Consider the following 208,536-nt stretch of genomic DNA (forward strand, 5'->3'; position numbering starts at 1 on the left):
GCGGTCCAAGTACCGACCCCTGTGGAACACCACACTTTACTTTTGTAGTTTCCGAGCATTTATTATTTACATAAACAAATTGCGAGCGGTCAGTCAGATATGATTGAAACCAAGAGAGTGCGAGTCCTTTAACACCTACTGTATTTTCTAGCCTATCCAGTAAAATGTTATGATCGACCGTATCAAACGCTGCGCTAAGATCTAATAGAACAAGAAAAGAGACACATCCATTATCAGAAGACATTAACAACCCGTTAACTACTCTAATTAATGCGGTTTCGGTACTATGATTGGGTCTAAATCCTGATTGAAATTTTTCATGAATACAATTTTCATTCAAATAAGAACATAATTGTTTGGAAACGACTTTTTCTAATATCTTAGAGACAAAAGGAAGGTTTGAAATTGGCCTATAATTAGCTAGTACATGTGGATCAAGATTAGGTTTTTTAATCAGGGGTTTAATAACGGCACTTTTAAACAATTTAGGTACATACCCAAGGCTAAGGGATGCATTGATTAATGTAAGCAGGGGCTCTACAATAGCTGGGAGTAAATCTTTAAGTAAACGAGTTGGAACAGGATCGAGTATACACGATGATGACTTCGATGATTTAATCAACACAGTTAGTTCATTTTGGAAGATTGGATTAAAGGAATTTAGTTGGATTAACTCGTTACTATTATCACCAATGCTGCTCGGAGTGAGTCCATACTTAACATTGGCAAGTGACACACTCTGACTCTGAAGTCGTATTTTTTTTATCTTGTCATTAAAGAATTTTAAAAAATCATCGCTGGTACAGTCAGGCGGTATTTTAGATTCAGTTTCATTGATGTTTTTAGTTAATTTGGACACTGTCTCAAAAAGGAATCTAGGATTGTTTTTATTTTTCTCTATTAGGGATGAATAATATAAAGATTTAGCTTTTATAAGTGCATGTTTATACTCAGTTAGAGCATCTTTCCAAGCAATCTTATACACCTCCAGTGTAGTGTGACGCCACTTGCGTTCTAATTTCCGTGCTGCTTGTTTAAGTGCGCATGTGTGGTCATTGTACCAAGGAGCAAGTTTTTTCTCCCTAATCAGTTTAGTTTTGAGTGGGGCTACGTTATCTAAGGTTGTGCGCAGTACGGTCTCTAGGTTTTGAGTTGCCTGATCTAGTTCTTTAGGTTCTGATGCTGATATATTTGGTAATTCTGGTAGGCAGTTTATGAACGCTGCTGCAGTTGCAGATGTAATAGTGCGCTTACATTTAAAACGATGTGGTTGCTGTATATTATTGGACAGGGACACTTCATATATTAGTAGGGAGTGATCAGAAATTAAGTCATTCTGTGGTACAATTTCCAGGTTGTCTATGTTTATACCATAAGTAAGTATTAAATCTAAGGTATGTTTACAGCGGTGAGTGGGTCCTGTTACATTTTGGGTGATGCCTAAGGATTCTAAAATAGAATCAAACGCAATTTTGAGTGGATTACACTTATCCTCATAATGAATATTAAATGAACTACAAACTGCTTTTTCTGCCTGTGGAAGCGGTTATTGCAGTTTGTCCCTTAGCAGCAACTGGAGGGTAGAAATATTACCTGCTGCACCATAGTTGTCACCCTTATTTACCTAAACTGTACTGGAAAGAGAACAATAACATCCACGCATAACAAAGGGTGGTGGTGGGGGGATGTTCGTTTGTTTTGTTTTATTAGGATTTTAACGTCATGTTTTACACATTTCGGTTACATTCATGACAGGAATGGTAGTTACTCATTACACAAGGTTATATCATGGACAATAGTCATGGACAATTTAGTGTCTCCAATTCATGTCACTTGCATGTCTTTGGACTGTGGAAGGAAACCGGAGCACCCGGAGTAAACCCACGCAGACACGGGGACCGCCCTGCCCGGGGATCAAACCCAGGACCTTCTTGCTGTAAGACGACAGTGCTACCCACTTAGCCACCGTGCCGCACTTTCTAATACAACAAAGCATATACACTATTACAATATTGGTACTTACATTATTTTTAAAATCACACATTTTCAAGCCATTTTACGTGGGGTGTGTGTGTGTGTGTGTGTGTGTGTGTGTGTGTGTGTGTGTGTGTGTGTGTGTGTGTGTGTGTGTGTGTGTGTGTGTGTGTGTGTGTGTGTGTGTGTGTGTGTGTGTGTGTGTGTGTGTGTGTGTGTGTAACATTCCATTACAAAATTGCATTTGTTTTACTTTCTGTTTGATAGGAAAGCACCAAAGTTCCCAAACCCATCTACCATACTCTCTACCATAGGTGTAACCATGCTGCCCTATTATTATATAAAAGAAAATATTGTGAAAGGAGCCTGCATTTGTGTCACACTTCACACATCACTCAATTAAAAAGTGTGTGTGTGTGTGTGTATTTGTCCATTTACTCACTCGCTCAGCTCACACCTAAAGGCTATTTAGCCAATCACCTTGATGGAATGTTTTGGACAGCTGGAGGTAAATGTAGAACCTGAAGAATTGCCATTCAGTGCGAAAAGAAGAACATGCCAAACTCCTTACCGGTAGTAGAGAGAAGCGCGCTACAGATCTCCAGTCCAGTAGATGGCGCAATATTGTGCTGCACCAGTGCACTATCATTGTTAAACGTGAAACACGGAAACTGATGGTTGTTGATCGAGTCTTATTACTTTGCGTTTTTTGTTTTTTATATCCGCGTCTTTTATAAGTTTTATTTAAATATTACAGCAAGAGAATCCAGACAGACCAGATAATAAATACATGTGTATGCTGATTACATTTAGATAAAGGTAATCGCATGTTTTATATTAAAACTATATTTGTTTTAATATTCGTGTCATGTGTTCAGCTTGAATTCATTAACCCTCAGAATTTAGAAGTGAAACAGATAGAAATGTTTTTAATTTAAGTTAACAGTATTCCGTACAGTGGCTTATACACAGTGAACGTTTATTATTGACTTTTGTATGAATGATATGAGGACAGGTGCGTTGGAACAAGGGTGTGAGATAGGACGTATTACTAAAGAAAGCCCGCAAACAGTTTGCTGAAGACATGTCAACAAAGGACATGGATTACTGGAACCATGTCCTATGGTCTGATGAGACCAAGATTAATTTGTTTGGTTCAGATGGTCTCAAGCATGTGTGGCGGCAATCAGGTGAGGAGTACAAAGATAAGTGTGTCATGCCTACAGTCAAGCATGGTGGTGGGAATGCCATGGTCTGGGGCTGCATGAGTGCAGCAGGTGTTGGGGAGTTACATTTCATTGAGGGACACATGAACTCCAATATGTACTGTGAAATACTGAAGCAGAGCATGATCCCCTTCCTCCGGAAACTGGGTCGCAGGGCAGTGTTCCAGCATGATAATGACCCCAAACACACCTCTAAGACGACCACTGCTTTATTGAAGAGGCTGAGGGTAAAGGTGATGGACTGGCCAAGCCTAAACCCAATAGAACATCTTTGGGGCATCCTCAAGCGGAAGGTGGAGGAGCGAAAAGTCTCGAATATCCGCCAGCTCCGTGATGTCGTCATGGAGGAGTGGAAAAGCATTCCAGTGGCAACCTGTGAAGCTCTGGTAAACTCCATGCCCAGGAGAGTTAAGGCAGTTCTGGGAAATAATGGTGGCCACACAAAATATTGACACTTCAGGAACTTTCACTAAGGGGTGTACTCACTTTTGTTGCCGGTGGTTTAGACATTAATGGCTGTATATTGAGTTATTTTGAGGGAAGAATAAATTTACACTGTTATATAAGCTGCACACAGACTACTTTTCATTGTGTCAAAGTGTCATTTTGTCAGTGTTGTCCCATGAAAAGATATACTTAAATATCTGCAGAAATGTGAGGGGTGTACTCACTTTTGTGATACACTGTATATATATATATATATATATATATATATATATATATATATATATATAAACGTATCTTTTCTGGCTTTGTGTTGGAAGTAGAGTAGGGTTGCTAAACATACTGTATATTCAACCCCTTTTATTTTCGTACGTCTAGTGAAATATCCACTTCAAATGTACACATATTGACACCTGACTTTGTACTAATTAATAACAATTACAACAAAATGCTTCTAATTATAAGGGTAAACAAATATGTTAAGTAAATTGGGAAGCAAACAGATGATTACAGTGCAGTGCGTTGCCTATACTGTAGTTTACAGTGTACTAGGGCTTGGCGGTATGACCAACGGTATTTTTTAAGATTCTGACGGTTTCACGGTATCACCGTATGTTTTTTTGTATGACTGGGACTTTTTATATGTCTGGGGCTTATTAAACCGTCGTAAGTACATAGAATATAAAAAGTTTTTATTTCACCATGTACATAATGAAGGTTTTGAGTACTATAAGGTTTGCTTGGCCCCACAAAATGACACAATATATGATGGAATCAGTACGTGTAAAACAGTAGTAATAAATAAAATGTTTAATGTTTATTTAATATTTAAGTATTGTACAATTACCCTTAGCTCTCCCTTCAACTAATAAGAGTGTAGTGTTTAATAAGGATCTACTTCTTAAAGCGAATTACACAAGGGTGTGCTTCCGCTATAAGAAGTAGATCCTTAATAAACGATGTTTGCAAACTCCACTGTACAACTTGACCACAGGTCTGTTGTAGAAAAGTGGACGACTTTTAAATGTCTCCGCTTATGACGTTGGTTTCGCCCTGTAAGACATACCTGCAATCCACTGTTTTAATTACTGCTCTGAAAGCTTCTTTCTCGACTGTCTATAGAGGAATCGAGTCCTCGCATATGTGGATTGTTACCCGGTTCATAATGTCATTGTTTACAGCAGCCGTGGCTTGACAAATCTACAGTATATAGTGTTTTAGTCTGTTCTAAACTGCTAACACACCTCATTTCTTCGGCAAGCTCTTCCGGTGCATATTTGGTCTTCCTCTCTTCATCCTCCATCTGTTTTTGTTCATTTTTTTACAACATACTGAGGAAGCCTCTCTCATCTGTTAACACTGTCACTACCTGGCTAACTCGTGAGCTGTATCTAATCAGCTCAGCTGTTGTATTAACTATCAAAGACGGTATACCAAATGTACCGTCATACCGCCCAGCACTAATAATAATAAAATCATATTATTTCTGGTTTTGTGTTGGAAGTAGGGTTGCCAGGTGTATATGACACAACAAAGCGAAACATATATTCAACCTCTTTTATTTTTGTTATTAAACGTACGTCCAGTGAAAAAATCCACTTCAAATGTACACTTAGCGTGTGTTCGAAAACCTAGGGAGCTGCCTTGCTGTCTTACTGTCTACATAGGCAGCTGACTTAGTAGAGAGGATTCTAATAAGTCAGTGACTTATAAGTCAGGTTATTCTAACGCACTACTTAGACAGCGATTCCATCGGGTTTAGCATTTCGCGTTTAGCATTTAGCATCTCGCCATTAAAACCAATAAACTGAGGTAGCACAGCACGCTAACGTCAATATAACATCTCCCTTCATGTACCGATAACGGTTAAATTTCCTGACAAGCCCGAAGTTAAAAATCTGAAGTTAAAAATCAGTAATATTTTATTTACGTTTTAAAATAACTACATTCGTTTCTCCGCCCCGTCAGCCATGAATGCTGGGATTGTCTTGATCACTAAGGCAGCGTCCGATGCTCACTCGTTCTTGAGCCAAAATAACATTGAAATAATAAGATACCTCAGAAGTGTGGATTTTAAGGCATCTAGGATTTCGAACAGCCTCCTTCTCTGGAGCGCGCACAGGATGACGTAATATGCTGCCTATGTAGACAGCACACTAGCTTTTCGAACACACCCTTATTGACACCTGACTTTGTACTAATTAATAACAATAATAACAACAATAAAATGCTTTTATTTATAAGGGTAAACAAATATGTTAAGTAAATTAGGAAGCAAACAGATGATTACAGTGCAGTTTGTTGTTTATAGTTTACAGTGTTAGTGTTGTTCTCGCTGCTTTTAGGTTGTTCTACTGTTTTCAGTTAACTCCATCTCCCTGGAGGCTTGCTTTTCTTTACCTTACTCTGAGAAATCTAATATTGAGATGATTTGTGCTGTATTGAGATGATTTGTGGTTCTATAAACTTTTCACTTGCTGATTTCAAACCAGTTGTACTGACAGAAATGTTTTGAGGCTGTTTTCCATTCAAGTGTTGTTAATAATCCCTACAGCTCAGCATATTTAAAACCCAGGTCAAATTTCACCTTTTTCTCAGTGGACAATTGATCACATGACTGTTGATTGTTCCTCTGTAAGCCAAAGGAGGAGCTGCTGCTCAAAGGTTTACGAGCTGAATGATCTAAATACTCACTGCAGTTTACTTCACTTCAACACACCATTACATAGTTAGAATGTTTTCTGGTGTTGATCTAAATAGAGGTTTTTCCTTGACTGGACTTATTGGCAAATTGTTTAATTTCTTAACATTTTGGCAGACACAGGATGCGAAAGCAAGAGACATGTGAGTACAAAAATGCTTTGGCAGCTTAGCTAATAAAAAGAAAAATACAATTATCTTTCATTTCACCTAAAATGCTTCCCACACAAAACTTAAAATATTTATTCAGATTGTCCCGACAACGTATATGAAATATAGGCGCGATAATACTATATTAAGTTAGACATGTTTTTAATAATGGTAAATAACTGTAATTTTAAAATTATTATGTGGGTGCTAAATTAATAGTTGGTGTGTAAATTATGTTATATAATTTACACATAATATAATTATATATTAAGAAAAAGCTTTTTTGAATAGTATAGAATAGTATTTTTAGAATACTGAGAAACTTAGGGTAATTATTTTAATACAGTATCGAAAAACTGCTTGAAGACATATTAGTAATTTCTCTCTTTCTTATTTCCAGATGTCATTTGTGCTCATCACCATTTGATAGGATGATTAAAAGTCAAGAAGATGTAAGATGTCTTTATGTCTGCCTCTTTTCCTTTTTGTCTGTCTTATTTGACCATTGAACTAATGAAAGTGTGTTATGATTAAAAATGTAAAAGCCTAGGGCTGACATCTCATACTCACGAATTCAAATGTCAGCTCTGCTACCGTTAGACTGGGCGCCTATATAAACAATCCATCGGGTAGGAGGGGATTCCTCACAACTGCTGCATTCACGACCTCTGCTGGCTGTTTTGGTGGTGCCTGTGCAAATGAGACAGGGTGTAATGAAGATCAGTGCGTGTCTCTCTGTACGTAAGACCGATCTCCATATGTGAAAAGTAGCACACGTGTCTGGGCGGGGGGGTTGTTAGTCACAGCTCTCTTTAGTCAGGAGTGGAGGTCAGCAGTAGTAGAGGAAAATTAAAAAAGTATAAGCCTAAATTGGTCACAAATATGAACCATATATTAAAAATGATCAGTCAGCAAAAATACTGGTTGGTTGTTCTTGTACTTTTGACCATACTGTGTATATTAGGTTTTAACAAAAAGCTAATAGTCTAAAAAGCTGATCCACTTGTCACATAGCTACTACATGTAACCAAACTGTCCTGTTAAAAAAAAAGCTGCAGTATCTTATCCTTAATAAACTTTGTCAGATGGTAGAGCTAATGCATATCCAGCTGTGGCTGTGTTTTGAAAACAGTTTGTTTTGGTTTAAACAGGAATTCATTGCTGTGAGGGTTCAGGATCCTCGCATGGTGAATGAAGGATCATGGAATTCATATGTGGATTTCAAAATTTTCCTTCATGTAAGTGCATTCTTTATGTTTTTGTTATTTCGTAGCAATGTATTATACAGCATTCACTGCACATTAGTATGTAGACATACAGTGAGTTTTATTTATATTCATAGTCATATTCATTTTATATTTAAAAGTATAATGCCAATTATGTAAAATATCTTGAATTATGTTGTCTATAACAGCAGTTGTTGTTAAGTGTTGTAAAACATGTGTCTACTTGTTGAACTATAACTGGCTACTTTTTAAAGCTTTCATTTTAGAAGTTAACTTCATAGCACCAAACCAAGTAGCTGCAAGATGAACCGTAACCTTACTTAATAAATAAAAGAAAAAAACACAATAATAGAGGAGCATGTTTTAAAATTTTCTGAAAGTTAAAACTACTTTCCCACAGTACAGAAGTTTTTTCTAGGCAGTCTGGTGGTTTGGAAAATAACTTGGTGCTGCATTGCGCCGGGGTCCTGGGTTTTATTCTTTATTCCAGTTGCTCTCTGTGATTGATTTGTCATGTATATAAGTGAAGTTTTTTTTTCTTTCCACCATTTCAAAATACACATGCAGGTGGATTGTCTGCTGTAAAATGTAGGTATGAGTGACTCTCATCAGGGTGAAGAGATTACTGAAAAATACTTTACATTTGGAGTTTATAAATACCATGTCCACTCAATGTCTACTCTATTAGACACTCCTACCTAGTTGGTCCACCTTGTAAAGGGTGTCCCAAAAGTCACGCAAGATTTGAATTTGGCGCCATTTGTGCGGTAAAGTGTTGCCAACGGAAAAAAAAGACAGCGTGACAGCTCACAGTTCAGGGTTATTAAAAATGGAGCGCTACACGAAAGAACAACGCGTTTTCATTGTTGAGCAATATTTTTAAAATAATGAAGGTTTGGCAGCTACAGTTCGCAATTTTCGTACAAAATATGGTCAGAATAGTGATTTAACTTCATCAACTGTGAAGAGATTAATTAAAAAATTCAGGGAGACTGGATCAATTAGTGATCTTAGACACTCTGGCCATCCTTCAACAAGTCGTTCAACACAAAACATCGAAGCAGTTCGTGAGAGTGTTGCTGAGAGTCCAGGAACATCAATTCGGCACCGTGGTCAAGAATTGAACATTTCCAGAAGCTCTCTACAGCGTATTCTCACGAAAGATTTGCATCATCATGCTTACAAAGTTCAACTGAGTCAAGAACTGAAGCCTACTGACCACGCACAGCGAAGAGAGTTCGTTGAATGGATTTTGGAACAACAACAAGTGGATGCCGATTTTTCGAACAAAGTCATCTTCAGCGATGAGGCTCATTTTCATCTTGATGGCTTCATTAATCATCAAAATTGTCGCTTTTGGGGTTCAGAAAATCCACGAGTGATTGTTGAGAAACAAATGCATCCACAACGTGTCACTGTTTGGTGCGGATTTTGGGCTGGAGGCATCATCGGACCATTCTTCTTCGAAAATGCGGCTGGTCAGGCAATAACAGTTAATGGTGCTCGCTATTGCGACATGATAATCCAGCTTTTTGTGCCTAAATTGCAAGATATGGATGTGGACGACATGTGCTTTCAACAAGACGGTGCCACATGCCATACAGCCCGAGAAACAATTCAATTACTGCATGAGTCATTTCCTGGTCGTGTAATTTCCCGTTTTGGTGATCAGAATTGGCCGCCCAGATCATGCGATTTAACGTCGTTGGACTTTTTTCTTTGGAGTTTTTTGAAGTCTATGGTTTATGCCATCAAGCCCACGACCACCCACGCCTTGAAGGAGGAAATTGAGCGCTGTATCAACGAAATTCAGCCACATTTATGCAAAACGGTCATGGAAAATTTCGACAAAAGAGTGCGTATGTGCCAGCAAAGCCGTGGAGGCCATTTACCCAATATGCTATTCCATACATAACCCTATACTGTATACTTTATGAATCAATTAAAAATTTACAATTTTTAATTATAAACCTGTGTTCTCTATCAAAATTACTTCCTGCGTGAATTTTGGGACACCCTTTAGATGTAAGGTCAGAGATGATCGCTCATCTATTGCTGCTGTTTGAGTTGGTCATTATCTAAAGCTTCATCAGTGGTCACAGGACTCTGCCCACAGTCTTAGTCCAGCAGTGACAGTGAGGTGTTTAAAAACTCCATCAGCGCTGCTGTGTCTTATCCACTCATACCAGCACAACACACACTAACACACCACCACCATATCAGTGTCACTGCAGTGCTGAGAATCATCCACCACCCAAATAACACCTACTCTGTGGTGGTCCTGTGGTGGTCCTGACCATTAAAGAACAGGGTGAAAGCAGGCTAAAAAGTATGTAGAGAAATAGATGGACTACAGTCAGTAATTGTAGAACTACAAAGTGCTCCTATATGGTAAGTGGAGCTAATAAAATGGACAGTGAGTGTAGAAACAAGGAGGTGGTTTTAATGTTATGGCTGATCAGTGTATAATATATATTATATTATATAGTGTGAAATTCTGTCTGACTGTATATTACCAGAACTAATTGAACTGATCAACATTCAGTAGTTACAGGAATGTTCACATGGGTTTCTGAACATTCAATTGCAATTTTTTATGAAGTTGAAATTAGACTGATGTACAGGGGTGTCAACCATTATTTATCCATTATTTACTTATGGTTTATTTTTATCAGTAAAACTATTTTTGGTATCATTGGCATTTTATTTTTGGAACCTCATTGTTCAGTCTAGTTATTGTTACCTTTCAAAACATTGTAATAAATAAATCTTTTTATTTTCTTTCTCTGTCCAAAGACTAACAGCAAAGCCTTTACAGCGAAAACATCGTGTGTGCGCCGTCGATACAGTGAGTTTGTGTGGCTGAAAAGGACACTGCAAAAGAATGCTGGTCTGGTGTAAGTAAACAATAAGCAACAACACTGTAGCTATACACCGACCAGGCATAACATTATGACCACTGACAGGTGAAGTGAATAACACTGATTATCTCATCATCACGGCACCTGTTAGTGGGTGGGATATATTGAAAATGTTATCCTTAAAGTTGATGTTAGAAGCAGGAAAAATGGCCGAGCGTAAGGATCTGAGTGAGTTTGACAAGGGCCAAATTGTGATGACTAGATGACTGGGTCAGAGCATCTCCAAACCTGCAGCTCTTGTGGGGGTGTTCCCGGTCTGCAGTGGTCAGTATCTATCAAAAGTGGTCCAAGGAAGGAACAGTGGTAAACCGGCAACAGGGTCATGAGTGGCCAAGGCTCATTTATGCACGTGGGGAGCGAAGGCTGGCTTGTGTGGTCCGATCCAACACACAAGCTACTGTAGCTCAAATTGCTAAAGAAGTTAATGCTGGTTCTGATAAAAAGGTGTCAGAACACACAGTGCATCACAGTTTGTTGCATATGGGGCTGCATAGCCGCAGACAATTCTGTTAGAAAGGTGGTCATAATGTTATGCCTAATCGGTGTATTCTTTTAAAACAATTCATAGTGACTTCCCCATACATACAAAATATCTTAATTTATAGTTGCAATAAGAAATATTTAACCCCCCTACCACCCTAAAGGGTATAATAGTGATAACATTCCTGCAATAGTGGGGATTCTTGTATCATTCGTGTATCACGTACTAAGATACAGTCCAACATTTACATATTTAAATAACTTATTTAAATTCTTCTTGGTTTTCATTTATCATGCAGACCGGTTCCTGAGCTGCCTGGAAAGTCTTTCTTCACCTTCAACAACACGGACTTTATTGAAAAGAGGAGAATGGGTTTACAGCACTTCCTTGACAAGTCAGTATACTAAATTAAGTTACTATTGCATCTATTATCTCTTCTTTTTCCATCATGTCAGTTTCTTGTTGTTGTTTGTATAGACAATAGAAAAGGAAGTGAAAAATGATGAACAATGGAAGATTTCACATTTTGTGCATCGCACTACCCACAGATTAGTCATGGCAATGTTTTCCATTAAGCATTTCAGTAGACACCTCATGAACAGGCCATATATAGACAAATCATGACAATAATCATTTTGAACAGTAATTATTAGCATGGCATTTTACTCACGTGTAGCTGATTTCACTATGCTTACTCTGCAGATGTGTCTGCTTACAATTTGCAGTTATTGTGGGATGGTTGTCACATGTCTTAACCAGATGTTGATGTCGTGTACCCACAGGGTGGTCCACATGACAGTGTGTCTGTCCGACAGTCAGCTCCATTTATTTCTGCAGACTCAACTTCCTCTCGGTCACATTGAAGACTGCATAAAAGGTCACACTCCTTATAGCGTTACTGATGCCATTCTAACTTACGCCTCGTCCAATCGTGGCTGGGCTCAGGAGGAGGAAGGTGGAGGACTGGAGTCATGCCCAACACCAATTTCTTATGAATCAGTTGAGAGGTATGAATTGACTTTTGATTGACTGGTTTAGTTTTGGCTGTTAGTTAATGTTACTGGACCCCAGTGTTAGTGAGTTCAGTAAATATAACTAATTAACTAACAGATGCTGGTGCACATCAATTTTACATTTTTAGAGGGTGCTATGTATGTATAGTGAGATATGGTTTATATTAAATGCACTGATCAGCCATAACATGTAGTTCTACACTTACTGACTGTAGTCCATCTGTTTCTCTACATACCTTTTTAGCCTGCTTTCACCCTGTTCTTCAATGGTCAGGACCCCCACAGAGCAGGTATTATTTAGGTGGTGGATCATTCTCAGAACTGCAATGACTGACATGGTGGTAGTGTGTTAGTGTGTGTTATGCTGGTATGAGTGGATCAGACACAGCAGCGCTGCAGAGTTTTTAAATACTGTGTCCACTCACTGTCCACTCTATTAGACACGCCTATGTAGTTGGTCCATCTTGTAGTTGTAAAGTCAGAGACGATCGCTCATCTATTGCTGCTGTTTGAGTTGATCATCTTCTAGACCTTCATCAGTGGTCACAGGACACTGCCCACAGGGCGCTGTTGGCTGGATATATTTTTGGTTGGTGGACTATTCTCAGTCCAGCAGGGACAGTGAGGTGTATAGAAACTCCATCAGCATTGCTGTGTCTGATCCACTCATACCAGCACAACACACACTAACACACCACCACCATGTCAGTGTCACTGCAGTGCTGAGAATGATCCACCACCTAAATAATACCTGCTCTGTAGTGGTCCTGACCGTTGAAGAACAGCATGAAAGGGGGCTAATAAAGCATGCAGAGAAACAGATGCACTACAGTCAGTAATTGTAGAACTACAAAGTGCTTCTATATGGTAAATGGTGCTGATTAAATGGACAGTGAGTGTAGAAACAAGGAGGTGGTTTTAATGTTATGGCTGATCGGTGTGTATTAGATACATAAAGGACATAAAAACGTCTCCAGTCACACCAGAGAAAGTGGATGGATAAAGGATATGACGGGCTGCTCTGCAACAGCCTAATTCTGGCAACATGTGTACAAGCACAAGCAGTGCACTAGCAGCACCCCAACCTCTCCAACTGATGCAGCACATGCGTAACGTACAAAACTTTCAGAGACTAAGTCCCACACAAGAGAGTAACGCACTGCTATCTGTGAATTATCCATCCCTCATGCAGGTGTCTCGACCTGCCAGCGAAGGCCGCAACTGCAGCAGAAATGAGGCAAACGTAATTGTATCCATGTAAATGTATCCAGCACTAACAAATATAATCGATTTCTTTGTTTAATCGACAGCCCCCTTCCAGATGTTTCCATTTCACAATATGAGAAACCTCCACTTGAGCCAGTGACAACAGCTGCTGAAATTAACTGTGTGGTGTTAAGATTACATCAGGAAGACGCCGCTGTACCTAATGGAGCTCATGGAGATGACCAAGAGGGAACAGTAGAGGATGGTAAGAGTTGTCAGCTAGTTGTGGAGCTCGACCAGCAAGTTCCCATCATTACAACCCAAAACACTAAATCTGATCTCAGCTTACCAGATGAGAGAACACAAACACACAACAGCATAGAGGACATCATTACATACGACAGTGGAGAATCACAACCTGCAGCAGATACTTCACTGCCGAAAGCTGTAGCAACTAATAATAACTTTGTCACCATTTTTTAATTAACACTTAATCTGTTTTATGATCTGCATGTGTATATAATCTTCAAACTGGAGCTCTGTACTGGTATAACTGTCAACATTTGCCCTCCCATCAGAAAATCACATTCTCTTCTCCAATTACAGTGAGCATCACTTGGAAAACATGTACTGATTGGTTTAATGGGTCTATAACAAAGTACTTTTAGCTGTCATGCACTAGAGGAGACTGAAGCTTGGTTTATGCGTACTCAGAAATGCATAGGAGACTCACAATTAGTGCCCATTTAAGGTGCCCATTAGTCAAAATAGGGCTCTATATATATATATAAATATTATGCGTTTTCTCCCAATTTAGTGTAGTCAGTTTGTCTTCTGCTGCTGGGGATCCCTGATTTTTGCAGTTGAGGAGGGTACATTGCTACCCCGTGCGCAGCCCTTAACGGAACCCTTTTTTTACCCATGCACTCTGCACAGGCGCCTCTATCCGCCAGTCAGGGTCCTTACACAGTGTTTGAAGATGAATAAGTAAGATAATAAAACAATAATTAAAGGCATGACACAGTAAAGCTCTTTAAATGCAATTACACTACAGATGTGTTTGTCATTTTTGTTTTGTTCACATATTACTATGTTCTTTTAACCCTTTTATATGTGACTGAACTTAAAAAGCGCACACAGGTCCTTGCTAGCTCTCCAACTGCAGATAAAGAAAACCACCAAGATAAAGGTCAAAGGTTTATTTGGAATCCAAGCATATAGTTAAGAGCCCATGTTTTGCTCTCAGGAAGCTGGATTTCATCTCACAGCTTTCCAGTCAATGGAAAATAAATCCTAATTTTTAGTTTAGACCTAAAGTTTAGACCTGGTTCCTGGGGTCCAGACTCTGGTTTATAAGAGTGCAAACAGTTATGCAACTGTTCTGCTTTTCTTAACTGTTTACTGCTTTAGCTACTGAGTTTTTATGCACTGGAATCTGTTTTTTTTTAACTTGGTTTAATGGTTCCTGTTTATTGAGTTCATTTTTGTTTTGGGCATGGGATAGTTAAGATATAGAGTGGTCTTGACATTGGCATCTGCTGTGTTTCCAATATTTGATGGTCAGGAGCAGTGCAACTTATTACAAATAAATTAATGTATTAAATAATCACGGGAGGAATGTGTTACAAATATGGTGTTAAGGGTGAGCTGAGTAAGCACTGTGCTGTTACACATTAAAAAAGAATGCAAAAATTACACCAGGGTTGGTAACCCCATTGAGATCATCGGTTAAAATGTTAAGCTGATTTCTAAAACATTCAGTTGATCTACGAGAGAGTTAGATGTTTAATGTTTACAGTGTTACACAGGGGGTTGGCTTTTTGAAGATCTGTAGGCTAGATTGCACATAATTCTTGTGCAATGTGTAGTCAATGTTTGGAATTCATTATGCTGTTAGTTGTTTGGAGAAAGAAAACAAGTCCCTAAGAGTCTGTATTCAGTATTAACAGATATACAGCATAGTTTACTGTGAGATGTGAAAGACTAAAAATCAATAAATTTGCTTAAACCTTATTGTATATTAAACCGTTTACATATCTTATAATAATAATATAATAAAATTGGTTAATTGATCAATTGAAAGTTCTTCAGTTTTACCTATAGTGTCTAATGACAATTGTGCATGCAAATTCAGATTTATATATCAGGAAAACAGTAACTGTTGAATATAAGCATATTTAAACCACCTGCCTAATATTATATATGTAGGTTCCTCAGATGCTTCTGGAATAGCTCTGACTCTGACTTGAGGCATGGACTCTAAGACCTGAGAAGGTGTTCTGTCATATATGACACCAAGATGTTAGCAGCTTGCTCTATAAATGAAACATTTGTACACTACAGGTTTGCGCTTTACTTTTAATAGTAGTTGTACTGTGTGACTAATATCTATTAAAATACATTATTTGGACACTACTTTTTAGGTTAACCAGTGGCAGACTTTAAAAATGTTAAGATTTGTTGTAAATATAATATTTTATACACACGTGTAAAAGACTAAAACAATCACTACATTTTTTCTTTTATAAATAGAGAAATGTATACTGTGTAGTAATTTGACTTTGCTGTTTATATGATGAATTATTTTGCCCATCCCTAATCCCTGTGCTAAGTGCTTGCACCATCAAATAGACAAAACACAAATCCTGCTACAGCATATGGTTTAGTGTATAGCATTTGTTATCATATTGTTGCACTATATGTTCTGGAAATTGTTTGCTAGTAGCTTTAACCTGTCAAACAATGCTGCTTATGATTCTTGTATTAGGAAATAAAGCTGAAACTGAGTGATTCTGAAACAGAAAAGTACAGGGAAGTGTTTGTTGGAACTATACACCGATTAGCCATGACATTAAAACCACCTCCTTGTTTCTACACTCACTGTCCATTTTATCAGCTCCACTTACCATATACAAGCACTTTGTAGTTCTACAATTACTGACTGTAGTCCATCTGTTTCTCTACATACTGTTTTATCCTGCTTTCACCCTGTTCTTCAATGGTCAGGACCACAAGTAGGTATTATTTAGGTGGTGGATCATTCTCAGCACTGCAGTGACACTGACATGGTGGTGGTGTGTTAGTGTGTGTTGTGATGGTATGAGTGGATCAGACACAGCAGTGCTGCTGGACTTTAGAAATACCGTGTCGACTCACTGTCCACTCTATTAGACACTCCGACCTAGTTGGTTCACCTTGTAGATGTAAAGTCAGAGACGATCGCTCATCTATCGCTGCTGTTTGAGTTGGTCATCTTCTAGACCTTCATCAGTGGTCACAGGACGCTGTTGGCTGGATATATTTTTGGTTGGTGGACTATTCTCAGTCCAGCTGTGACAGTGAGGTGTTTAAAAACTCCAGTAGCGCTGCTGTGTCTTATCCACTCATACCAGCACAACAAACACTAACACACCACCACCATGTCAGTGTGACTGCAGTGCTGAGAATGATCCACCACCTAAATAATACCTGCTCTGTGGTGGTCCTGGGAGAGTCCTGACCATTGAAGAACAGCATGAAAGGGGGCTAACAAAGCATGCAGAGAAACAAATGGACTACAGTCAGTAATTGTAGAACTACAAAGTGCTTCTATATGGTAAGTGGAGCTGATAAAATGGACAGTGAGTGTAGAAACAAGGAGGAGGTTTTAATGTTATGGTTGATCGGTATATACAGTATATATATACAGTATATATATATTTTTTTATTTTATTTTATTTTTTTATTGTGATTTGTTGTTTGAGCTTATATTTGTTTAACATTTGTTCTCTTGTTTACTGGGATTGTCCTAAAGTTACCTTCAGGTATCGTTAGATAAGATATAGCACAGTTGTTTTTAGTTTTATTCTTTTATTTATGATAGATGTAGAAATTAACAGATTTCTCTAATTAATTAGCGAGTGTTTGCTTTAAAACTCACCCTGCTGCTGTTTTTTTTTCTTTAATCTGTTAAGGATGTAGAAGGGATAAACCTCTATGTGCACTGGCTTTTAACCTTCTCAATGTATGAAACTGTATTTAGAAATAACCAATAAAAAAACTGAAACATGTCTTGTGATTGTAATACTTTGATTGTAATACTAAGTACATTCTTTAAATAATAAATGTATTTTTTTGGATAGAAAAAAATGCATCATGGTTTTATAGAAACACAACTGCATTTGTAACTCTTTAACTGTAAATGATTGTGGTGTTTATTATTATCAATTAAATATTATCTATTAAAGGGTAACAAGTGAGCATTCAAACTTTTGACCCATGATGATGATGTAAAATGTTGTTAGCAGCTTTGTAAAGAGTCCCTGTGCTTAGATTCAGGTATGACATCGACAGTTAGGGTTCTGTGGCTGGCAGCAGGGGACCGCAGTCTGTGATGTGGTATAATCTGCAGTAGATGTGTTGTCTTTTGCAATATCCCATAACAGAGCCTCTCGTTCTCGCTCCACTATCTTAAATATTAGTTGATACTCCTCACTGGCCGGGTCCAGGGGTAACTCCTCTGCTTCATCCTTAGCCAGGTCAAAAATCAAAGGTGGATCATGAAGCTCCTGCTGTCCACTTCCTCCACCACATGCTTCTGCACCACCTAAATAAGTAAAATACACAGATCAGCCATAACATTAAAACCACCTCCTTGTTTCTACACTCACTGTCCATTTGATCAGCTCCACTTACCATATAGAAGCACTTTGTAGTTCTACAACTACTGACTGTAGTCCATCTGTTTCTCTGCATACTTTGTTAGCCCCATTTCATGCTGTTCGTCAATGGTCAGGACCCCCACAGGACCACTACAGAGTAGGTATTATTTAGATGGTGGATCATTCTCAGCACTGCAGTGACACTGACATGGTGGTGGTGTGTTAGTGTGTGTTGTGCTGGTATGAGTGGATAAGACACAGCAGCGCTGCTGGAGTTTTTAAACACCTCACTGTGACTGCTGGACTGAGAATAGTCCACCAACCAAAAATATATCCAGCCAACAGCGCCCTGTGCACAGCGTCCTGTGACCACTGATGAAGGTCTAGAAGATGACCAACTCAAACAGCAGCAATAGATGAGCGATCGCCTCTGACTTTACATCTACAAGGTGGACCAACTAGGTAGGAGTGTCTAATAGAGTGGACAGTGAGGTGTTTAAAAACTCCAGCAGCGCTGCTGTGTCTGATCCACTCATACCAGCACAACACACACTAACACACCACCACCATGTCAGTGTCACTGCAGTGCTGAGAATCATCCACCACCTAAATAATACCTACTCTGTGGGGGTCCTGACCATTAAAGAACAGGGTGAAAGCAGGTAAAAAAAATATGTAGAGAAACAGATGGACTACAGTCAGTAATTGTAGAACTACAAAGTGCTTCTATATGGTAAGTGGAGCTGATAAAATGGACAGTGAGTGTAAAAACAAGGAGGTGGTTTTAATGTTATGGCTGATCAGTGTATAATAACTGTATAAAATGCTATGAACCTTTTATGAAAAAGGGGTTCATATTTCAATTCAGACAATACTTATGACAGAAACCTGTTATGTAAAATGCCTTGTAATGTCCCACTCTGACAGTCTGGAGGTCCCCAAACTGTCCTGCTGCTCCGCTGTTCGGATGCATGAGGGTCTGATGATAAAAGACAGCATTTGTTAGATTTTAGGCTGTTTGTTATTCCAAATTCTCCTCATTAACTAAATCTGAATAGATCATACCTTATGTCCTGTATCAGAATCCTGCAGCAGAATATGTGATATATCAATGCCGTCGTATTTCCGATCTGATGGTGGCTCCACATCGGCTAAAGAGAGTACTGTGGGAAAAATGTCCAAACCACTGCACAAAGCATAAAAGAGAGAAGAAATTCAGTATATTTAATAAAGGTTTTCATTACCAGCCTATGAAGAAGCTCGTCTACCTTAGCATGGCTTTGCTGGTAGTGTTAGGTGATATCTTGCCTGGCCAGACTGCCACTGTTGGAACTCGATGCCCCCCTTCCCAGGTTGTCCTCTTGGCTGAGCCTCCACCTGATCACCAGAAAATGAACTCATTATGCTGTAAAACATCGTTTTTTTATTGTCTTAAAACAAGCAAGACACATCTGTACAGATGGTGGTTGTAACCAAAAAGTATGAAAATTTACTAAAACATTACACACTGACCAACCATGACATTAAAACCACCTCCTTGTTTCTACATTAACTGTCCATTTTATCAGCTCCACTTACCATATAGAAGCACTTAATAGTTCGACAGTTACTGACTGTAGTCCATCTGTTTCTCTGCATGCTTTGTTAGCCCCCTTTCATGCTGTTCTTCAATGGGCAGGACTCTCCCAGGACCACCACAGAGCAGGTATTATTTGGGTGGTGGATCATTCTCAGCACTGCAGTGACACTGACATGGTGGGGGTGTGTTAGTGTGTTTTGTGCTGATATGAGTGGATAAGACCCAGCAGCGCTGATGGAGATTTTAAACACCTCACTGTCACTGCTGGACTGACAATAGTCCACCAACCAAATATATCCAGCCAACAGCGCCCCATAGGCAGCGTCCTGTGACCACTGATGAAGGTCTAGAAGATGACCAACTCAAACAGCAGCAATAGATGAGCGATCGTCTCTGACTTTACATCTACAGGGTGGACCAACTAGGTAAGAGTGTCTAATAGAGTGGACAGTGAGTGGACATGGTATTTAAAAACTCCAGCAGCATTGCTGTGTCTTATCCACTCATACCAGCACAACACACACTAACAAAGCATGCAGAGAAACAGATGGACTACAGTCAGTAATTGTAGAACTACAAACTGCTTCTAAATGGTAAGTGGAGCTGATAAAATAGACAGTGAGTGTAGAAACAAGGAGGTGGTTTTAATGTTGTGGCTGATCGGTGTATTGGAACATTGTGTTTTTGCTCATTACCTCTGCTTGTCTGCCACCTCCCTACAAAAGGTCCAGCACTTCCTGCAAACTGGCATTTTTGCTCCCATGGGCCATTATCACCTGACAGGTACACAGTGAGATGTCCATTCACTGGCCTTCCTGAAATGCTTTTGTCTTGTTATATTTAAGCCGCTCTGACAAGTTACACTAGTCACATTATTTACTAATCAAAAATGTAGAAATGATCACTAACACTACTGTAATGTATTTATTTATTTTCTCTAACTGCTCCTTTCTAGTCAGGGTCCTGGAGTGTCCCACCCCAGAAACACTGGATGCTCACAGTGAGCTGTTCCATCATTAAATGAATTTCATGCACACTTACTCACCAGTGAACCATATGAGTGTGTTCTCCATACCAGCTGCTTCAGCTGACAGTTTAATACTCCCCACCAGACTGTCCATATCACTGAGGCTGGCTGCATACACATCCTCCGCTGTTACATTAAGGCAGCGCTGATGGAACAGTGGTACATGCATGTGGGCCAGAGCCACATAAAGCAGGAAAGGCTGTCCCCTATTTCTAGAGACATGTACACAAACATAAAGGTGTACACACATTATACAGTGTATCACAAAAGTGAGTACACCCCTCACATTTCTGCAAATATTTTATTATATCTTTTCATGGGACAACACTATAGACATGAAACTTGGATATAACTTAGAGTAGTCAGTGTACAACTTGTATAGCAGTGTAGATTTACTGTCTTCTGAAAATAACTCAACACACAGCCATTAATGTCTAAATGGCTGGCAACATAAGTGAGTACACCCCACAGTGAACATGTCCAAATTGTGCCCAAAGTGTCAATATTTTGTGTGACCACCATTATTATCCAGCACTGCCTTAACCCTCCTGGGCATGGAATTCACCAGAGCTGCACAGGTTGCTACTGGAATCCTCTTCCACTCCTCCATGATGACATCACGGAGCTGGTGGATGTTAGACACCTTGAACTCCTCCACCTTCCACTTGAGGATGCGCCACAGGTGCTCAATTGGGTTTAGTCCATCACCTTTACCTTCAGCTTCCTCAGCAAGGCAGTTGTCATCTTGGAGGTTGTGTTTGGGGTCGTTATCCTGTTGGAAAACTGCCACGAGGCCCAGTTTTCGAAGGGAGGGGATCATGCTCTGTTTCAGAATGTCACAGTACATGTTGGAATTCATGTTTCCCTCAATGAACTGCAGCTCCCCAGTGCCGGCAACACTCATGCAGCCCAAGACCATGATGCTACCACCACCATGCTTGACTGTAGGCAAGATACAGTTGTCTTGGTACTTCTCACCAGGGCGCCGCCACACATGCTGGACACCATCTGAGCCAAACAAGTTTATCTTGGTCTCGTCAGACAACAGGGCATTCCAGTAATCCATGTTCTTGGAGTGCTTGTTTTCAGCAAACTGTTTGCTGGCTTTCTTGTGCGTCAGCTTCCTTCTGGGATGACGACCATGCAGACTGAGTTGATGCAGTGTGCGGTGTATGGTCTGAGCACTGACAGGCTGACCTCCCACGTCTTCAACCTCTGCAGCAATGCTGGCAGCACTCATGTGTCTATTTTTTAAAGCCAACCTCTGGATATGACGCCGAACACGTGGACTCAACTTCTTTGGTCGACCCTGGCGAAGCCTGTTCCGAGTGGAACCTGTCCTGGAAAACCGCTGTATGACCTTGGCCACCATGCTGTAGCTCAGTTTCAGGGTGTTAGCAATCTTCTTATAGCCCAGGCCATCTTTGTGGAGAGCAACAATTCTATTTCTCACATCCTCAGAGAGTTCTTTGCCATGAGGTACCATGTTGAATATCCAGTGGCCAGTATGAGAGAATTGTACCCAAAACACCAAATTTAACAGCCCTGCTCCCCATTTACACCTGGGACCTTGACACATGACACCAGGGAGGGACAACGACACATTTGGGCACAATTTGGACATGTTCACTGTGGGGTGTACTCACTTATGTTGCCAGCTATTTAGACATTAATGGCTGTGTGTTGAGTTATTTTCAGAAGACAGTAAATCTACACTGCTATACAAGCTGTACACTGACTACTCTAAGTTTTATCCAAGTTTCATGTCTATAGTGTTGTCCCATGAAAAGATATAATGAAATATTTGCAGAAATGTGAGGGGTGTACTCACTTTTGTGATACACTGTATGTATTAAATTATTTGTTTGCATCATTTATATACTGATCATCTTCATTGTAATTTGTAAGCATAGATTTTGACACACTACACTCAGGCAACACACACTCAGAGAAGTGTATCAAAATGTTACATCATCTTTTCTATTAATTATACTCTTTAGTGTTTTTTCTTTTAATGCATTTTCTTCCCATTTTCCTCCCGTTTAACGTACACAATTTTGTCTTCCGCTGCTGAGAGATACCAGATTGCATCCGAGGAGAGCACGTCACTGTACACGCCTCTTCCGACACGTGCACAGCCCTCCTCTTCTTGCCCATGCATTCTGCACAGGCTGCTCTTCCGCCAATCAGGGTCCTTACACAGCGTATGAAGACCCACCCACCCACACATAGTCTGCCCCCCACCCTGCAGATACGGTGGCCAATTGGTATCTGCTGCAGGCACTGCCAATTATGCCCGCCAGATGGTGCCCAGCCGACTGGTGGCAACACCGAGTTTTAAACCAAGGAGTTCAGAAACTCGGTGCTGGTGTGCTAGTGGAATATCCCGCTGCGCCACCTGGGCGCCCTTTTTAATGGCTTTTTATGATGCTACTACTTGTTACAGTTTTTTGATACAGCAAGAGACTTAAGTGCCAATGTTTTCCGAAGAACTTGAGGGCCCATGTGACTATATAATTACAGTAGAATGACTGCATTGCACTTTCAAAGGAATCGAATGTCACACATTCAACAGTGGTTTCTAGACAGACTAGATTTCTTTTTACAATATTATGTATGGTTGGTGGTAAAATACCTAAATTACTTACAATCTTGCATTGAGAAAGTTTCCTTTTGAAACGACTGACAGTTCTCACACTGGTGAGTAATGACCCATCTTTGCTTGCAAACACAGACTCCTTGGTGGATCCTCCTTTTAGACCCAATCACGCTACCCTCACCTGTTACCAATTCACCTGCTTATTGTGGAATGTTTCAATACACTGTAACATTTTTGAGTGCGGTACAGGCATCAATTTTTAAATGTGTGTATATTTATTTACAAACTCTGATTAGTCTAGTCGGTCAGCCAAAACATTCCTTTTTTATTGCATTTCACAAATTGTCTCAAATTGTTTGGTTCATTGGTTGACACACATCCAAAACCATGAATACTGATACAAATTTGCATCCCAGTTTGAGGCCAAAATAGCCATTATTCATCCAGGAAGGCTGTACACAAACCTTTAGGGTATGTCTAGGGTAGTGATCGACCGATTAATCGGCCGGCCGATTAATCGGGCCGATTTTTGGCATTTTTTAGATAATCGGCATCGGCCGATATACAGTGTATCACAAAAGTGAGTACACCCCTCACATTTCTGCAGATATTTAAGTATATCTTTTCATGGGACAACACTGACAAAATGACACTTTGACACAATGAAAAGTAGTCTGTGTGCAGCTTATATAACAGTGTAAATTTATTCTTCCCTCAAAATAACTCAATATACAGCCATTAATGTCTAAACCACCGGCAACAAAAGTGAGTACACCCCTTAGTGAAAGTTCCTGAAGTGTCAATATTTTGTGTGGCCACCATTATTTCCCAGAACTGCCTTAACTCTCTTGGGCATGGAGTTTACCAGAGCTTCACAGGTTGCCACTGGAATGCTTTTCCACTCCTCCATGACGACATCACGGAGCTGGCGGATATTCGAGACTTTGCGCTCCTCCACCTTCCGCTTGAGGATGCCCCAAAGATGTTCTATTGGGTTTAGGTCTGGAGACATGCTTGGCCAGTCCATCACCTTTACCCTCAGCCTCTTCAGTAAAGCAGTGGTCGTCTTAGAGGTGTGTTTGGGGTCATTATCATGCTGGAACACTGCCCTGCGACCCAGTTTCCGGAGGGAGGGGATCATGCTCTGCTTCAGTATTTCACAGTACATATTGGAGTTCATGTGTCCCTCAATGAAATGTAACTCCCCAACACCTGCTGCACTCATGCAGCCCCAGACCATGGCATTCCCACCACCATGCTTGACTGTAGGCATGACGCACTTATCTTTGTACTCCTCACCTGATTGCCGCCACACATGCTTGAGACCATCTGAACCAAACAAATTAATCTTGGTCTCATCAGACCATAGGACATGGTTCCAGTAATCCATGTCCTTTGTTGACATGTCTTCAGCAAACTGTTTGCAGGCTTTCTTGTGTAGAGACTTCAGAAGAGGCTTCCTTCTGGGGTGACAGCCATGCAGACCAATTTGATGTAGTGTGCGGCGTATGGTCTGAGCACTGACAGGCTGACCCCCCACCTTTTCAATCTCTGCAGCAATGCTGACAGCACTCCTGCACCTATCTTTCAAAGACAGCAGTTGGATGTGACGCTGAGCACGTGCACTCGGCTTCTTTGGACGACCAACGCGAGGTCTGTTCTGAGTGGACCCTGCTCTTTTAAAACGCTGGATGATCTTGGCCACTGTGCTGCAGCTCAGTTTCAGGGTGTTGGCAATCTTCTTGTAGCCTTGGCCATCTTCATGTAGCGCAACAATTCGTCTTTTAAGATCCTCAGAGAGTTCTTTGCCATGAGGTGCCATGTTGGAACTTTCAGTGACCAGTATGAGAGAGTGTGAGAGCTGTACTACTAAATTGAACACACCTGCTCCCTATGCACACCTGAGACCTAGTAACACTAACAAATCACATGACATTTTGGAGGGAAAATGACAAGCAGTGCTCAATTTGGACATTTAGGGGTGTAGTCTCTTAGGGGTGTACTCACTTTTGTTGCCGGTGGTTTAGACATTAATGGCTGTATATTGAGTTATTTTGAGGGAAGAGTAAATTTACACTGTTATATAAGCTGCACACAGACTACTTTTCATTGTGTCAAAGTGTCATTTTGTCAGTGTTGTCCCATGAAAAGATATACTTAAATATCTGCAGAAATGTGAGGGGTGTACTCACTTTTGTGATACACTGTATGTGCGCACAAGGCCGATATTTAAACATTGCCTCCGTCAGCTCAGTGACTGTATACAGTCATTGGTCTGGCTGTTGTTAGAGCGCCCCGTGTGTCCATTTTGCCACTCTCCAGGCAGACATCAGTGAATGCACAAGAACAAGGATTGTAATCCTCCAGCCTGTAGCTGCATGCCGTCTCATCTCATTTTTTTCCAAATATTTCACTTTAACTTTAACTTCATTATTTTTTATTCACAAATATTTTTGTTAATATTTTATTAATATTTTGATTACTTATCTAAATGCTCAAACACAATGCACACACAGTTTGGTGCTTAAATAATGGCTCCTTAAAAGAAGTTCTTCTATGTGCAACTGTCTTCACTAAGCAAGTTTGTTCATTCTTAAAAACAAAAAGATACTGCTATCTGCTTGTGTATGTTAAGTGCACTGAAACCTTTGAAATAATTTGTATTTTATTTAAAGTTTTAATTTTATTATTTAATTTTTTGAATGGCCAAAAGAGCAAACAAGAATATACAGTGATAAATAAATGTTTATTTAAGATCATTAATTCTGTTTTGTTGTATTATTATTATTATTATTACTATTATTATTGTATTTTTTAGTTGTAAAAAAATGGTATTATCGGCTTTATATATCGGCCATCGGCCACTTCTTTCGTCTAAATATCGGTATCGGCATCGGCCATTAAAAAACCCATATCGGTCGATCACTAGTCTAGGGAAATGTCTGCCTAGTTATTCAAAAGAGCTGGATGGGAGGGTCTGCTCACAACTACAATTGGGTCAGGGCTTTGTGTTCCTCCACACCAAACTTTTTCATCCATGTCTTTACAGACCTTACTTTGTGCACAGAGGAACAGTAACAAAGCTGGAAGCAAACTGATTTTATATACTTGTTAGCAATGAATGGAACTGAATTGCCTGAACTCAACATTAGGAGGAGTGTCCACATGCATCTAACCATTTTGTGTAGTTATGTTTTAGTATTTAGTGTATAGATACACTGACAAGGCATAACATTACGACCACTGACAGGTGAAGTAAATTACATGGATTATCTCTTCATCACCGCACCAGTTAGTGGGTGGGATATATTAGGCAGCAAGTGAACATTTTATCCTCAAAGTTGATGTGTTAGAAGCAGGAAAAATGGGCAAGTGTAAGGATTTGAGCCAGTTTGACAAGGGCCGAATTGTGATGGCTAGACGATTGGGTCAGAACATCTCCAAAACTGCAGCTCTTGTGGGGTGTTCCCGGTCTGCAGTGGTCAGTATCTATTAAAAGTGGTCCAAGTAAGGAACAGTGGTAAACCGGTGACATTGATGCATGTGGGGAGCGAAGGCTGGCCCGTGTGGTCCGATCCAACAGACGAGCTACTGTAGCTCAAATTGCTGAAGAAGTTAATGCTGGTTCTGATAGAAATGTGTCAGAATACACAGTGCATCACAGTTGCAGGGCTGTTTTGGCAGCAAAGGGGGGACCAACACAATATTAGGAAAGTGGTCATAATGTCATGCCTAATCGGTGTATGTTTAAAATTTTATTGGTTTAGCCATTTTTAGCAAATTCACTAGCTAGCCAGTTAAGTAAAGTTTCCAGAACAACACTTGAAAGAAGATCAATGACTGTTGATATGTGGTCACATGATTATAGTGTTTCTAAGGTCACAAAGGCAACACAAACTTATTTAACAAAAATTAAATATCTAGTTTTTTTCTTACATTGTAACACAGTATCTAATAACCACTTAATTCTGCAGGAGTGTTTTTAAAGTGCACACAGTAGTAATATGAAACAAGAAGCTGGACTACAAATACTCTACTCGTGATCTATATTGAGACTATGTCAGAGGTCAGAGTCACAGCTCAGTGCTTGGTCAGTAAGTTTTAAAAGGACTGCAGACGCTGCATGTCACATTGACAGATCAAAGTCCCTCAGCTACTTCTGACACACACTTGCTTTTATACTCCAGTTCTCCACTAAAGCTTTATTAATACAATTCTAAGCCTATTTATTTATAAAATTATAATGAATAGATACCAACCACCACAATAAAACCTGTATAATGAGTCCTGCACAAAATATTTCAAACACTACTGAAAATAATAATTAGAAAAATAATTTATTTATCTTTAGTATTTACTTAATTCATATTGAGAATGTACATCGACCAAGCATAACATTATGAACACTGACAGGTGAAGTGAATAACACTGATTATCTCTTTATCACGGCACCTGTTAGTAGGTGGGATATATTAGGCAGCAAGTGAACATTTTATCCTCAAAGTTGATGTGTTAGAAGCAGGAAAAATGGGCAAACATAAAGATTTAAGCGAGAGCAACAAGGGCCAAATTGTTATGGTTAGACAACTGGGTCAGAGCATCTCCAAAACTGCAGCTCTTGTGAGGTGTTCCCGGTCTGCAGTGGTCAGTAGCTATCAAAAGTGGTCCAAGGAACAGTGGTAAACCGGCGACAGGCTCACTGATGCACGTGGGGTGCGAAGGCTAGCCTGTGTGGTCGAGCTACTGTAACTCAAACTGCTGAAGAAGTTAATGCTGGTTCAGATAGAAAGGTGTCAGAATACACAGTGCATCACAGTTGCAGGGCTGTTATTTGGAAGGTGGTCATTATGTTATGCCTGATAGGTGTAGTTGGTGCAAGACTGAAATACATGCCAATCCAGGGTGCCAGTCCATCTCAGGGCAACACACATTTGCCTATTTATTCACTTACTCCGCAGTAGAGTGGCACAGCGGTATGGTGTTCCTGCATTGCATCCAGTGTTTTAAAGTAGAGCAGGGCTCACTGCTACCCGACCAGGATAAAGCGGTTGATGAAAATGATTATCTGGCAGCTCCTGTATGAGGAGTTGCAACAGCGGATCATTGTCATTCGCCTAATGCCCTACCTAACACGACCCTTTTATTTTTGTCCGGGCTTGGGACCAGCACTAAGAGTGCACTGAAGAGTGCACCCACACAGTGGTTAGACTGTTCATCATTATTATCCTCAACCACCCACCCCAGGGTTGGGATTGTTTTTTCAAGTTTGTTCGTATTAAAACATCAGGCCAGTAATTTAGGAGCGACACTTTGAACCTATGACACTGTGCCTCCTTCATTCTATGGCTAAAAGTATGTGGACACTGTTATGATGTGGGAGGAAGGACCCAAGGATGCGGAGGTTTTAACTTAAAAGGGTTTTATTTACAAAATCATAAACGTAATATACAATAAAATAAAGGAATAACAGTAACAAAAAACACTTCGGGGAATCCCGAAGGCAGCCGGTGACGCCAGACTGAAAGAAACAAGGGAAAAAACATAAAAGGGAAAAAGGGAAAGCGCGAGGCGCGAACCCTGGTCGCTCACCTCTAGGCTGGGAGCTTAAGCACGCTGCCACAGCAACGCTGAAAGCAAAACCGCTCCCAGCACTAAAGAGGCGAAGCGACCGGGTTCGCGAGGTGGGAAACCTCGCGCTGTTGGCCGAAGAAGGGGGGATGACACCGCCGGTAGATAAATGGCACGGCGCTCACCAGCAGTTAATGCTGGTCAGCGCCATGCCATCCACCGGGTGTGATTTACTTGCGGATTTATAAAGTTAAAAGCAAAGGCGCTGTCACCAGCCAGGGTGGCTGGGAAGTGGCCGTTTGCTCCTGCGCTCCAGAGGGCGGAACGTGACGCTGTCACCAGCGGTAGCTGGGAGGGGGTCACGTTCCTCTGGGCGCAGTCATGGGGTCTCTAGGTGGCGGCGGCACGGCGGCTCGACGGCTCGGCGGCAGCGGCCCGACAGCGACCTGAGAGCAACCACCAGGCGGCGGCGGCGGCACGACAGCTGCGGCACTCTGGCGGCAGCTTGGCGGCGGCGGCGGCGTGGTGGCGCCCACTAGCGGTGGCCCGGCGGCAGCGGCACGGCGGCGGCGGCACAGTGCGGCGGCACAACCTAAAGATAATAAAAAAAACAATAAACATAAAAGGACACCGCAGTGTCAAACAAACTCAAAGAAAGAAAAAAGAATCAGCCAATATGAGCAGAAGGTGCGACGGCTACAGCTCTGCACCTATCCCTTAAATAAGGGAAGGCACAGGTGTAGCCACTTCGCCCTAACGAGCTGGCCAGGTATTTAAAGGCACAGCTCGTTTCTGCTCTGTAAGGCCTGTGGCATCAGGGAGAGATGGTACATTCCCCTGATGCCACAGAGCCTAACAGTACCCCCTTCTTAAGGAGACCTCTCCTGAGGTCTCCAGCCGGCGGTCCCGTCCCCACCAGTGGCTAAAAGCCACTGGGGGAGTGCCCCCCCAAAAAAATCTTTGGGAGAGGACGGGGTCCTCCGCTGGGTCCAGTAATGGTCGCACCTTACTGTTATGATGTGGGAGGAAGGACCCAAGGATGCGGAGGTTTTAACTTAAAAGGGTTTTATTTACAAAATCATAAACGTAATATACAATAAAATAAAGGAATAACAGTAACAAAAAACACTTCGGGGAATCCCGAAGGCAGCCGGTGACGCCAGACTGAAAGAAACAAGGGAAAAAACATAAAAGGGAAAAAGGGAAAGCGCGAGGCGCGAACCCTGGTCGCTCACCTCTAGGCTGGGAGCTTAAGCACGCTGCCACAGCAACGCTGAAAGCAAAACCGCTCCCAGCACTAAAGAGGCGAAGCGACCGGGTTCGCGAGGTGGGAAACCTCGCGCTGTTGGCCGAAGAAGGGGGGATGACACCGCCGGTAGATAAATGGCACGGCGCTCACCAGCAGTTAATGCTGGTCAGCGCCATGCCATCCACCGGGTGTGATTTACTTGCGGATTTATAAAGTTAAAAGCAAAGGCGCTGTCACCAGCCAGGGTGGCTGGGAAGTGGCCGTTTGCTCCTGCGCTCCAGAGGGCGGAACGTGACGCTGTCACCAGCGGTAGCTGGGAGGGGGTCACGTTCCTCTGGGCGCAGTCATGGGGTCTCTAGGTGGCGGCGGCACGGCGGCTCGACGGCTCGGCGGCAGCGGCCCGACAGCGACCTGAGAGCAACCACCAGGCGGCGGCGGCGGCACGACAGCTGCGGCACTCTGGCGGCAGCTTGGCGGCGGCGGCGGCGTGGTGGCGCCCACTAGCGGTGGCCCGGCGGCAGCGGCACGGCGGCGGCGGCACAGTGCGGCGGCACAACCTAAAGATAATAAAAAAAACAATAAACATAAAAGGACACCGCAGTGTCAAACAAACTCAAAGAAAGAAAAAAGAATCAGCCAATATGAGCAGAAGGTGCGACGGCTACAGCTCTGCACCTATCCCTTAAATAAGGGAAGGCACAGGTGTAGCCACTTCGCCCTAACGAGCTGGCCAGGTATTTAAAGGCACAGCTCGTTTCTGCTCTGTAAGGCCTGTGGCATCAGGGAGAGATGGTACATTCCCCTGATGCCACAGAGCCTAACAGACACAGGTCCTAATTTTCTTGTCACAACCACACCCATTGCTAACGTGTATAAAATAAATGTCACTTCCAACTCTTTGACACCTCCATATTAATGCCCATGGTTTTGAAATACGATTTAGGCTGAGTGTCCACATACTTGGCCATGTAGTCTATGTAAACACATTATATAAAGTATAATATTTTCTATATACTGATAAATACATACCTAGCAATAAGCATTTGAGTGGCTGCTGCCTTAGCATACAGTTCTGTAAGGTCCCATAGGTCCAGGGGTTGTTCAATTATACTCTGGTTTTCGAAAAGAGGTAATCCCGTTTGTGTATCACATCCTCCATGTTTCCTGCTGAGTCAAATTTTAGCACATTTTTAAAAAGACTTCAGAATAGATTATACAAATCATATGCTGACATGTCTGTTCCTACCTTTTATGTTTAGTTCGGTCACATGGTGGGCAGCTCGGCAGGTCAAAGCCGGGCTTGTCAGTGCAGCCCATGTCATTACTGTATGGGATACCAAGGTAATAATCAAAACCTGTGGTTTAGTAAACAAATGCAATTAAAGATCAGGTGTTACTGAACCTTGATGTATTGTTATTGTTATCCACTCTAAGTGCACTTAACTCTGTGGATTGGATGGTAGGGACCATTGTGTCCAAGATGCCATTTTCCTGCAGCCGAAAAGAGAACAGCATTATAACATAACAGGTCAGAGGCAATATCTGTTATTTTATGTTTAAAGTCTGTCCATTTTAACATTTTAAATGCTTGAAAATATGCCACTGGAATTTATTTGTACTCATATTGTGACTTCTGAATGGCACCGTGCCACAGCTGTTAAGAGTGGGTGCAACATGGGTCCTCAGGACCTTGGGCTAATCCTCATCTCCAGTCACTGTATGTTAGGAGTGTTGCATGTCTGTGTGGGTTCCCTCTGTGTATTCTGGTTCCTTCCCACTATCTGAAATCCTGCAAAGGATGGACTAGCGGCTCTAAATGCTTTTTAATGTACAGTAAGTTATCTAATAAATAATGTCAATGAACTGTGTTTCTGCCCAGCAACCAGTATTTAGAAAGCTATCCATATACCTTTGGCCATATAGAATTTGGTGCTGGACCCACTACTAGCCTGACCAAGATGAAGCAGTACGAAAGTATCAATTAAACAAGTACCTGGGTTCAATCAATTTTTCCAGTCACTGTCTGTAAGGAGTTTTACATGTTCTTCCAGAGTCGGTGTAGGCTTAAGAAATATCAACCGCCTACGCCTGCTCCTCAGTCAAACAAGTACTGCCATTCTCGTCCATCCGCTGGTAACATCCCGAATTGACTACTGTAATTCAATCCTATTCGGCTTACCTCAAAAATCATTACAAAAACTCCAACTAGTCCAAAACTCAGCTGCATGGATTATCTCTAGGTCACCCTCAACTAAACACATCACTCCAGTTTTCAGAGAGCTTCACTGGCTCCCCGTAAATTATCGCATACACTTCAAGATCTTATTATTCACATTCAAAGCTCTACATGGTCTAGCAACCTCTTACATCTCAGATTTCCTCCAAGTCTACAATCCCACCCGCACTCTTAGGTCTTCCTCAGCCTTCCAGCTTTCTAATCCTTCTGTCTACCTGTCGACTATGGGCGCGAGGGCTTTTAGCCACTCTGCCCCTTCTCTCTGGAACCCTCCCAATAGTACCCTACTACTAGTCTTTCAAACTTGATTGGTACTACTATACTAATATTTGTTTAACAGTGATTACATTTGACTGTTTAGAGATTGTATTAATTTTATGGATGAGTTTGTACTGATTTATTTTATTGTATTTATCTTTATTGATTTTTCTATTAGATTTTAATGGTTTATTGATGTCTGTTACTTTTGTAAGGTGTCCTTGAGTGTTTTGAAAGGTGCCATAAATAAAATGGATTATTATTATTAGGTTTTCCAGGTACTTTAGCGGGTAAAATGGCTACTGTACATTAAGTAAGTAAGTAAGTTAATAGGTGAGTGTGTGATGCCCTGCAATGAATTGGGCCTGCTTTACGTCCAGTGTTCCCTGTTAATACTTGATCCAATACAGGATGAAGTGATTTCTTAATGTAAATACACAAATATTTGACACGGCACATATTTGCGTGGTAGGTCATTACAATACAAAGACACTAAGCTGTTGATTAATCACAAAATAATCACATCAAGAGCCTGATAACAGACTGCTGTTTTGCAGTGAATGTAACGTTTGAATTGCGATGTTTTGAAGCATGCTGTGTTTACCAATCATGGCAGTATAATATCCAGCATCCTGTAACAGCTGAGCAAATGTGGTCTCGTTGAATGGCAGTCCCCCAACAGAACCCTTCGCAAAATTATGAGTGACTCCATTACGTAATCCATGTCTACCGGTCAGCAGTGCAGCACGTGAGGGGGAGCATGTTGAGGCTGGGGAGTGGAAGTCTGTGAACCTAAAACACAACCACACACATGATATGATGATTTAGAACAGAGCTGAACAGTTAATACCATACATTTTCATCATAAAAAATATTTTTTTGCTATTTTTTGCAAAAAGGATTTGCTATTGTTTGGTTATTATTGTGAATATTGTAGTATTTGTACTTTTACAGTTTTATTTTATTTCATTAACGTTTTGTAATTTTAAGTCTGAGAATCAGGAACAGTTACATTGTAGGCTATTGCTAAGTTAGCTAGCTAATACACTTAGCAGCATTTTAAACAAGAAGTATTTAAAACAATACAAAGACGACAACAACAAAATTTAAAACAAACAGGCTAAAAGATGGGAAATTTATTTCATTTTACTAGCCTTTACATTCAAGTTCAAGCTCCAGTCAGAACACGCCTAACAGCAATTCTTTTCTTCAAGAAATAGAATACAGTGGTACCTTGAAACTCAACGTCAGTTGGTTCTGGGAGTGGCATTGAGTTTCAAGGTATTTCTTCCCATAAGGATGTATGGCAAACCTGTTAATGTGTTCCATGGTCCCGTAAAATAATGGGGTTGTTTTTGACACGTATATACTGAAAATAAGACACATAAAATATAAAAACACTGAAATAAAAAGCTGATTATTACAGTTTCTCAGAACCCTGAGCTGTAACACAAGTTTAAAAGTGAAACAGGAGGAAAATTCAGATAAACACAGATACATGTGGAACTTTCAGAGTGAATCTGATGGTTATTCCACACAAATGCAGTTTTGTCTCTAATGAACACTTTGATGACATATTACCGCATCACTCAAGCGAAGCGCTGAACAAAAAGACATTATTGTTAATTTGAAATTAAATAAATATATTTTTAAAAAACAAACTGACCCTGTTGAATTTGAGGAAAATGTTGAGTTTAAGGGTAAACCATTTTTAACAAAGGGTGTTGAGTTTTGAAGATTTTGAGTTTAGGGGACATCGAGTTACAAGGTACCACTGTACCTTAATTCTACCTTAATGTTTTTGGCTTTAAAATAATGATGAGGTTATGATTGATCTTGTAGCCATTAGGTTTGGTTCAACAGTGCAAACTGGTTCAACAGTGAGTCATTTATATTTTTCTTAAATATATATAGAGAAATATGTGCAATCCCTTTTCAGCTCCATTCCCCATTTAATTCACTGGAATAAAGCTTAAGCTGTGATTACACACGCCTTGTTAATGCAGTTACCGTGGAAAAATCTTGAAACTGTTACAGACCTATCATCTTCCTACCTACGCATTCTTACCAATGACATTCATCCACACTGCACTATACCTTTTGCCTTCTTGTCTTAGCTTATTTAACCAGGGTGTAGTGTCATCAGACTGATTTGTCCAGAGGTCTCCCCAGCCAATATCATCTGCCAGGATAATTACAAAATTTGGCTTTTCTTTAATCTTTGTCTTTTTGCTATCAGCATGGTCGATGATGTAAAGCACCTGTACTGAGAGCAGGGGGAAAAGGAGGAGTAGCACACCCAGTCCGACTTCTGTCATTTCTGCAAAAAAGATGAGGGATTATAAAAACCCCAAATCACATTATGTTTACCCTGAAAGTAAAGCAAACAGCTTTGAAACACATTTCCTTCGCAGGGCTTCTGTCACCCCGACACAACCAATCATGTCTGTGTGGACAACTGGCCGGTCGGTCAATGTCTACACTGCAGCTCCACTTGAGCGCCTTTTTAGCAATTTAATAATTAGCAATTAAATAATTGGAATACAAACTTCTTTCTCCAAAGAATTCTTTAATAAGTTTATTGTGGGTTTTAAAAATATACACACAGCAACATAATTTGTTATTTTTAATAAATATGGGCTAGATTAAAGGAGTAGTGGTCTTTTTGTTTTTGTAATAATGACATTATGAAATGTTATACACCACCAAATTAATATTACAAGTTGCTTTACGTATATATTTGACCCAGCATATTTTGGAAAACCTTCAATAAATGTAGACAAAGACTTAATTTTCATTTTTCTGGCTGAAAAAATGAATGAATGAATGAAGATGAATTCCACCTATTTAATCACAGAAAAGCCTGTGATATTGTCCAGCAGGTAGTTCAATGTAATCAAATTATATGTTAAGTTAAATTTGCTCTGCCCTGTGTTACTTACATACATGCAGGGACTCCACTGGGTCCAAAAAGACCCAGTATCACAGCGGTAATGTTTATTACATAACGGGTTAACAAATGTTATTGAACCTACTATTGAATGTCCTCTGCAAAGGACAGTCAAATTCAGTATTTTATTACTGACTCAGCATAATGCAACCACAGAAAGGAGCAAACAAACAGGTTCTGTGATTTTAGTACCACTTCCAGTTTGCAGGAAAGGTGGGGGCTGGCAGGATTTCTCAACAAGTGTTGAGTGTAACATAACCCATATAGTCCACACAGCTGTAGCCTCCTACCAGGCAAGTCAGATTTTTCCCAGCTCTACACAGAATGTGCAGATTGTGCACTCTTGGCCAGTAACACATTGCAGTGAAGGGACACCAATGATTTAAGCTAATTATCCTAAACCTAGGGGAACAGGTAAGAACTTTAGATTTCTCCATCTTGTTTTTACATTTATTAGACAACTGTCATACAAGTAATAATTATGTAATACTTATAATGCAACAATTGTAATTGTAGCAATTGTATTATTACTTAACAATTATAATAATATGGTAATAATTATAATAATGCTGTAATACACCATATTCACTTGTTTATTAAATAATCCATTGTTAATAGTACTGACAGAACATAATTTATATACAGTGGGAACTAAAAGTCTGACACCACTAGTGAAAATGCCTAATGTTTTTATATCAAATAATCTGAAAAACAAAAAGTAAAAAGTTGAATTTCTGAAACTACTTTATGAAATTGACCTTGTCAGTTCATCTGTACAAAAGGTCAGATTTCCAGTCATACTTTCCACTGAAGTGCATACTCACACATGATTGTTTTGATCTACTTATCAGAAGCACAATTAGATTTATTAACTTCAAATTTTATTTTCATCATCCACTTTATCCTGGATCCAGTAGGAATACCCTGGACAAAGTTCCAATCCATTGCAGGGATTCGATCGATCAATACTTCATACTGAATCAGAACAAACATTAGATTTGCACAAACTTGTAAAGTCCATGGCAGCTCAAGTGCATACTGTAAAAAAGAGCATTCCAGATCCTAAGAAATTGATACTGTTACACTGTTATAAATGTATATACAGTCTTCTCCACAGTTATTGGTAACCTTTGTATATATGAGTTAAAAATGTTATAAGTAATTTACCTTTTCTCACTCTAAAAAGTTACACTAAATGTACCTAATCTCACACTAAAAGGTGAATTTCTTCCAAATTCTACAAAATATTGTCATTTACAAAATTTATTTGCAGAAAATGCCAACTGATCATAATAAAAACATGCAGTTTTTTAGAACAGTCCAATTGCACATATGCTTTAAAAGACAAGAGTAAACTGGAGTACTCTGAGGAATCTCACATAGAAACAGGAAGGCCAACATCTTTACATGCAGCGCCCAAAGGAGAGGTTCAAATCCATGTCCCCAAGACCCTCGGGTCATACACCACCCACACTACCTGCTGTGCATCTGTACTGTGTTAATGTCACCAGCCACTTTAGCCTGGTCGCAGTGAGAAATACAGTCTGGAGATGATGCTGGTTAATGGCATGGCAACACACATTTACCCATTCATTTACTCACAACTAGGGACAATTTAGAGTTGGTGGGCAGTTGTAGCCTAGCGGTTAAGGTACTGTACTAGTAATCTGAGAACAGCGCAGAAGAATTCCAGAAAGCAATTAGCAGCACAGAAATCCAAACTAGCTTAGATAACTTTCTGGACACTGCGTACATTCACAGTAAAGAAGGAGTAAATCAGGCAGTTAAAAATATTAATCAGATCTTTAAAAATACAGCAAATAAAGCTCAATTAAAAATTAAATCTAAATCAAAACCTAAATCTACAAAAGATGACAGCTGGTTCGACAAAGACTGTCAAATGTTAAGAACAGAACTCCGTAAAATATCAAACCAAAAACACAGAGACCCAAACAACAGTAACACACGACTTCTGTACTGTGAAACCCTCAAACAATATAAACGTACACTCAGAACCAAAAAAGCTCAGTACACCCAAAAACAACTAACAATTATTGAACAATCAATCAACACACATTAATTCTGGGACAATTGGAACAAATTAAAACATAGAGAACAGGAAGAATTGGCCATTCAGGATGGGGATATCTGGACAACCCATTTCCAATGACTCTTTAAAAATGTAGAATTAGATTCAAATCCTGAACAAAATCAAATTATTAGTAAATTAGAGAATCTGGAACGAGCTATTAAAAACCACCAGAATCCTCTAGATTCCTTAATTACTGAAAAAGAACTTAAAGACAACATTAAAAAACTAAAAACAAAGAAATCATCAGGACCTGACGGGATCCTGAATGAAATGATCAAACACAGCAGCTCCAAATTTCACCTGGCGATGTTAAAAGTCTTTAACCTGGTTCTGAGTGTCGGTTCCTTCCCTGAAATCTGGAATCAAGGTCTCATAACACCCATCTACAAAAGTGGAGATAAATTCGACCCTAATAATTACCGGGGCATCTGTGTGAACAGTAATTTGGGGAAGTTATTCTGTAGTATAATTAACTCACGATTATTACACTTCCTTACCGAACACAACGTCCTGAGTAAAAGTCAGATTGGTTTTCTACCAAATTACCGCACTACCGATCATATTTACACCCTACACACCCTGATCGAAAAATATGTAGTTCAAAATAACTCTAAAATATTTGCATGTTTTATTGATTTAAAAAAAGCTTTTGATTCCATTTGGCATGAAGGATTGTTTTATAAAATGTTAGAGAGTGGTGTAGGGGGTAAAACATACGATCTTATTAAATCCATGTACACAGAAAACCAGTGCGGAATAAGAATCGGCAGTAAGAGAACACATCTCATCTCTCAGGAGCGTGGTGTGAGACAGGGCTGCTGTTTAAGTCCAACTCTATTTAACATCTATATTAATGAATTGGCCTCCATGTTAGAGCACTCAGTCATGCCCGGTCTCACTCTACACGACTCAGAGATTAAACTCCTGCTGTATGCAGATGATCTGGTCCTGCTGTCCCCCAGCGCTCAGGGTCTCCAGCACAAACTGGACCTGCTGCAGCAGTACTGTCAGACCTGGGCCCTGACCGTCAACCTCAAAAAGACCAAAATTATGACCTTCCAGAAAAGAGCCAGATCTCAGGGAACCAAACACACATATAAATTAGGACAGCACGAAATTGAGCACACTAAAGATTATACTTACCTCGGACTGAACATCAGTTCCACAGGAAACTTTAACCCGGCAGTAAATGAACTGAGAGAAAAAGCTCGCAGGGCCTTTTACGCTATAAAACGTCAAACATTCGTGGAAATTCCGATTCGAATCTGGCTAAGAATTTTTGAATCAATAATTGAACCGATTGCTCTATATGGCAGTGAAGTTTGGGGTTCGCTTACACACCATCAATTCCATAATTGGGACAAACATCCATTAGAGACCCTGCACACAGAGTTCTGTAAAAGCATCCTAAAGGTGCACAGACACACCACGAACAATGCGTGCAGGGCAGAATTAGGCCGATTTCCACTAATTATAAACATACAGAGAAGAGCAATCAACTTCTGGAACCATCTAAATGAGAGCGACCCCCAATCTTATCATTATAAAGCCCTGAAACACCAAGAGCTGAGCAAACATACCAGTCCCCTCATCCAACTGGTCCTGAGTTACTGCACCCACACACCACTAACACACACAGATACACCAGTAACACACACAGATACACCACTAACACACACCGATACACTAATAACACACACAGACACTCTAACACACACAGATACACCACTAACACACACAGACACTCTAATAACACACACAAACACATTGCTAACACACACCGACACACTAATAACACACACTAACACAATAAAGACTCAGGAACAAGAGAAATCTGTAAACCCAATTAGAATAAACCAAATTACACAAAAACTCAGAACTAAATATCTGAATTATTGGGAAACTGAAACTAAATCTCAAAGTAAAATGCAGTGTTATTTGGCCCTAAACAGACACTACAGTGCAGCAGATTATCTGAGCACAGTATCTGACCCTAAATTAAGAAACACCCTGACGAGGTACAGACTGAGCGCACACGACCTGGCCGTGGAGACGGGGCGACACACCCGGTCCTGGCTGCCCCGGGAGGAGAGGTTGTGTCAGCACTGCACTCTCAGTACAGTAGAGACGGAGCTGCACTTCCTCACCCGGTGTACCAAGTACCACCACGTCCGCTTCCAATTCTTCCCTAAATTTAATAACATCATCCTCAACTTTACCTCCCTCCCAGACCCCGACAAACTGCCCCATCTACTGGGGGAGCACAGAGAGAGCTGCACACTAGCAGCACTCTATACTCACACCTGCCACCAGGTGAGGGACAGTGGGTGACCATGTCTCATACACACATACACACACACGCACAAACTGATTGTTTTACTACCTCATTATTGTAAATATTATACTTTTTATTGTTATTATTTTGCACTGTTTTTATTAATATTTTATTCTATTCTATATTTTTTACACATGTAACTGTTCTGTATATTTTTGTTCTTTCTTATTTTTATTGTTTATATTTCCCTGTAACTTGCTTTGGCAATACGAATGTCATTATTTGTCATGCCAATAAAGCTTCTTTTGAGTTTGAGTTGAGTAATCAAAAGGTCACTGGTTCAAGTCCCACCACTGCCAAGTTGTTACTGTTGGTCCCTTGAGCAAGGCTTTTAACCCTCAATTGCTCAGACTGTATACTGTCACAGTAAGTCGCTAATGTAAATGTAAAATCTATACATGCAGACTTTCTGATAGTGCTTATACGTAGGTTCCAACCCAAGTTCCCACAGACCCAGGAGTAGTGTGGTAATCATACTATTACTGCACCGCCATGCTGCCCAGCACCACACCTGTTACAAGATAAATGTAACCACATATTTATAGTTGTAGTTACTAAGTCATCTGATCTACAAATTATACACCACGACCATTCGTAAATCATACTATGTGAAGATCAGTGAGCATGCGCAGTTCCGGTGTTGTGTTAGTTGTGTCTGACAAGTTCTAGCGACGACAAAAGAGGAAAATAGCAATCTGGAATGTAAACATAGTATTGTATTTAAAACACAACAAAATAACTGTTAAAACAAGTTCTTACCTTAAATAAAGCGATTTTATTTGAAACGCAACAGCTCTGCAGTGCGTAGTGTATCTGAATATACTTACGTCAGTTACGTAGCGAACGTTGGTCACGTGTTCACAAAACCGAAATGGAGAAACTTTATCCAGGCTAATTATTTAGTTTGTTTGTTTATTAGGGTTTTAACGTCATGTTTTACACTTTGGTTACATTAAAGACAGGAACGGTAGTTACTCATTAGACAAGGTTCATTAGTTCACACAGGGTTATATCGAACACGGTCATGGACAATTTAGTGGGAGGAAACCGGAGCACCCGGAGTAAACCCACGCAGACACGGGGAGAACATGCAAACTCCACACAGAAAGGACCCGGACCGCCCCACCTGGGGATCGAACCCAGGAACTTCTTGCTGTGAGGCGACAGTGCTACCCACAAGGGTGAAAATGTTGAAATGGGTGCAGCCCAGTGGCGCAGCTGCTAGACTGGGTACCACACATTAAGTTTAATCAACCACTTCATCCTGATCAGGAACGTGGAAGTTAACTATCACTCAGAGATAACTATCACGACTAACTATAGCTATAACCAAAGAACCTTGCGGACATTCTGAGACAACAAACTTACCTCACACAGGGTGACCACAGGTCCAGACAATTCATGCTGCTTTGTGGCATCAACTGTGCCAGCTGGACCATAGTACTACCCTTGTAAAATAGTGTAATATAATCATGCATATGTTAAAAATTATAATAAACATTGGAAAAAATAATAAGAATTGTGTTCTTGTAAATGTACAAATTAGACATGAACAAATTATAAGCAAATTAGACATGAGCAAATCAGCCAAAAAACATTATTCTATGTCTATATTAATCTTGTTTTTGGACTTGCCTGTTTTTATATAAAAGGTCACAGATCAACAGCAAGGCATAACACACACACACACACAAACACACATCTAGGGCAGAGTACAAATTATAAGGTAACAATTGGGGGATGGATCAACTTTATATATTAGCTAACTAACAACCCCACAAACTGTTATTTTTTTACCCATTTTTGGTCAAAAGAGGTAAATTCAAACCATGATCTAGGGGCAATTTATATTCAGCGTCTACATGTGTTTTTGTAGGTGAAAGGAAACCCATGTGGAAACAGGGAGAACATTCCTGACAAAGACTGAAGGCAAGGATTACACCTAGTATGATATAAATATAATAAAATATATGTTTATGATAATAGGTTTCTATGTAAGTAAAGTAAGCAAAATTTATTAATATTGTCAATCACAGTTAATATTTATATATAATATATAACACTTTTTCATTTCCTCTCTTTATTTTTTTCTTTAGCTTTGATGTCATTAACCATGACATTGTGGATCTTCAGCTCAGAGGGGTGCCTGGGGCCTAAAGTATATTCTGAGGTCCCAGATGGAGGTTGGGGTTGGATCGTGGCTGTGGCCTTTTTCCTTGTGGAGGTTTTCAGTTACGGGGTCATCAAAAGCTTTGGGATTTTCCTCAACGATCTGATGTGCGAGTTTAATGAAAGCAACAGTCGGGTTTCGTGGATTATCTCGATATGTGTGTTTGTAATGACCTTCACAGGTAAGAATATTTCAGAACTGCCAAACCCAGCTTTGAAGAAGATTGTACTGATACTTGGTATTTTACTAATCTATATGCATACTGTTTTTTCTTATTAATGCAGCACCATTGTCTACTGTGCTGAGTAACCGATTTGGCTACCAGCCTGTCGTGATGCTTGGTGGATTCTTTATTTCCCTGGGAACAATTTGCACTGCCTTTACCAGCAGCATCAATCAGATGTATATCACTATCGGGATAGTTGCAGGTAATCAAAGTAATTTACTATAATATTTAATGTCTAGTGGTAATGTTCAACATAAAATTTTATTTGAAATAGAATTAACAAGAAAACCCAGGCATACATCAATTCAGCATTTTAGCCCATTATCATCCCCAATACAGATCGGTATCAGAGTGGAGCTTTCCAAAATCATAGCTTATATTTCCAGATCTATAGTAGACATTCTACTGATATTTGGTATCAGATTTTTTATATCCTCACTAAACTTTCATGAAGTTACAAATATCATGTATTTTAGCCCTTGTGGGCCTGCTTTTAAGTTAACAGTATTTAGGTTTATATATTTATTTAATAGGTATATTATATTATTATATATAATTTAGGTATATATATTTAAGTTGAAGGATTAAACATATTTTTCTGATATTATAATATCCAAATATAATTGTTTCCCTTTAAGTAAATTATCAACGTGTGCTTTACATGGAGCGGAATTAGTGCCAAATTGAAATGCAATCTTTACAGTACAAAAAATGTGAAATGCAATACACCAAAATAAAAACCAATTCCTTTTTTTAACTAAATGTTGAATTTGTATACAGTCGACTGTGAAAATAAATCAAGGCACAGTGTATTGCTTCCCACTGTGCAATGCTAAAACAAGCCAAAATAAAAAGTAAAAGATCCATTGCATTGATTTAATGTCACTTTACCTCTAAACAGAAGAACAATACATGTTTGAATGGGCCAAAAGACAATGCAGTACATTCATTATATGTCAGTCCAGTAGCAGTGCTTTATTTGTGCCACAGTGAAAAGTATTCATTGTCCAATCACAATCTTCGAAAAAGCATATTTGCTTTTTATATTAGGACATACTGTATTCTGCATGTAACTATAGAAAAGTAGTGACTGCATTTCAGTTTGACACTGAAATACTTTTTGACAGTTTTATTTATACTTATTGTGGTGTAAATTTTCATTAAATGTATGTGTATGTGTTTGTGCAGGACTAGGTTACTGTTTGACATTCCTCCCTACTGTCACAATTCTTTCCCAATACTTCAGTAAACGTAGATCTATTGTGACTGCCATGGCCTCCACAGGAGAGTCGTTTGCCATATTTGCATTTGCACCAGGTAAGGACTGTGAGACTTAACCATTGCACCGCACAGCATCATGCTAATGGCACTATTACTTTATGTAAATGTGTTCATACCATGTCACAGTGCTTTATGTAAAACATCATTTACAGTATTCCAGTCATAGCTAATTTAACTTTTTCTTTACACTATATGACCAAACGCATATGGATACCTCACAATGACATTTCATTTCAAAACCATGGGAATCAATATGGATTTGGTTTCCTTTTGCAACTGTAACAGCCTCCATTATTATGGAAAGACTTGCTCAAAATTTATTTTTTAAATGTATTTTAAAGGTGTTTATTAGGGCGGCACGGTGGCTCAGTGGGTAGCACTGTCACCTCACAGCAAGAAGGTCCTGGGTTCAATCCCCAGGTGGAGTGGTCCGGGTCCTTTCTGTGTACACAGTCCAAAGACATGCAGGTAAACTGGAGATACAAAATTGTCCACATTGTGAACTGATGAACTTTGTGTAATGAGTAACTACTGTTTCTGTCATGAATGTAACCAAAGTGTAAAACATGACGTTAAAATCCTAATAAATAAATAAAGGTGTTTATTGGAGTTGAGGACAGGGCTCTCTGTGTCACAGGAGTCTTTATGTACAGAAACACTTTTATGCTGGAACAGGAAAGGCCTGTTGCTACAAATCTTGAAGTATATAATTTGTTTTATATAATTTATTTTATACACCAATTAATGATGGGTGTAGTTGAAACACTTGAACTTAATCACTAGAAGAAGGGAGTGAGTTCAACATACTTTTGGCCATATTGTGTGTGTATGAAGTACATCTACAGTACCTGTGCAATGTTTTGTATTTACTATTTGTGTCATCATGTACAATTCACTATAACATATTAGAGATCAACTACTTACTGCATATTTACCTTATTATTAATTATATTATTACAGCATTTACAGTGGTAAAGAGCCATATTGGCTGGAGATACACAATAATGGTGCTTGGGATTTTACAGAGTACTGTCATTGGCTGCGGAGTTTTGCTATGCCCTTTGATAATCAAGAACAAAACTGCAGATGGTTTTACTCAGCCACTGAGATCTAGTAAGCAGGACATTATAAATTCCATCCCTGAAGCTGAATTCACTGGATCTTTGAGCTCTGGAGACTGTGAGGTGCAACTGCTTAAGGAACCAGTACAGAGAATGAAGGAACAGCAAACAGGGCAAAACCCCTTAAGGACTCCTGAAATCCAGCAAAGCAAAGGCAAACTCCTGGACTTATCTGTGTTAAAGGAAGGCAGTTTCATATGCTATGCTGCATTTGGTCTTTTTGCATCACTGGGCTTTTTTGCACCACAGCTGTATGTGGTGGAGCTCAGTGCCAGTCTGGGTACTGAAAGAGACAAGGCAGCATATATGCTGTCAATAATGGCTGTGGCAGAGATCTTTGGACGTCTCTCTGTCGGCTGGATTCTGAGCTGGGGACGCATTAGGAAGATATATGTCCTGCTTGGATGTATGTTGCTGATTTGCCTAGTGTTGGTGCTCTTTACTATAGTGGATGGTTTCTGGGGTTTGGCAGTGTGCTGTGTACTGTATGGATTTCTGCTAGGCAACATCGCATCCACACACATCCCTATGCTGGCAGAGGATGACGTGGTGGGCATCGAGAGAATGCCCTTAGCTGTGGGTGTCTATGTCTGTATCCAGAGTTTTGCAGGACTTGCTGGGCCACCTTTAGGAGGTATGTGATTTTTTACTCATGAATTATGTTATGCAAGTCATATTTGACAAACACATTCTGCCCAATCAATTAAAATGTACTTTATTTTATTAGTTTTATAAAAGTCAGGCATTTCAGTTTATACTTTGGGTTGTGGAGGTGCCCTGCAGATCCTAGAACAGTCAAGATGCCTAAAGTTAAAAATTTAACGTCATGTTTTACACTTTGGTTACATTCATGACAAAACAGTAGTTATCTGTTACACAAGATTCATCAGTTCACAGGTTTAATGTCAAACACAGTCATGGACAATTTTGTATCTCCAATTAACCTCACTTGAATGTCTTTGGACTGTGGGAGGAAACCAGAGCTCCCGGAGGAAACCCTTGCAGACATGGGGAGAACCCTAAAGTTTAAAAGGCCACAAAATCTTTAGCTTGCTAAACTATTTCTTATAATGTGCCTTCTATAAGAAAAAAAAATTAGGTTAACCACATGAAGCTTGATGGTGTAGGTACCACTGTTTCAGGCTGCTTTGCTGCCTTAAAGCCTAGGCAGCTTGTAATAATTAAAGGAAAAGCAGACTTAAATTTGTATTAGATTTTACAGAATAACGACTCTGTAACAGTCCATTACAAGTAAGAAAGAAGATAATGCTATGATACAATTTTCCGAAACACAAGTAAATCAACACCAGAAATCAAAGACTTGCCGTATGCTGTTTCATGAGCTGAAGTGTGAATACAATTCCAAATGGTTCAGAATTATTCCTCACTATTGTTCAAATGTTATTAGTACATAAAGGAAATGTTGTTGCTAAATGTTGGTTTGTTTATTATGATTTTAACATCATGGGGATCAAACCCAGGACCTTCTTGCTGTAAGGCAACAGTGCTACCCACTTAGCCATCATGCCGCCCGTTGCTAAATGTAGTTATTAAAAAACAGCAAGGGTTTTTTGTTATTTACAATGGTTTCTCTGTTGTTACCTGGACAGTGAATGAGAAATCAGTCTTCAATAGACACACAATAGATTGTGTGTTTTTAGGTTTTGTATAGAGTTTTCTACTGCTATGACGTGAATGACCTATAATTATGCAGATACCTAGGGTTTAAGGTACACTAAATGCATGCACATTTACTCCAGGTGCTATGGTGGACATCACACAGAACTACAGCACAGCCTTCTACTCGTGTGCAGTGGGGACAGGGATCGGTACAATCTTCCTTGGATTAGTACGTCCAGCAAAAACAGGCTGTCCGTGCACAAACAAACATTTGAACAACTGCCAGAACAGCCATGCTGGTGAGAACACGAGTCAGACCGTAGTCATGCCTGAGGAATTTCTTAAGATGGACATTCACCCAAACGCACAAAGTCAATCATAAACAAGGATCTTCTTTTTGAACTCAGTTCATTGAACAGTTCATTCTGAGAAACCAGCAAATTTGTGGAAGACTGTTAAACAGATGTTACACTGGATTGCACTTTAAGGTTGGTAGTAAGTTTCAGATATTTGTTTATGGCAGATACACTACAACATGGTAACATATTGTCAAGTCTCAGGGGCCAGAGGAACTAGTGGATGATTGGGAACAAAAACTCATTAGAAAGGTGAAAAATTAAGTTTAATCTGTAAACTTTGCTGGTTTACTACAGTTAGCATGTGTTGTGGATTAAACTCTTCTGGTATCAGGGCAGGATTTGAAAAACTGTAGGCGTAGCAACACTAATTTTTAACACACAGTTTTTCCAAAGACTTTTCATAGATACCATGTCTCATTAAAAGAGAAACTAGTTGCCAAACTAGTCACTTACACACAGCTTACTTTGAAACATTTCTGATGAAAGGTTACTATTTATGATGAAGTATTGATATGCTGTTCCTGCCCACATAGTGAGACATTCGAGTTTTCAAAAAATGAACAACATTTGATTTTTGACTTTTTGATTTTTGACTGGCCCAGACACAGTTTCCTGTGTGTCTGATCATAGTACATTTTACTATGACTAGTCCAGTCATTTACTGTGGGGAAACACATTATCCGTTTTAATAATAATAATAATAATGAAATGATGACACAAATCAAGACTGATACTTAAATCTCACTCATATCTATCTTTACCGAAGGTGACCTAAAACTGTTTTTCAAGCTTAGATGTCTGATCATCTATTATAGAATGGGGAGAGAACATGTGTGCTTAAATGACTATGCATATGATGCTTTTACATATTAACAATAAGAAAAACACTTACTAAACAGTTTTGAGTCAACAGAGAATGATTTCCAACTGCCTGTATAAATCAACAAATCGACAAATCGGGTCGAATATTTCTACAGTATGTAAAGATGTTTCAATAAAACAGGAACCTGCTTCAGTAAAATATACCTCTGTATGACCCAGATCCTGTACCCTGTGTATGTTAACCACATACAGTGTATCACAAAAGTAAGTACACCCCTCACATTTCTGCAAATATTTTATTATATCTTTTCATGGGACAACACTATAGACATGAAACTTGGATATTACTTAGAGTAGTCAGTGTACAACTTGTATAGCAGTGTAGATTTACTGTCTTCTGAAAATAACTCAACACACAGCCATTAATGTCTAAATAGCTGGCAACATAAGTGAGTACACCCCACAGTGAACATGTCCAAATTGTGCCCAAATGTGTCGTTGTCCCTCCCTGGTGTCATGTGTCAAGGTCCCAGGTGTAAATGGGGAGCAGGGCTGTTAAATTTGGTGTTTTGGGTACAATTCTCTCATACTGGCCACTGGATATTCAACATGGCACCTCATGGCAAAGAACTCTCTGAGCATGTGAGAAATAGAATTGTTGCTCTCCACAAAGATGGCCTGGGCTATAAGAAGATTGCTAACACCCTGAAACTGAGCTACAGCATGGTGGCCAAGGTCATACAGCGGTTTTCCAGGACAGGTTCCACTCGGAACAGGCTTCGCCAGGGTCGACCAAAGAAGTTGAGTCCACGTGTTCGGCGTCATATCCAGAGGTTGGCTTTAAAAAATAGACATATGAGTGCTGCCAGCATTGCTGCAGAGGTTGAAGACGTGGGAGGTCAGCCTGTCAGTGCTCAGACCATACGCCGCACACTGCATCAACTCGGTCTGCATGGTCGTCATCCCAGAAGGAAGCTGACGCACAAGAAAGCCCGCAAACAGTTTGCTGAAGACAAGCAGTCCAAGAACATGGATTACTGGAATGCCCTGTGGTCTGACGAGACCAAGATAAACTTGTTTGGCTCAGATGGTGTCCAGCATGTGTGGCGGCGCCCTGGTGAGAAGTACCAAGACAACTGTATCTTGCCTACAGTCAAGCATGGTGGTGGTAGCATCATGGTCTTGGGCTGCATGAGTGTTGCTGGCACTGGGGAGCTGCAGTTCATTGAGGGAAACATGAATTCCAACATGTACTGTGACATTCTGAAACAGAGCATGATCCCCTCCCTTCGAAAACTGGGCCTCATGGCAGTTTTCCAACAGGATAACGACCCCAAACACAACCTCCAAGATGACAACTGCCTTGCTGAGGAAGCTGAAGGTAAAGGTGATGGACTAAACCCAATTGAGCACCTGTGGCGCATCCTCAAGTGGAAGGTGAAAGAGTTCAAGGTGTCTAACATCCACCAGCTCCGTGATGTCATCATGGAGGAGTGGAAGAGGATTCCAGTAGCAACCTGTGCAGCTCTGGTGAATTCCATGCCCAGGAGGGTTAAGGCAGTGCTGGATAATAATGGTGGTCACACAAAATATTGACACTTTGGGCACAATTTGGACATGTTCACTGTGGGGTGTACTCACTTATGTTGCAGCTATTTAGACATTAATGGCTGTGTGTTGAGTTATTTTCAGAAGACAGTAAATCTACACTGCTATACAAGCTGTACACTGACTACTCTAAGTTATATCCAAGTTTTATTTCTATAGTGTTGTCCCATGAAAAGATATAATAAAATATTTGCAGAAATGTGAGGGGTGTACTCACTTTTGTGATACACTGTACATACCACATAAAATCAGCCATGACATTAAAACCACCTCCTTCTTTTTACACTCACTGTCCATTTTATCAGCTCCACTGACCATATAAGAGCACTTTGTAGTTCTACAATTACTGACTGTAGTCCATCTGTTAGCCCCCTTTCATGCTGTTCTTCAATGGTCAGGACCCCCACAGGACCACTACAGAGCAGGTATTATTTAGGTGCTGGATCATTCTCAGCACTGCAGTGACACTGACATGGTGGTGGTGTGTTAGTGTGTGTTGTGATGGTATGAGTGGATCAGACACAGCAATGCTGATGGAGTTTTTAAACACCTCACTTTCACTGCTGGACTGAGAATAGTCCACCAACCAAAAATATATCCAGCCAGCAGCGCCCTGTGGGCAGTGTCCTGTGACCACTGATGAAGGTCTAGAAGATGACCAACTCAAACAGCAGCAACAGATGAGCGATCGTCTCTGACTTTACATCTACAAGGTGGACCAACCAGGCAGGAGTGTCTAATAGAGTGGACAGTGAGTGGACACGGTATTTAAAAACTCCAGCAGCGCTGCTGTGTCTGATCCACTCATACCGGCACAACACACACTAACACAACACCACCATGTATGTAGAGAAACAGATGGGACTACAGCCAGTAATTGTAGAACTACAAAGTGCTTCTATATGGTAAGTGGAGCTGATAAAATGAACAGTGAGTGTAGAAACAAGAAGGTGGTTTTAAAGTTATGGCTGATCAGTGTACATGCTAACACAAACAAACAGTTTAGGTAAACAGCTAACAATTATTTGAAATTATTAGATTATTAGGTTATACTGACAGTGGATACACAATGCAATGGGTGAACAGACAGCACCATAAATTAAATGTTGTTTAACACCAAACCTAACTAACATATACTTCAATAATAAACCCCCCTACATTACTTAAACATAACATAAGCATAAACTAAACAACCACTACAAATGTGAACTGCTGCATAGACACTAATGCAATTACAGGTAAAAACTTTTCATATTTTTATAAGGAAATTAATTCTCTTCTTTCTTGCGAATGCATCGTTATTATCATGCTGTTTTCCTCTTTCTAACCAACCAACCAACCAACCAACCAACCAACCAACCAGCCAGCCAGCCAGCACATCTTTTCATCATTAAACTAAAGACTAAAGAAAAACAAAATAAACAAAAACAATTCATTACAAAGTGTATAGCACATGGGATGGAAAACAAACCACTGCAAAAATGTCAACATTTTATTCTGTAACAATGCTTCTGATTTTTTACTACTTGCACTTTGTTTGGACCATTTATGTTTTTTCCTCTATTTACCATGACATGATAATAATCTCTCAAGTGTATTTTTTTATGCATTTTCTCCCCATTTTCCTCCCAATTTAGCACACTCAATTTTGTCTTCTGCTGCTGAGAGACACCAGATTGCATCCGAGGAGAGCACGTCACTGTACACGCCTCTTCCGACACGTGCACAGCCCTCCTCTTCTGGCCCCTGCATTCTGCACAGGCGTCTCTTCCGCCAATCAGGGTCCTTACACAGCGTATGAAGACCCACCCACCCACACATAGTCCGGCTCCCACCCTGCAGATACGGTGGCCAATTAGTATCTGCTGCAGGCACTGCCAATTATGCCCGCTAGATGACACCCAGCCGACCGGTGGCAACACCGAGTTTTGAACCCAGGAGTTCAGAAACTCGGTGCTGGTGGGCAAGCGGAATATCCCGCTGCACCACCTGGGCGCCCAAGTGTATTTTTATCACTGCAAGTCAATCCCTGTGAAATCACTGTGAATGCTATTTTACATTTTAAAAAATGGCCCATGTGCCTGTTCCTTCACTCTCTTTAGGATCAACTCAACTGTGAATCTTCTCAAGTACAGTCGACCCTTGAGTTCCGAACGGTTTTCCATACAAACATTTCGGGTTACGAACGATCTTTTTCAACTTAACGTACGAACAAATTTCGGATTACGAACCGAAATTCGTGAATCACGTGACGTCATGAACAAGTTGACTCTGAGCGTCTCTCTCTCTGTATATATACAGTGAGCGAACATTCGCACAGTGGACAGTGTTTTTCCGGTGTTTTTTTAATATTAAAATGTCCCCAAATAAGGTGCAGAGTGAGCGCAGAGCTGAGATAATGAAAAAAAAATCGATTACATTTGTTGTTGTATAATTACTCCTGCCAGTAGCTGTCACTGTGTATCAGACAGAGAGAAGAAGAAAGTTCGCTGAGTAAACTATTCTTTCTTTCGTGCAATTACACCTACAAAATACAACACTATTGAAATAAAGAAGGAAATAATAGAGAAATATGAGTTATTGTTGTTTCTGGTAGATACATTTTATAAAAAAAGAAGGAAATGTATTATGGTGTATGTGATGGTGTATTATGGTGTATGAAATGTGATGTGTGTGTTTTATGTACAGTACTACTGTGTATTGTTGTTTATTATTGTTTATTACCGGAATGTCTGTTCTATAATTTAAGAGTATATATTATATTAAGGGCAAATATACTTGTATTTATAACAAAAAAGACCATTTAAGACATTAGAAAGGTTAGGTAAGGGGGTGGTTTGGGAGGTCTGGCACGGATTAATTCTATTTACAAATAGGTTTAACATACAAACATGTTCACTTAAGAACAGCCATTTGGAACCAATTAAGTTCGTAAGTCAAGGGTCGACTGTATAGAATATTAAACTGTGACATTTCAGTAGAACAAGGGTTTGTGTAATCAGAATGTTCATCAGTTAGTCAAAATTTAATCCATAATTTAATAACAGTTTCAGAAATGCAAACACTACTGACTCAATGTACAAATGAACATTTTGTTATAAATTGATGTCTTATGTTTTATTCAATGTTGCTTGTTTGGAAACTAATCATGCTGTACACAAACAGTGTGTGACTTTATATCTGAATGAGCAATACAATTTGCACAATTACAATTATTAAGTTATTGTTATTTTTTTACAATGTCAAGTAATTAAAGCACATTTGGAAATTTTATTATTTACTTTTACAATGTATTTTATCAAACTTTACATTTAATTTATATATACTGAAAAAAAAAAAAGCAATTTCATCTAGATACACAAGATCCATCTACAATCATTTTGTTGCAATTTGTTCTCACCATACTTACCAATGTAACCATTAAAATATTTCATCCTCCAGGATACTCAGACACTTACATAACCACTGTTTGAAGTCTTCGAAAGCTTTAAGGGGTTTGTCCGACTGCTGACTGGATTGCCCTGTTCCATTCTCTATCCAGTGTAGCAGAGCCTGCATATCAATGAACAAGCTTACCAACATAAATAATTACAATAACACATAATTATCAGTCTAAACCTTTTCTATTACCTTGTACCTGTCCGCCAGTTTAAATCCAATAGCAGACTGCAGTTTCCTAAGGCAGATGGGGCAAAGGTCCGGTGGCCGACGATCAGATTCCTCCAAGTGGTTGGAGCCCTGCATAACACACTGAAGCCACTGACAGTGCTTAATTCCAAATATGTGCCCAATCTCATGAGTAAGGGTCTGTCCGAGGAACACAGCAAATGAGGGTTAAACAGTACACTAAATTCAAAAGAAGATTCATATATCTTTAAAGAATTATAATTTATGAACAATATTGTGGTAGGAAATAAGGATATATAAACTATATGGTAAAAAATAATTGGCCACTTGATTGGACACCCCATTTAAAAACCATGTGCATTCATTTGAATATAAAAGTATCTGCTCTCCTAAAATAACTGTCCACAAGATTTTGAAGTGTGTCTGTGGGAAATTGTGACCATTAGGTTAAATGAGTATTTGTCTGACCGATACACAAACAACTTTCTAATTAATCCCGATGTTCAACAGGATTTAGATTAGGGTTCTGTGCATGCCACTAAAGGTCATCAACATCAAACTTGTCAAGCCATATCTTGCTTTGTGCACAGTCATGTTGAAGTATGTCCACATACTTTTGGTTTTCCATGTGTATACACAAATGCAAGAAAAAGAATGTAATCCATTATATTTATTAGGTGGTTGCATATCAACTGGATTTAGAACTATTCATTTATCATTTCCACTTTTGTCTGGGCACAGGGTTGCCATGAGTCTGGTTTTCTCGGACAGGATGCCAATCCATTGCAGGGCCTCAGCCACACCCCCTTCCCCCAAACCAAAGACATAGCCAATCATTTCTGTAAAAAGTCTGTAAAAGCCTGACCAGCAGAAAGGATAGATGAGGATTTGAACCCTGGGTCCCAGTGGTAGTGGGCCAGTTTATTTACCACTGAGCCACCCGGCAGGAACATACCAATGCACATTCACTGCACAGTGACATACATTTATTTACTTACAAGTAGGGGCAATTTGGCATCGCCAATTCACCTTCATAAAATGACCACTCTACTAAATGTACAATTGTGTCACCCATCTGGAGTATTCCAAAACAGAAATTCTCAATGTTTATAGAATGTATTTAAAACTGATGAGAGTGACTGAAATTCTGGCTGGCTGGCACACCTTACAGGAGCGGAGAAGCAGAGTGCTGCTAATAGGAGGGATGTAGCAGCTTTGAAATACACTGTAGTCGCCAGGTTTAGGCTTCATTCCCTTCTTCAGCCGTCCTGCATAGTTTCTTGAGTAAAAGTCATCATCATACCGAGCAAAGCTGAAAACACCTATTCCTACAGCAAAAAAAGCCTTATTATTAAGACCAACCATCTTTAAAAAAATCTTTAATAACAAATACCCATTTGCTGTTAACAATGTTTGTGAATCATGGCGTTTCATTCTCTTGTTTTGATTAGGGCATGGTTCTTTTGAGTGTTTTTTGTAGAGAAGGGGACTTCTACAACCCACACCATCAATCTCACCTTAATAACAAATTGTTGACAAATCTACACATAATCACAAACAGTATGTTATGTTGCAGTAAAAACTGTTCTTTTTTTTTTTAGCTTTTTGAAAATTAAAAAATTCAAAATTCAAAAAATATTTAGCCTTCACCCTTAATTCAGTAATTTGTAGAAATCCCTTTGGCAGCAAGTACAGCTGCTAGTCACCCCGAAAAGCCTAAACGAGCTTTGCACACCTGAAGTTGGGTAGTTTATTCCATTCTTCATGGCATCTCTATCTCTATCAGATTGGAAGGTGTGTTTGTTAACAGCTGGCATGATGCTGCCACCATCACATTTCACCAAAGGAATGGTGTTAGCCAGGTGATATACCGGGCCAGTTGTCTGTCTAACAGGTTCTTCCATTCCTGCACATGTGTTTTGTATCCTTTTAGAGTGACTGCTGGGGTCCCTTACCTCTATGCCCCCTCTTGATGCCCAATTTGGTTGGATCACCAACTCAAGGTAGAACTGAATAATTATGGGCAATTAAGTGTAGATTGATGACTAAAGTGGCAATAACAGCCACTGAGAATCAATCCCACTACACAGGACCCAACATTCTTCTTCAACTTGAGCATAAAGAATCAGAACAGCTGAATTAGATTTTACCTTCAGTGAGTGATGCTTGACCAAAAACAAAATTCCAGGAGTCCCTTGGGTACAGATCAATCATGGTGATCCCTACAATGCAAAATGCATCCTTTGGCTTTTTCTTTTTTAGAAATGCCAGCAGGTCTCCTAAACACAAAGAAATGTGTTTGTAGAATGAAGACAAAACATTTTTTTAAAAATAGTTTGAAAAAATTATTATCCATCTCTGCAAGAAAAATCCATTTTCTGTGCCATTCTGACACATATACAGATGTACAGTACAATGAAATTCTTTCTTCGCATATCCCAGCTTGTTTGGAAGCTGGGGTCAGAGCGCAGGGTCAGCCATTGTACGGCGCCCCTGGAGCAGACAGGGTTAAGGGCCTTGGTCAAGGACCCAACAGTGGCTGCATAGCCTGGATCTAAACCGCCAATCTTCCGGCTGATAAGTATTTTCTTCGAATAAGCATGAGTAAGCACTTTGAATAAGCACCACTCACCAGCATGAAGCTGAAGGTTGTGTGTGTTGCTGTTAACTCGGAAGGTACAACCTGTGGACGCAACAGTCACTGGCTGTAACAGTTTGACTACCAGACCATGATAAAATGCTTCACAGTATTCCCGAAGCCACTCGACATACTGTTCAGTGATTCCATCGCCCTCCCCAAAGGATCCTGTAGACCACAGAAACCATTACAATACAAATATGCAAGAAGCATTCACTATTTATGCAATAAAGCACCATTTAAAAAATAACACAAACCTATAGTCTGAATATAAATGGTCTTATGGCCGCTGTTGGGAGTGCTGCGGTATGGGTTGCTATAAAAGCTCTGGAAGTCCTGAGGAGCTTCAGGGTGGGAGGGAATCCAGTCAGAGTCAGAATGAACAGTGATAGAAGTGAAGAGTGGACTGTCAGGGAGAAGACCCTCTTCCAGAAACCTCTTTTCCTCTTTGCTGTACTGCTCATAAGCTTCTATTAGATCTTTTCGTGTGGAGCGAAGAGCAGAGCACAGTTTTTCTAGTGGATGGTTTATTCGCTGCATCTGGAATAGTAAAGGTTCAGTAGTTGAGGTTCTGTGCTATGACTGAAAGGCTGTGGGTTTAAACATCACAGAGTCATTGTTGTGCCTTTGACCAACCATCAGGTACAGCCAATTGCTTTAAAAGTATGGCTAAAATTTTTTTTGTTTGTTTATGCATTTTCTCCCTTTTCTACCGACTTTTAGCGTATCCGATCACCCAATTGCATTACACTTCCTCTCCACTGATGCCGATCCCCGCCCTGATTGAGGAGAGCGAGACTGATACCCGTACCCTCCGACACGTGTGCAGTAGCCGACTGCATCTTTTCACCTGCACGAGGCGAGTTCATATGTGGATCAGCTTTGTGTACGGACAGCCACACCCTGATAAACGCATTATCCCTCGACTTTGTGCAGGCGCCATCAATCAGCCAGGTCGTAATTGCCTCAGTTATGAGGAGTCCCTATCCAGCTCCCACCCTGTATAAACAACAAGCCAATTGTTGTTCATGTAGGTGCCCAGCCCTGGCTACAAATATTAACCACAACCAAATAAGCGCCTCTGTGTCGTTCCCAACAAAACCTGATGGAATTCATAGCACGGCTGCCATTCAGAAATCTTCAGTATAGGGCAGTAAGGCAGTTGTAGCCTAGTGGTTAATGTACTGGACTAGTAAGCAGAAGGTTGCTGGTTCAAACCCCACCACTGCCAGGTTGACACTGTTGGGCCCTTGAGCAAGGCCCGTAACCCTCAATTGCTTAAAAAGCATCTGCTAAATGCTGAAAATGTAAGTATGAAATGCCATTATGCAAAAACACATAACCTGGTTTAATTTAGACAAAACCTGGACCTCAACACTGGGCAACACAAAAGAACTTCCACCAAACGCCTTACATCTAGTTAATTCACATTAACTGGGTACAAATACTCACTATCCCCCTTAAAAAAACCTAAACAAACAAAAGCTTGGCAGATTAAAGATCTTAAACAATTAAAGCCAACAGTGAGTTTTCCATTTGTATATAATACCACTAAACATAATTTAAAAAAATGTGCATATACAGTAGCTAATGGTGCTCAGTACAGATATGTGATTAGAAAGTCTAGGTTTACAACCTTAACACAACATGTTTCTATTAATGGAGGCAGTGGTAGTGGCTAAGATACCAAACTATCAGGTGGTTGCCGGCTCAAGCCCCACTGCCGGCAAATTGCCACTGTTGGACCCCTAAACAAGGACCTTAACTCTCAATAACTCAAATTGCATTCAGTCATAATTGCAACCTGGGTACAAATACTCACTTTCCCCCCTTAAGCAAACAAAAGTTTGGCAGATTATTGAAAGATCTTAAACAATTAAAGCCAACAGTCAGTTTTCCATTTGTATATAATACCACTAAACATATTTTTTAAAAATGTGCATATTAGAGAAACAAATGTATACAGTAGCTAATGGTGCTCAATACAGATATGTGATTAGAAAGTCTAGGTTTATAACCTTAACACAACATCCCCCCCCCCCCCCCCCCCCCTCAACTCATTAGTAGTGCTAGTAGGACAGTAGTGCTAGGCTATAATGGCAGTTGTAGCCTAGTGGTTAAGGTACTGGACTAGGAAGTAGAAGGTTACTGGTTCAAACCCCACCACTACCAGGTTGACACTGTTGGACCCTTGAGCAAGGCTTGCTTACACTATAAGTCGCTTTGGATAAAAGCGTCTGCTAAATGCCGAAAATGTAAATGCTAGGTACAGGAAAAGCTTACATTTTATTCTGACAGTTCAAATCTCACCTCAGTTCTTATAATGATACTCAGCACTGTGAGTTTCAGTTTTTTAGTTTGAAGTTGTTTAGTCTGGAGTTAAAGACAGTTAAGCAGAAAACTCCTGCCTGTACATGCAAAGCCGCATTTTAAATAGTAAACAGTGTTATTATTAGTAAACATGTTGCTCTGAGACGAGCTGTGAGACGTCAGGAGTGACGGAGGTAAATATTCACGTTGATGGCTGCCGGTGCTTCTCTTCAAACTTAAAGTCACAAGATAAACCATAACAGAACGATTTATTTATACCGATTTATTTTAACACACAGTTGTGCTATTTAGGTTGCGCCCTTACACATATATTTACCGTTTGTATACATGTTTTTAAATTATAAAATAATTTTTAATTTAAATTTAAAATAAAAGTCCTCACATACCTATTTCAGTGGTACTCTTATTAACGTGTACACGACAGGGCAAATTCAAATAACATTATGTAGGCTACAAAGTGCCCTTCTTCCAGATTCACGATGTAAAGGTGTTTTATATGTATATAAATATTTAGTGTAATTTACTGTAGACAGCAAAAAACCAAAGCAAAGTTAAAATGAGCATTTCTTGGGAGTCCTATACTATACTATAAACTTCCGTAACTAGCGCATGCGCAATAGCAGACATTCTGAAACTGGACGTGTAGTCAAAGGAACAAACTAATAAAAACGTTTTGATTCTAAATAAAATTCAAACAAAAATTGTAAAAACAAAACAAAAATACACAATTTATTCATGATATGCATTATGCTGTGTGTAAAAATAAATAACATTTATTTTTTGCCATAAGCCAGCGCTGGGGGGATCTTACTAGGAATACTGGTTGTAACTTCTTGTTTATTAAAATGTAACCCCCCTTTTTCATCCTAAACCAAGTCAAGTCCAGTTTCCTCCTGTTGTTGCTGGCCACATCTTTTCAGCTGCATCACCTTCAGATATACACGCTAAGCTCTCCATTGCTAGTGCAGGCGCCTCAACCACACTGCTTATTCTTAAGATTATAAAGTACAGGGGTTGAACAAAATAACTGAAACACCTGTCATTTTAGTGTGGTAGGTTTCATGGCTAAATTGGACCAGTCTGGTGGCCAATCTTCATTAATTGCACATTGCACCAGTAAGAGCAGTGTGAAGTTTCAATTAGCAGGGTAAGAGCACAGTTTTGCTCAAAATATTGCAATGCACACAACATTATGGGTGACATACCAGAGTTCAAAATGTTGGTGCACGTCTTGCTGGCGCATCTGTGACCAAGACAGCAATCTTTGTGATGTATCAAGAGCCACGGTATCCAGGGTAATGTCAGCATACCACCAAGAAGGACAAACCACATCCAACAGGATTAACTGTGGACGCAAGAGGAAGCTGTCTGAAAGGGATGGTCGGGTGCTAACCCGGATTGTATCCAAAAAACATAAAACCACGGCTGCCCAAATCACGGCAGAATTGAATGTGCACCTCAACTCTCCTGTTTCCACCAGAACTGTCCGTCAGGAGCTCCACAGGGTCGATATACATGGCCGGGCTGCTATAGCCAAACCTTTGGTCACTCGTGCCAATGCCAAACGTCGGTTTCAATGGTGCAAGGAGCGCAAATCTTGGGCTGTGGACAATGTGAAACATGTATTGTTCTCTGATGAGTCCACCTTTACTGTTTTCCCCACATCCGGGAGAGTTACGGTGTGGAGAAGCCCCAAAGAAGCGTACCACCCAGACTGTTGCATGCCCAGAGTGAAGCATGGGGGTGGATCAGTGATGGTTTGGGCTGCCATATCATGGCATTCCCTTGGCCCAATACTTGTGCTAGATGGGCGCGTTACTGCCAAGGACTACCGAACCATTCTGGAGGACCATGTGCATCCAATGGCGGTGCCGTGTATCAGGATGACAATGCACCAATACACACAGCAAGACTGGTGAAAGATTGGTTTGATGAACATGAAAGTGAAGTTGAACATCTCCCATGGCCTGCACAGTCACCAGATCTAAATATTATTGAGCCACTTTGGGGTGTTTTGGAGAAGCGAGTCAGGAAACGTTTTCCTCCACCAGCATCACGTAGTGACCTGGCCACTATCCTGCAAGAAGAATGGCTTAAAATCCCTCTGACCACTGTGCAGGACTTGTATATGTAATTTCCAAGACGAATTGACGCTGTATTGGCCGCAAAAGGAGGCCCTACACCATACTAATAAATTATTGTGGTCTAAAACCAGGTGTTTCAGTTATTTTGTCCAACCCCTGTAAATAAAACATATTATTTGCATTATTTATTTATTGGGATTTTAATGTCATGTTTTACACTTTGGTTACATTCATGACAGAAATGGTAGTTACTCATTACACAAGGTTCATTATGTCACAAGTTTAATGTCAGACACAGTCATGGACAATTTAGTATCTCCAATATAACTCACTTGCATGCCTTTGGACTGTGGGAGGAAACCCAAACAGACACGGGGAGAACATGCAAACTCCACACAGAAAGGACCCAGACCACCCAACCTGGAGATCGGACCCAGGACGTTCTTGCTGTGAGGTGACAGTGCTACCCACTTAGCCACCGTGCCACCCTATTATTTGCATTAACATTTGTGAAACAATTTCTAGATGCATTTTTATTACAAGTGTGTAGCATATTGTATAGATGCAGTGTGGTAGTAAAATTAATGACAGTAGCTCATTTGTTGCTTTTCACACTTTCTTACCTCTCGCTACCTCATCCAGCAACTGAAAGTGCCCCCATGCCCGAAATTGACCAGATATTAATGGAATATTGGACAATAAGTGAATCAGATGCAGTAGTGTAAACATTTTTAAAGCTTTCTTACACTCTCTGATAAAAGGTTAGGGAAGATTCTTACAGTCCTCAGAGAAAAAAATAGCCTCTTACTGTGTGTGCCAACAATGTATCCTATTCACCTAATGAAGGGGCCAGTAAGAGTAAACAGTATTTAAAAACCCAGTCCTGCTGATGCACCTGATAGTGAGTTTTACTGGTATTACTACATTATGTAATTACCATGCTAGTGTCACTGCAGTGCTAAAATGTTCCAGCATCCAAACAACTAGCCTGTTTACATTAATGAGGCCAGTGGTAGCACAGTGGTTAAGATACCAAACTATCAGGTGGTTGCCAGTTGAAGCCCCACTGCTGCCAGATACCGCTATTGGAACCCTAAACAAGGACCTTAACTCTCAGTTGCTTAAACTGCAGTCATAATTGATAGTGGCTTCAGATAAAAGTGCCTGCAAAATGCCGCATGTGAATGAATTCAATTGTAAAGAGCAGACGTAAGCTACAGTTAGTAAATGTATATCCAGAAGTCAAGGCCAATGTGACTTTCCTGTAGTCACTCTGCTTAGATTTTAATGGGCAAGATGAAAAGCTTTTCTGATCACCACAGTGGTAAAGTGTGGATATTTGAGTGTGACTAGCCTTTTCATCTGCTCTAATTTTGGTTATTTTCCTCTGACCTCTCTCAACAAGATGTTTTCACTTGAAGAACTGCCACTTACTGGATGTGTTTCGGTTTTTCACAACATTATGGATTAGTTATATATAATTTTAACATCATGTTTTACACACTTTAGGTACATTCATAACAGAACAGGTAGTTCACTCAGTACACAAGATTCATCAGTTCAAGCCTTTAATGCCACAGTCATGGACAATTTTGTATCTCCAATTCACCTCACTACTACCACACGTATTTGGGTTGTGGGAAGAGACTGAAGCTTCTGAAGGAAACCCACATGGAAATAGGAACTACACACAATAGGGACCTGAAACGCTTCACTTAGAAATCGAACCCAGGACCTTCCTGCTGTGAGGCGACAGTGCTACCCACTGAGCCACAATGCCGCCCACATTATGGGTTAACTCTGAAACTGTGAGAAGTAAAACAGATCAGCAGCTTCTGAAATGCTCAACCCAGCTGGTCTGTACCACTAACCATGCCAAAGTAAAAAGGCATTCAGATTACAGTATTTCCCCATTTCTTATGTTTTATGTGAACATTAATTAAAGCTTTTGACCTGTGTCTGTGGTTTTATGCATTGCCGTGCTTCCACATGACTCATTAATATACTATAGTCAGACTTTGAGCACATGAATGAATTCCACATGAGCACAGGGAAACGAGGATTAAGCCCAAGGCACACCACCAGCAAATCCTGGTATGCCACTAAGTTGCACAACCACCGATCTGATCAAAGAGAGCTGGATCACCACATGCCCCCCTATTTTATAAACAAAATATTTATTTAAATTCTATATTTTAAAGTGCAAGGACAATAACAAAACAACAGTGTACATCTTTGTAAAATAGCTGGTTTAATGGACCGAAGACGTTACACAATTAAACTGAAAATGAAACTGATGCTGTACACAAAGTTCATAACTGGACTAAAGATTGACACAAAGTTGTTCAGGAAACATGAACAAAAAAAAACAATGCCAATCTTCAGGAAATCAGTTCACAAGCCAGATAATAAAAAAAAAAAAAAAAAACTGTCTTGTTCAATTTTTAAGGTTGAAACAATAGAGCATTTACCTTGTATAAAACCAGGAAGGCACTATAAAAAGTCATAATCTCAGTCATACATGACAAGTCAACTTAAGATATAAGCATATTCTTATAAGACATAAGAATTCTCTTCATCTTTGCTTAAAGCGGCAACTGAACTGAGAAAATCTACTGTGAAACAGACCTGAGATTAATTATATAATACACATGGTGTTCTTAAAGATGGCAGTTTAATGAAGTCAAATGTTTAAGTTTATGGTGGAATACTAACCAGAACAAACACCCACACACCACAAACACTATAAATTGACCAGTTGTGCCTTAAGCACAAAAGCTCAATTTGGCTGCTGTGGTGAATCTGGTTAATGCATATGTACACATATTTAGCTACGTTTTTGTGAATTACTTATACAGTATAAACCATTTTAAGAGGGTTCATACATATATATAGCTGGGTACACTCCACTTTATAGAAACAAGTGGGGGGAGGGGAGCTATGATTAAAACTATAGACAAGGGAACTATACAACACACTCTGTATTACAAAAACATTTAAGTCTTTTCCTTTGGATAAGGATAAAAGACAACAGCACAACATACACAGGTACCTTAACTGGATTACGACATTTCTCAGCATGATCCAAGTGCACTAATGTGGTATTTTTTTAAAGTTGGTTGTTAGAGGAATGGTTTAATCCTAAATTTGTCAATAATAGAAGGCCACTCACCACTATTAAGTGGCTATCATGCATATTTACAGCCCCTGAGTCTCAGCAGTTATTGTGCATATTGGAGTGCGAGTTATACACATTTGGAGTGGCATCGCTGAACATCTAGCACTTTGTTCTAAGGCACGTCCAGACCTGTTGTACAGGGTAGATGCTGAAAAAAAGCCTCAAAGAAAACCTGAAACGGTTCAGTCTGTATGTAAATAAAAACATATAATAAAACAAAACCCAAAACTAAACCTAACAAACACACCTGCTTAATGAGCCCAATATTGTTCAGCCTGAATTCACCGAAACCACAAAATACACACGGATAATCTTACATAACCTTCTCTCGGGAGTAACCAATGTGGGCTAATTCTTCTAAACACATTGTTCTCTCATTGTTAGTTCACGTTTTACTAGATCCTATGTCCATTTATATTATTAGACTGCTAGTTTAAGGAAAATAACATAGGAGTATGACAAAACAGGTAGCAGTTAGTTATATAAAATATGTTTGTAGGTTCTTCAGATTAGCACAACATAAAAGGAACATTAGTGATTTTTTTTTAAATGCTTGCTTAAAAAAAGTTCAGGCCCTTTCTCCAGGGTTTTCCCCAAATCCATAAGGATGCAAGCTATATTTTTATGCCTCCTTGTGCTAAATGACTGAATTGTGTCTGCCACTTTTTAAAATCCAGTTTTCTGGGCAGCCTAATCATAGGACTTAGCCTCATTTAGCAGAGCAGAGATTATCATGATACGGTCACTTCGACCCCCTAAAACTTGTTTTGACTGGAGAAATTAGTACGATGCTTCACATGATTTAGATATCACACAGGGATGTATACAAGCATAACTAAGTTAGGTTAGATCAAGCATGGAGGTATCTGACAGTTTAAAGAGACAAAACAGAAATGTAAAATAATAAAACATTAAAGTGAGGATGACAGCAGTACAGCTGGCAGAAGGGCGTGTCCTACACAAAAGCAGTAAAAGAAATGCAGGCTACTCAAGTGACTCCTCTAAATGGACTAAAAAGGACACTGAAATAAAAGGCAGTAAGTGATGTCTGGTGAAGTAGTCTTTATCTGCTAGTGGCAAAATCTGCCTGCTTTGCACAGGCGCCAATTTCAGGGCCTGAATCACTTGCTCTAGAACTAAAAACCTCATTAAAATGGAATGATATTAAGCATTAAGGCATGTCTCTCATTGTAACATGAGCTGCTTGAGATTTTCGTGCAAGATTGTGTCTTTGACATCCCGGAAGACAAGGCGGATGTTCTCCGTGTTAATGGCCGTGGTAAAGTGATGGTAGAAGGGTTTGGCCTGCTGCTCACGCCGCTTGCTGCGAAAGCATTCCACCAAGAATTTCTTAACCTCAATCAGATCATGGGGGTCGCCGCTGAAGTCGGGGAAATAGTCCTTGATAGACACAGTCTTAACCTTCTCTTCCAACAGGTCTGTCTTATTGAGAAAGAGAATGATGGAGGCCTTAGAAAACACTCGGTTGTTGACAATGGTGTCGAATATGTTAAGCGACTCCATAAGCCTATTGGTCTGACGGTCCTCCATGAGAACCTGATCAAACTCGCTAGATGATGCCAGGAAGAGAACAGACGTAACACAGTCAAAGCACTCGAACCATCGTCGGCGCTCTGACCGCTGCCCTCCCACATCCACCATTTTAAACGGAACATTCTTGATCTCAAAGTCATACTCGTGGATGCCCTTGGTTGGCTTCCGGGCAAGAAGTATGTCCTGTTGGCTTGGTAAGTAATCCTAACACAGACAAAAAGAAAGAAAAAAGAAATCAGTGTCTACATTATGTATTAAGGTCATTTTGTTCATACTGACAGAGTACAAAGTGAAAATGTTTATTTAACCTGGATATACTGTATATATACACTGATCAACCATAACATTAAAACCACCTCCTTGTTTCTGCACTCACTGTCCATTGTTAGTGTGTGTCGTTCTGGTATGAGTTGATCAGACACAGCAGCGCTGCTGGAGTTTTTAAATACCGTGTCCACTCACTTCCCACTCTATTAGACACTCCTACCTAGTTAGTCTACCCTGTAGATGTAAAGTCAGAGACGATCACTCATCTATTGCTGCTGTTTGAGTTGGTCATCTTCTAGACCTTCATCAGTGGTCACAGGACGCTGGCCATGGGACACCGTTGGCTGGATATTTTTGGTTGGTGGACTATTCTCAGTCCAGCAGTGACAGTGATGTGTTTAAAAACTCCACCAGCATTGCTGTGTTTTATCCACTCATACCAGCACAACACACACTAACACACCCCCACCACTGCAGTGTCACTGCAGTGCTGAGAATGATCCACCACCCAAATAATACCTGCTCTGTGGTGGTCCTGGGAGTCCTGACCATTAAAGAACAGCATGAAAGGGGGCTAATAAAGCATGCAGAGAAACAGATGTTCTACAGTTATTTGTAGGATTACAGTAATTGTAGAACTACAAAGTGCTTCTATATGGTGAGTGGAGCTGATAAAAGACAATGAGTGTAGAAACAAGGAGGTGGTTTTAATGTTATGGCTGATCGGTGTATATATGATTAGTGTTTCTATTTGTCCATTTATATTCTGTTTTTATTTTTGTTCCTGCCAGGAAGTTTAGGACTGCTCTTGTGTTTTATCGGTTAAGCGTTTTTTTTTTTAACAGTTTCAGGTATGTATAGCTGCTGTTTCTTTCTGGTGTATTTGGGGCATTCGATCAGAATATGCTTTATATAAAGTATTAGTGAGTGATTTTTATATGACCTATCCTAGATCTTGTTGTGTATAACTTGGTCCACTCGTCTTCCTTGATGCATTCTTGGCTTATGCAAATTTGTAAAATAAAGGCTTTATCCAAAAACTAATCAGAAAACTAATAAGTGGTTTCTAACCTTTTGCAGTCTACCACCCAACCACACGACTACTAAGATTCAAGATTCAACATTAAATAGACGATCATTTAAAAATGCAATTACAAAAACAATAATTTCTGTTGTTTATATTTGACAGTTCTCATTCAATAGCTAATAAATATTTTATAAGACCTTCATGGGACAAAAGTGGCCATCAAAGCCGACAGACTAAAGACAGTAAAGCTGCAAAAGAAATGAGAAATCTCAGGTCAGGATCCTCTGATAAAGCAATCAAGTATTTCTGTGTGAAAATTAAAATATAATTAAGCACCGGCTGGAGGCAGTTTTGACAGGGCTCCATCACTGAGATTCAAGTGAAATATTTGGTGCTGGAAATAGTTCTGCAGGTGCTCAATTAGTTTAGCAGCACTAGCTAGGAGTGTTTAATAGTGTTGAGGTCAGGGCTCTGTGCAAACCAGTGAAGTTCACTACACCAAACGCAGTCAATGTTTTTATGTAACCGAGTTGTGTGCGTGTCATGGAAAGGGCCTTCCCCAGACCGCTGCCACAGTGCACGAAAGATCATTCATTTTATACATCTGATAGTAATGGGTTTGGCTAAAACAACTCAACTCTATAACTAGGAGAGTTGTCCAGCTGCTTTTGGCCATGACCATGTTCAGCAGCCAACTCTATTTTTGTCAACAGTCTATGCTGCTAATTTTCTTTTGAATTTGGTAAAATTTGGTAAACTTCTTAAGTCAATAGTCAAAAATATGTTAATTGTTTTAGCACAAAGCAAACAGGCAGACTAGATAACGACAAATAAACAAGCTTGCAAGTTTCCAGATAGTTTTTAAATCCCCTAATAATTTAGACATCACATGACTGAGCTAAAATGTGTAGCTTGAAGAGTAACGTCACTACTAAGCCTAAACGGCATGCTATCTAAATCATTTCTCATCAGAGTACTCTGCAAGCCTTTATTTAAATGGAAAATGTTACTTTAATGCTTGAATTTACTTTGCCCACAAACTACGAATATACACCGATAAGGCATAACATTATGACCACCTCCTTGTTTCTACACTCACTGTCCATTTTATCAGCTCCACTTTGTAGTTCTACAATTACTGACTGTATTCCATCTGTTTTTTGTTTTTTTTACATACTTTTTAAGCCTGCTTTCACCCTGTTCTTCAATGGTCAGGACCCCCCACAGGACCACCACAGAGTAGGTATTATTTAGGTGGTGGATCATTCTCAGCAGCGCTGATGGAGTTTTTAAACACCTCACAGTCACTGTTGGACTGAGAATAGTCCACCAACCAAAAATATCCAGCCCATGAGCAGCACCCTGTGACCACTGATGAAGGTCTAGAAGATGACCAACTCAAACAGCAGCAATAGATGAGCGATCGTCTCTGACTTTACATCTACAAGGTGGACCAACTAGGTAGGAGTGTCTAATAGAGTGGACAGTGAGGGGACACAGTATTTAAAAACTCCAGCAGCGCTGCTGTGTCTGATCCACTCATACCAGCACAACACACACTAACACACCACCACCATGTCAGTGTCACTGCAGTGCTAAGAATGATCCACAACCCAAATAATACCTGCTCTGTGGTGATCCTGACCATTAAAGAACAGGGTGAAAGGGGCTATATGGTAAGTGAAGCTGATAACATGGACAGTGAGTGTAGAAACAAGGAGGTGGTTTTAATGTTATGGCTGATCGGTGTACATTTAGAACTGACAGTCAACAGTAAAGAACCTTCACAATTAAATTTAGTTTAACATCAGTGCATTTTGAAAATAAATAAATAAATAATTAGGATTTACCGGCTCCCCGATTTTATCCAAACTGTCCAGGAAATATTTCACTGATTCACCCTAAAGAAAGAGAAAAAAATAAATATACAAATTAACCATCACTGCAATTCTCAGGCATTAATGTATATCTGATTCCACATGAACTACAGCAGTAGCACCACACTCTAATGTTAATCAGATTAAGCTAGAAGTTCTGAAAACACTTGTGACCTGCACTTTAATACTTTAGGCCTATTATTCCTATACATAATGCATGCCTGTGACCAGTGAGACAGCCTTTGGTAACTGTTGCAGCCTGGCTATTAAAAACAGTACTGAATCCATGCATTCCTAATCTACATAATATTTAGTAATGACATTTCAATACCATTTAATTCAACCTTAAATTAATCACAATATTTGCTGGAAACAGAATGCAGCTGACTAAGGTAGTTCAGGCTGATTCTGATTAGCTCTGGCATATCAAGTGTGACCCTTGGTCCTAAATGTTAAAGCCCCAATCATAATCCCCAAGTTTTTTAACCCAACCCCTCATTCCTACATTGTCCACAAAATAACAGCCCTGTTTCGATAACCCATTATTGATCAGTTACTGTAATATTGTGCAAGTTCATCAACATATGTAATTCAGCTAAAAGGTTGCGTATACACTTATTCTGCCCTAAACATCTGATACTGTGACAGCCAACAAGACAAGTGCAACATTTAGTTAGTTTAGTTAACTTTAACCTAAGTTAACATTAACCTTCACGACTCTAACTATATATTTATATAGGAAAACAAAAAAAGGAACAGAAAAACATTGTGACCACATTACAAAGGTATCAATTTCTGTATTAGTATCACTAAGTGTGGATTTTTGAGATGGAAAAAAAAAAAAATATGGGAGAAAAAGACCAATTCGCTCTGATCTGATCATTTGTTGTGCACCTATTGTTAGGAGAACAGATTAGTGTTGAGGCGAGAATGAAATAACACTGATGAGTTTTTTCAGTTTAGGTAGGGGAATTAAAGAAATAAGCCAATAACATGTGCTAATAATTACTGCTCTGTGTGGAAGACCTACAGCTGATTGCATATGAAGTGTGTGACGCGCTTGACTAAGGGCTATTAAAAGATAATTCCACACCTAACTAGTAGTGAGTGATTAAAAACAAATCCACTTACTTATACAGTATAAAGCCCAACAAACTATACAAGCATCCTGGGTGTAAATGGCACTTTAAGGTGCAGATGTGGCTTGCTCATTTTTAAATCCTCAAATGTCAATATATTGCAATAATTGGTACACAATTGTTTAAAAAAATAATAAAAAAATCATTTTTATGTCCAAGAATGAAGGGTTGGCTAGAAAACTTGGGGATTATGGTTGGAGCTTTACCATTCAAGACCAAGGGTCACACTTGATATGCCAGAGCTAATCAGAATCAGCCTGAACTACCTTAGTTAGCACTTTGTTTGCACTTTTTTTCTATTCCAGTGAATATTGCGATTAATTTAAGGTTGAATTAAATACTAAACAGCCTAGAAAAACTTTACATTTTAACTGTTCTGAAAATTTCTAAGACCTGTATATAAAAAATTATGTGTCAGCACAGAGATTCTGAACTCCTCGGTTTGAAACTCTGTGTTGCCATCGGTCGGCTGGGCATCATCTGGCGGGCATAATTGGCAGTGCCTGCAGCAGGTACTAATTGGCCACCGTATCTGCAAGGTGAGGACCAGACTAAGTGGATGGGTGGCACTTCATATGCTGTGTAAGGACCCTGATTGGCAAAAGAGACACCTGTGCAGAGGAGGGCTGTGCATGTGTCGGAAGAGGCGTGTACAGCGACGTGCTCTCCTCGCATGCAATCGGGTATCTCTCAGCAGCGGAAGCCAAAATTGAGTGCGCTAAATCGGGAGGAAAATGCATTTAAAAAAAAAAAAAAAAAAAAAAAAAAAAAAAAAAAAAAAAAAAAAAAAAAAAAAAAAAAAAAAAAAAAACACAGAGCACAGAGAATGCAGAATAAAATTTTTTATTGCAATCAACTGTAAGTTAATAATAAGCTAAAAGAAAAAAAAAAGAAAAAAAAAAAAAACTGACAACCTTCAAACAGTCACTGACTAACTTTGCATTAACCATCTATGATATCACAGAGGGCTGCAATATGTAAATTTATATGAGCAGAACAATCTCACACCCTCCAGTTTTGTGGTCTTGCAAATGTTGCAATCACATACTGCAACATCTGAAAACTGTTTCATTTTACATAACACAAACAATGTGTTTTACTGTAATGCATATAAAAAACCTCACCAGCTGAAACTCTCGTCTTCGGTCATAGGCACTTTGGACACCGCTGTCTGCCCACAGCGAGCGAATGGATGGCATATAATGCAGGAAGACTTTGGTCTCTACGTTTCCTTGGGCCATCATGGCAGAGCGGGTGTCAATGGCCATCAGGGTCTCTCCATGGTTCTGGTTTGAGGGGTCTCCCCACGGAATATGCAGTTTCTCTCTGGCATCAACCAGCACTCGGATTCCTAAACACAAACACATTTCAGGAACATAAGAGCGGCACTTGGTAAAGCTAGCATAAAACAGGACTAGATACATGATCATGCAAGCTTTTTTTCCTCCCCATTTAGTGCATCCAATTGGTCTTCCGCTGCTGACAGACTCCAGATTTGCATCCAAGGAGAGCACGCCGCTGCCCACGCCTTCTTTACACGTGCACAGCCCTCCTCTTCTTGCCCCTGCATTCTGCACAGGCGTCTCTTCCGCCAATCAGGGTCCTTACACAGCGTATGAAGAGCCACCCACCCACATATAGTCCGATCCCCACCCTGCAGATACAATGGTCAATTAGTATCTGCTGCAGGTATTGCCAATTATGCCCGCCAGATGGCGCCCAGCCGACCGGTGGCAACACCGAGCCTCAAACCGAGGAGTTCAGAAACTTGGTGCTGGTGGCACATGCAAGCTTTAACTAGGGCTGCACAAATCATCATATTGTATAGTGTGATCAGAATTTTTGGCTCGTTTAATGATTTAAAAAAAGGAAAACAACTGTATTGGGTGTTTTGAGAAAATTAGTTTACATTAACTTTCAATTGATGTAACGAAGCACAGTTTATATTTATCATTGTTTTTTTTTCTACAGAGTTAGCAAGTTTAATCAAAGAAACAGAAGAATAACTAGACCTTACAAACCAGAACCATTGTAAAATTTCACATTCAAATTGCCGTTTTCCATAGTGAAATGTAGATATCAAAGCAACATCCAATGTCCATGTTTATCTAAAAATGACTGGGGACTAAACTGAAGCGTATGAATAACAGTGTCAGCATTTTCTAAAAACATGAACTATTTTTAAAACAGTGTTCCACACAAAGAATTGTGAACCAATCAGTTAAAAATGCAGTCAATACTCTGCCACCAATATTGGACAATTGGACCAGTTACACCTGGTTAACAGTAAAATTGTTCATAAGGTTTTAGTAGTCAAAACAAGAACTAGTACAACTTTACAATTTGCTGTACCAATTCAATACCACAAAATTATGTCAATAATATTTTAATTAATTACTACATATTTATATATACAATATTTCAACTATACTCAAACGTCAGCATGTAGCCTCGCAGCTTTTTAAAACATAGTTGGGAATAATATTTTAAAGCAAAAAATGTATGGTGTTAGCATATAGCAGGCAGCAATTACCAGTGGTATAATTTTATGCTTATTAACTAAACTAACTTAAAATTAGGTGGTCACTTACTTAAGACTCTTGCACAGAAATGTAAGAAAAGGGAAACTAGAAATGCTACAACAGCAGAGATTCCTGAGTCACTTGGTGTCAGTTAGTAAGTACTGTGGTACAGATAAGTCATAAAAAAAGAATTCATGTTTTTTCCAAGCTAGGTATTGTTACGCTGGTGCCTTGTTAATCCTTTAAACAGACAGTGTTTAGGATGTTGTAGCTCACGTCTTGACCAGGTATAAATTAAACTGGTCATATTCTGTTTACACTCGCTACATACTAAATTCCAAGATTGACTGCAGTGTCGATTCAATCACTTTTAAAACCTTAATGGTTCAGCTCCGGGATATCTTACTGATCTCCTAATGCAGTATAGCCCATGTTGTAGCTCATGCCTTGACCAGGTATAAATTAAACTGGCCATATTCTGTTTACACTCTCTACATACTAAATTCCAAACTGACTGCAGTGCCTATTCAGTAGCTTTTAAAATCCTTAATTGGTTCAGCTCCGGGATATCTTACTAATGTCCTAAAGCAGTATAGCCCATCTCATCCACTTTGGCAAGATGATGCAGGCTGTCCATTAATCTGAGATCAGTGCCAGTTGCCACTGTTAGATGTTATTAATGGTGTTGGACCTAAACACTGGAACATGGTGTACCAGTGAATGTCAAAATATAAGCTCCGTTCAAGATCAATGTAGTATTTATTTATTAGGATTTTAACATCAAATTTTACACACTGGTCACATTCATGACAGAAACGGTAGTTACTCGTTACACATGATTTATTAGTTCAAGTTTAATGCCAAACACGGTCATGGACAATTTTGTATCTCTAATTCACCTCACTTGCACGTCTTTGGACTGTGGGAGGAAACCGGAGCTACCGCAGGAAACCCACACTGAACATGCAAACTCGGATAAATGTAGAATTAATTCATTGTGGTAATTTTAAAAATAGTAATTGAATGTAGATGCTTAATCATTAACATACTTCATCATAAATGATGCTAATTATAATACTAGTGTATGTGTGTATATTGAACTTATCAGATTAAAACCATTTCCGTTCACTTAAAATGACTCAAAAAAGGAAAAATTGTTCGGAAATGGATATGATATACTAATATAATTTAAAGTAAAATAAATAATGATAATTTAAGCTGTCATTTAGCAGCACTAGCTTTATAGCACTAGTTTATCAAAACATGAGGCTTAGTTATCCAGTTCATGCAAAACAATACATGCTGACAATTTTGTATCTCCAATTCACCTCACTTGCACGTCTTTGGACTGTGGGAGGAAACCGGAGCTACCGCAGGAAACCCACACTGAACATGCAAACTCGGATAAATGTAGAATGAATTCATTGTGGTAATTTTAAAAATAGTAATTGAATGTAGATGCTTAATCATTAACATGCTTCATCATAAACAATGCTCATTATAATACTGGTGTATATACATTTAACTTATCGGATTAAAACCATTTCTGTTCACTTAAAATGACTCAGGAAAGTAAAAAAATTTTCCGAAATGGATATGATATACTAATATAATATTAAAATAAAGTAAATGATGATAATTTAAGCCGTCATTTAACAGCACTAGCTTTATAACACTTATTTCATGTAGGGTATCAAAACATGAGGCTTAATTAACCAGTTCATGCAAGACAATACACGCTGACAATTTTGTATCTCCAATTCACCTCACTTGCACGTCTTTGGACTGTGGGAGGAAACCGGAGCTCCCGGAGGAAACCCACACTGAACATGCAAACTCGGATAAATGTAGAATTAATTCATTGTGGTAATTTTAAAAATAGTAATTGAATGTAGATGCTTAATCATTAACATGCTTCATCATAAATGATGCTAATTATAATACTAGTGTATGTGTGTATATTGAACTTATCAGATTAAAACCATTTCTGTTCACTTAAAATGACTCCGGAAAGTAAAAAATTGTTCGGAAATGGATATGATATACTAATATAATTTAAAGTAAATTAAACAATGATAATTTAGCAGCACTAGCTTTAAAGCACTTATTTTATCTAGAGTATCAAAACATGAGGCTTAGCTAACCAGTTCACGCAAAACAATACACGCTGACAATTTTGTCAACCCAAGCCCGAGCTAAACACACCCCGTCCAGCCACTTTATCGTCGTTCATTCGATAAATGTGAATCTATTTAGAGATTGAAAACAGAAGTAGCTGGGTTAAACAGGCTGAGTTTGTTGGTTTTGTGCGGCAGTACAAGGCGTGGCGCGCAGCCTGAGCCACTGAAGCTACTGCAGCTAATTCCACTTCACACCGCTTTTGTGCGCGTGCACGCGAAACTTATCGCGAAACTTCGCCACGCCAAATCACTTTCACTTTAAATAAGCGAAGGACGCAGAGTTAGCGCAAATCTCCACGCTTCAGTGGGGTGAAACAGCTGTACCTTTGATAACATTGGTGTAGATGGTAGCCCGGAACTCCTCTCTGGCCCGCTGATCGAAGTCCTGTCCGTGAATTATGCGCATTTGCTTGAGGAAAGTTGACTTGCCGCTTTCGCCTGCTCCGAGAAGTAATATCTTCACCAGGCGCTTCACGTACGTTTTCTCCCGAGAAATGCATCTGTCGATCTCTTTCGATTTCCTCTGCTGCTCGATTTCGTTGTTTGAGAGGAGACAACTGGGGATACAAACTACCGCCGTCCGGGAGGGCAGGAAATCAGCCATTTTTGTACTAACAACTTCATGGAGCCATCGCTCACGAGGGCGCGCTCAGTGCGCGTTCACAAACCCTGGGCGGTGACTCCCTCCCTGCGCTCTGACTTGTTCAAAACACTCTATTTCATAGGTTTACAACTCCACTCTTTTAAATATATACTTATATATATATATTTTAAAAAAATTATTTAATTAAATCTACACACTTTCGTTTTAAACCTGCACACAGAGTTAGATTAAGTTACTTATCATGTTAATAGATAAGTGCAAGACATTTAGAAGATAAAGGATCTATCAGACATGCGCACTGATTTGTTTCAACTTCCTGCGCTCTTTAAGTCCTTCCTCACTGCAAACTACAGGCCTACACTGCAACTACACTGTGTTAAACCTTCCTTTATTTACAAAAAGTGGTCCAAATTCATTTTATTTAGTGGACTGCACTGGCACAATAATTAAATTTCACTATTTGCGTCATTATTTGGGTCATTTCATTTATTTCAATGTACTTTGATGGCACTATTTTTTATTTATTGTGCTTTATTGACATGATAACCGAAATAGCATTGGCATTTCTTGGCACAATGGAAAAAATAATGATATTAATGAAATGAAAATAAACCACCCAATGTACTAATCTATTCTCTGTCTAAACATTTGGACTGTACTAGAAAAGGTCAAGTCAATTTTTTAATCTAAAACATTTGGTTGAACTCATTGGTAAAGTGGGGACGGCATGGTGGCTCGGTGGGTAGCACTGTCGCCTCACAGCAATAAGGTCCTGGGTTCGATTCCCAGGTGGGGCGGTCTGGGTCCTTTCTGTGTGGGGTTTGCATGTTCTCCCCATGTCTGCGTGGGTCCCTTCTGGGAGCTCCGGTTTCCTCCCACAGTTCAAAAACATGCAAGTGAGATGACTTGGAGATACAAAATTGTCCCTGACTGTGTCTGATATTAAATCATGTGAACTACTTTTTCTGTCATGAATGTAACCAAAGTGTGTAAAACATGATGTTAAAATTCTAATAAATGAAGAATAATAATAATAATTAAATTAGAATGACCCACCCAATGTACTAATCTATACCCTGTCTAAACATTTGGACTGTACTGTTCACAAACCCTGGGCGGTGACTCCCTCCCTGCGCTCTGACTTGTTCAAAACACTCTAAGATTTACAACTCCACTCTTTTAAATATATACAGTACTTATATATTTTTACAGTACTTATATATTAAAAAACTATTAACTAAATCTACACACTTTTATTTTAAAACTGCACACAGAGTTAGATTAAGTTACTTATCATGTTAATAGATAAGTGCAAGACATTTAGAAGATAAAGGATCTATCAGACATGCGCACTGATTTGTTTCAACTTCCTGCGCTCTTTAAGTCCTTCCTCACTGCAAACTACAGGCCTACACTGCAACTACACTGTGTTAAACCTTCCTTTATTTACAAAAAGTGGTCCAAATTCATTTTATTTAGTGGACTGCACTGGCACAATAATTAAATTTCACTATTTGCGTCATTATTTGGGTCATTTCATTTATTTCAATGTACTTTGATGGCACTATTTTTTATTTATTGTGCTTTATTGACATGATAACCGAAATAGCATTGGCATTTCTTGGCACAATGGAAAAAATAATGATATTAATGAAATGAAAATAAACCACCCAATGTACTAATCTATTCTCTGTCTAAACATTTGGACTGTACTAGAAAAGGTCAAGTCAATTTTTTAATCTAAAACATTTGGTTGAACTCATTGGTAAAGTGGGGACGGCATGGTGGCTCGGTGGGTAGCACTGTCGCCTCACAGCAATAAGGTCCTGGGTTCAATTCCCAGGTGGGGCGGTCTGGGTCCTTTCTGTGTGGGGTTTGCATGTTCTCCCCATGTCTGCATGGGTCCCTTCTGGGAGCTCCGGTTTCCTCCCACAGTTCAAAAACATGCAAGTGAGATGACTTGGAGATACAAAATTGTCCCTGACTGTGTCTGATATTAAATCATGTGAACTACTTTTTCTGTCATGAATGTAACCAAAGTGTGTAAAACATGATGTTAAAATTCTAATAAATGAAGAATAATAATAATAATTAAATTAGAATGACCCACCCAATGTACTAATCTATACCCTGTCTAAACATTTGGACTGTACTGTTCACAAACCCTGGGCGGTGACTCCCTCCCTGCGCTCTGACTTGTTCAAAACACTCTAAGATTTACAACTCCACTCTTTTAAATATATACAGTACTTATATATTTTTACAGTACTTATATATTAAAAAACTATTAACTAAATCTACACACTTTTATTTTAAAACTGCACACAGAGTTAGATTAAGTTACTTATCATGTTAATAGATAAGTGCAAGACATTTAGAAGATAAAGGATCTATCAGACATGCGCACTGATTTGTTTCAACTTCCTGCGCTCTTTAAGTCCTTCCTCACTGCAAACTACAGGCCTACACTGCAACTACACTGTGTTAAACCTTCCTTTATTTCAAACTGCTTTGCTGGCAACTAAAGAACTGTTGTTTACAAAAAGTGGTCCAAATTCATTTTATTTAGTGGACTGCACTGGCACAATAATTAAAGTACATTATTTGCGTCATTATTTGAGTCATTTAATTCATTTCAATGAACTTTGATGGCACTATTTTTTATTTATTGTGCTTTATTGACATAGTAGTGGTACTGTACTAAAAAATTCAAGTTAATTCCAATCGAAAAAAATTGCTTGAACTTGTCAGTAAAGTGGACAAAGATCCAACCAGTTTTGGAAATCTGTTGATGAGAAATGTAGCTGAACCACCCAATCAAATATTATGTGTATATATATATACAGTATATATATATATATATATATATATATATATATATATATATATATATATATATACAGTGTATCACAAAAGTGAGTACACCCCTCACATTTCTGCAAATATTTCATTATATCTTTTCATGGGACAACACTATAGACATGAAACTTGGATATAACTTAGAGTAGTCAGTGTACAGCTTGTATAGCAGTGTAGATTTACTGTCTTCTGAAAATAACTCAACACACAGCCATTAATGTCTAAATAGCTGGCAACATAAGTGAGTACACCCCACAGTGAACATGTCCAAATTGTGCCCAAATGTGTCAATATTTTGTGTGACCACCATTATTATCCAGCACTGCCTTAACCCTCCTGGGCATGGAATTCACCAGAGCTGCACAGGTTGCTACTGGAATCCTCTTCCACTCCTCCATGATGACATCACGGAGCTGGTGGATGTTAGACACCTTGAACTCCTCCACCTTCCACTTGAGGATGCGCCACAGGTGCTCAATTGGGTTTAGTCCATCACCTTTACCTTCAGCTTCCTCAGCAAGGCAGTTGTCATCTTGGAGGTTGTGTTTGGGGTCGTTATCCTGTTGGAAAACTGCCATGAGGCCCAGTTTTCGAAGGGAGGGGATCATGCTCTGTTTCAGAATGTCACAGTACATGTTGGAATTCATGTTTCCCTCAATGAACTGCAGCTCCCCAGTGCCAGCAACACTCATGCCGCCCAAGACCATGGTGCTACCACCACCATGCTTGACTGTAGGCAAGATACAGTTGTCTTGGTACTTCTCACCAGGGCGCCGTCACACATGCTGGACACCATCTGAGCCAAACAAGTTTATCTTGGTCTCGTCAGACCACAGGGCATTCCAGTAATCCATGTTCTTGGACTGCTTGTCTTCAGCCAACTGTTTGCGGGCTTTCTTGTGCGTCAGCTTCCTTCTGGGATGACGACCATGCAGACCGAGTTGATGCAGTGTGCGGCGTATGGTCTGAGCACTGACAGGCTGATCTCCCACGTCTTCAACCTCTGCAGCAATGCTGGCAGCACTCATGTGTCTATTTTTTAAAGCCAACCTCTGGATATGACGCCGAACACGTGGACTCAACTTCTTTGGTCGACCCTGGCGAAGCCTGTTCCGAGTGGAACCTGTCCTGGAAAACCGCTGTATGACCTTGGCCACCATGCTGTAGCTCAGTTTCAGGGTGTTAGCAATCTTCTTATAGCCCAGGCCATCTTTGTGGAGAGCAACAATTCTATTTCTCACATCCTCAGAGAGTTCTTTGCCATGAGGTGCCATGTTGAATATCCAGTGGCCATTATGAGAGAATTGTACCCAAAACACCAAATTTAACAGCCCTGCTCCCCATTTACACCTGGGACCTTGACACATGACACCAGGGAGGGACAACGACACATTTGGGCACAATTTGGACATGTTCACTGTGGGGTGTACTCACTTATGTTGCCAGCTATTTAGACATTAATGGCTGTGTATTAAGTTATTTTCAGAAGACAGTAAATCTACACTGCTATACAAGTTGTACACTGACTACTCTAAGTTATATCCAAGTTTCATGTCTATAGTGTTGTCCCATGAAAAGATATAATGAAATATTTGCAGAAATGTGAGGGGTGTACTCACTTTTGTGATACACTGTATATATATATATATATATATACACCGATCAGCCATAACATTACAACCACCTCCTTGTTTCTACACACACTGTACATTTTATCAGCTCCACTTACCATATAGGAGCACTTTGTAGTTCTACAATTACTGACTGTAGTCCATCTGTTTCTTTGCTTGCTCTGTTAGCCCCCTTTCATGCTGTTCTTCAATGGTCAGGACTCTCCCAGGACCACAACAGAGTAGGTATTATTTGGGTGGTAGGTCATTCTCAGCACAGCAGTGACACTGACATGGTGGTGGTGTGTTAATGTGTGTTGTGTTGTTTTTGACACTAACACACTATATGGCCAAAAGATATGTGGACATCATTTCCTAATATTGAGTGCAAGAGTATTTGCCACATTGCTATTGTTAATAGATGTACTGTATATCAGGTTAACCCATCTACCCAAACTACTCAATATCAGGTAATATCAGAACACACTGTAGTGACCAGTTCATGGGTAAAAATGATTCCTAATGCTCCCTGAACCATGCACTCTTTCCCATTTTGAGCTTAAATAATCCTGGCTTTGTCGTCTTGGAGTATGCTCATGACAGCAGGGAAGAAAAAAATCAATAGATAAAATAACAGGTCAATCAGTTCTCTCAGGTAGTCAGCTGACATTTTATTACTGCATATCAGTGCCGAGCCTACCCTGACTCAGCTGAAGAAAGCAGTGCATGGACATAAACGAACAATGTATTAAAGTAGTAACTTAATGAAGGCGCCTATAATTACACCACACTGAGGTAAAGGACATATCAAAATACAGTAGTTAAGTCAGTCATTGCTGCTGTTTCCTTTGGATTTTTTGTTTTTTTCCCAGTTTTAAAAATGAAGGTGGATTGGCTGTTAAACCCTAAATGAAAACCCAAATCAATATGTGAATGTGTGATGCCCGGAGTTTGACTGGAGCTGCAACTCTGTGAATTAATGTTGATCTAAGTGACATAAAGACAGTAGTGATGAGATGGAACTTTCTTTTGAGCCATTCTAATATAGACATATATTTATTTGTTGTCTTGTTATATATTGTATATATTCTTAAGTTTCATATCACAGACTGAAAATTGGAAATCCTTTAAGATTTTCAGGTGGAAAGCAGAATATATTTTATGTCTAAGTATATAAGTATGACGAATTGCCCAAATGCTGAAGTAGCAGAGCATTCCCACACCCTTACACTAAAACCACCATGTTTGACTGTAGATTTTTCACAGTTTCAGTCTTATTGTATTTCACTGGACTCCCAGAACCTTTGATCTTTGTGAACCATTATATTTTTTAATAACTGTCTTTCCCATCTATGTAAGAATTTTATTTTGTCGATTTATTTGGTAATCAGATAAGTATCATGATACTTGTTTGCAATATTGATATCATTCTATTGTCTAGCTCTACTTTATGAATGCATGTTTGGTTGCAAAAGTAAATTTTTTTGATATTTGTTTTCTGAAGGTGTGATGTTGGGTTACCACTGGGATAGTAATAGACACATCACTGGACTAAGAGCTCACTGTGATCCATATGAAGGAGCATGATTCCCCAAACCAGCTTCAAAACTAGGGACAGTTGTAGCCTAGTGGGTAGAGCTTTGGGCTATCAACTGAAAGGTTAAGAGTTTGAATCCCAGCTTTGCCAAGTAGCCACTGTTGGGCCCTTGAGCAAGGCCCTTAACCCTCTCTGCTCCAGGGGTGCTGTACAATGGCTGACCCTGTGCTCTGACCGCCCCCCCCCCCCCCCCCTCCCAATCAGCTTTCCAAACAAGCTAGGATATGCGGGAAAAAGTGTATGTATACTATATTGAAATATATTGAAATTCGACGTCAGTTGGTTCTGGGCGTGGCATTGAGTTTAAAGGGCATTGAGTTTCAGGCTTTTTTTTCCCATAAGGATGTATGGGAAACCTGTTAATGCATTCCATGGTCTCATGGAGCTGCATATATTTTAGGCTAATGTCAATTAATGGGGTTGTTTTTGACATTTATACACTGAAAATAACACAAATAGTATATAAAAACACTGAAATGCAATTGAAAACAGTTAAAAACCAATAAAGAATACAATTAAACCTGCACTTTACCTTTACTTCTTTATTGTTTCCCTATGCTTCTTAATTGTAGAGATGTAAAGAGATGTAGTGGAGAGAACTTATAAGCAGAAATAATTAAGAGGGGATTAGTGTTTCTATGTCGCTCTTTTAATATATTAAGTCACATTAGGATTTTTTTAACGATAAGTGGTTTAGACTCTCGGAAAAGCTGATTCTCACAATGTCTCAGAATCCCGGGCTGTAACACAAGTTTAAAAGTGAAACAGTGAGGAAAATCCAGCTGAACACAGATACATGTGTATAGTATTTACACAAATGCAGATTCATCTCATATTCGCACTTTAATGACGTTTCAATGCACTGCTCAAGCCTAGCACTGAACAAAGTGACATTATACATACTTATACATCTACATACACATGTACAACAGAACAATAACATAAAAAATTAAAAATTAAAAATAAAAATGCAGTGATCTACAAAAATACAGATGTGGTTTTACAACAGCATCAAATATCATTATCATATATTAAGTATCCAAGAACTCTCTAGTTGTCTCCTTTTCCAAAAACTGGTAAAATTTTCTCCAGATCTTCCAAAATTGTCATGACTTCTTTTTCTTCACAAATGTCAGTTTTTCCATGGCCATACACTATGAGAGAGATTTCAACCACTGACCCACTGTTGGTGGTTCCATGTTTTTCCACTTACAAGATATACTGTGTTTTGCATGGAGGAGGCATTGTACATGACAAATAAAGGCATTCTATTCTATAACAACAAAGCCAGGAACACTGACAGATAGTGATCACAGGAAACAGCTCCCTCTAGCGTCTGTGTGTGTGTGTGTGTGTGTGTGTGTGTGTGTGTGTGTGTGTGTGTGTATCAGCTCATATTCAGGACGTTACAGACAGGAGGTGCGGAGCTGCTATCTGATTGGTGAAGAGCAGCATCATCTCTGTATGGAGCTATATAATAACAGAGCTGAGATTAGACACCGGCAGAATTAGAAAGACTGTCACGAACAGCAGAGGCTCTTAACATTTCATTCTTCGATCCTCGTCTGTTATTGGCGGACTGTGAGTTACTGGTTCTGCTCAAGAAGCAGACATGACCATAAGAAACGTGCGGGATCATGGACAGCGCTACAGACCGCGCATGGCATGTCTGAAAAAGGTGCGTTCATGATTACATGCTCAAATACCACCATCAGCTGTTTTTCTTACTTTTCTTTGCATTTAACACAATACATGAATGTTTTACATCTTTGTTGTTCAATCACGACCATTAATTACAGCTTAAAATGATTTTTCTATTAAATAGATCAATCTGTTAATTGATCCATTGGACCATTTGGTTACTAAAATGATACATTTGCTGTCTTGAATCATAAATAAATGCTTCTACATTTGGAATCTTATCTAAAGAAAACTGTTGCTGTAACTGTTTTCATCCTCATCTCCAGACGTGTTGACTAACAACAATAGTGCTCATGAGCTTAACATGACTTCATACCAGACAGCATTGTTAGAACAGACATTTTATATCCATCTATAGGCCTAGATTTCATTTTCATCCAACAAACATGTCATGAATTCTTAGATAAAAAGGAAAAATGTCATTTACCAAACACGGTGGCACAGCTGGTATAGTGGGTGCTGTACAGCATCATCCATTTATGTAAAGAACCTGAGGACCTGGGTTCAGTCTTCGCCTACAGTCAGCATCTTTAAGGAATTGTGCATGTTTTCTATGTTTCTGTGTGGGTTTCTAAAGGGTACTCCGGTTTCCACCCGTCTTCTATAAACATTTCAGTGAGTGGATGTGATGAGTGAAATGTTGAGTATGTTCTGCCCTGAGATGGATTAGCACCTTCTTAGGGTGTATTTCTGAACCGAATGAAGTGCTTACTGAAAATAAATGTTTATCAGTCACATTAATTGACATGACAGGTATACTAATGGTGTATTTGTGAATCGCTATACTTTCAAAACCAGTGAAACAAATGTTAGCTCATTCAGTGTTTTATTGTAGACTCAAATGAATCTATAAAAATAGTTACTTAATCACGCAGTTGCCGAATTTAATTAGAAAGGCCAGTTAATTGAACACCTCTTGGACATCTTTGTTGAATGTAAATCCCACGTCATACTTTTTAACTCAAGCAATAAATAAAAAATAGGCCAACATCTGGAAAGAAGTACTAAGCATTTCTGAGGCTCTAACACTAAGCAGGTATTATCAGGTATTACCATGAGTAAACCACTCTTACACTATATAGCTAAAAGTATTTAGACTCCTGACCATGAGCCTGTCGGACATCCTATTTCAAATACAATTTTAATTACAAATGGTATTAAGTCAGAGTGACCTCCACACTTCTGTGAACAAGACTTTGAAGTATGTTTGTGGGAATTTGTGCCCATTCAGTCAAAAGAGCATTTGCATGGCTGGGCACTGATGTTGGTCAAGAAAGACTAAATTGGTTTTCCAGTTCAATCCAAAGCTTTTAGTGAGGCTGAGGTCAGGGCTCTGTGCAGCCCACTGGAGTTTTATTTAACCAAGATTTTTTTCATGTCTTTATTGTGCAGAGGGACACAGTGATGATGGAATAGGAAATGGCCTTCCTTAAACTGTTGCTGCAAAGTTAGAAGCATATAAGTTCCTTCATATAATTAATGTTATTAGACCTGTTAGCAATTGTTGTGGCTGAAACACATTAATTAAAAAAATTTAAAGGGCTGCCGCTCAGGTGGCGCAGCGGTAAAATGACACGCTGCAACCAGAGCTGGATTCTGAGTACCTCGTATCGAATCCAGCTCTGCCTTACCGGTTCGAGGCTGAGTGGCTGTATGAGCAACGTTTGGCCGGTTGCTCAGTTGGGGGGCGGGACAAAGAACCGGATGTGGGTCTCTCTCTGTCAGAATGCGATTACGACCTCTGCCGGCTGATTAGAGGCGCCTGCACAGAGATGAGAAAGGAGTGCTCTTAGGGTGTGTCTCTCCACATGCAACGCTAGGTGGCGCCACACTCATCAATGTGTGGGTGGCAAAAATGCATCCGGCTGCTGCCCATGTTTTGGAGGGGATATGGGTTAGCTTCGATCTCCTCGGTCAGGGCAGGGTTCGGCATAGACAGAAAGGAAGCACGATGCAAATTGAACAATTGAATGCGCTAAAAGGGGCAGAAAAAGAGGAAAAATTTAAAAAAAGGGCTGTCCCATAACTTTTGTCTATTTAGTATGTTTGTACGACTCTGAGTTATGCTGATGTGAAAAAAGTAATTGCTTCCTTTAATGAAAAACTAGTTTTGCAGGCACCCAGGTGGCGCAGCAGGATACTCTGCTAGCACACCAGCGCCAAGATTCTGAGCTCCTCGGTTCAAAACTTGGCGTTGCCACCGGTTGGCTGGGTGGCATCTAGCAGGCATAATTGGCAGTGCCTGCAGCAGACACGTTTCTGCTAGGGCGGGATGATGGACTATGTGGGTGGGGTTTTCAAATGCTGTGTAAGGACCCTGATTAGCAGCTAGAGAGGCGCCTGGGCAGAATTCATGGGTAAGAGGGGTTCCGCTAAGGGCTGCGCGCGGGTTGGAGGAGGCGTGAGTAGCAATATACCCACCTCGACCGCAATCAGGAATATACCAGCAGCGGAAGACAAATTGACTACACTAAATTGGGAGACAATGGGAGAAAATGCATAAAAAAACTAGTTTTGCCACCTTTAGCATCAAGGACCTGTCACAGCGTCTTAATTGGGTTCCAGTCAGGACTTTTACTAGGTCACTCAAAAGCCTTTATTTTCTTACTATTAAGCTATTCTAATGCAGACTTGCTGTTATATATTGAATTGTTGCCTTGTTGTATGTCCTACATACTCCTAAGTTTCTTCCATATCAAGATAATAACTCTTGTATTTGGGATTTGTGATCCTTTCCAGTTTTTAAATAACTTTCTTTCTCATCTCGTTCAAAATTACTTTTTGTTGATGTATATTGGTGTTCAGAAATTTATCATGATACTTTCTTGCAATATTCATATTGATTTCTATAATTTATTTCTAGAAGTGAAAAGAGTACTAAAATATTGTACTCAAGTAAAAGTACTATTACTTTGATGATTTTTTACTTAAGTACAAGTAAAATTACTAGTCTAAATATCTACTCAAGTAACAAGTAAAAAGTAACTTATTTAAAATGTACTCAGAGTAAACGTTACTTAGTTACTTTTTTAACAGAAGGAGTGGGTGTCTCTCCTGTGTAATGCAAACAGGACAAGTGGATATAAATCTCACAATAGTTGTTTTTAATTACAATATAAAAGAAAAAACATCATACAACATTTAAAACATTTATCCTCAATAAATCACCTCAAATAAATGCTGTTTCCCTCTAGGCAAACACAGCTTACACTGCATAATACAGCTGTTGCCTTTATTGTGCTTGAAGCCAAAGTGGTCCCTCAGATATGGCCAGGGGTTTGCTTCATTTGGTTCGACTTCAACTTCACATTTAAATGGGCTCGCACAGGCGTCTGACTTGTCTGTCCATCTTTTTGAGATTTTAGCGACAGTTTATTCTCCATCCCAGCATTCACTGCAGCAGTTTCCCAGACGCGTTTTCTTTAGCGTTTTTCTTACTCAGTAACGGATGTTATTTAAAATGAATTACAATTCTTAATACAAAATAAACTTAAGTAAAAGTAAAATTACAGGTTGTAAAATCTACTTTAAAAAATACAAGTACACAAAAAACTACTCAATTACAGTAACGCGAGTAAATGTAATTCGTTACTTTCCTCCTTTATTTATTTCTACTCTACAAATGCCTCCTTGGTTACAAGTATATTTATTATTTGAGAGGTCGATGTTGGGCTGCCACTGGGATAGTAATGGGCCCATCGCTGGACTAAGAGCTTACTGTGATCCATATGAAGGAGCATGATTCCCCAAACCAGCTTCAAAAGCCAGACATCCTGACAAAGATAGAAGTGACTTCAAACAGCACAGAGAGTAACCAATCAATCCCCTATATTTCAAAGGGCTCAGGAATCAGGGCATGAAACAGCATGCAAGTGTCCAGCAGAGAAGGCTTCATAACTTACTGCTGTATGTTACAGAGCTTTACACAGCTCACTTGTTAACAAATATAAAAATGGGTAAAATAACAATCAAGGTTTATGATGCACAGTGACACATAAATACATTTAGTTTATATAAATAAAGTTTTCACATTATTAATATGTTATATAATTAGTAATTATATAATACATGTAACAATTAAAATCAATTACTATTATAATTTTTTATAGATTTAAAGTCTGTAGAGTCTGCACTGCATATAATTTTTTATGTGCAATAACGCCCATGTAAAATAATAATAATAATTATAACAATAATAATAAAATCCCAAGCTACCAATAAAATGTGGCTACATTAGTAAACATTACTACATTACTAAACGGATGGAGATCTCTCTGGTTTCCCCAAAGGTTTTTATACTATTATGTATAATAGATGGTGAAAGACCATTAAATTATTTGCAATCTTGCAATAATTCACTCACAAAGGTTGGTACAAAGTAGTGACCTAATTATCCCAGTTTACCCAATTATTATAACTTCACTTGTTACCAATTCACGGGCGTCACGGTGGCTAAGTGGGTAGCACTGTCACCTCACAGCAAGAAGGTCCTGGGTTTGATCCCCAGGTGGGGAGGTCCGAGTCCTTTCTGTATGAATTTGCATGTTCTTCCCTTCCCGTGTCTGCGTGGGTTTCCTCCGAGTGCTCCGGTTTCCTCCCACAGTCCAAAAACATGCAGCCAGGCTAATTGGAGACACTGAATTGTCCTATAGGTACCTAGCCACTAAGATGCATAAACCAGTGCATTGTAGTGTGGGTCCCAAGCCCGGATAAATAGGGAGGGTTGTGTTAGGAAGGGCATCCGGCGTAAAAACTGTGCCAAATCAATAATGCGGGCCGCTCAGGTGGCGCAGCGGTAAAAACACACGCTGGAACCAGAGCTGGGATCTCGAATACATCGTATCGAATCTCAGCTCTGCCTACCGGCTAAGGCTGAGCGGCCACATGAACAACGATTGGCCTGTTGTTCAGATATGGGCGGGACTAAGCTGGATGGGGTCTCTCTCCCATGACTGGTGCAATTACGACCTCTGCTGGCTGATTGATGGCGCCTGCGCAGAGATGAGAAAAGAGTGCTCTCATGGTGTGTCTATCCGTACACAACACTGGGCTGCACTGCACTCGTCAAAGTGTAGGTGATAAGATGCATACGGCATGCTGCCCACGTGTCGGATGGGGGTGTGGGTTAGCTTCGTTCTCCTCAATCAGAGCAAGGATCGACGTTGGTGGAGAGGAAGCATGATGCAATCGGGCAATTGGACGCGCGAAAAAGGGAGAAAATGCATAAATAAAATATATTAAAAAATAAATAAATAATGCGGATCACGATCTGCCGGCGACCCCTAACGGGAGCAGCCGAGGAAAGAGATAGATAGAGTTGTTACCAATTCACCTGCTGTTTGTGGAATGTTTTAAAATGATGTAACTTTAATATTCTATGAACTTTCACTCCATTTTGCCCCATCCCAATATTTTTTAAATGTGTTCCAGGCATTGAATTTACAATTTGTTCATATTTGCAAAATATGTAATAATAATAATAATAATAATTATATTAATAATAAAATTATTTTTAATTTCTAATGTTTATAATTGTGACAGATGGAAGCTCTGGTGTTGGAAATGCAAGATCCTAAGACCGGGGTAAAATCACAGACCCAGAGACTGGTCATCACCACCATTCCTCATGCCATTACAGGTAATACAGCCATGCTTAATGCAGAAGGTAATACATAAATATCACTTGGTCTGGTGAGGCTCTTCCACACACATTGATATTTTGAGCGAGATTTCTCCTTGACCATGCTAGTTATTACAGTACTCTTATGTAGGTCTAGGATTGAAGTATCTATTGCCATGACAACCCCAGTGCAGCCGGCTGTAATGACTCCCTCCTTAAGACAGAGAGGCCGTAGGAAAAGAGCCTCGTCGCCTTTATTCTCAGCTCCGAAAACATGACGAATTTAAAATATGAAACAGAGGCGTTAAATACTGTACAGATTTTAGCCAAACTTTGCCTGATGACATTTTAAAGTGAGATCTATCTATACAATGTGTTTATGAATGATTTAGTGAAATCACATGTATCAGATCAGCAGGGCCACCCACCTTCCTCATTAACGAAACTGCTCTGAAATACTCACGCGGGGTTTCATTTGTCTCCAATTAAGAGATCTCATGCTGGCTGTGGACCGTTACACTCGATCATAACCTGCCAGCGAGGGCAAGACTGCTACTATACCCCAATCAGCCATAACATTATAACCACCTCCTTGTTTCTACACACATTGTCCATTTTATTGGCTTCACTTACCATATAGAAGCACTTTATAGTTCTACCATTACTGACGGTAGTCCATCTGTTTCTCTGCATGCTTTGTTAGCCCCCTTTCATGCTGTTCTTCAATTGTCAGGACTCTCCCAGGACCACCACAGAGCAGGTATTATTTGAGTGGTGGGTCATTCTCAGCACAGCAGTGACACTGACATGGTGGTGGTGTGTTAGTGTGTGTTGTGCTGGTATGAGTGGATCAGACACAGCAGCGCTGATGGAGGTTTTTAAACACCTCACTGTCACTGCTGGACTGAGAATAGTCCACCAACCTAAAATATCCAGCCAGCAGCCACCCATGAGCAGCGTCCTGTGACCACTGATGAAGGTCTAGAAGATGACCAACTCAAACAGCAGCAATAGATGAGCGATCGTCTCTGACTTTACATCTACAAGGTGGACCAACTAGGAAGGAGTGTCTAATAGAGTGGACAGTGAGTGGACATGGTATTTAAAAACTCCAGCAGCGCCGCTGTGTCTGATCCATTCTTACCAGCACAACACACACTAACAAACATGTCATTGTCACTGCAGTGCTGAGAATGATCCACCACCTAAATAATACCTGCTCTGTGGTGGTCCTGTGGGGATCCTGACCATTAAAGAACAGGGTAAAAGCAGGCTAAAAAGGTATGTAGAGAAACAGATGGACTACAGTCAGTAATTGTAGAACTTCAAAGTGCTTCTATATGGTAAGTTGGAGCTGATAAAATAGACAGTGAGTGTAGAAACAAGGAGGTGGTTTTAATGTTATGGCTGATCAGTGTATATCAGCAGTATACCTAATGGCCCATGCACTCTTTGCAGTAAATGCATATTTGAATTCAGCTTCAAACAACTATTTAACTAATTACTGTGTTATTTCAGTAACTGCTTTATCCTGATTAGGGTCATTGTTGGTTTGTAGCTACTCAAAAACACTGGGGTCAATGTGTAAATACATTCTGGGCAGGGCATCAATCCATCACAAGGCATCATACGCTCTGTAATTTATTAACTTACACACACCTGAGTAGTTAAAGTAGACTCTTTGCATGTTTTAGGGATGTAGGGTGTCACATTGACACAGGGAGAACACAGACATATAACTCCTTCCAGATGTTCACTCCAGAGTCCAAAACTGGAATTCTTTAATCCACTTTAAATAACATTTTGCATTCTGCATGGTAATTCTAAGATTGTGAACAGGTGCCGAACCACTAAAACCTTCTTTATGAAGCTATTTATGTGTAGTTTTTGTCATGACATTGCTTAAATTGGCATTCCGACATGCACACAGATGCTTAATTGCTTCGTTTTATCTGCCAGATGTGGCATCTCACAGAGCCCAGTACTGCCACACAAAGCCATTTGTGATTAGCCGCCCCACCCTGCAGGTGCCTTAAACGGTTGGCAGAGACTCTTTGCACCCTGTTTTAACCATTAGCCCTGCCCCTATAGGTACACAGCCAATCATGTGTCTGTGTGGGCACCCGGTCGACTGATGGCAGAGTGCTTGAGATCGCAGCACTGGTGGGCTTGCATGTTTTTACCACCGCACCACCCAACTTTTCCACTTTTTCCATCTACAGTGGTTGTACTGTACTTTTTGGCTTGTTGGACAGGTGCCCTTCTAAGATTATATTCTGCCCTTTTCTCTATAGTTAATTTTCTGTTTGCATTTTACCCGTCACACCAGTTTTATTTCCCAGCATCAGTCACTGAAGCCTGCTGTGCACCAGCACTTATCAGGAGCTAATTATCAAGCTCTTCCTGAGTGAAATCAAGTATATTAAAATAGAAATACTGTACATTAACCTGGTCTAGGGGAGCAAACACATTTAGTCTTCCTCTGTTTCTTTTGCTATTTTTACTAAGAAAACCGTCCCATCTAAATTAACATTGTAAAATCATACAGATTAGGTAAAGTGCAAGCAAATTACTTAAAAGATGCAATACTTGGTGCAGCTAGCACACCATTGCCAAGATTCTGAACTCCTCGGTTCGATACTCGGCGTTGCCACCGGTCGGCTGGGCGCCATCTAGCGGGCATAATTGCCAGTGCCTGCAGCAAACACGTCTCTGCTAGGGTGGGATGACCGGACAATGTGGGTGGGGTCTTCCAACCCTGTGTAAGGACCCTGATTAGCAGATAGAGAGGCGACTGTGCAGAGTGCATAGGTGAAAAAGGGTTCCGCTAAGGGCTGCACGCGGGTTGGAGCAGGCGTGAGCAGCAATATACCCACCTCGACTGCAATCAGGGATCCCCCAGCAGCGGAAGACAAATTGACTACACTAAATTGGGGAGAAAATGGGAGAAAAACGCATAAATAAAAAAAAAAGGTGCACTACTGATGTTCAGCAAATTTCACCCACTGAAATATGTACTGCAAGGTTTATAGATAATAAATTAGGCAGTTGTTATACCTACATGTTGTAACTAACCATACGTTTTATGTGCTTTAGGAGAAGATATTGTTGAATGGATTGCAAATCATTTTAAAATAGATTTTGCTGGTAAGTAGGATCATTTACTTTTGCTTATGTAAACATACTTATATGTACTGTATGTGTGTGTATGTATGTGTATATTTGTACTCATTATATATTTTTATAAATAAATATATAATAGGCAGTTGTAGCCTAAAGGTTAAGGTAGTGGACTAGAAATCCAAAGGTCGCTGGTTCAAGCCCCACCACTGCCAGGTTGCCACTGTTGGGCCCTTGAGCAAGGCCCTTAACCCTTCAATTGCTTAGACAGTATACTGTCACAGTACTGTAAGTCACTTTGGAAAAAGTGTTTGCTAATATGCTGTAAATGTAAATAAATAGGGAATCATAATGAATACAAGTGCTTTGAGGACATTATTGTTGGCATTATTTGATTTCATATATACCCTTAGAGCAAGGGTGCACAACGTGGGTTGAAATACTTTATAGTTTGGTAATTCTTCTGCTTTATTACATTTACTGAACCTGGTAATTTGAACTAGTTGGTCATTTCTAGGATCTGCTTAATGATAAAATCTCATTAAGTACCTTTTGGACATGATGACTAAGCTTATTAGACAAAGCTCTCCAACATCACCATTAAAGCACCAATTGTTGAAATATCATTTAGAAAAAATAGTGTTTTATTCCTTTAGTACAAGATGTAAAATATGATGTAAAAGCTTTCTGAAGGCTTGATGTTAGGCTTCATGTTAGTCCTTGCTTCTGCAAGGACTTAATTTCTGCCACACTTTGTTGTTTCAGCAAAAATTAAACATCAGAGAAACTCATTGTTCATTTCTGTGAACAAACGTTATTCAATATTTAGTCTGCCACATGTTAGCATTCAGTAATTTAGTAGGCTACGCCTATATGTACTGACCGAAATTCCTTTAAATAAAATACATATAATATAATTATTGTTTCTATCATTGTTATTTAAAGAGGCCAGAGCCATGGGTACCATGATGGTGGCCTACGGATACATCTACCCACTGCAGGATCACAAGAGACTCATTATTAAACCAGATGCCTCACTGTATCGCTTTCAGGTAGCATTAGCACACACCCATATCAAACAATAAAAAATAGTATATGCATATTTTCTAACATCAGATTTTCCTTAATTAATGAGACTGGTAAGTGTTTACCTTTCTTTTATAGACACCGTATTTCTGGCCTGCACAGCAGTGGCCAGTGGAAGACACAGATTATGGTCAGTGATGAATTGTTATATTTTTTTTTTGTTTATGCATTTTCTCCCCTTTTTCTCCTGACTATAGCACATCCAATTGCCCAATTACGTCATGGTTCCTCTCAACTGATGCTGACCCCGGGTCTAAATGAGGAGAACGAAGCTCCGACATGTGTGCAGCAGCCGTATGCATTTTGTCACCTACACTTGACAAGTGCAATGCGGTTCAGCACTGTGTACGGAGAGACACACCCTTATCAGCGCACTCTTTCCTCGTCTCTGTGCAGGCACCACCAATCAGCCAGCAGAGGTCGTAGTTGCATTAGTCATGAGAGAGTCCCTATCCGGCTTAATCTCCCACCCCTATATGAACAACAGGCCAATATTGTTCATGCGGCTGCTTAGCCCAGCCGGCAGGCAGAGCTGAAACTCGATACAATGTATTTGAGATCCCAGCTCTGGTGTTCTAACGTGTGTTTTACCTCTGCGCCACCTGAGCGGCCCCTAGTAATTAAATGTTAATATTTAATTTAATATTTTAAATATATGCACTGTATACTGTAAGCCAAAAATACTGTTTTATTTAAAAATGTTAAATATAAACAGTTTTATGGCAAATCTAACATTTATTTATTAATCTTTCAAGCAATCTACTTGGCAAAGAGAAATATACGTAAAAAGGGGATGTTAGAAGTGCATGAACAGGTGAACATTTTATGACTGTATTTCTATCCACCTTTTATAAGTGGTTTTATCAGCCATAGTTTCCATGGTATCCATCTACAGTGTACATTTGCAGAAAAAAAATTAAGATTTTTTTCACCACAGGAGCAGTACAATCATCTACATAAATGGATGAACCACAAGTGGGACTTTATAGTGATGCAAGCCAAAGAACAGTACAGGTATGGCAGTAATATTTGTTTGTTTGTTTATTAGGATTTTAACGTCATGTTTTACACTTTGGTTACATTCATGACAGGAACGGTAGTTACTCATTACACAAGATTCATCAGTTCAAGGTTATATTGAACACAGTCATGGACAATTTCACTTGCATGTCTTTGGAAAGTGGGAGGAAACCGGAGCACCCGGAGGAAACCCACAACATGCAAACTCCACACAGAAAGGACCCGGACTGCCCACCTGGGGATCAAACCCAGGACCTTCTTGCTGTGAGGCGACAGTGCTACCCACTTAGCCACCGTGCCGCCCTGGCAGTAATATTATTAATAATATTATTATAAATTTCACTGAAAGCTTATGGTGCGAAAATCTGATTGAATAAATCCATTGACGCTCTACACAGGGCAGGAAAAGAAAGGAAGAAACCAGATCGGGTGGTATTTGACTGCCAGGAGAGGGCCTACTGGGTAGTACACAGACCACCTGTAAGTAATAAGGCAATTCTTTTTTGTCATTAAACTATCTCATAAACGTTGTAATTTTTATACAGATAATATTATACACTGCACTGTGTTTCTATGGTGTGACTTATAACAATCCAACATATGCGCTGGACCTTGGGCGACCTTGGCCTGCCACACAATGCCCCTGCTGGCTGAGTAGGCTTCAGGCTTGCACATGCCTCCTCCCAAACATGTAAAGCCACTGGCCACATCTTTACACTTACCACTGGCAGATTATCAGCACATACTTAGATCTGGTCTATTCCCTCAGTATTCTTTCTACTCACACTTGATGGCACCTTGACCAAACAGTAGGAGTAACTGTTGCAGTGGCAAAAGGGTTAATCCCCATACAGCCTTCCTCCAATCAAACTTGTATCATTGAAACATTCAAATGACATTCGGACAAATGACATGAAATTCAGCAGACGCAAGCAAGCGAGAGTTACGTGGCCGAACAATGGCAGCAGTGGTGGGGCTTGCAAATACTAGGCCGGTACCATAACTGTTGAGCTATCACTGCCCATTTTTGTAGGTCACATCACAGAAAAACACAAAGTGCAACCTCAGTTTGGTCATTTAAAATAAATCGATATTAGAATATCATATCCATCATGGACCTGGTTATTTTCTCTAAAGTTATTCAAAAAGCTACTGAATTATTTTCAAAGAGTAATGGTCTATGACGTCTATCACATTTCTTGGGTAAATTAATTAAATATTTTATTTTCTATTTATTTTACTTATTGTTAAATTTATGTTATATAGGAAATGAACGAACTGTACTTTTAGTACTTTTAGTATTATTATTTTATATTTACTCAGAGTGTTTCTACCTATGTGATTATTATTGTACTATTATTGTACTAAAGTAAGAATTTGTGTACATTTTTATGTTTCGGTGAAATTAAAAGAAAGATTGATATTTTTTATGAATTAATGAATTAGTTTGTTGCTTAAACATACAAACAGACTTAAATTTAAATTCATACATTAAAAAAAAATAATACGCCGCTCAGGTGGCGCAGCGGTAAAAACACGTGCTGGAACCAGAGCTGGGATCTCGAATACATCGTATCAAATCTCAGCTCTGCCTGCTGGTTAAGGCTGAGCAGCCACATGAACAACGATTGGCCTGTTGTTCAGATATGGGCGGGACTAAGCCAGGTGGGGTCTCTCTCCCATGACTGGTGCAATTACGACCTCTGCTGGCTGATTGATGGCGCCTGCACAGAAATGAGAAAAGAGTGCTCTCATGGTGTGTCTCTCCGTACACAACGCTGAGCTGCACTGCACTCGTCAAAGTGCAGGTGATAAGATGCATACGGCATGCTGCCCACGTGTCGGATGGGGGTGTGGGTTAGCTTCGTTCTCCTCAATCAGAGCAGGGATCGGCATTGGTGGAGAGGAAGCATGACGCAATCGGGCAATTGGACGCGCTAAAAAGGGAGAAAAGGGAGAAAATGCATAAAGAAAATAATTTTATGTGAACTGTGGAGGTATATGAATGTACTTAACTTTTTAAAAGAACTCTTCAATACTTAAAAATCATATCAATATGAAGTGATATAAAATACACACATCATTTCAACACAGTATATCATCATATCCTACCATTTAGTTTTGCATTCTTTTTAAGCGAAAGGAATGGCTAACAGCACACAGGAGCCCTACATTAACATGTACATACTATATCAGCATATAGTGAATTGTATTTGCACAAACCAGTGTCTTATTTTATTATTCACTGAACAGCCGGGAACAAGTAGTGGGATGGACTGTGGTCTAGAGCGACTGGCAGATCCCAATCAGGAGGAGGTAAATGGTGAGTTTTAGTTTTGATTTCATATATTATGTTTTATATCTTACATACAGAGGCGTGGATGTTGATAAGCACAAGCATGCACTGTGCAGAGACTGTTAGTGTAGAGGGAGGTGCATGTCTAGTCTGTCAAGGACACTTTTAATCTACTGTCTTTATTCAAGAGGATTTAATCTATAATAATCTTACTGTTGCTACACACCAGAAGAGCTTGTTAAATTTAGACATAATATTCTAAAAGGATTGTCTGTAGATGGTCACTGTCATGGATTATTATTTATGCAAAATCAGACTTTGGTTAATAGAAATACAGTATATAACTGCGTGTGTCTTCTTTCTTTCCTGTCATTTCAGATTTTGTGAAACCACTATCAACTACATTATCAACTATATGATGACAAAACCCACAGAGAGTTTAAGGCCAGACACTCACTTTTTTAACATATTCATCACTATTTGTATGTTATAGTTTCAGTTTGTTTTGTTAATTTAATTTCTAAGGAAAGATTAAATAGTTGTTTATGTAATATTGTTTTGTATCAGTTTGTACATAAATACACACACATTGTCTAACAGTAAAGAAATGCTAGCATTTATTTTTAACATTAAGCTAGCTTGAAAATAAAATTTTATTTGTTTTAGTTGCAGAAGTTGCATTATATATATATTATAAAATATAATATGTAATAGAATACTATTATATACTATATATACACTATATATAGTATATATAGTATTTGTCATATTTTCAAAATAATGTATTTTAAATTTTATAAAATAATTTTATAGTAATCCTCTATAGACTGATAAGTAGAAAGTGGAAAATTTTGAAAGACATGGTTACCTTTACATCTAGCTTTTGTGAAATGGTTTTGTTTTATGGGACAGTGGTAGCCTAGTGGGTAGAGCTTTGGGTCACTGTTGGGCCCCTGAGCAAGGCCCTTAACCCTCTCAGCTCCAGGGGCGCTGTGCAATGGCCAACACTGCGCTCTGACCCCAGCTTCCAAACAAGTTGGGATATGCGAAGAAAGAATTTCATTGTACTGTATATGTATGAATGACAAACAAAGGCATTCTTCCTCTTCTTCCTCTTAATGGTATGGGGATGCTTTGGCTTGGGTTGCCATATTTAACTGAACCATTATTTTAGTGTAAGAAAGGATATCTTCTAGCCTTCACTTTTTGACATGAGTGATCTAGGTGTGGCATAAGCTTTTTCCTCACATTAATTAAATGCTGTATAAAATGTACACCGATCAGCCACTTCCTTGTTTCTACACTCACTGTCCATTTTATCAGCTCCACTTACCATATAGAAGCATTTTATATTTCATTACTGACTGTAGTCCATCTGTTTCTCTACATGCTTTGTTAGCCCCCTTTCATACTGTTCTTCAATGGTCAGGACCACTACAGAGTAGGTATTATTTAGGTGGTGGATCATTCTCAGCACTGCAGTGACACTGACATGGTGGTGGTGTGTTAGTGTATGTTGTGCTGGTATGAGTGGATCAGACACAGCAGCGCTGCTGGAGTTTTTAAATACCATGTCCACTCACTGTCTACTCTATTAGACACTCCTACCTAGTTGGTCTACCCTGTAGATGTAAAGTCAAAGACGATCGCTCATCTATTGCTGCTGTTTGAGTTGGTCATCTTCTAGACCTTCATCAGTGGTCACAGGACGCTGCCTACGGGACGCTGTTGGCTGGATATATTTTAGGTTGGTGGACTATTCTCAGTCCAGCAGTGACAGTGAGGTATTTAAAAACTCCATCAGCATTGCTGTGTCTTATCCACTCATACCAGCACAACACACACTAACACACCACCACCAAGTCAGTGTCACTGCAGTGCTGAGAATGATCCACCACCTAAATAATACCTACTCTGTGGTGGTCCTGTGGGGGTCCTGACCATTGAGGAACAGCTTGAAAGAGGACTAACAAAGCATGCAGAAACAGATGGACTACAGTCAGTAATTGTAGAAATACAAAGTGCTTCATAAAATGGACAGTGAGTGTAGAAACAAAGAGGTGGTTTTAATGTTATGGCTGATCGGTGTATATGTATGTAAAAATGTATACTATTGTATAGTTTGTATTTTATATTTTGTAAGGATTTAGTTTGACACATAAACAATGTTCTGCTTTGTGTTAATCCATCTTTAAATATGTTTCAGATAAAAACATCTGACTTCTACAGAAGAATAGTAAGTAGTCGCCTCACTTTTACTTTGATGTCATATAAAAATAATGATCTATTATCTATTTTAATGATGTGATTATTTGCCACTGCTGCAGATCATCTTCACTCAACAGTGCATCATGAGACCAAGAGTAAAGTCGTCTGTGTCTATTGGAGCGTAAGGCATATAACAACACTTCATTTTATTCATTTATTTATTGTTGTACATTCTAAGTGCAGTGGTACCTAACTCAACGTCAATTGGTTCTGGGACTGGCATTGAGTTTAAAAGGCGTTGAGTTTCAAGGTATTTTTTTCCCATAAGGATGTATGGTTAAACCTGTTGATGCGTTCCATGGTCCCGTGGATTTGCATATATTTTAGGCTAATGTAAAATAATGGGGTTGTTTTTGACACTTATACACTGAAAATAGCACAAATATAATATAAAAACACTGAAATAAAAAGCTGATTCTTACAATTTCTCAGAACTGTAACAGCTCAGAACTTTCTCAGCTGTAACACAAGTTTAAAAGTGAAACAGGAGGAAAATCCAGATAAACGCAGATACATGAGGAGCTTTCAGAGTGAATCTGATGGTTATTTCACACAAATGCAGATTTGTCTCATATGTGCACTTCACTTTGATGACGTATTACCGCACCGCTCAAACCGAGCACTGAACAAAGCGACTGTTCATTGTTAATTTGAAATTAAATAAATACATTTAAAAAAAACCAAACGGGGCTGCTCAGGTGGTGCAGCGGTAAAAAGACGCGCTGCAACCAGAGCTGGATTCTGAGTACATCGTATCGAATCCAGCTCTGCCTTACCGGTTCGAGGCTGAGTGGCTGTATGAGTAACGATTGGCCGGATGTGGGTCTCTCTCTGTCAGAATGCGATTGATTAGAGGCGCCTGCACAGAGATGAGGAAGAGTGCCCTTAGGGTGTGTCTCTCCGCATGCAACGCTAGGTGGCGCCAAACTCATCAATGTGTGGGTGGCAAAAATGCATCCGGCTGCTGCCCATGTTTCGGAGGGGATATGGGTTAGCTTCGATCTCCTCGGTCAGGGCAGGGTTCGGCATAGACAGAGAGGAAGCACAATGCAAATTGAACAATTGGATGCGCTAAAGGGGGAGAAAAATGAAAAAAAAAAAAAAAGGAACACGTTGAGTTTAAGGGAAACGTTGAGTTTAAGGGTACAAACAAATATTTTGAGTTTAGGGGATGTTGAGTTACAAGGTACCACTGTACTGTACGTCACATGGCCAAAAATATGTAGACACCCCCCTACCCCCATAGTGTGTTTCAGCATAACACACTAAGAACAAAGCAAGCTCTATATTTTTCCTATTTTTATCTCAATTCAGTATAATACTAAGAGATAAATTATTGCGCAGCATAAGTTCCTGACCTTATTAGTAATGTAAAGGCTGAACAAAAGCAAATCCCTGTAGTCATGTTTCAGCATTTAGTTCAAAGCCTTTTTCTTGCATCAAAGTGGGATGAAGCTTTTGATTAATGGGCATTGTTTTAAAATGAGGTTTTCATGTTGTCATCAAGACTTATTTACTACTACAGCTAACATATTTTATGTCATTGTTTATCTCATATAGCTTTTCCTTGCCCTTCCACTGTTGATTCTGGATGTCCTTTTGATGCCCCAACCCAGATGTCTGTACAGATGTTTTGCGACATTTTCTATTGTTTAAAAGCTGTTTATATAAATAAAACTAAACTAAAAATAAAATCTGTCAAACATACATGATCCATATATTTTTGGCCATCCAGCGCATGCTGTTCCTGTTAGTAATACGTATTATTTATAAAGTACATATGTTATACATCATTTTGTTACTGTCATTGCAGGCTTGTGAAGTACACAACAACATACAAACAGCATGACCCCTTTCTTTATTCATGCCTCCCGAGCAATCCCTGGTTAACTGATGATGTAACATACTGGGATCTTAACATGGCAAAGTGAGTTTTCATCACTGGTTTTTAGATTTCACTTTAAACTGACAGTTCTTTTGGGGTTCAATGAGAACTTTGTGTGTTTTAAAAGTGTTGAGAACCCTACAAAAATGAGAGTGGAGCGCTGGACTTTCAGCTTCGGTGAGCTGCTCTCCGATCCTCGTGGACGCTCAGATTTCCGTCTGTTCCTGAAGAAGGAATTTAGTGGTATGTGACATACATTAAATGTCCATTTATAAGGTCATTATAACTGAAACATACTTACAACACTATTACAGACAGTGTTTATCCGCAGTCGTGACCAACTGGAGCTTATCTCTCCTCTCGTCGCTGCTGCCACCCCCACCCCTGATCGAGGAGGGCCGAGGCTGTCAGCAGAGGTTGTAATTGCCCAGCGACAAGAAAACCTGTTTGACCCATCATCCCTCCCCCGGAGGCACACAGTAAATAGCGTGTCTGTGTAGGCGCCCGACTTGAGAGCTCGAGATCTCAGAACTGGTGGAATAGCGTGTTTGAACGCTGCACCACCTGAGCGCCTCGTATTTAAAGTGTTAAAACTTAATACTGATTTGTAGCGGTGCCCAGGTGGTGCAGCGGGATTTCCGCTAGCACACTAGCGCCGAGATTCTGAACTCCTCGGTCCAAAACTCTGCGTTACCGTTGGTCGGCTGGGCGCCATCTAGCGGGCATAATTGGTAGTGCCTGAAGCAGACACGGTTCTGCTAAGGCAGGATGCCCGGACTATGTGGGTGGGGTCTTCAAACGCTGTGTAAGGACCGTGATTGGCTGCGCGAGGGTCTGAGAGGGCGTGAGCAGCAATATACCCACCTCGACTGCAGTGGAAGACAAACCATGCTTGCAAAAACTTAGCAGTCACAACTTGAAATTTTGTCATTCTCTGTGATGTTGAAGATGTTTGAAGATTTCTGTTGATCATCAGGTGAGAATCTTGCTTTTTGGGAGGCATGTGAAGATCTGAAATGGGGGGCTGCAGCTACAATGAAAGAGAAAGCTCAACAGATCTACAAGTAAGCTTCATAAGACTTATACATTTCTGGATGCTTTGTGCACACCGGGCAGGAACATGCAGAAAGGAACTTCCCTAAACTGTTGCCACAAAGTTGGAAGCATATAATTTGTTTTATGTAATTAATTTTAAACCTCTGACAGCACAGTGGCCGGTACCAGTCAGTGGGCCGCAGAAAAAGAATAAATAATTAGAGATTGCTACATCAGCAATGAAAATACTACTTTTTTATGGGTGTTATTGTCTCCAATCACCCCTAGGTGGGAGCAGCGTCTCTTTGCAGCGAAAAAAGCTCGTTTGTGAGTAGTACAGTTATTTTATTTTAAATCCCCCCGCCCCTGCCAGTCCGTGAAATTATATCTTATATGAAACCGGCCCGTGGTGCAAAAAAGGTTGGGGACCGCTGGCTTTGCGAAGCGGTCCGGGTCCTTTCTTTCTAGAGTTTGTATGTTCTCCATGTGTGTGCGTGGAATTCCTCCAGGCGCCTCGGTTTCCTCCCACAGTCCAAAAACATACAGTCAGGTTAATTGGAGATACTGAAGTCCCTCTAGGTATGGGTGTGTGTGTGTTTGCCTTGTGATGGACTGGCAACCTGTCTGGACTGTTTCCTTCCTTTCGCCCTGTGAATCAGACCCACCGCGACCCTGAACAAGATCAAGTGGTGGTAAAACAGATGATGAATGAATAATTTTACTTAGCAATGGGTGTGTTTGAAACCAATCACAAATAACAAATAAACTCAATAATTAGAAATGATGTCCAGATACTTTTAGCCATATATTGTATCATTTGATGGGTTTTGACCTGTTTTATTTTCTTTTAGAACTTTCCTGGCTCGTGGAGCTCCTCGCTGGATCAACATTGATGGAAAGACCATGGAGATCACTGTGAAGGGTCTGTCTCACCCTCATCGTTATGTCTTGGATGCTGCCCAAACCCACATCTACATGCTCATGAAAAAGGTCAGCAACATTCCCCAAAACCATCAACATCAATCAGTCATTTGCTATTCTGATGACTTTTCAACTATAAAGCTAATATTTGATTCGCTATTAGGACTCATATGGACGATATCTGAAGTCGACTGTATTTAAAGACACTCTGAAAAAGGCTGTTGCTCCTGAGCCACACAGATTCAGGTACAAAACTCATATTAGGAGCTCCCTGTACCAACTAATGTGCAGAACACGCCAGAGCGTAAATGTCATAACTCATGTGACATTTTGTCTCATTTCAGTGATGCCCAGCTGGAGCAGAATGCCAAAAAGCGAAGGCCCAGCCTGAGCCCCATCATCCTGAGGCAGCAGGAGGAGGCACAAAAGGCCAAGCTGGCAGCCAGTGGCCCAGTGGACATCACACAGGTTATGAGCAAACTGGCTCAGAAAAAATGATGCAAAGGAATAGAGAATATTTTAGAGGCCAAAGGAGACAGTTTTCTGATTTTAAATATAAGAATATAGTTTTGCTATTATACAGTAGATATATGCACTTTACTTAGAGTTGTTGTACTGGACCCTGAACTTGGCACATGTCTAAAAGTAATTACTGAGACCAGACGTGGTCCTCAGTAACAACCTCTGTTTCACCTGAAAGGAGGTCTGGGGTTTTGAGGTTCTGAGGTTAGGCATTAAATTACATGATTGGTCAACATGTGTTGCCGCTCAGGTGGCGCAGCAGTAAAACACACGCTGAACACCAGAGCTGAGATCTCGAATACATTGTATCGAATCTTAGCTCTGCCTTCCTGCTAGGCTGAGCAGCCACATGAACAACGATTGGCCTGTTGTTCAGATAGGGGTGGGATACTAAAAGCCGGATAGGGACTCTCTCATATCTAATGCAATTACCTCTGCTGGCTGATTGATGGCACCTGCACAGAGACGGGTGTGTCTCTCTGTACACAGTGCTGATCCACATATGCACTCGTCAAAGTGTAGGTGACAAAATGCATACGGCTGCTGCCCACGTGTCAGAGGGGGCGTGGGTTAACTTCGTTCTCCTCAATCAGAGCGGGGATCGGCATTGGTGGAGAGGAAGCATGATGCAATTGGGCAATTGGACGCGCTAAAAAGGGAGAAAAAAATGTAATGCAATGTTTATATTGAAGTGACCTGAAGGTGTGCACTGCATACAGTTTCATTGTATGAATGTTTTAAAAATTGTCATGTGATTGCCTGTGATCCTGTGTCATATTCTGTCATTGTGTGTTCATTATGTAAACCAAACATTATCAACAACATAAAGAAATTCCATCTGCAAAAAATATCATGTTCCATGTTGTTTTATCTTCTCCACTGTGGTGTCTGTTTGGTGAGCTGTGCTTTTTCATCCTTTATGTAATAAAGTAATAGATGCATTTTCAAACCATTTCTTGTCTTGTGTGGTCATGTCATACATCTGTCATTCATAGTCAGTAATGTAATTCATGTAATTCTTGTAGAATTTACAGTGCATTACAGTGTATCATATACATTTTATGGCCAAAACTATTTGACACCCTCTACTGCCTAATGAGTACTAATGTTTTATCCACACTCACTGCTAACATGTATAAAATCAAATATATCCAACTAACCATATGCTTCCAAATTTAGCTTTATTTTTTGGTTCAAGCATAACTGTGTCCCTGTGCACAAAGCCCATAAAGACAGGTATTGACATAAGGTACATTAAAAAAGGGTACCTGACCTTAGAGATGCACTTTTTTGGCTAAACATGCACAAATTCCCACAGACACGTTCCAACATCATGTGGAAAGCCTTACTAGAAGAGCGGCTATATGTGTGTAATCCATCCATCCATCATAATTCATGTGTTTTAGCCTTTACAAATGCATTTGACTGAATGGACACAAATTTCCAGAGACACACTCCAAAATCTTGGGAAAGGACTAGATAGAGGCTGTTATATCTGCAGTGAGGGTTGGGGGGCAAGTCCATCTTAATGCCCATGGTTTTGCAATAGGATGTCCATCAACCTCAAAGTCATACAGATGACTTTCCATTAGATTTGAGGGACTGACTCTTTATTCAGCCTTATAAGTAAGCTAAAGCTGGCTATTTCTATACGGACCACACTGCAGACCCAAGCACAGTCATGTTCAAATCTCTAGAATGACACTGTACAATGAAACCTTAGAAGCTGTTAGAAACGGCACCCGCCTATTATTTCTTTTCCACCAAACTGTCATTCAGGCAGGTAGCATTCTCCAAATGTACTGTCCTGTGTGGTCATGTCATACATCTGTCATTCATAGTCAGTAATGTGATGTCAGTGCATTACAGTGTAACATGTACATTTTATGGCCAAAACTATTTGACACCCTCTTCTGCCTAATGAGTACTAATGTTTTATCCACACTCACTGCTAACATGTAAAAATCAAATCCCTGTCCCTGTGCACAAAGCAAAGTCTATAAAGACATGTATTGACATAAGGTACATTAAAATAAGGTACCTGACCTTAGAGATGCACTTCTTTGGCTGAACATGCACAAATTCCCACAGACAAGCTCCAAAATCAATTGGAAAGCTTTCCTAGAAGAGCAGATATACGTGTGTAATCCATCCATCATAATTTATTTGTTTTAGCCTAATAAATTTAGCTGTCAGCTGCCTTCTTGTCCAGCATTAGTCCAGACTTTACAAATGCATTTGACTGACTGAGCACAAATTTCCAGAGAGACGCTCCAAAATCCTGGGAAAGGACTAGGTAGAGGCTGTAGTATAGCTGCAGTAAGGGTTGGAGGGGCAAGCCCATCTTAATGTCCATGGTTTTGCAACAGAATGTCCAGCTACCTCAGAGACATACAGATGACTTTACATTAGATTTCAGAGCATGGCTGTTCATTCAGTCTTAAAAGTAACCTGAAGCTGGTCATTTCTATACAGATCACACTGCAGACCCAAACACAGTCATGTTCAAATCTCTAGAAATCTCTAAAATGTCACTGTATAATGAAACCATAGACATTATTAGAAACTGCACCTGCCTCTAATTTCTTTTTTCTCTCTTGGCACCCTACCATAAGCTTGTTAAACATCCCATTCTACATTTACATTTGCTGCACTTAGCAGACGCTTTTATCCAAAACGACTTATGACTGAATACAATTTTGAGCAAGTGAAGGTTAAGGGCCTTGCTCAGGGGCCCAACAGTGACAACTTGGTGGGGGGGGAGCTTGAACCGGCAACCTTCTGATTATTAGTCCAGTACCTTAACCACTGAGCTACACCTGCCCACCTAAAATCCCACCTGCATTCTAATAGCATGGGTGTTAATATGGAGCCCAACACAACTCTTCTGGAAAGGCTTACTATAAGATCTGGAAATGTTTCTGTGGGAATTTGCTTGGGCACTAATGTTGGACGAGTATGTCTGGCTTGCAATCAGCAGTCCAATTTTTCCCAAATGTGTTCAACATTGCTGAGCTCAGGGCTCTGTACAGATCACTAGAGTTCCTCCACACCAAACTTAAACCATAGAACCATGTCTTGATGGTCCTTGCTTTGTGCAAACGGACACGTGCTGAGCCGGAAATACCTTTCCAAACTGATGCCACAAAAATGGGAGCATATAATTTATTTAATACAACACCAGGTGGCACATAGGCTCTGTGGGAGGCACTGTCTCCTCACAGCAAGTAGGTCCTGGGTTTGATTCCCAGGTTTGTTTTGCATGTTCTCCCTGTGTCTGCGTGGGTTTCCTCCGGTACCTCCGGTTTCCTCCCAGTTTATTGGAGATACTAAAATCGCCCTAGGTATGAGAGTGTGAGTGTATGTGTGTGTGAATGTGTTTGCCCTGTGATGAACTGGCAACCTAGGATGGCACGGTGGCTCAGTGGGTAGCACTGTCGTCTCACAGCAGGAAGGTCCTGGGTTCGATCCCCAGGCAGCGCGGTCCAGGTCCTTTCTGTGCAGAGTTTGCATGTTCTCCCAGTGTCTGCGTGGGTTTCCTCCGGGTGCTCCGGTTTCCTCCGACAGTCCAAAAACATGCAGTCAGGTTAATTGGAGACACTGAATTGCCCTATGGGTGTGTGTATGTGTGTCTGCCCTGCAATGGACTGGCGCTCCGTCCAGGGTGTTACTGTGTGCCTTGCGTCCATTGAAAAGCTGGGATAGGCTTTATCACCCCCCCCCGCGACCCTAATTGGATAAGCGGTTAAGAAAGTGAGTGAGTGAGTGAGTGAACTGGCAACCTGTCCTGGGTGTTTCCTACCTTTCACCCAGTGAATTGGACCCACCACAATCCTGATCAGGATAAATGAATGAATGATTTTATACACCTGTTATCAATGGGTGTGGCTGCAACATGTAAACCATATGATAAGGAGGGGCGTCCGAATACCTTTGGTCTTAATTTGTATATAAACATTAGTTTCTACACATTTAAAAATATATACTAAAAAATAAATACTAATAAAGATTAATTATTAAAATATTGCTCGTTATCTTACCAGTTTATTAATGTGATTTTGGCTTAAACAGAAGTTGTTATATTTGACTAACTTTTGTAACTGCTGTCCTCTCCAGCTGTGCCGCTACACTGCACCTGTGCCTCATCTGGCTGTGTACACAGGTATGTGTGATCCCCAGTCCACTACCTCTCCAGGGCTAATGACCCTGCCCAACAGTGCTGCATGCCCCTCTCCAATCAGCATTGCCATTGACAGCACTCCAGCCTCTGAGAGGAGGTTTGATGGCAGTGGTCCTGCCGCGTCCCATTTTCCATCCATCACTGAAAGTGCTGAGACCTCGGTGTCTGAGGACAGCCAGCCTCCTGCGTCCAAGTCCCGCGTAGCCCTCTCGCTGAGCCGAATCCTCCGCCGAGGATGCAATGCCCCATCTGTTTTTGCCAGCCTCTCACCAAAATGTGCCGTGACAGCAGGGGGAGGTAGGGTGCAACCCCTGGGAGTGGAGCAGCTCACACAACCCCAGCCCAAAAGGATTGCAAAGTTAGTAAAACATATAGTTTTTAAATAAACATTCTGTAAAACCCTTGGAATGACCTGGATTTCAACATTTATTAGTCATTTATTGGGCAAATGTGGTCTTATCACCATGAAGTACTACAACTGCAAATTTTTATGACATTATTAAACACAGTGATTAATCATTCACTTTCTGGCCTGGGAAAAAGTAAGCTTATCTTCAGATCTGATAATACATACACCGATCAGCCATAACATTAAAACCACCTCCTTGTTTCTACACTCACTGTCTATTTTATCAGCTCCACTTACCATATAGAAGCACTTTGTAGTTCTACAATTACTGACTGCAGTCTATCTGTTTCTCTGCATGCTTTGTTAGCCTGCTTTCACCCTGTTCTTCAATGGTCAGGTATTATTTAGGTGGTGGGTGATTCTCAGCACTGCAGTGACACTGACATGGTGGTGGTGTGTTAGTGTGTGTTGTGCTGGTATGAGTGGATAAAGCACAGCAGCACTGCTGGAGTTTTTCCACTCACTGTCCACTCTATTAGACACTCCTACCTAGTTGGTCCACCTTGTGGATGTAAAGTCAGAGACGTTCGCTCATCTATTGCTGCTGTTTGAGTTGGTCATCTTCTAGACCTTCATCAGTGGTCCCAGGACGCTGCCCGCGGGGAGCTGTTGGCTGGATATTTTTGGTTGGTGGACTATTCTCAGTCCAGCAGGGACAGTGATGTGTTTAAAAACTCATCAGCATTGCTGTGTCTGATCCACTCATACCAGCACAGCACACACTAACACACAACCACCATGTCAGTGTCACTGCAGTGCTGAGAATCATCCACCACCTAAATAATACCTGCTCTGTAGTGGTCCTGTAGGGGTCCTGACCATTGAAGAACAGGGTGAAAGCAGGCTAAAACGGTATGTAGAGAAACAGATGGACTACAGTCAGTCATTGTAGAACTACAAAGTGCTTCTATATGGTAAGTGGAGCTGATAAAATAGACAGTGAGTGTAGAAACAAGGAGGTGGTTTTAATGTTATGGCTGATCAGTGTAAGTAAGTAATGCAGAAATCTAATTCATTCCAAAGGGTTCACAGACTTTGCTTATGGCAATGTAAGCATGCACATACTGTATAATAAGACACTTACATTCATAAACATTTATACATTTGTCATCTGTAGTTAGTCTTGTAATCTCAGGTCTATTGTTCAGTTTTTTCCAGATCAAAGTTGACATTCCTCCTGAATGTCGCATCTACCCCATCGACTCTGAGGACGAAGAGGAGGGGAGTCCTGGTGCAGCAAGAGGAGCGGTGAAGGAAATTATTTGCCCTTGGGAAACAGTTACCAAAAATGATGGAGCAGGATAGAGAGATAAACACAAACAGACCCAAACAGGAAAAGAAAGATATTCAGAGATATACACATATGTACTGATCATCCTGTCCACCTAGATATGCTCTAGGAGGAGATGTTCAAAGTAACACCATGACAAGCTTGTTTATATTTCTGATAGCTTTTAGTGCCTACATGTTCTAGTAGCTGATAACATGCTGTAATAGTAATAGACTGTGGGTCTTTTTTAGCTGTGGGGATATTTGTAGATGCATATTCTATTATTTGTGAGGCTGTGACAGAAGGAGGCCTTATTTTAGAAGTGCTTTCTTTAAAAAAAAACTCGTCAAAATGTTTAGTACTGCAAAAGTTTTGTACTTGGTATGTTTATCGTTTTATATCTATCAGAAATGCATTTATGTATGTATGAAATATTTTCGTAGTTGTATCTTTAGGAAGACAGTATGTTGAAGTTTACTGTCTGAATGTATTACCTTTAAATCGTTTACAGTTCACTACAGAAATGTGAATGTGGTCATTGCTCATATCTGACTGGTGTAAGTGCCTAAATAAAATATTATACATTTAAGTAAATTTTCTTTTTCAAATAAAACCAAAAGTGACTAACCTGATACACCCTTAATAAAGTGTCTTAAGGTCAGGTCAGGAAGGTCAGGATTCAATAGTAAGTTACAAATTCATCAGGTATCTTTCTATCCATAAACCACATCCCTCCTTTCTGTGTGGAGTTTGCATGTTCTCCCCGTGGCTGTGTGGGTTTCCTTCGGGAGCGCCAGTTTCCTCCCACAGTCCAAAAACATGCAAGTGAGGTGAATTGGAGATTGTGAGACAAAATTGTCCATGACTGTGTTTGACATTAAACTTGTGAACTGATGAATCTTGTGTAACCAGTAACTACCGTTTCTGTCATGAATGTAGCCAAAGAGTGTAAAACATGACGTTAAAATCCTAATAAATAAATAAACCCCATCCCAAAAAAAGTTGGGACATTTTATTAAATCCAGTAAAAAGAATAATTTGTGATTTGTTCATTCATTAGAATCTTTATTAAACTGATAAAAGTAGAAAGAAAGGTTTTCCAATGTTTTCAGTAATCATTGTATGTTGTAAATAAAAACAAATCTTGAAGCCTGCCACACACTCAAAAAAGTTGCGACAAAGGTGTTTAGCACTGTGTTTCATTAGCTTTCCTATTATTGAAACTTGGTTTGGGAACTGAAGACACTACTTAATGGCAGCATGTGTCCATTTTAAATCACGATATACTGTATGCCTCCATGTCAATGGAACCTTCACACATTTGCAAGTCACCCATGTTGTGGGCACTGGTGCACCACCATACCATGACAGATGTTGGCGTTTGCATGACAGTCAGGATGGTCCTTTTTGTCTTTGGCACAGAGAATTTGATGTCCATTTTTCCTGAAAACAAACTGATAGCAAGAATCATCTGATCACAGGTTTTCAGTGTCTTTCGGTCTATTTGAGATGTGCTCAGGTCCAGAGTTGTCAGTGGCATTTTTGTATAGAATTAATGTACGTCTTTCTCTCTGTGGCTTTCAGGTTGTATTTCTTTATGCAGTGGAGGACTGTGTTAAGTGACAATGGTTGTCTGAGATACACCTGAGCCTATTTGGCTATATTTATCATATTGGCATGATTGTTTCTACTACAAAACTGTTTGAGGGCTTGAAGGTCTTACACATTCAACAGTAGTTTCAGGCCCTGTCATAAAGAGACTGAGACCTTTCACAATATTATGTATGGTAGATGGTATTTTTAATTTGTGTATTATCTCATTTTGTTTGTATTTACAGAATACAATGAAGCTGATCAGTGAAAACATTGGATTTTTTTTCTTTCTACTTTTGTCAGTTAAATAAATTAACTAATTAAACTACATTTATTAAAAGCATTTTACTAATTAAAATTATCTCATCTTTTCTGAATATAGGGTTTGTGTGAATATATGTGTTTTTCTGCCCTTTACCCAGTGTTTCCGAGTGTGACCAGGATAAAGCTGTTATTAAAAATGAGTGAATTATTCATAAATAATCTGAAAATTATATAGTGAATAAATCTCTTCTATATAACTATATTATCTGATAACAGATTTGTAGTAGTTATGTATAGGCAACTGTTTGTAAAACATCACCAGGACCCTGAGAACCTGGATGTAGACTTCGTCTATGGTCACTGTCTATGAGGAGCATATTCTCATGTGAGTATGGGTCTCCTTTGGGTGCTTTTCTTGAGTTCCTCCCCACCTCCCAAAACACGAAGAGGCCAGGCTGCCCCTATGTACGTGGATGTGTCATAGTATTACTCTGCAATAGACTGGTTGTGTTATTGCCTTGCCACTGGAGTCTTCGACCCTGACCAGTATGAATAAACAAAGATAAATTGATGGTTGCTTTTATATAAAGACCAACAGGTGGCGCTAAAATAATGATAAAAATCCTCTGACGCTATCTCTCTGGGTGGCTGCAAAATCTCAACACATGGCAGTCAAGGAAATGCATGTATAAATTCATGCCAGTACATCACATGGTGTGATATAAATCTTTTTTCCAAATGAGATGAACAAATAAACCTTATCAAATCTGACGAGTTGATTTGAACTGATATTTCATGATACTATGATGTTTTTCAGACTTCTCACTTAACAACTGCATGCAGTCAGAACTTTTTACAGAAACAGACTGATTATCTCATGTGAAGGTATAATTTGGAGCTGTTTAGCTGCATTATTATGTTTAACCAATAAAAATAAAAATATTTATGAATGTGATTTTTATTTGGCACTGGTTACCCGGAAGTAGTGAACACTGCGGAGGAGCTTTGGTTAGGGTCTCAACAGCATAGCTGGTGTTAATCATGACGGAACAGTTTTGGGAATAAATGAAGCATTTCAAAAACCTAATATCACTTCTTTTATGTTCTCGCAACCCGGTAAGTTGTTTATAAACGACGCGCAACATTCAAGACACACTTTTTATTTATAAAACATTGTGAATGTAGTTAGCTGGAAGTAGTTAGCAGTGAGCTAGCCCGCTATTTTAGCAAAATAAGGGCTGCGTCCCAATTTGCACACTGGTGCACTTCGAAGTATGTCAACATTAGCATTCTATCGCGGCTATTTTGACGCACTATTTAGTACTGACGTATACGGATTGGGACGCAGTCCAAGGCTGAAGTAGTGCTGCAGTCGCTTTACAAAAGTATGTCGATACGCACGTCACTGTGTTGCTATTTTACATGATTATTCTTGTGCAAACACATATTTTTGACGCTGTATCTTTCTAATTGTTATCTGAACAGACTTGTAGTTCTTGAACATGAATATATATTTCAGTTTTTAGGGACTGCACTTCCTGTATGTCGCCATGCCATGAGGAGAATTAATGTAATGTAAAGCTGTGTCTTGTTCTGTAAACATCTGCTGCTTCATTTTATGCTCGATTTTGTCGATTGAGGTTTTCACACAACTATAATGCCACATAAATACAGAACAGCAAGCGTTTATGGCCTGAAATATATGGGACACACCTACACACAGTGAACCCATGATGAGTTCATCTCTCTGCTAACATGTAGAAATAAAACTATTAATAACAATGCAAACAGTTCTTTTGTACTGAATGCATTTGGCTGTAGATCTCAGATGTTCTCCACAGATTAAGATCTGGCACAGATCAGCTTTTTACTCAATTTGGCTTGACAGTTGGCTTTTGTCAGCTTTTGTGTGTAAGCACATTTCTGATCCACATCCGGTCTCAGAAATGTGACAGTAGAGAGTAGTTTTATAGCCTTGTGCTTTTAGTTATGTTTATTAATAATGGATATACATTTAATGCTACTGACATCTATGTCCAGCTAATGACATAAATCTGATTTCAAAACAACTAACCATTTAACTCCATTAAAACCATTATTTCATTCTGTGTCAGGTCTGTGTAGATACATTTCACATTAAAAAGTTACACTTACACAGGACGTGAATGTAATGACTTTCTTGGTATTTTACTGATTACTGCAACTGTACTTTGATGAATTTGAGTTATTTGACAAGTGTACACCGATTAGGCATAACATTATGACCGCCTCCTTGTTTCTACACTCACTGTCCATTTTATCAGCTCCACTTACCATATAGAAGCACTTCTGTAGTTCTACAATTACTGACTGTAGTCCATCTGTTTCTCTACATACCTTTTTAGCCTGCTTTCACCCTGTTCTTCAATGGTCAGGACCACCACAGAGCAGGTATTATTTGTGTGGTGGATGATTCTCAGCACTGCATTGACACTGACATGGTGGTGGTGTGTTAGTGTGTGCTGTGCTGGTATGAGTGAAAAAGACACGTAAATGCTGATGGAGTTTTTAAACACCTCACTGTCACTGCTGGACTAAGAATAGTCCACCAACCAAAAATATCCAGCCAGCAGCGCCCTGTGGGCAGCGTCCTGCGACCACTGATGAAGGTCTAGAAGATGACCAACTCAAACAGCAGCAATAGATGAGCGATCGTCTCTGACTTTACATCTACAAGGTGGACCAACTAGTATAGGTAGGAGTGTCTAATAGAGTGGACACGGTATTTAAAAACTCCAGCAGCGCTGTTGTGTCTTATCCACTCATACCAGCACAACACACACTAACACACCACCACCATGTCAGTGTCACTGCAGTGCTGAGAATCATCCACCACCTAAATAATACCTGCTATGTAGTGGTCCTGTGGTGGTCCTGACCATTGAAGAACAGAGTGAAAGCAGGCTAAAAAGGTATGTAGAGAAACAGATGAACTACAGTCAGTAATTGTAGAACTACAAAGTGCTTCTATATGGTAAGTGGAGCTGATAAAATGGACAGCGAGTGTAGAAACAAGGAGGTGGTCATAATGGTATGCCTGATCTGTGTATTTCCTTGTTTGAAAACACAAATCCAATAACTTTAAGTAATAATCATGTTGTGTAAGTTCTATAATATGATAAAACTTAAATTTCTTCAAAGTGAAAATAATTGACTGCAGTTGGTGAACTGCCTGTGTTGTGGTGAAAAGAAGCCACTGCTTCTGTTTTTTTTTTTTGTCTTTTTTTCTCAATTTTAAGTCATTGTCTTTCTCTTTTTGCTCAGCCTAAGGTTACAGTTTGGGGGGTTTCCAGACTTGAGTGAAGATAGCACTTTTCTATGCTATTCATAGGGATCTGTTAAAGAATTCACCAGCCCATGACTATTCAGCAAAGAAATTGAATTTATTTGTGGGTGAGGCGGTGATGTGCTTGGTGTGGTTGCTACAGAAATTTGTGTTCCAATAAATTCTAAATCACAAGATTGTCATTAAATTCATGTGTTAAACTTTTAACTTTACTGTATATAGTATAGTATAGTTTCAATTTCTGTCCTAATATTGTGGCTCTGAGCATAGGTTTGTACCAATGCTTATTTAGTACTGACAGCCCCACAATTATTACCAAGCTGGGCAAAATTTAAAATTCACAGTGGTGGTGATTTAGGGCAATTGTTTTCTGATGTATGTTTAATGATCTGTACTCTGTCTATTCCCAGTATTGTACTAATATTGCAACATTTCTACAAGAAATTAACTGTTACCCCTAAATATAAAGCTATGTGTTTACACTCACTTCAGAGCTTGGTTTATCTAATAATTGTAATCAGTTACACGACTGCCTCTAGAGTTTTGACTAAGCCCATTTGTAATATGACGTACTTTTAGGGGGCAGAAAAAAAGCTTCATTTGTATTTCAGCATTTTGCTGGATGGAACATTTGTATCAGACAGCATGTTCGTAGGTTGTGTTTTTGACAGGTGTGGGCCTGCACAGTGAGGAATGTGTGCTTGTTCTTTTACATTGTACTAAGCATTACTGCTGCATGCCTGAACATTGCATTTAACTTGCACATGTAGGCTGGTACAGACACTAGAAAATGCGTTGATTCTGCATTGTCAAGGTTGGTTAGTTGCAACAAATGAGCGACTGCAATAGTAGGACATCAAACTATGATCTTAATTGCAAGTTAATTCATATGTTATGCATGGATCAGACATCACATTAAAACCACCTCCTTGTGCCTACACTCACTGTCCAGCTCCACTTACCATATAGAAGCACTTTATAGTTCTACAATTACTGACTGTAGTCCATCTGTTTCTCTACATACCTTTTTATTCTGCTTTCACCCTGTTCTTCAATGGTCAGGACCCCCACAGAGCAGGTATTATTTAGGTGGCGGATGATTCTCAGCACTGCAGTGACAATGACATGGTGGTGGTGTGTTAGTGTGTGTTGTGCTTGTCCACTCACTGTCCACTCTATCAGACACTCTTACCTAGTTGGTTCACCTTGTAGATGTAAAGTCAGAGACGGTCCCGCAGTGACAGTGAGGTGTTTAAAAACTCCATCAGCGCTGCTGTGTCTTATCCACTCATACCAGCACAACACACACTAACACACCACCACCATGTCAGTGTCACTGTAGTGCTGATAATGATCCACCACCTAAATAATACCTGCTCTGTGGTGGTCCTGTGGGGGTCCTGACCATTGAAGAACAGGGTGAAAGCAGGCTAACAAATACACTACAGATGGACTACAAAGTGCTTGTATATGGTAAGTGGAGCTGATAAAATGGACAGTGAGTGTAGAAACAAGGAGGTGGTTTTAATGTTATGGCTGATTGTTGTATATTGATAATTAATGTGCAAATGTTGTCAATTTCTTTTAATCAATAACCATAGTGCCCCAATATAATATAAACAACAACTATTTGTATCAAATGTAAATGGCATTGTAAAATGATTATATAAAGTGGTGGAGTTGGCGATTAGGTCATAAAGAACACATGATGTGCCCGTCTAATACAGCATAGTCTATGTGAAAATCTAAATCCTGCAAATAGGTCAGTGACTAATTTAGTCAGTGATTGACTTCACAAAGAACACCAGTTCATGCTGCTTGTATGTGGAACTAGTACAGAGCCAGGAAATATATTTATTTATTTTTGTCCCTCGTAAATCAGTAAAGATTTATACAGTCGTTTCACTATTTTATTAACAAAGACATTGTTATATGTGTAGATGTTGAGACTAGGATCTTTAAAATGCAGTGTTCAGCTAAATAGCTTCTACTATACCAGGTCAGGCTGGCAGAACATTTATAGTTTTAGGGCACACCCAGCATATTGAAGAGTTTTCAGGATTTGTGCCAGCTGTGTTCCATGTTTCTATTATTAAAATGTTGAAGTGAAAAAGGAGTAATAGGTCCGAGAATTGTTCAGAAATGGGGCCTTAATACAGATAACGTAGAAACAACAATAGCAGTTATTGTGGCTTGGTGATGATTTATAAAGAGAATATTGGGAATATTAAAAGAATTAATTTAATCCATTAATGTGTTGCTTGTTTTAACAATATGACAGTATGCCTTCACACCCTTTATATGTAGTTAATATAACTATTCAGAAACAGCTTCTAGATTGAATCAAATATTTTTTTGAGTGGCATTACACATTTTGCAGCTATTGTTTTCCTGCACCAATCGTTAAAGTTACTAGCAAGAGCATCTGTTATGTTTGCCTTGAAAGAGGAGATAAACAAGCTAGTATGGACAGTCAGTATGGACATTAAGAACAATAAACGATTTATCAATGCTTATTTAATGCATTTAATGCATCTTTCAACTTGAGTCATGAGATTTGGCATTCTTTTTTGAAGTAAACATGCATGTCAAGGCCTGGAGGTAAGGCGTAAGACCTGACACATTTCAGTAAATGGTGTTTTAAAGTTGGATGTATATGTAAACACACACACACACACACACACACACACACACACACACAAACACACAGATTAATAGATTAAGAATACAGTATCTGAAAAAAACAACTGATTCAGACTGGCTTGTTTACATTTCTTTGGCTAATCAGTTTATAGATATGCCCCTAAGAAGCCTTCACTCCACCACTTTTTTGCTCGCAATTAATAACAGGACCGACTTCATTGCTAAATGATAAATGATTGCTAGCATTTCATTACACTATGGTTTTAGGGGAAAACAATCTTCCTGTGGAGTTCACTTTGTAACCACTGGAGTCAAAATCCAGCTTTAAGCCTCGCTCTGGTTTAAGTTTCCAAGTAAATGTGTCGGCCAGCTTGTTTCTGCAAGTTTTCATTTCTGTTTTGCAAAGCCATGAGTAGGTCATTCATTTAATACTCATGTAAGTAATGTTTCGTGCTTTTTTAACGTAACACATGCAACATCTTGGTTTATATTTATGCTTATTGATTCCCTTCTGCCAGTTAGAATGTAGATGGAAATCTGCAGCAATCACATGACCAGAATACACAACTGATTTCTGTTCTTAGCAATAGAAAAAAAAGAAAAAACGTTTTATTTGTAGAAATGTGTTCACTTATTTTGCTTACATTTACTTTAAAGAGCCTGACGAAAGTTAGTAGTTTTGGTTCATGGGCAATTCAGACACTGTTCTTTCTTCACAGACTGCTGCAGGACTTGCTTTCTCACTGATGTTATTTGGGGTGTGTGTGTTCGAGTTGTTATTGCTATTGCACAAGTGGCGCTGCCCACCATGAGGCATGTCTGTACTCGCCATATGGCTCTATCTTTCACTGTGAGCCTTCTGCAACTCTCTGAGTGTTTATAGGTTTAATAGGCTGTATCAGAGCTTCCAGTGGAGCAGCTGATTCATTTACTAAAAGCATTTTGGGGTAATGAAACTTTTTGTTTAAAGAACAAAACTTGCTTCTTTATCATAAAAGTAGTGTTTAATATTAGTGTTTTGTTGCCAACACAGATTCCATTGCTCTTTAGTTCAGGAGGTCAAGAATGTGTGTGTATACACAGATCAGCCATAACATAAAAAAACTACCTCCTGGTTTCTACACTCACTGTCCATTTTATCAGCTCCACTTACCATATAGAAGCACTTTCTAATAAATGACTGTGTGTAGTCCATCTGTTTCTCTACATACTTTTTTAGCCTGCTTTCACCCTGTTCTTCAATGGTCAGGGGTGGGGTGGGGGTGGGGTGGGGTGGGGGGATTAGCAGTAAATAAACTTAAAAAGAGCCTCACAGTAAAGATAAACCGGAGCAGCGCGTGCGTGCGTGTGTGTGTTTGTGCCTTTAGAAGATTTGTTTTTATGTGAAGCGTAAGTTCCTCTTCTCAGTTATCTCTCCGTGTTTACTGTTATTAATTAAATGTCGTGGTTTTAAATAAACACCAGCTACTACAGAACATTTTGTGTGACTCTCTTAATTAAAAAGCTTAATTAAAAAGCTTAATTAAACTGCTATTACCACAGATCTGTAACCGAGTCAGACTCGTTCCGTCTAAGGAGCTAAAAGTTTTCCAAAAGTTCAGCAGATGATCCTAAACTAACGAATTTGGTAATGAATAAACTTTTGCCTCGGATTGGCTCTGTAACGTTTTCTGTTTTCATCTACATCACAAGTAAGAACCGCTTACGATTTACCAAAGTGAACCAGGAGTTTATATAATGTGCTGACAGAATCGACTCAGATGTGACCGGGTTGAATTATCTTTTTAAAGTAAATATTACAATCAGCAAAATTACATCGTAAGAGCTTTCACGATGGTTTCTGTACGATTGTTGATGAATGGTGATGTGATGGTTGGTGCTTCGTAGCTCAAAGTCTGGATCAATCCACTGAGCTGTTAACTTAACGTGGTCTTTATATATCACACGATCGGATCGGCTACTTTTAGGAAATATCGCCGATCGCCGATAGCATATTTTGATTAAAAATCGGCCGATACCGATTCGTAGCCGATCGATCGTCCCATCTCTAATTACAAGTCATTTCAAATCATAAAATCAGCCAAACTAGTTAAGTCTTTTAACATCACTTGGCGTGGGATTCCAGATTTGAATGTTCTCACCACCATGCGTCACTGTGGTTGTACTTTTTATTATGAACTATTTACATCAGTTGTAAAATCAAATCAAAACCAAAATCAAAAATGTGAATCCACTTCAGGAATGCCCATATAATAAAAAGCAAATCCAAAATACATTTTTCTGTTCTTTTTTATGTAGTAAAACGCCTATTAGAGCCATGTATTTATTTGGATTATTACTTAATAGGTCTTTGTCACTTCAATGTGCCTAATCTGTCTATTCTTTTGTTTTACGCCCTGTCTTAGGTGTGTTTGTCATCTCTCACCCATCACGCTGGCAGCACAGGAGGTTTGGGCTGGGAAGGGACTGAGTGCTGGAAGCATGGTGTCTGCCCCAGCCTCAGGCTCTGCTCACAGCCCTCAGAGTGAGGTTGTGACCAGTGAGCTGCAGGAGCTCTCGCTTCAGTCTGGCCCCACTCTGCTGCCCTTAAAGGAGAGGAAGAATGGTGAGTCTGTAGTAAAAGGTTATTATACTGCTATCAATTTTTTTCTTTTACAATCTCAGTCTAAAATGATTTTCTCTAAAGTTATGATTCTGTTCATCATAGATGCAAACTCTGTTAGAGTACATACACTGAAAAGTGAGAGGTCTTATTATTTCCTATTGTTTGAATGCACCCCTTCTTGCTTTAAAAAGGGTTTGTACAGTGTGTAACGACTGGTTAGCGTGAGTAGGCCTCTTGGAGAGAGACTAATGGTGCTTAGCTACTTGCCCTGTCCTCCGAAGAAAACACACATAAAGGAGACAACCAGTGCAGGGTAATAGGAGTATTTATTAGGTATAGGAGCACCCCCACACTTCCATTCATCACAATCCAGGATAGCAGCAGTAGAATAGAACAGTCAGGCTACAACCCGAGCTAATCACCATGCATGCCTATCTATTGCTGTCTGAATACTCTCTCACAATGATGCGCATGCTCATACCCCTTAAAGTGACCGTTACAAGTGGCAAACTAAAATATGACCAAAAAAACAGTTTTTCATTTTCATGTTTTACCACTGTGTTATCCTCATCACGGTGGGTCCACTTTTCATTGAATCACTGGGTGCAATGCAAAAACACACCCCAGACAGGATGCCAATCCATCACAGGGTCTCAGTCATCTGTCATCCCCTCCCCGTTGTCTAAATGTAGACGCCCGATCGGCTAATAACAACTGTGGGTTTGAACCCTGGTTTCAAGTGGTAATGGGCTAGAGTCATGGCTCAGTACTCAGCACTTTTTTTTGTATCCTTTTTTTTTTTGCCTTTTCTATCAGGTTCTGGGTGATTCACAATGATCGCATGTAAACTGCATTACCCAGGGGGCACTGGGTGGCACGGTGGCTAAGTGGGTAGCACTGTCGCCTCACAGCAAGAAGGTCCTGGGTTCGATCCCCAGGTGGGGCGGTCCGGGTCCTTTCTGTGTGAAGTTTGCTTGTTCTCCCCGTGTCTGCATGGGTTTCCTCCGGGTGCTCCGGTTTCCCCCCCACAGTCCAAAGACATGCAAATGACGTGAATTGGAGACACTAAATTGTCCACGACTGTGTTCAATTGAACCTTGAGAAGTGATGAACCTTGTGTAATGAGTAACTACTGTTCCTGTCATGAATGTAACCAAAGTGTAAAACATGACGTTAAAATCCTAATAAACAAAAAAACAAACCCAGTGGGCACTACATGCTGCTCACCTGTTCCTGTTCTGTATACAAGTTTTGTTTGTTTGTTTGGTTGGACCCGGACCACCCCACCTGGGGATCGAACTCGGGACCTTCTTGCTGTGAGGCGACAGTGCTACCCACTGAGCCACCGTGCCGCCCACAAGTCTAGTACAAGACAAGTAACGTTTAATGCTAGTCCAAGTAATGTTAATTCAGAATATAATATTTATCATTTGCTGATGCACGTCAGCGTAAATAAAGTAAACACCTTAAGCACTGGTTAGTGTCATTTTACCGCTCAACACCTGATTGCACCAGTCTAGAAATTTAGACCAGTATTGCTTCAGTACTACAACTTATCAGGTCTGTGTTTTCAAACAGAGTGTGGTAATTATAACTGCCTAGAATAAATTACAGTGACATCGTAATGCTTCCTGGTATGGTGCACATTCTATCACCCAGTCTGGCCTTTAGCCACCAATCCTTTTCTTAAACTTTTGCCCTGGAGCTGTCTTTCCTGTGCCTCATGCGTAATGACATGTTATAGCAGAGCCCCTGACTTGTTTCTCACCCAGAGACAGTGTCATAAAACCTGTAGACTGCAGCCTTTGTTTTTTAATATTAAAACACCTTACACAGTAAGGTCTCAGTTTTGCACGTTGCAAAATTATGTATAAATAATAATATTGCAATGAATATACACATTTTTAGAAGCTTCAGTGAGCGTTACAAGGAAGTAAGGCTGAGGGAAATACACAGAAAGGAATGTGCAAGTAACCAAGCAACAACAGAAATTTAATTGTGAATTTGATACTGGATTGTATATCTTTGTGCATGCTTGTTGAAAAAAGGCCGAGGGAGTGTGGAGGCCAAATGTCATCTGGAGTGCATTTTGTTTTGAGTTTTTCTTGCTTGCTGCTTGCTACTTATAACGCTCAGGAAAAGGGTTGGTGTGACTTGATAAGAACCCATTCCTCTTACTCAGTGAGCAAAAGTCCTTTCCCCAGTATTTAAGCAATAAGAGACAAAAAAACCCCAAATAAATTAAACTTCTTGCAAACTGCAAGCGTTTAAGTGGAAAAGCTAATGATGGTCTGGATGGTAAAGTTTGTCATAATAAGTAGGAAACTTCTTCTCAAGCCTAAAAAACTTGCATTGGCACACACCCACTTGAGCTGGGCGTGCACATACACGCCAATACAGGAGAGATTGGTTGCAGTTGAAGGGGTTGTGATCTGCACATAGATGTGTCCCTCAGGTCTCCAGATAACTACTGGATTTTTCTCCCGACACACGCCTTGCAGTCTTCATTCATTCTTTACTTCATTCTTGTTTTCTGCATTTACTCTGTCTGACTGAACTTCACATGGATTGTTGGACCCGGTGAATATTTGTTTTTTTTATGATTTGGCGAGGAAGGACATGGCCATAGACTCAGGTACGGCCCTTCTTTTGTGCTGTGTGTAATCTGTGGACTGAGTTTACAGGATGCGGGTGGTTGAAAGGTGTGGTAGCTGCGGTTGACTGAAACTGTTTTATTGTTTAATGACTTCTTAAATGACTAAGCCTGCTGTGATCCAGTCAAATACAGGTTTTATTGCTCTGTTAATGTTGTGGTTTCCCTAATGCATTAGAATTGGTGGAAATCATGGGAAGTAATAAAACTGAACTTATTGTATATAATGCAGAGTATTAGCATTTAGCAGCTTTACAGTTGTATACAGGAGCAGTTAAAGAACTTTTCTTGTCAGCTTGTTCTCAAAGTAGAACTGTGCTGAAAGATGCTCTACATGGAAACGTTCCTGCTGGAAGGGGCGGGGTGCTGACTGAGTCCCTCTCTTTAAACCAGCTGTTAACTCCTTCAAGTTTGGGAGTGGAACTTAAAGCTTAAAGAGCAACAATCAATCCCAAAAATCCATCCCTTCAGTAGCGAACGGCTGGCATTTACATTTTTAGCATTTAGCAGTTGCTTTTATCCAAAACGACTTACATTATACAGTCTAAGCAATTGAGGGTTAAGAGCCTTGCTCAAGGGCCCAACAGTGGCAACCTGGCAGTGGTGGGGTTTAAACCAGCAACCTTCTGCTTACTAGTCCAGTACCTTAACTGCCTGGCAGAATGTGCAAGGGAGTTATTAGCCCGATGTAAAAATTGCGGGTATTTTGGAAAGTGGCCACCTACTGGGCTACCTTCAATAGTTTCTGTTTCTGGATTTAACTGGCTTAATTAATATGTCTTAAAAGCACTGGATCATATTTCATTGATGCATTTTCCAATCTAATCCACGAACACGCATTGTACAGCCAAAAAAAGCTTCTAATTATTAAGATCAAGTGATTTGGCCACACCTACCTACACCCTTCTTACATGTGTATAAAATACATAAACATTTATAAAAGGGTTTAAACCTCGTGGCAACAGTTTGGGAAAGAACATTTCCTGTTCTGAAGGGAGGTCCCTAAAGACATAGTTTAAAAAGTTTGGTGTTAAGTTTTACTTATTAATTGCTCGTTTGTTTTCAGTAAAGTTGATCATAGCATTTTTTTTAACAAAGTTTATGGCAAATGTGTCCTTATGAGCTGAAGGTTTTCACACCTGTGAACATGGACAGTGCAGCATGGAACAAACCCTTAATAAAATAAACAGGGGGTAATGCGAACACCTCTGTCACCTCTTTTACCTAAACTGATGGCGTAAACGTGACAAAAACTGCAGGTTCTGTTAACAAATGGAAAAGAACCACAGGTGACCAGCAAAATTTGAACAATCAGTGCAAAGAGGCAGTCTACTAGGACCTGTCAGTCATGTGCAATGATCAGAAGGGTGCTAGTGCAAGCCCCACAATGCCAGGTTGCTACTGTTGGACCAAGTTCTTAACTCTCAATTGTTTGCATTGTATACTGTCACAGTTGTATGTCATGTTGAATACATGTGTGTAATACATTACATGTGTGTGTGTGTTGGGGGTGTGGCTTCTACAACCAACAACCCAAGACGACATTATTTGTCTGTACTTCGCAGCTGAGTCGTGTTAAGCTCTTCAGCTTTGCAATCAGTCGGCACAGTTTCGGCTCTTGCACCCTCTAAGTCAGTGGGAATACCTGTCATATTTATAAAATTTCAGCTGATGATTGTCAGACTATTTTAATTTTGTATACATTTCCTGCTTACTTCATACCTTTTTCTCTATTTCTGTTTTATTTCACAATATTTTAATATTTTATAAAATGCTGTAAATACATGCTCGCTGTATAAACAACAGAGTTAGGTATGCCAAACCTGTACTGAAATACACAAAGACGTTACACAACATTAACCACGGTTCATAAATACTGCCCTACAGAACAAAAAAAGTTACCAATAATGTGCAGTGTACACAATTCATGTTAATAAATTAATGTTGTAGCACCTAAACATAACTACATTACATAACTGATTATAGTGTTTTACTTTGGGTGTGGTCCTGGTGACCTGTCTTTGATCTGCCAAAAACAATAGACGTGATTTGTGCTTTAATTCAAGTGAAGTCAGACTGTACAGCGTGTGAATGAGACACTCCGTAGGCCTTGAATAGAGTTACACCCTTTCTATCCAATCTCTCCAGACTGCAACCTTTCTCCTCCTGTCTCCGCCCCTCACCCCCGACGAGGAGGGCCACAGATTGTCATGCAGCAGTAACTACAACTCAGAAACATGCCATTCATTATTATTGTATGTAAGCAAGCAGGTTTGAAAGACCTAACATTAATGGGTAATTGTTAATTAGGTTATCATGTTTTTAAATTATACTACAATGCTAAAACAACTATAATAATGAATAAAATCACCAAAATTTGCTCCACATTAGACATGATGATAAAGAACACAGTATTTCACTGATGAAAACCCCTTAAAATATTCCCCAAATTCTATCCCAAGTATCAAATCAGTAGAAGAATCAAATGTAAACCCTCTCATGGAGCGTAGTGTGGCTCTCTGTATGCAATACGGCTGTGTGTGGGAACCAAACACTGGCAGATGATTAGTAGACAACGCAGATTGGACACATGACGGAGCGAGCGTGTGGTGATCCGGCTCTTCTTCATCAGGCGAAGGGTTGTGTAAGCAGCAGCAGATTTACAATCAGGAATTGGAAATGGCCGGATTGGGAGATAAATGGAAAATCCTTACTCATTTAAACCACAAACAGAAGTGGTTTTGCATGAATGGAGTCAGACTGCATGGTCAACTCTGCACAAACTCTGGTGTTTAACGTAAATTTTAATTTATTTATTTATTTGATTGTTGCTTTTTACAAAAAAATTGATTTGGATAGTTTGCATCATGCCCCAGTATTAAAGTAAAACTCCTTATCTTATAGTATCTGTGTCCAATAAGACCAAATCATGTCATGTTACCATGTGTCCAGAAGTTGGGGCAGGGAAGCCTTATTCTAATTGTAATTAAATTTAAGTAGAGTGCTCTTAAATACATTCTTCCGAACAGCAATACCAGTAACTGGTCTCAATAACTGTCTGTAATGGTGTCTTAGTATTGATTTTTAAATGTATGTTAGCAGATTTCAGACACTTAACTGACTTATGACAATTCAAGCTAACGTCAGCACAGCTTTGCTACTGGAACTAGATATGTACACTGAAACATGTTTATAATTCTGCTTACATAAAGTTTAGCAATGATATGAGACTTATACTGATCAGCCATAACATTAAAACCACCTCCTTGTTTCTACACACATTGTCCATTTTATCAGCTCCACTTACTGTATAGGAGCACTTTGTAGTTCTACAATTACTGACTGTAGTCCATCTGTTTCTCTGCATGCTTTGTTAGCCCCCTTTCTTGCTGTTCTTCAATGGTCAGGACCCCCAGAGGACCACTACAGAGCAGGTATCAGTGCTTCCTCTAGAATTTTTTTTTAGCAGCGGTGGCAGGCACCCTCAACCCTCCACAGACCCACGGCCCGCATACGGTGCAGCGCAAAATTAATTAAAAAGCAAAGAAGAATACATACACTACACAATAAACTTTACACACTATTTATTTTCATATTTTATATACAGGGTTGGGAAGTAACTGCTTTCATGTAACAGTTATGTGATTAAATAAATATAAAATAAATGTAATTGTAATCTGTTACACTTAGTGAGAAAATCAAAATGTTGGTGATTACAAGGGTTTACACCCAATCATATATACAGTGTATCACAAAAGTGAGTACACCCCTCACATTTCTGCAGATATTTAAGTATATATTTTCATGGGACAACACTGACAAAATGACACTTTGACACAATGAAAAGTAGTCTGTGTGCAGCTTGTATAACAGTGTAAATTTATTCTTCCCTCAAAATAACTCAATATACAGCCATTAATGTCTAAACCACCGGCAACAAAAGTGAGTACACCCCTTAGTGAAAGTTCCTGAAGTGTCAATATTTTGTGTGGCCACCATTATTTCCCAGAACTGCCTTAACTCTCCTGGGCATGGAGTTTACCAGAGCTTCACAGGTTGCCACTGGAATGCTTTTCCACTCCTCCATGACGACATCACGGAGCTGGCGGATATTCGAGACTTCGCGCTCCTCCACCTTCCGCTTGAGGATGCCCCAAAGATGTTCTATTGGGTTTAGGTCTGGAGACATGCTTTGCCAGTCCATCACCTTTACCCTCAGCCTCTTCAATAAAGCAGTGGTCGTCTTAGAGGTGTGTTTGGGGTCATTATCATGCTGGAACACTGCCCTGCGACCCAGTTTCCGGAGGGAGGGGATCATGCTCTGCTTCAGTATTTCACAGTACATATTGGAGTTCATGTGTCCCTCAATGAAATGTAACTCCCCAACACCTGCTGCACTCATGCAGCCCCAGACCATTGCATTCCCACCACCATGCTTGACTGTAGGCATGACACACTTATCTTTGTACTCCTCACCTGATTGCCACCACACATGCTTGAGACCATCTGAACCAAACAAATTAATCTTGGTCTCATCAGACCATAGGACATGGTTCCAGTAATCATGTCCTTTGTTGACATGTCTTCAGCAAACTGTTTGCGGGCTTTCTTGTGTAGAGACTTCAGAAGAGGCTTCCTTCTGGGGTGACAGCCATGCAGACCAATTTGATGTAGTGTGCGGCGTATGGTCTGAGCACTGACAGGCTGACCCCCCACCTTTTCAATCTCTGCAGCAATGCTGACAGCACTCCTGCGCCTGTCTTTCAAAGACAGCAGTTGGATGTGACGCTGAGCACGTGCACTCAGCTTCTTTGGACGACCAACGCGAGGTCTGTTCTGAGTGGACCCTGCTCTTTTAAAACGCTGGATAATCTTGGCCACTGTGCTGCAGCTCAGTTTCAGGGTGTTGGCAATCTTCTTGTAGCCTTGGCCATCTTCATGTAGCGCAACAATTCGTCTTTTAAGATCCTCAGAGAGTTATTTGCCATGAGGTGCCATGTTGGAACTTTCAGTGACCAGTATGAGAGAGTGTGAGAGCTGTACTACTAAATTGAACACACCTGCTCCCTATGCACACCTGAGACCTAGTAACACTAACAAATCACATGACATTTTGGAGGGAAAATGATAAGCAGTGCTCAATTTGGACATTTAGGGGTGTAGTCTCTTAGGGGTGTACTCACTTTTGTTGCCGGTGGTTTAGACATTAATGGCTGTATATTGAGTTATTTTGAGGGAAGAATAAATTTACACTGTTATATAAGCTGCACACAGACTACTTTTCATTGTGTCAAAAAGTCATTTTGTCAGTGTTGTCCCATGAAAAGATATACTTAAATATCTGCAGAAATGTGAGGGGTGTACTCACTTTTGTGATACACTGTATATTCCCCTAAAGAAAGAAGCTTAAAGTGTGGCTGTGGATGGATAAAAAAATAACTTAATTGCATAACTTATTGTGATTAATCAGACTTTTCTTTCTTAAGACTGACGCTTTTAATAAATGGATCTTCAAATTTAAAATAAAAGAATCAATGTAAGAACAACACAATCAACACAACACAAATTATATTATATTCAATACTTTTATTAATTGCAACAATATTCTGTGATAAATTACAAGTTAAAATACTAGTAATTCTTTGTATGGGGAGGAATAAAACAAGTACACGTGTAGTGTAGTATACATGACAAACTGGATAGAGGAATCTTTTTTTCTTTATTATAATTATCTATGTGTAGTTTTGATGATTTCTGAATTAAAATCTCTTAATTTACTAAATAAATGTTGGGGTCAAACTTGGTCATATGATTAATCCGTGTTAAAAATGAACACATTAGCCTTGACAGCACTGTTTTAAAGCTTAGAATCTAAACAGGCTCCATTCATTAGGCAGTATGTGCCAAACCGAAAGTAACATTCTAAATGTTTTCAACTGTAAAACCTATCTAACTTAACGTTAGCTAGTTTAATCTACCTTTCTTTCTTTCCTCTTCTCTATTTCTCCCCTCTCCTCTTTTTCTCCCTCTCTCGCTCGCTTGTCAGGTGTGTAGTACTTCCTGTATTCCTCACTCCAAAATAAAAGTCCTCTGCTTTTGTAATTGTGGTTTCATGTAATTATATAAATTCTGATGGAGCGACGGCAATAATTAAGCAGCGGCGGGCCGCCACCGCAAAGTACATGTAGCGGAAACACTGTGTATTATTTGGGTGGTGGATCATTCTCAGCACTGCAGTGTGTGTTGTGCTGGTATAAGTGGATAAGACACAGCAGCGCTGATGGAGCTTTTAAACACCTCACTGTCACTGCTGGACTGAGAATAGTCCACCAACCAAAAATATCCAGCCAACAGCGCCCTGCAGGCAGCGCCCTGTGACCACTGATGAAAGTCTAGAAGATGACCAACTCAAACAGCAGCAATAGATGAGCGATCATCTCTGAACCATCTAGGTATGAGTGTCTAATAGAGTGGACAGTGAGTGGACACAGTATTTAAAAACTCCAGCAGCGCTGCTGTGTCTGATCCACTCATACCAGCACCACCATGTCATTGTCACTGCAGTGCTGAGAATGACCCACCACCAAAATAATACCTGCTCTGTGGTGGTCCTGTGGGGGTCCTGACCATTGAAGAACAGGGTGAAAGCAGGTTAAAAAGGTATGCAGAGAAACAGATGGACTACAGTCAGTAATTGTAGAACTACAAAGTGGCTTCTATATGGTAAGTGGAGCTGATAAAATGGACAGTGCGTTTAGAAACAAGGAGGTGGTTTTAATGTTATGGCTGATCAGTGTATGTTTGAACATGTACTGTGAGTAGGCATGCAAATGTTGTTTTTTTTAACACTGTAACCCACTGTCATTAGCAACCAGTCAACTGTTAACCATTAAACAACAACAACATAGGGTGTTCGTTTGGCACAGCCGTCTAATGTTTTAGCCCACCCCCGCTGAGATCTTGATTTCTAGAATCTAGAGTTCTAAAATCTTAGCTCCGCTATTGGCCGGCCGGGCACCTACACAGACATGATTGGCTCTGTCTGAGAGTGGAAGTCCTGAAGGGATTCCTCATTAAAGTCGTCTGCACAGAGATGGTGAATAATACAGAGCAGTGTGTGACTCCTTATGCAATACTGCTGTCCGTTTGAACCTGCCTTGTGCAGGTGAAAAGAAGCAATTTGCTGCCACTACACAAGTCGGAGGGTGTGTATGTTAGGAATGGTCCTCCTCAGTCAGGGTAGGGGTCTGCAGCAGTAAGGATCTATCTGGGTAATTGGAAAAGGCTAGATTGGGAGATGAAGTGGGAAATGAAGGATGGAAAACAGATGCAATGTTCCTCTCTTCATGGAGACATTAATGATGTATTAAGCTCCTGGCACAGAAACCCATGACTGTGTAGTGAGGGTTTATTGTTTGCGCTCCAACAAGGGCATTGCGTCAGACGCCGGGCTCCGTCTCTGAGATGCTCTGTAGCTTTCTGCATTACATAACTGTGTTATAAGCACAGGCTTAAAATGGAGTAGGATGGATGGACTAGGAAATTAGGAATTCATGCACACGGTTTGGCTTGATTACCACGTTTCTCTAGAAGGCTGACAGGAAGAAAGTGCAGTGGCTGAAAGTTTCTCATGTAATTAAACATACACCGATCAGCCATAACATTAAAACCATCATCTTGTCCATTTTATCAGCTGCACTTACCATATAGAAGCACTTTGTAGTTCTACAATTACTGACTGTAGTCCATCTGTTTCTCTACATGCTTTGTTAGCCCCCTGTCATGCTGTTCTTCAATGGTCAGGACCACTACATAGTAGGTATTATTTTGGTGGTGGATCATTCTCAGTACTGACATGGTGGTGGTGTGTTAGTGTGTGTTGTGCTGGTATGAGTGGATAAGACACAGCAATGCTGATGGAATTTTTAAACACCTCACTGTCACTGCTGGACTGAGAATAGTCCACCAACCAAAAATATCCAACCAACAGCGCCCCGTGGGCAGCATCCTGTGACCACTGATGTAGGTCTAGAGGATGATCAACTCAAACAGCAGCAATATATGAGCGATCGTCTCTGACTTTACATCTACAAGGTGGACCAACTAGGTAGGAGTGTCTAATAGAGTGGATGGTGAGTGGACACGGTATTTAAAAACTCCAGCAGCGCTGCTGTGTCTGATCCACTCATACCAGCACAACACACACTAACACACCACCACCATGTCAGTGTCACTGCAGTGCTGAGAATCATCCACCACCTAAACCACTACAGTCAGTAATTGTAGAACTACAAAGTGCTTCTATATGGTAAGTGGAGCTGATAAAATGGACAGTGAGTGTAGAAACAAGGAGCTGGTTTTAATGTTATGGCTGATCGGTGTACATGCCCATGCAGTCATGACAAAGCCAGATCTCTATAAAATAGCACGCCAATGCTGTTGATGTGCTTTAACTTGCTTCATTTAGATGGCTGGTTTGCACTGAACCCACAGTCAGATGTTGGTGTTGCTCTTTTTCACACATTTTTGCAAGTGCTAACAGACAAAGTGCAAAGCTGAGAAGTTCTAGCTAGTGACCTGATATGTAAATCGCTTTTTAGAAGCAGCCAGGCTATTAGGAGCTCTGAAAAGCTGTTCGGAAGCAATTATTTGGTTGTTGGTTATCAAAACATCTGACAATGAGATTATTTGTTTTTGGGATGAACCTCTGTGGCATATGCACACATTAGGGACAGTCTTTAAACTCACATAGCTGGTTAATATAGTTCCAAGTCCTTCACAGCCTCCACTACTTTAAATCCAAATGTTGTTAGTTTTCTACGTCTGCTTCTTTATCCTATGATGTGTCGAGTCAAGTCAACTTTATTTATATAGCGCTTTTTACAATAGACATTGTCTCAAAGCAACTTTACAAAATCCAGGACCAACAGATACAAAAAACCCCTGTTGAGCAAGCCGAGGGCGACTGTGGCAAGGAAAAACTCCCTGAAAATTACAGGAAGAAACCTTGAGAGGAACCAGACTCAGCAGGGCCCATCCTTCTTGGGTGGCCTGGAGGATACTTTAAATAAATACACGATTTACACAGAGCATACGAACACAGAATTAAATGATCTAAAAGTTATAACTGGTAATAAATAGATAAATAGATAAATAATAATAGAGTTGTTCTTCGCTGTAGTCTTCAATAAAGTCTGTAGTGATTTCTTGTCATTCTTGGTGCAATTACTCCATACCCATCACATCCGGCAGGAGCAGCATAGTTGTCACGGCAGTCTCGACTTTAATCCTTAACCTCGGCGGGTAAACAGGTTTCCATCAGAATGCCTTTGGAGTAAAACAACAAAGAATGTAGTTAATAATGTACAATGCTAGTTGAGTAAAACAGTTTTACAGAGAGTTTTAGTGTAAGTGTAAAGTTGAAGGTTGTACCTTGGCGGTTCTTTTTTGGTTCTTTCATTTACATTTACATTTTCGGCATTTAGCAGATGCTCTTTTCCAGAGCGACTTACAGAAGTGCTTCCATACTAGACATTACCTTACTGTAGTTTAGTACATGTCAGCTTGAGTGCTTAGTGAAGAGGTGGGTCTTTAGAAGACACTGAGAGACCCAGATGTTCAGACAGACAAGGGAAGTTTGTTCCACCACTTGGGTGCAAGTACAGAGAAGAGCCTTGATGCTTGTCTTCCTCGAGTCCTGGGTAGAGGATCAAGTCAAGTATGGGACATTGTAGCCTAGTGGTTAAGGTACTGGCCTAGTAATCAGAAGGCCGCTGGTTCAAGCCCCACCACTGCCAGGTTGCTGCTGTTGGGCCCTCAATTGCTCAGACTGTATGCTGTCACAGTACTGTAAGTCGCTTTACATTTACATTTTTGGCATTTAGCAGATGCTCTTATCCAGAGCGACTTACAGAAGTGCTTTCATAGTAAACATTACCTTTCCCTAGTTTAAGTAGACAACAGTTTAAGAACACAAATCTGCTAAGACCTGTTAGAACCAAAGTTTTTTTTTGTTTTTTTGTTTTTTTGTTTTTTGCAAGAAATGAATAAGAGCAAAGTCAGCTTAAGTGCTTAGTAAAGAGGTGATGAAGGTTTTTAATCGTCTTTTGAAGACAGCGAGAGACTTAGATGTTTGGACATAGTTGTAGTAGTAGTAGTAGTAGTTTCACCACTTGGGTGCAAGTACAGAGAAGAGCCTTGATGCTTGTCTTTCTTGAGTTCTGGGTGGAGGACCAAGAAAAGCGAGACTAGTTGCTCGGAGGTTGCGTGGTACAGAGCGGGGTTTTATTAGACCTCAAAGGTAATTTGGGGCTGGTCCATTTTTGGCTTTGTAGGCGAGCGTCAGTGTTTTAAACTGAATGTGTGCAGCTACAGGAAGCTGTAAGGTTGTAAAGGTTTAATAGTGGACATAGGAGCACCTGCCAGGAGGGAGTTGTAGTAGTCCAACTGTGAGATTACAAGTAACTGGACAAGAATCTGAGTGGCTTCCATGGAGAGAAATGGACGAATCTTCTTGATGATGTAGAGGAGGAGCCAGTATGATCTTGTCAGCTGAGAGAAAGTCAGCTGGTTATCCAGGACAACACCAAGGTTTTGTACATTATATCTGTCATGCTTTACAGTTTCTAGTTTAATGTCTTTGTCATGTCTTTCTTTCCTGATTTACTTGGCACATACATGCACTGTAATCCTGGTATAGATCTTTGTGGCTACCCTAAGTCTGTATCAGTTTTTTTTCCCCACAACTTGGGAGCAAGTCCTGCTGACCAGTCTGGTTACAAGCCTGAATTATTATTTTTCACTGGCATTTTGTGACCATTTGTATTTCAGGGACCATAAGGAACTGTAGTCACAGAATGACCATTTGTGAGACCTATAATAAACAGTGGTGAATTCACAGTTACACAATAAAATATGTTAAATTAAGAGTAGAATGCAGTTGTCATTTGTGTTGGTATATTGCCAATGTTAAACTGTTAGATATTTAACATGCAGTTTAACGTAATGTTCAGCTATATATATATATATATATATATACAGGGGTTGGACAAAATAACTGAAACACCTGTCATTTTAGTGTGGGAGGTTTCATGGCTAAATTGGACCAGTCTGGTGGCCAATCTTCATTAATTGCACATTGCACCAGTAAGAGCAGAGTGTGAAGGTTCAATTAGCAGGGTAAGAGCACAGTTTTGCTCAAAATATTGCAATGCACACAACATTATGGGTGACATACCAGAGTTCAAAAGAGGACAAATTGTTGGTGCACGTCTTGCTGGCGCATCTGTGACCAAGACAGCAAGTCTTTGTGATCTATCAAGAGCCACGGTATCCAGGGTAATGTCAGCATACCACCAAGAAGGACAAACCACATCCAACAGGATTAACTGTGGACGCAAGAGGAAGCTGTCTGAAAGGGATGTTTGGGTGCTAACCCGGATTGTATCCAAAAAACATAAAACCACGGCTGCCCAAATCACGGCAGAATTAAATGTGCACCTCAACTCTCCTGTTTCCACCAGAACTGTCCGTCGGGAGCTCCACAGGGTCAATATACACGGCCGGGCTGCTATAGCCAAACCTTTGGTCACTCGTGCCAATGCCAAACGTCGGTTTCAATGGTGCAAGGAGCGCAAATCTTGGGCTGTGGACAATGTGAAACATGTATTGTTCTCTGATGAGTCCACCTTTACTGTTTTCCCCACATCCGGGAGAGTTACGGTGTGGAGAAGCCCCAAAGAAGCATACCACCCAGACTGTTGCATGCCCAGAGTGAAGCATGGGGGTGGATCAGTGATGGTTTGGGCTGCCATATCATGGCATTCCCTTGGCCCAATACTTGTGCTAGATGGGCGCGTAACTGCCAAGGACTACCGAACCATTCTGGAGGACCATGTGCATCCAATGGCGGTGCCGTGTATCAGGATGACAATGCACCAATACACACAGCAAGACTGGTGAAAGATTGGTTTGATGAACATGAAAGTGAAGTTGAACATCTCCCATGGCCTGCACAGTCACCAGATCTAAATATTATTGAGCCACTTTGGGGTGTTTTGGAGAAGCGAGTCAGGAAACATTTTCCTCCACCAGCATCACGTAGTGACCTGGCCACTATCCTGCAAGAAGAATGGCTTAAAATCCCTCTGACCACTGTGCAGGACTTGTATATGTAATTTCCAAGACGAATTGACGCTGTATTGGCCGCAAAAGGAGGCCCTACACCATACTAATAAATTATTATTATTTATTATTATTATTATTTTGTCCAACCCCTGTATAAATATATACAGTGTATCACAAAAGTGAGTACACCCCTCACATTTCTGCAAATATTTTATTATATCTTTTCATGGGACAACACTATAGAAATAAAACTTGGATATAACTTAGAGTAGTCAGTGTACAACTTGTATAGCAGTGTAGATTTACTGTCTTCTGAAAATAACTCAACACACAGCCATTAATGTCTAAATAGCTGGCAACATAAGTGAGTACACCCCACTGGTCAGTGAACATGTCCAAATTGTGCCCAAAGTGTCAATATTTTGTGTGACCACCATTATTATCCAGCACTGCCTTAACCCTCCTGGGCATGGAATTCACCAGAGCTGCACAGGTTGCTACTGGATATATATATATATATATATATACAGGGGTTGGACAAAATAACTGAAACACCTGGTTTTAGACCACAATAATTTATTAGTATGGTGTAGGGCCTCCTTTTGCGGCCAATACAGCATCAAACTTTAGTTTTTTCAATGGGAAGAGGGTCATGTGACACATCAAACTTATTGAGAATTTCACAAGAAAAACAATGGTGTGCTTGGTTTTAACGTAACTTTATTCTTTCATGGGTTATTTACAAGTTTCTGACCACTTATAAAATGTGTTCAAAGTGCTGCCCATTGTGTTGGATTGTCAATGCAACCCTCTTCTCCCACTCTTCACACACTGATAGCAACATCACAGAAGAAATGCTAGCACATGCTTCCAGTATCCATAGTTTCAGGTGCTGCACATCTCGTATCTTCACAGCATAGACAATTGCCTTCAGATGACCCCAAAGATAAAAGTCTAAGGGGGTCAGATCGGGAGACCTTGGGGGCCATTCAACTGGCCCACGACGACCAATCCACTTTCCAGGAAACTGTTCATCTAGGAATGCTCGGACCTGACACCCATAATGTGGTGGTGCACCATCTTGCTGGAAAAACTCAGGGAACGTGCCAGCTTCAGTGCATAAAGAGGGAAACACATCATCATGTAGCAATTTCAAATATCCAGTGGCCTTGAGGTTTCCATTGATGAAGAATGGCCCCACTATCTTTGTACCCTATATACCACACCATACCATCAATTTTTGTGTTCCAACAGTCTTGGAGGGATCTATCCAATGTGGGTGAGTGTCAGACCAATAGCGGTGGTTTTGTTTGTTAACTTCACCATTCACATAAAAGTTTGCCTCATCACTGAACAAAATGTTCTGTGTAAACTGAGGGTCCTGTTCCAATTTTTGTTTTGCCCATTCTGCAAATTCAGTGCGCTGATCTGGGTCATCCTCGTTGAGATGCTGCAGCAGCTGGAGTTTGTAAGGGTGCCATTTGTGAGTAGCTAATATCCGCCGAAGGGATGTTCGACTGATGCCACTCTCCAGTGACATGCGGCGAGTGCTACGCTGTGGGCTCTTGCTGAATGAAGCTAGGACAGCCACTGATGTTTCTTCATTAGTGACAGTTTTCATGCGTCCACATTTTGGCAAATCCAACACTGAACCAGTTTCACGAAACTTGGCAAGCAGTTTGCTAACTGTAGCATGGGAGATGGGTGGTCTCGTAGGGTGTCTTGCATTGAAATCTGCTGCAATGACCCGGGTACTGCGTTCACCAGACATCAACACAATTTCTATCCGCTCCTCACGTGTTAACCTCTGCGACATGTCAATGGCTGTAAACAAAGAGAAGCTTGTAAATAACTCATGAAAGAATAAAGTTACGTTAAAACTAAGCACACCATTGTTTTTCTTGTGAAATTCTCAATAAGTTTGATGTCACATGACCCTCTTCCCATTGAAAAAACTAAAGTTGGATCCAAAATGGCCGACTTTAAAATGGCCGCCATGGTCACCACCCATCTTGAAAAGTTTCCCCCCCTCCCATATACTAATGTGCCACAAACAGGAAGTTAATATCACCAACCATTCCCATTTTATTTAGGTGTATCCATATAAATGGCCCACCCTGTGTGTATATATATATATATATATTAGGGCTGGATTATATGGCTAAAATTTATATCACGATATAACTCCTAATTTCGGTTGATACGATATAATTCCGATATCGATATGAATAATACAAATGTCAGAAAAACTGCCAAGAACACCAACATTGCAAATAAAGGTTTGCAGGTACAGCCTTTCAAAGTCTATAAAATCGCACCCTTTAAAACTACATAATATTTTAGAAATAATAATAATAATAATAACAATAATAATGGTACAAATAAATTAGCTTTCACCTTTTACTTGTATTCAGCATTTGTATACAGACAAAAACACGACATCATTCTCAAATAAATATAAGCTTTGACAATATTAACATATGTCTTAACCAGAGGTGGAAAGAGTACTAAAATATTGTACTCAAGTAAAAGTACTATTACTTTAATGAATTTTTACTTAAGTACATGTAAAGTTACTAGTCTAAAAAGTAACTCATTTAAAATTATTTAAAAGTTACTTTTTTAACAGGAGCGGCGTGTCTCTTCTGTGTAATGCAAACAGGACAAGTGGATATAAATCTCACAATAGTTGTTTAATTAAAATATAATAGAAGAAACATGTTGATACAACATTTAAAACATTTAGGGATGTGTAATGTGTCATTTTAGTCCCATAAAACTTTTTCCAACTGTATAACCACTAGTGATGTGTCGTAGAATGATTCGAATCTATTGAACGGTCCTTTAATAAACTGAAATAAAATTTAAAATAAAAATACTTTTTTTTTTACTTAGTAACGGATCTTATTTAAAATGTAGCGAATTACAATTCCTAACACAAAACATACTTAAGTAAAAGTAAAATTACAGGCTGTGAAAAGTACAAGAACACAAAAAAACTACTCAATTACAGTAACGCAAGTAAATGTCATTCGTTACTTTCCACCTCTGGTCTTAACTAACTTTAATCCACAACATGGACTGATTATTATTTGTATGTAAACATTTTCTAACAAAAGTGCTCAACCAGGATAAAGAATATAAAAAAGTGCTTAGAGTTGCTGCAGAATTTGCTATATCAGGTGTTGTGCTTGATGAATACAGAAAAAAAGAGTCTAGTCTTTCCTCTCTTATCAACTATTTCTACAGCTTCTTTTTTAACTGTGGATTATATATATATTATTTATATGCATTAATGCATTTTCTCCCTTTTTAGCGCGTCCAATTGCCCAATTGCATCATGCTTCCTCTCCACCAATGCCGATCCCCGCTCTGATTGAGGATCCCACCCCTATCTGAACAACAGGCCAATCTTTGTTCACGTGGCTGCTCAGCCCAGCCTACAGGCAGAGCTGAGACTTGACACGATGTATTAGAGATCCCAGCTCTGGTTCCAGCATGTGTTTTTTTTTACCGCTGAGCCACCTGAGCGGCCATGCTCAGCATTTAACACCTACTTTACTTTCTGTTTAGTTTAGTATTAGAATTAGTGTACAGTTCTGATTTTCAAATTTAATGTAAACACACTGACCTTGACATGCATTCTTGTTTTATTCTCACTCACTCCACAACAACACAAAGGATTGACTGTGCAACCTGAAACACTCAGTCCTCATAAGGCTTGGATGAAACTGCAAGTATTAACAACTTAAAAAACGGGTCACGCCTGCTTTCAAGTGTCTGAAAACAGCTCCATTTGCTGTCTGCTGTTTTTATCCATGTTACACAAACTGCATGAAGTAAATAGGAAGAGAGTGTAAGCCAAATGGGACATTCTGTTGCAACCTTTCTCAAGTTACAAACACTCACATTGTGCTTATTCCACTTTACCAGACAAATTTGTATTGTTGTTTTGATACAAAGGTCCATAGTCAGACGCCCTGTGCTAGGGACGCACAGCAAGCAGATTTAAGCAGGCGCACAGGAGTCCAGGGCTTGGGGTTGGAGTTTTCTCTAGCTGTTCTATAATACACAATGAAAAAGGAAACCACCCAGAAACCTCCAGTTTCTCAACACAACCAATCTGTTTGTGATGCAGTGCTGAAAGTTCCCTTTTTACCATCTTTTATTCCTCAATCAAATAATGAAAGTTGCATTGGATGGAACTCTTGAGTTTCTAGTCATAATCAGCTACTAAAAATTAAAATAGATTGAAATTCGACTAGTAGAGTGTGATGTTACTAGGAGTGGGCGATATGGCCTTTAAATAATATCACAATATTTTGGGATATTTTTGCAATAACGATATTCACTAGCGATATATAAGAACACTTTTTCGTAAAAACACAAAACATCGTAGCTCTGATAAATGTTGACTAATTACAGTGGTTTTTGTATTATTACAGGCTGTATTTGTATTCATATTGACAACAACCAATGAGGAGAGAAAATTCAAAGCTCTGATTGGTTTATACATCTGAATCTCTTGAACCGGAGTTGTTTTGCCAACAGAGTGAGCAAAACGAATGAATCTTTACCATAGATAAGAGCACAGTTTTCTGATTCGATTCCAATGAATAATTCGTCTGAAAAGAGTCATTTCTGACTCATTGACTCAGTGATTCAGTTTCCATACGCGAAGGAAAGCGTTCCGCTTAGCGCTTTTGTGTTTTTAACGTTCTCAAATGGTAACCTGTGTATTCTATGCATACTTGATATATCGAATATGTCATTTTCAACATCGTGTAAAAAGTAATATTAAATATATTGATATTTATGATATACCACCCAGCCCTAGTCTGAGCTCATTTTGCCTGTAACGCGTATTCGTGTGCGCAGATGCCTGACGAGACAAAGGGGTGCTTCAACCGAAGATTGAAGCGTCAATTAATAACTGTAATTTTGTCCAGTGATGATTTCTCATGCTTTTTGAAAACACAAATTATTATTTAAAATACTCCTACATTTCGCAGTATGTAGCAGCAGCAGCTCGAGTAATTTGTAACTCACGACTGCAAACTGGAAAAAGTGGTACCGGTGTTATCGCTATACAGTATAAACACATTGTTGCTCTTAAAGCAGCACAAATTAGCACAGTGATGCATGTTTAAAGTGGCACAAACACAACCCAATAAAAAGATTTTTTGATTAAAATTTTTATTCTTGATTAATTTTTTAAATCACAATTAAAATTTTAATGCGTTAATCAACGCAATTAACGACAGCCCTAGTTTTATATATATTTGCTTTTAGTTAGCTTTTGTCACCTCACAGCAAGAAGGTCCTGGGTTCGATCCCCAGGTGTGGCGGTCAGGGTCCTTCCTGTGTGGAGTTTGCATGTTCTCCCCATGTCTGCGTGGGTTTTCTCCCACAGCCCAAACACATGCAAGTGAGGTGAATTGGAGATACAAAATTGTCCATGACTATATTTGACATTAAACTTGTGAACTGATGAATCTTGTGTAATGAGTAACTACCATTTCTGTCATGAATGTAACCCTAATAATTTGCTTTTAGTTAGTGATTGTATCTTGTATCTGACTAAAATCATGTTTTCTGTCTAGTTTAATAAGAATACGAGGGTTCTAGAGTGTAACAGAAGAAATGGTCAGGTATTTCTTCAGTGAGCGAGGTAGTATTAAAGGACACATATCACAGAGAAATGAAACTTTATTTTAGTAGAGAACAATGAAAAAAGCCACAGATTCAAAAAGCTCCTGTTTGTCTCTGACCTTTTCAAAGTGTCGCCAACCAGACACACTGTTTCTATGATGTAGACAGAAGTGAAGCACAGACATGGTGGAGAGAAACTGATTATTACTGTTTCACAAAAACCCTGAATGGTCGTATTCAACCTAAAATCTAGCATGGCATAGCAAGTTTCCTCATCCTGGAATCGCTTGTTATGGCTTCGTAAGCGGCAGTATGTGCCCGGCCTTGCAGTGAACGAAGCACAAAATGCTTATTATGTGAAAGAGTGCTGTTGTGGAGAAACATGGCAGAATGTTTTGCTCTTCTTTAGTTTTGCTCAGAGCGGTAGAGAGAACAGAGTGGCGACACTCCCATAGGGAACCGTTGGAAAGGGGGCGGGACATATTTTCTGCGCAGCTTCCGGGTTGTGGAGCTCTGTATAGTTCCAAACATCCCATAGAGCCCCATTCATTTCCACTACTTATCAAACATTTTTAGCTGTTTGTTGCTTTGTTTTAAACAAAATAATGAATTTGATGTCATTAATATACTTAATACTGTTATTGTTTAGCATTTGCTCAGCACTAAATGTTACATGTTTATCTTAATTAATAGGTATAACTGAATTTAGCTTAGTCAGCTAAGCTAAATTATTGACACGAGTCTTTTCACCTAAAATTGATTAATTAAAAGTTGATTAATCAAGAGTCTTGTTACAGAAATGATAATAAAACATCAGAGCCATAATAAATCATGCTACTTTTACTTTCATACTTAAGTACATTTGAAGGTAAATTTAGTTTAGTACTTTAGTGGAGGTATTTTTACTTTTACTACTACTTTTACTGGAGTAATATGTTACCTTGGATATCTCTACTTCAACTCAACTACATGGTTTGTGTACCTTGTCCACCACATACATTAGACAAAATGAACTAGTGCATATTAATTATGAATTAATTCATGTATTACATGTAGGAATAAATTATTACTTACTCATGAAATAGATGAATGAATGCTATGTCATGTACATGCACTATAATGTTACAGGTACGGTAGTGTATTTATGAACCTGTTCATTCAGTGCAGGTAAACCTTATGAATCCAGCCACATGGCTTAGTGTTTAACCAAAATGATTATTATTATGAATCCTCAGGAAAGTGAAGGGAGATTAGTTTATGTAAAAAACAAAACATCAAAAACTGTTTAAACTACTTAATGATATCGCATTATGTAATGTATGCTAATATAATGTACTGTGTTAACAAGAACGACCTATTAAGTCATTATAAACATCAATTCTCCACTTTATATACCAAATTGACATTAAAGCAGATGCAGTAAATGTAAAGGCAGTTGAAAATACCCAGAAATTGTACAAATGTTTATTATTTACTGTTTAATATTTCACTCACTGCTGCCTGTCCCATATGAGAACATGACAGCGCCGGGTTTGTTTGGAACTATTGGAGGGTTACATGAACCACGTGACCGCGTGGCGGCGAGATCAAGGAGTGTCGCAACTCTCTCTATCTACGGCTCTGGTTTTGCTGAATTAAGACATCAATAAAGAATGTCCAGTAGTAAATGGATTATAAATGTATCCAGTCTAATGTCAACCATTTGTTAAGTACATTTGTTTTGCACTATGTTTTTAATAATGCATAAAGGAGAGTAACTGATTAGTCTAATCCAGCTGCTGTGTCCAATATTGTATTATTTTGTAGAGAACTTGTGCATGTGTAAACAGTTTTAAACAGGCTCGTGGTGACAGTCGTCTTGGTTTGTAATATTGATCTGTTTCTTTGTTTGTTTATTAGGATTTTAATGTCATGTTTTACACTCTTTGGTTACATTCATGACAGACTCGGTAGTTACTAGTTTCACAAGATTCATCAATTCACAAGGTTATATCAAACACTGTCATGGACAATTTTGTATCTCCAATTCACCTCACTTGCACGTCTTTGGACTGTTGGAGGAAACCGAACCTCCAGGAGGAAACCCACGCAGATACGGGGAGAACAGTAATATTGATCTAGTTTTAGTTTTTCCAACTGTAAGTGGAACTGTAAGTCTTAAGAGTGGAAGTTGCATTTGCATTTTTTGAGGTTTTATTTAGGGGAGGTTATTAATAAAGGTATCTGAGACTAAATGCACTTGTGAACCTTGTTATGACCTTACATTTCCTACACAGAATGACATTTCCTAGCAAGATGTTATTTTGTGGTCTTAATTGTAATATGCTAACTGGACTGTCGATGTAAACAACTTTCTGTAGTCTTGATTGTTCTGCCTCTAAACTCGTATTTAAGGAGCTGTACATAAAAATATTCATATTACCAATAATTAATCAAATTTTTTTTCCTTCTACAGTCCAAAGACGTACAAGTGAGGTGAATTGGAGATACAAAATTGTCCATGACTTTGTTTGACATTAAACTTATGAACTGATAAATTTTTTGTCTAGGGATGTAACGATGCACCACAAGAGAGTTAAAAATTGGTGCACATGTGCCACGATTTGAATCAGTTATTTATTTAAGATGAATCGATATTCACTTTAAACAGCAGAGGGCACTGGCACTATTCACCTCGCCTGGTTGACGGCACTTCACAAAGTTGCCAGGTAGGGGATTTTCCACCCAAATGTATTTATGTGAGGATACTTTCTTTATTTGTATTATTAATTTATTTATTTAATGTTGGATTTGTTTTAAAATTTCATTTCAGATTTTTTAACATAATAAGCATTATTTGGCATAGTTTGTACCTACCTCAGAAATAAAAGGGCATTCATTATTTAGATAAATAAAAGTATTTTATTTTATTTTAAAGAGAAATAATAAAAGAAACTCTCATCATTTGTCTTCAATTTTATTTTGTTTAAAAAATTGGGAAAAAAATGTATCGGTAACCCAGTATTGTGAATCGTATCGCATTGTGGGTAGAGTGCATCATTACATCCCTAGTTCTGTCATAAATGTAACTAAAGTGAGTAAAACATGATGTTAAAATCCTAATAAATAAAATAAGTAAATAAATAAATCGCCCAATTTAGTATTAGTATTTATTTTTACATATTTTAATGATTTTTTTTTAAACAAAATATCTTGATTAATCTACTTATCTATGCAAATTACATACCCAGTGTAATACAGTGAATACCAGATTAGCTACAGAAAAAAAAGTATAACTCTAAAGTGCAGAGCATTTAACAAAATCACTTAATCAAGGTTATCCAGGCCAAATTAAGTTTCACTCGGTACTGAGACTGAGGACTGAATAATAGTCTTAAGTTTAAATAAAAACATCTAGTTCTATTGACAGATGTCCATGTGCACTGTGTCAGCGTATGTGCTTAATAACTGCACTAGAAAAAAACACCCTGTGGCTAAGCACAGACTCAGAGTTTTAAGTTCTCTAACAACTTTCTGGTGTTTTTGTGTTTGGTTATTAGCAATGCTCTGACGGTCATAGCTATTTCTGATTGAGGTTTGCAAATGTAACGTCAGTTCTGTTTTGTTATCGAAACCTCTACTTCCTTTAGTTCTGCCATCAGATATTTAGCAACTTTGTCAATTTCAAATCAAGCAAATGATTAATGACTGTTTACAGTGAATATTTACAGTGCATAATTCATGCTGACAAACCCGAAGCTGCACATTTCACACTGTACTACTATAATAATGTTATTTGTATATGAATCTGTGAAAGAGGACAAAGTTAACTTTGTTTCGTCTGTTGTGCTGTGTTTGGTCAAGGTGGTGTCCTAATACCTACAGGCACCGGCTGTTCTGATAAGCTTTCAGCTTTATGCTTCATGCTATGAGCATCCAAATCAGAGTGAAGTCATCTCCAGAGATTAAATATATATTATATACACCGATCAGCCATAACATTAAAACCACCTCCTTGTTTCTACACACACTGTCCATTTTATCAGCTCCACTTACCATATAGAAGCACTTTGTAGTTCTACAATTACTGACTGTAGTCCATCTGTGTTAGTGTGTGTTGTGCTGGTATGAGTGGATCAGACACAGCAATGTTGATGAAGTTATTCAACACATCACTTTTACTGCTGGACTGAGAATAGTGGGCAGCGTCCTGTGACCACTGATGAAGGTCTAGAAGATGACTAACTCAAACAGCAGCAATAGATGAGCGATCGTCTCTAACTTTACATCTACAAGGTGGACCAGCTAGGTAGGAGTGTCTAATAGAGTGGACAGTAAGTGGACACGGTATTTAAAAACTCCAGCAACACTGCTGTGTCTGATCCACTCATACCAGCACAACACACACTAACACACCACCACCATGTCAGTGTCACTGCAGTGCTGAGAATGATCCACCACCTAAATAATACCTACTCTGTGGTGGTCCTGTGGGGCTCCTGACCATTGAATAACAGGGTGAAAGCAGGCTATAAAAGTATGTAGAGAAACAGATGGAGCACAGTCAGTAATTGTAGAACTACAAAGTGCTTCTATATGGTAAGTGGAGCTGATAAAATGAAAAGTGAGTGTAGAAACAAGGAGGTGGTTTTAATATTATGTCTGATCAGTGTATGTCATTATAATGAATACAACTGAATAAAGTAGTTCATTACTGTATAAAACAATACTGGCTATTGTGATGGATTTATACCACACTTTATATTATATAGATGCAGGATGCATTAATAAATACATAACTATTTTTTATGTTTGGTAAAATGCTAGCTAAATGGTTGGTTTGATGTCATTCATTTAGATTTTTGCTCCCTACAAAGACCTAAAATTGATTTAAAAGAGGAATGGTCTCTGGGACAAATCCAAAGTATGTATAAACATCATGGTTTATGTGTGGAAAACATGGCATGAACTTGATGCTATATTCTTTGTATATTATTGATGCTATATTCTTGTGGCTTTAAATTGTTTGTTCATGGTTTGCCTGCACACTTGGTGGTTGCTGTTAGTGTATTGATGTTATTGAGTGTAATACAATAGTTTACCAGAACTGGGTGTGGCAGAAATTACATCATGTGTCACTATTAACCAACAGTGTTCGTGAGAATGCGCTTGTGTTGGTGCTCTGCTTATTTTGACTAATTAGTTATTCATTCTCATTTCTAAAGTTCACCCTCTATCATGTGTATTTTCTTATTATTACTGTGGGGGTCTTAGTGTAGAGATGTATGTCAGTAATTCTATCTAGTGCTTGCACAGGTGATACTAAGCTGAATATAGAGCGTTTTGGCCAGCTGGCCTTACTATTTAAAACTGTGAGAGCACCCTAGAGGGGGCTGGGGTGAATTTTGCAGGAGTCTCACAGAGGGTCGAGAGTGCACGTGGATGCTTGTCAAGAGCTGGAAACGTTCCCAAAACTTCTGCACCTTGCCTAATGACAGGAGTGCAAAGGCCAACGGCAATTCCCATTCTCTTACTGACCTACTTTTGGCTAGTCATTGTGTTAATGCAACACGGTGGTTCTGCTGTACTGTATCGGGCAGCGTAATGAGAAAAGCATGAGCACTGACTGTAAATGTATCCCGAAATATGAACTGGCCATTAATATCCTTTCTCTGAATCGCTGCTTGATTTTTTTTAACCCTTTACGTACATCAGTGCAGTTTGTTTAATGTCTAATACAATATGGCACAGAATGTAATCTCATAAGAGTTTTTTGAGGTCTTGGCTGGGTTTTTTTGCATGTAATGTATGAGTAACTAGTTTTTCGTTGGTGTAATTTGAGCTCAGGATCAGAAAAGAGAGAGAGAGACAGATAGAGCGAGGGACGTCAGGTTGTATTGAGTGAATGAGTGGTAACAGCTGAGATGGACAGTGCAGTCCAGTCATTGCTTCTCAGCAGTGCTTTCCTGTGTCTGTGCTGAGAGCACGTTTTTCTTGCTTGTGGACAGTCTTTGTCCTGTTGTCTGCTACCTTTTTCCTCTTTATTATTGGTTTTCCTGGATACAACTCATGGGTAGATTCTTCGAGTTCAGTCCATGCAGCTGTGTTTAGTTCCTGCAACGAGAGAAGAGAGGAGTGTGGGAGGAAGGCGAAGAAGAGACTAGAATTGAATTTTGACTAGACATGGGAAGTGGAACATATAGTGTACTTCTTTGTAATCTTTTCAGTCACCATGTTTGAAGAAAAATCTTCCTCTTGTTTTGGGAGAAAATCTAATTACAGAGATATTTGCTCTCTCGTGCTTTGCTGAAGGTTTTTTTTTTATCAAACCTTTGAAAAACGGCAACAATATTGGATTCTGTCTCTGGAATTGTCAGGTTTTATGCTAAGTTGATACGTAGACAGGATTAAAAACCGCAGTACTGGATTCACTCATGCTGGACACCAACCACTGCCTTCATTTCGATGCATCCTCTTTTGAGGATCAACCACTCAGAACTGACCACGAGAAGCAGCCTCTGCAGCTGGACTGTGACAGACATGCCTATCATAGTCTTAAAGAAGGTGGGACCAAGCATTTACTTCATTTACATGAGAGACCAGTCAGTTCCTAATAAGCTGTAATTTATGCATTAACATACAATACATTCATTCATTCATTCATTCTGTTCAGGGTCACAGTGGGTTTGGTTTCCCCAGAATCACTGGGCGTACGCCCCGGACAGGGTGCAAATTCATCGCAGGCCCCCAGCCCCCCACACTTCGACAGAGCTAATCATGTCTGTATGTGGATGCCCAACCTGCCAATAGCACTGCTGGAAATTTGAACCTTGGATCCCAACAGTGCTGGACTAGCAAAATTTACCCCTGTCTTGCCCAAACGCCTTACAAACCAATACATTTTCATATTATTCAAATTAGAAATGAGTTACTATAATTGAAGATGCCAATATTTAAAAAGATTTAAAAGATTAATTTCATTCATTGGGTTAACCACTTCATCCTGGTCAGGGTCGTGGCAGGTTTAGTTTTACAGGGAAACACTGGGTGCAATGCAGGAATACCCTGGACAGGGTGCTAATCTATCACAGACCTTTGGCCATTCTTTCCCCAGGCATAATTAATCATGTTTGTGTAGATGTCTGGCCGGTTGATAACACTGCTCAGATTCGGACCTGGATCAGAATGCTGGTGAGCTAGTGAAATAGACCGCTGGGCCACAGTGAGCTCTAAAAAGATATGATAGCTGTTTTATGTACACAGATCAGCCATAACATTAAAACCACCACCTTGTTTCTACACTCACTGTCCATTTGATCAGCTCCACTTACTATATGGGAGCACTTTGTAGTTCTACAGTTACTGACTGTAGTCCATCTGTTTCTCTACATTTTCTTCTTCAATGGTCAGGACTCTCCCAGGACCACTACAGAGCAGGTATTATTTGGGTGGTGGATCATTCTCAGCACTGCAGTGACACTGACATGGTGGTGGTGTGTTAGTGTGTGTTGTGCTGGTATGAGTGGATAAGACACAGCAGCGCTGATGGAGTTTTTAAACACCTCACTGTCACTGCTGGACTGAGAATAGTCCACCAACCAAAGATATCCAGCCAACAGCGCCCCATGGGCGTCCTGTGACCACTGATGAAGGTCTAGAAGATGACCAACTCAGACAGCAGCAATATATGAGCGATCGTCTCTGACTTTACATCTTCAAGGTGGACCAACTAGGTAGGAGTGTCTAATAGAGTGGACAGTGAATGGACACGGTATTTATTCCAGCATATTCATATCAGCACAACACACCACCACTATGTCAGTGTCACTGCAGTGCTGAGAATGATCCACCACCCAAACAATACCTGCTCTGTGGTGGTCCTGTGGGGGCCCTGAGCATTGAAAAACAGGGTGAAAGCAGGTTAAAAAAGTATGTAGAGAGACAGATGGACTACAGTCAGTAATTGTAGAACTTCAAAGTGCTTCTATATGGTAAGTGGAGCTGATAAAATGGACAGTGAGTGTAGAAACAAGGAGGTAGTTTTAATGTTATGGCTGATCAGTGTGTGTGTGTGTGTGTGTGTGTTACATACAGGTTAAACAGTCTCACATGTTTGAATAGTGATGAGCTGTAAATGCTCCTGTGTTATAGAATGAATAGTTGATATTTTGTAGTTTTGCTTTTGGCAATAAACAATATACATTTTTTTTGGCAATAAATAAGCATTACCTACTAAAAGTGCTGATGTGTCTCAGCTCACTAACCACATTTTTGTCAATGCGCTTGGTGCCAGGTAAGCATTTGCTACTAATTTACATTTCTGCACCAAATCAAGTCAAAACAAAGACAAAAACATTCATCGTTCCAGCAAAACCAGTACCAAGTCAGATTTTACAGAATGACGGAGACGTCATAGTGATCCAGTTAATCCTCCACCGCTTATGCAGCTTTTTTTTATTACAGCTCATTAATATGAAGTTTCTTCTATTGCAGCTTATCAGAAGTTTAAGCACATCAGATCAAGCTTAAAGCCTTAGAGCTAAAATCATCCACCTGCTATTCACACACAACATGAAGCCAAGAGTTAAGAGCCAGCCTGACCTATGAGGTGTCCTCAGTTCAGGTTCTTTGGGGACAAGCGTCATGTTTAATTGAGCTTCGGCCAGTTGGCTGCTGGGAGTTTGGGATCAGAAATCCTTTACCATGACTCCAGGAAGCCAGGGTGCCAGAAGTATTGAAGTGATACACTGTTCAGTTTTCAGTGCCTCTGTGTTTAGCATTCGATCAGTCATTGTATAAAAACGAGCACATGTCATTTTTTCAGGGTGCAGTTGGGGACAGAAATAGTGTTATGAAGGGCAGTGAGGGGGGTTGGGTGTTCAATAGCTGTCGTTCAAGTGGAAATGAGAGGAATTTAGATGACATTGAATAAAAGTGAAACCAACAAAAACCTTCATTTTACGAGAGAGAGAGAGAGAGAGAGAGAGAGAGAGAGAGAGAGAGAGAGGAAAGTGGGCTGTGAATGAACTAGACTCAGTCAGAGGTCAGTGTAGGGGAAAAACATCCTGGTCAGTTGTGCTACATAGGTTCTTTGGCATGTTTTAGCTTGTCTGTCATTGTGTGGCACGTGTGTGTGTGTGTGTGTGTGTGTGTGTGTGTGTGTGTGTGTGTGTGTGTGTGTGTGTGTGTACAGTTAGGAGAGTGAATGGTGCAATTGCTCAGTAACTCTCAGCACTTATTCCCATAATACAGCGTCCATGAATGTCAGAACAGCTGACCAATAAACACAGCATTGCCATGCCCATGATGATGTCATAATATTAGGGACAGGTGTTTATATATTTAACGAAGCATTTTAGCCTGGCCAGAGCAAAGTAGCTGCATTTATTTATTTATTTATCTAGCTGCTGAATACAGACCCAGACACTGCCAGTGTTCTTCAGCCTCAACACATCTGTAGCCTCTGTTTACTGAATAACCTGTGGTAGTTTGTGCTAATCACTAGCACAAACTACCACAGGTTATTCAGTAAACTACTACTTACTTAGGCCCAGTTTGTTTTGGCAAATAATCAAGTTAACAGTGGTTTATTATTGATAAGTTAGTTTTGAATTATGATGCTTTAATTTGTTATCAGTGTTCTCAGTCACTGTGCTATGTGGATGGATGGATGGACGGACGGACGGACGGACGGACGGACGGACGGACGGACGGACAGACAGACAGACAGATAGATAGATAGCTATGTGGATGGATGGATGGATAGATAGCTATGTGGATGGATGGATAGATATGTGGATGGATATGTGGATGGATATGTGGATGGATAGATAGATATGTGGATGGATGGATGGATGGATGGATGGATGGATGGATGGATGGATAGATAGATAGATATGTGGATGGATAGATAGATATGTGGATGGATGGATAGATAGATAGATATGTGGATGGATGGATGGATGGATTGATTTTATTTTGCTACTGTTTTGCTTATATAGTATATATAAAGTTGCCTCAACTTAACTGAAAAAATGATCCATAATTGCAATTTTGAGTACAACAAATGATTTGTCAGACAAAATTTCATTAAAGGAACTCTGAATTTGGTCAGCAGTTGTTGTTATAAAAATCTGCAACCACATTACACAATAAATGTCTAAGAATGATAATGTATCAGCTGATAGAAATAAATTTAAATGAGCTTTTAATCGACAGCATTGATCTAACAGTGGTTATTTGTGGTTAGTGGTTAACTGAATCGATTGTTTTGACTGTATAATTTACTCTATTGTGCCGAGTATTGATAGTGAATACATTCCAGTGTTATCAAATCAAATACACCTTCCATGGTCAGTTATTGAAACAAAACAGTATCACTGGTCTTTCGTTAAGCAATTTTGCTGCCTCTTGTACCAATGTTGTGTTTGTTCCTGTTTCTGTTCTTGATCCACCTCTCATTTACAGCCAGCGTTGCGATTTTAAATCAAAGAAAACAGTTGAGCATGGTGAAACAGGAAGTGTGTAAGACTAAATAGCCTTAACTCTGACAGTCCCTCTTCTCTGCATGTTCCTTTCCAACCGAAGCCAGACCCAGCCTCGCATACTTCAGCCTAAATGTGCACCTAAATCCCTGAGATCCTGGATGTGGAATAGCCTCCGAGAAGTGAAGACTGAACTGATGTGATAGTTAAATCTGGTGAAACTCTTAACTTCTTAACTTTTTTTGTCCTCATGCAGTCCTCCAGCTTAAGCTACAACAGAGGAGGACACGAGAGGAGCTCGTTAGCCAAGGAATCATGCCGCGTAAGTTCCTTCTTCCTTATATTTTTACTTTACACTTTAAACTTCAGCTTGCGCTATGACTGTGCGGGTGTACCATTACCACGGATGAGTTTTATAGTACATCTAAATGTCTAGTCTTGTGCCGTATTAAGCTAAGCATGTCAATAAAGTCTGCATGTGTGTTTTTATGCTTCTGACATAGAACAGTTGTTGGCTTTATTTAAATATAAGCACCAATGAAGTGATGCATGATTGCCTCAGATGCAGTTGTACAAATTCCTGATGTTGCAAGAGTCTAAGTGACAACATAACTAATATTGCTTATGCTTATTAATGTAAAGCCATTTTAAATGTTTTTGCCTTTCTGTACCTGAATGCACTACTTTTTATTTTGATTCTTTAAATGGTACATTTTTAAAAAAATAGATAATGCATGCTGACTTTACAAGACTGCAAGTTCTTTTAAACTTGTTAATCCAAACAAAAATACCTCCAACACACCTTCTTGGCATCTAGTAGAAGCTTTTAAATTAGGTTTTCATAGTTCTTTTATTGATTATTATTATCATTTTATAGCTACCATTTTAGGCCCACTATGTAAAAGTCTGGGCGGCACGGTGGCTTAGTGGGTAGCACTGTCGCCTCACAGCAAGAAGGTCCTGGGTTCGATCCCCAGATGGGGTGGTCCGGGTCCTTTCTGTCTGGAGTTTGCATGTTCTCCCTGTGTCAGCGTGGGATTCCTCTGGGAGCTCCGGTTTCCTCCCACAGTCCAAAAACACGCAGTCAGGTTTATTGGAGACACTGAATTGCACTGTAAGTGAATAGGTGTGTGTATGTGTCTGCCCTGCGATGGACTGGTGTCCATGTCCAGGGTGTTATTGTGTGCCTTGCGCCCTTTGAAAAGCTGGGATAGGCTCCAGCACCCCCCCGCGCCCCTAATTGGATAAGCGGATAAGAAAATGAATGAATTAATGAATGTAAAAGTCTCACTTTAAAGGAAAATGCATTTCTGTAGCAAGCAGATGAATTTAGTTTGTTTAATGATGATTTAATTTCAGTAGCTGAGCATTCTGGGCAAGCCAGTCGCCACCAAAGCCTCAATATTTAATTACTTAACTCCGATGGCACAGTGGACGCTGTATTTGCCTGTGTACATTTTCTGAGACATCTTGGCAAAATATTTAACACGCATTTCAATTCTTTTACATTATCGTCTGCACAGCTGCTCCAGAAACACCAATATCAAAGCCATCACATGTTTTGCTTTCATTTGGTCACTGGTGGTCTCTGAATAGATGGCTAAAAACACTGATCTGCCCCTCAAGTCTGACCTCTTAGTCATTATGAAAATAGATGCATGCACTGCTTCCTCCTTTGTTTCCACTTCTTCATTCTGGGTTCCGCTTATCAGACAAGACGAACCACTGTGTTCACACCACTCTCTGTTCTGCCTATCAGCGAGTAGAAGGAAGTGCTGCTGCAAAACCAAAACATCAACGCTTAACTCTTCATAACACGCATTCAGGCCGCCATGTCACAGCATGTCACTATTCCATGTGGAATTGCAGCTTTAAGCTGATCCCTCTTAGCACATACGTGACTTAATGTGTAGTAGTAATCGGACATAAACAGACATGCCCATTTCCCGTTCGATCTATTTTTAATTTGATCTTGACGTGAAAGCTCTGCAGAAAGGCTGGTATTGATCCTGTGATGCGAGAGAGACGCATGCTCAATAACTGGGGTTACGCACAGCATGAAAAGTGATCTGAATTTGCACAATAAATTTCACAGATTGGCAATTAATTAATAAAATAAATATAAACTTGATAATTGGACCTTATAAGTAAAAAGGAAAAGTTAACCATGCTGATGCCAATTACATCTCTGTTTTTGTTTAAAATCTACATTCACCATGCTGAACTGTACACTGATCAGCCATTACATTAAAACCACCTCCTTGTTTCTACACTCACTGTCCATTTTATCAGCTCCACTTACCATATACAAGCACTTTGAAGTGCTACAATTACTGACTGTAGTCCATCTGTTTCTCTACATACTTTTTTAACCTGCTTTCACTCTGTTCTTCAATGGTCAGGACCCCCACAGGACCACCACAGAGCAGGTATTATTTAGGTGGTGGATCATTCTCAGCACTGCAGTGACACTGACATGGTGGTGGTGTGTTAGTGTGTGTTGTGCTGGTATGAGTGGATCTGACACAGCAGCGCTGCTGGAGTTTTTAAATACCGTGTCGACTTACTGTCCACTCTATTAGACACTCCTACCTAGCTGGTCCACCTTGTAGATGTAAAGTCAGAGACGATCGCTCATCTATTGCTGCTGTTTGAGTTGGTCATCTTCTAGACCTTCATCAGTGGTCACAGGACGCTGCCCACGGGGCGCTGTTGGCTGGTTATTTTTGGTTGGTGGACTATTCTGAAATGCTACTCCAGCAGCATTTCTGTGTCTGATCCACTCATACCAGCACAACACACACTAACACACCACCACCATGTCAGTGTCACTGCAGTGCTGAGAATGATCCACCACCCAAATAATACCTGCTCTGTGGTGGTCCTGTGGGGCTCCTGGCCATTGAAGAACAGCATGAGAGGGGGCTAACAAAGCATGCAGAGAAACAGATGGACTACAGTCAGTCATTGTAGAACTACAAAGTGCTTCTATATGGTAAGTGGAGCTTATCAAATGGACAGTGAGTGTAGAAACAAGGAGGTGGTTTTAATGTTATGGCTGATCAGTGTATATTTACCTATACTCAGTGTTTATGTTCACCCTACTGGCCTCTGTTACTGCTACCTTCACTCATTACGCTGTTTTTAATTAAATAAAATGTGACGACTTGTTGATGTGAAACTTGATGTGTTTTATATTTTAATTAAACGCTCTAAGCTTTTTGGCTAGTGGTTAATCTTCAGCTGATGATGACTGGTTAAATATAATCTGGTTATATATGTTGTATCCATTTGATTAATGCTTTTTATGTCAAATTCTAACTCTGCCATATGGTCTGTAGCACATGGTCTTTTGCCGTTGTATTCCACTTACCTTAACGTTTAATGTGCATGTGGAGATGCTTTGCTTGTCACAACGGTTATCAAAAGTAATTGAGATACGATAGCTTTCCTGTCAGGTCAATCAATCCATTTTCATCTAAGCTCTCTTATCAAGAAGATACAGTATTTCTTTGTTCAGAACTGCCATTTACTGGATGTTTTTAGTTTGTTTTTCGCACACTCTGTGGACGTTTACATTTATGACGTTTAGCAGCCGCCTTTATTCAAAGTGACTTACGATTTTGAGAATTTAAGGGTTAAGGGTTAACCAGCAGTGGCAACTTGGTGTTGCGGCTTTAACCAACAACCATTTACTCACCCTTCTGGTAGCTTAATCACTGAGCCACCACTGCCCTATGTGTAAACCTGAGAGACTGTTGTGCGTGTAAAATGAAATGAAAATGTAACAAACCTAAAAATAAAACTAGTTCCCTATGTTTAGAAAAGTTAATTGGAAGAAATATCTGAAACCACCAACTAAACTCACTAATAATGAAATTTATTCTAGTTCCTTATTTGCATCGAACTAAACTATGCTCACTTTGTGTCTATAACAGCCACTTGGCCTGCTTTTGCTGTACCTAGAATTAATGATTTTCAGACATGTTTTCATGGCTTCATTTCAAATCTGATTGATTTCTCTGGGTGCAAGCAGTCACCGGTCCGTTCCACAGAACATTTTTCTTGGTTTTTATCCTAATAATGTTGTTAGTGTAGTACATATAAGCTGAATAGTGACAAGTTTGGTTCTAACAGAATTTTAGTAGATTTGTGTTCTTGGACTGTTGTTTACTTAAACTAGAGTAAGGTAATGTTTACTATGGAAGCACTTCTGTAATGCCTAGTTCACACTACATGATTTTTGCCCTAATTTTCACTCGGCGACTGGTCTGACTGACTGATTTGCCGGCTCGGGAGCAACTCTGCGTTTGCTCGGCTCTTGATCGCTATGTGTGAACTCCTTAACAACTCGATCCGAGCGGCTCGAAGTGAGATATCTAGCTTGTCGAATATCTGGATCCGAGTTGCCCGACTGGCAATGAGTGCTATGTCGAACAGCCAATGAGAACACAAGATACGACGTGAGGGGAAACGCAGGGGAGGAGTTGTAAAAAGGTCGGACGGGGTATAATATAGTTTATATCAGAATACATCGGCACACACACAAGTTTTACAGTATTTCTGACCTTATCGTTCTCTACAAAACACCAACGCTGCATTGCAAAAAATATTTATTAACCTCCAACTCACTATAGAGCAATCCATGCTGTTCATGTAGACGAATCCACTCAGATTCATTTATTTTTTCTCCTTGATTTTACGCTGCATATTACCGCACAAACTTTGATCGCTCGCTGCTTGTTGATGTGCATTTTTGACTTTTCATGTTTGTTTTCGTGACAAAACGTCGTTTGGGAGACCAGAGAAGCTCGCCTGCGATTCCAGTTGGTGATAGATGGTGTAGTGTGAAACCCCCTATCGCTGATCAGTCGTGTAGTGTGAGATCCACACCGACTTGAAAGACTCCCGTTTACAAGAGATCCAGTCGTGTAGTGTGAACTGTACAGTGACCTGACGACTTGGAAAGTCGTGTAGTGTGAACTTGGCATAAGTCGCTCTGGATAAGAGCATCTGCTAAATGCTGAAAATGTAAATGTCATTAGAATCAACATTTATTTTACCGCTTTGGTCCTAGAAAATGCTCCACATTCTGTCTTTAGCTGTGAAGTTGTTAAAGTATAGCATGTCATCGAAACATTCATCAGAACTATTAGAGAAGCATCATTTGCTTTATTCTCAGATGCCCTTTCAACCTCCTACAGGTCAGCTTATGCTGTAATTCCCCGTTTTTTTTTCTCATTACTTGTGTAAGTTAGTTTTAGAGACATAGTGACAAGTTTGGCATTTGACAGTTCTGCTTTCAGTGTGTTTCTTAATATCATATATTACTGTCTTTGTGGAACAGTCAGTCTGTGGGTCAATCTCACTTTCTTTTTGTTCACAGCGCTGAAGAGTCCTGCTGCCTTTCATGAGCAGAGAAAAAGTCTGGAGAGAGCTCGGGTGAGTAACTGCACACGGTCGGGTGTTTTGTTTTTTATCGGCATTAAAATGCAACAGCAGACCACTGACCACTAACTGTCGCTCACTTGCAGACTGAGGACTATTTGAAGAGGAAGATCAGGAGTCGTCCAGAGAGGTCAGAGCTGGTCAGGATGCACATACTTGAGGGTGAGTGTCTGATGTGTTGCCGTTTCACTCAGGTTAAACACGCTTGCTCACTAATGCTGACATCCAGGGTTCGAATCCCAGTGGTGCTATCGGGCGGTTGGATGTCTCCACAGACATAATTGACTTTGGCTGCGTCCACAATTGCATACTTAAACTGTGCCTAATAAATTTGAGGCAGTGCACACTGCTATGCCCGGTAAAGCAGTAAGCTCTTTCAGTATGCAAGTGCTCGCGTACTGCTTTTGTGTACTGTTCGTTATGGAAGTATGCAATTTCGGATGCAGCCAACATCTTGTGGAGGGGGTTGTGGACAAACTGCCTAGCCACTAGGAGGTGCTCTTAACAGTGCGCACCAAGATCCGCTGTGGTGACTCCTAAACAGAGGAGCAGCCAAAAGGGGAAAAACCTGAAATGTTTAGGTGTGACAAATATGCAAAAATAGAAGAAACTGGGTAGGGGCAGATGTGTTTTTTTTCACAGCACTGTATCTGCAGCAAAATATCAGCTAGTACAAGAAAACAATAACATTTTGCTTGCATATTTAGCTCGCAGAGCTGCTACATTTCTGTGTGCTTAAGTGAGATGTAACGGGCGATGAGACAGACTGTTGCATTGTTATATTTTTGCCAACATATCATACCAATTCATTTACAAAATAGCAAAACAACATTATCAGTGTAGTTTTGTTTTATTGTCTCTGGCTGTATTCTGTCTCTTTGGAATGTTTTGTAAGTTCTTATGTGTCCCACCTTACAGAGACTTCAGTAGAGCCCTCTCTTCAGGCCAAACAACTCAAACTGAAGCGGGCTCGTCTGGCCGATGACCTCAATGACAAAATCTCTCACAGGCCCGGCCCGATTGAGCTCATCCACAAGAACATCCTGCCTGTCCCCACACTAATAGGTCAGCCAGAGAAGTATATCATACAGACAACACAAGCTTATTTACTTAATATTGTCTAGCAATCTGCTCTCTATAGTCAGTGATGCATTCTTCAACACTGCCTTGCATTCTCTCAGGTTCTCCAAAGGGTGAGCATTCCTCATTGGACGAGGACAGCAGTGATGGGTTGTCACCTGATCAGCCTGGAAGTCAGGACTCCCCGCTCAGCCATGCACCTCTGCATTCCCCCTCTGATGTGCACAATCTGAACAGGAACCCCTCACCCACACAGGTACATTCCAGCTTTCCTTCAGAAGCAATATTGCATTTGTTTTAATTGGATTCACTATGTTTTCTGCAATTTTGCATTGTAAATGCAGTAGCAAGACTGCTTGGATGCCAATCTTATAGTTAAAATTCACTCAGTTTTAGAAAACGCATTATATGCTTCCACCTTTGTGGCAAATAATTGAGTAGGGCCCTTCGGTCTTTCAGTTTGACCTCTGTCTCTGTGCACAAACACCATACAGTAAGTTTGTGGAGTCTGGTTTAGCGGAACTCCACTAGCCACCACAAAACCTTAAATTCAATTTCATTTAACAACTTATAACATTACGTTTTTTGCACATAGGTGCATTTTGACTGAATGGGCACACTCCAAAAATTTCCCAGAAGAGTGGAAACTGTTATTGACACAAAGGGGGGCAACTCTATACCACTGCCTATGGTTTTGGAATTATTCATTGAACAAGCTCAAGGCCAGGTGTCAAAATACTTTTTGCTTTATGGCAGGAATTGGTGCAGCACAATGGCTCAGTGGGTAGCACTGTCGCCTCACAGCAAGAAGGTCCTAGGTTCGATCCCCAAGTGGAGCATTCCAGGCCCTTTCTGTGAGGAGTGTTTCTGTTGTGTGTTCTCCCCGTGTCTGCGTGGGTTTCCTTCGGGAGCTCCAGTTTCCTCCCACAGTCCAAAGACATGCAGTTAGGTTAACTGGAGATACAAAATTGTCCATGACTGTTTGACATTAAACTACCGTTCTGTCATGAATGTAACCAGTGTTTGTGTAAAGTGTGTAAAACATGACATTAAAAGTCCTAATAAATAAATACTATAATAAATATAGTAGGAATTGCATGTTGATATGAAAATGCTCTACTAACCTGTAAAACCCTTCCAGTTTCTCACTCAGCCCGCACCATCTTTTCTTAATGGCCCTGACTCCTCCCCTCCACAAAATCTGCCCAGTGGAACCCTGATGGTTACAAGTGCCCGTCCTCCCACTGGATTTGCCAAAGTCAGTAAAAGTCAGCTTATTCATTATTAACACCTTTTTTTTTTTATCTATTTTTATCTCAACACATTTCCATCCATTGCTTCCCTGTAACCCCTCTCGCTTCATATGTTTGTGCTGCAGCAGTCCCAGTCAAAGTCTAGTGCCGATCGGCCCAGTCAGCGTCATAAGAAACCTAAAGAGAACAAGCCCAAAGTAAAGAAGCTCAAATATCACCAGTACATTCCACCTGATCAGAAGAACGACCGCGAGCCTCCTCCCCAGCTGGACTCATCTTACGCTAAGATCCTTCACCAACAGCAGCTCTTCCTTCAGCTCCAGATCATCAGCCAACAACAGCAGCACTACAACTACCACACTATCCTACCCGCTCCGCCCAAGTGAGTGACTCATTTAGGTTTTTTTATTAATGGTAAATAATGTGTGAGGTATTTAAAAAAGAAAGGAAACTAGACTGCTAAAAAAAGAACTTAGACACAGGTCAAAATATTTGTATATATATATACACTTATGCTAAATTTGGTGGTTGCATTTTTAATAGGAGACAGGTCTGGACTGCAGACAGGCCAGTCTAGCACTTACATACACTTTGTATGATGCGACATGCAGAATGTGTTTTGGCGTTGTCTTTCTGCGGCACGGTGGCTAAGTGGGTAGCACCGTCGCCTTACAGCAAGAAGGTCCTGGCTTCGATCCCCAGGTGGTGCGGCCCAGGTACTTTCTGTGTGGAGTTTGCATGTTCCCCCCGTGTCCGAGTGGGTTTCCTCAGGGTGCTTCGGTTTCCTCCCACAGTCCAAAAACATGCAGGTGAGGTGAATTGGAGACACTAAATTATCCATGACTGTGTTCGATATAACCTTGTGAACTGATGAACCTTGTGTAATGAGTAACTACTGTTCCTGTTATGAATGTTATCAAAGTGTAAAACATGACGTTAAAATCCTAATAAACAAACAAAACAAACGTTGCCTTTTGAAACATGCAGGGATGTCCCTGACATTTCTTGCTTCAAAATGCATATGTACCCCCAAAGGATGGACATGTCAGACCACATCACATTTCCACTTTGAGTCAGTCCATCTCAGATGACCCTGAGCCAAGAGTTAGTGGCGTCTCTGAATGTTGTTGATGCATGATTTCTGCTTTTTTAGAGTATTGTATTTGTAAATGTTGCCAGACCGAGAGTGTTTTCCAAACAAGCTTTTCCATACGATGTGGTTATAATCATTACATAAGTATGTCGCTTTTTAATGGACTCTAAAGTCACAAGTGCAAATTACCTTTGAGATGTGTTGGAATTTAATCGATTGGACATAGTCTGGAAAGGCACACACCATGATCTACGAGGGCCCACATTTACACTACATTTTTAGGACAAAAACCAAGCTGTAAATTGTCCACAATCAAACTGTGGCAAGGTGTAGATCTGTTGCTGAATGTCTCATGAGGGAAAAAAATCCTCTGGTCTAATGAGATGAAAATTAATTTATATGGGCAAAACAGGAAGCACTTTATGAGCAAAAACAGGCAATGCACATCCATTCCAGCAGTGAAACATGGTGGTGGCAGCATCATGTTATGTGGGTGCTTCTTAGTGACAGGGAGACTGGTTAGAAGGAAGCTTTTTGGGGAAAACCCCTCCTACAGAGCCACACAAACTTGAACAGTTGATGAACAGTTCCCTTTTCAACATGACAATAAAGCATACAGCCGTAAACAACAGGGACGTCATTTCAGGATGGAACATTAACCTCCAGTCCATGTATTTTCAGGATTACTGCTGAGCAGCAACAACAACCATCAAATTCTGGCCCGTCACCTTCTCGATCAGTTTCCACATCCTGTCCTGCCCCATCTAATCGTCAGAGTCAACCAGGACCAGTAGTTGCCAAGCCAGGCATGTTGCCTGCAAACTTGGATGAATTCAAAGTACGTCGGTTCTCATTTTACAGTATTTTAAAAACCTGAAATGTTTGTCCACAGTGATTGATTCATGTATCTTGTTAACAGGTTGCTGAGCTCAAACAGGAGCTGAAACTAAGAGGCTTGACTGTGTCTGGTACCAAGAACGACCTCATAGAAAGACTGAAGAACTACCAGGAACAGAATAGTGGGGCGGGAGCGGTGAAAATGGTTCCAGCTTCACCTCAGGGGGCAACGACACCATCCTCCAGCTCTGTTCCTGTCACCCACCAATCCAAGGACACCCTTGGAAAAGTGGCAGCTTATCCAGTGACGGGGACCAACGGGCTCCAGTCTGCAGCCCCGGCTCAAATCATGCGCTTCAGCAGTACGAGCTCTTCCCCTCCTGTGTCTCCTGCTCCGTCCGACCGTTCGTTGACTGGAACGAGTGCTGATGAGGCCAGCTGTAATGGGGATGTGTTTGGAGAAATGGTTGGTTCGCTTTTTGAGTGAATTACTCATTTTTAGATTTTAGATTACTGCCTTGGTTCCATGTTGACATTACCAAATGTCAAATCAATGTTTCAGTTCATTTTTTTTATTTTTGTTATTCAGATCCTGTGGTGCATATCCTCTTAATAACAACAGTGTATTGTTTGCATTGCGGTACATCTTTTTTTTTTGTTTTGTATTCAGTGTCTCTCTGTTTTTGAACAGGTGAGCTCACCTCTCACTCAACTCAGTCTGCAAGCATCCTCAGAGCACCTGTCCCCAGTCAAGGAGGAGCCTGTTGGACAACTGCGTCCGTCATGTTGCCTATCCTTCCCCACCGCTGTCCCTTCTCGGCCTAAAATATCCATGCCGCCGTTAGCACCCCAGCTGGACAAAGATCAAATGCTGCAAGAGAAAGACAAGCAGATTGAGCAGCTGACCCGAATGCTGAGGCAGAAACAGCAGCTGGTGGAGACTCTGCGCTCACAGCTTGAACAGGGCAAGCGTGCCGTGACCACAGAGAGCCCGGATGTCTCGATCAAAGTGGAAAGACCAGCCCTGACAAACGGTGAGGTGGTAAAGGTGAAGGAGGAAGCAAAGGAGGACATGGAGACGTCAGCGGAACCACAGACGCAGAGAAAGATGCAAACCCAGTGCTCTCAGCAAACGCTGTTCAAACTGCAGCAGATCCACCGACTGCAAATGCAGCAGCAGCAGCAACAAACTGCAGATCAGTCTAAACAGCTGCAGCGGCAAAAGATTCAGGTACTGCAACAACAGAAGCTGCAGCAGCTGATTATCCACCAGAGCCAACAGAAGCAGATACAGGCCAATCAGAAGAAACAGCAGAGGCCACAAAAGCAGCAGCAGCAGCAGAAACAACAACCGTTACAGACACAACAGGTCAGTCAGGTTATGTTAAGTGACGTTTAATAGAAAAGATGTTTAATGATGACTGTTAAGTCAAGAAAAAAACATTCTATTGTTTGTGTCTTCATATAGACTATACCATAAGACTTAGTCCTGTCAGTCATGCTAATCTTATTTTCAAATCCTTAATTCCTGTTGGGTTTCATAGATCTCCCAGGTGTTTGTCAATCAACAAACCGGCACGCAAGTGACCACATCTTTCCCAATGGATCTTCTTAAAGCTCATTCAGCGCCCACTCTAGTCACGGATGGCAATGGCAATCATTACCTCATTGCACTTACCCATAACAGTGTGGAGAACCTGAACGGTGAAGCTCAGCAAAACAAAACCAGTGGCCGGGTCACTCTACAGGTAGGTGTATGTGTAAAGGATTTTTAAATGGACATGCCAGTTTTAATTAATAACTTTAACTACATCATGTTTTTTTTGGTTTCAGAGATTGCAGTCCACTCCTGTCAAGCTTCCAAATCAATCAGCCCCTGATGTGGTTAGTCCTGTGAACCAGTCCCAACAGCCCCAACAAACATCCCCTGTCAAACAGCCCACAAAAGTATGTCGTTGTTGTATGGTTTTAGTTTTTTTATATATATATTTTGTTTATGCATTTTCTCCTCTTTTTTTCTCCCGACTTTTAGCGCGTCCAATTACCCGATTGCTCCACTAATTCCGACCCCGGCTCTGATTGAGGAGAACGAAGCTAACCCACACCCCCTCCGACACGTGGGCAGCAGCCGTATGCATTTTGTCACCTACACTAGACGAGATCAGCTGCGGATCAGCTCTGTGTACAGAGAGACACACCCTGATCTGCACCCTTTCCCCGTCCCTGTGCAGGCGCCATCAATCAGCCAGCAGAGGTCGTAGTTGCATCAGTTATGAGAGAGTCCCTATCCGGCTTAATATCCCATCCCTATATGAACAACAGGCCAATCGATGTTCATGTGGCTGCTCAGCTCAGCTGGCAGGCAGAACTGAGACTCGATACAATGTATTCAAGATCCCAGCTCTGGTGTGCTAGCGTGTGTTTTTACCACTGCGCCACCTGAGCGGCTGTATGGTTTAAGTTTTTACGTAGTAACATTTTATGTCAATCTAATTTTTTTACCATTAAGTATCTACTAGTTTGGGTGTTTTAGCTGATTAATGAAGAGTGTTAATGTACTGTGTTGTTAATAAATAGGTGTGCATAAAATAATTGTTTGCTGTTTGTGGCAAGTAAAGAACCTCCTTCATTATACTAGACAAACTTCAAAGTTACTGGAGTCTACATTAGTGTTTCTGTTGAGCTTTACATTAGGATAAGCTATTTTGGTGAAGTTTATTTTAGTCAGTTAAAACTAATTTTTTATTTTAACTTAGCATAGACATCCCGTACATTATTTACTGTAGTAACATGGAATGCACGTTAAGTTCAGTCTATAATTATCTTTAATTCCTTTTACAGGCCCAAAAGACAGGATTGCACTTAAATACACCTTTGGTTCAGGAGCAGAGTCAGCCCGTATCAGCCCCACCCAATCTTCAACCATTTTTCCTAAGTGAAGAGCCCCGCGCTCTTGTTGAACCCAACTCGCCCCTTTCTCTCAAGGTAAAGCCTACAGCTTATCTAATCTCTACAGCTCTGCTCTTCACTTTAGCCTTTAACACATACTTTCTGATCTCAACTTTTCATTGTTAGTGTTTACCATAGACACTCATTAATGGTAAACACTCGTTCCCTCACTTTTATTTTCTTTCATGATCTTCGTCTCTGTCACAGGGAGAGGTGGGTGCAAGCTTTGACCGGCACACCTTGTTCACCCCTCCTTCTCCAAAACTGCCATCCAATAACCTTCACTATGTCAAAGTACAACTTTACCTTTACTCTCTGTTTTTCTCTTATCTGCTTTATGTTTCCAATTTCTATATTTGTACTTTTTATCTCCCTTTTTTGTTTGTGGTGCAGTAAATATATGTGTTAAGGATTTTTATTTTTAATCCTACAGGAGAACGGTTCCAACAATCACCATATAGATGACCTGTTTGACATTCTTATTAAGAGTGGAGGTAAGGAAAGCTTTTTGAAATGTCTGTATTAAGATCACACAATATTGGGGGTGTTAAGATGCACATGTTTATTTTTTTTAATACTGGGTTGTGAGTTGGTCAATATTATACACATTTGCATATTTGTAATGGTTTCCAATGCGTTAGTCCATAATATTACTAAAAAAAAACAATGCCAGAAAGAAAAAAAAACTGTCACACCAAAACCATTTTAAACAGTTCAAAGTACGTTTGACTCCAACTGAGCAAACCAGTGAGAGGGAAACACATACATCTGAGGAAAACCTGGCAAAAAGGTTAAATAGACACAGATCAGGAAATGTATCAGGATTTAACACCAGCAATGACACCAGGATCCACTCCTGCATCTCACACTGTGCAAATGTGCCATTTGACAGAGAATAGGTTATATATTATCAGGAAGGATTGATACATACAAAACCATAAACAGGATGTACAGCCTGATTATAGTACAAACAGGGATGCCAACAGTTCTTGCTATGACAGTATTTAGTGGATTTAGAAACTATTTAAATAGATAGACTTACCATCAATCTACACTTAATCACCCACAATGTAAAATGTTGTTAGAGCTTTTGGAAAATTCATTAAAAATCAAAAACTGATATATCAGAGCCCCTATGGCCATAGTTACAGCCACAAGTCTGGATTTGGGCAGTTTATCCCATTCTTCATGACTGATTTTCTCAAGCTCTTTCAGTTTAAATAGCAAAAGTCTGTTAATTGGCATCTTCAGGTCTTTCTCTAGTTTAATTGGGTTTAAGTTTGCACTTAAGACCACTTAAGGACATTCAGAGACTCTCTTTGAAGCCACTTCAGTGTTCTGGCTGAATGCTTTGCACCCAAAAAGTGCTGCATAGATGGTTGTCTGTCCAACAGACATCTCTGCACAGAACTTCCCGAGCTCTTTTGGAGTGGCCTTACCTTACAAGGCCTCTCTTGCCTGGATGCCCAGTTTGGCCTGACAGCCAAAACTAGGATGGGTTATGGGTGCCTTACTTTTCATTTTAACATTATTAAGACTGTTTTGATTGAGGGAAATTTCAAAACTTTAGATACTGTTCTATATCCCTGCCCTAATTTATCCTACAATTTGATACATTTAAATTTAAATAATTTTAATCCACTGTAATGTTCATGTATTACATAATTAAACGTAATGGTTAGATTATATACTACCTATAAAAAAATATAAACTAGTAACTGGTAAGCTAGTATAGTTATTACTAGTATAGTGTTTTAATGAATAGTAGGTATTTAGGTATTATCACTTTTAAAAGTTACATTATGCAATATTCTATATTGACTATATGTGGCTGTTTCCTTTTGCTCAGGTTTTGCTTAGAAAATGATAATAAAACTGTTAAACCATATTGTGAGAACCACAGAAAATCCGAAATGTAAAGCATAGATTTTTAACCTTAAGTCTCTTTTAAATGCAAGTACAATGACATTCTAAAAGCCCTGCTACCTAATTTAAAGAAAAGTTCATCCTGATAATATACTGTGATATTTTATAATCTTTGACACTATTAAGTGTCATTAAAGACACCAAATAATTATAAGAAATTCATAAATAATAGTAATACATTTGACGTCACTAATTGCACCCACTTTTTGTACCTGAACCAGAAATCTCAGCTGGCTTCAAGGCCAATCCAGACCCTTCCCTTTCTGAGCTGCACTCCAGCCCTGCAACTCCTTCTCCATCCTCCTCCCCACTGCACCTGTCACCCCCCACCCCTCCAGCTGACCCCACCCCAGCCTATCAGCCTACTGACGCTCATCATCAACCCGGCTCAGAAACGGGTCGTCTAGAGGACTTCCTGGAAAGCACCACGGGGTCACCACTGATCGGAGTGGAGCCCGACGGTCCGCTCACGCTGATCGACGACCTCCACAACCAAATGCTGAGCACTTCCAGTATTCTTGATCATACCCCTACCCCAATGGACACCAGTGAGCTGAGCTTCTCTCCCCACCCGAGCAGCCTGGACTTTGAAGATGGCATGGACTGGCTAGACTTATCCATGGGTGGAGGAAACAGCGGAGGGGGGACTGTCCTGGTTCCTCTGGGCTCACACACACCCCCAAGTGTTTTCTCAGCAGACTTTTTGGACAGTTCAGACCTGCAGCTGCACTGGGACTCTTGTCTGTAGCTTTGGTCTTAACTGCTTGCCAAATACAACACAACATAGCACCTTTGCTCTTATACTGTGTACAGCCTTTTACACACACGCGCACGAACACACACACCAACGTACATGCGGTTTCATGTGCTAAAAGCAATTTCATCATGCTCAGGTAGACTGCTGTATGGTATTGAAGCATTCACTTGTGTGATGAGTCTACTAACGCACTGAGTATTACCCCCCTCACCTGTGGCCACAGATATGTTTCATTATGGTTTGCCAACTGTGAAACTAACCGATACACCATTTCTGTTTGAACTCTATACTCTCGATACCCTTTCACCTCCAACAAACATTATCTGAACCATAAGTATGGGTGGCTACAGCATGATCTATTTTCTTGGTTTTAAGTTTGCACACCATGTTGCAAGGGCTCATGGGCTTTGTTCACACTGCAGATAAAAGAGCCCCATGTCCAGTTATGACCCAGTTGTATTATTTCATAACAGTATGAATAGCAAAAAAATGTCAGATGTGTTAGTTTTGTCCTGAAAGATTCCCTTCCACTTTCACACAATACTCACTTCCTAGGGAGAATACCTACTTAATTCTCTACATACTTAATAAAATGTCATTTGAACCACAGATGATAGACTACCAGTAAGCGCCAGTGGGAAATTATGAGTAATGGTTTATTTAGCACCATTTAAATGTTTTTCTTATGTGGGCGGCACGGTAGCTAAGTGGGTAGCAGTGTTGCCTCACAGCAAGAAGGTCCTGTGTTCGATCCCCAGGTGGGGCGGTCTGGGTCCTTTCTGTGCAGTTTGCATGTTCTCCTCTTGTCTGCGTGTGTTTCCTCCGGGAGCTCTGGTTTCCTCTCACAGTCCAAAAACATGCAGCCAGGCTAACTGGAGACACTGAATTGTCCTATAGGTACCTAGCCACTAGGATGCATAAACCAGTGCATTGTAGTGCCGGTCCCAAGTCCGGATAAATAGGGAGGGTTGTGTCAGGAAGGGCATCCGGCATAAAATAATGCGGATCATGATCCGCCGGCGACCCCTAACGGGAGCAGCAGGAAATAGAGAGAGGAATTTTTTTCTCATGTATTTTTGTACATAATTTAAAACAAAGTGTTTCTTTATATATATATATTCTTTATGCATTTTCTCTCCTTTTTCTCCATTGCCCGATTGCATCGTGCTTCCTCTCCACCAATGCCGATCCCTGCTCTGATTGAGGCAGCATGCCGTATACATCTTATCACCTACATTTTGACGAGTGCAGTGCAGCTCAGCGTTGTGTACGGAGAGACACACCCTGAGAGCACTCTTTTTGCATCTCTGTGCAGGCGCCATCAATCAGCCAGCAGAGGTCATAATTGCACCAGTCATGAGAGAGAGACCCCGTCCGGCTTAGTCCTGCTCATCTGAACAACAGGCCAATCGTTGTTCATGTGGCCGCTCAGCCTCACCCGGCAGAGATCCCATCTCTGGTTCCAGCGTGTGTTTTTACCGCTGCGCCACCTGAGCGGCCTAAGTATTTCAATTAGAAGTAAACACATACAATATAATCGCAATAAACATGCCGTAAATGTGCAGTACATTCAAACCCTCATTTTTCTTTATTAATGGTAGAAGTTAAATTAGACCCCTTTTTAAAATAAAGAGAATAGGGGGACTAAAAGGGTACTGGGACCTAAAGCATCTAAATGTGTATTTACACCACAAATATGCAAGCAGGATAAAAATCTAAATTTGCAGTGTGAACATAGCCATAGTCCTGAATAGTATTTCAATCCTGGCCCTTTCTAAACGTCAGATTTTTGGTGTGTTACCTCCCTGTGCTGTATTACTGAAAATAGTATGATGATACCACTTCACTGACTGGCACTGTTTCAGTTAGTGCACATAGTGGAAAGAAGGTATATGCTGTGAGGGACAGTAGTTACCTAATACCTGTCTGGCTTCGGAGTAGCTTTTAAAAATGCCAGTGCTTTCAACTTTGCACTTACTCTGACCTGACCAGTGCTCTGGTTTAAGGTAACCTCCAATCACAAGAGCTGGGAACCGGGTTTGGTGATGTTCACCATACTCTATGCATTGCTGTATTAAAGGTACATATTATTGACTTAAGCCGTTTTCCTCTCTGATTGTGTAAATGAGAGGTGGAGGTCAGGTTTAGCAATCAGACTTCAGAGTATTCGAAAACTGTTATTTTTTAAAAAGACAAAATAAACCGAATGTAATGAAATTGTTTTTTGTATTTGGTGCTTGTGACAATTTAGTTTCACCTTTTAAAGATTTCTGCTGCTATCCAAGAATTAATTTAAACAAATACATTATATTGCCAGTGAGTGCCAAGTATTCACTCACTCATCCAAATCATTGAATTCAGGTGTTACAATCACTTTCATGGCCACAGGTGTATAAAACCAAGCACCTAGGCATGCAGACTGCTTCTACAAACATTAGTGAAAGAATGGGTCGCTCTCAGGAGCTCAGTGAATTTCAGCGTGGTACTGTGATATGATGCCACCTGTGCAACAAGTCCAGTCGTGAAATTTCCTCGCTACTAAATATTCCACAGTCAACTGTCAGTGGTATTATAACAAAGTGGAAGCGATTGGGAACGACAGCAACTCAGCCATGAAGTGGTAGGGCACGTAAAATGACAGAGCGGGGTCAGCGGATGCTGAGGCGCATAGTGCGCAGAGGTCGCCAACTTTCTGCAGAGTCGATCGCTACAGACCTCCAAACTTAATGTGGCCTTCAGATTAGCTCAAGAACAGTGTGTAGAGAGCTTCGTGGAATGGGTTTCCAGGGCCGAGCAGCTGCATCCAAGCCTTACATCACCAAGCGCAATGCAAAGTAACAGATGCAGTGGTGTAAAGCACGCCCCCACTGGACTCTAGAGCAGTGGAGACGTGTTCTCTGGAGTGACGAATCACGCTTCTCCGTCTGGCAATCCGATGGACGAGTCTGGGTTTGGCGGTTGCCAGGAGAACGGTACTTGTCTGACTACATTGTGCCAAGTGTAAATGTGGTGGAGGGGGGATTATGGTGTTTTTTTAGGAGTTTTTTTAGGAGTTGGGCTCGACCCCTTAGTTCCAGTGAAAGGAACTCTTAATGCTTCAGCATACCAAGAGATTTTGGACAATTTCATGCATATAACTTTGTGGGAACAGTTTGGGGATGGCCCCTTCCTGTTCCAACATGACTGTGCACCAGTGCACAAAGCAAGGTCCATAAAGACATGGATGAACGAGTTTGGTGTGGAAGAACTTGAATGGTCTGCACCTCAACCCGATAGAACACCTTTGGGATGAATTAGAGCGGAGACTGCGAGCCAGGCCTTCTCATCCAACATCAGTGTCTGACCTCACAAATGCGCTTCTGGAAGAATGGTCAAAAATGTCCATAAACACACTCCTAAACCTTGTGGAAAGCCTTCCCAGAAGAGCTGAAGCTGTTATAGCTGCAAAGGGTGGGCCAACATTATATTAAACCCTATGGGTTTAGAATGGGAGTCACTCAAGTTCATAGGCGTGTGAAGGCAGATGAGCGAATACTTTTGGCAATATAGTGTAGCTATGCAATCTACCTAGATAACCAATAACAGCAGACTGAGTTTAACTGAAGCGTTTGGTAACTGTCTTTGTGTCACTTTCATTAGATGTCATGCTACCTTTTCACATAATCTGTTTTACTGAAATTTCTGCCCTGCTAAAGCTACCCGAATCTACTTCTTTAAGGTGATGTTTTACACTTTTGGTTCCATTTATGACATGACAGGTAATTACAGGTGACACGTTATTCTTCAGTTCAATTTCAATGTTAAACGTCACATGCGATTTTGTATCTCCAATTCACCTAACTTACATGCATTTGAACTGTGGGAGGAAACCCATGCAGACAGAGGAGGAACATGCAAAGTCCTCACAGAAAGCACCTGGACCACTCCACTGGGAATCAAACCCAGGACCTTCTTGCTGTAAGGTGACTGCTACCCACCGAGATAAAGTGCCACCCCTGAATCTACTGTAAGTACCATGCGAAGTGAAAACACCTCTGCCATAAAGCAGAGACACACACCATTTTATTTTTAGAATCCATATCAACTTTTGATTTATTGGGAGTTGCATTAAATCAAATGCACCATGCACATACTAAGCATTGTCAGGTAATTTAAGAGCATTACTGCTGGACTCTGGAGCGCTGGTGTACAGTTTTCAGGTATACCAGAGCAGATTTGGTGGATACCAGGGGAAAACTACATACCCAAATGCCACCATATAATGTACCACCGTTCCAGTAAAAGGAAATCCTAATGCTACAATGAGACACAATGATATTTTAGAAAAAGCTGAGCTTCCAACATTCTGGCAGCAGATATTCGGTACTAGCATGACATCACCTTAAGGTCAAGTGAGGTCAATAAAACTGGTTTGGTGTGCTGGAAGCACTTCACTGAACTGCGGGCGGCACAGTGGCTGAGTGGGTAGCACTGTCGCCTCACAGCAAGAGGGTGCTGGGTTCTGGGTTCGATCCCCAGGCGAGGCGGTCCGGGTCCTTTCTGTGTGGAGTTTGCATGTTCTCCCCGTGTCCGTGTGGGTTTCCTCCGGGTGCTCCGGTTTCCTCCCACAGTCTAAAGATATGCAAGTGAGGTGAATTGGAGATACTAAATTGTCCATGACTGTGTTCGATATAACCTTGAGAAGTGATGAACCTCGTGTAATGAGTAACTACCGTTCCTGTCATTAATGTAACCAGTGTGTGTAAAACATGACGTTAAAATCCTAATAAACAAATCACTGAACTGCAACAGAGACTTTAAATACAACATATTTGGGGTGATTTGGGACAGCACCTGTTATCCGTATCCCCCAATAATAGTACCAAATTCGCTTCTTGTGGTTAAATTAAAATAAACACCTACAGTCATGTTTTAAAACCGTATTGCTGCAATTCTTATACTGACCAGCAGAGGGAGCTACAGTCTATGCAATTTCCTTCGTTATCTGAGATTTGTGCTGCAAGAAAGAAGACTGAAGGTTTGTAGTTTGTTGGAGGCTCACACTGTTAGACCAAAAGTATGTGGTCACCTGATTATGAGCTAGTTGGACATCCCAAGCCATAGCCACGATCATTGTTTCTAAGCAGTATAGTGCACTCTAAAATGTAAAAATTTTGTCTAAATATTGGCACTCAGGTGGCGCAGTGGTAAAATATGCAAGCACACCAGAGCTGACATTTCAAACTCGACAAATCGAAACTCAGCTCTGCCATCCGGCTGGTATGGGTGCCTACATGAACAACAATTGGCTGTTGTTCATACAGGGTGGGAGCTGGATAGGGACCTCATACAGTGGGGCCAAAAAGTATTTAGTCAGCCACTGATTTTGCAGGTTCTCCTACTTAGAAAGATGAGAGAGGTCTGTAATTTTCATCATAGGTACACTTCAACTATGAGAGACAAAATGAGAAAAAATCCAGGAAATCACATTGTAGGATTTTTAAAGAATTTATTTGTAAATTATGGTGGAAAATAAGTATTTGGTCAATAACAAACAAGCAAGATTTCTGGCTCTCACAGACCTGTAACTTCTTCTTTAAGAAGCTCTTCTGTCCTCCACTCATTACCTGTATTAATGGCACCTGTTTGACCTCGTTATCTGTATAAAAGACACCTGTCCACAGCCTCAAACAGTCAACCATGGCCAAGACCAAAGAGCTGTCGAAGGACACCAGGAAGAAAATTGTAGACCTGCACCAGGCTGGGAAGAGTGAATCTACAATAGGCAAGCAGGTTGGTGTGAATAAATCAACAGTGGGAGCAATTGTAAGAAAATGGAAGACATACAAGACCATTGATAATCTCCCTCAATCCCGTGGGGTCAAAATGATCATGAGAACGGTGAGCAAAAATCCCAGAACTACACGGCGGGACCTGATGAATGACCTGCAGAGAGCTGGGGCCAAAGTAACAAAGGCTACCATCAGTAACACTCTACGTCGAGAGGGACTCAAATCCTGCAGTGCCAGGCGTGTCCCCCTGCTTAAGCCAGTACATGTCCAGGCCCGTCTGAAGTTCGCCAGAGAGCTTATGGATGATCCAGAAGAGGATTGGGAGAATATCATGTGGTCAGATGAAACCAAAATGGAACTTTTTGGTAAAAACTCAACTCGACGTGTTTGGAGGAAGAAGAATGCTGAGTTGCACACCATACCTACTGTGAAGCATGGGGGTGGAAACATCATGCTTTGGGGCTGTTTTTCTGCAAAGAGGACAGGACGACTGATCCGTGTTAAGGGAAGAATGAACGGGGCCATGTATCGTGAGATTTTAAGCCAAAACCTCCTTCCATCAGTGAGAGCATTGAAGATGGAACGTGGCTGGGTCTTCCAGCATGACAATGATCCCAAACACACCGCTTGGGCAACGAAGAAGTGGCTCTGTAAAAAGCATTTCAAGGTCCTGGAGTGGCCTAGCCAGTCTCCAGACCTCAACCCCATAGAAAATTTGTGGAGTCCGTGTTGCCCAGCGACAGCCCCAAAACATCACTGCTCTAGAGGAGATCTGCATGGAGGAATGGGCCAAAATACCAGCTACAGTGTGTGCAAACCTGGTGAAGACTTACAGGAAACGTTTGACCTCTGTCATTGCCAACAAAGGTTATGTTACAAAGTAATGAGTTGAACTTTTGTTATTGACCAAATACTTATTTTCCACCATAATTTACAAATAAATTCTTTAAAAATCCTACAATGTGATTTCCTGGATTTTTCTTTCTCATTTTGTCTCTCATAGTTGAAGTGTACCTATGATGAAAATTACAGACCTCTCTCATCTTTCTAAGTAGGAGAACTTGCACAATCAGTGGCTGACTAAATACTTTTTGGCCCCACTGTAACTGATGCAATTACAACCTCTGCTGGTTGACTGATGGTTCCTGCCCAGAGTAGAGGAATAATGCGTAGATCAGGGTGTGGCTCTCCGTACACAAAGCTGATCTGCATATGAACTCGGCTGGTGCAGGTGAAAAGATGCAGTGGGCTACAGCACGTGTCAGAGGGGGCGTGTGTCAGTCTCGCGCTCCTCAATCAGCAACGGAGATCCAACGGAGATTGGATGTGCTAAAGTCGGGAGAGAAAGGGGAGAAAACGCATTAACAAATGATGATTAGATTACAGATTAGATTATTCCCATCAAATATTTTCACCAGCCACCAGTGTCCATACTAATTTCCATGGATTTGAAATATGATGTCCTATGTGAAGCTCACGGTCAGGTGTCCACATACGTTTAGCAATTTAGTGTACTTTTAGTTCTTTTAAGAACCCACACAGAAGTGTAAACTTTACGAAAAGTACTTTGAATTGTCTGTAGTATTCTAACAGGGGATTTAACATCAGGCCTCAGTAGATGGATGTAGCGGATATCTGACCTTTTAAAAGCAAAATTGATTTTGTTCCCAATTCACTGGACTGCACTGCGCCGCGCTGTGCCCTTCATTTGACTTTCTGAGACCATCCACCTTTAGCATTAAAACCCCAATCATATTATTGTTACAAAATGTTTAGTCAACAGCTTTTAATTTATCTTCAGAATTACTGACAAAATTTACCTAAATAATGTTATATATTTTTATTAGATAAAAAAAAGCCCTTTCTCACACAATACAAACTAATGAACTTAAAAGAATATACACAATAAATGTTTGTTATAGCTTAATATAGTTACTTATACAGAAATATCTTAGTGTTGCTTATTAAAAAAGATTCAGAGGATTTAATGTAACATGTAAATACATCAAAGGTGCACACAATGTTTACAGGGGTGTCAAGTTAAAAAATCTAAATGATTGCAAAAAGGACATGACTGGATATACACCGATCAGCCATAACATTAAAACCACCTCCTTGTTTCTACACTCACTGTCCATTTTATCAGCTCCACTTACCATATAGAAGCACTTTGTAGTTCTACAATTACTGACTGTAGTCCATCTGTTTCACTGCAGGCTTTGTTAGCCCCTTTCATGCTGTTCTTCAATGGTCAGGACTCTCCCAGGACCACTACAGAGTAGGTATTATTTGGGTGGTGGGTCATTCTCAGCACTGCAGTGACACTGACATGGTGGTGGTGTGTTAGTGTGTGTTGTGCTGGTATGAGTGGATAAGACACAGCAGCGCTGATGGAGTTTTTAAACACCTCACTGTCGCTGCTGGACTGAGAATAGTCCACCAACCAAAAATATATCCAGCCAACAGCGCCCTGTGGGCAGCGTCCTGTGAACACTGATGAAGGTCTAGAAGATGACCAACTCAAACAGCAGCAATAGATGAGTGATTGTCTCTGACTTTACATCTACAAGGTGAACCAACCAGGTAGGAGTGTCTAATAGAGTGGACTGTGAGTGCACAACACACACTCACACACCACCACCATGTCAGTGTCACTGTAGTGTTGAGAATGACCCACCACCTAAATAATACCTACTCTGTGGTGGTCCTGTGGGGGTCCTGACCACTGAAGAACAGGGTGAAAGCAGGTTAGAAAAAGTATGTAGAGAAATAGATGGACTACAGTCAGTAATTGTAGAACTACAAAATGCTTCTATATGGAAAGTGGAGCTGATAAAATGGACAGTGAGTGTAGACACAAGGAGCTGGTTTTAATGTTATGGCTGATCAGTGTATAATTTGTGTAATTATAAACACCAAGTAATAGACCTTATAGGTATTAAAGCTGTAATGATACTGAGACCTGTGGACCTTGTCTGACCAAAGAAATAATAGAACCAATAAACTTTCCAGTGATAAAAAAAACCCCACATAAAACATGTCCAATTCTTCCACAGATTTTACTCTTGCATGCATTGCTAAGTAAGAGCAGACATGCTGCCTTCTGCCTCCGGTAAATGGATTAAGTGGATCGTACGGATTCCATTTTGCAGCATTTCCAAAAAAATAATAAATCCCTTGGTTACAGTTTTGTAACAGTGGCCAAACCACAAACCATCTCCTATCCTCGCCTGTGTAGGTAGGCGCAGAGCTGATGTGATGGAGACATTACCCTTGCTGAGTTAATGTAGCCCTAGGGTGCATTCCTTTGTTTTACACTGACCTCATTCGCCTCTAAGTTCTGTGTTTGTGAGGATACAGATTGGGCAAATGAGGCTAAAAAAACTACGGAAAGCTACACAGTTGGAATTGAAGGATCACACTAAAAAAAAGATAAGAATGCCATGTACAAACTCCTAGACAGTGACTTCTGTCTTGCTGTTAGTATGATAGGACTTGTATTTGGGAGGGTGCTGGTATGGTGACCGCCGTTCTGTGGTCATGGGTTGTGAGAAAAGCTCAGGCAGCATCTCTATGCTATATTGCCTCCTGGTGGAGTAGGACTGCCGCCGACTGGAGTGCCCCGGGTGAGAGGTCTGCCGGTGGACATGCCGAGGTCCTGAGTCACAAGCTCTGAAACCTGAGCTGCAAAGTACAGGGTGAGTGCTGGTCTTTGGGATGCGGCTCCTTTCAAACTGACCGGTGGGGATGGAAATGGAGAGGGGTGAGTGGATGTCATGAGGAGTCTGATGCATGTAGGGTTTGGTCTGATGCATATAGGACTTGTCTTTGGGTAGCACTGAGATGGGCTGGAAGGCTGCAGACCTTTGGTACTGAGAGAAGTCCATATGTGGATAGCTCTTATAATAACTTCTGCTGGCAGTATCCGCTACAAAAGAAGAAGAGATGGACATTAGAGGTGGGGTATACAGATGTAGATATATTTCTAGAATTTAAGCAGATTTTTTTTCAAGTGGTATACACTCTATACATATGCTTACATATGCATACGTTTGGACATCAGAAAATTGAGTTACTCCATGTTGGCACTAGATGTTAGAACATGACTTCTGTGAATTGGCTGGTAAACCTTTAGAAAGACAACTTTGCATTGGGCACTGTCATTTTAAAACAAATCCCCCCTCCCCCCAAAATTACAAAAAATATAAACAGTATTTATATAGGAAGGTAACCAAATATTGCAGTTATTAGAAATATTGCACAAAGTACAGCAGTAAAGTGCGAAGTTACAAAAAATTACAAAAGTAAAAATTACAAAAATATAAACAGTATTTATAGATGAAGTTAACCAAATGCACAGTTATTACAAAATATTGCACAAAGTACAGCAGGTACAACAAGTATTGCACATAATTTAAAAGTAATTGCACAGAGAAGTACTAAAAACCAAGTGGATTATTGTACTAAAAACCAAGTGAATTATTGTGATGGTAATTGTCTACGTTTGGGACGGTGCTGGTTGTATAACCTGACAGCAGAAGGAAGAAAGGAGCTGCGATATCTCTCCTTTGAGCAACGCGGGTGAAGAAGCCTGTCGCTAAGGAGCTGCCCAGTGCAGCCACAGTTTCATGCAGTGGGTGATCAGTGTATGCAGTGATCACTGTGTGTATGCAGTGATCACTATGATTGCATCCTCTATACTGATTCGACCCCTCACCGCTGACTGAGGACGCCTCTCAACTGACATACGCCCCCTCCGGCACGTACAGTCAGTACAGACTGCATTTTTCACCTGCAAGAGTCAAGTTCATACATCGACGGGCACTGTGTATGGAGGGCCACACCCCCATCAGCATTATTCCTCAGCTTTGTGCAGGCGCCATCAGTCAGCCAGCAGGGGCCGCAGTTGCACCAGTTATGAGGACCTATGATCCGACTTTTTACCCCTAACATTATGAACAACAACCAATCGTTGTTCATGCAGCCGCCCAGTCGGAAGGCAGAGCTGAGATTCAATACGATGTATTCAAAACTCCAACTCATTGGGCATTGGGTGGCACAGTGGTCTAAAACTGAGATGCAGGTTCAAATCTCAGTGGTGCTATCAGCCAGCTGGGCATCTACACAGACATGATTGGGGAGGATGGGGTGTAATGGCCAAAGCCCCGAATTGGATTGTGCCCTGCGCCCAGTGTTTCCAAGAGTAACTGCACCCGCTGTCACCCTACCTGGATAAAGCAATAATGAAAATTACAAATTTTTTGACTGTGCCACAATAAAAGTCAGCATTTAGCAGATGCTTTTATCCAAAGCGACTTACAGTTTAAGCAGTTGAGGGTTAAGGGCCTTGCTCAAGGGCCCATCAGTGACCACCTGGCAGTGGTGGGGCTTGAACCAGCAACCCTCTGATTACAAGTCCAGTCCCTTGACCGCTAGACTACAACTAACTTTAAAGTGACTTATGTGACTAAAGTATGACTTATGCTACTGCCAGTGTTTGTCCGACAGTAGATTACAGAACTGTATGCATGCATGTATGCACTTGTTAGCAGTGGTGGCTGTGGTGGATTATCAATTGGAAGGTCTCTGCTTAAAGCCCATTATCACACGCAATCATGCTAGCACACCAGAGCTGACATTTCGAACTCGTTGGTTTGAAACTCAGCTCTGCCATCTGGCTGGGCTTGGTGGCTACATGAACAACGATTGGCTGTTGTTCATACAGGGTGGGAGCCGCATAAAGACTCCTCATAACTATAATTATGACCTCTGCTGGCTAAATAATGGCGCCTGCACAGAGTTGAGGAATAATGCATTGATCAGGGTGTGGCTCTCCGTACACAAAGCGTGTGTCGGAGGGGGCATGTATCAGTCTCACTCTCCTCAATCAGGGCAGGGATCAGCATCAGTAAAGAGGAAGTGTAATGCAATTGGGTAATTGGATACGCTAAAAGTCGGGAGAAAAAAAAGGAGAGAAAATACATAAACAACAATTTTTTTAAAAGCCCACTATCACTAATTTGCCATTGTTGGGCCTGAGAGCAAGACCCTTACCTCTCAAATGCTTGCATCGTGATTGGTCATAACTGTCTCTTTGAATAAAAGCATCTGCAAAATGCCATAAATGTAAGATCCAGTATTATCTTACACCTGTAGTTATTTAATACTCAGAGTGAGCTGATTATTTTAGTCTGTTAGTGCTTATCATTCATGTGTAGGATTCGTGTTTAGTGAGTCAACATTAAACATGTTCACAGCTAAAATATCTCAGGAGCAATCCAATATCAATACTGAGGGACAGTGGTAGCCTAGTGGGTAGAGCTTTGGGCTATCAACTGGAAGATTGGCAGTTCAAATCCAGGCTCTGCAATGCAGCCACTGTTGGGTCCTTGAGCAAGGCCCTTAACCCTCTCTGCTCCAGGGGCACTGTACGATGGCTGACCCTGACCTCTGACCCCAGCTTCCAAACAAGCTGGGATACGCGAAGAAAGAATTTCATTGTACTTTACACCTGTATATGTATATATGACAAATAAAGTATATCTATATCTATATCACTCGAGCAGTTTATGCCAGACTGTACATATACTTGGTATCAGATGGACCGATATCGTGGTATCAGATCTCTAGGGTGTATCTACATAATCCATTATCATGTAGAGTAGAAGTAAACTATCTACACTGTTTTTACTTTACAAACTCTGGTACAAATGGTTACAATAATCAGCATAACTTGGAGCAAAAGTGGTTGGGGTTTAAAATGTAAATTATTATTAATCAATAGAGCCCAGTATCTACAGTAGCTGTGTAGTGGGCTGTCTGAAAGTAATGAACAAGAGACCCTGACATAAGAACACAAAGAAATCCTTAAATAAATTGTTGTAGTCAAAAAATGTAACTTAGTGTAGTGATTGTACAGACTCAGAGGAGGCAATGGTGTCGTTTCTGATTAGTAGAACATGAAAAAACACCAAAGCGTTAAGGTCATTCATCAGACACGGGCTACTTTTCTCTGCATCAGGAGTTGACCTCTGTCGCTCTGTCTCTGCTCATTATGTCAACAGTGTTTTATTTACATTGTTTACAACCGATGAGGAGCAAGTCAGAAGATATTTTAAGGTGTGCACATGTGATTGGATTGTGTGATGTAATCATGAACTTATGTCTAAGTCTACTTATGTCTTTTAGAATTATTGTTAACAAACATATATGGCATGAGTAATGCAGAGAAAAGATCACATCTGGCAAATATCTAAAATAAAGACAGTTGGGGAAACTGCTTTGCAACACTGCAACACAAGCAAAATGTCCAATACTATTTTACTACAACCCCAAATCAGAAAAAGTTGTGACAGTATGGAAAATGCAAATAAAATAAAAATGCAGTGTTCCTTACATTTACTTTGACTTTTATTTGATTGCAGACAGTTTGAACCCAAGATATTTCATGTTTTATCTGCTCAACTTCATTTCATTTATTAATATACCTCAATTCCTGCATTTCAGGCCTGCAACACATTCCAAAAAAAGTTGGAACGGGAGCAATTTAGGGCTAGTAATGAGGTGAAAAAATGAATGAATGAATAATGAATAATGAATTCCAAACAGGTGATGTCAACAGGTGATTGTAATCATGGTTTTGGTACAAAAGCAGCATCCAGGAAAGGCTGAGTCTTTAATGAGCAAAGATGATCAGATGATCTCCAGTTTCTCAACAAATGTGTGAGAAAATTATTGAAATGTTTAAAAACAATGTACCTCAAGGAACGTTTGGAATGGATTTGCATATTTCTCCCTCTACAGTGCATAATAACATTAAACTATTTAAGAAATCAGGAGGAATCTCAGTGCGTAAAGGCCAAGGACACAAGTTTAAGCTGAACGCCCATGATCTTCAATCCCTCAGATGGCACTGCATCAAGAACCAACACTCAACAATAGCTGATATAACCACATGGGTGAGGGATTACTTTGGCAAACCTTTGTCAAGCACTACAATACAGAGTTACATGCACAAATGCCACTTAAAACTTAACTGTGCAAAAAAGAAGGACCATCACACAGTGGAAACATGTATTGTGGTCAGATGAATCAGCATTCCAGGTCTTTTTTGGAACCACATGCTGCACACATTACATCATCATGGCTGATGAAGAAGAGGGTACTGGTACTGGACTGGCCTGCCTGCAGTCCTGACCTGTCCCCAATAGAGAATTTTGAAACAAAAAATGTGACAATGATGACCCCGTACTGTTTTACATCTTAAGACGTGTTTGCAGGAAGAATGAGACAAAATAAAAGCTGAAACACTAAATCACTTGGTCTCCTTGGTGCCAAAACATCTTTTAAGTGTGGTGAAAAGGAATGGCAACATTACATGCTTTACTGTTCCAACTTTTTTTTGGAATGCAAGACTGAAATGCAGGAATGGATGTTTATTAATAAATAAAATGAATATCTCAGGTTCATCCTGCAATCAAATAAAAGTCAAAGTAAATGTAAGAAACTCTGTGTTTTTTTTATTATTTGCATTTTCCATGCTGTACCAACTTTTTCTGATTTGGGGTTGTACTTTTCTTAGCTTTTATGTATCATTTTTGCAAGCACACTCATGAATGATTTATTAGGAAGCACATTTGGATTTGAACTCTGTAGGAAAGTGTGTTTGAGCTCTTATGGGAATTGATTCACACAAAACAATAAGATAATACAAATACAAATTAAGTGATAAAATAAATAAACAGTGGTTGAATTATATGATAAAAAAGGGACTAAAGGGATTTGATGAAGTGGATTAGCTCAATATAGACCAACTGCTTTCCTGATGTTCATATAATTCTTAGTTCATCATTGTTTGTTTACTTACCAACAGCCTTCAGTGAGGTATACTTGTTGTGAGCAATGCCTGGCAGGCTGATGTTGCTTTGGGGCTGAGGAAGTCCAACCATTGGGCTAATCGAACGAAAAGCAGTATTGTTCAGATGGTACTGCTCTAAAAATGGAATAAAGAGGAAAAAGGGTTTAGAGTTTTTAAATTGTCTATAATAAGTATGTCATTTATTACTAATTAAAATACATACAAGTAAATGTTAAGTATTTTTCACAGGTTTACTTTAGTGTCTTGCTATAATCTGTACAAATCTTTTAGCAGAAAAAAACTTTACAATAATGTGGTTGTATAAATATGCACACCCTTAAATTAATACTTTGTTAAAACATCTTTTGATTTTATGGCATCATTAAGTATTTTGTATAGGAGTCTATCAGCATGGCACAGCTTGACCTGGCAACCTTTGTCCACTCCTTCATGCAAAAGCACTCGAAATCTGTCATACTGCCAGGGCATTTCAGCCCAATTCAGAAAGATTCAGGTCTCTAGCAGCCTCCGGGATCAGTTTTGTTCTTGGCTTTTCATCAGTTTTGGAAGGACATCCAGTTTTTTGTAGTATCACTAGTTGTGCCATATTTTAACTACATGTTGATGACCATCTTTACTGTGTTCCATGGTATATGTAATGCCTTGGAAAGTTTTTGCACCTGACTGACACCTTTTAACAGTAAGAGCTCTTTGATGCTTTGTAAGCTTTTGTGGACCACGGCTTTTGCTGTAGGATAAAACTAAGTATATTTATATTTGTAGCATTTAGCAGACACTTTTATCCAAAGCAACATACAGTACTGTGACAGTATACTGTCTAAGCAATCGAGAAATAAGTGCCTTGCTCAAGGGCCCAACAGTGGCAGCCTGGCAGTAGTGGGGCTTGAACCAGTGACCTTTGGATTACTAGTCCAGTGCTTTAACCACTAGGCTACAACTGACCCCAGTAAATGTCAGAAAAATCCCACTAAAAGAGCTGAACTTTATACGGGTTTAATCACTTTAATTGGTGCCAAGGACTACTATTTAACATGAGTTTGAATGTGATTGGTGGCGGCATGGTGGCTCGGTGGGTAGCACTGTCGCCTCACAGCAAGAAGGTCCTGGGTTCGATTCCCAGGCGGGGCGGTCTGGGTCCTCCTCCGGGAGCTCCGGTTTCCTCCCACAGTCCAAAAACATGCAGTCAGGTTAATTGGAGACACTGAATTGCCCTATAGGTGAATGGGTGTTTGTGTGTGTGTCTGCCCTAGCTGGGATAGGCTCCAGCCTAATTGGAACCGCGACCCTAATTGGATAAGCAGTTAAGAGAGTGAGTGAGTGAATGTGATTGGTTCATTCTAAACACAGAAAGTGTAAGACGATGTGCACACTTATGCAACTTGTTTTGTTTTCCACCGTAAAAGATTTAGGTCAGATTATAGGTCACATTAAATGTGAAAATAAATGCAAAATGATTAATCTTGGTCTGATTTTTTACATTACAAAACCTGGCATTTTAACAGGTGTGTGTAGACTTTTTTATTCATTATATTTATAGTTTTGATTTTAGTCACAGGCCGATGACCTTAAAACAGCACAACAATGGGGCAAGGTCGAAATTAGATGCCTGATTTTAGAAATAATTATGCATTTGTCCTGCTTGCCTAGCCAGTATTATCATGTCATTTATTGACCAGAGAAATAAGGCGCATGCTACTTTCGGTGCTCTGTCCCAGTCTGAATGGCCTACATCCACAACTGGGTGACAGCATTAATGCAATTAGTGGATATTGGATGCTGTTTCCGTTTCTGTTTTCCACTGCTCATTAGTCACGTCTCATTAAACACAGCACATTATTCTGAGCTCTGAACAACGGGCACAGCTCTTCTTCTATAGTGAATACATGTCACACTTTAAATTCATTTCCTTTTAGTGGCTACAAGCTTATTTATTGCTTTAAGGAATTATTTATTAAAGTAAGGAGAATACTCTTTGGTGTGTCATTATATATTATAGATAGTAAAATACTTTATAATGTCAGTACACACCGATCAGCCATAACATTAAAACCACCTCCTTGTTTCTGCACTCACTGTCCATTTTATCAGCTCCACTTACCATATAGAAGCTCTTTGTAGTTCTACAATTACTGACTGTAGTCCATCTGTTTCTCTGCATGCTTTGTTAGCCCCCTTTCATACTGTTCTTCAATGGTCAGGACTCTCCCAGGGCCACTACAGAGCAGGTATTATTTGGGTGGTGGATCATTCTCAGCACTGCAGTGACACTGACATGGTGGTGGTGTGTTAGTGTGTGTTCTGCTGGTATGAGTGGATAAGACACAGCAGCGCTGATGGAGTTTTTAAACACCTCACTTTCACTGCTGGACTGAGAATAGTCCACCAACCAAAAAATATCCAGCCAACAGCGCCCCGTGGGCAGCGTCCTGTGACCACTGATGAAGGTCTAGAAGATGACCAACTCAAACAGCAGCAATAGGTGAGTGATCATCTCTGACTTTACATCTACCAGGTGGACCAACTAGGTAGGAGTGTCTAATAGAGTGGACAGTGAGTGGACACGGTATTTAAAAACTCCAGCAGCAATGCTGTGTCTGATCCACTCATACCAGCACAACACACACTAACACACCACCACCATGTCTTTGTCACTGCAGTATAATAATAATCCACCACCTAAATAATACCTGCTCTGTAGTGGTCCTGTGGGGGTCCTGACCATTGAAGAACAAAGTGAAAGCAGGCTAAAAAGTATGTAGAGAAATAGATGGTCTACAGTCAGTAATTGTAGAACAATAAAGTGCTTCTATATGGTAAGTGGAGCTTATAAAATGGACAGTGAGTGTAGAAACCAGGAGGTGGTTTTAATGTTATGGCTGATCGGTGTATAAACTATACAGCATGGGTTTGTTAACTAACTTTATTAGTCCTGGTATAAATGTATTTGTTAGATAAACTGAAATTTACTTTTAACAGTGACTATAGTAATGTAGGCAGGAGCTGAAGTATGAGCCTGAGGCTTTACTAAAGATAATATCAGCTTTTCCTTTCACTGTGATAACAACACTGCCACAAGGGCCACTTTATCAGGTCACATCCCTTAAAATTTCTAGGTGTTACACAGCTTGAGGGTCCTAATCCACACCACATACGAGGCAGCATGACAGGTTTCTCTAGCCAGCGCTGCTCCCTTTTTTACTCCGTTCAGATCAAAAGCATGGAGACATGTCAGTCTTTCTGAGCCCCTGTGTTACAGTTTTTCTGAGCAAGCTTTTTAAAACCCTTGTGACAAAAGCAGCAGCACGTTTTAATCTTCACACCATGGCTGAATTTAAAAATATAGAGTATGCAAATGTGTAGTCACACACATAAAACTTTTAAGCACTGGAAAGGCAAATTTAAATCCTTGCCATGATGAGCATGGACTGGATATCTGCATAAATCCTGCATCAGCTGTCAGGTTTACATCACGAGTTAACAGTATGCAAATCCACTCTTGGCATTTGTAGCTCAGGCAACCTTGGTTACATGTACAGATGAGGACTATAATGAGTTGCACATTTTTGTTTGTTTGTTCGTTTTGGGTCTTTGTTTGAAGAGGAATGAAGGCAAAAGGGTAAAAAAAACAATGGCACATGCACCGACCAGGCATAAAATTATGACCACTGACAGGTGAAGTGAATAACACTGATTATCTCTTCATTACGGCAGTTGTTAGTGGGTGAGATATTAGGCAGCAAGTGAACATTTTATCCTCAAAGATGATGTTAGAAGCAGGAAAAATGGACAAGCGTAAGGATTTAAACGAGTTTGACAAGAGCCGAATTGTGATGGCTAGACGGCTGGGTCAGAGCATCTCCAAAACTGCAGCTGTTGTGTGGTGTTCCCGGTCTGCAGTGGTCAGTATCTATCACAAGTCAAGTCAAGTCAAAATTATTTATATAGCGCTTTTCACAATGAACATTGTCTCAAAGCAACTTTACAGAATCAAGGACCAACAGACAAAAAACCCCTATTGAGCAAGCCAAGGGCAACAGTGGCAAGGTAAAACTCCCTTTAAATTACAGTAAGAAACCTTAAGAGTAACCAGACTCAGCAGGTACCCCCATCCTCTTTGGGTGGCCTGGAGGGTGGTCCAAGGAAGGAACAGTGGTAAACCGGCGACATGGTCATGGGCGGCCAAGGCTCATTGATGCACATGGGGAGCGTAGGCTGGCCCATGTGGTCCGATCCAACAGATGAGCAACTGTAGCTCAAATTGCTAAAGAAGTTAATGCTGGTTCTGATAGAAAGGTGTCAGAATACACAGTGCATCACAGTTTGTTGTGTATGGGGCAGCAAAAGGGCGACCAACACAATATTAGGAAGGTGGTCATAATGTTATGTCTGATCGGTGTAAAGGCAATAAACACTAAAATAAAAGAGAGAAGAAGAAATACTTAAGTACTTTAGTCTGCCAGCCTAGATCTGCTTATATTAGACTTTTTTTCAAACACTTTCAATGCAGCTGAACAAAATCTGATCATTTAAAAAGATTTGGATTAAATTTAGCTTCAGAATATTTAGCCCATCCTGCACACAATAAAGAAACTATATCTTGTATAACATTCTCTAGAACATTATCAAATGGATATGTTAACAATTATTTCATTATATCTGAATCACTTAAAACCTGCTTGTATTGTAGTCAGATGACAATCAGAACTCACTATTAGACTTTACCACAGACTAAACTGAACTATGATGAGTTCTAATTAAATTTGTTTTGCTTTTTACTTGTTATAACCTTTGTTATAGAAATAATGCTATTTTGTATGTATAATTTGATTAATTCTAATTCATTCAAATAATCCTTCAGGATACCCAAGGAGGATGGAGGTCCCTGCTGAGTCTGGTTCCTCTTAAGGTTTCCTTCTTGTAATATTAAAGGAGTTTTTCCTTGCTTCTGTTGCCCTTGGCTTGTTCAACAGGGGGTTTTGGTTTGTTGGTCCTGGATTCTGACTGCTTTGAGACAATGTCTATTGTAAAAAGGTCTATTCAAATAAATACATTTGATTTGAAATTTTACTCAACACATAACAAAGATGAGTGATGCCTAAATGTGACTGATCTGTTGCACTGTGGCTAGTAGAATTGACCCTTCCTTGTTTTTTTGTATTTGATTTTCCCCTCCTGCTTCGCTGCCCACATCTTTACATCCACATCTGAACTCCCGACATGATCGAGAGCCCACCATAGACACAGAAAACCCCAACACAGTCAGTGTTATTGAGGAAAAGGTCATTCCCAATGGAATGCAAACAAATCAGCATAGGCACTGAAGCATATTTCTTTTACCAGGTGATGCATCCATAGAAGCACAGAAAGTTAAGCTAGGTCATGTTGCCATTTTTAGTCATCCAGTCAACAGTCAGCTTTGGAACTGTTAAAACAGCTCCTCATAAATAATAAACAATGGTAGATGGCTGAAAATATGCACATGTATGCACAAAATATGCAATGTGCACATTTGACAAAGAGGTTGTTGGACATCCCCCTCCAAAACCATAAGCATTAATATGGTCAACTCATACTTGCAGCCACTTTTACTTTTGAAAATAAAAGTGTTGAAGTTGTGCCCATTCAGTCAAAAGAACAGTTGTGAGGTTGTAGGCGAAGGCCTGGCTCGCTATCGCTGTTCCAGTTTTTCTCAAAGGTGTTTAAAGAGGCTTTTTTGTGCACAGAGGCACACAAATGTGGATGAATGTATTTTATATAAATGATTGTATACACCTGTTAGCACTAGGTGTGGCTGAAACACCTAACCTCAGTTATTTAGATAAGGGTGTGCATACATTTTGCCAAATATTATATTGTTTTTAAGAATGTTCACTCTTCGTAAATACACTGATCAGCCATAACATTAAAACCACCTCCTTGTGGATCATTCTCAGCACTGCAGTGACACCAACATGGTGGTGCTGTGTTAGTGTGTGTTGTGCTGGTATGAGTGGATCAGACACAGCAGCACTGCTGGAGTTTTTAAATACCGTGTCCACTCACTGTCCACTCTATTAGACACTCCTACCTAGTTGGTCCAACTTGTAGATGTAAAGTCAGAGACTATTGCTCATCTATTGTTGCTGTTTGAGTTGGTCATCTTCTAGACCTTCATCAGTGGTCACAGGCCGCTGCCCATGGGGCGCTGTTGGTTGGATATTTTTGGTTGGTGGACTATTCTCAGTCCAGCAGTGACAGTAAGGTGTTTAAAAACTCCAACAGCATTGCTGTGTCTGATCCACTCAAATCAGCACAACACACACTAACAACAACCACCATGTTAGTGTCACTGCAGTGCTGATAATAATACCTACTCTGTAGTGGTCCTGACCATTGAAGAACAGCATGGCAAGGGGCTAAAAAGTATGTAGAGAAACAGATGGACTACAGTCAGTAATTGTAGAACTACAAAGTGCTTCTGTATGGTAAGTGGAGCTGATAAAATGGAGTGAGTAGTGAGTGTAGAAATTGCATTTTCCCATGTGACCTCAGAATGATGTCAGCTACTGTTTTGTTGCATTTATTAATGTATTTTGTACACAATAAACCTGGTTTTATCAATTTATAAAACTCCTACATTTACTTTTGTTTTAAAGTGATGTGATTTCCAAATGCATGGTGCAGATGCATTAATTCTGGTGGTGTTGCACTAGATAATACTGCTGGTTATCAGTTTACTGTTACTCTGGATTATAATTGTGACAGGGCAAGCCGTAGCCTAGTGATTAGGGTACTGGACTAGTAATCTAAAGGTTGCTGGTTCAAGCCTCACCACTGCCAGGTTGCTGCTGTTGGGCCCTTGAGCAAGGCCCTTAACCCTCAATTGCTCAGATTGTATACTGTAAATGTGAATGTAAGTCGCTTTGGATAAAGGTGTCTGCTAAATGCTTAAAATGTAAATGTAAATGTGAGTGAGTGACCAAATGTGACCAAACCAAAATTGTTGTGCTGATTACAGGATTTGTAATGGAAAATAAAAACATTGTATTAAATTTAAAAACCAAATGCAGAATAGAAGTATTCTCACTAAGACTTGTAGGCCCTATTGTATGTTTCAATGGGAGAAAGGTATGACACACTGTTTCTTACCACTGTGACTGCGTAACATTCTAGCTGAGATGCCATTGGCACCAACTGAAGATGTGGTGGTAGCAGGTCTGTCTGCGGCACTCACATCTCCACCTGGCTGCTTTAGCAGCTCCTGAAGAGTCCTGCAAAAGATACACAAAGTGTCCGATTATAAGTGTTTTATTGATCACTCTATAGCCCAAGCCTGTTGAACTTTAATCTGGAAGACCTTCACAGTTTTCTCTGACATTTACCATTCCTTAAAGGTACAGAAACAAATAACAGCAGATGTTATTTAACCTACTTTTTATCTGTAAACACACATCTGTAAATAAACTCATAAGAGGAAAATCTGATGCAAGAGTGTTTAACATCAGCCCCGATTCATTTTAGTGAGGTTTGTCTACTGCCAGATCTTGTGTAAAGTCATTTATAGCTCTTCTTTTTTAGGAAAATGGTTTAAGCCTGTAACATTAGTCTCGAATGGCATGTGATTTCAGTAAAAATGCTAATGGTTGATGCAACCATGCGCCACTAGTGTTTTAAATATCACCATTAAACAAATTGTTACTGGATGTTGGAAATGCATTTAATTTAGACTGTAAGTCCACAGTGAAACAGACAAAGACATGCTGTCACGCCAGTTGGAGCTACTAAAAATTAAGCAGGCTAAAAAGTATGTAGAGAAATAGAGTCAGTAATTGTAGAACAACAACGTGCTTCTATATGGTAAGTGGAGCTGAAACAAGGAGGTGGTTTTAATGTTATGGCTGATCAGTGTATGTATGAAGTATTATTGAAATGTCTAAAGGCTGAATTAGCTGTACAAACAAACCACTGCCCTTAAGCCTCAGGTTGAAGTTTTGAACATTTGATTTTCTATCACTTGTAACCTTTTTCTGTATCCTAACATGTTTTTCTACAGCTGGATGTTGACAGTTCTCTTCTGCTTTCACTAAATCAATAAGTAATAAATGCAGCTGCAGTACGTCCTGCTGTTGAATTGAGAATTTACACCTGCAATGTGTAACCCCGGGACTGTACTATAAAACAAATGATACAACACTGTACAGTACTTTACAGAAAAAATTATTATTAAATTATTAACTTATTTCTTTGTGTTTTAGCTGGCATGCAACAGCCTGGAAGTAAGCAGTACTGAGAGAGAAGCTCTCCTGTCTAAAGAGAGCCGTGTAAATTGATTGGTGAGTTTTGTAAAGAAAATGTTTTTCATCGAGTTTTTATTCCCATTTTACATGTGTGCTTTGAAATCTGGAGAAAGTTCTTCTTTATTATCCTTGGAGTACAAATTGTTCAAAGTCTTTGACTTTGACTCTTATTCACTTGATACATCTTCACCTAACTTATTCATCTTGTACTAATTTATGTGCATTCTACACATAAATAAATAATGATTGTACACTCACTCACTTTCTTAACCGCTTATCTAATCAGGGTCGTTGCAGGGGGGTGCTGGAGCCTATCCCAGCTTTTCAATGGGCACAAGGCACACAGTAACACCCTGGAAGGGGCGCCAGTCCATCGCAGGGCAGACACACACACACACACACACACACACACACACACACACACACACCCCCATTCACCTATAGGGCAATTCATTGTCTCCAATTAACCTGGCTGCATGTATTTGGACTGTGGGAGGAAACCGGAGCTCCCAGAGGAAACCCACGCAGACACGGGGAGAACATGCAAACTCTGGGTTCGCCCCACCTGGGGATCAAACCCAGGACCTTCTTGCTAAGAGGCAACAGTGCTACACACTTAGTCACCGTGCCATCCTAATGATTGTATATTTAAATAAAAAACAATGTGATCCTAATTAAAATTCCTTAAAATTGTAAAATTCTAAATGTTCTAATTGTATGACAATACAAAATAGCACTAGTCAGTAATGATTATATAAGAGAGCCAAATCAAGTAGGCACCAAATTAAACTAAATTTATCTTTATTTAATCATTTTATTCCTAATTTGGCTACTGTTTCTTCAGAACATTCTGTCTTTTGTTTGGATCCTCAGGCTTAATGGTACATTTAATGTTCCTTGTTGCTGGCCATTCTTTTTCTCTTGACCCTTAATTTTTTAAGCATAATTTTCTTATCCATTGAACGTGTTCTTCTCATAATGTGTTCAAAATTCAGAATTCATTTGTTTGTCTTTGTTTGAACTTTCAAAAGTCTTCGCCAACACCAAAGGTCAAAGGCAATGATATCCTTATGAAAAAGTCCTGCTTTTTTACTCTCCAGCCTTCACATTCATAAAAACACAGAGAAGGCCAGAGTGTGGACAATTCTGAAATAGGTTTGGAGAGACAATCTGAAAATATTTACAGTTTTATTATTAATAAGACATAATGATAAATTACACACTGCTTTATATTATGTTACATTAGAGAAAGATAGTTAACAGTCTTTTAGTAGAGTTCTCAAATTATTGTGTATGGTAGATTGTGAAATGTTCTTTTTAAACTGAATGGCAATTCCTTTACGAAGTGTGGCTCTAAATGATGAGCCACTAGCCATTTTAATTGCAAACTCTGAGTGAGTGACTGAGTGAGTGAGTGAGTTGGACTCACTTTTTAACCCCCTTTCACCTGCTTATTGTGAAATGCAATAGTCTAACTGATATATTATTAATACGTTTCACTCTTATTTTTTCTGGAAGTGGGGTATGTATCTCTGATACCCTTCATCTTACCAATCAAGAAAATAATCAAGATAAACATTTTTACAATGCTTTATTTATTTGAAAATATTTAAATTGTCACTAATTAGTTTATTGTGGATCAGATTCATTCAGCTTAAATGTCTATCTGCTATGTAACAGTGGACACAGCAGACAATACAATAAATAACAATATAATCAGATCTAATTACTGCTGATAATTGCATAATTTAAGCCTTTTTAAATCATTTTTACTTTACATCTAAATTAAGTACATTTAATACAGCACTATTCAATATATTACTATTTATAAAATGCCATTATAAAATAAATAACTTTTAGACTTTCTTTGTCCTGAAATTGCAAAATAATTTGAAGCTAGAAAAGTTTGTAAGCAAAAAGCTAGTAAGTCTGTTATTATGGGATGACAGGAGGGCCTGGAATACACATTCAAAGCAATTTTTCATTATTTTCTAGGGCATCATTTAAAAAAATAGATATTTTTAAGGGTCTACAGTTATCATTCAGAGGCAGTGTCAGAAAAAATAGAAAAAATAGAAAATATGCTTTCACAATTCCTTCCCTCTACTTTAATCTCTGTCAGCTATTTGTCAGATGAGACTGGCTAAACAGAATATGACCATAACCTTTATACCTACTGGTAATGACACTATCAAAGATTTCACATTTCTAATACGGAAGTCTACTCTCATAATGAGAACAAATTGGAGACCAGTCACCCACATTCAAATCAAAGTCTCATTTTTCACTGGAATAAAAATTATTATTATTATTAAGTGACATGACTATTCATCTAATTAAACAACCCTGAAATCTTTAAGGTCAAAGCAGAATTACAATATTTTACAATCGTACAATCAGGGGTATAACTACCGGGGGACTCCGTAAATTAAAGCAAAAAAGTGGTGCTCAGTAGTGTGCTTTCACCCAGTTCTTCAATGGTCAGGACCCCCACAGGACAACTACAGAGCAGGTATTATTTAGGTGGTGGATGATTCTCAGCACTGCAGTGACAATGACATGGTGGTGGTGTGTTAGTATGTGTTGTGCTGGTATGAGTGGATCAGACACAGCAATGCTCATGGAGTTTTTAAACACCTCACTGTCACTGCTGGACTGAGAATGGTCCACCAACCAAAAATATTCAGCCAACAGCGCCCCCTGTGACCACTGATGAAGGACTAGAAGATGACCAACTCAAACAGCAGCAACAGATGAGTGATCGTCTCTGACTTTACATCTACAAGGTGGACCAACTAGGTAGGAGTGTCTAATATAGTGGACAGTAAGTGGACACGGTATTTTAAAACTCCAGCAGAGCTGCTGTTTCTGATCCACTCATACCAGCACAACACACACTAACACACCACCACCATGTCAGTGTCACTGCAGTGCTGAGAATGATCCACCACCTACATAATACCTGCTCTGTGGTGGTCCTGTGGGTGTCCTGACCATTGAAGAACAGGGTGAAAGCAGGTTAAAAAAGTATGTAGAGAAACAGATGGACTACAGTCAGTAATTGTAGAACTACAAAGTGCTTCTATATGGTAAGTGGAGCTGATAAAATGGACAGTGAGTGTAGAAACAAGGAGGTGGTTTCAATGTTATGGCTGACCAGTGTATATATATATATATATATATATATGAAATTAGTTGAGGGGGCATACATTTTTTTTGCACTGGGGCCCATGAGCTCCTAGTTATGCCACTGTGTACAATACAACAATCATTTAGGAAAAATAGGAGTGATTTAGACATTTCTCATTACACCGAGCTTTGTGGTTTTTATTGTGTTCTATTTTTCATCACAGTTCACCATGTGTAGTACATCTTGTTAGAGCACACTTCTCTGTCTGCTTCAGTATGAGGCAGAAATGTACCTGAAAAAATCAGGTGTAAGCAATGGAGGTTGTACAGATTTGTGTTTAAAAATCCAGAATGACAGTGAACTGATGAGCACGGATTTGTCAGGAAGCATAGACCCTCACATTGCCTTAAGTCAACTTAGGGTGCCTGAAGTGGATGGGATAGAGGGGTGGGCAGGCAGGGGGCCAGGAGGATGAAAATGTCAATGCTCACCCACCATGACTCAGCCATGCAGGAGACGACAAGCTTTTTTAAATTCAGATAGACAGAAACACCTTGAAACATAAACACCCTTCTCACTCATACACCCCGCAGCAGCCACTTTCAGTCATGTCAAATGTATCTGGGCAGGTCTGAACTACAGAAGAGGGTAAACAGAGTAAGGTCAACTAACAAACTGTAAGGAGAAGACAATAAGGAGCTTCTACCTATTTTTAAGTGAAATAGTTCATTTTTTCTAAAAATATGGAGCAAAGAACAGAACCATTTAGAGATTCAGGTTGAACACGAGCAGACCTGGGGTGGATTAGGGACTTTTTTTGGTCTGTAGGTCCTGGACTCTGTAAAGTTGCTTTGAGACAATGTTCATTGTAAAAAGCGCTATACAAATAAAATTAAATTGACTTGACCCCAGAGACTCACTGATGCTTTTAACAGTCTACATCCTCTAACACTTTACATGTGTTCACTTTACAATGCAAAAGTTAAATATTATATTAAATTAACAAAAGATTCAGTATTTTCTCACAGTCTGACAGAAACTGATATGTCTGACATACTAATGCTTTCAGTTTTCTGGCTACAGAGGGTTTTTTATTGTTCACAGTCATGCCAATTTTCTTTAATCTGTGATCTGAACCATGTACTTTCTTAATGTTAGTTCAATACAGTGTCACATTTTTAATATTAATAAGACTCTTAACCTGACATACTTAAGTAAAATGTAAAGAGTAAAAAGACTGGAAACAGTTATATCCACATGGCTGGTCAAAAAAGGAGGGCAGTATAGGTTTAGTGTATGTAGGGTCACAAATAACCCCACATTATTTGAATAATTAAACATTATTGTTTCTAACATCGGTGGCATGTTGGCGCTGTGAGAAGTTTGCATGTTCTCCTTGTGTCTGTGTGGGTTTCCTTCAGGTGCTCTGGTTCCTTCCCACAAGTCCAAGAACATGCAGTCAGCTTAACTAGAGCTACTAAAACTGCTTTGTGTGTGTGTGTGTGTTTATTAGGATTTTAACGTCATGTTTTACACTTTTTTATATTTTTTTCTTTATGCATTTTCTCCCCTTTTTCTCCCTTTTTAGCGTGTCCAATTGCCCCATTGCGTCATGCTTCCTCTCCACCAATGCCGATCTCTGCCCTGATTGAGGAGAACGAAGCTAACTCACGCCCCCTTCCGACACGTGGGCAGCATGCCGTATGCATCTTATCACCTACACTTTGACAAGTGCAGTGCAGCCTAGCTGCATGTATGGAGGGACACACCCTAAGAGCACTCTTTTTTTGGGAATCGAACCCAGGACCGTGTGTGTGTATGTGTGCCAACATTTATGCCAACATTTATTTATTTATGTCAGTATGTACAGTATATAAAGAGCAGCAAAGATCAGATACAGAAGAAGGTTAATGCAGAGAAAAGTTTGTTTATTCTCTGTACAGCATGTTAATATGAGAGAACTCTTAATCTTGTATGAAGCATTAATCTCAGGAGAAGTGTTAGACGTTTGGGAAGCGCTCTGATTTAGAGCTCTTCTAGATTCATCTTTCTTTTGCAGCAGAATGTTTCTTGCCATAAAATGTTTTTTTCTGTGTTCATCTGATAAAAGGTGTTTACGTAATTAGCAGATGTGTTCTGAAAAAAAGAACAACAGGGGGCTAGGAAGTATGAATAATCAAATGAGGACACAATGTTTTGATCTGAACAAAAGCAATACAAATTTGTACTGAAAAACAATATTAACCAAAACTGCATTAACCAAAAAGGTCCAAAAAGCCTGGGAGGCTAAAAAGACAAACAAGTTAATAAGAAAATGCTTTCTATTTACTGTGGATTTTAAAAATATTTAGACAGCTTGGCTTGTTGTGTAATTTTTGTGTTGTGAAGTGGATTTTGAATGGACATAATTACCATTTGACATCATTCTACACTTATAACCACCTATATCAATGACAGAAGAACTTGTTTTTATTTTAAGAAAATTAAAGTCTTCAAACCCTTTGATGTGGTAAATAAAAAAAGGAACTGTGGATCTCCCCAATCCAATTGTGGCAAGACAAACATCAGGGAAATATCTAAGGCTTTGAGTGTTTCCAGGACCACAGTAACCTCAATAATTTAGAAATAGAAGAAACTTGGCACAATCTTAAATCTTTCCATACCCGATTGGATAATTGGGCATCCGGGCAATAAAAGCCTTGGCCAGCCAGTCTAAGAAAGCCGTAGCCTAGTGGTTAAGGTACTGGACTAGTAATCAGAAGGTCGCTGGTTAGGGTTACCACTTGCCAGTTTGCTGCTGTTGGGCCCTTGAGCAAGGCTCTTAACCCTCAATTGCTCAGTCTGTAAACTGTAATGTAAGTCACTTTGGACAAAGGCGTCTGCTAAATGCTGAAAATGTAAATGTAAATGTAAGAAATCCAAAACTCCTGTGCAAAGATAGAAGATCCTGCTGGATAGACTGGCATTTATGCATCACTCCTTAAATTAGGCATTTATGGCAGAATGACAAGATGAAAGCCATTGTGGAGTAAAAGGCATGTAAAAGATTCTGGCAAAAATAGGACTGCTCATCACCTGGCTAATATAATCTGTATGGTGAAACACGGTGGTGGCAGCATCATGCTATGAGGGTGGTTTACAGCGACAGCAACATGAAGACTGATAAGAATGGAGGGAGGGGGGCAAATAAATTCAGCACAATACTGGAACATCCTTAAAGAAAACCTCCTCTATAGTACACACAAACCTAGACTGGTGCGACAGTTCACTTTTCAACATGACAATGACCCAAAGCTTAATGCAAAAACAACAGTGACGTGGCTTTGAGGCAATGTTTTAGAGTGGCCCAGCCAAAGCCCAGACTTAAACCCTGTCAAACATCTGTGGAGAGACCTGAAGAGCAAAGTTCACAGATGCTTGCCATCTAATCTGACAAAGTTTTCCTTAGTTCTCCTTGTATTTTATTATCATATTTCAGTTTTATTTAATTTGAATTTGTGTATAAGTTTACAATTGAAAATTGTCTTTACGCAGCTTTAAAGAGATCTAGACCAAAACCCTTATTAAACAAATTACTTTAGTAGTACATGTAAACATTTACAGTAATGCTAGAACTCTGTCAATGAAAGTTTTATTAAAAAAGCTAATGAATAGTTCATTCATTCATTCATTTTCTTATCCGCTTATCCAATTAGGGTCATGGGGGAGGCGCAAGGCACACAGTAACACCCTAGACGGGACGCCAGTCCATCACACACTCACACACACACCCATTCACCTATAGAGCAATTCAGTGTCTCCAATTAACCTGACTGAATGTTTTTGGACTGTGGGAGGAAACCGCAGCTCCCGGAGGAAACCCATGCAGACACGGGGAGAACATGCAAACTCAGAAAGGACAGAAAGGACCTGGACCGCCCCGCCTGGGGATCGAACCCAGGACCTTCTTGCTGTGAGGCGACAGTGCTACCCACTAAGCCATCATGCCGCCCCAATGGAAAGCAGCATTTTAAGTCATTTTCTTAGTGACCTGCTTCCTACAGTTTTCTCCTACTCCTAACTGTGTTTCAACATTCACTCATTCACTCACTTACTTATGACGTGTAGTTTTTTTTTAGGATGAGCACTGGTACACAGATGATGTACACAATACCCTAATTTTCTTTTCATGATTTTGTGAAAGCTGTTTTGTGAGAGATGTTTTTAAATATTGTTTTTTGATGACTAAATTTGACAAAAAAAAAATCTCAATGACAGGGCCACGTGCTTGTGCATGTCTATTTGCACTTTTACTAATAAAAACAAACAAAATCATGCATCATGAACTTACCTTGAGCCACTGAAATCATTTTGTCCACTTTGACTTTTCTCCAGACCCAGCTTGGTAAAGATGCCCACTAAAACCATGATGGCCACAACACCACAGATTATGTAGACGATCATATGGGTTTGATCCCGTTCTTGGTCCGACTGCACCTCAGTGTTACTGGACACAGGCTTTCCTGTGTTTGCCCAGATGGGTGTATCATAGTTGGAGCATGAGTTCTGGTCCAGCCTCTGCTGGCGGAACTGGCAGCAGAAGCGGTAGAAGCAAGTGCCACAGCAATACAGAAAAATACCTGCATTGCAATTGAATGGTGGGTCCCACTGTCCCATCACATCGTAATAACCTTGGCAGCGGGTACCTGTGGGTGGGACTGGTTCCTCCTCCTGTTCTGCAGGTGAGCTCGGTTCTTGAACTCCTTCTGAAGTCACCATGGGATCCGTCGTCTGATTGGTCAGGACCATGTCCATCTCTGTTGTAGACTCATCCTGAGCCAGCGTGGACCACGCAAGTATAGCAACAATGACAATTTGAAGTAGAACAAACTGACCAGCCATGGTTCTCCACGTAGTGTTTAAATCTACAGGATTGTTCCAACCTGAAGTTGGAAAGTGGTATAAATAGTTGGAAACATAACCATCTTCATGTAAACTTTAAACATTTACAGAGCATCTATATTTACTCTAGGATGAATATTTTACTCAACAAAGTCAACAAGTCAGCAAAAAAACAACTTTGTCTGTCTTAAAAGAATTTAAAATGATATATTAGTCATTTCAGTCTATATTTCCATCCTTGCACTAAGCAGTCTAGGAAACTGTTAATCCTTTTCCATGAGATAGTCCAGTGAGTGAGCTTTAGGAGAGACTAAACTCAGAGTACTGTGAGAAGCAACAGTTCAGGATTGAAATCCCTTTTCTCTCATGAACCCCACTACCAGCATATCAGAGAGAGAGGAGTGTGAGAGAGAACTAAAGAGAGAGCGAGAGGGAGAGAGAGCGAGGGATTGAGGGGAGGAGATTATACTTTCTATAAAGCTGCTGTTTCCTGAGAAATGAGAAGAATACACCACATGGCTAAAGGTATGTGGACTCCTGGCCATGAAATTGTTGGACACCCCATTCCAAACCCATGAGCATTAAAAAGTGCAGCTATAACATGCTTCACTTTTCCTTACCCGTGAGTGTGTCTGTGGGAATTTATGTGGTCAGACAATGATGTTAGATGTGAACGCCAGGCTATCAATCGATCTTCAAATATATCCCAGGGGCATTTAATGGGATTGAGGTCAGTGCTCAGCACGGGTCACTGGAATTCCTCCCCACCATGATCTTATTATGGTACCTAATAAGGGTTTATATGGGAATCCATATCACGCATGGAGTCACACAACAAACTCAATTATCCTGTCTCATTGGCCAAGCGCCATTGATCAGCCAGCAGAGTCTGTGTTAGCACCAGGCGAGCTGATAGCAGAGCTAAATGGCCCAGCTCTGCTATCAGCCGGCCGGGCACTTGGACAGACTCCTAGGTGAACATTTTTTAAATCACTGAACAACAGCTCTTCTGTAAAAGCATAAAAAGTAGGCTCTCCTCTAAACATAAAGCACATCATGCTCACAGGTAGTAAATATAAATCATAACATGCTAACAGGTAGTAAATATAAATCTTAACATGCTAACAGGTAGTAAATATAAATCTTAACATGCTAACAGGTAGTACATATAAATCATAACATGCTAACAGGTAGTAAATATAAAGCACATCATGCTAACAGGTAGTAAATATAAAGCACAGCATGCTAACAGATAGTAAATATAAAGCATAGCATGCTAATGGGTAGTAAATATAAAGCACAGCATGCTAACAGGTAGTGAATATAAAGCATAGCATGCTAATGGGTAGTAAATATAAAGCACAGCATGCTAACAGGTAGTAAATATAAAGCATAGCATGCTAATGGGTAGTGAACATAAGGCTATTTTATTATTCCTTTAGCATTTGAAAAAGATGGTAACTGGATTAGCTATTCTATATTTTTAGTAGATGTCAAAGACTGTTAATAAATTAGTAAGTTAATGATGCCCAGTAATGGACTGGTGTCCCATCCTGGGTATTTCCATCCTGCCCCTTTGAATCTTGATGAATTAAAAAGCATAGCATGCTAATGGGTAGTGAATATAATGCACAGCATGCTAACAGGTAGTAAATATAAAGCATAGCATGCTCATGGGTAGTAAATATAAAGCATAGCATGCTCATGGGTAGTAAATATAAAGCATAGCATGCTCATGGGTAGTAAATATAAAGCATAGCATGCTCATGGGTAGTGAACATAAGGCTATTATAATGTGTTAATAAAACTAGTAACGTGACAGTGCGGCAGGTAACACTGAAACCCACTATTGATCCAGAGATCCTTGTAGTGTCTAAGTGAACTTTGGCATGTTTTCCTATAAAGTGTATTCCTTTAGCATTTGAAAAAAAAAACCTTTTATCTGGATTAGCTATTCTGTATTTTAGTAAATGTCAAAGACTGTTGAAAAATGAGTAAGTTAATGATGCCCAGTAATGGTCTGGTGTCCCATACTGGGTATTCTCACCCTGAATTTTAATGAATTAAAATCAGTACCCAAGCTTGGTGGCTACTGCTAGATGGACCTAATTAGCATGTTGGAACTGGTACTAAATTGGGTGCAACTGTTATTTTTGACCAGGTGAAAATGGGAGTCGCCCTATAAAAAATTCTTATTGGCTAAAATAACATTTGTATGCCTATGAATGAAGGCTGCATCATGAATGTATGCTAACACATTTTGCAGTGAGTTTTTCCTCCTTCTGATACCCGCCACTATAAACTGTCCTGAACAGCCAGGATGGAAATAACAAAATCTGATTGGCAGCATTATTGTTTTATTTACTGTGATTGCATGGTTAAGTCCAACGTTTTGCCTCTCAAATCCTCTTTATACACCTGCAAAATCCAAACCTGTCCAAACTGTATTTTTTTGGCCAAAAAACCTCTACACACTGTCTATCAACAAAGTTTAGTCTCTTCTTAAGTCCAGCATGCCAGTGAGAATAGTATATTTTTATTGTTGGCTTTGCCAGGGTGTGCAACTTCACTTCTGACACAGCACAATGCTGCCAAGTTCTCTTTCATCTACACACTGAGACACTCTCTCTTTTAGTTTGTATTCTCTTCTGAAACCCTCTTAAGAGCAAAGCACACCTTACACCTTTAATGTTTACCTCCTTTAAAGTCTAGCAGTGTATTTTAAGGTTAACTATCCACATTTGAAAGGTGGCATGTAAAAAAAAAGCATTCTAAATTATACAATTATTATTGTATTAATCCCTAAGGTTTCTTTGCCATTTCTTTTTTCTTGAATTAGTGGGGTCATGGTGAGATTGTAGAGTTAAATTTGAAGAGCAGTAAAAGCACCTAATAGATAATATGGAGGGGAGAGTTTAACTTTGTAGAAACCAACACCAAGAAAGTAACACATCAAAATTGCAAGTGATTAAACCTAACACACTAGAAAGAAAAAACACAAAATGGTTAAAAAGAGAAAAATGATAACCTTTTCATTCATAAACATCTTTTGTCACAGAGTTTTCCCAAAGGTGCAAAAAAAGGACCAACACAGATCATAACATTTATTTTGTTGTACAAATTTCTAGTAAATTACTATTCTCAATTAGACAGTTTCCTCAGTAAAGTAATATAATAACAACAAAAATGTTATGTCCTGGGTTCGATCCCTAGGTGGGGCAGTCCGGGTCCTTTCTGTGTGGATTTTGCAAGTTCTCCCCGTGTCTGCGTGGGTTTCCTCCCACAGTCCAAAGACGTGCAAGTGAGGTGAATTGAAGATACAAAATTGTCCATGACTGTGTTCGATATAACCTACCATGTCCGTCATGAATGTAACCGAAGAGTGTAAAACTTGACGTTAAAATCCAAACAAACAAACAATAATATTTGAAAATGATTCTACTTGTGTGAATAGTTTTAACTGAGTTAGAGTGCTATTAAAAAGTACTTAAAGCCACTCAGGTGGCGCAGCGGTACAACACGCTAGCACACCAGAGCTGACATTTTGAACTCATCGGTTTGAAACTTAGCTCTGCCATCCGGCTGGGCTGGATGGCTACATGAACAATGATCCGCTTGTTGTTCATACAGGGTGAGAAGCCGGAGAGGGAACTCATAACTGATGCAATTAAGACCTCTGCTGGCTGTTTGATGGCGCCTGCTAAGGGTTGAGTGATCAGGGTGTGGCTCTCCGTACACAAAACTGATCCACATATGAACTCGTCTCGTGCAGGTGAAAAGATGCAGTTGGCTACTGCGCACATGTCGGATTTTCAAATTCTATTTGAAAATAGAATTACCCTGTTAGTTACTTTATCAACCAATAAACCACATTTTATTGATCATTTGGTTTAATTAGACTAGACATTTCCATGCTCACTACTTCCTGTGCAGTTACATATAAATCACTTTAATGTATAATTTCCTTTAATGTAAATGGCATCAATTCAAATGTTGCAGGGCAAATAAAACATTACTATAAAAGAAGAATATATGCATTTTACATTTATCTTTTACAAGTACATCTTTAATACCCCAAGCTTTTTCAGATCATTTCCTGTGAATTAATGAGTTGGAAGTAAAACCCTCAGAGTAGAAGAATCACTTCACATCTGACATAAAGCTAACACCGCATTCCACAAAAAATATTATTCCAACAGTCAAACATTGTGATGGTGTGATGAAACGGGAATGTTTTGATGCTTCAGGGCCTGGACAACTTGTTATAACTGATATAACCATACGTGTTGCTTTACTGGAATATCCTAAAGGAGAATGTCTGGTTATTAATCTGTGATAAGCACAAAGGAGTTATAGCAAGAACACAACATTCTGAGCCACAAGAACAAATCTACCTCTGAATGGCTGATAACAAACATAATTGAGTAGTCAGATTTAAATCTTTTCGAGATGCTTTTTGAGAGAGTTTGAGAGAATGTTAAACTCATTAACAGAATTTTACTAATTCATGCTCATAAAGCTCTTTTATGTGTGGCTACAGTAAAAACAATTTTGCAAAGTAAGCTGATTCTGCAAGGTAGGCTCATGTCCAAGCATGTAATTGCAGTTGTTGCTGCTAAACGTGGCACAAACAGCTATTAAGTTAGAATATTTTTTTTGTTTTTTTACACGATTATAGATGTGTTGCATTATGGTTTGTTTTTTAATAAATTAATTAATAATAAAAATGTTTTTCTACAATCCCAAATCAGAAAAAGTCGGGACAGCAAGGAAAATGCAAATAATAAAAAAACACAGTTTCTTACATTTACTTTGACTTTTATTTGATTGCAGGATGAACCTGAGATATTTCATGTTTTATCTGCTCAACATCACTTCATTTATTAATAAACATCCATTCCTACATTTCAGTCCTGCAACACATTCCAAAAAAAGTTGGAACAGTAAAGCATCTACCACTTTGTAATGTTGCCATTCCTTTTCACCACACTTGAAAGATGTTTTGGCACCGAGGAGACCAAGTGATTTAGTGTTTTAGCTTTTATTTTGTCCCATTCTTCCTGCAAACACGTCTTTAGATGTGCAACAGTACGGGGTCGTCATTGTTGCATTTTTTCGTTTTAAAATTCTCCACACATTCTCTATTGAAGACAGATCAGGACTGCAGGCAGGCCAGTCCAGTACATGTACCTTCTTCTTCATCAGCCATACCTTTGTGATGTGTGCAGCATGTGGTTTTGCATTGTCTTGTTGAAAAATGCATGGACGTCCCTGGAAAAGATGACGTCTTGAAGGCAGCATATGTTGCTCTGAGATCTCAATGTACTTTTCTGCATTAATGCTGCCATCACAGAAGTGTAGATGACCTTTGCCAAGGGCACTGACACAGCCCCATACCATGACAGACCCTGGCTTTTGGACTTGTTGCTGATAATAGTCTGGATGGTCCTTTTCATCTTTGGTCCGGAGCACACGGTGTCCATTTTTTCCAAAATAAAGACCTGGAATGCTGATTCATCTGACCACAATACACGTTTCCACTGTGTGATGGTCCATCCTCGATGCCTTAGAGCCCAGAGAAGTCGAGGCCGCTTCTGGACATGGTTAACATAAGGCTTCTTATTTGCACAGTAAAGTTTTAAGTGGCATTTGTGCATGTAACTCTGTATTGTAGTGCTTGACAAAGGTTTGCCAAAGTAATCCCTCACCCATGTAGTTATAGCAGCTATTGTTGAGTGGTGGTTCTTGATGCAGTGCCGTCTGAGGGATAGAAGATCATGGGCTTTCAGCTTAAACTTGTGCCACTGGCCTTTACGCACTGAGATTCCTACCGATTCTTTGAATGGTTGAATAATATTATGCACTGTAGAGGGAGAAATATGCAAATCCCTTCCAATCTTTCTTTGAGGTACATTGTTTTGAAACATTTCAATAATTGTCTCCACAAACTGGGGATTCTCTGGCCATCTTTGCTTATCAAAGACTCATCAAAGCCTTTCCTGGATGCTGCTTTTGTACCAAACCATGATTACAATCACCTGTTGACATCACCTGTTTGGAATTCATTATTCATTATTTAGTTTTTTCACCTCATTACTAGCCTAAATTGCCCTCATCCCAACTTTTTTTGGTATGTGCTGCAGGCCTGAAATGCAGGAATAGAGGTTTATTAACACATGAAATGAAGTTGAGCAGATAAAACATGAAATATCTCAGGTTCAAACTGTCTGCAATCAAATAAAAGTCAAAGCAAATGTAAGAAACACGGCATTTTTATTTTATTTGCATGTTTCATACTGTCCCAACTTTTTCTGATTTGGGGTTGTATTTTAGATTGCATTTTGGATAATAATCCAAGACAATTTTCAGTGATAAATACACAAAAAAATTTAAATAACAAGGGGAGAATTTTAGTAAACAAACTGTGAAGAAATTGTCCTCCGAATGAGCTCAAATTATTGCCACATTTGGACTCAAGTGTTTGAACCATTAGAACACAGGTATTCTTGTAAACATGGAGCAATAACAAAATCTGTGGGATTAAAAAAAACGTAAAAGGTAGTTTAGATGCAGGTTAGTGAAAATAAGAGGAGGCATTGGACACAGTGCATGAAACCTTCAGGGGATCCAGTGGCAATAAATGTGTATTTTTATCAGGTCACATGTTTAGCTTTGAGAACGATGCTTCAGAGTTCATTTCCACCTTTTCCACTGTTATTACTTTTTATTTTAACATCATTCACCTGTGTTATTTTGGGACTGAAATCAGCTGAGGATTTTACTCCTGTTTCTTTTTCATCAATTTGTCATTTCAAATCTTCAGTGATTTTTTTTTCTATCCAGGTTCTAGTAGTTCACTTTTGCCCACAGCAAGATGCTCTCATCCACGCTATATTTGCTACACACTGATTCAGTCCTTTTTTCTATTTTTCTTGTATTTTGTTCCTATTTTTCTTGCTTTTATCTATCTGGATGAAAGACGGTCCATTATGCATTACTTTGCTCATCTGAGATGAACTCATTGTACCGTGAAATATGGCTATAGTGAGATGGAGGGGTATTAACAGAAAGAGATCAGCCAACTGGATCTGCTGATAAGGTGGAGGAAGTGCGGAATGAGAGAGAGAGTAGTATAAAAATGTAATAAAAAGAGAATGGTCTATTATACTGTGGGAGATGCGCCGGCTCTAGCAGTAACAGGGGCATCTTTTAAGGATAAATCTATTGTCACTAAAGCAACAGTAATACTATAAACATTCCATCACTTCTAATGTATGTCAAGAAAACATCACTATCTACCAATGCATATAGCTTTTTAGTGCCCATGCTTTATTCTTTATCATGGTTCATCAATGTCCAAGCAAGACAGCAATATAACAGGACAACTGGCCATTATAGAGCATTATACAACCACTCACTTATTCAGACTCATTACTCCTAGAGGTGATTAGACTACCCACTGTTCTGTTCTATTCTTAGGAGGTGAGGGAGGAAAAGAGTATCTACAGTTATACCCAAAACTATTGGTGCCCATGCACTTCTAAACGCACCACAGAAAACTGTTGCAATTACAAATGTTTTGTTCATATGTTTATTTCTTTTGTTTGCATTCAAACAAGACATAAAAGCTAGGCCGCTCAGGTGGTGCAGCGGTAAAACATGCTAGCACACCAGAGCTGGGATTTCGAATACATCGTATCGAATCTCAGCTCTGCCATCCGGCTGGGCTGGGTGGCTATATGAACAACGTTTGGCTGTTGTTCATACAGGGTTAAGGGAACCGGATGGGGACCTCATAAGTGATGCAATTACAACCTCTGCTGGCTGGTTGATGGCGTCTGCACAGAGTAGAGAAATAATGTTGATCAGGGTGTGGCTCTCCATGCACAGGGCTGATTCGCATATGAACTCGGCTGGTGCAGGTGAAAAAATGCAGTCAGCTACTGCTCACGTATCGGAGGGGACGTGTGTCAGTTCGCCCTCCTCAATCGGGGCAGGGGTCAGCACCAGTAGAGAGAAAGCATAACACAATTGGGTAGAAAAAGGGAGAAAATGCATTAAAAAAAAGTCAGATCTGAGCTTATTCTACAGAGAACTCCAGAAATGAACTGAACTAAATTTTTAGCACCTTCTCAAAATTTTTAGAAATAATTAGCCTTCAGTCATGTGATCCTCCTTTAATTTGTACTTAAATGAGTCTGTAACAAGTAATGTGCAGGCAATGTAGAAATTACACTTACCACAGGTTTAAATGAAGGAAATTGACTCAATCTTTGTGTATGTACCACACTAAGTATGGTGAATAAAGAAGAGCTTTGGATCACAGACTGAATATAAGAAGCAAAATTGTGCAAAAACATGGACAACCTAAAGCTACAAGTCTATTTTTGGAGACCTTATTGTCCCTGTGTTTCCTTAGCCCGTGGCACTGTAGCTGACCTGAAAAACTGTATCTAAAGAAGGCTACAATCTTGGAAGAACATCCTGTGGACAGACATGACCAGAATAAAGATTTTAGGTAAAGCACATTACAATACCATTTACAGAAAAATGAAACGGTGAAACCCAGTGCCAAAACGATGGGTCTCACTCAGAGGTCATGAGTCAATAAAACAATGACCCAAAGCATTAAGGCAAGGTACTAGAGAGTTCTGCAGTGGCCAGCGAGTGATCAAAAATTCCAGTATAGTGGTGTACTTGTTCATAGCTACAGGTAAACATTGATTTCAGTCCTTGTTTTCAAAGGGTATGCTACCAAATATTAGTTTGAGAGTGCCTATCATTTTCTCCAGGCAATTTCTGATGTTCTATGTGAAATTATATCGAATTTAACTTCCTCAGCTTTTTGTGTTGTATCAGTATAAACTAAAGAAATAAGCATGTAAATACCAAATTTGTAAATGCACAATTTTTGTTGGAAATTAATGGGTGCCGTGCCCAGGTGGCGCAGCAGGATATTCCGCTAGCACACCAGCACCGAGTTTCTGAACTCCTCGGTTCGAAACTCTGTGTTGCCACCGGTCAGCTGGGCGCCATCTGGCGTGCATAATTGGCAGTGCCTGGAGTAGATACTAATTGGCCACTGTATGTGCAGGGTGGGGGCCGGACTATGTGTGGGTGGGTGGGTCTTCATACGCTGTGTAAGGACCCTGATAGGTGGAAGAGACGGCTGTGCAGAATGCAGGGGCGAGAAGAGGAGGACTGTACACGTGTCGGAAGAGGCGTGTACAGCGACGTGCTCTCCTTTGTTGCAATCTGTTATCTCTTAGCAGCGGAAGACAAAAATTGAGTGTGCTAAATCAGGAGGAAAATGGGGAGACAAGGCATAAAAAAATGAATGGGTGCCAATATTTTGTATGACTGTAAAAGAAACTGGACAAAATGTCGATCGCTGTTGTCTGTAAGCTTATGTGTATATTATTTGATACATAATATTTTAGCATTTAATGCAATTTAGGTTAGCCTTTAGCTTAGAAGTTAGCATTTCCATTGGCATAGTGATTAGCTTAGAGTTTAGCTTTATGTTTGTTTTTGGTTTGTTATTACAGTGTATCACAAAAGTGAGTACACCCCTCACATTTCTGCAAATATTTTATTATATCTTTTCATGGGACAACACTATAGAAATAAAACTTGGATATAGTTAGAGTAGTCAGTGTACAACTTGTATAGCAGTGTAGATTTACTGTCTTCTGAAAATAACTCAACACACAGCCATTAATGTCTAAATAGCTGGCAACATAAGTGAGTACACCCCACAGTGAACATGTCCAAATTGTGCCCAAAGTGTCAATATTTTGTGTGACCACCATTATTATCCAGCACTGCCTTAACCCTCCTGGGCATGGAATTCACCAGAGCTGCACAGGTTGCTACTGGAATCCTCTTCCACTCCTCCATGATGACATCACGGAGCTGGTGGATGTTAGACACCTTGAACTCCTCCACCTTCCACTTGAGGATGCGCCACAGGTGCTCAATTGGGTTTAGTCCATCACCTTTACCTTCAGCTTCCTCAGCAAGGCAGTTGTCAAATTGGAGGTTGTGTTTGGGGTCGTTATCCTGTTGGAAAACTGCCATGAGGCCCAGTTTTCGAAGGGAGGGGATCATGCTCTGTTTCAGAATGTCACAGTACATGTTGGAATTCATGTTTCCCTCAATGAACTGCAGCTCCCCAGTGCCAGCAACACTCATGCAGCCCAAGACCATGATGCTACCACCACCATGCTTGACTGTAGGCAAGATACAGTTGTCTTGGTACTTCTCACCAGGGCGCCACCACACATGCTGGACACCATCTGAGCCAAACAAGTTTATCTTGGTCTCGTCAGACCACAGGGCATTCCAGTAATCCATGTTCTTGGACTGCTTGTTTTCAGCAAACTGTTTGCTGGCTTTCTTGTGCGTCAGCTTCCTTCTGGGATGACGACCATGCAGACCGAGTTGATGCAGTGTGCGGCGTATGGTCTGAGCACTGACAGGCTGACCTCCCACGTCTTCAACCTCTGCAGCAATGCTGGCAGCACTCATGTGTCTATTTTTTAAAGCCAACCTCTGGATATGATGCCGAACACGTGGACTCAACTTCTTTGGTCGACCCTGGCGAAGCCTGTTCCGAGTGGAACCTGTCCTGGAAAACCGCTGTATGACTTTGGCCACCATGCTGTAGCTCAGTTTCAGGGTGTTAGCAATCTTCTTATAGCCCAGGCCATCTTTGTGGAGAGCAACAATTCTATTTCTCACATCCTCAGAGAGTTCTTTGCCATGAGGTGCCATGTTGAATATCCAGTGGCCAGTATAAGAGAATTGTACCCAAAACACCAAATTTAACAGCCCTGCTCCCCATTTACACCTGGGACCTTGACACATGACACCAGGGAGGGACAACGACACATTTGGGCACAATTTGGACATGTTCACTGTGGGGTGTACTCACTTATGTTGCCAGCTATTTAGACATTAATGGCTGTGTGTTGAGTTATTTTCAGAAGACAGTAAATCTACACTGCTATACAAGCTGTACACTGACTACTCTAAGTTATATCCAAGTTTCATGTCTATAGTGTTGTCCCATGAAAAGATATAATAAAATATTTGCAGAAATGTGAGGGGTGTACTCACTTTTGTGATACACTGTATGTGTTCAGTGTATGTTTAGCACAGTATCACTGGTATTATTTCTATTATCCTATGGTGGTGGTGGTGTCTTTGCATTCTGTGTTTTGTGTTTTAGTTTACTTTGTCATTTACCTAACACTCACATAACCTGTTTCCAGTGTGTCTCCTTGTTACAGCTATGCTGTAATCACCCATTATGATATTGTTTTTGTGTTGTTAAAGTAAAAAGACAAATAAGTATGTAATTTCAGCTAAAAATATTAAAACATGGTGAGAATGCATCTAAAGCTGAACTTGGCCAGTTCACACAAACCTCTACATTTTGCATACGCTAGAAGGTCAGGTGGAGGAGACATTCCTGTCTAAATTTCAGTTAAAAGGTCACAATGAATGTTAATCAATGGTCTTGGAGTTTTGTAAGGATGATGCAGAGAGCTTTTTCTTTAGCTGAAATGTTACCGTGAGCAGATTCTCAGGTCAAACCCAAAGTAAATTTCTTTTTTTGTGTGTACTTGAGAAACCAACGTTTGAGGAGTAGGGAAAAACAAGTAACATTGTAGCTGACAAACACACCACTGTAGTCAAAATCATCAGGATGGTTTATATTAGAAAAGGCTGACATCAAAACATCTACTTTATACTGCTGATGGATGGTCCTTTATTAATAATAAGAAATATAAATGCTTTCTATCTTACTGTTTCATGATATATGTAAGTTCTTGGGGTTTTTAGAATTTATCACGACTGATTATTTTATAAGATGGGGAATTAATCTATATGATAATATTAAGAGCTTTTCATGTTTTTAAAATATGCTGAGTCCAAAAGGTAGCATTAAGAGTTGAATTTATTGTCATTAAACTTTATTGTTTAATTGTTTTGTTGTTATAAAAATCAGACCGCATATTTTAAATATAATGCAGAAATGTATTTAATCTAAAAGGTTTACAAATTGTATTGATGTGTCTGTGTGCAGATAAGAATAAATAAATTTTAAAAACAACCATGATTAGAAATACTCTCGGGAGATTTGTGTATTGCTTTGTCTGCATCATAAACACAGAAGTCTGTTTAGAGCCTTGAATGGCTGTCAAACTTGACCTTTACCAACTGAAAAGAGATGTAAATTGTCAGCCACTCAATGTGCTGATTTTATTTTTATTGTGAACTGGTCTGGAAGCACAATCATCCACAGAGAAAACCTGTCACTCTTCCCTGCATTTCAAACTATTTTTTTACATTGGTCGCTGTCCACTCAATATAAAAACCAAGATTTGGACGAGCCCTAAAGACAGAGGTCCATCACCTTAATGGTTTGTTTAAGATATTGGACTGTTGTTTAGAGTATGTTCTTTTTATTTAGCTGGTTTAGCTCAATGTTTATTTAAAATATTTTATTCTCCCATAATGTTTCCGACTTTCAAATAATTACTAGTAGTTGGGAATTACTAGTATTTGGACACCTGACCATGAGCTTGTTGTAGATTTAAAAAACAAAGGGTATAACAACAGTCACTCCTCTGAGAAGGCATGGTGTCTCGGTGGATAGCGCCTCACAGCAAGAAGGTCCTGGGTTCGATTCCAAGGTGGAGCAGTCCGGGTCTTTTCTGTGTGGAATTTGCATGTTCTTCCTGTGTCTGCATGGGTTTCCTCCAGGAGCTCCGGTTTCCTTCTACAGTCCAAGGACATATAAGTGGAGATACAAAATTGGCCGTGATAGTGTTTGATATTGATCCTGAACTGATGAATCATGTGTAACCTGTAACTTATTGATATAATTAAAAGAGCAATTATATCTATTCCAAACCACTAATAAGGGTGCAAAAAAGTATGTAGTCTTCACTGTTTAGGAGGACTGTAAAGTTCTGGGACTGTTTTTTTTTCAAAGGCTCTGGGATTCCTGGCAGGATCCATGGCATCATAAAACTATCTTAACGACTATAGGCTACAACTGCCCTAGCTACCACATGAGAGGACCTAAGAGATGTTTCTCTAATATAAGTTAATTTACCACAAACGTTTTTATTTGCTTATACAGAATATTCTAGTAATGCAGGTTTAGCATCAGTAAAATACAGAAGAAATGCAAATCACCTTAGAACTCCACCATTTGTATAAATACAAATACAAAAACTGTGCAGTTTAGTTCTGCCACTTAGTGGCTATTTTCTTTATGACACTTTTGTGAGGAAAATATTTTTATTCGTTTATTTTATGAAAACAATTATTCTTTTTTTTTCTTGATTTTTTTTAAATACTACTGTACATAGTCTCATAAACAGACGTGTCACTCACGTTTACAGGTGG

At 39.9% G+C, this 208,536-nt stretch overlaps 8 protein-coding genes across 16 annotated transcripts; 4 read left to right on the plus strand and 4 right to left on the minus strand.

Annotated features, from left to right (window-relative positions):
• The first annotated feature begins 6,925 nt into the window (after nt 1-6,925).
• snx11 (sorting nexin 11) lies at nt 6,926-13,824 on the plus strand. Its single transcript, XM_063003960.1, has 6 exons — nt 6,926-6,946; nt 7,646-7,732; nt 10,517-10,617; nt 11,421-11,516; nt 11,905-12,129; nt 13,446-13,824. Exons 1-6 carry the CDS (start codon nt 6,926-6,928, stop codon nt 13,822-13,824), a joined length of 909 nt encoding a protein of 302 aa, XP_062860030.1.
• Nucleotides 13,825-17,466: 3,642 nt separating this feature from the next.
• On the minus strand, nt 17,467-40,697 carry arsg (arylsulfatase G). Its single transcript, XM_063003107.1, has 12 exons — nt 40,634-40,697; nt 34,595-34,817; nt 33,102-33,289; nt 31,449-31,494; nt 31,250-31,360; nt 31,033-31,170; nt 20,606-20,799; nt 20,256-20,336; nt 19,250-19,358; nt 19,047-19,167; nt 18,870-18,960; nt 17,467-17,926 (listed from the first exon to the last, which is right to left on the minus strand). The coding sequence occupies exons 2-12, from the start codon at nt 34,813-34,815 to the stop codon at nt 17,655-17,657; spliced, it is 1,572 nt and encodes a 523-aa protein (XP_062859177.1). The 5' UTR covers nt 34,816-34,817; nt 40,634-40,697; the 3' UTR covers nt 17,467-17,654.
• Nucleotides 40,698-41,987: 1,290 nt separating this feature from the next.
• Nucleotides 41,988-47,674, plus strand: LOC134321934 (monocarboxylate transporter 7). The gene is made up of 5 exons (XM_063003783.1): nt 41,988-42,225; nt 42,329-42,472; nt 43,459-43,587; nt 44,512-45,306; nt 46,433-47,674. The coding sequence occupies exons 1-5, from the start codon at nt 41,988-41,990 to the stop codon at nt 46,672-46,674; spliced, it is 1,548 nt and encodes a 515-aa protein (XP_062859853.1). The 3' UTR covers nt 46,675-47,674.
• Nucleotides 47,675-52,117: 4,443 nt separating this feature from the next.
• Nucleotides 52,118-58,212, minus strand: LOC134321381 (archaemetzincin-2). 5 transcript variants are annotated; one of them, XM_063003112.1, is made up of 7 exons: nt 57,657-57,855; nt 55,604-55,886; nt 55,341-55,514; nt 54,859-54,987; nt 53,873-54,036; nt 52,712-52,888; nt 52,118-52,614 (listed from the first exon to the last, which is right to left on the minus strand). In XM_063003112.1, the coding sequence occupies exons 2-7, from the start codon at nt 55,884-55,886 to the stop codon at nt 52,528-52,530; spliced, it is 1,014 nt and encodes a 337-aa protein (XP_062859182.1). In that variant the 5' UTR covers nt 57,657-57,855; the 3' UTR covers nt 52,118-52,527. The 5 variants fall into 5 exon arrangements, with proteins under 5 accessions (XP_062859182.1, XP_062859180.1, XP_062859178.1 ...); XM_063003110.1 differs by lacking the exon at nt 57,657-57,855 and adding an exon at nt 58,064-58,212 and having other exon boundaries at nt 52,122-52,633; XM_063003108.1 differs by having other exon boundaries at nt 52,122-52,633.
• Nucleotides 58,213-61,995: 3,783 nt separating this feature from the next.
• gna13a (guanine nucleotide binding protein (G protein), alpha 13a) lies at nt 61,996-74,138 on the minus strand. The gene is made up of 4 exons (XM_063003114.1): nt 73,830-74,138; nt 69,928-70,154; nt 67,638-67,688; nt 61,996-64,697 (listed from the first exon to the last, which is right to left on the minus strand). The coding sequence occupies exons 1-4, from the start codon at nt 74,107-74,109 to the stop codon at nt 64,125-64,127; spliced, it is 1,131 nt and encodes a 376-aa protein (XP_062859184.1). The 5' UTR covers nt 74,110-74,138; the 3' UTR covers nt 61,996-64,124.
• A 7,649-nt stretch (nt 74,139-81,787) lies between these two features.
• rgs9b (regulator of G protein signaling 9b) lies at nt 81,788-108,491 on the plus strand. Of its 2 annotated transcripts, XM_063003785.1 has the most exons (17): nt 81,788-81,853; nt 87,418-87,514; nt 90,593-90,643; nt 91,562-91,668; nt 91,781-91,832; nt 92,458-92,516; nt 92,640-92,716; nt 93,121-93,202; nt 94,976-95,038; nt 97,225-97,254; nt 97,346-97,407; nt 99,100-99,213; nt 99,299-99,414; nt 100,148-100,235; nt 101,058-101,196; nt 101,291-101,373; nt 101,472-101,640. In XM_063003785.1, the coding sequence occupies exons 1-17, from the start codon at nt 81,788-81,790 to the stop codon at nt 101,623-101,625; spliced, it is 1,440 nt and encodes a 479-aa protein (XP_062859855.1). In that variant the 3' UTR covers nt 101,626-101,640. The 2 variants fall into 2 exon arrangements, with proteins under 2 accessions (XP_062859855.1, XP_062859854.1); XM_063003784.1 differs by lacking the exons at nt 81,788-81,853; nt 87,418-87,514; nt 90,593-90,643; ... (1 more) ...; nt 91,781-91,832; nt 93,121-93,202 and adding exons at nt 105,766-106,187; nt 107,387-108,491 and having other exon boundaries at nt 92,465-92,516; nt 101,472-101,595.
• A 1,914-nt stretch (nt 108,492-110,405) lies between these two features.
• Nucleotides 110,406-166,392, plus strand: mrtfab (myocardin related transcription factor Ab). Of its 4 annotated transcripts, XM_063003120.1 has the most exons (18): nt 110,406-110,481; nt 117,739-117,938; nt 149,089-149,154; nt 154,219-154,274; nt 154,367-154,442; nt 155,199-155,345; nt 155,462-155,616; nt 156,502-156,618; nt 156,739-156,995; nt 158,388-158,544; nt 158,626-159,009; nt 159,235-159,912; nt 160,088-160,291; nt 160,377-160,490; nt 161,385-161,528; nt 161,700-161,786; nt 161,926-161,986; nt 163,640-166,392. In XM_063003120.1, exons 2-18 carry the CDS (start codon nt 117,815-117,817, stop codon nt 164,164-164,166), a joined length of 3,354 nt encoding a protein of 1,117 aa, XP_062859190.1. In that variant the 5' UTR covers nt 110,406-110,481; nt 117,739-117,814; the 3' UTR covers nt 164,167-166,392. The 4 variants fall into 4 exon arrangements, with proteins under 4 accessions (XP_062859190.1, XP_062859192.1, XP_062859193.1 ...); XM_063003122.1 differs by lacking the exons at nt 110,406-110,481; nt 117,739-117,938 and adding an exon at nt 120,559-120,573; XM_063003123.1 differs by lacking the exons at nt 110,406-110,481; nt 117,739-117,938 and adding an exon at nt 144,774-144,912.
• Nucleotides 166,393-173,401: 7,009 nt separating this feature from the next.
• Nucleotides 173,402-195,111, minus strand: shisa8b (shisa family member 8b). The gene is made up of 4 exons (XM_063003125.1): nt 194,561-195,111; nt 185,953-186,074; nt 178,813-178,938; nt 173,402-173,874 (listed from the first exon to the last, which is right to left on the minus strand). Exons 1-4 carry the CDS (start codon nt 195,109-195,111, stop codon nt 173,402-173,404), a joined length of 1,272 nt encoding a protein of 423 aa, XP_062859195.1.
• Between the last annotated feature and the right edge of the window lie 13,425 nt (nt 195,112-208,536).

This window comes from Trichomycterus rosablanca, chromosome 10, assembly GCF_030014385.1.
Source record: "Trichomycterus rosablanca isolate fTriRos1 chromosome 10, fTriRos1.hap1, whole genome shotgun sequence".
Taxonomy (NCBI): domain Eukaryota; kingdom Metazoa; phylum Chordata; class Actinopteri; order Siluriformes; family Trichomycteridae; genus Trichomycterus; species Trichomycterus rosablanca.

Excerpts from the sequence above, each read along its gene's own strand:
- shisa8b (XM_063003125.1), bottom strand. The coding sequence starts at position 195,111 with ATGGCTGGTCAGTTTGTTCTACTTCAAATTGTCATTGTTGCTATACTT. Across the intron at positions 186,075-194,560 it reads AATGATTTCAGTGGCTCAAG|GACTCTTCAGGAGCTGCTAA; the intron begins GTAAGTTCATGA and ends TATCTTTTGCAG. Across the intron at positions 178,939-185,952 it reads AATGTTACGCAGTCACAGTG|AGCAGTACCATCTGAACAAT; the intron begins GTAAGAAACAGT and ends TTCCATTTTTAG.
- rgs9b (XM_063003784.1), top strand. The coding sequence starts at position 92,663 with ATGGATGAACCACAAGTGGGACTTTATAGTGATGCAAGCCAAAGAACA. Across the intron at positions 99,214-99,298 it reads TGGGATCTTAACATGGCAAA|TGTTGAGAACCCTACAAAAA; the intron begins GTGAGTTTTCAT and ends GTGTTTTAAAAG. Across the intron at positions 101,374-101,471 it reads CCTGAGCCACACAGATTCAG|TGATGCCCAGCTGGAGCAGA; the intron begins GTACAAAACTCA and ends GTCTCATTTCAG.
- mrtfab (XM_063003123.1), top strand. The coding sequence starts at position 144,783 with ATGCTGGACACCAACCACTGCCTTCATTTCGATGCATCCTCTTTTGAG. Across the intron at positions 160,292-160,376 it reads GTGGCCGGGTCACTCTACAG|AGATTGCAGTCCACTCCTGT; the intron begins GTAGGTGTATGT and ends TTTTGGTTTCAG. Across the intron at positions 161,787-161,925 it reads ATAACCTTCACTATGTCAAA|GAGAACGGTTCCAACAATCA; the intron begins GTACAACTTTAC and ends TTAATCCTACAG.
- snx11 (XM_063003960.1), top strand. The coding sequence starts at position 6,926 with ATGATTAAAAGTCAAGAAGAT. Across the intron at positions 6,947-7,645 it reads TGATTAAAAGTCAAGAAGAT|GAATTCATTGCTGTGAGGGT; the intron begins GTAAGATGTCTT and ends TGGTTTAAACAG. Across the intron at positions 12,130-13,445 it reads TCTTATGAATCAGTTGAGAG|CCCCCTTCCAGATGTTTCCA; the intron begins GTATGAATTGAC and ends TTTAATCGACAG.
- gna13a (XM_063003114.1), bottom strand. The coding sequence starts at position 74,109 with ATGGCTGATTTCCTGCCCTCCCGGACGGCGGTAGTTTGTATCCCCAGT. Across the intron at positions 67,689-69,927 it reads GAAGACGAGAGTTTCAGCTG|GGTGAATCAGTGAAATATTT; the intron begins GTGAGGTTTTTT and ends CTCTTTCTTTAG. Across the intron at positions 64,698-67,637 it reads TGGATAAAATCGGGGAGCCG|GATTACTTACCAAGCCAACA; the intron begins GTAAATCCTAAT and ends TGTCTGTGTTAG.
- LOC134321934 (XM_063003783.1), top strand. The coding sequence starts at position 41,988 with ATGACATTGTGGATCTTCAGCTCAGAGGGGTGCCTGGGGCCTAAAGTA. Across the intron at positions 42,473-43,458 it reads CACTATCGGGATAGTTGCAG|GACTAGGTTACTGTTTGACA; the intron begins GTAATCAAAGTA and ends GTGTTTGTGCAG. Across the intron at positions 45,307-46,432 it reads TGCTGGGCCACCTTTAGGAG|GTGCTATGGTGGACATCACA; the intron begins GTATGTGATTTT and ends CATTTACTCCAG.
- LOC134321381 (XM_063003110.1), bottom strand. The coding sequence starts at position 55,886 with ATGCAGCGAATAAACCATCCACTAGAAAAACTGTGCTCTGCTCTTCGC. Across the intron at positions 55,515-55,603 it reads CATTTATATTCAGACTATAG|GATCCTTTGGGGAGGGCGAT; the intron begins GTTTGTGTTATT and ends TGTGGTCTACAG. Across the intron at positions 52,889-53,872 it reads TGCTTCTCCGCTCCTGTAAG|ACCCTTACTCATGAGATTGG; the intron begins GTGTGCCAGCCA and ends TTCCTCGGACAG.
- arsg (XM_063003107.1), bottom strand. The coding sequence starts at position 34,815 with ATGACAGAAGTCGGACTGGGTGTGCTACTCCTCCTTTTCCCCCTGCTC. Across the intron at positions 31,495-33,101 it reads ATATTATACTGCCATGATTG|GAAAATGGCATCTTGGACAC; the intron begins GTAAACACAGCA and ends TTTCGGCTGCAG. Across the intron at positions 19,359-20,255 it reads GAGGTGGCAGACAAGCAGAG|GTGGAGGCTCAGCCAAGAGG; the intron begins GTAATGAGCAAA and ends TCTGGTGATCAG.